Raw genomic sequence first — 241786 nt, forward strand, 5'->3', positions numbered from 1 at the left:
TGGCAAATCTCATACTCCAAAATCCTAGGTTCTTCAATGTTACTCACTGGGATTTCCACAAAATCTTCATAATTGTTTATCTTAGCTTGGGACCTTTCACTTAGAGGGCAAAAATCCTGATTAGAAAGATGGGCAGGCTGGCCATGAGAAGGAACTGTTAATATGGTTGATGTGTTCTTGTCTGATGCTTTATCTTTCTTCTTCTTATTTTTTTTTATTTTTTTAAATTTTATTTTATTTTTAAACTTTACAAAATTGTATTAGTTTTGCCAAATATCAAAATGAATCTGCCACAGGTATACATGTGTTCCCCATCCTGAACCCTCTTTCTTTTTTTTAACATAAGTTAATTTCATAAGCTCAACCTTGTTGAAATGTTCTCTTTGGGTTGGAGGTGTCACTTTGCTACTGGCAAGCACAGCTGAGGACTTAGAGATTTCTCCTTGCTCTGGGAATGCAAGGCTTTGGGCACCTGAAAGTCATCCAAGTACCTGTTTCTTTTCCCACTCCAGTCCCAAGTGAGGTGAATAAGCTTACTGCTAATTAATGGAGAACTGTGTCTCACCAATCCTTTGGCTGGAGAAGCCCCATATGAAATTAACTAGTTCTGAAAACCCACTGAAGAATTGATGCTTTTGAACTGTGGTGTTGGAGAAGACTCTTGAGAATCCCTTGCACTGCAAGGAGATCCAACCAGTCCATCCTAAAGGAGATCAGTCCTGGGTGTTCATTGGACGGACTGATGCTTAAGCTGAAACTCCAATACTTTGGCCACCTCATGCGAAGAGCTGACTTATTTGAAAAGACCCTGATGTTGGGAAAGATTGAAGGCAGGAGGAAAAGGGGATGACAGAGGATGAGATGGTTGGATGGCATCACCGACTCAATGGACATGGGTTTGGGTAAACTCCAGGAGTTGGTGATGGACAGGGAGGCCTGGCGAGTTGCAAAGAGTCGGACACAACTGAGCAACTGAACTGAACTGAACTGAAAACCCACCACCACCAGAAAAGGTTCCCTAGAGGGATTTGCAATTTTTTGTTTGAATTTCCTAACTTCGGGCCTGATATTTGATTTCAAAGTCTGTGTGCACAGTACTCAGCAACCCTAGGAAAATGAGAAAATACGCCTGTTTCCCCATTTCTCTGCTGGTTTTTACACCTATTCCTATTCCGCTTTCCAGTCCCTTCCAAAAGCTCCTGAAAAGTACTCCCACCCCTCTTACAGGTTGCCAGGGGGGAAACACGTTTATTTTGGATTTTGGTGGTGACACAAACTTATACCAAACTCTTCTTATGTATCTTATTTCTTGATATTTCCTTTTGTATTATGTTTTAAAAAACATAAACACCCCCTTGACCATTTTAAGCATACAATTCAGTATTGTTAATATGTTCACATTGTTCATCGTCTAGAACTTTTTCATCCTGCAAAACTAAAACTCTAAACATATTAAACATGAATCCCTCACACCACCCCCTTCTGGTTTGTTTCTTCTATGAATCTGACTAGTTTAGGAACTTGAAGAGTGGAATCACACAGCATTTGCCTTTTTGTGACTGGCTTATCTCACTTAGCCTAACAATACTGAAGGTGCCTTACAGCAGATTATTTTTGTATAAAATGTGGGGAAGCTAAGGGGGAAAAAGGAACAGCAAGGCTTAGGGTCCCAGGGTGGACCAATTCCGCCACCCTTGCTTTCTCTTCTCTTCAGCTCACACCTGTGAAGCCCGTGCGCCCCTCTCAAATGAGCTTCAAAGATTAAAATCCTCCCGGTCCCTTCCAGAAATATCCCTGCTGGATCGCTGCCATGTAGGTAGGGAATAGGGTGGGATTCTTGGGAGAGCAGTCGGCGGCAGCACAGAGCAGAGGATCCCCAGCGGGTGCGGGTCCCTGGCAGCGCCGAAAGAGCAGCAGGAAAACCTTGGGCTCTGACGGCCCCTGGACCTCTGATCTCCCTACACCTGCAGTCTTTTCGTTACCAGGGCTTCAACTGGACCGCGGAGATACCTTGGGCAGCCCTGAAATTATGCGATTTGAGGACACGCTGTCAACTCTTATCCCGAGATCACGCCGTAAAGCCAGACTGCTTCTCCAGTTCTGAACTGGCCCGGACCCGCGCTGTGGTGGCCAGGTGTTGGGAGCTGGGCGAGGCAAGCCAGCCCGCCCCAAGGACCTTCGATCAGGCATCCCCTCCAGCTCGGCGCAACCCCGCAGGCAACAGACGTGCCAGGTGAAGGAAGAGAAGAGCAGAGGCAGCAGTAACTCAGCTTCACTGCACTGCTTCCCCAGATCCGACAGGCACAAATGATTGGTCTCCCTGCCTCTCTCTTTCGGGGCTGCTAAGCTAGCTGCGTTCTGCCGGAAAAACACATCGCCCAGACAGAGCGCAGCGTTTGGGGACCTCGGAATTACCCCCGACCCGGGCCCGATAGCACAGGCAGCGGGGCGAGGGACGCGGGAGCGCGGCATCGCCGAGTGGCTCTATGAAGCGCGGGACCCTGGGCGCTCGCGGTTGAGCCCGGGTCCCAAGGACAGGGCAGAGGTGGGAGGACCCGGGCTTACGGGAGCACAGCCGCTCCTGCAAGCACCCCCCGGAAACCCAGTCCTCGCTGCCGCTTAGCCGCACCAAGGTGCGCCTCCTCGGTGCGGAGTCCCACCTACCTCCCGCCACCCCGCCGACCTCATAAACAACTTCGCTAACCGCAGAGGGCGGAGGCGGGGCGGGCGGGCCGCGGCCGAGCCGAGCGCGGGGGCAGCGGGGCGGTCCGGGGTCAGGGCACAGGCTACGGCCGCGCCTCCCGATTGGCCGGGACGCCGTGGGCTGCCCCGGCGCGCGGCGCGGGCGGGGCGGGGCGGACGGGGGCGGGGCCTGCCTGCCTGCGCGTGCCCGCCCCCCGGCCCCCGCCCGCTGTGTCCGCGCCCCTCGCGCCCTCCCCACCCCCGCCGGCCGCCGGAGTTTTTAAAGTGGGCTGACCGCCCCGCGAGCCCGACATTCGGGAGCGGCCCGACGCACAGCACCGGCGCCTGCCGCCTCCCGCCCCAGCTTTCCTGAGGCGGCCGTACAATCCTCGGCAGTGTCCTGAGACTGTATGGTCATCTCAGCCTCCGCGTCTGCCCGGCCCCGGACTCTGCCAACTCCGGTCGTTTTCAAGCCACTTCTTGTATTTTGAAAACCCAGAAAAGCGACTCCTGACTCCTTTTCGAAGGAAAAAGAAACTTCAGCCCCCTGCTCGCTGCCCACCGCCCCCAACTTTTTTTTTTTTTTTTTTTTTTTGCGTTTGACAGCGTCCTTCCACTCCTTTCCCGACCCCGCCTCCCGGTACAGGTTCCTCCCCGTCACCGTTCTCCACCCCCTTCCCCCGCACCAAGCCTGCCGCCCGCAACTTCCACCTGACCGTGCGGACGCTCGGGACCTGCGAGCACCTGGCACCTTTCACATCGGCGTGGGCCTCGAGGAGTGGGCTAGGGCCACAGCGAAAGTAGCGGCTGCAGCCCGCGCTGGCCCTGGAGCTCAGGTGCTCGGAGCCTCAAAGGGCCCCAGCGACAATGACAGCTGACAAGGAGAAGAAAAGGTAAGCGGGCGTCCGAGCCGGCAGGGGAGTTGGTCCGGGGTGGGGGTGGCGGGGCTCCGCGGGACCGCCGCTGGGAGAAGAGCGCCGAGGGGACTTTGAGGACCCAGGGATCGATTTGGAAGGTTTGGCAGGGGAGCGCAGGTGTCCAGTCTGGGGACGCGCCGCTCCGGCTTCGCGGTCGAGAGTTCTGTGGCCCGAAGGAGCCGGGAATCTGCGCGGACAACGAAGCCAGGAAATAGCCCTAGAGGTCGGAGGTGCTCTCGAGGTACCTTCCAAAATCCATCCCCCTCCAAACCCCGCACCAAACTCACGCGGCCAGCGTGTTGAAACGTTTCTTGGTTGACTCGGTCAAGTCAACTTTCGACTTTCTCACGGCCCACTTGAAGGGGCAGCATCCACTCTTTTTTCGGGACCCGTGGGGTCCTTCTAAATGAACTCTGCCCGCGCTGCCTCCCGGAACTGGCAAGGGGCCGGAGGCAGAATGCAGCGCTGGGACCGGCCCCGGCAGAGCTGCCAGGGCGCAGCGAAGGGACCCACTCCAGGGCTCCAGACCCCACGGAAGCTGGAAGAAGTCCCTTTCCTGATCCCGCAGCTTGCCTCGGCGGGAGAGTGGGTAGTGGGCCCGGCTGCCTCGCGGAAGCAGCTGTCTTCGCGGGTGGGGAGGGGATGGCGACACCGGGCACTCCCGGCAGGTCCCGGTGTCTCTCTCCCAAGAGGACAGAGAAGGGCAGCCACGACATGCCCGCCTGCCCTCGCCAGCCTCTCGGCACTGGGTGAGAGGCAACGGAGGCCAACTCTCACTGCCCTCCTGCCCTCTCCCGGCGAGGGTGAGAGCGCACGGCGTGGCGCGCAGACGTGGGAACCACCTTGCCTCCTGCCATCGCGCGCGGCTTGCAGCCTGGCTCCCCTTTCCTCTCAGCCTCCACTCGTGCCGCCCCAGCGGGCTGGAGCTCTCCGCCCAGTATTCGACGGTGGCTGGTGGGGCTGGGGTGCGGGGAACTGTAATCGAACGAGTGCTGGGCCGGCTGAAGGATCTGAGCCTCCGGAGATCAGCTGCTGGGGGGTTGTACGGTGGTACGGAGATGAGGAACCCAGCCGCGATGGGCGGGCGTGACCGGCCTCGAACCGGGGAGCCCGAAGACCTCAGTGCTTGGGTCGATTTACTCGTGTTCCGACTTCGGGACCGGAGCCAGAAACCGTGTATCGGCTGGTCGAAAGCGGCGGTTCCCACCTCGGGGCACCGATAAGGGTTTGATAAACAGGAGCAAATCGCGCCCTTTCTGGCAGAGCGCCCGGGCCCTTCGCTCCCGGATTGCCGGGAGTGGAGCGGAGAAGAGGAGGGGATTGAGCCTAACTCCGAGTTTACGGCCGCAGCTGCCCCTCCCGCGTCACTGCGGCACCCCCAGGCCTGAGATGGCTAACGGAGTCTTGCCTCGGTCGCTCTGGGCCCCCCCCGGAGACCGCAGCGGGCGCGCGCCCCGGGAGGCCTCGAAGCACCCCTGGAGTCTTCTGTCTTTGAAGGGCAGCGAAGCAGGGAAGGGACTTTTAAGATTCCAACGCATTTTGCAAGCCCAGTATAGCCTGCCAATAACAATGATTGAACAATCAAAAAACAAAGTTATAGTCAGCTCCTCTGCGCGCACGCTGGGCTCCGGAGCCGGTGAGGGAAACTTACTGTACATTTTACAACTGTGATGCCTATCGGCAAATGTTGCAATCGCGGAGGTGGGGCCTGAAGGTAGTCTTGACAGATGTGTGAAGCGTCAGTTTCTCCCGCGCTGCTGTGCACGGGTTCTGTGCTGTTACATATGTTAATCGTTTCAAGAAACTTGGGAGCAGAGGAGAAATTATTTCGACATACCTGACTGTAGTGCCTCTTTTGTTAGAGATAGAGGGAGCTAGAATCGGAGTTGGAAAAAAGTTGGGTAATCAGGCTCTGAATTATTCGCGAGAGCAGCAGATTTAAGAACCACTGTGGGGATTGCCTATGAGATGTCCAGGAGGCCAGAGCCGATGGCCCTGCCTGTCTGCCTGGCGACTGGCCTTGGTTTTTATGTCGCAGACCGGCAGGGCAAACATTTGTGTCCCTCACCATCCGGAGTCCTGTGAGAGGCTGTCCAATTGATGTTGGGCTAAGTGTTTTGAGACATATTTCCTTTTCTAGTCTGGCTCTGTTTGCTGGGGGCAGGCTCCTTGAAGGACCAAGGTATAATTAAAATATGTGAACCAGTGCATTGGAAGTTGGTGTGTCATGTAAGTGGTGATCCTTAGCTTTGACAAAGTGCTTCACAAGTTCCGTATGAGGCTTTCAGGTTAGGATTCTGTGTATAGATTCTTAAGATGTGATTCTTCTGGTTCAGCGGAGTCTCTTCTTCCCCCAAATGCAAGATGCATGGAACATTCGCAGTGTTCCTTCTAACAACAGGCGTTCAAGAAATGGGCAGGATTGTTTTGTTCCAGAACATTCATGCGTCGATGGAGATGTTAATGTTTAATAATAAAAGAGTTTACTTTCTAAACGTTTGGCTGGCCTTGACAGAGGGTTTCAAAGTGTGCTCTTTTAGTGGTAGTGGGCATTCCTGCTGACATCAGAGATGGCCAGATACTTGCTAAGGGTGCTGCACTCACTCTTTGCACTCACCTGTCAGGAGTGAAGTGAAAGTCTCTTTAATCAGGATTCCTGGACTGTGAAGAGCTAGAAAATGTCTGGGCTACTCACTTCATAATCAGACAATTTTTGAGTCCCTTCCCTGAAAGAGAAATCAGTCTGGAAGTTCTTACATACATGGGGATTGGAGAGTGGTTTGGATAAATGTAAATCAGATCCTTGGATGCTCAGGGATCAAAGTCCTTTCCCAAAGCTAGACAGCTCAAAGCTCCTTCCCAGAAGGCTTCTATTGCTTAGTGTGGGGCCTCCATGGAAAGAGGATCAGAAATCTCCTCTCCTGCCCCTGGGTGTAGTTGTTCCTCTGCTAAAGTAAAATTAAAGTCCACCTCTTATTCAAATCTAAAGGCAAAAATATTGCTGGGCAGTTTTTCTCAATGTAAATATGTTTTCTATAAACATCCCTTTAACATTTGATCTCTCTTTCCAATTGCATTACTGGATGTAATAAATTGATGTAACACAGTACAGGTTCAGGTGAATAAAATTTAACTCACAGCTTTTGTGAAGTTCTAAAGAATGCTGTGACTATAGGTTTTTTCAGTATTGCTGATGGGAATCTTACAGTTTTATGCAAGGACTGTTGCCCAGTGGAGAAGATTGCTTTGTGAAGCAGAGAACTACCTGTCAGTGGAGACATCCAAGAGGCTGTACTGAATACGCTGGCAGTTTCACTAGGAGTGAAAACCATAAGACAAACTGTTTAATTCACTTCAAACGTAAATCAGTCAGTCTCTCTCTCTCTTTCTCTCTCTCTCTCTCTCTCTCTCTCTCTCTGTGTGTAGGGTAATCCTCAATGTTTTAGGAATCTATTCTGTAAAATGTTTACAAATAGAACAGAACCAATTAGATAATTCTTAGTACTCCAGGATTTTAGCCCAATACATTTGAAAATATTTGCTGTCATTAGTTATCTCAAGATTTAGGCTTTTCCACCTCTCAGGAAATCTCTCCAGTAGTACTGTTTTTTCCCCCTCAGTTCTGGCCCGTACCAACATGACTTTTTGTTTTAGCCTAATGAATCTTCCCTTTTGCTTTTGGTACTGACCTTCATTTGTAGTTCATAGCAGGTAGGGCTTTTGCCAATATTGTGAAGTTAACAGTGTTTGCTCCCAGGATTCCCAGTACTCTTTATCCTCACTCTCCCAGTACTAATATCTAGTGTCCTGATGAAATTAGCTCTGCTTTTCAAACCAATATGAAAGCGAATGTGTATGGAACACCTACTCCCTCTCTGGATAAAATGTTGAGGAGACATTAAGGAATAAGGGATGTGGTCTTGGTCTTCAAGTTGTTTAGTTTGTTTGGGGGGAGGGAAGGACATATAAGGAAGCTTACCTAAAAATATAGGTAGCTTGCAGCTTACTTGTCACTTTTCTATTGAGATAAAATCTTTTGAAGCTAAAGAAGTTCTTAATCACATATAAGCATAATTATTGAAAAGTATTGTGTGTTTGGGAGTGGGAGAATGGGTTCCTAGTTTTCCCTGGAATCACACAGGAGAGGCCCTGATAGCAGCATAAAGACTGGCTCTGAGCGAAAGTCAGTCAGTGTCAGGGATAGTCAGTGTCAGGAGTGATGAGAAGTAGAGGGTTCAAGAACATCTCTGGGGTATTCTCCGACACCATAGACAGAAGGGCCCCCAGAGTTGAATGTTTGCTATTCTTTTCTTGCTTGCTTTGGTGAGGGGCATGAAGGGAGGCACCCAGTAGGGGTCTGGGAGTGGTGGGATGGAGATTCCAGTCCCATTAAGGGTAATCGTGGAGACAGCCTAGACTCGAGGAAGACCAGGAAGGGACAGGGAGCTTCTTAATCTGGGCTTTGTGAGTGGGCTTCAGAGGGTGGTCTGTGAGTCCCTGGATGGCTGCTAGTGTTAGGGATATAAGTATTGTTCCCCACAAGGGAAGTCAGTTCAGTGCTGATAGCCTTTCATAAGTTCTGTGATCTGGAGAAGGTGAGCCCTTGCTCTTGAATGTCTGATTTGGTGACTGCCCTACCTTTCAGGATCTTACTGTTCAGGTCTCAGAGACATCCACATTTCACCACCAGTGTTTCTCCCTATCTTGGAGATGGGGGAGGAGGTTGGCATGTGCATCTAGTTAAAATTCTGTAGTGTGGCTTAACCTTACCTGTACCCACCTGTCTGTCCACCCACACGCCTGCCCTCGGTAATGGGGGGAGGGGTGGGGAGCCGTGCCCTGCACAGGCTTAGTTCTAATGTGGCTCATTTTATTACTGCTTCTTAAAATGGCCATGAAATTTTATCTTCACATTTTCCACCATCCTCAAACAGTTACTGGAGGTCTTTTTACATACTAGGAATCTTTGTGTCCTTAATATTAATTATATCTGCAGTAGGACAAAACAAACCAAAAAACCCTCAGTCTTGTTTGTGTAGGCACCATCCTCAGAACTTTCCGTGCACGAGCTCTTTTAATCCTCATAACCACCTATAAGATAAGCCCTGTTATTATCCCCATTTCCCTGATGGGAAAGCTGAAGCATAGAAAGGCGAGATGCCAAAGGTCAAGTAGGTAGTATGGCCTATGGCCAAGGCTCAGATTCAAATGGGGCAAAATGCCTTCGGAGCCTTTACTCTTAACCAGTGATCCATACCACCTTACCTTGCCTAAGATGTCTATAAATACCATTCCGGACCTGTGGCAAGTACTCTATAAATGATAACTGCTTTTGCTGTTGTATTTATAATTATTATAATTACTTTTCTCTTTCGTGACTCATCACTTGTTTTGACCCTGACATGCAGACAAGGATTGAAGATCTGAAGGGCAGGCTTGGAAGCCCTGGAAGCTCTTTATTTTTCATTGGTCTTCCTCGATGCTGTGTGGGCTTTTCTCCAGTTGCAAGGACCGGGAGCTACTCTCTACTTGCAGCACACAGGCTTCTCATTGCTTCTCTTGTTGTGGAGCACAGGCTCCAGGGAAAGCGGGTTTCACTAGTTGCAGCAGGCAGGCTCAGTAGTTTTGGCTTCTGGGTTCTAGAACACAGGCTCAATAGTTGTGGCACACAGGCCCAGGCTGCTCCAGGGCATGTGGGATCTTCCTGGACCAGAGTTTGAACCGTGTCCCCTGCATTGGCAGGCAGATTCTTAACCACTAGACCACCAGGGAAGCCCTCCACGTCCCACTCTTAACAGATGGCAGTAATTCAGTAATTACTGTAACCTTCGGACTCGATTGTGCAGAAGAACCTGTTAGAAGCTCTTCCTCCATAACTTTTGAAGAGCCATCTCCAAATCAAGATGCACAAAACAGCTTCTGGCTCTACTGATCTTTTGAAATTGTAATCACAGGAAGGAGAGAATGGAGGGGAGAATAAAGAATAGCTATGATCATTGCAATACTAGTACGATACATCTTTATAGGGCCCTTTCTCTGATGAGTCCTGAGCTTTCAGAGTCATCACGCCATTGGCCTCCACTCTGTGAACTTCGAAGGGCTTCTTGAGTTTTCCCAGGGCTCTAAAACACAATTGCATGAACATATCTCACTAAGGAGAGAGGCAAGCCATGTTGGCGGTTGCACATCATTGTGTGTATGGTGGCCATGCATGGCATGCCATTCGCAGCATCTATGATTTTCAGGTAGAAATGAAATGAAATGTTAGCCACTCAGTCATGTCCAACTCTTGTGACTCCATGGACTGTAGCCCACTAGGCTCCTCTGTTCATGGAATTCTCCAGACAAGAAGACTGGAATGCAGTGCCAAGTGCCATGCCCTTCTCTAGGGGATTTTCCCCACCCAGGGATCAAACTCAGGTCTCCCGCATTGCAGGCAAGTTCTTTACCATCTGAGCCAACAGGGAAGCTCTTTCAGGTAGAGATTGGGTGCAATCTGTCACCAATAGTCCAGTCTCAAGAAGAGTGACAGGGCCCTATGAGCCCTCTGGACTCAAGACAGGTGTGGAATGGACTAGAATGTTACCTACTTCTAAGTGGTCTTTTTTAATTTCCCCTAAATTTTTAAGACTACCGGTTAGCTTGACCACCTTAGACTGTTTCCAGAGATCACTTGTACATCAGTAAAACTTATCTGTCATGACCATCAGAACCTTTGCATGTTCCTAGGAGGCATATTCCGTGTCCCTCCCCGCCACTTGGAAAAATTCTTCGGTTTTAAAGTTACAAGTAACTTCTATTGGAGATAATGACTCTGGAAAGCAGTTCCTTTTCTCATGTGGAAAGCTATTTCAGAAAAGATGGTACGTCAGTAAGGAAAACAACTCTATTAAAAATGTATATATTGATTTTGCCATGCCCCTGTCTGGTTTACTTTCCCAATTCTACAAAACCAAGGAAGTGGATTGTTAGAAATCTCTCCTTGTATTCCTCCAGTGACTTTCTGCATCCCATCTGCATGGTACCATCCAATAAAAAAAAAAATCAAACCTGAGAGGTTAGTGCTAGGAATCATAACAGATTAATGATTTATCGGATGAGACTAGGCACTAAAATACATGAGTGAGGAAATGAGTCCATTTTCTGCAGTCACAGTGGTAATGTTGGAGGTTAACTAACCCTGCTTGTGGTGGTGGCTGCTCTCAATTGCTGGGGATGCAGCCAATATGAGAGTCTTTTAGAAGTTCATCAATTCTGTAACAGCTTTAGTTGACTCTTCTGGTCTCATTTTCAGTCTGAGTCTCCTTGCTTATGACCTATCACTGTGCGGAGTCAGTGGTTCCCTATGAATAAGGGGACACATGGCCTCAATCTATTCCAAAGCATTTTATATATACTTTAAAAATACATCAAAGTGTATGTTTGGTTTTGGTGGGGGGGGGTTATGTAATAATCATTGAAATCACTACGCTGGGTATCTAGTCGGACAGTTCTCTCTTTCTCTCTCAATGCTGTATTTGTATTAACAAACGTGTGTTTTCACCTCTTTTCTCAGCTATTTGTAAGGCATCCTCAGACAACCACTTTGAATTGTTGCATTGCTTTTTCTTGGGGATGGTTTTGGTCACCACCTCCTGTACAAAGTTACAAACCTGCATCCATAGTTCTTCAGGCACTCTGTCTACCAGATATAATTCCTTAAGTTGATTTGTCACTGCCACTCTATACTCATAATGGATTTGATTTAGATCATATCTGAATGGCCTAGTAGTTTTCCCTGCGTTCATCAATTTAAGATGTGTGTTTTACTCTTGATAAAAAAAGAAAGATTTCATATTGTTACCACTTTGAATAAGATTTGTTCTGACTGCCTCTGTGTAGAGGGCAGAGAGAAGGAAGGGCAACACATTATCCTAATTTTGTGTTTGACAAATTGAGCTGTGAAAAGAAGAAAGCCATACCATCTGCAGTGAAAGCTGGCGCTGGACCCGGGTGTCCCCTTGGGCTCCTGTTACAAGGTAGTTAAGCACGAGCACAAAGGGGGCGACTCAAACTTCAGGGCTAACCACTCTCATTACTAATGAGTAATTACAGCAAATATTTACAGGCCTCCTTTCTACCTTTACGACTTCCTGTTGCTGAAGCACTTTGGAGTATTGAGAAAGATCCTGGAAAGTACGTCATACCCAGTTGCAGGAAAGAATGTCTTTAACTTTAAGTGCACGCACTCTGTTTATGAATTCCATGTGGAAACAACAGAAAATTGTGCTTGGGAGGGTCTGTTCAAGGGCCCGTTCTTCAGAACTTGAAAACAAAATTTGAAAAATCAATGCCGACGGTCAAATGTATGAGGAGTGGAACACGTGATGTTTCTGCAGAATGTTCTAGAAAGAATAGGACTGTGCAAGCAAAGCACAAGTCGCTTGATAACTATTTTTTAAAGAACATATGACCTCTGCACTGTTTTTCTGAATGAAGATAATCAAGCTTAATTAAGTATATCACAGTATGTAAAGTATGCCATGTGGGGAATTCAGGAAGCTAGAAGAATATCATTCACTCCATCAAGATTTCAGAATAAACCACAATAATGCCTCCTTCCTCTGTACTTGGTTTAAGAAGCACTCCAGTGAAATTGCTCTCTGTAAACTACATACCCTTGTGTTTCTCTCCTGTGTTTCCAAGAGTTCTCAGATGCTATTTTAGAATGGCAGCCTTCACTCCAGCACTGGCTGATGTTGATGAAGCTAATTTTGGTGCCCAGGGTAGAGAGAGAGAAGTCCTCTCTGGAGCTGAAAGGGCTTTCTGGTGCCTGGGTTCAAGAGCTACATGGTGTTACCGGACACACCACATTTCACCTTTAGAACCTTTATTTGTGTGCTTGCACAACACGTGTTTATCCAGATATTAAGATAAGAGAAGTATGAAGGTCACATTTCGCGGGTGACAAGGAAACTTCTATAAAAGTAACCGTATGGCCATGCTGCAGGAGTCTGTCTTTTCTTTTGTACCAAGGATTTAGGGGAATTAGTGGTGGGTGGGGCCCGGGAGCCAGTCCCTTCACAGTATTCTGGCTTCCTTGCCTGTGCTGTGCATGTCCTGGCACAGCTGACATGTCCCTCCCATTTGGCCAGGCCCTTTGAGGTGGTCAGGATGTCAGGGGGAAATATTGGTCCACTGTGTGGCTGCCCCACTTTCTCGAACTTTCTGGTAGTCTCTGGAAATTAGCCCTTGCCCCCATGCATTTCCCTGCTATGTGACTGGCTGGGAGGGAGCCTGGCTGCTCAGATACAATAGCTTTCCTAGCCTCTCAGAACAGGTTTGCATGGTGCTGCTACTGCCCTATTTTAGGCAGGGTTGTCATGTCCTTGGAGCACAGAGTCTTTAGTGGGGCAGGGGAGTTCCTTTTGTGGATTTGCATGTTTCTCTTAAAGATTTCCAAGGATTAGCTGACACACTCAAAGCCTTAATGCGGAAATGGATCCTTGGTCCAGTTTTCTTCCCAAGGGCAGTCCACACAGCATTGGGAGTTCATCTCACTGACAAAAAGGGACCCCACTTCAGCCAGGCACCCCATTCACCATCACCCAGTGAGCCTCCTGAGCCCCAAATATGCCAGTCTCCTCCTTGTACCCTAAGGACTTCCTCACCCCATGTCATGGGTCTCCCTCCCACCTCTACTCCTTCAGCCCAGTCTCTCCATCTCAGATGTTCTCCCCATTTCTGTCTCTACTCGAGTATCTTCCTCTTTCCTAGCGTGAGGCCGAGTCCCCAGGTCTCCCCCTCCACTCCTTTCTAGCTCTTGGTTGCTTTCGCCAGAGAGCCTGCCTGATTATATTTCCTTGTTATCTAATGACATTTCATGTGGTCTTGCCTTTCCAGCAACATTGCATGTTGCTGGAGGGCAAGGATGTCTAATTTTCTTATGTGCCTTGTAAACATCTTGCACATTTTGAGTCCCTATAATCATGCTTAATTTAAAAAAACATACAGTTGCTTTATCGATGTCTCTTGGGTCACTTGGAAAGCCTGCCTCTTGGACTATGCTTTTCTTGTTCATGTAGATTTGAGCCCTTTTTAAATTTTCCTTGACAAGAGAAAAAAGAGAAAGGAAAAAAAACAAAAACAGAAGACCATAGACAGATGTGGTTGACTCATGATTTTACATCAAATGCAAGCATTAGGCAAGTATTGTGAAGTCAGGGCTTCACTTTAAGAATGCCCAATACACCAAGGCAAGTGCAAGCCAAACAGCAAAGTACTTCAGGTGAAAGTTTAAAATGGTCAGGTGGGAAAGGGTGTGTAGGGGAGTACCCACTCTCTGTTAGAAATCATCCTCCCTACGGAGCCTTCCTGATTTGCAGCACGGTGGTTCCCCCTGCATTCCCATGGCCCTTAGTCTAAATGGTGCAGCACACTGGCTCCCCTGCATTTACATGGCCTTTAGTCTGTATCGTGCTGCTGGGATGATACTGTTACAGCTTGCTTTTCTGTGTGTGTGTCTGTCTCTGGTCACCACTTAGGGAGTAAGCCCTTCAGGAACAGAAGCCCTGTTAACTTTTTCTGTTCTCAGCACTCAAAACAGAGGCCCACCCTTGGTGCCCAGTAATTGCTTGTAGACTCAGTAACTTGATCTCATGTCATGAACTTTGGGCTTAGTGCAGAGGGTTAGCAATTTAGGCAGAAACCTTTGTTCAGATCAACCTACCCATCCTCCTGGACCCCCCACCATGCGTGTAGTGAAGTCTGGGGCTACTGTCATCATCGCTGTGTACAAACATTCTAAGTTACCTACTGAATTCAGGTGCTGTGCCGTGCAGTGAGCTTTCAGAGAGGCTTTAGATGGACCTTGTACTCAAGGGGCTTGGAGTCTACTTGGTGAGTCAGAGAATTCCTAAACTGATTTGTTTAAAATCATGCAAGATGGTTGATGTTAAAGGTTGTCCTCACCCCATCTTTACGATGTTGCTGTCTTGTTATGAAGTCAAAAAGAGCTCAGACAAAACACTGAGCAACCTGGAAGATTGATAGTGATTGACTGTGAATAAGGGTAAGTAGATCTTGTGTACTGTGAATAGTTAGAGGTTTAAGGGAGGAGCATTAAGAGCTAGGTCTTGAAGATCAGGTAGAATTTAGATAAGCAGATGGGTTTTGGGCATTCCAGTGGGGTGAACAGCTGGAGTTAAATGAGGAGGTAGGAATAATTAGGGTGTACAGACCAGTACTGGTGAATCGGCTCCTTCCAGAACTGAATCTGGAGCTGTATAAACGTATGGGAGAAAGGGGTCAGGCCCAGGCTGGTGCTGAGAAGTTGAGGACACCATGGTATCTTAGTCATGACGTGATGGAACCTTAGGGCTGCCTTGGGGCCACAAGAGCAGTGCCTGCTTCTCTTGGGTTATTTGAACCTAAGGGAGATGCCCAGGGCACACCTATTATCTTCCAGTTGACTCTAGCATAAGCACCAAAGGGTGGGTGGAGGGTACCATGGTTATCCTTTGTAAGAATGACCTCAGAGACTGAAAATGCCCTCTGCATCTCAGGAAATCAGTCATCTGCAAATGTGCCCAGCTTGCTCTAGAATATATTTCTTTTTGGACTGTACCATGCCTGAGGGTAACAAATGCCTCCTGGGGTCCAGGGTGGGAGACCAGAAAGGGACAACTTGCTGTGTTCTAAATAGCTTCCATCAGGCTCTGTGGATGAGTGTGTGAGGCTCATCTCATGTTCTCATTTTGATGGTGAAGCCTGCTTCCCCCTAATAATTTGATGGGGGCTTTCATCCTCTCCCTTCTTGCCCTTTGTCATCATAGATTCTAGGTTTCTGAGTCTGGTCACTGTGAAAGGCTATTCAGTGCTCCACTGTTTGTAGGGAGAGAGGTATCCACGCTTTTTGGCAGTCTGTACCAATCACTGGGAATTGTGTCCCTTGCACAAAGAGGCAGCTGAGCTATTCCTTGGCCTACTCCTTTCCTCTTACGTGGCTACACCATTCCCTAAAGCCTGAACTCTGGTGTTCTTGGACAGGTGTAGTCAAAGAACATCTTTTGGAGTCACCTAGTGGGGTAGCTGGGGTTCTTCCCTCCCCCTCCACTGTGGGTCTGAGGAGCCCAGGAAGGGCCCCCTTTGGAGCCAGGTGGACAGAGCCTTTGTCCTCCAGGCCCGCAGGTGGCGGAGAACCACGGACCCCAGGGCAGGCAGCCCAGACAAAGGGGCTGTCTGGGGGCTTGGGCAGTCCCTGGGAAGCAGCCTCAAGGAACATCCAAAGACACCCCACAGCCCAGGAGGTGGCGTTTACCCTAATCTAGCTAGAGCTAGAATTTGAGTCTAGCATCTGCCTCCCACAGCTCCAGACAGGCCTCCGGAGGGGAAAGGAGGGACATCTGAGCTGGCTAATCTGCAATGACACTGTCACCGTGCCAACTCCTCTCTGGGGTTTTCTTTTTTTCTTTTCCTTTCCAAACTAAAATTACCTTTAAAAATGACAGTTTTTGCCACTGTTGAACTCCAAGCAAGCTGTTGTCCCACTTGGGTCATTTTGGTGACGGGTCATGGGCACACATGGTACTGGTGTGGTCATGGCAGCTGCTGGCCAGCGTGGGGCCTTGGAAAATCCTGGTGACCAGAGCCCACCGGCAGCAAGGAGTCTGAGATGACCACGAAAGTTGATTCTTTCTTTCCCAGACCATCCACTTGTGCACATTTGAACCATTTTCCATGCTCAGATAAACACAAGCCTTGAGATTCTGGGTCACCTGTATGGATCCAGATGTCACGAGGGGAATGACGTCACTTAATTCTCCTGGAGTTAGATCTTCTGGGTCCAGGCAGAGGATGTGTTTATTTTGGAAAGGGACAAACTTCACCCACTTGAATTCCTTTGCCTCCAAAATTAGTGTTAGGGGATGACCACAAGCGTTCCATATTTCTTACCCTTTGTCTTGCCAAACAGATTGTAAATGCCCCCAGGGCCGCCTTTGACTTCTTCTGTGTCCCTGACAAAGCCGGCCTCCACAGGAGGTTCAGAGGAGCTCTCAGAAACCTCTAGGACTGAGAGACTGTTCTAGATCTTTTCTGACTTGTGTGACCTAGGAAGGTAATTTAACCTCTTGTATGTTTCCCATACCTAAATGGGGGTTACACACACTACCTGCTTTCTAAGAGTACTATTATTATAAGTTTGAAATGAGCTAGGATTTCAATAAAACCATGCCTTTTATTTTTTAATTTAAAAAAAAAATGTATTTTTTGTCTGTGCTCCACAGCTTGCAGGATCTTAATTCCCCAAGCAAGGATCGAACCCATTCTCCCTGCAGTGGAAGTGCAGTCTTAACTGCTGGACCTCCAGGGAATTCCCTAAAACCATGCATTGTAAAAGTGTTTTAAAAAGCATGTGTAAAAATAGATAGCTGGTGAGAAATTGCTATATAACACAGCCTGGTGCTCTGTGCTGACCCAGAGAGTAGGATGGGGGTGGAGAGGGAGGCACAAGAGGGAGATGATGTGGGTATAATTATGGCAGATTTGTGTTGTTGTACAGCAGAAGCTAACACAACATTGCAAAGCAATTTTCCCTCAATAAAAAATACTTTTAAAAAGACAAATTAAAAAGCATATTTTTTATGCTTTGAAAGTCATTTTTGCAATGATTATCTCAATAGAAAGACCTTTGAAAAGTATAAAGTACAGACCATTAAGGTATTATTATTAACAAGCACAGCATTATAATCACTTGGCACATCACTGCCTGTTGGAGTGATTTGACTGCAACTGAGAGGGAGTCTTAGCCGACTCTAAATGGAGATATCACACTTGCTCTCAAGCCTATCAAGGGCTTTTAACTGCCCTCACCCCCAGCTGTCCCCAAGATTATGGGCTCTTGCCAAGAGTGATTTCCACATTTGAGTTGTATTTCTCCCATATCCTGAGATGTGAGAAAATCTGATAGCATCAAGAGACTAAGGAACCTTCCAGGACTCCTGAAAAATGGTCTGACCCTGGGTATGCCTCTTTCCCTGCCTGGCCTGTTCTCCCCTCACCTGTGAAGATGAGGGTCCAGGGTCTAAGGCTGCTGCCATCCTGATGCAGTGGGAATTTGCCCTTTGATTCAGCACCCCCATATCTCTAGACCTACAGGACTATGTCTGCACCACCTCTGCTTGGGCCCCACTTGTTGCTCTGTGTCTTACAAGTAATACCTAATTGTAGGCCCACGGTGGCTCAGACAGTAAAGAATCCACTTGCAGTGCAGGAGACCTGGGTTCGATCCCTGGGTTGGGAAGATCCCCTGGAGAAGGGAATGGCAACCCACTCCAGCATTCTTGCCTGGAGAATCCCTATGGACAGAGGAGCCTGGTGGGCTACAGTCCATGGGTCACAAAGAGTGGGAGATGACGAAGGAACTAAGCACAGCACAGCACGGAAGGGACCAAGTGCTGCAGCCAAGGTGTTTAAAAGGCCAGGCAGCTTGCTAGGAGAGATACAGAAGTAGGGACACGTTGATGCCTTGGGATGCCTATGATCCTGGTCTTACTGGTAGTGGGAAGAGGCTTTGGATGTGAAGAGTCTGGCTGTGCCACATAGTGACCAGGAAACTTGGCAGGGCATTCACTTCAGCCTCAGATCTGTCACCTGCTGCATCCCTGACACCTCTCGTGCCTGAGCTGGCCCTTCCTTCAGCCCCGTTTTGAGGTGGACAGCTGTCAGGGCCTCAGGGCTCAGCTTAAATGTCACGTCCTCAGGGAAGCCTCCCCTGACCCCCTCAGCTGACCTCCGGCCCTCTTCTCTCTCTCTCTGAAAGACAGCGCTCCCCGCGTGCCGTCCTTCACTTGTCTGCCTGCTCTCTGTTGCTCCCTACTAGTTTGCAAGGTCCTTGAGGGCAGGGCCATTCTGTCTTTTTTGCCAGCATATCTTTAGTGTTTGGGGGCAGTGCTGGACACCTATAAGGAGCTCCTTAAATATTTGTTAAGTGAAATATTACTTCAGGGTTGCTGGGTCTTTGTCCTCAGCCTGGCATCATTTCTTACATTTGTTCAGTACTCAGTTTTTTCCCCCAAAGCTCGTGATGAAGTAGTTGTCATTCTCATCATACAGGTGAAACAACAGAGGCACGAAAAGGTGATTGCAAAGCCAGAATGCAGAAGAACCCGTGTGAGCAGAACCTTCTCTCCCCTGGCTGGTGCTGTCTCTCCGGGCACCTTATTTTTCTGTCATGGTGATGTTATTGTTTGTCTTATTTGGCAATGTTTACACCAGAGAAGTAGGGGCCATTGTGTGTTGGTGGCGACTGGAAATACACAAGAGAGTCTCAGGAGAATGCCACTGTCGGTCCTCACCACAATTAGCAATTGTCGGGCCAGGGGCAGTAACTGGGTGGGTGGTGTCCCCTGTGTGGCTGGTTTTATGTGTTAAAATACCACTGTCTGCTTCTGACAGAGGCAAGGGAGAGTAGGGGAGTGGAGATTAGGGAGACTGGGAGGAGCCTAGGACCTCAGTCCCATTTCTCTCCGGTCTTGTCTATCCTGCCACGTACATCTAGGCCCTTTCTGCTTGGGAAATGTCCTGTTGTATGTCTAGTGAAATTCCTGTGGCCTGGTGGAAAGAGGAGTGCTAACCAGCTGGGTGACCTCTGAGCCTCAGTTTCTCCATCTTTAAAATGGGCCAGTAGATGGGACCCAGTTCCATTGTGAAGTGAAATCCAGGTGGAGCCTGGTCCCAACTCCTGTTTCCAGGTGCTTCCTTAGGAAGGGAAGAAGGGAGGTTAAAGGTGATCAGAGAGGGTTTTGAAGAAAGCCTCTCCAGTTCCCTTGTAATTTCCCCCTCTCCAAAGGAGGTTCTGTTAAAGTGGAGAAGGCCAGAGCCTTGAGAGTCAGTCCTGGGCATGGCATGATGCCAGAGAGCAGGTTCTGGACTCACTTCATTGGCAGCAACAGGGCCCTCCTCCTTAAGGAGCAAGTGGGTTGAGATGGGACAGTGTTTCTACATTCTGTCCCACAGTTTCTACAAAAGGGAGCAGTCATGTTACCAGGTAAGGCCATGTCTCATCTCCTAATCCCAGGGCAGAGCGGGGGCAGGCTTCTGGGGTGAATGAGAGCACCTGTAACGAGAGACACAGCATTCCTACACCCTCTCTGAGCCCCGTTTCTTCATCTGTCAGATAGCTGCTATAACCCCTGTTCTGCCAATTGGATTGGGGCTTGGAAAATATAAACTACTGCAAAAGAAGGGGTTATCACTTCTGTGATTTGTGTGTGTGTATAAATAAACGTATCTGGCGTACTCAGGGTTGATACTGACATGAGATGAGGGACATACGCTACGTGAAGTACTGAGTCCCTTAGCCTGAGGCAGTGAGAGAGAGGACTGAGTCGGAAAGCTGGTGGCCTTGAGAGGAGCAGGCCTGGAAATTGCTGAATGGAGTCATGCTGTATTTGGGGGGAGTAGTGGGGAGAGTGATGTGGGACAGAAGTGAGTCATGGTGCATGAGTGCTGGGGAGTCACCTTGAACTTGGGCCAAGAAGTAGAAATATGGAGACTTAGGTTTATCTGCCTTACATCAGGTACATCAAGTTCTGGATGGCCGCCCACTGGCTGGAGACCTGAGGTGGACGGCTCTCCCTTGCCGCCCTGGGAAGGCTTTCTGCTGGCTTCAGCCCCGCTGAGCAAAGTCCGCTTGTTCACTGGAGTTCACACAGACTCCTTGCCAGGCCTGCCCAGAATCCTGTCTCCTCTGACTTCCTGTGCTCTTGCATAATATTTCCTTGCTTCTTGAATGGCTGCCCCCAGTGCGGGGGCAGCTCCCTGACACTGCTGGATGGACAGCAGGATGTGGAGGGAGGATGGGGATGTGCAGACATCACCCAGGGGTGTCCGGGCCCCAAGGGAGGAAGGCAGTGCTCCCCAAAATGTTTAGAAGGAGATTTTAGCATTAGGGTAGTTCGGGAGACTGGGGCACACAGGCACACACCCCAGACCCTATAGGTTGTTTCTTCTGTAAAATTATTCTTAAACTAGTTGTTTCCTTCTGATTATAAAAAGTATATATGTTCCCTGTAAAAAGTCATAGTACAGGAAGGCATCAAGATGAAAATAAAAATCACCTAAATTCCACCTTCCAGAGATAATAACTAAACACTTTGGTGAACATATTTTCTTCAATACAGTAACTTATGGACATGTAATTGCAAATATGATCATACTATATACAGTTGTAGAAATGGATTTCTCATACAGCAAAGTATCAATATTCTCTCTTGCTATCACAGTGCATAGATTTAATACAGCTTCCACTTACAGATGTATCATAACACAACACCGATTCATTGACATGTCCAGGTTCAGAAAACAAGCTCTAACCAGCCCAGAGATGTTCACAGACTTGGAAAACAGCATCTCTTGTATACGCCTGACAAATGTGTTAGCTCTAGTGTCCCAGAAATAACTACAAATTAAAAGGTTTTGTATCCATGTAGGCCTTTCTCTAGGCTTAGAATAATTCCCATGATTACATAGAAGAGGCTGGGGCACTGGGTGCTGTCAGGGCTGGGCTGGGTGTCCCTTGGGTAAGATCGTCTCCCCGTGTGGCCTGTATGTCTGCCCTGAACCAGGAGCCACTAGCTAGAAGAACAAGTTTTTCTTCAGTGGTGTCGTTCCTGGGCCCAAGATGCCAAATAAATGTCATGTAAAATTTTAATTGATTATTGCCCTCCTGAAATTTTGTAACACTGTTTGTATCTTTTTACAAGATACCCTTCCTTCTTTACACAGTAGTGTGTTCATAATATTAAGCTTTAGTGCATATACAGTATCTTTCAGATTTGTGAAGATAAAAGTAAAAAAAATTTTAGCTGAAGTAGATGCTATCAATACAATGTTTCTGTCTCTTGCCTAAAAGCCGTACAGTACATAGGAACCTTCAAGTTGCAGTTTCAAAGATGCAAACGTCAGGCATGAGTGAAATTGCAGTGGACCCTCCATCTGCTGTTGCCCACGGTCCTTCAGCGATATCGTCTCCCAGCTCCTCGCCCTCCCCCAGTCAGTGACTCTTCATGCCTGTCCACTCAATGCCAGGCCCTGTGTGCCAGCTGTTGTACTTCCTGCTGTACTTTTCAAGGTAGTGTACTGTAGGATCAAAAATGTTTTCTCTCTATGTGTTTTTTAATCTATTATTTGTGAAAAAAGTATCATAAACCGTTTACAATACAGCACTATATAGCCAATTGTGTCATTAGTAGTTGGGTACCTAGGCTAAACTTAGTTGGTCTTATGAACAAATTGAATTTAGCAATACACTCTCAGAATGGAACTCATTCGCATTGGAGGGAGCTTACTGTACATGTGTAAGAGTTGTAATGAGCTGTTTCTCTTCCATTGCTGATTGTGGTTGGAAGTGTGTCTTAGATTTACAGCAGACTTCAACATACTATGACTCCTGTTCATTTGGGAATCCGTTGTCTATACAGCATTTGCTTGTTTCCTGTGAATCATTTTTAAACTGGATTGGATACTTCTTTGATTTACCAATGAGTTTTTAGTATGAGGCTAGGCTCATTGACTGTGGTTGGTAATTGCTTGTTAGATTTACTTTTGAGTCAAGACAAATTGTTTCCTAGAGCTCTCTGTTTCAGACCTTTCTTCTAAATCAAAAGGCTTGGTACTGCTAGTCAATTTAAACACATTTACTTAAAAGTTTTCAGGCCTTCTTGAAAACAAAAGTTTGCAACAAAATTTAGCACCAGTAGAATCCAAGTATCTTACCTGATTTTGTTTATAGTTGTCCACTCTTCAGGCACAGTCTGTTACAACAATTTGCATAATTATAATCTCGCCTTCAGTTTATTCACCCTTTTTCAAGAATTACATCTGAACTGTTATTGCATCAAATTCTTTGTCTGTACTTCTTTAGGATGGGGATAAGAGTTAGAGGAAATAATGTGTTGGTCTGCCTTGCAACATTTTCAATATGTGGACATTTAGCAAACTGATTTTGTCATTGCTCCCTTTCTTCGTTCCCTGATTTGGTGGGGCAAGGAGGAGGGGGTCTTTGTCATGTGTGCACATTTGGGAAGTGGTCAGGGACAACAGGATAGAACTAGTCCTCAGAATTATGAAGCAGGACTTTGTTGAAGTTGATACTCCTGTACAATGAACATGGAGCAGCCGTTGGCATGGCAACCCCTACGTGGAAAAGAGCACGACGCTTGCAGATGACTTTTGCAGTACTCAGTGTTAATCTGATAAATGGCTTTTTTAATAGTAGTTTGTGGGCTAATGGAAAGGTTGAATCAAACCTTCATTAATGGGAAAAAGGATGGGCATTTTGAAGCCTCTGAGTGAACACATCGGAAAGCCACAGCCAAATCTCCATTTTCAGCTGTGTCTCTTTTTCACATCAAATATTCTCATAGCATAGCAAGCCAAAGTAAATTGAGAATTCTATTTGTCTTGAAAGGGTGTTGCTGCCATGATCAGTTTAGATTTTCAAGCATGCAGAGGTTTTGGAGTCCTTTTTATTTAGGGCATTTACTTTGATCAGAGTTTAGGAGGACTGTAAAAGGTTTGCATTGTGATGTTCCTTTTGTGGTCATGATGGGATAAAGCTGGTTAAGTACTTTTTTTTATTTTAAAAATTTACCATTTTAACCATTTCTTAAGTGTACAATTCACTGGCATTAGGCATACTCACATGTTGGGTATGGGCAGCCATCACCTCTCTCTCCATCTCTTGAACTTTTCTATCATCCCAAGTTGAAAAGTCTCTATCCATTGAACAAGAACTCCCATTTCTTCCTCTCTCAAGCCACTAGTAACCACCATTCTATTTTTCTCTATGAATTTGATTACAATAAGTATCTCATAAGTGGAATCATTCAATATTTATCCTTTTTTGTCTTGCTTATTTCACTTAGCCTATATAGTGTTTTCCAATTTCATTCATGTTGTTGCATGTGTCAGAATTTCATTGCTTTTTAAGGCTGAATAATATTATATTATATATGAGTGAGTGAGTGAAGTCGTTCAGTCGTGTCCGACTCTTTGTGACCCCATGGACAGTAGCCTACCAGGTTTCTCCATCCATGGGATTTTCCAGGCAAGAGTACTGGAGTGGGTTGCCATTTCCTTCTCCAGGGGATCTTCCCAACCCAGGGATCGAACCCGGGTCTCCTGCATTGCTGACAGATGCTTTATTGCCTGAGCCACCAGGGAATACACACACACACACACACACACACACACACACACACACACATATATGCATTTATATTTACATATACATATTTAGTGAACTAAAAGGGACTGGAATGGGCAAACTTAATTTAGATGACCATTATATCTACTACTGTGGGCAAGAATCCCTTAGAAGAAGTGGAGTAGCCCTCATAGTCAACAAAAGAGTCCGAAATGCAGTACTTGGGTGCAATCTCAAAAATGACAGAATGACTCAAAATGGTTGTCTGAGGAGGCCTTACAAATAACTGAGAAAAGTAGAGAAGCAAGAAAGGCAAAGGAGAAAAGGAAAGATAAACCCATCTGAATGCAGAGTTCCAAAGAATAGCAAGGAGAGATAAGAAAGCCTTCCTCAGTGATCAATGCAAAGAAATAGAGGAAAACAATAGAATGGGGAAGACTAGAGATCTCTTCAAGAAAATTAGAGATACCAAGGGAAAATTTCATGTGAAGATGGTCAATAAAGGACAGAAATGGTATGGACCGAACAGAAGCAGAAGATATTAAGAAGAGGTGGCAAGAATACATAGAAGAACTATACAAGAAAGATCTTAATGACCCAGAAAACCACAATAGAGCCAGACATCCTGGAATGCAAAGTCAGTGGGCCTTAGGAAGCACCATTACGAACAAAGCTAGTAGAGGTCTTGGAATTCCAGTCGAGCTATTTCAAATCCTAAAAGATGATGCTGTTAAAGTGCTGCACTCAGTATGCCAGCAAATGTGTAAAACTCAGCAGTGGCCACAGGACTGGAAAAGGTCAGTTTTCATTCCAATCCCAAAGAAGGGCAATGCCAAAAAATGTTCAAACTACCGCACAATGCACTCATCTCACACGTTAGCAAAGTAATGCTCAAAATTCTCCAAGCCAGGCTTCAACAATACATGAACTGTGAACTTTCAGGTGTTCAAGCTCGATTTCAAAAAGGCAGAGGAACCAGAGATCAAATTGGCAACATCCTCTGGATCATCAAAAAAGCAAGAGAATTCCAGAAAAACATCTGCTTCTGCTTCATTGATTATGCCAATTTTACTACATTTGACTATGTAGATCACAACAAACTGTGGAAAATTCTTCAAGAGATGGGAATACCAGACCACCTTACCTGCCTCCTGAGAAATATGTATGCAGGTCAAGAAGCAACAGTTAGAACCAGACATGGAACAACAGACTGCTTCCAAATTGGGAAAGGAGTACATCAAGGCTGTATATTGTCACCCTGCTTATTTAACTTATATGCAGAGTACATCATGAGAAACTCTGGACTAGAAGAAACACAAGCTGGAATCAAGATTGCCGGGAGAAATATCAATAACCTCAGATATGCAGATGACACCATCCTTATGGCAGAAAGTGAAGGAGAACTCAAGAGCCTCTTGATGAAAGTGAATGAGGAAAGTGAAAAAGTTGGCTTAAAACTCAACATTCAAAAAACTAAGATCATGGTATCTGGTCCCATCACTCCATGGCAAATAGATGGAGAAACAATGGAAACAGTGACAGACTTTCTTTTCTTGGGCTCCAAAATCACTGCAGATGGTGACTGCAGCCATGAAATTAAAAGACGCTTGCTCCTTGGAAGAAAAACTATGACCAACCTAGACAGCATATTAAAAAGCAGAGATATTACTTTGCTGACAAAGGTCCCGCCTAGTCAAAGCTATGGTTTTTCCAGTAGTCACGTATGGATGTGAGACTTGGACTCTAAAGAAAGCTGAGCACCAAAGAATTGATGCTTTTGAACTGTGGTACTAGAGAAGACTCTTGAGAGTCCCTTGGACTACAAGGAAATCAAACCAGTCCATCCTAAAGGAAATCAGTCCTGAATATTCATTGGAAGGACTGATGCTGAAGCTGAAACTCCAATAATCTGGCCGGCTGATGTGAAGAACTGAGTCATTGGAAAAGACCCTGATGCTGGTAAAGATTGAAGGCAGGAGGAGAAGGGGACGAGATGGTTGGATGGCATCACCGACTCAATGGACATGAGTCTGAGCAAGCTCCGGGAGTTGGTGATGGACAGGGAAGCCTGGCGTGCTGTAGTCTATGGGGTCGCAAAGAGTCAGACACAACTGAGCAACTTAACTGATTTATATATATATATATATAAATAAACACACACACACACACCACATGTAGCTTATTCTTCTGTAAGTGGACATTTGTTTTTTTTCTATCTTCAGCAATTGTGAGTAATGCTGCTAGGAACATGGGCATACAAGTATCGGTTTGAGTCCCTGCTTTCAGTTCTTCAGGGTGTACACCTTGCAGTGCAGTTGCTGGATTGTGTGGTCTTCCCCAGTGGTGCTTGTGGTCAAGAACCCGCCTGCCAATGCAGGAGCCACACGAGATGCGGGTTCGATCCCTGGGCTGGGAAGATCCCCTTGAGTAGGAAATGGCAACCCGCTCCGGTATTCTTGCCTGGAGAATCCCATAGACAGAAAGGCTGGCGGACTACAGTCCATAGGGTCACAAAATGTCAAACAGGACTGAAACAACTTAGCACGCACACACATGGTAATTTTATGCTTAATATTTTACAGAACTGCCTTAGTGTCTTCCATAACAGCTGTACCATTTTACATTCCTGCCAGCAAAATACAAGGGTTCCAGCATTTCCACATCCTCACCATTTTTTGTTGTTGTTTTCACATAAAAGCCATCCTCGTGGATGCGAGGTGGTATTTCACTCTGGTTCTAATCTGCATTTCCCTAATGATTTTCGGTTTGTCTTTACAAATGCATTGCCACACACACAACGGACTGTGGGGGTGGAAATCACCACACCATTGTTTATACCTGTGAGGCAAGTGAGACGGTCAGTGTGGTAATGCTTGTTGGAGTGAGAGGTGAGAAGGAGGGGAGCGTTGTGCGAGTCTTACACACAGTACAGCCGCCTCAGTAGACCTGTTGTCAAAGTCTGTACTGGGGAACAAGCGAAGCAATTTTAAAATAGAGGCCCTTGACACCTGAAACTGATAAAAAAAAAAAATTGTAAGTCCCTTATACTTCAAAAAAGAAAAAAACCCAAAACAGAGGGCTTTGGGGTGAAGTAATGTCATCTCTTTGGGTGAGGTTTAACTAAGACAGGCCTGCTGTGTGATCTTTCCTGCTTTACTGTGCTGTGTAGACGTAAGTGGCCCTCAGCCCTGAGAATGATCATTGTTGCCATCAGCTCCAGAGACCTGGGCCCATCCTCCTTCCTCTCCCTGGGGAGGAAATCCCCCAGACATCTTGCCACAGGCTTGCTTAGTTCTTTGAACCACCCCACTGTCTAATTTCTCCACCTGAAACAACATACACACCCCCTGCTCTTCCCTACCCACTAAGTTCTTGTGTTGGCAGCTTGTGTTTTGACAAGAAAGGGAAAGGACGTAGAATGTATTGAGTACCTGTGGTACGCTGGGCACTTTGCTGGTCAGTGAGTAAGATGAAAGACCTGACTTCTGTCCTTAAAAAAACTGTTATAGGTCTTATAATTTAACATGGACTTCTACAACAGGGCTTCCAAACTTTAACAGGCATCAGACCACTAGGAGGGCTCATTAAAATTCAGATTGCTTCATCCCCAGAATTTCTTATTCAGGAGGGCTGGGTGGGGCCTGAGATTCTGCCTTGCTAACAAGTTTCCGGATGATAACTGATGCTGCTAGCCAGAGGACCACACTTTGAGGATAACTGCTTTACATGGACCCTATGAAATAGGAATTATTCCCATTTACAGATGAAGAGCTGAGTTGTAGAGAGGCAAAGTGACTGGCCTCAGGTCCTACAGACAGAATGCCAAAGCCTGGATTTGAAGCAGGGGGCCCTCACTCCAAAGCCTCTGCTGTATTGATATAATTCCCATTGTATCCAGAGTGGTAGGTGCACAGCCCTTGAACATCCCTCATCTAATCTACCCCTAGGGATAGGCAGTATTAATCGATCACAGGACCTCTGAACCCAGAGGTGGCTTTGGAATCCTTTCTACTCTGCTCCTGATAGCTAGGCCTACCCATTTCACTGGGAACTGAAATGAGTCATTCTTGTACCAATGAATGCATCCTCTCTAAAAGAGAAACAGTACCCAAAAGTAGTCTGTTTACATTGAAAAAGAGACCTTACCTGAGCTCAAGTCTGCTCTGCCTAGAAGGGAAGTGGTTGGTGGATTGGGAGCTCTGGGAAGTATAGCGGTCCCAGAGTATGCCGGGACCTTGTGGGCCATCAGCTAGTCTTTGTTTGGCACCCAGGCAAGGCAGGATCCTTGACTAGGGGCCCTTACCAAGTTTAAAACCTAGATGAAGTCAATAAGGAGTTTTTTTAAGCTGCCATTATTTGTCTAATTTACATCTACTATTCATTATTCTAAAAATGAGTTATTCCAGTATTTGGCAGTAAGTTTAGTGATGAATAGAAAACAGTGCTCAATAAATAATTAATAAAGGCAAAGTAGGTGCCAGAGGCAGTTGCATCCTTGCTTGATGAGATCTTTTAGTAGATGGACAGGAGGAATGAATAAGATTGAGCAGGATAACATCTTGAATTTACATAGCTCCTCTAGGGCTTCCAAAGACATCCACAGACTTCTATCTTCCCGCATTTCTATGAAATGAGAGAGTGGTAGAAAACTGATTAAACTGATCAATCAAGGGAATAATTAATTTTTCCTCTGAAAATTGTGAATTATTTGAGGCATTGCCATTGTTATAGCCCTTGGATACGTTTTTTTCCAAAGGGAGTCAATGGATGCCAAAGAAGAGTTTTACAAAGGTCAGGCATTTTCTAAACTTTATATGTGAGTGACCAAAGGAAGCTGCTTGTTTGAGGTGTGATTCCTGTCTTCTAGAATAATCCATCACTATCTTTCCTGTTTCTGCCAGCCCAGACAATGTCTGACCCACATCACTACCAACATCAAATATTTAGTCTGTTGCTAGTGTGTGTACAGGGAGATCTCTTGTCTCACCTGCTGTTTTTTAAAAGTAAGGGTGAGATTAATTATGTTTTTATGTGTTTTGAATGTGCTACAGTACTTAGCAAGACCTGTATGTAGCAGATATTCAACACACATTCATCATTTAAAAATACTACAGATCTTCTTCCAAAAATCTTTTGGGAAAAGAATGTAATGTTCATAAGTGTACATAAAAGATGAGCTTATATGTGCATCTACCCTCTATATCCAAAACGAGAGGGAGCAGGTGTCTGGGCATTTGTGTGTATGCATTTTTAAGTGATTTGCATTTCAGATCTGAATTGGGCACATGATGGTGTTGAGAGGTGGATTAGAGATGAAGTGGCAGGGCTGAAAAGTACATCAGTAGGGAAGGTGTATGTTGGAAATGGGGAAAAATAACCCTGAGAACAGATTTGTCCAGGGCTGTCTCTGGCCAAACCAGTACGCAGTGACAGGGAGTATTTATATTTATTGCCTTGAAGGATGTTCCTGACTCTTGCCTTCTGGATTGTTTTGAGAGGAAAGACTTTGTGGTTTTTAGCATCCACACCTTTGTATAGAAAACTCAACTCTCTCTGCACATTCCTGATACCTGTGTTTCTACTTGAGCATGTGTATAGTCACGCTCTTTTTTTTTTCTTTTTAAATGATGCTTTCTGTATCATTATCTGTAGCCCAACTGGTGAAAGGAAGAAGGAATATTTCATCCAACATTGTGTTGGAAAGAAAGCTTTCCAAGATGCTCCATGTGTATTTTTTAACTTTATTTACTTGTTTGGCCACCGTGGATCTTAGCTGTGGCGTGTAAGATCTTCCGTTGCAGGCACATGGACTCTCTGGTTGCAGCATGTGGGCTCAGTAGTTGTGGTGCATGGGTTTAGTTGCTCCACAGCATATGGGATCTTAGTTTCCCAACCAGGGATTGAAACCACATCCCTTGCGTTGGAAGACGAATTCTTAACCATTGGACCGCAGAGAAGTCCCTCTGTGGGTCTCTGATGAAACCATTAATGGGATTGAAAGTTAGTCTCATGTATCACACAAGGATCACTCAATTGGCCATTGAAAGCCGTTACCATGGCCAAGCAGATCAAATGAAATAGATTAGTAAGTACAGGTTATTTAATGGTTAAAAAACTTGAACATAGGGCCTCCAGAGGGGACAAGGAGGTTCTTTCATGATGTCTGTCCACTGTCCTGGCTGAATAGTATATACACCCTGAGAAATCCACCTTGGTTTGGGAATAACATATAGACATTGTGCTCAATAAAAGGTATGGCATCATCTCTGCCCACTTTGGTTGTGACGATGCCTGTGGTGGGCAAGGCTGGGGTTGGTTAGAATGAAAAATGTCTATCTTTGGGAAGCTTCTTAATGCCAATGGGGCTTTCTGTGTAGTTCAGTCGGTAATGCATCTGCCCACCATGTGGGAGACCTGGGTTCAATTCCTGGGTTGAGAAGTTCCCCTGGAGAAGGAAATGGCAGCCCACTCTGGTATTCTTGCCTGGAGAATCCCATGGACAGAAGAGCCTAGCAGGCTACAGTTAATGGGATCGCAAGAGTCGGACACGACTTAGTGCTATCTTTCTTTCTTAATGCCAAGGTTTTTCCAGAGTACATTTTTAAAGCCGTGTATTAAATCCAACTACATAAGTGGGGAACTAACTGCACCTTATAAAAGGCTTAACATGCAGGCAGAGCCCTCTTTTGGAGGCTTTTTTGTTAGATGTCAAGGGTGAAAGTGAAGTTGTGTCCGACTCTTTGTGACCCCATGGACTGTAGCCTACCAGGCTCCTCCATCCATGGGATTTTCCAGGCACAAATACTGGAGTGGGTTGCCATTTCCTTCTCCAGGAGATCTTTCCCACCTAGGGATTGAACCCGGGTCTCCCGCATTGTAGACAGATGCTTTACCATCTGAGCCACCAGGGAAATCTAAAACTCATTATTTCTGCTCTGCTCTGGAAATGGATTTAACTGGAGCCGAGCCAGTCTCACAGTCTGCATGAGCCATACTTCCCTCCTGTTAGAGTGGGTAGAGACTTTAGCTGTAGTGTTGGATTGGAAAAGTCCCGTTGATAGAGAAGTTGTTTACTATTTTAGGTATATTCTGTAGCTTGTTTGACATTGAAAGAGAAGATGAATGATCCAGTTAATCTATATAGGGTCAGTGAACCCTTCCAGATGGAGCAGAGAAGCCCCCTAAGGACAGGCCCCTGGGAAGAGCCTGCTTCCCTGCCAGAAAGCAGAGAGAAGAAGGTGGCTTCTTTGACCTGTTGCTGCCCAGTGATCAGTGCCTCTGGATGTTGTAAGTCAGAGTCTTAAATGAAAAAGCGTTTTAAAAATAAGCATCGTGTTGGGTTGGCCAAGAAGTTCATATGGAAAAACCCAGATGAACTTCTTGGCCAACCCAATATTATTAGAATATTGCTGGTTTTTTTTGACATTTTTAGATAGTTATTTGAGGAGGGGTCCTATTTTGCTCCATCCATTGGAGGTATTGTCTTGTGGCAAGCGACTGGGAGAGGCACCGAGGGTGTGCTTCCTTCATGGTAATGCGCTCATAGTCTCGATGTAAGAATGTCTGATAGGCAGGTGAAGGATGACATGATTCACTTGGGTGGTACCCTCCTGGTAGTCCATCTAAGAATCCAGGTGAATCAGGTCAATAGAGGGTGACTGTGTAGTCACTGGTCAGCCTTTCCATCTCTCAGCAAGAGCATCCTGGTCTGTGGACCAGTGGCATCAGGAAGGTGTTGGAGGATAAGTTCCATAACTGTTTTCTCTGTTTGGCCTCCTGTTACAGAAAAACTCCATCAGGATGTCCACCTTCACTTCCAGAATGTCTTACTTATAGTTATCCATAGCCACTGCATGGGTGAAAAGCAAAATACTATTACCATCATCGTTTTCAGAATTTGTGTTAGGGCCTTTGACTTTTAAAACAAGGACACCAAATATAGAAGAAACAGAAAACGGCTCTGTACAAGGTTAATGAAAGCCTCTCATCTCCATCCCATTTTAATCCTGAAGAGAGAAAATAGCTGAGCTGTAGTGATTATTTCCGGCTAAGAAAATTATAAAATTGGGGCTCAGTTAGTCTTCATAAGGGGCAGCCTTGGAATAGCATGGATGCTATTTTGAATATTTGAGAAAAGAGTGACATTCAATGAGAAATGGGAATGACTCTGCGCTGCTGGGATGGGGCAGCTCCCTGCAGGCATTGGTGGCCCCTGGGGATAGCCCAGTTTCCTCTCCTGTGTGGGTTTGGGAAACCCTTGAGTCCAGTAGTCATTGCTGGATTGACTCCCACCCGCAGCTCCCAGGAGAAGCTCGGAGGAGTGGAAAGAGCCCAGAAGTGGTGAATATGCTTTTCACATTGGCTTCCAGTCCCAACTGTCTAATATCAGGGAAATAAGACTTCTTGGAGAGGTTTAACTTCAGTCATGGGCCAAGATGAAGTTTTCTGTACAGAGTTAAAAGGATAAGGGAATAAAAACCATGAATAGGCAGCAGAAAGGAGTGGCTGGGTCACCTGCCTGGGGGCGGGGGTTGGTATAAACCTCCCACAGGACTTCATAGTTGTGCAACAATTGGGCAACATTTGGCCAGGGTGGAGAGGGCTTGGCAAAGGTATTTGCACTCCTAATAGATTCCTATCTTCTCCATGAAAGCAAGTATTAAAGTTCTGCTAAGCTTTTAAGAGGAAGAAATCAATTGCTTCATCTAGTCTAGCACACTTTAGTTGCATTTTCTTAGAGTTTTAGTCAACAAACATCCACTGTAGCGAAGGCACAGGGCTGGAGACCCCAGAGGATCAAGGGAGAAGAAGACATCTTGGTTTCTACCCATGGGAGCTACAGTCTAGTGGGGACGGGGCATGGGGAGGACAAGCATACAGATGATTGCAGCCAAGGCAGGAGATGGTGAATGCCATGAGGGGACGTGGGGGGAGTGGTTTTAGGGCTTCTGTAGAGGAGAAGCGGGGTAGAGTGGTGTTAACAGAGTAGTCCTGGAGCCACACAGCCTTCATTCAAGCCCTGGTCTGCCCTTATTTATTGAGACATTTGGGATAAGTTCTTAAACACTCTGTGCCTCGTTTCCTTGACTGCAAACTGAGAGTCATTCTAGTACTATGTCAGAGGGTATGTTTTAATGTTCATAAAGTTAGTTTTAGCTCCAAGACCAGAAATGGAGGGACTGTGCTGACCTTGAGTTAGTGACTGACAACCTCCGGGCCTCAGTTTCCTCATTTGAACTGGATCAGACTGAATAAATGCTAATATTTTCGTTATTCTAAAATTCTATTATTCTGTGATTTTATATGAAGAGCTTTCTGGGTATCCATTACTGTGCTAAGCATGGTGGGAAAGAGAAAAGGTAATAATCCTCAATAAGCCATAATCTATGTGAGGAGAGGACATAAATGTTCAGGATAGTACTGGAGAATTAGAGAATATTAGAAATTAAAAACTTGGTTATATGGGTGTAACAGAATAGAAATAGAGAGTTTAGAGCAGACCAAAATAGTCAAGAGATTCCACAGCAACCATCAATTCAATCTGTAGAACCACAGAGACTATAGACAAGAGCTCAGCCTTGTTTATCAAATACCAGCATTCTGAAGCTTGAAACATTGCTTCATATTTAAGTTAAATAAACAATCAAGTTAAATTTCTTAATATTTAAGTTAAAGTTGAACTGTAGAAAAACAGTTCAACTGTTGGGACTTCCCTGACAGTCTAGTGTTTAAGATTTCTTCCAATACAAGGGGGTACAGATTCAGTCTCTGGTTGGGGAGCGAAGATGCCACATGCCTCATGGCCAAAAAAACAAAACATAAAACAGAAACAATATTGCAACAAATTCAGTAAAGACTTTAAAAATGGTCCACATCAAAAAAAAAAAAAAATTACCTATTTAGGATTTAGATGGAATAAGATCAGTAAAACTCCTTGCTCAAAGAAAAAATATGTTCTGAAACTGTAAAGAGGCTCACGCTGATTATCCATGTATTCCTGGTTGGTCATTGTGGTAGAACACAGTTCTGGTAGAACATTATGTCAGTTATCTGACTCCTCGCTCTCAACAGCCGGGGCATCCCAATGGTGTTCTCAGCCCCTCCTCTAGAGGGCAGCACACAGAGGTGGCCCTGCGGAGCTCTCCAGCCACAGCTTTGGGAAAGCTTAGTATTCCTCAAGCTTCCTTATCAAAGATGAGTTCTGCTCCTAAGGTTCCTCCCTCCATGCCTTGGAGACTCTAGGTCCACTCTCTCCAACAGTGTTTAAACTTAGGTTTTAAGGAAACTGCCTCCCGCAGCCCTACTTTCTCGTAGTTTCTTAAGGTGGATATGCACACCAGACCATTAGTGACCCTGGCCTACACAGGTGACAGGAAACTTAAAATACTTGGCATATTGATAGTGCCAGAAGACTGATATAGACAGCAAGGTTACCCTGTCCAGGAAACTAGGGGCACCTCCTGCTGGAAGGGTTGAGCTGGGGGCTTGAGTGGACCTGGGAGGATGAGTGGAGGCCAGGTCAGGTCAGCAGATAAGATGGATGGAGATACCAGGTACGTCCATTCCCCCACAGTGACCCCCTCCCCCACTGCTCCTCGCTAAGCAAACATGGGAGGTGGCAAAGCCAGTTAGATGCGCGGAAAGGAAGCCAGATAGAAAGGACAGATGAGACACAAACATGAACACCCCCCCAGCCAACAACTGGTCACTGAGAATCCTGCTCATCACCCAAGTGGTCAGGGACGGCCTGGCTTGATAGGCCAGTTCGGGGCATCCTGGCTTCAGATGAGTGGACCACAAACCCTCACGACATATCAGTACATTTCGTTTATATAGCACCCTCTGTGAAGGCACAAGGGTGTGTCCTATTTGCCATCAAAACACACCTCAACCTAGGCACCCACCAAGGTAGAGAGGACAGATGGGGTCAGGAGGTCTAGAAGGGTGGAAGGGGCGGTGACTTGCTGTGATAACCCTTCAGAGAAAACCAGAGATGAGAACGGTTCAGAAGCCGGGTCTGCCTTCCAGGCCGCACCCCGGGCACCTTTCTTCTCTCCCCAGTTGTACCCTTGTCTCATTCCCCATTCCTCCCCTCCTTTCCTTTCATAAAAAAGTTATTTTTTCCCCAAATAAGCAAGATGGAATCAAACTTTGCAACCTCCAAATGTATGAAATAAACATTATTCCTAATGAGCCTCTGGGAAAGTGCTCACCTTTGAACTTGGCCAAGGATTATGGGGGAAAGAAAATGTCTTAAGAACTCGATAGAGTGTTGGAGTTTCCTGGATTTTTTTCAGTCAAGTTACATATTACATTTCTTTTCCTTAATAAGGGCACTTCCAGAAATGCTTCCTGGATGATTAGGCCGTGTCCAAAAGCAGAGACCTACAGTTGGCTACTGACACTGGTTTGGGGATTGTCATCCGGGTGCTAGACAACAGCAGATGGGGAGACATGGTTTCCAGAATGTGCTGACTTTCCTAGGACTCAGCCTCTCCACTCTGGGTCCTTTCCAGGCAGGAGCAGAGCATGTAGGCTATCCCAGGGTGAGGAAAGGGGAGGCCTGGAGCAGAACAGGAAGATGATCAAGAGAACCTGATGGCCGAAAGGTAATAGGGCCAAGGAGGCCTCCTGCTAAGATGAGCTGTTTTCCCTGAGACCTTGCCTGTTCACTGGCCTACGCTCCTCTCTATTTTTGTCTCCAAGAAGGAATAATAAGATGTCTGTTAAACTTTCCCAAAGAGAAAACACTATTGGCTATCTCTATAACCTCTACTTGCCTCACATGGATTATCAGACATTTTCATTTCCTTAGCTCTTCTTTCCTCACAGCCAAGAAGCTCGTCACTAGACATCAAGATGAATCATTCACAGGAGGACTTAAATCCAACTAGGAAAGTGTAACTGCTCAACACATTTTGCTTGAGGTCCTGGAACATTTGTGATGCCTGGGTTTGTTGTAACATGTAGAAGACTTGGTGACATTTTGTTTCCTTGAAACTTTTCCTCCAAGTTTCCATCTTCAGGCTTTAATCATGACAGAGGCCATCAGCTCTGTGCTCCCCTGCCCCTGTGATGGCAGAAAGTGCCCTGCGCACCCCCAGTCCTACAGATCTGTGGGACCAGGGCTTCATGGCACCCAGCAGCGTGGATGTCGGTTGCTGATTCATGGAGAGGCTGCCTTTCTCTGACCCCTCCCCAGCCCCTGCACATGGGGAAGTTTAGTACACAGCCCTTGAATTGAAAGTGCCCATGTACAGGCTGCCTCCTGTCCTGCACCTGTTTACTGCAGCTTGTCTTTTAAAATAAGCCATCCTGCCAAGAGCAGGTTCCCCTGGTGGCTTTGGGGTTTGTCGAGGTTCTCTAGAATCGACAACTTAGCAGTGACCTCATAAGTCTTGGCTCTGGCGAGGCAAGGTCTTTGCGCCAGAACAGGGTCAGCACCCATGGAGATAATCACCTCTTGTAATATCCACACAATCATCTCATTGTCAAAGCACTAGGAATGCGAAAATAGAAGAAATGCCACAACAGGGTTGCCCCATGGTTCCGCTAACCCAGGCTTCTGCTTCTTACTGAGGGCACCTTGGGACACCTTGGGAGGGACAGTCCCCCTGTTCTGGGCCGACCCCAATTGGTTAAGGCCTGTGCTCCCAAACCTGAGTTGAGCCCTGTTTACCAGGCCTGGTTCTGGTCCATCTTGTCGGGAACCCCTTCACGCCTTCTTTGTCCTGGCTCACTCCCATTTGTCCTTACTGTCTCCTTGAGAAGCCTTCCATAGGTCTCCCTTTCTCCTCGCCTAGGTCAGGGCACCCTCTGTGCTCCCAGAGCTCTGTTTACTGACTTCAGCAGCAACAGAGTCAACCCTACACGTCAGGCATGATTCTAAGCGTGCTGCACATATGTAACACTTACTCTGCACAAGAGCCCAGGAGGCAGGGACTTTGAGATGAACTGTTTTTACAAGACACAGGTTTAGAGAAACCTCAGTGACTTGCCCCGGGTCACAGAGGAAACATCTGCGCCCCCAAGCCCAGGCTGTCTGTCTGTCTGGCCCTAGGCCCTGACCTACTTGTCCGTCTCCCTCACTAGACCATCAGCAAACTGCGGGCAGGAACCCATCTTTCCCTCCTGTATCCCCTAGGGCCTGGCACTGAGCAGGCACTCAGTAAATGTTGACTCAATGAAAACAAAAGCTCACCAAACATAAATGCCAAATGGGATTTAAATTCCAAAGAGCCACACTTCTTGACAGAAGGCTAAAATGCAAAGGAGTCCTTGCTCTCTGAGCTCAGTGATGGTGCTTTTCAGAACCCTGGTTGCCTCAGGACTTCTCCTACGTGCCAGAGTTATACAGTTAGGTGGGTGTAGGGCAGGCAGGTTTCTCACAATCTCGAAGGCGATCAGAAGTCACTCCAATGAAGCCAGAGCTGCATCTGGCATTTTTTAAATAATTAGGAGAAACTAGTAAGCAGAGACCCAGCAAAGAGCATTTCTTACTTGATTCTGGAGAAACGAATCTTCTCCTCCAATGTGGCAGCAGGATTTGAAATGTCCCAGGCTTGCAATGCAGGAGACCCTGGTTCAATTCCTGGTTCAGTAAGACCCCCACTGGAGAAGGGATATGCTACACACTCCAGTATTCTTGGGCTTCCCTGGTAGCTCAGACCATAAAGAATCTGCCTGCAATGCGGGAGACCTGGGTTCAATCCCTAGGTTGGGAAGATTCCCCCAGAGGAGGAAATGGCAACCCACTCCAGTATTCTTGCCCAGAGAATTCCCATGGACAGAGGAGCCTGGCGGACTGCAGTCCATGGGGTCGCAGAGAGTCGGACACGACTGAGGGACTCAGCACAGGCACAGCTGAGAGAAGCCATGAGAGCTACCAGGACTACATAGCCACTCAGGTCTCCCACACACAGCTAATCTTCTAAATGGTTTAATCAAACCCAGTGTGGCCTCTGAGGCTACAGGGACTTGGGGCTGTTTTTTCCTTGGGCTTAAAGTCTTTTCTCGGCTGCTGACTCACATGTTAATGATTGCTTCCCACAAAGTGGAATTAACAGTGCTGCTCCACTCGCTTGCCTGGGTGTTAATCGATGCTACAGTCAGGGGACCCTCGTCCCAAACACAGAAACCAGCCTTTGCTTCAGAGTCGCTGGGGTAAAGGCTGCTGGGGGCACTCTGCTCGGCCCAGGATACCAAGGGTTAACCTCCCAGTCTTTTGACCAAAATCTCCAGAAAAGTGGTGTAGGCAGGAGTTTCGGTTCCCTGTCACCTGTCAGCATTAAAGGGCAGAACTGGTGTTTCACAGAAATAATATTGACTTGTTTCTCTTTGACTGCTAGGCTGGATAATGAAGTAAAAATGACATTATCTCTAATTAAAGTGATTTGCAGAAATCACTTGTAGAATCTCAGTACCAGAGATTTGCCATTAGCAGGTTAGCCAGATAAGAGGAGCAGCTGGGTTCTGTTAACCCCTCCTAGTCTGGGGTGTGTGTGTATGTCGGGGGTGGGTATGTTAGGGGGCAGGGTTGAGGTTAGGGGACTAGATTCTTAAAGATTGAAGTGTGGGCTAATGGTTTATTCCAAAGTGTAGGTCATTCTCCAACCCTTCTTGCTTGCCTTTAAGATTGTATTGGGTTTTTAATGGGTTCCCCCCACCCCTTAGGGTTTTTGTGTTTAGTAGCTTTTTTTTCTTTTTTTTGGCTTGGCCAATTTTCTCACCTGTATTTTACATCACCGAAGGGGTGGAACCCTGGCCAAGCTCCAGCATCCTCCGTGCCAGAAATCTGACTCCTGAAAGGGCATGTCCACATGTGACACGAGGCCTTTGGGTGAAGGTGGTGTTGGCAACAGATCACTCTGTTGTCTCTGGGAGGTGGGGTCAGAGGCAGAAGCCTCCCTGGGCTCATCTGGAAGGTAGGGAAGAGGAGGGAGGGGAGGGGCAGGGGGGTGAGGAAGGAGCGGGCTGCCCCTGTCCCGGCTTGTTCACCGGTGTTAGTGAAAGCTGCCTGGCGTCTGGCACACTGAACATGATGTGGACACGGGCACAGCCAGCAGCTTCATATGAAAACGTCCCGAGGGTATGAGGATCTGGTCCCCGGGAACAAGGAGTCACTGGATGTTAAGTAACTGGGTGATGAATGCAGCCACCCTCACACCTCTTTATTAACCCACTTTCTACCCGGAAAGCAGCAGAGCATTGTAGCTCTACCATCCTAATCCCACTGCTGGGGGATCACACCGGTTTAGCCTTCACTCCAGCTTGTCATACCATATCTGAAAGAGCTGGATGAAACTGTCATTGTTGGGGTAAGAGGCAGCCCCAGCCTCTGGTACATGAACTCTTGACATTTTGCGTCTGTCCTCAGAGAAGATCCTTAAGATAGGAAATACTGAGGTGATGCTCACTTGTAGTTAAGTGAAACAACACAACTTTCCGGTTGCTCAGGGCCGGCAGGAGAGGGGAAATCAGTGTGGACTGGGTAATGTGGCCAGGAAAACCTCTGTGGAGCTGATGGGCCTGTGTTGGTTCTGAAAGTACAGGGTTTGGAATGTAGGAAAGGAGGGATCGCATTTCAGGTAAGGAAAAAGACCTTGAGGGGCATCCACAGCTTGAATGTCACAGTGAGGGTAGTAGGGAGCTGCCCCTGTTTTTTTAAATAGGGGAATGACATGCTGAAATAGCTTGGGGAAAGCAGGGGTGGGCTGGTGTGCTGGTCCTCTCTCTGAGATCTGGTTGGAAGTGTATTCTTCTTGATCCGTGGTCAAGGAGGTGAGAGGCAAGGAAAAACAGCTAGAGGATGGGGGCTAAAGTCTGAAAACAAATACAACACCGGTGGAGTCCGAGGAGGCATGCGACCTTGCTCAAGTTTGTTTTCTGTCCCATGGGCAGTGTCTGAGTAACTGTTCAGCAAGAATGCCTTGCCGAAGTCTCTGCGGGCTGGACCGAGGCTCCTGCTCGTGGTGGCCCAAGGGTTGCTGCCATATTTAGAACTCTTAACAAAGGGACTTGTTTCCCCTGGCTCTGCTCCCAAGGAAGAAGGGTTCTCGTATTTGCTGTCCACTGTGGCAGAAGCACAACCAGCAGAAGAGGGGTCCAGGCTGGGTTCTACACTGCCCACCGCCCACTAGGTCAACCGCTAACTGGTCAGTCGGGCAGGCGGTTACCAACTCAGCAACTTTATTATCGTTGACAGCCCTCCTCTGTGCTTGGCCGCTCAGCCCTGTGTGCTGAGTGAAGTTATTCTCCCCATTTGGACTTTTCCCATCTTGCACCCACCTCCAGTATGTCTCCTGACCCCTGGCACCCCTGTTCACTCCCCAGCAGTATCTTTGTTCTTACCCCTCCTGCCCTCATGATTACCTCCCTGTTATCTGCTCCTCCTTCGAATTCCCCCTTTGGTGACAGGCTCTCCCCATGTTGTCCAGCTTTACATACTTTCTCCACTCAAACTCCCATGGCATCTGCTGACCCCCAGGCCGTTCCTTCAGGACTTGACTCTTCACTTCTCTACAAGCTCCCTGAGGTCAGGTGTGGTCATTCCATCTTTCATTCTATTGCTCACAGCCCCAGCACATGAAAAGCGATTTACAAATACTTACTGAATGAGTGGAGAGAAAAAGTGGTTGCTGGGGGGAGGGGGGAATACAACGTATTTCCCAAATTACTCAATATTATCACTTGAGAGCATGATAGTAATGTGAGGAAGACTCTTTGGCATTTCCCATGGTTTTTGATGACTTCTGTACAAAAAAAATGGAATGTAGCTTCCTAAATGTGCATGAATATCTATCTCACTTCACATCATAGTATGAGGAGGCAGAAATGAACAAAGCAGGGACTTAACTTGACCATGTAAACAGGCTGAAAATTGTGGTTCTAAAGGAGAGAAAGGATCTTGAGTTCTTTCTGGGTTCCGTTCTCTGTTTTTCCTTTTTTTTTTTTTTTGTCTTTGCTTTCTCCGTTCTATAAACAGGGAGGCTAGAAGGGGTATGGAATAGGAGGCGGAATGAGAGAACCTGTTCCTCCCCCCACCCCGACCCTTGCTGTTCTGAAATACTTTAAATACCAGGCACCGCAAGTTCTGGTGTCAAATTGGGATTAGTAAAGCAGATCCTGTGGATATTCCACTATTAACGTATGATCAGGCATCAGTTCTGATTAGAAGTCTGAACAAATGTTTCTTTCTTTGAAATTGAAGATTCTAAAATAAAAAGGAGAGAACCAACCCTTAAAATCATGTTCTGTACTTGAGTTCTCCCTGACCACTGTCTGTTCCAGTTTGGGGCTTTTTAAGTTTTTTTTCCAGCCAGAATGTCTGACGACACTGCCAGGGGAATTTCTGCCCCCTCCTTCCTGAATATACCCAGCGCTGGCCCCTGAGGCGGCCCAGTTCTGTTTTCTCATGACACAGTGATTATTTTTGGCATTGTGCATATTTTCTCTAATGTTATTACCTCCCCCGCTGCCCCTACTCTCCCCCCTCCTTGGTTGCCTTTTGAGGAGCAATCATTTGGGCAGTTCGGTGTAGAGCAGGGGGTTAATTTTAGTTCTGTGTAGTGAGAAGGGAAGTAGAGGGGCAAGAGGACTTCTCCTTTGCTTCCTCTGCAGCACCCCAGCCGCCCGCCCCCCAACCATGGTGTCAGTGCAGAGGTCCTGGCCCCCCCGCTCATGAAAGAGCCTGCTTCTGGCAGGCTCTGGGCTCCCCATTCATCCCCTCTGCCGGCAAGATTTGAGGGACTATCTCGAGGTGACGCTGGGGGCCGCGCCTCAGGGATGGCATCTTAATGACTTGACTTGGCGGGCGTTAGAGCAGCCCCATTCAGAACGAGTTCACTGCCTGTGCAGTTGGCTCGCTCGGCCTCTGATCATAGATGTTCTCTTGTTCACACTGCATGAGGAAATGGAGATTTCCAAGTGGGAAGCAGCCTTCCCAGTGCTTTAACTCTTCCCTTAAGGGGAGAGGAGCCTCGGAGAACAAAACACAGTTTAGGCTGGCCCAGCTGCAGCCCCTGGGAGAGGAGCAAGGCCCAGGACTGGGGACGGAGGCCAAGACAGCCAGGATCACTTTCTTTTCCTCCCTGAGAGGCAAAGGAGATGAGTAAAGGGCACACTTGAATTGTCCTTAAAGTCGAGTAGCAGATATTTACTTAATTTGTCTGCTGTGGTCCAAGGTTCCCTGAAGGATACACTGAAGTAGACGATGTTGTGTCTGTGCCCCACCCCCAAGGCACTTTCTTGCAGTCTAGTTACAGCAGCAGGAGATTTGTGTAGAAAAACCAGCAAGACTGGGAAACCTTTAAGGGAGGTGCCTTGGAGGAGGGAGTGAGAGTGGCCGGGGAAGTGTCTGGGGAAGTAGGGCTGGAACTGCCCCCCAAGGGATGGAGTTTTAAGAGACAAGGGATGAGATGATAGTGGTGAAGATGTGAAGGAGGAGAGGAACTCCAAAGTAGGGCTTGATGAAATCCTATCAAGAAACAGAAGAAGTCAGATGCTTCCTGGCAGAAGAGGAGACCTAACTTGTTAGACTTTAGGTGACTATGGCCGGATAAGGACGGCATCTCTGGGGAGCACTGACCCAGCCAGACGTTGGTATCTCCCTCACGTCCTTGGTCTCCAGGCCTCATGTGTCCCTGGGTCTCTTTCTATTTAGACTGTGGACATGGACAGTAGAATTAGCATCGTCTGGGAGGCGGTTAGAAATATAGAACCTCAGACCCCAGCCCAGCCCTGCGAGTCAGAAGCTGCATTGTAACAGGGTCCTGGGGTGCTTTGTGGGCAGAGTCAGGTTTGAGAAGTGCTGGTCTGTGTAACTCCACGGGCGGCTGTCAGCAGCACTAGTTTAGACCTCAACTCGGATTCAAAGAGTTGGGGAAACACACAAACATCTTGAAGTGTCTCTGCACTGGGGCTCTTCTTAGATGGAAATCTTTTATTCTAATTAAGAATTGGATTCGAATTTTCATGAATGATCTAGAACAGTGAGCAATTTTGAAGAATTCACAGAATGGAAACCATTTAAGCGGTTTTTATCTAATGTCTCCAGTTCCTACTACTCTGTACTATTTATGCTTTGGAGCACACCAGAGGAGCAGATGGTGGGGTCCTTTTCCTCCAGAATGGTTGTTCTAGTGAGGAGACAAAGGCTACAGAAGTGAAGTGAGTGGAGGACAACTCAGGGCCTGATGATGCAATGCAAGGGTCTCTGAACTGGGAGGCAGAGAGGTCAGCATAAGTGAGGCCTTCCTGGAGAAAACGGACCTGGGGAGGTCCTGCTGGATGAGTGCGATTAGACAAACCGAGGGATGAAGACCATGTCCTCCAGGAAAGGTGTGGGGAATAGAAGAGAGGGGCTAGGTCTTAGCCTCTATGGGGACAGTAAGCTGCTTCCCACTCCCTCCAGGGTAAGTGCTTGCCTCCTGCTGGGGAATCATTTTACATCTGGGGCAGGGCACTTTTTTTTTTTTTCTTTATCCCTCTGCTGTGCAATTTCTCGATCAGTTCTCTTAGTTGAAGGCAGTGTTGTAGGAACAGGATGGCTGCCTAGGCAGAATGGCTGGAGCCAAACCACAGATTGTGCTGTTGGAAGCTTGTGGGATTCAGAGGAAGTAGGCTGCTGACAGAGAGAAGCCCTAGGGAAAACCCTTGATCAGATCTGGTACCAGCTTGGGTGTGGGGCAACACCCTCACGCCCGGGGAAGTGGCACCAAGGAAAAGCATTTATCAAGAGTGGAATGTGTAACCTGTGTGTGTGTAGAAAGCCAGGGAAAGTGTTAGTTGCTCAGTTGTGTTTGACTCTTTGCAACCCCGTGGGCTGTAGCCTACGAGGCTTCTCTGTCCATGGGATTTCCCAGGCAAGAATACTGGAGTGGGTTGCCATTTCCTTCTCCAAGGGATCTTTCCGACCCAGGGATTGAACCCAGGGCTCCCACATTATAGGCAGATAGATTCTTTACCATCTGAGCCACCAGGGAAGCCCTAGTCTTTTCTGATGTCTATAGATGCTGATAGCAAAGTAGGAACTTTTTTTCTTTGTGAAACAGACATCTCCAAGCAGAGAAAGGGGATCCTACTGGGCCTGGTTGGTTATTGTGGGACTGGTGAGACTGACCTAAGACAAGAGGGTGAACGTGATGTTCCCTCTACTGCATTCCAACCAAGATTCATCACATTAAATATCCTTAGAGGGCTTCACCCCAATACAGCTAAACCTTCTGAACCCGTGAGAGGGATCTGCCTGAGCATTTTGGGGAAGGTTGCCCGATTGCCATCAACAGTACAGTATGGGATTTGGGGTCAGATGGTAGGTTTGAGTGCTGGCTCCATTGCTGGGTGACACAGGGCACGTCACGAACCTGGAGTCTGTTTCCTCATGTGTGAAATGGGGTGATACAGGCCTACCTCATCAGATTGTATCAGGATTAAATCAGAGGCGGTGCGGTGAGAGTTCTTCAGCGAGGGACAAGTGTTGCATGTGGTCCTTTCTTAGCTGCAGCAGCAGCAGCAGCCCCTCAGCTTGCGGGGATTAATTAGTCCCCCAGCTGGAGTCTGCATGGTGCAGTAGGGCAGGCAGGAGTGGGCATCGGAGGCTGGAGAGACCAGTAGGGAGCCAGGTGGCTGCTCACTTTCCTCCTCTTTATGGGGAGTCTTCTCTCTCGGTGCACGGGGCACGATGCAATCAGAGCAGACAGAAATAACACCTTATTTTTACACTGGGGCTGAGTTCCTACTGACCAACAGGAGTGGCCATCTTTGCAGAACTGGATTCTCCAGTTTCAGTTCCAATTAGTCATCTCTCTTCAGATGTTTTAACATGGGCATGGCATGAGGGAAAGAGGAAGCCTGAGAGAGCTGGTCAGAGGACAGGGAAAGTTGGTGAGACAGTACGCACATCCCGCTGTGCTTCTCTGGCTATCTCCCTGTGGTAGCACCTCCTCTGGGGCTCTGCATTCAGTAATGGCAGCTGTGGTCTGAAGATGCTGCTCCCAAACTCATCTCTTCAACTTCCACAGGTGATCATGGTGAGAAAGTCATGGGGAGCTGGCAACAAGCTGGATATGTGTCATCTTATTTCATAAAAAATGTATACATTAAAAGGCAACACCTGAGAGAAAGGTAGTTATGATAGTGTTATTTATAACAGCTAGAAACTAGAAGCTATACTCTGATCAACAGTCCAGCACATTGTGATCCACCCATACAGTATGACATTGCTGGCTGTTAGGAGTATCTTTAGAGAGTTCTCTAAAATGTAATAAATGTTAAGTAACAAGCCATGTATCCAATGAGATCTCAATTTTTTTCTCTGTACTTTTTGTGTTTTCAAAATTGCCTGCACTGAATGTGCAATGCCCTTACTTCCACCAAAGCCTTTTTAGAAAGTGTTATCTTAAACTAGGTTATGCGATGGTAATGCGTAAAGAAGGTCTGTTTCCAATTGTGTGAACCATCAAGCGCTTCTTGGCAATGGGCTCTGTTATGTGTCCTGGAAAAAGTCAGAGCTCAGGGCTTTGGTTCCAGCTCCACACATTCCAGTACCTTTCTGAGCCTCTATTTTCCTCATCTCTAAAATGGGAATAACAGTACCTGCTCTTTGTGCCCTGCTGGGTAAGATTTACAGATTAATGTATAAAGTGCGCTGTAAGCTGTAATGAGTGATACAAATGCAATGTGTTGAACAGAGAACGACGCCAAGTCTTGGGCTTGGTGAAGCTCAGCATAGAGCCAGCTTGTCACTGTTACTCCTGGGCACGCATGCTTTTCCCCGCTGGGCTGGGGACTGCACATGTCCTGAGATGACGTGAGGAGCTGGGTTATCTGGAGCCCCAGATGGGCTGTACCTACCGAGCTGCCTGGTAATTGGGTCTGCTGCTCTCTTCCCCAAGGCTGCCTGGGGCCTAGGAGGCCACCAGATAAGCATCTCCAGTGGGCCCTGAGCAGATCTGACCATTAGAGGGCCATGTTGGGTGGGCCCCAGACATTACTGTCAGTGCTGAATGCAGTCCAGGCCCTGTCTCCCCAGGCACAGACCGTCAGAGGGGTCAGGCAGCCTGGGGGCTTAGCCTCAAGACAGGGGTGGTGGGGAGGTTGAGAAGTGAGATGCTTCCAGGATCCCTCCTTAAGGGCAGGGCTATATTGCCTCTCCAGCCCTCCTCTCTTCTTTGTATTCCTTCTTTAGGGCTTTTGATCCCCCAGTCTGGAGTATTAGTCTTATCTCCCAGTTGGCCTGTGCTCTCTTTCAGGGCAGAGGCCAGTCCTCTCCCCGAGGCATGTATATTGCTGGGTGAATAGTGCCTTCCACCCTTGTCAAGTTCTGTCTGATCTGCCCAGTTTCTACTGAATTTGCTCGTTTAATTTCTTCTGTTTCACCTGGATAATTTTGATGCCTTTTCCTCTCCTATATAATATATAACTTATGTAATAGAGTCCCCTATACTTCACTACTGCCTCTAGGCAAACATCAGAACACATCCAGAAAGTTGGCCACACCACCTTCTTCTAAAGCATTTTTGCCACTCCTTTGGAACTGCCTTCAGAGCCAAAGACCATTCTTTTCAATGCCTTCAATTGTGGCAAGGCCTTATCTTTGAGGGCATATTTTATTCTTTCAAACAACTGAGATCCATCTACAGCCAAGTCTGTGACTAAAAGGGGTGGCTAAACAGGATAATACTGTTTGCAGTTTGAAATGAAGTTAGTTCTCTGAAGTATTATGATGGATTTGTGTGGCTCTGAGGTCCTTTCTAAAAGACCTCCTAACATACTTAGTGCAGTGATCATTTAGGGCTTCCTAGGTAGCTCAATGATAAATAATTCAACTTCCAATGCAGGAGACCTGGGTTCGATCCGTGGGTTGGGAAGATCCCCTGGAGGAGGAAATGGCAACCCACTCCAGTATTCTTGCCCGGAAAATCCCATGGACAGAGGAGTCTGGTGGGCTACAGTCCATGGGGTCGAAAAGAGTGGGACACGACTCAGCAACTAAACAGCAACAACAAATGGCCATTTCACTAGAATAAAGTTTGTGCCTTCTCCCCAGGTGGCTGTATTGGAGGGTTGTTGGGTTGTATGTAGCCTTGATTCAAATCTGTCTCCTTATTTTCACCTCCCTCTTTCCGTCAGTTATACCTCTGGGGCACTGATGGTCACATGAGCTCCTAGATAAAATAACTTTGGTTTACGATGGTGACCTCAGATTTGTTGTACATAATGAGGGTGGACACAGTCCATGATAGGAGAAGAGATGTGGTTAGGTTTAAGTACATCTGCATTTATTTCAGTCCTCCAAAGACCCGTGATCACAGACTCAGAAATCTGTTAATAGACCCTCCAAGTGATTCTCCTGCAGGCTAAAGTTGAGATCCACTGTTCTACAAAATTGGGACCAGTGCCACTGCATAATGTAAGGATCAGAGGAGAATGTTTATGAAATGCACCTAGCCCCCGTGCTCAATAAATATCAGTTCCCTTTTTTCTTCCACCAAAAAAAAAAAAAAAAGCTTTTTTATGTTTAAAGCTCACTGCTTTGCAGTGGTGGTTTCCCAGCCCTAGCTGCAGAGGAGAATCACAGGGGAAGCTTTAAAACCCCAGATGCCAGGTCAGGCATCCATTTTTTGAGGCTTCTCTGGTGATTGCCATGAGCAGCCAAGATTGAGTGGCACCAGCTTTGGTTCTGCTCTGATTTAATCCACGAAGCCGTCAACCCCTCTGTGTAGGGCAGCCACTCCTGGGTGGGGTCCTGATTGCTGGGATCTGGAGCACATTCCTCCCTTCAGGCACCCCTCGTGCAGCAGCGGTGCAGCCTCAGTGAAGGGACACCCTCCCTGTTGCATTTGACCTTTGTTTCATCCGTTTACAGCCTCCTGCAAATTGGTACCAGCTTAGAATTTCCCCACCAGCCAACAGACTGATTCAAGCCAGCTCAATTAGTTTCAGTCTCTCTCTCCCTAACCTGCTAAAAATCCATTCTGCTTCTAAGCCATCTAACCTTGCAGGGAACAGGTATATTGTTTTGACACCCTGATGGCCTACAGGCATTAGTCATGGGAACCCTAATCACACTAAAGGTCAGGAGACTATGGCTAATTAAACAACCAACCCCCTTGGTATAGAGGGTAACATCTCAGGGGCCCCAGGCCAGGCTAATAATGGTTCCATTACTGACTTAAGTAGGGATCCCTAAGCCAGCCTTACAGCAATGACTCTAAAGTTAGAGACTTTCTAAGATAATGAAGCTCTGGGCAAAGGGGTTTCTCCCTGTTGAACCTGTAGCATGCACCTGCTGAAGCTTAAGGACAGTCATTTTTGTTTTATCTTTTTACTGGCTGCCTGGTTGTTTCCCTTAGTTGAGATCGAATGTTTCAGAATTTGAGATTTTAACTTGGAAAGAATATACATTTGTGTATATGAAAATGTCCCCCCAAAGTGAGAGACGCCGCTTGGTCTCCAGCTGCAGCGTGAAGAGAGACATTCATATAGGCTGAACCTGCGGCTTCTATGGAGCAGCACAGAGCCGCTTCTGATGGCCCTGCACCAGATTCTCAGCCCTGAGTGATGCAGCCTGCATCCTGCCCCAATTCCCCTTCTTCCTACTCACACTCATTTTGAGCTCTGGCCACCTGATGCGAAGAGTTGACTCATTGGAGAAGACCCTGAGGCTGGGAGAGATTAAAGACAGGAGGAGAAGGGGGCGCCAGAGGATGAGATGGTTGGATGACGTCACTGACTCAATGGACGTGAATTTAAGAAAACTATGAGAGATAGTGAAGGACAAGGAAGCCTGGTGTTCTGCAGTCCAGGGGTCGCAGTGAGTCAGAACAACTGTTGGTTCTTAATCCTACTCCTAAGGTTCCAGCTCTTTTCCCAAGGTGAGTGGGATGCTCACCTAAGGCAGCCTCTCCTCCCACCCCACCAAGGAATCTTTATGTCAGTGTCTCTTTTCCATATCGTCCCCCTCCTCCTTCTTGTAGTGTACGTGGACATCCAGTTGGTGGGAAAATACCTAACACAGCCTGGTCCATATTGAAAGTAGACTGAAAATAGCAGCTTCCTTGCTGCCAGTGGAAAAACGTTGACCTTGAACCCAGAACTAGGTTTGAGACCATGTTTTTAGCGAGTCACTTCATCTGTCTACATCTCCCACTTCTTCATCTATTAAATGGGGATGGTGATTTCTATTTCTCAGGGATTTTATGAGACTCACATGAGATAACATGTAAAAAAAAAAAAGTGCTCTCTACACCCCTCAAATACTGTGAGGGTACTGCCGTTTGTCCTTCTGGGATCAGCTGGACTCCTGCCTCCCTGGGGAGCCTGCCTTGACCTTGCTTGTGGCCACCAGCTTGTCTCTCATCTGAACCACTTGTTGTGCTTTTTGTCTGTACTTATTTGTCTGGTTAACAGGGATGTTTCAAGTTGGCACCCCAATCAGACTGCATATTCCTTGAGAACAAGGAATGTGCACCTCAGCCACAAGGTCCAGAAGGGAGCTCAGTAAATACTTCTGGGTCTGCATAAGGACACAGTCAACCAGGGCCATGTTCAAATTGTATATTCCATATACCACATATTGTACAGGACCACCCCATGGTCACAGGAAGGCCACCAAGAAGGATAAGAACAGGGACTTTGTAGAAAGATAAACTGGAGTGAGAAATACATTTCTGATGATCTGAAAAACTTAGATAAAATATATTTTTACCAAAAAATAAATAAACCAGAGAATTGTAACATGGCATGTCTAGAATTATCATTAAAAAAAAAAATTCTAGTCTTTGCAGTGAATTCTAGGACCCATCTAGGGAGAGAAAATAAGGCATATGTATTTTAGGACATGAAGCCTCGTTGACCTAAGAAGGACCAGCAACATGACCCAACAAACTGGTCAAAATCAGCCTGACCAACAAATGAAACTGCAGCCCTGACACATGGTGACTTGGTGACCAGCAGCTGTAGGGCCAAAGTCTGACTGCGACTAGTGCTCAGATTAGCCTGGAAGTGGGATCATTAATATCAGCCATGGTGGAGAGCTTTCTAGTACTCCCATCCCTTCTATACTTGTCTCACTTGATCCTGACAAAGAAGACAGGAGAAGGCTCCCATTTCACAGAAGAGGCCATTGGGGCACTGAGAATGCATTTCCTTGTTCAACATCAGATAGCAAGATAATGGGTTGCCAGTGTATTAAACCCAGTATTAATACAAGTGTATTAACCAGTGTATTAAAACCAGTCCTCCTAACTCCCTGTCCCTTGGTCTGTTGACTTGAGAGGCCCAACCTGTGGTTGATGGGGTGAGGTCAACTGACTGCATCAGTTGGGTCAAGGCAGGCCTTACCTTCACATTTAGGTGTATTTCTTCGTGTTGCTAATTCACTGATGGCAGTGCTACACGTTTGCCTGTTCTTCCAAGAGTCAGCATTAGACAGATATCTCTGTGCTGTGTCACGGTTAACTAGATAATCCAATTAAAGTCATGCTGGTCCCAGAGCACTACTGTAAAAACAAGGTACCTGAAGTGGAGCTCAGACATTTAAACCAAGAGTCTCTGTGAGATTCTCAACCTTTCTTTTTCTCAATGTTAAGACTTTGCTGTTTATTTTTGCTGAAGCCACTATCTTCTACCATTAAGCAATAGAAAGACTGTGTTTTGGCCTGAGAAGAGATGGGTTCTAGTCCTAGCCCAGCTGCTAATTAGCTGAACTGTCCTAGATTAGTAACTTAACCTGGCAGGGCCTCAGTTTCCAGATCTGTGAAATGGGGACAACAGCAGTGCCTGCCTTGCCCATCTCACATGCAGGTGGTGAGGATGGAATTAGACAGGGAGCACCTACGTGTCTCAGGACTTCTAGGTATCTGCTCCCTGACTGTACCATCTCCAGGGGCTTATACAGGCACTAGCTTGTGACCTTGAGAAGTTAAATATGATGTCTGGGTCTCAGTTCCCACATGTGTAAATTATGCTCACAATGCCTCCCATAATTGTCCCATTAAGAGGATTATAATGAGGTACTATATGTAAGGTTCTCAGTGCAGCATCCAGCACAAAAGTGTCAGTAAACATTTGTGCAGCCAAGGGAACATCATCAGATCAGTCGCTCAGTCATGTCCGACTCTTCTCGACCCCATGAATCACAGCACGCCAGGCCTCCCTGTCCATCACCAACTCCCGGAGTTCACCCCAACTCACCTCCATTGAGTCAGTGATGCCATCCATCCATCTAATCCTCTGTCATCCCCTTCTCCTCCTGCCCCCAATCCCTCCCAGCATCAGAGTCTTTTCCAATGAGTCAACTCTTCACATGAGGTGGCCAAAGTACTGGAGTTACAGCTTTAGCATCATTCCTTCCAAAGAAATCCCAGGGCTGATCTCCTTCAGAATGGACTGGTTGGATCTCCTTGCAGTCCAAGGGACTCTCAAGAGTCTTCTCCAACACCACAGTTCAAAAGCATCAATTCTTCGGCGCTCAGCCTTCTTCACAGTCCAACTCTCACATCCATACATGACCACAGGAAAAACCATAGCCTTGACTAGACGAACCTTTGTTGGCAAAGTAATGTCTCTGCTTTTGAATATGCTGTCTAGGTTGGTCATAACTTTCCTTCCAAGGAGTAAGTGTCTTTTAATTTCATGGCTGCAGTCACCGTCTGCAGTGATTTTGGAGCCCAGAAAAATCAAGTCTGACACTGTTTCCACTGTTTCCCCATCTATTTCCCATGAAGTGATGGGACCAGATGCCATGATCTTCATTTTCTGAATGTTGAGCTTTAAGCCAACTTTTTCACTCTCCACTTTCACTTTCATCATGAGGCTCTTTAGTTCCTCTTTATTTTCTGCCACAATGGCACCCCACTCCAGTGCTCTTACCTGGAAAATCCCATGGACGGAGGAGCCTGGTGGGTTGCAGTCCATGGGGTCGCGAACAGTCAGAGCGACTTCACTTTCACTTTTCACTTTCATGCATTGGAGAAGGAAATGGCAACCCACTCCAGTGTTCTTGCCTGGAGAATCCCAGGGACGGGGGAGCCTGGTAGGCTACTGTCTATGGGTCACACAGAGTTGGACACGACTGAAGTGACTTAGCATAGCATAGCATAGCATCTGCATATCTGAGGTTATTGATATTTCTCCCGGCAATCTTGATTCCAGCTTGTGTTTCTTCCAGTCCAGTGTTTCTCATGATGTACTCTGCATGTAAGTTAAATAAACAGGGTGAAGGGAACATAGTAGGAGCCAAATCTCAAAGGCCATTGCCAGACAGAGCGCCAACTCCAGACAGCCTTTTTCTTCCCTGGCTCTTCCTCACTGTCTGCTCTTCCACTTCAAGGAAAGGGTGATGGCAAAGGGAAGCACTGTGTGTGCAGATCTTGGCATGAAGGTCACAGCCTGTGCTGGTGTCTGTTTCACTCAGGAGGCCTTCTCTTGTTGCTGTTGTTGTTTAGTCGCTAAGTGGTGTCCAGTGCTTTTTGCGACCCCGTGGACTGTAGCCCACCAGGTCCCTCTGTCCATGGGATTTTCCAGGCAAGAATGCTGGAGTGGGTTGCCATTTCCTTCTCCAGGGGATCTTCCCAACCCAGGGATCAAACCTGCATCTCCTACATTGGCAGGCGGATTCTTTACCACTGAGCCACCAGGAAAGCCCAGGCTTTCTCTAGAGGCTTCTAATGGCTGATCACATGTTGATGATGCTTTTTTCAGAAAGTGTGAACGTAGGTGCTGGAGAGTGGACTCAATGTCCTGAAGACACCAGCTCTCCTTTACCTGCTGTCATGACGCGCAGGTGCGATGGGTGCAGTCACAGCATCCTGCCTCTTTACCCTCCCTTCCTGGGCCAAGATGCCTGCAAACCTTGACCAACCACTTGTGCTCCACAGTCAGAGGTCAGGATTTAAAGGCAACTGGGAGGGACTAGTATACAAACTGCCACTACCGGCTGGAGCAAGAGCAGAATGATCCTACGGGCTCTGAGGGATGGGTGTGAGGATGGGCGGGGCACAGGGCCCGGAGCTGTAACAGCTGAAAGTCAGCAGGGGTGGGGTGGGGGTGGTGGGCACGGAGGAAGCAGGTTTGGTAAAGGAAACAGAAAAGGGAGATAGGGCAAGAAAAACAATCCCACCCATTTCACAATTTTTCAGAAGGTTCTTCCAGACCATCGAGAGCTGTTGGAGTTTCTTCTTGCATTCTGAATCTACGATGCTTAATCTATCCAAGGAGCGCTGGATGTTCTGTTTTTTTTAAAATAAAGCATGTTTTAAAGTCAAAACTGTGCCTCTGCCCCAAATCTTGAGGGCTTTGAGAGATGGCATTCCCAAATCTTAAGGGGTTTGAGAGATGGCGTGTCAACATTTGGGGAATCCCAAAAATACTGATTTTTTTTTTTTTTTTTCTGTCCAGATAACAGGCTGCAAAGCCAAACAAAAAGAGAAGTAACCTTTGGTTTTAGAACTCTCAGGAGAAAGGATAGACAGAGCAAGTCGGAGCTGGTTGGGTGAGGCCTTGAGAGCTATGAGCATCACTGGACACTTGTTTATTAAACAAGCAATATAGGTATTTTATAGAAACATAAGAAAATATGGATAAGCACTTAAAAAAAAAAATCTCCTCCTCACCTCACTGACCTGACACTATGAACGTTTTTGAAGATAGGGAGACAGGACATCGTTGGTGGGTAAGAGCCTAGAGTTTGGGGCCCAGATGCCTGGTGTAGGGTCCCACTTCCCTACCTAGAGGCTGTCTTAGAGGCTGCAGGTGAATTAACGGCCGTCCCCCCTTATCCGTGGTTTCACTTTCTGTGATTTCAGTTCCGCAGAGTCAAGCCCAGGATGAAAATATTGAATGGAAAATTCTAGAAATAAACAATTCATAAGTTTTCCGTCTGAGGCCATTCTGAGAAGCATGATGAAATCTCCTGCCGTCCCACCCAGGACGTGAATCATTCCTTTGTCCGGTGTGTTTGTGCCGTATATGCTACCTGCCCATTCGTCCAGGGCAAAACAGTACATGTAGGGTTCCTGGACTGTCGGTGTGTTCAGGCATCCACTGGGGATCTCGGAATGAATCCCCGCGAATAAAGGAGGGACTACAATACGTAGCCTCCATCGACCCATTTCCTCATCTGTAAATTAGGGATAATGATAACTACTCCCAAGGTTGGTTGTGAGAATTAAAGGAGCCAGGGCAGCAGGGCTTAACACCGTCCCTGGGATATAGTAAGCACCATACGCAGGGCAGCTGTAAGAATAATAGTCGTTAGTATTTTATTTCTAGGTTTTTCCTATATAAGAGGTGTTATGTATAAAACATATATTTCCATGAAAATAGGATTCTGCTGTACTCTTTTGTAACGTTTTTGCTCTCATGCTCATATCTTCATGGACAAATTTGTTATTACTATGAGCTAACACTGCTTTACCATCGGGATAGCCCTGGCACTGAAGATTTTCCACGTGTTATCACATGTCAGTCTTCAACATTAACTCTGTGGGGCAAGTACTGTATTATCATTATCATTTTTCTCAGATGAGAAAACTGAGGCTAATCAGTTTAAATAATATAAATGTACAGAGCTGGCAAGTGGACCTGTCTCCTGCAAGAAGGGAGATGAGACTGACTGGAAGCCTATGCTGGTAGATCAGAGAGGAATCGTGTCTGTGCTTGGTCCTTTTTAACCCTTGGCAGGTGTGTGCTTCGGACATCAGACAGATAGGTGTCCGTCTGGTTGACTGCTCCTGGGCTTTAGTGGCGTTTTCAATTTTTGTGATGGAAATCACTGATATGAAATGGAATCTAAGGTCCAGTACTGGGCTTAGTTGTTTAAGCATTTTATCCAGAAGCAGTTCTTCATCTTGCTTTCCAGAGGCTTTGACACAGCCATCTGAGCCACTGACCACAGCTTCCTCACACTTCCCTCTTTGTCCTGGGCGCTCACCTCAGTCCCCAAACAGCCCTGGGCATTGCCAGTGGATTTACTCAACCAGCAAGTCTTTGCTCAGACTTCACCCACTGGAAGCCCTGGTGTGGGCTCCATGGCGTGCGGGATGGGAGGGCGGCTGAGAAGACACGAGATCCACAAAGGCAGAGCTCTTTGTCACCTGTGGCTCAGGTGACCGATGTGAGCCCACATCAGCTCAGTGGGAGAGTCTGGCCATGCCTTGGATGGGGGAGTCCTGAGGGTGTGATGACCGGGGGTGTGATGGGATGGCAGTGATGTTCTGGAGACTAACCCCTGTCTCTCAATGTAGGAGCAGCTCCGAGAGGAGGAAGGAGAAGTCCCGAGATGCAGCCAGGTGCCGGCGGAGCAAGGAAACAGAGGTCTTCTATGAGCTGGCGCATGAGCTGCCCCTGCCGCACAGCGTGAGCTCGCACCTGGACAAGGCCTCCATCATGCGGCTGGCCATCAGCTTCCTGCGCACGCACAAGCTCCTGTCCTCTGGTGAGGCCGCGAGCCCTGGGCCCCCTCCCTCTCTACCCCCCCCAACCCCCGTGTTCTCACATGCAGGAGCCAGAGCTGGAAGGCCACGGGCACAGAGCAGGGGTTTTCCTCCTCAGGAACCCCGACTCTGCACACCTTCCACCCACAGCAACGCCATCCTTAGCATTTAGTTCTCTTTTGTTGCACTTCTTTCCAGCAGTGGCCTTGGCGGTGATTACAATCATGGGCTGAAGCCCTTGGCAGCTGAGGGGACACAGAGGGCTGGGAGAGTGAGAGCGGCTGGTGCTGGCTCCCAGTTGCCATGCCCTCGGCTGGCAGATCCACTCTCCAGTCCAGGTTGGATGAATCCTTTAGGGAACATCTTAGTGTTTGTCCACCAGCCCCCTTCTCCAGAAGGCAGAGTGTGCCCATGTGACCCTTCCCTCTTACTAGCAGGATGCCAGGCAGGTTACTCAGTGCCTGTGCCCTTAGCCTCCTCATCCGTAAAAGGGGTTAGAATACTTATTGCTTGGGGTATCTTTAAGAATAAACTGAGATAATGTCTGTGAAGCACAGGCCCAGCCACACTGGGGAGCCCTGGACAGATAACCATCTCCCCTCAGAACCCACAAATTCTCACCTTCCCTGCTATCTCTGCAAGTCTCAAGGTCACGAAACGTTTTTCCCGCTCAGAGTTCATCTTCTTCAGAATACCATTTCCTGTTAGTCCAGACCAGGAGGAGGAGGCCTGGGGCTTCTGCCAATATCAGATCTGACAGATAGTCAGTCCTTTCTAGTCTGCCAGTTTTGTAAGGGAACTGGGCAGGGGGCCGCGCCCCTCTGTGCCCACCGCCCCCACCCAGCCGTGGCACCGTCAGTAGCCGCGTCCGAGGTGGTGAGCAGAGCGGGGCGGCAGGGGGAGTTCTCTCGTGCTTGGTTTTCAGTTTTCCCGAGTGAGCCGTGTACCTTGGAGCGGGGTGGACTCTGCCATCCTGTTATGCAGTGGCTATTCTGGGAAGGAAACCCAGAACAGAGGGAATCCAGTGTGAGGCGGGGAGGCCGGAGCGCCATGTGCTATTCTGGGCCCAGGAGCACAGGAAGGATATGGGGGGAAGACTCAGAAAATAGGATGATAGCGCAGTGGGTCCAGGGGTTGGAGGGCTAACCCTGGCCTGAAAATCTAAAGCATCTCAGAAAAGAGCAGACAGGAGGGAGAGAACCCAGGGTGAAATCTTGCTCTCAAAATACTTTGAAAGAAACAGTGCAAGGCGATGGCAGGCGTGGTGTCATAGATGCTGCAGAGAAAGGGAACCATGGACTGACGTCCAAGAAGGGCCTGGAGATGCCATTGCTGGGCGTGGGGTACCTGTTCCCTTTAAAGAAGCATGTCCTCTAGGACAGATGAGGGCCATGTCTGGCCATGTCGGAGTCATCTTTCCATTTGCACAGAACAGGGGGTGGAGGACTTAAGGACTAAACGGAGACCCCTTCCCCACACCCAGAAGCATCTTGTCTTTCCTGTTCCAGTACTTGAAATTCCACGCTGAGACATGAAATGAAATTCCACTTTTAGACACTGATTTCTTTGGGTTCATCACTACTTCCTTTCACCACCATCACCCCTGTTCCTTCACCAACAGGGGTCCCCAAAAGGAGTAATTCATTAATCCTGAGACAGCTCTCTGAATTTGGGCTTGGAGGATGTTTCTGCTCATTTCACAGATGATTAGAAGTGAGGCACAGAAAAGTTAACTTTGCTGCAAAGGCACACATTTAGCACCTGGAGTTCAAGTCCTTTTGAATCCAGTGGAACAGAGACACGGAGGGCAGGAGCATTCTGCAGACTTGGTCGTCATCACCTGAAGATGTGGATGGGGCCTGGTGATTGGGGAGAAAGGGGGTCTTCCTTGATGGGGAACCAAAGTTAAACAGAGGCATCGGGGGCTGGCTCTGAGCAGTGGGGTCTGTAGGAGGTCCTTACACACTCAGTGGCTGTTTCTACCCTGCTCTTGGTGCGCGGCCTTGGGTTTCCAAGCTCTCCCGTGCATAGCCACCCCACCCCATCAGTGGTTCAGGGTTGGCTTGGACAGGACACGTATCAGAGGCTCTGAGCATGTCTGCCTGCAAGTGTGCTGGCGAGAGCCCCCTGTGGGCCAGACACACCTGGGGAGATGGGACCGGAGTGGCCACAGCAAGACCTCACATATCCCTGCCCAGGGCCTGTTGCAAGTTGTGGACGCAAAGTGCCTGCCCTCTGGCTGGGCTTTTCCCCGGACCCACTGGAGCACTCAGCATGTTGGCTCTGGTCCTCTCGGTCCGGAGGAAAGAAATGACAGAAAAGGATAAAAAGTGTCCACATTTGGTCATCTGATCTGGGTGTCCTTGAAGGAGCAGTTCTCATAAAACATGCATCACCCGAGGGAGGAGGTGATGGATGGCTCTCTGTGCTTCCTCTTCCACGTTGCTGCCACACACTCTTTAGACCAGTTATTGACGTTGTTTTTAGGAATTGTATGCGAGACAATCTTAATCATATTTTGCTTGTTTAAAACATGCAGCTCAACGAAAAGATGTACAGGATTTGTGGGCAGTTAGACCTGCCCTAGAACCTCAGTCAGGCTGCCTTCCTTCTCTGCAGCCTTGTGAAAACCTCCTTACCACCCTCCAGCTCACTTTCTCCGCTGCACAAAGCGGCTGCCAGTACTCACTTGCAGTGCCATCCAAGGATGTTGGATGTTAAAATCCTTATCCTCTTGCTGCCATGTATTAGGCTCTCGATAAGTTACAGCCTAGCGATAAAACCAACTATGATCAAGTAAATAGATTTATAAGTATAGGTTTTTGGGGGAAAATGATGTAAATGAAAACCCAGTGTAAACCCTTACTGTCCTTTTACTACCTTCTAGCAATTTCTAGCAAAATGCAGAGTTGCCAAGCCTTCCTAAGTCAAAATAAACCACAGATCCATGATGGAAGCATTTCTAACAAAGGTGAGCGTCGATGTTGGCTCCCTTATGATAGGAAATAGCTGGTTGCATACCTCAGAGTTCAAAAGGCTAAAAAAGACCAGGTTTTGCTTTAGAGAAGTTTCTTCTTTACTTAGTAACACGTTTCCCTTTGATTTTCACAGTAGGCTGTTCTGTGTGGGAATGTTGGAGAGGAAACCTCAGCGCTGAGAAATTCAGGCTGGGAGTCTCGGCGGCCGATTGAGATTTGTATCACAGGAAGCAAACTGAAACAATAGCTTTATGATATTAGCTTCCACGCTGGGCTGAGAACAGAACACATTCTGACGGGAACATCAGTGGAAATGCCACTTGATTGTCTTAAATCCTCTTTCAAGAGGAGCCCCACAAACTGTACCCAAATGAGGGTCACTCCTGCATTTGAAGGGCCTTCAACAGCAGTAAATATGCAAAACTGGCTTTTCACTATGAAATTGATTTTTGACTCCCCCCACACACACTTGTGAGGAAAAAATCAAATTCATTTGACACAAGAGCTAGAGATCAATGTGAAGCAAGATTTCTAAGACAAATGTCAGGTTTATGATTAATTCATTGGCAGTTGCTTAGTGAAGACATCACTCTTAATAAGAGATGATGATTTCCTCCTCTCTAGACTACCAAGGGAAAGGCATTAAAATGTGGACAAGTGATTTTAGCTTTTTACCATGACCTTCTTGTGCAGGAAAAAGTGAGAGCAGAGGTAAAATTGGGGAGGCAGCTACGGTTTCTGGTGCCTTCTTTTGTCCCTCTTTCAGACTTCTTTTCCCAGGCTTTCATCCCTACTTTCTTTCTGTCTCACCCCGTATCCCACCCACCCTCCAAACCAAGGCCTCTTTCTGTCCTGTTGGAGAAGAGCTGAATGGTTGATTCACGCCAGGATCTTGATCGCTGAGAGCCCCTAGTGTACAGTCTGTTCTAGAGATACTTTGTTCAGATCATTCCCTTAGCTTAAAGTTGATAAGTCTGGTCCGTCAGCAGGTGTTTGCTGCCCAGCCCTGTGCTGTATGTTATGAGGGGTCATATAGAGAGGTAAGACAGGACAGTAAGTCGTGTACGGGACAGAGAAATGCATTTCTAATGGTGGACTTTCAAGGCCCTTTGGGAGGCCCACAGGTCAGATAAAACGCAGTGCCCTCTGCCAAAGATGTGAGGGTAACCCCAGCCTACTACCTGGTGATGGTGGCGTTTAGAGGTGGGGCTGATGGCCAGGTAAGCCATTCAAAACTAGTTTCCTCATGGCTTGACTGGGCTGCCTTTGCAGTCAGCACATCCAGGGCCCAGTGGAGTCATGGGTCTCTGGGCCCAGCAGAGCCCGAGGAGAAGAATCAGTGTAAAAGGGAAGCCCCTTCGCTAATAACTAAGGAGTGACTGCCCGCCAAGCACATATGCCCCAGGAGGATCACATCAGAGTGGCTTGGGGACCAGTCAGAACACTCGGAACTTCTCAGGGTAGGAACAGAGGGAAAAGAGCCTTGGCGCCCTGCGCGGCAGCGCCTGTGGTGGCCTGCCTGGCCCCGGGGGCCCGGTCAGGAGCGTCTGCCCCACCACTGCCTGCTCACCCCAGATGCCCAGCTCCTGCTGCCCCCCCCACCCCCCGCCCCAGGTCCAACCCCACCCAGGCCGTGCTGCCTGAAGGAAATGCGCGGTGCTCCGGAAAAAGTGCTCCGAAACCTCAGCCCGCGCATATCCTGGCTGTGGGGAGTCATCAAAGCCTGTTTACCGGGGCTATTTTTAGCTTGAAAGAATCTTGTTGTGCTCTCGGGTGCAGCGTACTGAGTCTCTGCAGAGTGCCTCTGATCTGCATGACCCGCTCCTCTTCTCGGGGGTCAGACCCTGAAGGGTCCTGGGAAGCAAGTAACTGAGACCCGGAGCCCAGGGCTATTTAAAGAGTCCACTGAGGGTTTATCAAGCACCTACTGTGTACTCCTCTTCATTGGGCACCCAGGGTTTCTTCCGGATTGTTGTGCAACTTTACGGCGGCTTATCTGTCTCTTCCCCACTGGTCTGTAGATTCCTCTGGGGAAAGGATGCTCTTACACCTGACTTTCCCGAGGACAGGGCTGAGCACCCAGTAAGTGACACTTGCTGACAGATGGCCTGACTTCGTGCCCAGCATGGGGCAGACATGTGGCAGGAGTGTGATAGCTGCATTGTGGGCGAGTGAATTGTCTGTGTGCCCAGCACTGAGTCAGAGTTTGTGATCCCCTCAGGAGGCCTGATGCTCCCACGAGAGGTAAAGGGGAAAGGCAGGGCCGTCTTCAGCCAGGTGACGTGCCTGGGGCCCCAGCCCCTCCGGTAAAGTGCTGCCTCCGGCCCCGCAGCTTCAACCCTCAGCTCCAAGCTGACAGCAAGCTGGCCAGGTTCCGTCCGAACTCCCGCGGAGGATAGGCAGGTGCTGCAGGAGCAAATGGTTCCACAGAGGAAAGAGGCCCCGTTGTTTCCAGGTCCCCATGGGGCTGGCCTGCTGGCTTCCTGGTCCCCCAGCCATTGTGACTTTAGTCCCAAGATGCTCTGTTTCCATTTGTGAGCTCTGTGCACCTCTCTCCCTCCCTCCTGGAGTCCAGCTGGCCAGCTGTTGCAGCCAATTTCACCACCTCCTGGAAGCAAGTGTACTGGGCACGGATGGAAACCAGTTTGGCTGTGCTGGAACTGTTAAAAACAGGAAACTTTAAGCAGAACGATTTCCTCTGGGCCTAGCTAACCCAAATCAGGTTGTCTTGGGATGACTCCAGATTTTGAAGTCAGTGTTGCCACTGAGATCAAAGAAATTGAAGAGAAGAAAAATCTTCTCACTAGGCCAGGAATCACAGGACTGGCCTCTGCTGTCTGGAGAAGGCGCTCACCTGTCTGGTGTGATTTTTAACAGTGCTGAAAATCTCTCCTTATGTCCCCCAAATAGGTCACCACTTGCCAAAACATGTTGATTTTCCCAGCATTTCTAAGTCACTTCAGTCGTGTCCGACTCTGTGCGATCCCATAAATGGCAGCCCACCAGGCTCCCCCATCCCTGGGATTCTCCAGGCAAGAACACTGGAGTGGGTTGCCATTTACTTCTCCAATGCCATTTACTTCTCCAAAGTGAAAGTGAAGTCGCTCAGTCGTGTCTGACTCTTAGCGACCCCATGGACTGCAGCCTACCGCAGGCTTCTCCGTCCATGAGATTTTCCAGGCAAGAGTACTAGAGTGGGGTGCCATTGCCTTCTCTGTTTCCCAGCATTAGGGTGGCTTATAGGACTTTAAGTTAAGGCAGTGATGGTCTCCACCTTTGGTCACCAGCATTCACATCATATGAAAATTTGTTAGAAAAGCAGATTCTCAGCCCTCAGCCTGCATGCGTGCATGCTCACTCAGTCGTGTCTGACTCTGTGACCCCATTGACTGTAGCCCACAGGACTCCTCTGTCCATGGGATATCCCAGGCAAGAATACTAGAATGGGTTGCCATTTCCTCCTTCAGGGGATCTTCCCAACTCAGGGACTGAACCTGTGTCTTCTGCATTGGCAGGTGGATTCTTTACCACTGAGCCACCCGGGAAGCCCTGCCCCCAACCTGAGACCTACTGAATCAGGAATGCTGGGCACAGGGCCCATCCAGGGCTGGCTCTATGACTCTGTGACTCTGCGGTCCCATGGAGACTTCCACCATTAGAAAGGCCCTGGGCATGGTTTGATGTTTCAGTGAGAGAGCTCACATTTTTACTTTGCTCTGGTCTCAGAAATCCTTGTTTTAGCAAGTCCTCCAGTGGTCCTGGTGCTTGCTGCATTTTGACGGCACTAGATAAAGTCGTGGTCTCTTCTGAAGCCCCTGTTTAAATTTAAGTGTTAACCAGGAGTGTGAACATTGGCCACGGCACCACCCACACCTAGAACTTTGCTTCATTATCATCAGTTCGGCTAACCAGTTGGTTGGCAGGGACCCTAAGCAGGGATCAGGTATGGGCATGTGTATGGTAAAAAGGCCATTCCCAGTCTCCCATCCCATAGGCTAGCTGCCTGAATCAGGGTATGAAGAGGAAAGAATTTCCCTCATTTTGTTCTACCATTTTAGCAAAACAGAGGGAAGTCACTAGGATAACACTCTATATATGGCCCAGCTCTTGGCTCTGAAGGGTGGCCTGTCCCTGGACAGCATCAGTGACCCCGGCACATTCACTGATGCTGTGTCCTGAAGGTGGCTGGTCCCCAGGGATGCCACAGAAGCCCCTTGGTAGGAACATCTCCTAATTTGGATTTGTTCTTCTGGAGGAATAACAGTGTATGGCCCAGAGCTTAAATTTAGTGGCTGAAGGGAAAAGAGAACCAAATAAATCCAGTGCCCTTGCAGGAAGGCCCTTAAACCTTATTGCACAGCATCCACATATCTCTTGCCTTCAATTGCATTTTATATTCCCTCCAATAGTCTCAGTTTGAATGACTTCTTTTTTAGTTAAGTGAATATTAACTTTCGTAAGTGACAAATTATTCTATGATCCTCTCGTTCTGTAAATTAAGGTAAGCACACTTGGCTTGATGTTTGTAGTGGACGAATACAAGTTTTTATAAGTAAATGTATGTTTGCAGTTAAATAATGAGCTAGGAGAACCAGGGCTGAACTAAAGTCTGTGGTCTGAGCAATAACAACCAAGGGTCTGGGGCCTGAGAGCTTTATTCGCTGGGGCCAGAGTTGAGGCTACATTTTGCAGACAGCAGAGGTCTACTTGATAGGCCAGGGCCCCCCAGAGTGGTTGGGGAGTGGATGCCTTCCTCGGTTGCCCCTAGCAACCACCTCCACAGCCTGCCACTAACACAGCAGCCTCCTCCTGTGGCTTCACACCTCTGATCCTCACTGTCTCCAAATCACCTCGCATGCCATTGCCGGACGAATCTCCCCAAAGCAATGGTCTGAGATGCCGCTCCTCCAGGCTGCTGGACTCACGAGCCCAGTCGATGAGCCTGGGGCACAGACCCTTCTCCTTCCGCCGGGTGGACCTGTTCTCATCCCCGGAGAGTTCCTTCCAGGCTCTGCCTCCTCCGTGCTTTCCAGTGTCTGCCCAAGCCAGTAGGCCCAGAAAGCCCTACTTTCATTTAACAGAGTGAGATACTTGCTTTTCATGAGTCTCTTCAAATGCCTTTCTTTCAACAGTTGTCTCTGACCACTTCAAAGAGACCCCCTCTTCCTGTGAACCCTTCAGCACTGACTGTCTATATTCCTCTTAGGCACCCACCTCTGTCACCCTGAATTTTTTACTTAGATTTGTGGCTTAGTGTACCACCCAGCCCCCATTCAGGTTCTGAGCAATTTGAAGACACTGACAGTGTTGTAGAAGGAGCCAGAGAGGGAGAGAATTCATGCTAGTCGGCATGTTTTAGGCATTCTCCATACTTACCTAATCCTTACAAGAGATGGGCATTATTATCTGCATTTAGCTGACGAGGAAACTGATATTCAAAAAGGTTTTCACTTACTCTTTGTTATGTCAGTTAGAGCCATAACCTAATAGGAGCAATAGAGTCAGTGGTTATTGGACTCCAAAGCCGATGAATGGTTAGGAGTGTGGTTTCTGGATTCGTCTGCCTGAGTCCACAACCTTTATAACCTTGGGCAAATGACTTAATCTCTCTAGGCCTCATCTGTAAGATAAGACAAAAAACAGTAGGACCTACCCCACAGGTGTTTTGAAGATTACATAGCATTCTCAGTGATTGGCTCATATGCTGTCATTGCTCAACATCCATTAGGGAAAATGACTGTCCCGACTACTCCTGTAACTGCCTTGACATCAGTGACCCACAAGTACAGTGCCACAACTGTACTGCCTGTGAAGCCCCCAGCAGGGTGTCCTCCGTGCAGTGGTGCTCATCAGATGCCTGCTCCTTGGGCATGTGACGGACACTTAGGTGGTTGGCAGTGTGTGTTTCCAGAAAAATCCATCTGATGCCTTTGAGCCATCCCTGGAAGACACCCATGCATGCCAGTCACATCTGCTTTAACCCCACATTGATGCAAACTGTTCAACCCCACCCCTGTCTTTCCAGTTTGCTCTGAAAATGAATCTGAAGCCGATGCTGACCAGCAGATGGACAACTTATATCTGAAAGCCTTGGAGGGTTTCATTGCCGTGGTGACCCAAGATGGTGACATGATCTTTCTGTCGGAGAACATCAGCAAGTTCATGGGACTCACACAGGTGACACCCTCCTTGGGCTCCTTCAAAAAGGGAAAATGTTTCCATTTGGGGGTAGAAATTAGTGGAAGATTCTGATCACCTCCCTCCTGACCTTTCCCTGCATGCACCCACTCTCCTCCTCTCTGATCTCAAGCCTCAAACCTTAGAAATAACTTAGAGCCCCTGGCATTGGGCTAGCATTGCCAATGGCCATCCTGGCAGACAGCTCTGCCAGCTGGATTGCAGGCCCACCCTTGTCAGTCAAGTCAGTCATGACCTCTGTTACACCTGTGTGTCTGTGGATCTGCCGAGTGGAATATGAGAAGGTCTGACTCAGCCTCCTCCCTCTCTCCAAACCTGCAAGGGGACCCAGCCTCCTCTTGGAGACTTCTTTAGTGTCAGGAATAATGAGCCCAACCTTGTTTTTTGAAACAGGTCGAGTTAACAGGACACAGTATCTTTGACTTCACTCATCCCTGTGACCATGAGGAGATCCGTGAGAACTTGAGTCTCAAAAATGGTAAGGTATTCTTCGGTGTGTTTCTTTCCTTCTTAACACCACGTGGGGAAGGGACCTGCCTCCCCTTTGTGTACTAATATAGGATGGATAGATCATGGCCATCATGATCCAGAAAAAACAGACACCCATAGAAAATCCAGCAGGACTTCGGAGACGAGATCGAGGGCCCTGGAAGGACCTCGTACTCAGAATTATCTTTTGCTGGCTCTTGTGGTGCCTGAGATCACACTCCTAGGGCATTCCTGTGGGTTAGGACACCATCTCCAGGAGGTTTCATCACCTGAGTGTCCAGCATCTTTTCCGAATGACACCATCCTAACCAATAAGCTTGTCTGTGCCAAAATGTTCATGGGAACTGTTGCAGCTGGCCGTGTGATGGTTGTGTAACAGACTGCCCAAACATAGTGGGTTAAACAGTCCTTTTATTGTCGCTCATGATTCGGTGGGTTCTATGGGTGGTTCTTATGCTCCATGTGATGTCGGGGGCTTACCCACACCTCTGGGACCTTGTGGTGTAGCTAGAGGCTGGAGCTCTCTCTCACTCCATAAGGTATCGGAGCCTCTTCCTCTCCACATGGTCTCTCCAGGGTAGCCAGACTTCTTATATTTATATTATTAGCTCCCTTTTGGGAAGCTCAGGACCCCCCAAAAGTGCAAAAGTAGAAGCTGCCAGGCCCTTTGAAGGCTTAGTCCTGAAACTGGTACAGTGCCACTCTTTGGTTAAAGTGAGTTACAGACCTGGCCCATTCACTGTGGGAGGGGGCTGTACCAGGCCCTGAATGCTGTGAGACGTGGCTCACTGGGGCCACCTTTAGAGACTGGCTACCACCAGAGCCAAGGAAGGAGTCTGGTCCCCGGGTGATAAAAAATGGAACAGGCGGCTTTGATGGAGCAAGTCTGAAAGGTGGTGTGCACCACACTCTACCTGCGGGGGCTCCAGCAGGTGCCAGTGGATGGAAGGGCCCATACGAGCAGAAAGCACTTTTCAGGGACAGTCGGAGCTGGCTGGTTCATCTCTTGTAACTGGGGACAGTCGCGCAAAAGCTCTAATGGGCATATTGTCAAGTGGACTGAAGCTTTAAGAAAAAGGGAACTCAATGGCTTTCAAGGTCCCTTCTGAACCTGAGAGTCAGTCTCTGCCCTGCACAGATTGTACCGAGTCTAACATCCCTTTCTACAGCTCTCACCTGTCACTGACATGGAGCGTGTACTATCTAACCTGAATGACAGAGGCAAGGCGGCCGTATGAAGCCTACGAGGTTTTGCTCTTGTTGTCACACATGCTGAAAAAGCATACATTTCATTAGCCTACTTCTAGCCTTGTTACCACCTGAGCCTGCAGAGTGCAGGATTCCCACCTCCTCCCCCGAGCCCCGCCACCCCCTCCTCCCGCAGCCCCTCTGCTCTCCCTCCTGAAGGCCACCTGGCTCTGGTCAGGCGCAGGCTGGGGAGCTCTCAGGGCTGCGCACTGTCTTCTCTGTGTTGCTGAGAAAGTCTTGTTTAGTTCTGTGAGAAAAAGGCTGCCAGACCTTCTGAATCCCTTCCTAAAACAGGCACTGGAAGCCTGAGAAAACCCCAAAGTCTCTTATTTCTTCTCTACCCTGGAAACCCTTGGGTTCTTGGTCTCAGTTCAACCTCTGACCTTGCCTCAGTCTGATCATACAACTTGAACGAAGTCCCTTCATCGCTCTGTTCCTGGGAATCTTTCTCTTCAAAGTGACAGTGTTGGGCCAGGCAAAGTCCAGGACCTTTCGCTCTCCAGGGCTGTGACTCAGCATGACGCTACTCTGTTGATCTGTGTAGAATGTTGGGTCTCTCGGTCCCTGTGTTGAGGACTTGGGATCAAAATCAGTGAATCAGCAAAGGCTTTGAAGGCGCCGACCTGAGTGGACTCGTGATCTATAAGCAAAGGGTTAGTGTGAGCACCCAGAGGCAGATAAGGCCGTAAGGCTGCTTGTGGAAAGCTTTGAAGGCCGGCAATTGAGCCTTGAACTTCATCCTGTAGACAGAGGGGGGCTGTTGGAAGTTTTTGAGCAGAGATAGGGGTAATCTGATTGGAGCTGTGTTCAGAGAGATTAACCAAATGACAGGATGGGGAAAATCCCAACGTTAACACGTTAGGAGGCCACAACCATAACCCATGCCACAGCCACAGATGGGTCCCTCCTGCCCACTGCTGCACAGCACCTGAGCTGGTCCTGATAGTGCGTCCGGACCCCAAGATACAAGAACATCTCATGACGTGCAAACGCCACCTATGGAAGCTAGAATTGTGCAAAACATCATTGAGTATGGGAGAGATGATTCTGTGATTGTGATGGGGAAGAATACCCTCTCATAAGAAAAAGAAAAAGATTCACTATCTGGCCTGTTACTTAGTGGGCTCTCTTTTGATGTTTATGACAGATTAAAAAGTGCCACAATTCATTTGACACAGTGATTTGGGGCTGTGTCACTCAAGTCACTGACCCCTGGGGGTTTCAGTCCTGAGGCTATGCCCAGAGGGAGGGTGTGACTATTAGAAACAAAGCTCTGGGTTGTTCTGAGATGCTGGGTAGCAGGGCAGGAGTATACCTTGGAAGGTCCCAAATGGCAGAATTTAGACATGGACAGGGGGACACCTCTGGGGTTTACTGCATTCATCACTTTTTTTTTTCCAGTGGGAGAAGTTCTGAGTGGGCAGGTTATTTGGAGACCATAAGGAAGGAAGCAATCTTGTTTGTCTTGGTGATTTATTTAATTCTGGCCGAGAAGGGATATGATCCATACTGAGTTAATCCTCAAGGTGAACTTGCTCACTACAAGAGACTTGGACCAGCAGTGTTCCATGAGCCTTGACCTGTGTCACTTTGGGAAGGGAGCGCATGGTGTGGGATCCTGAACACAGCCACTGTGGGTTAACAGTAGGGCACTGGAGGGACAGGAATGGGGGAAAGACAGGGGCGTCTAAGGGAAATTTCCCACCTGAGAGGTTAATCCCCTTGGAGCGATTGTGATCTTGCTTGGATGGTCCTTTTCGAATTCCTTCTATGGGGCCCACCCAGGGGAGAGGTTTGCTGAGATCATGGCCGATGGTCACTCATCACCTGACCACTCTGCAGTGTGAGGTGCAGTGGGAAATAAAACAGTGGAATAGCCCCGACCCTTCAGGAGCTCACCCTGCAGGGGGGACAGGCTGGAGATGAGGGAGCCTTGATCCACAGCCAGACAGCACAGAGCACTCAGGGCAGCTCCTCAGGGATCACACACAGACACATGCACACAGATACACAGACACACACACAGACCACACACACGGACATACACACACACGGACACACACACACACACACACACACACACACACACAGCCCTGAAAAACTTCCCTGCTTCTGACTACAAACAGAACTCACTTCAGCTGGCTCCACTACCCTTCTCCATCCAGGCTCTGGTTTTGGGAAGAAAAGCAAAGACATGTCCACAGAGCGGGACTTCTTCATGAGGATGAAGTGCACGGTCACCAACAGAGGCCGCACGGTCAACCTCAAGTCAGCCACCTGGAAGGTAGGGCGTCAGGCCTGGGTCTGGAGTCCCGGGGTGCCCCCGCCCCTCCCCCGCCCCATGTCTGACCCTCCGCGGCTGGTCTCCAGGTCTTGCACTGCACGGGCCAGGTGAAGGTCTACAACAACTGCCCCCCTCACAGCAGTCTCTGCGGCTGCAAGGAGCCGCTGCTATCCTGCCTCATCATCATGTGTGAGCCGATCCAGCACCCATCCCACATGGACATCCCACTGGACAGCAAGACCTTCCTGAGCCGCCACAGTATGGACATGAAGTTCACCTACTGCGACGACAGGTGGGGCCCGGCGGGGAGTGTGTGTGCGCACGCGCGTGTGGTTGTGCCTGTGGTCAGGGGGCGGGTCTGCGGCAGACACGTTGTATTGTTGGGGGCAGGTCACAGTTTCATCCCACCAGTGCTGCCAAGGGTCATACTGGACCCCGTTGTCACCCCAGAGCTGTTCTAGATCTCCAAGCCTCTCTCCACTCCACTCGCCGGGAAAAGAGGGTCTAGAGGTCTCCATCAGCAGGGCCGAGGCCCGCTGGGAGCCCGGAAGCTGCCCTGCAGGCACGTGACTCCTGTGTGTTCTCTTCCATGAGTGAGCTCTTTCCTCAGCCTCCTCTGCTCCTCCTATGCCACCTCCATTCCAGCCAGTGTCCAGCCCTGGTTGGAAGGCTTTTTGATGATGGGAACTAAGCCAGACTCCAATCCCTGAAGCCAGGCCCAGTTGGAAAATTGTCTTACCGGAGAGTGTAGTGGTTAAGAACCTTAATGCAGTGAGATGGCCTAAGTTCCAGTCCGATAGGAAGTGTTCAGTGTTAGCTGTGATCCCCACCCTAAATTATTTCTTTATTAAAGTAGTTGAAAAAGTACCCAAGGCCACATATAAAATCCATGTCATTCCAGTTTTACCTCGAGGTGAGGATCGAAACAGGTAGGAAAAAGGTTTGAGTTGTCATGGGAGGGGTAGGAAGAACAGCTTTGACTCCTCCCTGTGCCTGGCCTGTGCCCTCCCCTCTGTGCCCGGACATTGGAAACATGGGTGGATCAGGAGGTGGAAGAAGCAAGGATGCCATGGGCAATGGCTACCATCAGGGAGGGAGGGACAGGCCAGGGGCTGGGCTGGGCCAGGCAGGCCCAGCTCAAGGAGATGCCACTGCTGCCCGCCATCTAGTGCATGATGGGATGTGCCCTTGGGGATCTCCCCACCTGACTCCAGCTTTCAGCAGTGTCCAGAGTCACCACGTTTGTCCAGAGTCATAGTTCTTGGGGCAATTCTTTGCTGCTCCAGCCATTCCACTCTCACCTTCTAGCTTTCTCCAGAAACCCTGAGATTGCAATTTCCCCTTCTCTAAAATCCACACTTACCCCACCTGTTTCGCAGAATCACTGTAAGATGACTGATGGCCATGGAAGTGCTTTGAAAAGCACAAACCCCCTAACTGATGAGATGCTTTTTGTTCCTGCTGGCATCTTGCTCCCTGTCCTTGTCCTCCCCTGAAGCTTGTCTCCCTGCTAAACTCAAGGGGCCGAAACCACTTCTGGAGATATGTAGAGGCTGGGGGCCTGGAAGGAGAGCCTACCAGCAGGAAGCCACAGACCCCAGGAGGGAGCTCCTGTTCAGCAAACCCCAGGCCCACCAACCTTTCTCTCCTCTTCTGGGTGTCCCAGGGGTGCAGGTTTCTTCATGGATGGGGCTCTACTTTCCAAGCTCTGCTGAGTCTGTCTCCCCTGATTCTGGACTCACCTGGTGTTTGCTGCTACCACTCCTTAGAACTGGACTCCAGGGCAGATTTAAGAACTCTGGTGAAAATGCCCTTGAGTCATTCCTGTCCCCTTCTGACCACCATAGTGCTGGATTCAAGGCTGTTGCAGGTAATGGGTGGTTCGAGATGCAGAAAGAAGTGCTCTAACCTCATAGGGAGAAAATATCCCATATGAAGACTGTGTCCTGGCGCTTTGGCACAGCCAGCAGTTATTATGGTTATTCATGTTGTCATTATTGTGATATGAGGATAATTAGAGAGAAAGACCATTGCAAAGGCAGGCACCCGAGAAATCCATGCTGTGTAAGGTTATTTATCAGATGCAGTCTTTGTATTCAAAGGACCATTCTGGGCAGAAGATACAGTTTTGTAATGTGCACAGCCCTAATGTGACCCCAGAAGCACTGGGGAAACCCTACTGTCCTAGAAAATAACTTCTCATCCCTAGATAACAGGAAAGAAGAAATTTTTAAGTGTTAAGACTTTGATCCTTGTTAAAGTGAAGGGAAAATTCCTCTGGAAAGAGTAATTTGAAGTTATTCCTCACTCTTTACCATGTTTTGAATGGATTTCAGGTCATTTCCTGAAAGCATCTAATCTTTGGATGAAAGGAAGAAGGGGAAATAACATGAGGAATTGGGGGGCTAACAGTGTGGAAGACCTTCCTCCCAGAAAGGAGAGGGACCCTGCACTGACTTCTTAGTTTGCTTCAGGTCTGGTAGGCAGAGTTGATCCTGACTAGAAGGAACCTGTGATTTAGGGCTTTGTGACTCAGAGTGTGGAGGGGGATATTACTTGTAAGGTTTGCTGGATATAGTGCACTTTCAGCAAAATCTTGTCTTTCAAAAACCTAATTACATGGCCCAAACTCTGAATTCAATGGTGCTGGAGAGATGGATGCAGAGGCGTTTAAAGACACAGAAGGCTGTGCCACACAGAAGTTGTGTTTAACGGATTAGGAGATTAGTTCACAAGGGCACAGACATGGCTTAGACAGTTTATAAAGTGACTATTTTAAGTCCTTAACACCTATGTGTTACGTCTCAATTGCTTTGATGAGGACTAGGATTTTTTCGTTTGGGTAGCTTATCTTGTTTTTACTTTTTGTATTGGGATGGGGAAAGGTATACACACATTCATGTTTGCTCTCTCACAGGTATGCATGCACGCGTGCACACACACACACACACACACACACACACACACACACACACACTACTCTTCCAAGATCAGTGCTTCAAAATCCAGCACTTAACGTATCATAGTAGGGGGACCAATTCATTTTAATCAGGGAATTCACTAGATTTAATGACATCTGGCACACATGAGGGTCTGTGATTTCCCACAAAGGGATTCTTTTTCCAGTGGGAAAGTTAGAAAGAATCTGGTGAAAATGTAAGGCAATTAGAACCCACAGAATCACTTCTGAGGTTGTTTGGTACTTTTTCTTAGTTGTATTGAGACCACAGACATAATCAAACAAATGAAAAAAAGAGGATCATGGAGAAAAAGAGAAGGGAGAAGACAGGAAGCAGGGAGGTGAGAAGTAAAATAGAAAAAAGAGTAATCTTACTTAACTCTCAGGTTTCCAAAATCAGTTGAACCAGAAGCAACTTGTCCTGAAAGATCTGAAATTGAATAAAGGAATGCAGATGGTTCAAAATGCATTCATCCTGCTCCTCTTAATAAAGAGTCAAGACCATACCAAGTCCTGTATTATCTGAAACAGCAAATACTGTTAGAAGAGAATTCTATAACAGTTTATGTCAGTCACATTTATTTGTATATACAATCAATTGCTCTCAATGGAGGCAGTAAAACTGAGCAGAAAGTTTAAAGAAGAATATCCTGATTATCAGTGTAATGAATTTTTCTCCATTCACAATTCATATAGTTTCCTAAAATGAGCAGCCAATTAATGAAGTGTTATTTATTGAACATCTACCATGTATCTAACTCAGTGCCATAGACTAATTCTATCAAAGAAGGAAAGAGATGATTCTTGATCTCCAAGGGTCTGGAGTTGGAGACATGAGCAACTTAATGAACCATTCACCCAAAAGGAAGACAAAAGTTGTTCCCAAGAAATTTAACTTCAAGATGGGATGGTTCTTAAATTCACATGGAGGCGCCATCTAGTGGAAAAAGAAAATAACTGAGAAAGAAGCCAAGTCATCAGGGAGAGCAGGGCAAATCTGTAATACACAAAATCCTGCTGTGACTTTGTGTGTTTTATGAGTCTTTTTGTATCTTAGAAATAAATTATAAAAGCAAATTATGTGCATAAGAGAAGTATGGGGGGGGAGTTATCATAACAGTAAAATTTCCAGATTAACAAAGAGGGTCATGTAATTTTTAAAAATAAAGAATCTGAAGACAACCCCTTTTTGTCACTGAATCAGGGCAACATAGGACGTAATAATATCAGAAGTTACAGTTTAGTGAATGCAGATGCCTACATTTCAAATTCTGTGAGTCAGATTTATGATTAACTCTTTTTCTACAATGAAGTTGGGAATGGTAATGATGATAAAAGTGAGGGATAGTTTGATAAGAGACTGTCAGTAAAATTATAGAGAGCCATGAGATGTAAAACACACATCAAAACACCTGAAAAGTGATAGTATTAATGCCCAAGAAGAAAATAGACTGACTTTGGGCAAATTAATAGTAAAAAGATTATATACTTTCATTGCATACTGAAATACATTTAACAAATTATTTTACTTTTTTTTTTTTAGAGGATAGGTAGCATCTTTAAATGCAAAGTGATCTTTTAGCTGAATATGTTACATATCATTTTTAGTTTCATAGTCTGTTCTAAATATTTTTGCAAACATAGTAGTCTTTCTCTACCGATCTTATGTAGCAGGGTATATATAATGTGTTTTTTAAGTCCTTGAGTTTAGAAGACACTTGAAATGTTCTCCTTGTGCACCTGCGTCTCTTCCAAACAATGTTCTGAAATCAGTCCTAAGAAAGACTACGCATGTTTATGAGAAATGCTTGTATATCATCCTGTCTAATCTGTTCAAAATATTCCTTGGAAGAAGCAGCTCTTTGGAATTGATTTCAAGTGTGATAGACCTCACAATTCAAAAGTTATTCATCTGCATGATTTGCCTCTCTCTTGCTACAATCCAAGGCAACTTTCCCCTTCCTGCTTGTGGGTTTCAAGGTAATGTAAGGCGGTTTCGGCATTTGGTGGCACTTAGAGTCGGTCCAGGATTGAACCAGGCGACCCTCCTATGTACACTAGGTATATATTCACCCCACCTGTAACACATAACACTGACAGGATGCAAATTGCAGAGCCAGCTGGATGTTCACTTAACCATGTCCTATTGGAGGGAAACACAAGGCAAAAATGTTGTTTAAAGCAAAGAAGATCTGGATTGAAATACATTAAAACAAATGCCATTGAAATCTGTGGTGGTGAATAGTCTGGTTATTATTAAGGAAATGCAGTTTCAAAGCTGAAAAAAAAAAAAAAAACACATACAGAAACCAAAATGAGGTGAGCCCAGTGTTACTTTGGAGAGGCCGTGGCCAGAGGAGGGAAGGAAAGAAAGCAGGCCTGAATAGAAAGATGGTTTTATTAGCAAAGGCATTCTTTCAAAAACAAATAGGTGGTTATGAAGTACTTAAAACTTTCATCCTCTCAAATAGTTTAAATACTCTTCTAACCATCTTGTTTACATGATTAATTTACTGAGCAAATTCTGTGCCCGTGTACGGAATGAGTAACAACTGCAGCCAGACCTTGTTTGACTCCAGGCGCGGCGTGTGAAGCAGGGAGCGAAGCAGGGAGCTCGCTGCCCCGTTACTCGTGGGCGGCCAAGCCGGCTCAGGCCCGCACTGAGTTTCTTCTGCCTACAAGGCCGCACGGCCCTGACCCTGCTGCCGTGGGAGAGTCCATGTCTTCCTAGCGCTCAGCCACGGTTGGTCCACATGGAAAGGGCCTCGCAGCGTGAAGGGTAGAGAGCAATGAATGACCAGTAACTGTCATTTTATGCTGTGAGGCAAACCCGACTCTGAAATCCAGAGAGCCCAGCCTTCTGACCCACATATTAGCTTGGGGCGACACTAACTTCAGGTTTTAACTGCCTTTCTTTCCCTCTCCAGTTTCTAGTTTCTTTTTTTCTCTCTTTCTCCTGCGGCTGCCTGTCAATGTCTATGTCTCTCTCCTGGCCTCATCCTCGATCCGGTTCTCTTCCTACTTTATTATTAAAAAGGAACCTCTGTGCTTTTTTACTTCTGAAATCTGGTGAATTAAGCCCCTTTACATGTTCCTCTTCTCTACAAACAGAACAGCCATACTGAATTGACTTTTGAAATTTATGGGTGACCCCAAAATGACTTTCTCCCCCGCCTCCAGAGAGTCAGGGACCTTTAATTAGAAAAAAAAAAAAAAAGTTCCCCTGCCTCTGGTGAAGAGAGCAGATGAAATGTTATCACAGCCCAGCTCTGGAGACTTCCCTGGGACAGAGGGAAATGAGCAGGGAGGGCCCTTGTGTGCCGTGGAGGCCGACCCTGTAAACAAACCGGGTTCGTCAGCCTCCCCGCTGGCGTCGGCGTGCCTGCCGAAAGAGGGCAACGACCATTAGCTTTGAGTTGGGGTTTCCTGGTTTTGTGAAGTTCAACCACTCGAATGTTCTTCAATTGTGTTTGGGGTATGTGTATTTCCCAGTTTTTATAGTCGTCTGTTTAAAGGCATGAAGAAGGAGACGTTAAATATTTATTTTAGTTGACAAGATAAATGAAGGCTGCTACTGGGAAGAGAGCTGGCAATCCTGAAGCTGAGCCCTTGTTTGTCCACTTCCAAAACATGCCATTGTGTCCTCTGAATGGATAGTATACTAATTAGATCAGAAAATAGTTTATTTGGGGTTGATTATAATAAACATTTACTTTGAGCGTTTTAAAGATTCTAATCTTGAAAGAAAGTGTAGTCTCTTTACGGAGGAGAATCAGACTTTCCCAGAACAGCCTCATTTCTGAGGGTCTCTAGGAAATCTACGACTAGTGCACACACGGAAGTAGTTTTTGTGGCAAACTGGTGAGCCTGTAAACAGCCAACCCACCGTCAGCACAGCCTACTGGTGCGATTCTGACTCCCGGGCTAAGCCTGAAAGACATGGAACTCATCGGAAAAGCTACTTGGGTGTAAGAAAGGAAGCACCAGCTCTGTTCAACCGTCTCCTCGTTCTCCCTGAATCTCCACTCCGGCTAAAGTGCCATTGGCAGTCCCAGAGTTGAGCCGCTGAGGAACATGTCTGTCGATGATGAAATCAAAGATCTCTCTGCTCAGGGCCAAGTGAGGGGACAGGTCCTCCCCATCTGAAACCAGTTGGCTGGTGCAAGTGAACTGCTGAAATCTCACCAGAGAAATCTCTGCTGGCCTAAATCAGCTGAGACCTAAGCATCTCAGCTCTGGTCTGTTGCCCATTGTTTGACAAAGCCTTTCACCCCCAGGTCTCACTTAGGCAGAGAATTTGCCTCTTCTCTGCCCACTTCAACACCAGACACACCTTAGGGAATGGAGGAAGGATGGACTGAATACCATGAGGGCTGCGCTGAAGGCTGTGTGTGTGCACCGTCGTGCACTAAGATAGGTGATTGTGTTCTAGGAAGAAAAGTGGATTGTTAGTACTTGGGATGCTTAACAGTGCTGAGTTAGACAGGGCTCTGATTGTACCTTAGGCCCCCAAAGAAAATCAGTCCGTTGGTCGGCTACTCTGGCATTTACTGAGCACTCGTTGTTGCGGAGGCCAAAGGAGATTGTGGTTCCCGAATTCAGGGTTGGCAGCCTAGGATGTGGACAGAAGATTACATAATTCCTTGTGACACTGTGTTCGCTGATTAGGCTTAAGAAGGGGGACTTGGAGACAGCTCGGTGAACAAGATACAGTCTTGAACTGGCCCTGTCATCATCAGGGCTCAGAGAAAGAAGGCCCTGAGGCTCTGCAGCAAGCCTAGCTTTGCCAGCAATGGAAACTGGGAGGAAAGGGATATACCAGGGCAGGAGATATGGCATGCTGCCGATCAGCTGCAAATTAAACTGCTTGGAAGGTGGAGATAAGACTCTGGGGGAACTTAGAAGTTAGGCAGAGTTTATTTCCTCTGGATGTGGCTGGTGATAGGTAAGCTGGAGATGCTTATACAGGGGAGTGACAGAACAGAAATAATATTCTAGGATGATTTAGTCTGACCTATACAAAACCCACATGGAGAAGGGGAGAGGAGTAGAGACAGGAGACCAAGGAGTCACAGCTTCTGCTTTCATCTCCAGCGTGGACAGGTGACCGGGCCAGGCCCCAGAAGCCATGTGTTCCAAAACAGAGCTTGTAATGATGAGGAGATAGCATCGCTTCTAGCTCGTGATAGGCTAAGTAAACAAGACAGCAAGCCCATTAGAAAAAACGTAAGAGAACAAAGATTATGAGAAATATGTTTAGGTATGACGTGGGGAAGCAGCTTATCTGGTGGTTCTTGGGTAGGGCTTTGTTTATTTTAATGATTCCTGTGCAGAGCAGAGGGTTCTTAGAAAGGTACCTGATTCTTCATGATTCTCCACGTCTGCCTTTTCTCTGCCCTCTTCACATCAAAAGCAGACACTGTACAGCGCCCAGCCAAGCCCTGTCATTTCAAAGCTGCCTATTTATCAGAGTGTTAATGAAGGGGCACGTTTCTAGAGCTATGATTTCGTATTTGTTCCTCTTGGCACCTTATGCCCTCCCTCCTTTCCTTGAGGTAGGGAGGGACAAATTGGAGAACCCATAATGGCACACCTGATGTCTAAGAGGTATCAGGTCACCACGCAGGACCTGAGGGGTGAAGACTTGAGCACAGACCAGCCTCTGCTGCCCGGGTTCCTCTTGCCCCATGGTTAACACACATGGAAAGGCCACCTCTGGGCTTTTCTAACTCAGGATCACATAATTTTCACTTTGCATTTATCATGACTTCTACTAGAATAAGCTTGAATAATCAGGAGGTTCCCATTTTTATTCTTGCTCTGTCCCCAGACACTTGTGTAGACATCAAGTAAATTGTCTGCCGTCTCTGCATCTCTGCTCACTTGTCTACAAAAGCTAGGAATTAGGGGGCTGATGAGAGCCCCTTCCAGTGGTCACTGGAGAATATGTATGTGTGCTTGTCTGGGGGTGAGAGTTAGGGAACCCTTAGATAGGTGCTTTTCCGGCCTCTCCAAATACAATTCAGGAAAGGCAGGAAGAGTGAGGTTCAGTAGACCCATAGTTGCAAGTTGATCACCATACTTTTGTTTGTTTGGATGAATGGTATGACCAGGAAGTTTGGAATGTGTTTCATTGAATGTGTGCATTTGACTTACATTCTGGATATAGGTCCTTGCACCCTGTTGATATTCATATGATCTCCCCACCTTGCCTTTTTTTTTTTTTTCAATTTAGAATCACAGAACTGGTTGGTTACCACCCTGAAGAGCTGCTTGGCCGCTCAGCCTATGAGTTCTACCACGCACTGGACTCAGAGAACATGACCAAAAGCCACCAGAACTGTAAGTTCCAGGAGTGCCCCCATACATCTGTGGAATCTGGCCTTGAGTGAAATGTGACTGGTGAGAAGGAAGAAAATCCAATCACTTTCGTCACAGGGCCCACCGTCTTGTGCGGCAGACAAGACTCATGTCCTCAGGAAAGTTAGAAAACCAGAATTGCCACCGGCCCATATGGCATGTTGATGCAAACAGGATAAGGGGACACACCAACACACCAAGGCGTATAGCCTAGAGAATGGAGGGTGGGCTGAATCTCATTCCCCCCTTACCACCTCCACTGGGCACATTTCTGCAGTTAACAGATTGCAAAAACTTATGGAACAGCCCCATAGAGCATGATCAACTTGGGTAATATGCTTTAGATGCAAGTACGCCATTCAGAGAAGAAGAGGGCTGGGACAGTTCAGGAAAAGAGAGGACAGGGCACTTTAGTTGAACCTTGAAGGATGGGGGAACATTGGGCTAAACAGAGGTAGAGCTTGTACAGTACCAGCTTACTAGATTAGTTGAGATAGGCCATAGTTTTAAGAGCTTGCTTGCTGAATCAAGAGAACTCAGTTGGATGAGAATGTCCAGGCAACCCAATAATGGCATGTGGAAATTGTGCCTTGCAGCTTACAAAAAAACCCTGAATTATGAAAGGATTCTAGAGCAGGGTTGTCCAAAAGAACTTTTTGGAGTGGAAATGTTCTTCCTCTGCAGAGTCATGGGTGACCTTTGCTGTATTTGAAATATGTGTAATGCAACTGAAGAACTGAATTTTTAAATTATAGTTTTAATTAACTTTAAGTAGCCACACTTGGCTTATGGCTACCATATTAGACAGAGCCGTTCTACTGCATTTCAGTTGACTTTAATCCCAATTAAGTATTCTCATTTGCAAATGATCCAAGACAATTTTCTTGAATCCATACAGCCCATCAACATGCAAGAACTATGGGTTTATAACCCTGTACTTGGCCTGTGCTGTGCTCTGCTTAGTCGCTCAGTCATGTCCAACTCTTTGTGACGCTATGGACTGTAGCCTGCCAGGCTCCTCTGTCCATGGGGATTCTCCAGGCAAGAATACTGGAATGGGTTGCCATACCCTCCTCACTTGGCCTACCTGGGGAAATAGAAATTTATAGGATTGATCCCTACCCTAAAGGATCTCATATCTGAGGGAGGAGGAGGGCTGTGTGTTCCCTGGGAGCCAGCTGGCCGGTACCTTCAGCCTCGGTATCTAACGTAGTGTTTGGTACTGTATAGGCACTAAGTGAAGGATAAACTCAAGGGCAAAAACTATATTTTGGAAAGAAGGCTTCAAAAAAGTGCCCCCAGTGCAGATGGAGGTGCTGAGAGGATTACAGAAGGACTTAAAATGGGTTAGTCTGAGAAGATTCCCAATGGTCCTGCTGGTCTTGGACTCCAGGGATTAGAGTGGCTTGAAGTAGCAATGAAGAAAATGGAAATGCAGCTATTTCCCCATTGTTCCTAAATCCATCCATCTATCCCAAGGTTAGGACAGCTGAGGTTCAGCACAGCTAACAGATCAGCAGCCCATAAACTGTACAGAAGCACAGTTACTCTTCTCTCAAGCAGTAAGATCTTCTCTAATTGGTTTCTGTGCTTTATCGTCATGGCTTTAGGGTTCAATCTGACAGTGCAGCAGGGCCCCTAATGATATCTCAAAGATGTTTCTCACTGTGGTCTCTGGCAAAAAAAAAAAAAAAAAATCCAAAATCCAGATTCCACATTCAGGGACACAGGGATGGGGGTGGGAGGTGGATGTGTCATGGATGTGACGCAGCCCTAACCTGCCCCAGCTTTGAAGCTGTGGGATGTGGCACCAGCCTCCTCTCTGGGATTCCCCATGCTTTTCTGATCCATAGCAGTTTCAGCTCCCTAAGTCGTCCTGATACTGGGACTGGGATTCCCACTGATTCCCCAGTGCCTGGCTTTCTGGGGTTTCCCTCCTTTAGATGTAAAACTGGGGAAAAGCCTAACCTTCCTTCTCAGCCAAGGGTGCATCATCAAAGTAGGGACACTAGCAAATGTTTCTGAGAATTCTTGCAGGACAGCATTGGACTGCATCTTCTGGGGCGGGAAAGGGGAGGAAGCTACTGTCAAAAAGAACAAAAATGATGACTTCTCAGTAGGCCTATGAAAGGGTTTTTTTCCTTCTCATAGAAAATCTTTGATCCTTAAAAAAAGATCTGGGGTAAAATATTGTCATACTAATTTAGTTTTCTGCTGAATCCAAGGGCAATATGGTACTTTTTATTGACTCTGTGTTTTTAAGCAATAGGCACGCTTAAAGATAATTCACAGACCAAATATAAATCACAGGGTCCCTTCTTTCCCTGATGGAGCCAAGCAAAGCAGCTCTGAGTTTGGAGGCCTCTACCCAGTCAGGCTGAACCCACAAAAGGAAATCTGCATGGGTTGCCTGGAAATGGGGTTAATGCCAGCTAAACAGAAGCAACTATTTCTGTCTCTCTTTCCACCTCTTTTTTTTAATACTTTTTATTTCATATTGGAGTATAGCCCTTTAATAATGTTGTGATAGTTTCAGGTGGACAGCAAAGAGACTCAGCCATACACATACATGTATCCATTCTCCCCCGAACTCTCCTCCCATCCAGGCTGCCACATAACTGAGTAGAGTTCCATGTGCCAGACAGTTCTTTTCCTTTCTTTCAATCTTTCCATCTATCTCAATCGGTTTCTCTGTTTGTCTGACTCTGTCTCTCTCTTTCTCTCGCTTTCTCTCTCTCTCATTGAGTTTATGCAGATAAAGTTGCACCACAGACCCATGCTCATACTATGGAATAGTTGGGGGCCCAGGCTTGAGGCTGGTCCAGGGTTACACACCAGCATCCCGAATTTAGGCATGTATGTGTATCTTAGCCTGTGAAGGTTTACCATTGAAATTGCTGGGGAAGTTCAGGCCTCAAACCAGATTTAGATAATTGAAAGCCATCATTTGCAAATGGATTAGTAGTTTATACATTTGTTACCCTTGGAGGGTAAGGGTTTGGGAGAGGGGGGCTGGTTTTTCTTTGTTGTGTGAGGACAGTATGTGCTCTTAGGAAAACAAGATTAAGGCCATAAAAAGCCTATCTACCAAGTAGCAGGCCCCTCACCCAGGCTGGCATTAATGAGCAGATGATTAGAAAGCTGGTGTAATTATATGCTACTGACAGAGCAGGCCCTCGCCTGCAGTCGCTAGAAATGCAGTTAAAAACCTTTGCTCAGTGCACTGTTTAATCAAAAAGAATAAGAGCCCTGAATCTTGTCTGCATTAAGAACAAGTTAATAAGTTAATAAATAAGTTCACTCCAGGCACTTGAAATTGTGCAAGAATCATGTCGCTAGAGTAGGGGAGCCTCAGTGGGGCAGATAAAGGGAGATGAGGGGAGACAGAGTTATTTCTTTGGCCAAGGGGTCCCTGATGATTTAGGACAGCAGCAACCACCAATTCAGTCTTCCCAGTGAAGTGCCACCCAGGGGAATGTAGGAGGAGGGCACCATACTGCGGGCCACAAGGCCGTCTCATAGCCCAGACTATTGTCCTGCGTGATGTAAAGCAGGTCACAGTCCCTCTGGCCTTAGTTTCCTCACGTTAAAAAAAAAAAAAAAAAAGATATCTGTCTTCCCTACAGCACAGGATTTTATTTAAAAGATTAGACAAGGCCGATATAACCACTTTGGAAAGTAACTTGGCGGTATCTAATAAAGGAAAGGTGTTCGTACCATATGACCCACCCACTGCACCCCTACGCTGTATGTCCATACAAAGATTTGTACATAAATGTTTATAGCACCTTTATTCATCATAACCAAAAACTGAAAACAAACATCCACTGAAAGGTGAATGGATAAATAATGGTATCTCTGTGCAGTGGAACATTACTCAGCAATTAAAGGGGGCAAGCCAGAAATATCTACAACAACATGAGGGTTCTGGGAAACACGCTACGTAAAAAGAAGGCAGATGCAAAAGAGCACGTGCTCTTGTATGATTCCACTTCCATGCAAATGGAGAGAAGATGATTTCAATATATCGTTAACAGAAACCAGATCAGTGGCTGCCTGGGACTGGGGTGGAGCAATGGGGATTGACTGTTAAGAGCTATAAGAAATTCGGGAGGTTGGATAAAGGAAAGTTCTTTGATTGTAGTGACTGTTACAAGGGTCTGTACATTCATCAAAACATGTATGCTTAAAATGGGTGCATTTTCTATTGGTGGTAATGGCACAAGTGGTAAAAAACCTGCCTGCGAATGCAGAAGACATAAGAGACTCAGGTTCGATCCCTGGGTCATGAAGATCCCCTGGAGGAGGGCATGGCAACCCACTCCAGTATTCTTGTCTAGAGAACCCCATGGACAGAGGAGTCTAGCAGGCTACGGTCCATAGAGTCGCAAAGAATCAAACACAACTGAAGCAACTTAGCACACAAAGTTGATTTTTTTTTTAAAGTACAAACCAAACCAAAAAAAACTCAGATTAGGGGTCTTCAGTTTGGACTACAGTCCTGTACTAGTTCCACTGAGGGGGCCTTTCAGCAAATCACTCAGTATTTCTAAGCCCCTCTGCCCCACAGTTACTAACATGTAGCATGCCAGGCTTCCCTGTCTATCACCAACTCCTGGAGTCCACCCAAACCCATGTCCATCGAGTCGGTGATGCCATCCAACCATCTCATCCTCTGTCATCCCCTTCTCCTCCTGCCCTCAATCTTTCCCAGCATCAGGGTCTTTTCCAATGAGTCAGCTCTTCGCATCAGGTGGCCAAAGATTTGGAGTTTCAGCCTCAACATCAGTCCTTCCAATGAACACCCATGACTGTTCTCCTTTAGGATGGACTGGTTGGATCTCCTTGCAGTCCAAGGGACTCTCAAGAGTCTTCTCCAACACCACAGTTCAAAAGCATCAATTCTTTGGTGCTCAGCTTTCTTTATAGTCCAACTCTCACATCCATACATGACCACTCGAAAAAACATAGCCTTGACTAAACGGACCTTTGTTGCCAAAGTAATGTCTCTGCTTTTGAATATGCTATCTAGGTTGGTCATAACTTCTCTTCCAAGGAGTAAGCGTCTTTTAATTTCATGGCTGCAGTCACCATCTGCAGTGATTTTGAAGCCCAGAAAAATAAAGTCAGCCACTATTTCCACTGTTTCCCCATCTATCTGCTATGAAGTGGTGGGACCGGATGCCATGATCTTCATTTTCTGAATGTTGAGCTTTAAGCCAACTTTTTCACTCTCCTCTTTCACTTTCATCAAGAGACTCTTTAGTTCCTCTTCACTTTCTGCCATAAGGGTGGTGTCATCTGCATATCTGAGGTTATTGATATTTCTCCTGGCAATCTTGATTCCACCTTGTGCTTCTTCCAGCCCAGCGTTTCTCATGATGTACTCTGCATATAAGTTAAATAAGCAGGGTGACAAGATACAGCCTTGACGTACTCCTTTTCCTATTTGGAACCAGTCTGTTGTTCCATGTCCAGTTCTGACTCTTGCTTCCTGACCTGCATACAGGTTTCTCAAGAGGCAGGTCAGGTGGTCTGGTATGCCCATCTCTTTCAGAATTTTCCAGTTTATTGTGATTCACATAGTCAAAGGCTTTGGCATAGTCAATAAAGCAGAAACAGATGTTTTTCTGGAACTCTCTTGCTTTTTCCATGATCCAGTGGATGTTGGCAATTTGATCTCAGGTTCCTCTGCCTTTTCATTACTGTTAATCATTATCAGTACCCCATTTTGCAGATGAGAAACCAAAACCCAGATTTCCTAATCCTGCTGGCATGCCTCTTCTTAGTTCTATATGATTTGGGGGTTTCTGAGCTGGGATTCAAACGAATGAATTCCCCAGGAATGAAAGTAAGTGGGCAATTCAGAAAACTATCAGAAATCCTAACATTAGTAAACTTTCATTTGAAGGGACTTGTTGATTCCTTTTTAATGGGAACAGTCAGAGCATTCTAGACTGAGGAAGAGAACCATCTTGGGATGCAGGGTTCATTCTCCAGTGTTTTTATAGAGAAAAGCAAATGTTAAATGAACATTTAGAACATTCTGGGAGAGGAAAGAAGTCATATGCAGGTAGCCTAGCTGGGCAGCTGGGAGGCCAAGTGCAGAGGACTCACAGGCTTTGAAGAGGCTGTGTGTGGAGGTGGCTGGGGGCCCAGTACTGCCTCAGCCCCCACTGGGAGCCTGGGAGGCTTGTTTATGCCTTTGCTCTGGGTCCCAAACCTTCTGTGGCCCTAAAGGTGGCGGGTCTGACCAATGACTTGAAACAATCAGGGTATCTGTTTTTTTTTTTTTAAACTGCCTTTATTCACAAGCAGAGTGTTGATGGTGGGTCTGCTACCAGGGGCTGCCGAGAACAGGCATTCTCCACGCTGCCTGCAGGTTCCCCCCACCTGCAGTGTGGGGCAGAGAAGGCGCTCTTGCGCCCTGGGTGCATGCATAGATTTGGCTGGTGCCCCATGGAGCGGCTTCCTCTTGTTGACCTTGAGGGGAAAGAAGGGCAGGTGGTGGTCTTGGTTTCTGCTCACAGCTGAGCCGGTGTGAGCTGACCTGTCAAGGGTTGGCGATGGCCACTCCCTCACAGCCAGCCTAGGGCATCAGCTAACCTCTCTGGACCACCTTCCCCATGTTTAACATGAAGTGTTGGGCAAGATGTTCTCAGCGCCCTTCCAGCTCATCCTGCCACATCTTTTCCCATACACTGCCCTTGCCTCCCTGACCTCAGGCCCCGTTTCTCCTCCCCTAGTGTGCACCAAGGGTCAGGTGGTGAGCGGCCAGTACCGGATGCTTGCCAAGCATGGGGGCTACGTGTGGCTGGAGACACAGGGGACGGTGATCTACAACCCTCGCAACCTGCAGCCCCAGTGCATCATGTGTGTGAACTACGTCCTGAGGTGAGCGTGTGAGGGCTGGGGGCCACGAGGCTGGGGGGTAGGGTGTTCCTGAGGCTGACAGTGCAACCCAGGGACACCGGGCTCCTCAGAACCCAGGCACCACATCTCAGAGTCCTTGGTGGTGGGCATCCTGGGGACGATGGGACATTGGGATTTCCCTTTGACGGCGCTTTTCCTGCCCCTTGCCTCTTGTCTGTCATCTGTCATGCCTCCACCCTATGTGAGGGAGACAACTAGAACATAGATGAAGCCTAACCTGTTTTCTGAATGAGGATCAAGGGAAGAGAACTGCTCATACTTTTGGGGAGAAGAGGTAACACCCTAGCTATGTAGAACTTGGGAAGACTGCTGGAGAAAGGCAGTGCTGGGGTGAAACAAAAGCAGAAGCCTTCAGGTCTGTGCACACCACACAGTCCATGTACAATATAAAAACAGCATCCAAGACAGATACATACTGTGAGGCACTCTTGGCATCGCTAGGCTCCAGGACTCCAAACTACCACTGTGCAGTTCTTTACAAAATGCTAACACACTGTCCATACCCATGGTTTTATCTGAGAGGCTCAGCTGTCAGGGCTTCAGTGTGTCTGGGAGAGCCAAAGGGTTTTGATGGAAAATGTGGAGGGTCTGAAGCTCCCTCTCATCTCCAACAGTGAAATTGAGAAGAACGACGTGGTGTTCTCCATGGACCAGACAGAGTCACCGTTTAAGCCGCACCTGCTGACCATGAACAGCATCTTTGATAACAGTGGCAAGGTGGCTGTGTCTGAGAAGAGCAACTTCCTATTCACCAAGCTGAAGGAGGAGCCCGAGGAGCTGGCCCAGCTGGCACCTACCGCAGGAGATACCATCATTTCTCTGGATTTCGGTGGGTGCATCTTAGCTAGGCTGAGGCCATCAAACTCTCTTGGGGTGGGGGGATTTCCCTTAAGCAGAGCTGCCGTGTGCCTTCTGTGAGTCTTGCTAATCATCCATTAGTGTGGCCAGACCCTGTGCTGTGCACATACACTCACCATGGCTCAGGATTGCCGTATATCTGACCTCTCAAGGCACTGATCCGGGTGGGGTCTGGTCAGTTCTGCATCATGGGCAGTAGGAGTCTGAGAGGAGAGGTTTTGGGAATCTGCTCTGCAGCTGTGGGCATATTTTTGCAGAGTGGGCAGATCTCCACCTTGAAAGACAGATTGTGTGTTTAGGCAAAAGACTGCTATGTTGAAATAATGTTGGGAAAAATCATCCCAGAAGCATGGATGGAGAAACAGATTTGGGCCCAGCAGTAAGTCCTTACATGCACGTCTTTAAATGTTTACCTGTCCCCTGGGGATGCGAGTCCTGGTGGCCCCAGCAGGGTTTCCAGCTCTTGACCCTTGCTGTGTACCTGCGAAGCCCCTTCCTCCCCATGTGGCAACTGACCGAAGCCCCTTCCTCCCCATGTGGCAACTGACCACCATCACCCCCAGCCTTACTGTGGCCACTCAAGGAATAGCTACACCTCCCTGTACTTGCTCTGAACTGGCTTGGCCTTGCTAGACATGTTCTTGAGAAGCCACAGGGGAATCGTGACTGCAGAGAGTCACAGAGGGCAAACCTGATCCAAGGAGTCATGCAGCGTCCCAGTTTTGTGGCAAAAACAAGGTAACTTGCCCAGTTCTCATAACCTTCTTCTCTGCATTCTAGATTACCCTTCAGGGAAGAGAGGCAACTGATACATTTAATCTCTGAAAGTTAGCGGCTCCAAGAGGATGTTCCCATTAAACAGAGTCTGTACATTGAAGCAGAGCCCTGGTTGAAGGCCTCTTTAACCCAACTGAGCCTCAGTGGACCAGGTCCTAGCCCCAGGCGCACTGCAGACCCTTTTAGGAACTCTTGTGCATCCTTCGGGCTTCCTCTGTCCTGGCAGTGAGCCCGGTGGTTGTGGGTGCTAACCAAACCAGGCCCTGTCTCCACAGGGACCCCGAACTTTGAGGAGTCCTCAGCCTATGGCAAGGGCATCCTGCCCCCAGGCCAGCAGTGGACCGGAGAGGTGAAGAGCCACGGCACCCACAGCGAGGCCGGGAGCCTGCCCGCCTTCACCGTGCCCCAGGCGGCCGCCTTGGGGAACAGCACCCCCAGTGCCAGCAGCAGCAGCAGCTGCTCCACGGTGAGCCCCCCCCCTTGGGTTGAGGTCATGGAGAGGGTGAGCTCCTCTGGCTGCTGCCGGATGGCTGAGTGGATAGGCCAGGCCCCAGTGCTGTGCTCCTCTTCCTCAGGTTTCCTGCAGACCCCAAGGGTGGCCATGAGACTTGCCTGCCACATATTAGATGCTTGCTGTTGGCACTCCACCCCCATCTACAGAATAAGGTCCTTGAAGACAGGGGCTAAGTCACTCATAACTGTGAGCCCTGAGCTCAGTCTCCATGCAGGACAGTAACCATCCTGCTGGGCGCAAAGGGCCTGGCCAGCCATGCCTCTGTCTGGCTTGTTCTTCAAGACAGCCTCATTTTATGGTGAGGAGACTGAGCTCAGAGAGGTTCACCTGGCTCATACGGAGTGGCCTCTCTACAAATCCTGTTCCATGGAATGGAGTTGACTCTGTGGGTTCAGAGATGTATTTCTCCTTCCACCTTGGACTTCTGGGGAAAGCAGTGCCATAGCCTTGACTTGGTCACCTTCCTTCCTGGCCCCTAGCCCAGTAGCCCTGGAGACTATTACACATCTCTAGATGACAATCTGAAGATTGAAGCAATCGAGAAGCTCTTTGCCATGGACACAGAGGCGAAGGACCAGTGTGGCACCCAGGTATGTAGCCATGGAGAAGATTGGGATGGTGCACCAGGCCCACCAGCTGCTGCTGGTGAAGGCTTACGTCCATTCTCTGCAGCCTCGGCCCTTTGTTGCAAAGACTAGTGGGAAAGCTTGGCCAATGCCATAGTCCCTTAACTCAGTGAGAGTGCAGGGAAATGGAGCCTGTGGTCACCTGCTTCTCCCACTTCTGCCCTCTGCTTTACCCGTGTCAAATCCAGCTTTTTTTAACTCTCCATATATTTATGTCCTACTAACTTGGATATTTATTAGTGCTCAGAATGCCAAAACTACAACTGACTGTTTCTTCAATGAGCGCTGCATTTAAAAAGCATACCCGGATGTCCAGATGTATAAGACTTTTCTAAGCACAGGGAACAATTCCCTTTACAAACATTTTCATTTTAGGATTCTTTGAAATAACTTATGTTAAATGCATTTTAAAATGACATCTGACAAATTTTTATTTACACGTAACTTTTCAGAAACATATTACATAAGGCCAAACAGTCTTGTAAAACCTGAGTAAACAGGCTCGGGTGTGGGTGGATGGTAAGTGTGTCACAAAACCCAAAGGAAATGTATTAATCTCTATTTGTCTTACTCTGGGTTATTCATCCAGATTTCTGCCTTGCCTCCTCAGTTTGTGTCTTTATTCTGCAATCTTTCCCTACTTCAACCCTGCACTTTCTTCTCTGAACTCTTAAGATTTATTCCTTGAAAAGAGAAAGTGGGTAACTGGCTGCTGCTTCTCTCTAACCGTTTCATGTCATTGTAACCATTAATAAGCTACCTCCCCGAGTGAGGGGTGAAACGTTCGTTTTGCTGCATCTGCTTGTGAGAATTCCCTATGGTGCCCATACAGGGAACCTGGGGGCCATCTCTGAGTCCTTGTTGATCTGAATGAAGGTCCCACAGAGAGCACTGGGCCTCGGTTACCCTACGAGCTGTCCACAGATACACCCTGGGCACAGGCTGGAGATGAGGACAAAGCTGCCCTTGGCCCCCAGGAGCCATCGTGCTCATCAGAGTAGGCAGGAATGAAGAGGTGGGGCCGACACCAGTGGGGTGTGTGGAAGAATGAGTGGAAGGAGACGCACAGGAAGGCTGGTAGCCCTTGTCAGAAGACCTTCCACACTTTGAAGACACATCTGTGTTTTCCTCTCTTGGGCCCCCAAGACCTTGGCCGCTGCCAGGCCGTGCAGGAGGAATGCCTCGGGCGGGAGTGGGGGAACCAGGGGCTGAGATGAGGCAGCGCCCCCTGCTGAGCTGCTCTGCCCCTGCTCTGTGTCTTCTAGACTGACTTTAACGAGCTGGATTTGGAGACCCTGGCACCTTACATCCCCATGGACGGAGAGGACTTCCAGCTTAGCCCCATCTGCCCTGAGGAGAGCCTCCTGCCGGAGACCCCCCAGTCGGCCCCCCAGCACTGCTTCAGCACCATGTCAAACATCTTCCAGCCACTGGCTCCGATGGCCTCTCACAGCACCTTCCTCCTGGACAAGTATCAGCAGCAGCTGGAAAGCAAGAAGACGGAGCCTGAGCAGCGGCGTGTGTCCTTCGCCTTCTTTGATGGTGGGAGCAAGGTGTCCCTGCTGCAGTGCTGTGGCCAGACCTACACCCCTCTCTCCTCCATGGGAGGCATATCCAACACCCAGTGGCCCCCTGACCCACCATTACAGCTGGGGCCCATGAAGTGGCCCGGTGAAGACCAGCACGCAGAGGCCATGGGGACAGCGCCCCTGGGGCCCCCCACCGCCACACCCCATCTCGCCATGTTCAAGAAGAGGTCAGTGACGGAGACACTGGGCTGCTTCAGCTAAGGCTGTGCTGTACGGGGGAGGAGGTACAGACAGGTGCCCACTAGGGGCAGGTATGGGGCTCCAAAAGGCCCCTGGCCCCATCCCCAGTTTCCATCCGACAGAGGTCCGATATGCCGCTTAGCCCTTCTCTCAACTCTGAGAGCTTGGGCTTTAGGGGACTCGCCCTAAGATACGTGAGGCCTCGAGTGGGACACGTTTTATCAGAGCTGGAGACCAAGAGAGGCCTGCAGACAGGGAAAGAAGTGGCTTCCTGAACTATCGCCTAGAGTGCTTTTTTTATTCAGAGTTCATTATCTGAGCCACAGACCACCCACGCACACAACACAGAGGGACATTTCCTCAGTTCGAGCGTGGAAGCCTAGTTGAGAAAAGTGAAAAGATGCCCCTGCCTTCCCCCTGACTTTGGCTGCCAGAGTCCAGCATTTCCCTCCCCGTCCTGCCTCCTCCCAGCATCTGCCAGTATCCACCACCCCACAAGGCCCTTCCAACCCCTGGGAGCTCCCCTGGCTGTCCCATGGTTGGAATAGACTTCAAGTTCCCAGGGCCCATTGGTTAGGCTTCCCTGAGGCCCTTGCCTTTTACAGGGCATCCTCCCTTGTCCCTGGTGGGGAGCAGTCCAAGCAGAGCAGGGGAGATGGGGCAGAAGCGGCCCTCGCAAAGACAGCTGTTACCAAGTTGGGCAGCCGCAAACCAGGCCGGGACCAAAGGCCGCCGGGGGCCAGCCCGGCAGACGGGCAGGTGTGGAGGGAGGTGCAGACGGTGAGCCATCAGTGTCCAGCAGGCAGAGCGCACTGGGGACAGGAGAGCTCCAGCCCAGGCCCTCGCCCCTCCTCAGGACTCTGCCCCGGGGCTCCAGAGCCACCACGGTCGGGTCCTCCGGGGAGGACCCTGGGCACGTGGCGCCCCAGACTCGCTCACGCCCTCTCTCTCCGGCTTGGCAGGTCTGCCAAGGGCTTCGGGCCTCAGGGTCCAGACGTGATGAGCCCAGCCATGATTGCCCTCTCCAACAAGCTGAAGCTGAAGCGACAGCTGGAGTACGAGGAGCAAGCCTTCCAAGACATGAGTGGGGTGAGCCATCTTCTCGGGGCATTGCCGCAGGTTCTCCACAGCCCTGGGGAAGGCTGGGTGGGAGCCAGGGCTGAATGTAGAGACCCGGGCTGACAGGGAGGGTCTCTCAGAGCAAGCAGGGCCCGCCTCACCCCAGCGCAGTTTGGGACTGGGTTCTCCGGCCTCTCCCTCTATGTCTGCACTTCCACATGCAGGGGGATCCGCCAGGCAGCAGCACCTCGCATTTGATGTGGAAAAGAATGAAGAGTCTCAGGGGTGGTGGGACCTGCTCTTTGATGCCGGACAAGCTGCCAAATGCAAATGTCCCTAATGGTGAGCACAGTCCTGGGCCGTGGCGGGGTGGGGTGGGGCGAGGGCATTTGCCAGTGGAGCTAGGGGTTTAGCTCCGGGCCCACCCTGGTTCTTCTCTCTCTCACCACCTGAGGGTGACATGGTCAGAAACCTCTGGGCTCCTCCTGTGGAGGAAGAGGGATGCTGGGGGTGTCACAGTCTGTCCCATCAGTCTGACATTGGCCTTTTCAGATGAGTTCATCCAGAATCCCGTGAGGGGTAGGAGCCAGCCCCTGAGACACTTATCACCACCACAGCCTCCATCTGCCACGAGCCCGGGGGAGCCCACCAAGAGTGGGTTCCCCCCGCAGTGTTACGCCCCCCAGTACCAGGACTACAGCCTACCAGCGGCTCACAAGATGTCAGGTGGGTGCACTCAGGAACAGGCGTGCTGTGCCAGGGCCTGGGGGTTGTGGGAGGGTGGGAGCCCGGGGATGGAGATGGTGGCAGATCTTGGCACAAGGATGAACGTGCTCATGCAAGGCAGCTGCCTTGAGAGGGGTGAGCCCTCCTCTCCCCGGGGCACCACAGCAGAGACTGGAAGGCCACCTGTCCACAGGGCTGTAGAAGGAGCCCTCCAGTGACTAGGTGACACCCAGGGCTGTACGAGCCTATGCCTTTTGCTCAGTTCTTCATGTTACTGTAATGCCTGATGCAGTGACCTACTGCGGCGTCACGCTGAGATGAGGACGCACTGCTGGGAGGACGGGCAGGCTTGCCCTCGGAGGGGATCTTGCTTTCTAGGAGGACTGGCCACCCAATGCCTGCCTCTTACCCACCTTAGTCTATCAGCATCCTATGTAATATGTTATCACAAAAAGGTTGCTATGTAAACAGGAATGTAATTCATACTTTGGGTGAAACATACCAAACTCCTGCCCTAAAAGAGGGTCATTTCCTCGGCACTGTGGTTTGAGACAGACTGCTGTTCAGTGCTTCAGAGTCCAGGCTTTAGAGTCACAAGATAGTCCTGGGCTTACATTCCAGCTTTGCTCCTTACCTACCTTAGGTCGGAGTAGTAGCCTGCACATTTAATTTAGAGGCCTGCGTGCAAAGTGTGGGCTTCCCTGGTGGCTCTGTGGGTAAAGAATCCACCTGCTAATGCAGGAGACTCGGGTTTGATCCCCGGGTCAGGAAGATCCCCTGAAGAAAGGAATATCAAACTATTCCAGTATTCTTGCCTGGGAAATCCCATGGACAGAGGAGCCCCGTGGGCTACAGTCCATGGGTTTGCAAAGACTCACCATGCCCACACCTGTGCAAAGTGTGTATGTTCGTGTATATGTTTGCGTGAAGTGGTAGTCAGCATTATTATCCCTGCTGTGAACCCATGAGTTTCCTTGAATGGAAACGCATTCTTTTCAGGGGAAAATAATTTTTTTTTTAAATTTAGGTCGGTTCTGAGGGTGAGTAAAAGAAGAGGGGATTAGAAAAGGATGATGAGCAAGTACCCCTTTCTACTGTGGGGCTGCAGCCAGCCATGAGACACACCCAGTCCACAGGAGAGCAAGGATGAGTGGGGGAGGCAGGCATGGACCCTAGGAAGTGACCGAGATGCGGGCTGAAGGAAGAGAGGGCCCGGGGGCTTAGATGCATCACGTAAGTCAGGAAGGGAAGCAGGGATTCACAACACTTAGGCCAGTGAAGGGCTTCTGGGTCTGCCTCCAGGCACCCAGGCCCTCTCTTCCCTGGAAGTGGGAGGTGGGAGGTGAGCTGGGAATGTCCCCTTATCTTCCTTCTCAGCGGGAGAGGAGCAGCCAAGGGTGGGGATCCTGAAACTGGAAGTCAGGCCTTTGAAGGACCCGTGTGTGTGTGTGCGCACGTATGTATGTACGTGTCCATGTGCTTGTGGCACATGTGTATGATATGAGTGCATGTAGATGTGTGTGCAAGTGTGTACAGGCACTAGCTGGTTCAGAATTCCATTTCTCTGCTCGGCCTTCCCGCCACCTGCCAGTGCACGGGAGCAGGGCTCAGTCAGCAACTCCGAGCCTTGCCCAGGCACTGGCTCATGCCTCCACCTCCCAGGCCAGGAAGCCTTCGTGGGGACTCCTTCCACCCACCCCCCTCCCCCCATCCTCTGAGCCCTTCCCCGTCCTATCTGCATTGCACACTCTGTCCCCGCCTTGGGTCTCAGCCCCTCACCTGATAAGAGAGGCAGACTTGCTATCTGCTGGGTCCCTGCTCCGAGCACGGGGTAGGTCACTAGGGAAAGACAACACTGAAGAGTGAAATGAGGGCTGCCCCACTGTGCCCCGGAGTCAGGAAAACCAGAAGTGCCTCTTGCTCTGTGAACCCGCTGCATCCCTGCTAGCCTTTTAGGGAACAGACCCTCCCCACACGGTTGATTCAGGGTTTTTAAACGGCAGCACTAACTCTCTGTTCAGGCATGGCAAGCCGGCTGCTCGGACCCTCGTTTGAGCCCTACCTGCTGCCGGAATTGACCAGATATGACTGTGAGGTGAACGTTCCTGTTCCCGGAACCTCCACGCTCCTCCAAGGAGGGGATCTCCTCCGAGCCCTGGACCAGGCCACCTGAGCCAGGGCCGCCCACCGACAGAAACCCTTCCCACGCCGTCCCACCAGCTTCACGTTCTCCGTCTGTTTTTTGCAACTAGGTATTTCTAACACCACCACACTTTTTACAAGATATACTCACCTGGCAAACTTGTCCAGGTCACCGAGTAGTGGCCTTTTTCTGAAGATGCTCACTTTATTATCCATATTTTTAAAATATAATTGTTTTACCTATGTTTTGCTCTGTCAGTGGAAATGTTCTTAAATTTTATAAGATTTTTCTTTCCCCAAATCCTAATTTATAATATTCATGGGTCTCTCTCACACACAAACAATATTCATATTAACAAGTTTGGTGTATGTATGTTCTCCTTTCGGGAAAGCTTTGGCTTCATTTAACTAAAACTAGATTTTGTTGTTGTTGCCAAAGAGAAACAAAATAATCTTGCTTTCTAAGCTTGATTTTTGGCCTCTCTCAGCCCTCCTTTCTTTTTTAAAACTAATCACTGTATTGTAAATGTCCTTTTTTTTTTTTTAAGCCAACTCTTTGTTCTAATTTTGATATGACTTTTGGGGGTAAAAAAAGAAATGAAATGTGAAGGGTAAACTCCATTGTGTGTGGTTATCTATGAAAGTTGCACAGTACGGCTTTTCTTAAACTGGTGTTTTTCCCCTGCATTTGGTGGATTTTTTTTTAATTATTATTCAAAAGCATAACTGAGTTTTTTAAGAAAGAAAATTTATATCTGGGTTAAGTGTTTATCATATATATGGGTACTTTGTAATATCAGAAACGGAAATGGAATCCTGCTCACAAAATCACTTTAAAATCTTTTTTAAGCTGTTTGATCTTCTTTCTGATGTTGCTGACACTGCAGAATTGTACAGAACCCCCACGGGCCTGTACTAACCTTGCTCAAGGTCTCTCGCTGTTGGCTTTTTGCTTTCGGGATATGCCATAGGCGTGACAAATAATCCAGAAAGTGGAATCATTAAGTGGGAGCATTGCGAGCTGTCTTCTCCTCGTGTTCTATATGTATTTTGTATGTATGTATGTATGTATTATTATTACTGCCAAGAGGGTCTGATGGCACGTCAGGGGTGGGGGTGGGACGATCTAAGGGAGGGGAAGTGCTTTAACTCTTCTTAAGATTTTGTTGCCAGCCCTTCAAGTGCACTGAGCTATGTGACTCTAAAGGTCTTTCATGGGGCACATTTGGATACTTCCAGAACTACCATGAGGTGGTTTAGATGGGAATTCATGACACGGTGCAGATTCAGAAACAGTATAGTGATCCAGTGCACGTCCCGCTCACCACCTTGGAGCCCATGGAGTTCAACCGGGGGTGGGGTGAAGGTGCAGAAAGGGGGCCCTTGGTCCTGACCAGCCTCATCCTCATAGCCCCTTGCCAATGGGGCCGGGCCCTCAGATCACCCTGCAATGTCAAGGTGCAGCAAGCAGCCCTCCGGGGATGGCCCCTGGGCCTCCTTGAGGTCTGTCTGTTCCCAGAAGTGACGTATATAGGTAGGAGGCACTGAAAACAGTCTCCTAAAAGTGCCTTGTAACTCACCAGGTAAGAGGGACAGCATCACTTGTTTTCAGAATACTAGCCACTTGGAACTCTTCCATCATGGGTACAACGACAAAGTTTCTAGAAACACAAAAAGCAAAACACAGCAAACCGAGAATCTGGTAAGCCTGGATGAACTTACTGCCCAAAACAAAACAAAATTTAAGTTTCAAAAGAAAAATGACCTAGTCACTGTGTCGCCCAAATTGTCCTTTAGCACCGCAGCCCTGCCGCACGCTCAGTGGGCGGCACAGCCTGAGGGCCACTGACGTGTAAGCGCTGGTGTTTGATTTCTGTGTTTGCCTCAGCGTTACGGGCATTTGACCCTTGCAGTTTTACTAAAACACTCTGAAAAAATATTCCAAGCTTCATATTAACCTTATCTATCAACATAATGATTTCGTGAACATTATTATTTTGTCAAATTCCTACTGACGTTATTACTATATGGGAGCTTAACTTGATAAGGAAATGTATTTTGACACTGCTATCTTATTAAAGTATTCTGGTCCTCCCACTGCTGGCGGCTCTTGATTTTGGCGGATTGATCATGGGCTGCACCATCAGAAAGTGAACTGGTGAGCAGTTTACAGAAATGAACACGGGCACTGATCTTTGGGAGACAACTGACAGGAAGCTGAATGAAGGAAAAAAAGGCTATTATTAAACCTTTCCAATTGTCTAAGACCAGGAAGCCATGCTACATCATCCATATTTCTGCAGGTGGTGTTCTCTCTGCCACAGGCCCCTTTTTCTGTATTCTGGGAGGGCACCAAGAGAAGAAGTCATGGTCCCTGCCTTCAGAAAATTACGGGAAGGATTTTGAGTAATAAAAAAAAAAATTTTAATGCAGGTGGCTTAGGAGTAGGTGGCTTCCCTGCTAAAGAATCTGCCTGCAATGCAGGAGACCTGGGTTTGATCCCTGGGTCAAGAAGATCCCCTGGAGAAGAAAATGACAATCCACTCCATTATTCCTGCCTGGAAAATCCCACAGACAGAGGAGCCTGGTGGGCTACAGTCTGCACTCACGCAGTCACTTCAGTGTGTCCGACTGTTTGCGACCCTGTGGACTGTAGCCCACCAGGCTCCTCTGTCCATGGGATTCTCCAGGCAAGAATACTGGAGTGGGTTGCCATTTCCTACTCAAAGGGATCTTCCCGACCCAGGGATCTAACCTGCATCTCTCATGTCTCCTGCATTGGCGGGTGGGTTCTTTACCACTATGGGGTCGCAGAGAGACACAACTGAGCGACTAACACTTAGGAGTAAGTGTGTGCCTACATGGCCAGTTGTGCAGGAGCAGCAGCCTGCAAGAATTAACAATAGATCAGCCACTGGGATGCCTCCTGACTCTAAATACATTCTCCTCCAGGCATGCAAAACTCACCTTCCCAGAGCTTACCTTGCCTAACAGCCTCCAGACAAGAAGTCCCTCTTTTGAGGGGTGGGGACATGCAGACCCAAAGCTGAGGAAGGAGGCAGCCCCTCTTGGTGAAGAAGGGCCAGCCCTGGCTCCCTGTGATCCGAGTAGGGCAGAATTTATCCTCTCCTGAAGCATGGTCTCTAATGAAGATTTCAAACTGGAGTTGAGGGGTGAAATGTGGGTTTCGCTAGAGAAACAGTGCAGGCCCATTTCCTTCACAACATACAAGATTCAACCTTCTGTAGCCCTGTTCTCCTCAGTCCCTGCCCACCCTCTGCTTTATGTGAAAAAGAACTTTTATTCTTTTTGGCCACATTGCAAGACACATGGGATCTTAGTTTTCCCAACCAGGGATTGAACCCATGCCTCCAGCACTGGAAGCACAGAATCTTTTTTTCTTTTTTTTTGAGGGGGAGGGGGCTGCGGGTTAACCAGGTTCTTCCTGTCTTGAGGCAGTGGTGTCCCAAGTAAGACAGCAGTACTGGATGTACTAGTCCCAGATGGACTCAAGGTGCTAAAATAGGCCTGGAAATGATGTAGCCCAAACTTGTCATCTATTTTTTCAACCTCTTCATTCTAGAGATGAGAACACTGAGGCCCAGAGAAACAAAGGGACTTGCCTGCTGTCACATGTGAGTGAACAGCAGGGCTGGGAGCAGAACCCAGGCCAACATCACAGGGACTGAGGCCAACTTCACCACACGCGAAGGGGACCACGTCCTTGCCCCATGACATCAGGTCTCAATTTCTCAGCCAGTGCACAGGCCCTTCCCACCCACAGCCCTTCCCTCTGCCATCTCACAGTCCCCGGCCTCTGTCTCCCCCGCAGGGCACTTTCAGTTCCTCTAAAATGATCACTATCACAGCATCACCCCATTTCTTCAAATGATTCCTTTGAGCTCAGTGGCCCTTGGAGGAACTGCTTGGCCTCTGTGACCTCAGTGAAAACTAAACCACCTCCTTCATTTCTAGACTGAAGCTTCCTTGGCCTCCCAGACCCCAGGAAAAAAGGGTTTTGAAGTACTTCTCTACCCACACCCTACCACACACACAGCAGAGTTTTGTTTTTGTTTTTTTTTTAATGATACTTATTTGGTAAAGTTATGGTCTCTCCAAGAGTTTACCAGCTAGTAGAGGAAACCACCCTGGCTAACTCAGACTCCTGTATGCCTGGGTATGAGGAAGCCCACGGCCCACATTTTCCCAGGCAGTCCTAGTCACAGGCATCATGTCTCAACACCCTCCCCCTCAGTGTGCTTGTACACACTGAACCCCCATCTCGGGTTCAGAAAACAAGAATCTTATAGATACAAATGAGCCTTCAGTTGCTTTAGGGTGAACCCTCGGTCCTGGGGAAGTTCAGAGGAGGCCAGGACAGATCAGTGAGGACCCGAGAAACGGAGAATCCCCCCAATCAGACCTGGGAAGGAAAAGGATGCAGAGGAAGGTGGGGGATCATTCTAGGAGATGTGGATTGGTAAGGGGGACAAAGGCACAAAGTCAGAATGAGCAGTACATGCAGGAAACCCTGGGAGCAGGTGGCACCAGGAACTGGGATGGAAGGAGGGTAGGAAGTGGGGGTGGGGGGCAGCCTGGCCACTCCCAGCACCGGTCTAGAGTCAGAGAGACCTGGATTCAAATCCTGCCTCTGCTGCTTCTAGCCGAGTAAACTTGGGGGAAGCCCCTTCATGTCCGCTAGCCTGTGTCTGCTTTCCTCTGAAAGGAGTGTGATAACAGTTCCTACCTTGTAGGGATGAGGCTGGAGATATGGATTTGGGGGTTGCCCGTAGGGTAACTGTACTTAAATCCCTGAGACTGGATGCACTATACCTGGGAGGTAAGAGCATAGAGGAAACAATAGAGCCTTAAGATAGAGCCCTAACCATGGCAGTGCTGGTAGAAGTCCGGGAGAGGAGGAGACAGCAGGGAGGCTGGTGGAGTAGCAACAGGTAGGAAAAAAAAAAAAAAAATAAGATTTCAGGGATTCCCTGATGGCTCAGTGGTAAAGAATCCACGTGTCGGTGCAGGAGACACAGGTTCAGTCCCTGGTCCAAGAGGATCCCACATGCAGCGCAGCAACTAAGCCCGTATGCCACAACTATTGAACCCACGCACCGCGACTACAGAAGCCCGATCACCCTAGAAGCCCGTGCTCCACAACAAGAGACGCCACCGCGATAAGAAGCCAGCACGTTGCAACTAGAGAGTAACCCTAACTCACCACAACTAGAATAAAGCCCACACAGCAACGAAGACCCAGCACAGCCAAAAATGAATGAATGAATTAAAAAAAAAACAGGATTCCAGTATTCCAAATGCCAAGAGAAGACAGTTTTTTTCAACAAGTAGGAATAGTTAACTGGGTCGCACACTTAACTGAAAGGTCAGGTAAAATGAGAAGGAAAAAAATGACTCGGGGGTTTGGCAACATGGAGATCATCATTGACCTTGACCTACTGTATAGCACAGTATTACTATACTAGGGAACTCTACCCAATATTCTGTGATAGCCTATATGAGAAAAGAATCTAAAAAAGAAATGGATATATGTAAATATATAAAATGAATCATTTTGCTATACACTTGAAACTAACACAACATTGTAAACCAACTATCCTCCAATAAAATTAAAGTATAAAAACTAATAAACAACAAAGGCCTACTGAACAGCACAGAGAACTATTTTCAATACCCTTTGATAAACCATCATGGAAAAGAATATGAAAAAGAAGGTATATATATGTGTATCTATAACTGAATACTTTGTTGTACAGCAGAAATTAGTACATTGTAAATCAGCTATACATCAATAAAATAAATTTAAAAAAAAATTTCCCTGTGAAGGGAAGCAGAAAAATGGAGTGGAGTTGGCAGAAGGGGTCAGGGGAAGTTTTTCTTAAACACTTAATGAACTTTTATTTTAGAATCATTTTAGATTTACAGAAAAATTGCAAGAATATTAGAGTTCCTGCACTGAGTTACCTCTGTCACTAACTTTTCTATGGCACTTTTATTACAACTAAGGAACCAATATTCATATTATGTTTTTTATTATATAGAATCTATATTTTATTCAGACTTCTTTAGCTTTTACCTTTTATTCCTATTCCAGGATCCCATCCAAGAGACCACGTTCTGTCTAATTGTCATGCGTCCTTCAGCTTCCCTAGACTGACAGCTTCATGGTGGTGGTGGTTTAGTCGCTAAGTCATGTCCGACTCTTGCGACCCCATGGGCTGTAGCCCACCAGGCTCCTCTGTCCATGGGATTCTCCAGGCAAGAATACTGGAGTGGATTGCCATTTCCTTCTCCAGGGGATCTTCCCGACCCAGGAATCCAACCCAGGTCTCCTGCATTGCAGGCAGATTCTTTACCGACTGAGCTATGAGGGAAGTCCTCATATGAAGACTCATATGAGCTATGAGGGAAGACAGTTTCATGGTCCATCATAAGTCCATGGTCCATTATTCAGACCTTCTGTGTTGTTGCTGACCTTGACAGTTCTGAGGCGTGCTAGTCAGATATTCTTATAGGATAGCATGCTTCAGTTTGGGTTTGTCTGATGCTTTTCTCATGGTTAGGGCGAGGTTGTGGGTTTGAGGAGGAGACCACAAGGGTGCCATTGTCATCGCCTCATATCAAGAGTAACATACTCTCAATGTGACTTACACTGTTGACGTTAATCTTGATCACTCAGCTGAGATCACGTTTGTCGGAGTGCTCCACTGCAAAATTACTGATTTTTTAGGGGCAGTTTTCTAAAGATGAGCTATATTAGGGAATGTTTGTGTTGTGATGGCAGAAAGGAATGTTTCTAAGAAACTGACTATTATGATAGACCATGAAAATGGAACTGTGTGAGAAGGGAAGAAAAAATATGAAGAGGTTGATGGCCAGTGGAAAAAAAGCAGGCTCAGTGAATTAGAGGTCTTAATGAGGTCAAAGAGAAGTCAAAGTGAGGTGTAGAGAAAAGGAATCATGCAGACAGTCCTTGTCAGAGGAGGGGAAACTTAAAATTGGGGCATCATATATACTTACACACAACCCAGCAATACTACTCTAAGTATTTATCTTAAAGAAATGAAATTTTTAAATTCACATGCAAAAAAGTCTGCCCACAAATATTTAGAGCAGTATTATTTGTATTCACCACAAACTAGAAACAACCCAAATGTCCTTCAACAGAAGTATGGATTTAAAAAAACAAAACAAAAACTGTACTTCATTGATAGCATAGAATACCACTCAGCAATCAAAAGTTAACACGTTTGATTCGGGTAGCAACATGCATGAATTGCAAAAGTATTGTGTTGAGTAAAAGAAGCCAGTATCAAAAGATTCATTCTATGTAATTCCATTTATATGACATTCTGGAAAAGACAAAAATAAAGGAACAGAGAAGAGATCACTGGTTGCCAGGGGCTAAGGGTGGGAGAAGTCTGAATATAAAGGGAGAGCACGGGGATTCTTTGGAGTACTGGAACTGTTCGGTAGCCTGTCCATAGTGATCATTACAAGAATTCATGCATGTGCAAGAGCCACAGAACTGTACATCAGAAAAAAAAATGTTACTGTATGTAAATTTCTTTTTAAAATAAAAGCAAAATTTGAGATTTCAGAGACAGCTGAAATAACACAGCAGAGAAGGTCAGAGGAAGTAGGGAGACAGGATGTTGTCAGGGTCACGAGGTGGGTGTTACGGAGACACTGCTCGTAAAGGTAAAGGAGAGACACGCACTGAGAACTGAACCACCGGAGGCCGAGGTTGACGGCTGAGGAGAAGCAAGCGTCCAGTCACATGAGCAGAGGGAAAGGGAGGAGAAGGGGCTGTGGGAGGGGGACAGGGTTAGGGTTAGCTGAGAGCCAGGCTCCAGTTCAAGAGGAAACTGATGATGCATTCAGAGAAGTGGCACCCAGGTGGTGCTTAATGTCAGACAGAGCTCCAGAGACTGCATGAGAGGAGCAAAGCGGGAGGGTGGGAGATGGGGAAAATGATAGATGTGCAGAACCCCTGGGGACAAGAGCCTGGGGATGGCACGTAGCCTGGAAGCCTTGGTCGGCCACTGGTGACTGAGGTTCAGGGAGTGGGAGAGATTGTGTATTCTCCTGAGGCCTCTTGGAGAGTCACACGGGCAGGCTGGGGGACGACCCCTCCTGCAGCCTTGGGGAGGCACACAGCTTCTCCACCACGTCCATGGAGGTTTCTAGGCTCTACTTATCTCCTGCAGAACCCAGAGACCATCATATGAGTGCACTCACTGAACGTAAGGTGGGCTTGCTGCTTTCTAAGTCAGGTGTGAGGGTGCAGGGGGTGGCTCCCTCCCTCCCTGCCTGTTGGGACCTTGGTTTTGAACCCTGTGGGTGTGCCTAGCACTTGCAGGAACAAAGGAAGACAAGTGCGGTCGGAGGACCCAGTGGCCTGAAACAAAGTGATGTTTTCCCGTCCTCATTAGCCTGGTGGAGGCGAGGGCAGCTGAGCATGAACATTGACATCATTTGGGGGCCTTGCTTAAAGGCGAAGGCAGGGCTCCAACTAAAGATTCAAATCTGGACGAGACCAATCAGACGGGCAGGCAGGTTGGCCAGGATGGGTGTGGGGAATCTAGGACATGCGTGTCCACTCCTGCTGTGGCTTCAAACATGGAGTGGCTGCTGTGCTAACCAAGGTGGCCTCTGCCATGGGGAGATTATGCCCACCCTCCCACTCACCAAGGAGCTGTGGCTGAGGCACCAGCATTGCTGAGCTGGTAGTTCTATAACAGCGTGAGCTAGAGGCAACCCCAATGTATCCTGTCCCCCTCTGGGCACCGTACTCTAATAGAGATACACATAAACAAGGATTTGTTCAAAGGAGGACCACTAAAATTGTGATGGGACTTGCAACCACAACACAACTGACTAGAGAAGTTGGGACAGTTTGTCCTAGAGACTTTGAGAGAGCTCAAATGACCACCTTCAAATATCTGGAGAAGAGTTTTTCTGGATGGCCCCCTAGTATCATTATTAGTTAAAATATACACTTTATTCAAATTTCCTTGATTTTTACCTAATGTCCTTTTCCCCCCATCCAGGAAACTACATTATATTTAATCACTGTATCTGCTTAGGCTCCCCTGGCCTGTGACAATTTCTCCAGATGACTTATTTTTGATGACCTTGACAGTTTTGAGCAATACTGGTTTGTTAGCAATAGAGAACTAGGCCTGTAGATTCAGAAAAACAGCAGCTCAATGCAAGTATACTCAAGAGTAAACCTCACTCCACTTATAATGTGTCAGCTTTTGTTTGCTCAGTATAACAGGAAGTACCATTTACTTCAATCACCCAAGAGAGCTATTCAGAGGATAACGCCATCTAAGGATATCTGGTGAAGATAAAGAAAAATCTTAATTTCACACCTTTGTTCAGGTCTGGCCATCAGATCATGAAGGTGGCACATGAAACCTAGGACAGGCAGAGGGGGACCAGCGCTGCACCTTAAGTCTTATCTTCTGTCTGTGCAGAAGGAAGTTGCAAATTATGTTGAACGTAAATACTTAAAACATTTTTCTTCATACGGACTTATAGCGTATGGTCTCTTCAGAAGTACTGCTTCTCTTTGGGAGATACTGGGGAGTCACATCTGAAGTCAGTGAGTAAAGTAAAAACCACCAGAGTCAAAATACCCTCAAGAACCCCTATGGAAGGTGTGACTGTGCTGGAAACCAGCACCCCACCTCTGAGCCCAGCACAGCCAGTTTCCCCTCTAGGGCCAGTTGGAACAAGTGTGGTTTCTCTGGATGAGCACCAGATGAAATAGCTTGGCTTCCAGCTCAGGGCCACGTTGTAAAGAAAAGACACATCTTTAAATGAAGCTCACACTTTAAGAAGGGTGCGGTGACAGACTCCCTGAGGAAACATCCGATCCACAACTCCTTCCTCACCCTATCCTAGGGGCACATGGTCGTCTCTTGGAATTGGTCAGTGGGCATAGTCACCCACCTTCGGGGGCAGATTCAGATTTTTGAGAGCCCTGTTAATTGTAGGTAACCTTGACATGATATGATAAAAATGACACTTTACTTTGTGGCTCTTTCTCTCAAAAATTTACAGCACCAATTAATCACATGGAAACATCAGACAAATCGAGGGACACTCTACAAAATACCTCACCAGTATTGCTCAAAACTGTCAAGGTCATCAAAAATCAGTCAGCTGGAGAAACTGTCACAGCCCAGGGGAGCCTAAGCAGATACAATCATTAAATATAAATGTGGTTTCTCGGATGGGGAAAAAAGAACATTAGGTAAAAATCAAGGAAATTTGAATAAAGTATATACTTTAGCTAATAATCGTATTTCACAATTGGTTCATTAATAGGAAGAAATACACCACACTAATGTAAGATGCCAGTAATAGGGGGAAGTAGGTGCAGGGCAGATGGTAATTCTCTGTGTTATCTTTACAATTTTTCTGTAAGCCTGAAACTATTCTTAAAAATATTTAATTAAAAAATGATGGCAGATGTAAACAGAAATACAGGAGGAAAGGAGAAGCAAAGAAAAGGATAAATGAGTAAATCTAAATGAATAGTGACTGTTAAAACAGTAATAATGATAATATATTGTGAGGTTTTAAGTAAATGTGAAATTACTGTACATGAGAGCAATGGTACAAGAGGTGGGAAAAGGTAAATGTAGTAAAATGACGTTTTGTTTCTGCAGTGCCTAGCAATTAAGTGGCCAAAATACTGATTTATATTAGATTTTAATAAGTCAAAGATGTGTGTTTTAAAGTAATGTGTAACAAGCTAAAAGAACAGGAAAATGAAATCTTTTTTTAAAAAAATCTGATTATCCCAAAAGAAGATGAAAAAAGAGGAAAATGAACATGGGATAAGTGGGACAAACAGAAAACAAATAAGATGCGAGGTTTAAATCTAAATATACATAAAATATACGTAGGTGAAATATTTCAAATAAATGTAAAAGGCCAGGCTGGGTTTAAAAAATAAATATAAGCTGCTTTTAGGAAACATTACTTCTGAATAAGAATACAGATGGGAGAATGTAAAAGAAAAACAGGAGAAACGCTAAACAGAGTTGTTACAGCATACTACTGTCAGCTAGGGACACTGTAAGAAAGAAGCATTACCAAACAAGGAGGGGTAGTTCATAACAATAAAATGCCACTGGAAGATAACTATATGTCTGTATACACCTAAGAAGCCTAAGAAATTGATACCAATACAAGGAAAAGTAGAAAACTATTATCATAGTTGGGGATTTTAACGCATCTCTCTCTGTGACTGATAGAACAAGCAGAAAAAAACTAAAGACAACCCAGAAAACAGAAGAAAATATTTGTAAATTATATGTTTGATAAGGGACTAATTTCGGCATATATGAAAGACATTTATAATTCAATAATTGAAAGGAAAATAATCCAATTTAAAATGGGCAAAATTTTAGGCATTTCTCCAAAGAAGATACACAAATGAAACTAAGCATAGAAAAAAGATGCCCAGGGTCAGTAGTGATTAGGGAAATGCAAATAAAAACCATGAGATATCACTTCATACACCTCTAGGATGGCTAAAATCTAAAACACAGACCATAACAAGTGTTGATAAATATGTGGAGAAATTGTAACCCTCATACATTTCTGGTGGAAATGTAAAATGATACAGCCCCTCACAAAACAATCTGGCAGTTCCTCAAAAATTTAAACATAGAATTACCATATGACTCTGCAAACCCAGGCCTAGGTATATACCCAAGAAAACTGAAAATGCATGTTCACGGAAGAACTTCTACACAAATGTTTATAGCAGCATTCATTATTCATAACAGCCAAAAAATACAAACAACCCAAACATCCATCAGCTGATGAATACATAAACAATACCTATGTAATGGAATATTATTCAGCCATATAAAGTAATGAAGTACTAATATGTGCCACAGCATGGAAACACCATGCTGGGTGAAAGATGCCAAAGCAAAAGGCCACAACTTATGCAAAAGGATTCAACTTATAAGAAATATTCAGAAGAGATAAATCCATAGATATGAAAATTAGTGGTTACTAAGGGCTGGAAGAAGGAAAAAATAGGGAAGGTTTCTTTTGGGAATAATGAAACATTCTGAAATTAGATAGTGGTAATGGTTGCACAATTTTGTTAATATACTAAAAACCACTGAATTGTATACTTTAAAGGGTAAATATTATGGTTTGTGAATTATATATCAATAAGAAAGTAGATAGGGTATAAAAGATTGACGTATACAGCTAAGAAGCCCTCATTGACATATGCAGAACTCTTAAGTGTACACAGGGAATTGACTAAAATTACTCATGTACTAGAAGTCACAGTATTAGTACTAAGCAAGCCTTACACATTTCAAAGGTTTAAAATGACTCAGAGTATATTCCTGACCACACTGAAATTAAACTAGAAATCAATAACCAGTAAATGAGACACAGAAAGACAAATATTACATTTAACATCGCTTGTATGTGGAATCTTAAAATGGGTACAAATGAACTTATCTGCAGAACAGTAGAGTCGTGGATGTAGAAAACAAACTTATGATTACCAGGGGATAAGGAGGGGTGGGGAGATAAATAGGGATACTGGGAATGACATATCCACACTATTATATAAAATAGACAACTAATAAGAACCTGCAGTATAGCACAGGGAACTCTGCTCAATACTCTGTTATGGCCCATATGGGAAGAGAATTTTTTTAAAAAAGAATGGATATATGCATAACTGCTCCAGTTTGCATACACCTGAAACTAACACAACATTGTAAATCAACTATACTCCAATAAAATTTTTCTGAAAAAAATTAACATACTTAAAAAAAGAAGTCTATAACCAAATGTAAGCTTATGAATCACATGTTGAATTTTAAGCAGTACAGTTCTGAATTACTCACATGTCAAAAAAAAATTCACACAAAGTTAGACTATATTTTGAATATTAATGAAAGCAAGGTGTCAAAGCTTCTGGGATTCAGTTAGAGCCATGCTTACAGAGAAATTTATAGCCTTATTAGATTACATTCAGAGAAGGCAATGGCACCCCACTCCAGTACTCTTGCCTGGAAAATCCCATGGACAGAGGAGCCTGGTAGGCTGCAGTCCATGGGGTCACGAAGAGTCAGATACGACTGAGCAACTTCCTTTTCACTTTTCTCTTTCATGCATCGGAGAAGGAAATGGCAACCCACTCCAGTGTTCTTGCCTGGAGAATCCCAGGTTCAGGGGACCCTGGTGGGCTTCCGTCTATGGGGTCGCACAGAGTCGGACACAACTGAAGCGATGTAGCAGCAGTAGCAGCAGATTACATTACAACAGAAGAAAGGATGAAAACCAATGATATAAGTATTAATATCAAGAATTTAGGCAACAAATGGTAAATTAAACCTAACAGAAAAAAATAAAGAAAAATATGAGAGAAACACTAGCTGAAAACAAATGTAAAAGTGAAAAAAATAAACAAAGCTAATGTATTAATCTTTGAAAAGATCAACAAAATTTACAAATACATTACAAGATGTATCAGGCAAAAGAGATAGTAAATATAAATTTCTAATATCAGAAAATAAAAGATTATAAAGGGATATGAGAAAAAACTTTACCATCAAGCCAGATGAAAGAGACTAACTTCTTGAAAACTCAAAATCACTAACATAAGAAGAAACAGAAAATATGAATGATTCTATATTTATTAAAGAAATCAAATCCTTAAATAAAACTTTCCCACTAAGAAAACTTTAGGCCCAGATGGCTTCACCATTAAATTCTTCCAGATGTTTGAGGAAAATCACCCTTTCTCAAACACATTTAGAAAATAGAGGGGACACTTTGAACTCATTTCTGATGCCAACATATCCTTGATACCAGTGCCTAACAAACATTTAACAAAAAGAAAACTTATGGGAGACCACTGTCTCTCAAAAACATCAAATCAAATATCTTCAACAAAATATTGCCCAAACAAAACACGTGGGAAGGAAACTGCATTGTGCACAGATGGGTTTATTACAGGACCACAAATCTAATTTAACACTGAAAAACTGATTCATGTAACAACATTTTAACTGAATAAATAAAAACTCAATAGATGCATAAAAGATATTTAATAAAGTTTCAAATGCATTACTGGGGGGAAAAGGAATTCAGCACCCTAGGAATACAGAGTAGCTTCCTCAATCTGATAAAGGGTTTTGATTAAAAGACTTAAAAATATTATACTTAATGGTGAAATTAATACTAAAAGCTTTTCCCCCAGGACAAACAAGATGAAAGAGGTCAATTACCATCATATATATTCAACAGTATATTTGAGAACCAAACCAGAATAATCAAGAAGAAAAAGAAACTACGCTACTTTCTGCTTCACTGATTACGAGCTTCCCTGGTGGCTCGATGATAACCACGATGGTGTGATCACTCACCTAGAGCCAGACATCTTGGAGTGTGAAGTCAAGTGGGCCTTAGGAAGTGTCACTATGAACAAAGCTAGTGGAGGTGATGGAATTCCAGCTGAGCTATATCAAATTGTAAAAGATGATGCTGTGAAAGTGCTGCACTCAATATGCCAGCAAATACGGAAAACTCAGCAGCGGCCACAGGACTGGAAAAGGTTGGTTTTCATTCCAATCCCAAAGAAGGGCAATGCCAAAGAATGCTCAAACCCCAAAGAAGGGCAATGCCAAAGAATGCTCAAACTATCACACAGTTGCACTCATTTCACATGCTACCCAAGTTATGCTCAAAATTCTCCAAGCTAGGCTTCAACAGTATGTGAACTGAGAACTTCCATATATTCAAGCTGGATTTAGAAAAGGCAGAGGAACCAAAGATCAAATTGCCAATATCTACTGGATCATAGAAAAACCAAGAGAATTCCAGAAAAACATCTACTTTCTGCTTCACTGATTACGCTAAAGGCTTTGACTGTGTGGATCTCAACAAACTGGAAAATTCTGAAAGAGACGGGAATACCAGACCACCTTACCTGCCTCCTGAGAAATCTGTATGCAAGTCAAGAAGCAACAGTTAGAACTGGACATAGAACAACCAACTGGTTCCAAATTGGGAAAGGAGTATGTCAGGTATGTATATTGTCACCCTGCTTATTTAACTTTTATGCAGAGTACATCATACAAAATGCCAGGTTGGATGAAGCACAAGCTGGAATCAAGATTGCCGGGAGAAATATTAATAACCTCAGGTATGCAGATGTCACCACCCTAATGGCAGAAAGTAAAGAGGAACTAAAAAGCCTCTTGATGAAGATGAAAGAGGAGAGTGAAAAAGCTGGCTAAAACTCAACATTCAGAAATGAAGATCATGGCATCTGGTCCTATCACTTCATGGCAAATAGATGGGGAAACAATGGAAACAGTGACAGACTTTATATTTTGGGGCTCCAAAATTACTGCAGATGATGACAGCAGCCATAAAATTAAAAGATGCTTGCTCCTTGGAAAAAAGCTGCAACAAACCTAGACAGCATATTAAAAAGCAGAGACAGTACTTTGCCAACAAATGTCCATATAATCAAAACTATGGTTTTTCCATTAGTCATGTATGAATGTGAGAGTTGGACCATAAAGAAGGCTGAGTGCCGAAAAACTGATGCATTTGAACTGTGGTGTTGGAGAAGACTCTTGAGAGTCCCTTGGACTGAAAGAAGATCAAACCAGTCAATCCTAAAGGAAACCAATCCTGAATATTCATTAGAAGGACTACTGCTGACACTGAAGCTCCAATACTCTGGCCACATGATATGAAGAGCTGACTCATTGGACAAGATTCTGAGGCTGAGAAAGATTGAGGGCAGGAGGAGAAGGGGACGACAGAGGACAAGATGGTTGGATGGCATCACTGATTCAATGGACAGGAGTTTGAGCAAGCGGCTGGGATGGTGACGAACAGGGAAGCCTGGCATGCTGCAGTCCATGGGGTTGCAAAAAGTCAGACACTACTGAGCAACTGAACGACAAGTGCTGGCTTGGTGGTAAAGAATCTGCCTGTCAATGCAGGACACACCAGTTCAAACCCTGGGGCGGGAAGATTCTACATGCCGCAGAACAACTAAGCCCCTGCTCCACAGTTATTGAGCCTGTGCTCTACAGCCTGGGAGCCAGAACTACTAAGCCCATATATGTTTATAATTAGCTGCTTGGTCATGTCCAAATCTTTGTGACCCCATGAACTATAGCCTGCCAGGCTCCTCTGTCCATGGAATTCTCCAGGCAAGAATACTGGAGTGAGTAGCCATTCCCCTCTCCAGGGAATCGTCCCAATCCAGGAATTGAACCCAGGTCTCCTGCATTGCAGGGGAGATTCTTTACTAACTGAGCCCATGCGCCACAACTATTGAAGCCTGCTCACTCTAGAAGCCCCTGCTCTACAACAAGAGAAGTCACCATGATGAGAAGCCTGTGTAGTACAACTAGAGAGTAACCTCCACTCACCCCAACTAGAGAAAAGCCCATGCAGTGACAAAGTACCAGCACAGCCAAAATACATCAATAGATAAATAATGTTATTAAAAAAGAAAAATAAAAGTTATGAGGATTAGGAAGAAAAAACAGAAGAAAACCTTATAACTATTTACAGTCTACATGATTGTATAAATTAAAATGCAAATATATCTTTAGATAAACCATTATGGCTTATTAGTGAATTCAGCAAGATTACAGAATTCAACAGTATATATACAAAAATCAACTATCTTATTTATCAAAAAATAACTGGAAAATTATATTTTTAAATGGTAATATGAGCTAAATCAATTAAAAACAAAATGTCCATGAACAGATATAAAAGATGTACATGAGTGCTAAATACAAAACTTCAAAAAATATTGAAAAAAATAAAATACTTAAATTAAGGGTTATCTCATGTTCATGGATTGGAAGAGTCAATATATCTAAGATGTCAATTTTCATCAAATTTAGTTGTATATCAAATGCAATCCCAATGAAAATACTAGAATTTAGTTTGTGTATGTGTTTGTAGTCTAAAAAACATATTTTGAAATTTATGTGGAAATGCTAAGACCAAGAGTATCCAAAAACAATACTGAGAAACAAAATTGGAAGACTTATACTATCTGATATCAAAACTTATTTTAAAATCACAAAAAATTATGACAGTATGGTATGATGTAAGGACATACAAATAGACCAATAAAACAGAAAAGACAGTCCAGAAATTGACTCACTCATATCTAGACACTCACTCCATGATGTGAGTTAACACTGCAGACCAAAGAGGAAATAACAGTCTTTTCAACAAATGTACCAAGTTAATAAGATATCCATAGGGGCAGGGGGGAATTACATTCTTAACTCCTACTTCACACCAAATTTAAAATTTTCATAGAATATATATTTAAATGTAGAAGATAAATAAAGCTTCTAGAATGTAATATAGGAGAATATCTTTATGACCTCAAAGTAGGCAAGACATCTTGTCCATGAAAGGGCCATCCAGAGTGGGAGCCAATATCTGCAATATTTACATCTGACCCAAACACTCATGTCTTGGATACAGAAAGAACTCCTCAGATCAGTTTTGCAAACAATAAAAAAATGAACGAAAGACTTGGACAGACACTTCACAAATGTTTTCATGGCCAATGAAAATATAAAATGGAGCTCAAATTCAGGAGAATGAAATAAAAACCCTAATGAGAAACCACTTACACACCCACCACAATAGCTAAAGTTGAAAAAAGCTGTCAACACTAAGCTCTGGAGAGGACATGAAGCAACTGCCATTCTCATACAATACTGGTGGAAATAAATAAACCGGAGTGCAGTAAAAAAAAAAAAAAAATAGTATATTTAACTTTCTGTCATATTTTAAGACATAAGCTAGGTGCTAACAAGATAAAAAGGTCTGCCTTTACCAGCCATTCCCCCAAATCTCAGCATAACTAAGTTGGAAAGACATACTGCTTTGCCCAGCTGAGCTGAATGAAGCCCAAGATGGCTCTCTTGGCTGACTGTTGGTAAATTGATACAGCCACTTAGGGGAGCCAAATGTAAGTACACTCTTCAACTGTTCTCATAGAATTGCCCAGGAGAAAGAAGTTCATTTGTCCTGCAAGACAGGTTTAAGAATATACATAGCAGCATGATTTCCCATGGCCCCAGACTAAAATAACCCAAATATCATTCCCAAATATAAGAAAGAGCAAATAAGTTGTAGTAAGGGGCTTCCCTGGTAGCTCAGCTGGTAAAGAATCTCCTGCAATGCAGGAGACTCGGGTTCGATTCCTGGGTCAGGAAGATCCCTTGGAGAAAGTATAGGCTACCCACTCCAGTATTCTTGGGCTTCCCTGGTGGCTAAGTTGGTAAAGAATCTGCCTGCAATGTGGGAGACCTGGGTTTGATCCCTGGGTTGGAAAGATCCCCTGGAGATGAGAATGGCAACCCACTCCAGTATTCTTGCCTGGAGAATCCCATAGAGAGAGGAGCCTGGCAGGCTGCAGTCCGTGGGGTCACCAAGAGTCGGACACGACTGAGCAACTAAGCACAATATATTTAAAATATGGAATACGGTACAGCAATGAAATGAACAACCACCACATGCAGGAACATGGATGAACTTCACAAATGCTGGGTGTTAGAAACCAGAAGGAACAGATTACAAAGAGTACGATTCCATGCAAAAGTTTGGTAAAGGTAAAACCAACCTATGGTGTTAAAAGTTAGATATTGATCACCTTTGGGCAGAACACTAGTGAACAAAAAAGCACAAGAGTGGGGCTTTCTGGAATGCCACTAATGTTCTCTTTCTGAGCTTGAAAGCAGTTTCACTTTGGGATAATTAATGATACAGTTATAATTTGTGTGCTTTTCTACATTAACTTTATACCTCAATAAAGTTTTATTACCTGAATATTGGGTAAATATTATTGGCACAGGCATGTGGGAAGATGAGCACTCTGTACTGTGGATGGAAGTAGAAGTTGTAAATATCTTTGAAAGGTAATCTGGTCATATCTATACACAGTGAAATGCCATATTTATCTTTTGAACCAATAATTCTACTTTCAGTGTTTTTACAGTTGCACTTCCACTTGTGCACAAAGATACAAGCCCAAGGATATTTATTGCAGCAATATTTTCAGGCCTACAGATCAGGGGTTGGGAAATGTTTGGATAAATTATGGAGCATCTAAATAGTAGCATTTCAGCATTAGAAACAAATGACTGTCAATCCAACCCAGCCCACATCCTCAGGCCTCATTCTAGATTTATATATGCTGGAATGTCCCTTGAAGACACATGAAGAACTGGCGGGGTAGTCACCTCTGTGACCCGGCACGACGAGACAGAACCACGGGGGTGGAAGGAGAATTACCCTATCGTACCATCTGAATTTTGTATCATGTCAGAATCTAAACTCTGTCCAAATGAACGTGGCACCGGCCTCACGATGGCATCCAGGAGTAACAGCGCCATAGCATGCCTCAAAGGGCAGGCTTTCAGAGGCCATCAGGTCCACTTCCTCGTCATGCAGATGAGAAGAACAAGACACTCGTGGTCTGCATTCCTTCAGAATGGAAAATACATGCTCCGGGAGGCCACGTCACCCTTCCACCTGTGTGCAGATGAAGCTGTCAGATAGCAGCTACGGCCTCAGGAAATACGTACAGGAAAAGCAGGTTTTCTGGGGCAGGGTGCAAGTGACAAGGCAGGGAGGGAAGGCCATCACCAAGGGTCCTGCGTGGCACCCTAGGCAGAGCAGAGACAGGGGACACAGCAGAGAACTACTGATAATGTTTTGCTTTGAAACAGGCTTGATACAGAAGAGCTGGTTGTATGCCCAGTCACTTCTTTTAACTGAATCTTAGTTTTCACAGCCATTCATTCAACCATCCGTCAACCATCAATCTTGTTGCATGCCTACTAGGCACACTGCTCTGGGCTAGGCGTGAGGAATACAAGCATAAGCACAGTTCTGCAATGATTATGAGTTTAGCACATAATAGCCCAGCTCACAGATAAACTGTGATGTTCTATTGAGTTGACCCCTGACAAAGCTATATTTTTAATACTGTTGTAGTTCAATGAAATGTGAAAGTAGCATTAAAGCATATTTTTCTCCTTTGTGCTCATTTAAGATATCTTTTTAATCATCTCTAAATTTTACTGTATCAGTGAAGTACAATAAACTGCACATATTTGAAGTACACAAATGAATTGGTTTTGACATACGCCTACAAACCATCACCACAATCAAGACCATGAAAGTTTCTAGCACCCCAAAAGTTTCCTTGTGCCCTTTATAACCCCTCCCTTCTTAGGGAGTTTGGGATGGACATGTACACACTGCTATATTTAAAATGGATAACCAAATGTATACCACATGGAACTCAGCTCAATGTTATGCTGAGTCCCTTCGCTGTTTACCTGAAACTGTTACAGCATTGTTCACTGGCTATACACAGTACAAAATAAAAAGGTTTTTATATATATATATATATATATATATATAATCCCTCCCTTCTTCCATCCCTGTTTCCAGGCAACACCACTGTTGTAGAGAAAGTCCTTTTGGAAATATGAAACACAGTTATTACTTTTCTATGTTCTCAGGCCAGTCCTGTAAGGTCTGGGGTGAAGGAGGATGAAGAAATACTAGGAAACGGGCATAAGTGTGCAGGTAATACAGGTCAATGGCATTATGAGACCTGAAGGGCAAACAGCTGCAGCAACGTATTGGTATTTCGCCCTTGCAGCAAACTTAAGGGACAGGTGTCATCACTCTCCTTTATGAACGAGGACACAGGCCCCAGTGTGGTTGAGGAGCTGGTCCAAGGTCCTCCAGGCAGTAAGGGGCAAAGCTGGAGCTCAGTGGCCTGGGTGCAAAGCCCACATGGCTCACTGAGTGCTTTCCCTCCAGCTACCACCAGAAATGGGCTGAACTTGCCCCGAGGGCCACATTTGGGCCCCAGGGGTGGCCTGTTTGCCTGCGCACTGAGCCCTCCTCTGTGTCCTCCGGGTTTCTTGGCACCGCTCCCACCCTTCTCGTTGTCAGCTAGGGGGCCAGCAGGCCCAGGGGCTGAGAACACTGACTTCCTACAGAACCCGTGGCCCAGCCTGATCTCTGATCAGGCCCAGCTGTGACCAAAGAGCCCCTCCATCTTAAGGACACCTCCAGGGAAATCCCCAAGGTTCAAGACTCTGGAAGAGAGCCTATTAGGGACATTTTAGTAACACCTATAGCCAATACAGCAACATGAACCTAAACTTTTTGCATCTGAAAAAATACAAAGTAATGTGCAAATGCTCTATTCTCTGCCTGACCCCTTACAGGATCCTCTGCGATCTGAGAGTCAAGCAGGGGCTGAGGGGTGCTGAGGAAGTCAGGGATGGGGTGGGGATCAAGGTACAGGGAGGACAGATGAGGTACAGAGGGAGAGATGACTGAGAGAGGGACATATTATTTGGTAACTTAAAAACAACCAGTGACTTCACATTTGGACACAGCCATTTGGATGCATCCACAACCTATTTTTTCCCAGGTGGTGCTAGTGGTAAAAACATAAAATAACCCAGTTTCCAATGCAGGAAAAGTAAGAGGCATGGGTTCGATCCCTGGTCAGGAAGATCCCCTGGAGGAGGGCAGAGCAACCCACTCCAGTATTCTTGCCTGGAGAATGATATCGACAGAGGAGCCTGGCGGGCTACTGTCCACGGGGTCACAAAGAGTCAGACATGACTGAAGCGACTTAGCACACATGCACAACCAAAATGACTCTATTTAGGATCCAAGAGAGCATTCAAGCCTTCTCTGAGCTTCAGCTTCCACAGGAAGCATGGGGTAGAGGCTGCAGGGAGCATCTGAGAAAAAACACATGTTTAAGGATGGGAGGCTTCCTGGAGGAAGGGCCGAAGCTCACAGACCTCACTTCCTCCCAGGAGCTGAGAGACAAAGGGCAAGGTGGGCATTCCACTGACAGAACAAACTGAAGAGATGTGTCTAAAACCTTGAGTGACTGGCATCCGAGCCACCAGACTTCCTGGGTAATGGACACCTGGGGTGGGCAAACCAACTGTTGACTCAGTTTCCGCCTTGCACACAGGGCATGAGTCAGCTCCTAGAGGCTCGGTGAGGATGGCATGGGACTAATTAGTGTGAAGGGTGCCCAGCCCAGTACCTGGCACACAGGAGGAACTTGTTCAGTCTCAGTGCCATGTTGTCAGCACCCCCAGAAACACAGACTCTCAGACTGACAGAAGCTTCTGGGTGCTGTGGGAACTTTACATTGGCTTCAAAATGCCTTGCCTGGGTCCTGACGCACAGTTTTGGTTTCAGAATGAATACTTTGCAAGAAAGACATTTCCTTTATTCTGTATATGGATTCCTTGATTACAGTCATGTGGGAGCAGACTGGCCCCCTAACTTCTGCATGTGGATTCCTTACTACTCTGTCATTTGGACTGGGGAGAAGGGGGCTGTGGCAGCAGAGGGAGGTCCTTACTGCTGCTCTGTGCCTCCTGCCCCCAGCCCCCATCTCCATTCTGCCCCGCTTCCTGCTTGGCATGATCTGACCCAAGTCCACCAAGTCTCCTTCTCCCAAAACAGAGAGAACCAGGGCTTCCCTCGAGTCTGCTGGCTCCCTGTGACTCCTGGGCCATCAGCAGACCTAACTAAGAGCTGACCACACACACCAGGGCCTTGGACAGAGGAAGGAACACTCTGAGCAAAAGAAGAGAGAGCAAGTGGGTGAGGAGGCAAGTCCCAAACAAGTCTTGGAAAGCAAGGGCCAAACTTTGGTGAAAACGAGAAGGCATCTCATCAAAATCCCAGAGGTGGTACTTTACTTATGGCTCTTCAGTGTTTATTTAATAATATGTAGTGGGCACCCACCAAGTGCCCAGGATGGTGGGCAACAGGGATGTGGAACTGAACAGAGCACGGTCCTTGCTCTTCAGAGGCTCACAGGAAGGCACTGTGAGCGCTGTGACACAGGAGCATACTCGCCTAACTGAGCAGGAGAGGCCGGTGGGGGCAGGGCGGGGCTCCCACGGAGGGCGGTGCCATGAGGATCAGGAAGGTGGCATAGCGGTCAGGCCCAGGTTCTGGGGCTGGCTGCATGGGATTACACCCAGCTTCTCGCAGTTACTAGTTCTGTGAGCTCAGGCAATTTATTAACCTCTCTCTGACTCAGTTTCCTCATTCTGGAAATAGCATCTACTTCATGCTGCTGCTACTGCTAAGTCACTTCAGTCATGTCTGACTCTGTGCGACCCCATAGACAGCAGCCCACCAGGCTCCCCCGTCCCTGGGATTCTCCAGGCAAGAACACTGGAGTGGGTTGCCATTTCCTTCTCCAATGCATGAAAGTGAAAAGTGAAAGTGAAGTCACTCAGTTGTGTCCGACTCTTAGCGACCCCATGGACTGCAGCCTACCAGGCTCCTCCGTCCATGGGATTTTCCAGGCAAGAGTACTGGAGTGGGATGCCATTGCCTTCTCCGATCTACTTCATAAGGTTGTTGAAAAGATGAAATAAATTAATACATGTAAAGCATGTTTAGAACAGTGTCTACTATTAGGTTCTATAAATGTATTTATTAATATGATTGTGAAAAAGCAGGCACTCTGCAGATGAGGAAGAGCACGGGGAGGTGCTCCAGGCAGCGGGACCCACAGGAAGAGGCAGAGGTGTGGACGCACGGGCTGGGCTGGCATGCCTGCTGCCGGGGAGTATGTGCTGAAATGAAGCCAGGAAGTTGGGAAAGGGCCAGAAGCTGCCAGGCTGTGCACACCTTGGAGGGTGGACTTGGCCTTGGAGCCGACAGAGAGTGACTGGGGGTTGTGTCACGAGGCCGCAAGACTGGAAGAAGTGAGATTGGAGGTAAGAGGCCCAGCTGGCAGCCTAGTGGGAAAAATGAGAGATGAGGAGGCCTGAAACCAAAATGGTGGCAGCAGGAACAGAGGGGAGGTGAGTCACTGGGACCTGGAGGTGACTGACTGCAGGAGGACAGGCTGAGGCCGAGATGCCTCGGGTAACCTGGAGCCAACCATCAGGACGAGGAAGACAGCAGCAAGGGTGGGCTTGAGGGGAAGGTGAAGAGGAGAAACAACAATAAGAGGTGCTAGGAAGTGAACTAGGAGCTGCGGATGAATTACTTCATTTAATCCTCACATGGACACTTTGAGAAAGTACTGTTATCACCTCATTTACAGCTGAGCAAACCGAGGCACAGAGCGATTGAAAACTTGTTTCAGAGCCATGGTGTGTCCCTCAGGGTCTGCAGTCCTACTCCTCAGCTCCGTGCTGACCTTGAGACGCTGGCTATATGTCCACTGCTTAGCAGGGAAGCATGGGTTGGGAGCTAGGGGTCATCAGAGCTGTTGGGGGATATGATGGTCTGGAGTGAATGAGAATGAAGGAGAAGAGCGGCATAGGCTGAACGTGGGGAGAGGGGCCTCTGACATGCCAGGGGTCCTGGGGGAATCAGTTGAGCCCAGAAGCTTCTCAGGAGGAGACAGCAAGCATCCTCCTCTCCCTTCACCCCAGCCCACAGGAAGGGAATCCAGCCCAAGGACTGGGCCTCTTGCCCTGCCATCTTCGCCACAACCCACAGAGAACATGGGCGGGCCTGGCCCTCTCCCGCTGCCTGGAGCGGGTTGCATAACCGCCCTGAGCCCGGTGAGGCCAGGACAGTACTACCTTCCTCCCCAAGAGGCACTGGGAACAGAAAGCTGAAAGGATCAGGCTCCACTTTTGGAGACAAAACTGAGTCTTCTAAGTGGAAGTATGCCAGCCCTCTCTGGGCTTCTGCAAGCAGAGAGCTGCAGACAGGGCTGAGGCTCTGTTGACGAAAGCATCTCAAAATGTTTACCTCAGCCCCAGTAGCTGCTGGCCCTGGTCCTGTCTGGGTGTGTCATGGGCCCAGGTGAGGTAACACACATACACACCCTACTCCCTCCCCAGGAGCCAGCTCCCTAAGTCACCTCAACCCCAGCCAAATTCACGTGAAGCACCTGGCATTTCTCTCCATGGCACAGCAGGTTATCTAGCTAAGAGCTGTCCGTTAAGAAGAGTCTCGCCTGGTTCAAAAATTCACATAATGAGCTTCTAAAATTACCTAGGGGTGCTCCAAGTTCTGAGATTCCTGCAGCACTTTCACCTTGGGGAAAAGGAGACGGTAAGAAAGAAGGAAGAACTATCCCACACCTGTTAGAATGGCTATCATCAAAAAAGACAAGTAACCAACAAATACCGAGTGTTGGCAAGGATGCAGAGAAAAGGGAGACCTGCACACTGCTGGCTGGGAATGTAAACTGGTGCAGCCACTATGGAAAACAGTATGGAGGTTCCTCAAAAAATCAGTAATAGAACTACCATAGGACCCAGCAATTTCACTTTTTGGTATTTACCCAAAGAAAACACGCACTGATTCAAAGAGACACACAGATCCCAGTGTTCACTGCAGCATTATTTACAACAGTCAAAATATAGAGGCAACTTAAGGGTCTAATGATAGATGAATGAACAAAAAATGTGATATATATATACCCATAAAAAGGGAAACTTTGCCATTTACAACAACATGAATGAACATACAGTGTATTATGCTAAGTGAAGTCAGTCAGAGAAAGACAAATACCACACTTCACTTATATATGGAATCTTAAAAAAACAAAATGAAACAGATTCATAGATACAGAAATTCATAGATTCAGAGATACAGCGAACAGGTGGTTGGGGATGGCAGGTGGGAAGGATGCGAGATAGGTAAAGGGAATTCAGAGGTACAAACCTCCAGTTACAAAATAAATAAACCACGGACATATAATATAGAGTCTAAGGACTATCTGAAGGAAGAAATGGCAACCCACTCCAGTACTCTTGCCCAGAATCCCATAGACAGAGGAGCCTGGCGGGCTACAGTCCATAGAGTCACAAAGAGTTGGACACAACTGAAACGACTTAGCACACACACATAAGGGTTATGGTAAATAATACGGTAACTTTGGATGGGGACAGATGGTTCCTAGACCTATAGTGGTGTCATTTCATGATGTATGCAAATGTCAAACCACTATGGAGTACACCTGAAACCAACATAACACTGGACACCAACTATTCAATATATTTCCATTTTTAGAAAAAGAGAGAGGAAAGGAGAAGGAGTGAGAGTCAAAAGGGGGAGAAATTGCCCCCACCCTCCATTGCCACCCTTTCCCTACTTCCACTCACATACAGCACCAATGTTTGGCCCCCAAAGTGATGACAGCAAAGAGAGAAAAAACAGAGAAGTGGGGATCATAGAACACAGAATACGTGTCCTCTAAGGGACCTGATGCGTCATTCATTCATCCCACCCTCTTGTTTTGCAGATGAGGAATCTATGTGTCCCATGACAAGCTAGGCACAGGATCCAGGGCCTTCAGTGTCCACTCAGCGTTCTTGTCCCTGCAGCACACAGCTCCAGACCAGAAGGACTGGAAGGGGCTTCGATAGCCCTGAGCCTAACCCCACATCTGCTTCCAGACCTGTCCCAGAGCCACATCCACCCTTCTCCCCTACTCTCCACGGGCCTCACAGCACTGCCTGTGCCCTTGTTTCCCTCGCCTCCAGATTTTAGGGGTCACTGTCAGCCCCACATGTCATCAGCAGCCACTGACTGTCACAGAGAACTGGAAAAATCTGGACTGGCCCAGGTTGCCGGAGCTGCCTGGACAGTGAAACCACTGCACTGTCTAGACGGAGTATACACCTTCCTGTCCCGACAAGCACCTGGACAGCCCGTGAATGTCCTGGGAGCACCTACTTTGTGACCAGCGTGGCAGACCAAGAAATCATACATTTGGGCAGCTAATTTCTCCAAGGTCTTCTTTCTGCCAAGCACACAAATGAATAGCCCAAAATGGGCAGGAAGAAATAAAGCCCAGAGTTCTCATGCTCCTGATTGAAAACATAAAAATAAAATAAATATACCCACTGTGCACATAACAAATAGACCAATCCTTACTCTCCAGCCAAATATTGATATTTCCTTTAAGTTTTTGGCTCAAACAGCCACAACTTGGGTAGGGAGAGACTTGTGGTTATTGGCCAAAAGCTGTTCGAAGTCATATATGGCCATTAAAATTAGGACTTTTAAACAGAAGTTACAAATTTAGAATGACTTTCTGAGCCCAAAAGTTATTTTGAAATTTCATAAAATAAATCATCGGACCAACACGTCACCACATTATGTTGACGACAACGTCGAAAATAGTTTTACTATCTTTAGTATTTTGCTGTTATTTTTGATTGATTCGTAACTACATAATTTATATATAATAATTAAGCCAAAAAAATTATTTATATGTATATAAATATTTATTTACATTTTATTAGGATTTTTAATATTTATTTATTAATGGCTGTGCTGGGTCTTCATTGCTACACACGGGCTTTCTCTAGCTGCAGCAAGCAGGGGCTACTCTTCATTACAGTGCCCGGACTTACTGTGGTGGCTTCTCTTGTTGTGGAGCACAGGCTCTAGGCACATGGGCTTCAGTAGTTGGCGGCTTGCAGGCTCTAGACTTCAGGCTCAGCAATCATGGCATACAGGATTACCTGCCCCAAGGCATGCGGAACTTCCCCAGATCAGGGATCGAATCCATGTTCCCTGCACTGGCAGGCAGATTCTTAACCACTGGACCACCAGGGAAGTTCCTATATTTAGGATTTTTAAATAGCTGGTATAAACAGACAAGAGTGGACCAGCTGTAGTCATATATATGGCAGGCAATACAAATACACTTCTAGAATTCTCCTTTAACTGAATGTTAACAAGAAGCTTAGTCTGAATTGGGTAGACTAAGCAAAATAAAAGCTAATATATTTGTCTGCCGATGGACATCTAGGTTACATCCATTGGCAGACAAATGGATAAGAAAGTTGTGGTACATATACACAATGGAATATTACTCAGCTATTAAAAAGAACGCATTTGACTCAGTTCTAATGAAACTTGAGCCTATTATACAGAGTGAAATAAGTCAGAAAGAAAAATACCAATACAGTATATTAATGCATATATATGGAATTTAGAAAGATGATAATGACAACCCTATATGCGAGACAGCAAAGAGACAGATATAAAGAACAGACTTTTGGGCTCTGTGGGAGAAGGCGAGGGTGGGATGATTTGAGAGAATAGCATTGAAACATGTATATTACCATATGTGAAACAGATGACTAGTCCAAGTTCAAGGCATGAAACAGGGGACTCAAAGCCAGTGCACTGGGACAACCCTGAGGGGTGGGATGGGGAAGGAGGTGGGAGGGAGTTCAGGAGGAGGGTACACATGTACCCCCATGGCTGATTCATGTCAACGTATGGCAAAAACCACCACAATATTGTAAAGTAAATAGCCTTCAATTAAAGTTAATTAATTAAAAAAAATTTTTTTAAGTAAACAACCAAAAAAAGAAAAAAGAAAGCTAATATAGCACAGGTCCAATAGTTTTAAAGTTGCCAGCTCAATAACTCAGACGGATCTTTTTTCAGTCATGGCTAGCAGCTCAGCCCAATCCCGTAACTGATTTCTGTCCAGAATCAAATGCCAACAGCCCTTTTTTTTTTTTTAAACACTCTGAACTGACCTCCCCACAAGGTGTGGTAATTGAGGTCTAAAATGAAAAAGCTATACCTGCCACCTGCCTGCATCTGTTTCACCTGCCTGCATCCGTTGTAAAACGTTGAACAGAGGAGCCCCAGTTTATAATTCACTGCACAAAAAACTGACATTCGTTTTAGGAGCAATGCTCAGTCAGCTGGTTTGTATGAGCTGAGGTCGAGAGTTGCAGTTTCTAACAGGGACACAGCAGCACCAGATAGAACCGCCTGCAGAGACATACAGGCAAGGAGAGACTGGAGCAGCCCTGAGATGACTTGCGTGGAGAGTTTCCTGGACAGAGAAGCCTGGCAGGCTCCAGTCCACGGGGCTGCAAAGAGTAAGACACAACTGAGCAACCAACACACAACACATGATTAAATCTGTCACTCTTTCACTAGAATGTAGGTTTCAGAAAGGCGAGAAGTCTCGTATGACTTGTTCACTGCTGTATTCCCAGTACCTAGAACAGGGCCTGCCTCACAGTGGGCAATAAATCAACACTGAATGAGTCTAAAGGCATATTAAGAAGCCCAGTTGAATTTTTTGTACCTACAGTTTTAGAACCAAAGAGGATTTTAAAAGAGGTCAGGACTTCCTTGGCAGTCCAGCGGTTAAGACTCCGTGCTGCCACTGCAAGGGGCGCAGGTGCAATCCCTGATCAGGAACTAAGAGCCATGCCACGTGGTGGGGCCAAATAAATAAATAAAACAGGCTTTAGCTCAAATTACCATGTGTCATTTAGAGTTTGGGGCTAAGTTTGGGACAGTTCACTGTAGGAAGTAGAAAGGCAATATCCACTGAGTTCAAAAGAGTGTGGTTAGTGTTTTTGAGGCCTCAAAATCCAGTTGAGCTGTTTCTGGCCAAGATGGAGTAATACAAACTAAATATACTCTCCCAACTTCCACAACAACAACCACAAAAAACTGGGCAAAAACAACAACAACAATTTTTAGACACTGGATACCAGACAGTGCAGGGCAGGGATCCCTGGGAGACGGGAAACAAAGTGAATCCCATTACCGCCCCAGCTTACTGCCTAACGCGCATTTTCAAGCCACAGCCTGGGGTGGGAAACCCAGGCAGAGTCTGGTAGACTTTCTGAGAATCTGAGGAGACAGAGCTGGGAATCTGGGAAGCCTAAAACAGGTAGAGTTCACAAGGCAGAGGAGAGAGCTATATGGAGGCTGGGGAGACATGCCAAGATCTGCAGAGGGTCCCGCCTTGAGTTTTCAGCGGGGAACAAATCCATGCATTCATGCTGAGGCTAAGGAAAGAACTACTCAAAAAATAGAGGGAAAAGAATCACTTGAGCTTGCTGCTGCTGCTGCAGTCGCTTCAGTCGTGTCCGACTCTGTGTGACCCCACAGACGGCAGCCCACCAGGCTCCCCCGTCCCTGGGATTCTCCAGGCAAGAACACTGGAGTGGGTTGCCATTTCCTTCTCCAATGCATGCAAGTGAAAAGTGAAAGTGAAGTCGCTCAGTCGCGTCCGACTCTTAGCGACCCCATGGACTACAGCCCACCAGGCTCCTCCGTCTGTGGGATTTTCCAGGCAAGAGTACTGGAGTGGGGTGCCATTGCCTTCTCCCACTTGAGCTTACACAGGGCTAAGAGTATTTTGTATTCCCATCAGCTAGAATAAAAACCTTATAATTTACAATATATAAGGTAGCAGACTCAGAAGGGTTTTTGTTTGTTTTTTTAGTTGCTAAGTCATGTCTGACTCTTTTGCGACCCCATGGACAGTAGCCCACCAGGCTCCTCTGTCCATATGATTTCCCAGGCAAGAATACTAGAGTAGGTTGCCATTTTCTTCTCCAAGGGATGTCCCCAACCCAAGAATTGAACCTAAGTCTCCTGCATTGGCAGGCAAATTCTTTACCACTGCGCCACCAGGGAAGCCCCACTCAGAAGGGTATTGCCTCAGTAATGTACATTAGTTTAGTCTAGCCTAGACTAAAGGTTATGATATTGCCACCTAACTCAAAGCAAGCATAAGTGGTATTGAACTCTTTCCAAATAGTTTAATTACATTCCAGAACAATATTCAAGAATACTGGTTGGAATACAAGAATATCCAGCACCCATAAAGCAAAATTCATAATGCCTGAGATCCAATTAAAAAAAATCAGCAGGTATGCAAAGAAATAGGAAAGTATGACTCATAAAGGGGGAAATATCAGTAAAAACATATGACTATAACAAAAATTAAAGTTAGTAGACAAAAATATTAACATAGTATAACTATATATCATATCGTCCAAGAAGGTAGAGGAAAGATTGGGTATGATAAGTAGAGACATGGAAAATGTAAAAAAAAAAAAAAAAATCAAACTCGAAACATGAAAAATTCAAAGTCTGAAATAAAAATAAACACTGGATAGACTTAACAGAAAAAACTACACATTGCCAAAGAAAAGATTTGTGAACTTAAAGACAGAGCAACAGAAAGTACCCAAAATGAAACAGAAGAAAAGCCTGGGAGAAAACAAAGACACAGAGGCTCAGTGAACTGAGTGAATAAAACACACGTAACTGGAGAGGCAGAGGGAGCTCAGAAATACCATTTGAAAAAACAATGGCCAAAGCTGTCCCAAAACGACGCAAACCACAAACCCAGAGATTCAGACTCCACAAACCCCAAGCAAAAGAAAAATGAAGAACGCTACACCAAGAATATCATAATTAAATTACTTAAGGCCAGCAATAAAGAGAACATCTGAAAATCAGGCAGACAAAAAACAGATACACTATATAAACACTAACAAAGATAGAGGCCACTCAGAAGTTTCATCAGAAACAATGGCAGCTAGAAATCAGTGGACTAAAATCTTTACAACACTGACGGGAAAAAAAAAAGATCAACCTAGCAATCTAGACCCAACGAAAATCTTTTAAAAACCAACACACACACAAAAGACTTTTTCAGAAATATAACAGCTGAAATAATTATTGAGCAGTAAATCTTCATTATGAAAAAAATGTTAAAGGAAGTATTTTAGGCAGAAGAAAAATGATACCAAATAGAGAAATAAAGAAAGGAGTAATATGTAATTAAACATTTAAAATTTTATTTTCTTAGATTTAGAGTCTTTAAAACATAAATAAAAATTAAAACAAAAATAACAGCAATGAGTTATGAGGTTTACAACACATGTAGAATTAAAATGTATAACAATAGTACAAAGGTCAGGAGGAGGGAAATGTAAATGTGGTAAGTTTTTTATACTATCCATAAAGCAGTGTAATATAACTTGAAGGTATACTGTAATAGGTATATATATATACACTATAAACCTTAAAACCACAAAATAAAAAAATTATTACTATAATCCAACAAAGAAAACAGAATAAAAAATAGGCAATAAATCTAAAAGACGGTAGAAAAGGAGGAAAAGGAAGACAGAACAAATGGAGCAAAGAGAAACAAATAACAAGAGAGCCAAACCATATTATTAATAACATTAAAAGTAAATGGTCTACATATGATCCAGTAATCCCACTTCTGGGCATATATCCAGCATGCTCAGTGATGTCTGACTCTTTGCAACCCCATGGAGACTGTAGCCTGCAAGACTCCTCTGTCCATGGAATTTTCCAGGCAAGAATACTGGAATGGGTTGCCATTTCCTACTCCAGGGAATCTTCTAGATCTAGGGGATCAAACTCATGTCTCCTGTGTTTCCTGCATTGGCAAGCAGATTCTTTACCACCAAGCCACCTGAGAAGCCCATATATCCGGATGTATATATATACACACACACACACACACACAAAGAGAACCATAAATTGAAAGATACATGCACCCTAATATTTATTGCAGCACTATTTACAATACCAAAGACATGGAAGCAACCTAAATGTTGATCAACAGAGGAATGGATAAAGAAAATACTGTGCATATTATACAATGGAATGTTACTCGGCCATAAAAAAGGATGAAATAATGCCGTTTGCAGCAACACGGATGGACCCAGAGATTGTCCTACTGAGTGAAGCAAGTCATACAGAGAGAGAAAATCATCATATGATATCACTTTTACGTGGACTCTAAAAAAAAAAAGGCTGCAAATGAACTTATCTACAAAACAGAAATCGAGTTACAGATGTAGAAAATAAACCTGTGGTTACCATGGGCATAAATGTGGAAGAGGGATAAACTGGAAGACTGGGACTAACACATGCACACTACCATATAAAGATATATATAATAAGGACCTACTGTAAAGAAACAGGGAACCCTACTCCATACTCTGTAATGGCCTATATGGGGAAAGACTCTAAAAAAGAGTAGCTACATGAATATCAGAGTCATTTTGCTGTACACCCGAACCTGACACAACATTGTAAATCAACTATAGTCCAATAAAAATTATTTTTAAAAGTAAATGGTCTAAAATTTCCAATTAAATGACTGAAAATGTCAGATTGGATAAAGAAGCAAGGTCTAACTATATCCAACCTACAAGAAATTCACTTTATGTATAAAGACAATAACAGGTTTAAAATAAAAGGATATGTATACCGTGCTAACAATAACCACAGGAAAGAATAATACCAAGGATAAACAGGGATATTTCATAATAAGAAAGGAGTCAGTTTATCAAGAGGACATAATCCTAAATGTATATAGAGCTAATAACAGAGTCAAAATAAAAATTCATAAAAGAGTAAATAGAAAAATCCAAATTATAGTCAGAAATATCAGCACCCTTTTCTCAATAATTGATAGAACAAGAAGATAGAACAGCGACACAGAATATTTGAAAAACACTTTCAGGAAACTTGACAAAACAGCAACCATAACTGATGTTTATAGAACAGTTCATTCAACAGTAGCAGAACAGAAATACTATTTATTCTAAGATGCATATAGAATATTCACTAAGAACATTTTCTAGGCTATTTAAGACCAGTCTGAATATTAAATGGCTTCAAGTAATATAAAGTATGTTTTCTGACTACAGTGGAATTATGTCAGAAAAGAATAACAGAAAAATATTTAGAAATTTCCCCAATATTCAGAAACATGGATCCAAGAAGAAATTAAAAAGGAAGTGAAGCATTTTTAACTGAAGAAAATGAAAACACAAAATATCAAACCACTAATTGGGATATAACAGTGTTTATGAGTACAGTGAACAGTGCTTTAAGAAAAGTTCATAGTACTGAAATGTCTTTATTAGAAACAGGATATGGCTGAACTTGGTGATCACACCTAAAAAAAAAAAAGAGAGAGAGAAAATTAAACCAAATAAAGTAGAAAAAAAAGGGGGGGGGCAGAAATCAATGAAATAAGAAAAAGAGAAAACAACAGAGAAAAACCAATGAAACCAAAAGCAAGTTCTTAGAAGAGCAATAAAATTTGTAAGCTCTTAGCCAAATAAATCAGGAGTAAAAGAGAGAAGATGGGATTGTCAATATCAGGAATGAGAGAGGTGATATCACTACATATTCTACAGATATTAAGAAGATAGTAAGTGAATATTATAAGCAGTTTTATGCCAATAAGGTCAAAAACTTAGATGAAGTGGACAAATTCCTTGAAAGACAAAATATAGAGCTCACTCAAAGAGAAATAAATAACCAGTACAGCTTTATATATTTCAAAGAAGCTCCCAGCTCCAATAGCTTTATTGATGAATTCTGCCAAACACAAGAATAAATACTATCCATTCTACACAAACTTCTCAACAAGTGAAGACTAGGGACTACTTCCCAAATTATTATTTGAATCCAGCATTATTCTTATACAAAACCTGATAGATACTCAAGTAAACAAAATCATAGATCAGTATCTCAATGGCACCCCACTCCAGTACTCTCGCCTGGAAAATCCCATGGACAGAGGAGCCTAGTGGGCTGCAGTCCATGGGATCGCGAAGAATCTGACACAACTGAGCGACTTCACTTCCACTTTTCACTTTCATGCATTGGAGAAGGAAATGGCAACCCACTCCAGTGTTCTTGCCTGGAGAATCCCAGGGATGGCGGAGCCTGGTGGGCTGCCATCTATGGGATTGCACAGAGTTGGACATGACTGAAGCAACTTAGCAGCAGCAGCAGCAGCTCATAAATGAAGGTGCAAACATTCTTTTAAAAACGTTCAGCAAACTGAGTCCAATGGTGCATATAAAGGGTAACAACATGATGACCAAAGAATCGCCTGATTTAACACACTGAAAAGAATAACCATAATATAAGTAACACAGAAAAAGTATTTGGTAAAATTAAACATCCATTCCTGATTTTAAAACTCTAAGCAAACTAGTAGTAGAAGAGATCATCTTTAAACTGACAAAGGGCATCTACATCTTTAAAAAAGGAAAAAAAAAAAAAAACCACAGCTAACATCTTAGCAATTGCTTTACAATGTTATTGCTTTACAGTGTTAGTTTCTGCTGTACAACAACATGAATCAGCTATAAGTGTGTGTGTGTGTATATCTCCTCTCCCTCTTGAACCTTCCTCCCACGACCCTCATTCCACCCCTCTAGGTCATCACATAGCACCAAGCTAAGCTCCCTGTGTTACACAATAGCTTCCCAGTAGCTATCAGTTTTATACATGGTAGTGTATATATGTCAATGCTATTTGCTCAATTCATCCTGCCTTCTCTTTCCCTAGCCATTTCCCCAGTGGACTTTCTACAAGTCCATTCTGTGCATCTGTATCTCCATTCCTGCCCTGCAAATAGGTTCACAAGTACCTTTTTTCTAAAGTCTATATATATGCTTGAATATATGATATTTTTCTCTTTCTCACTTATTTCATTCTGTATAGCAGACTCTAGGTTCAACCACATCACTATGAATGACCCAGTTTCATTCCTTTTTAATGACTAATACTCCATTGTATATATGTACCACATCTTCTTTATCTATCCACCTGTTGAGAGACTTAGGTTGCTTTCATGTCCTGGATATTGTCAATAGTGTTGCAATGAACATTGGTGTACATGTGTCTTTTTGAATTATGGTTCTCTCAGGATATATCCCTCATGGCTCAGCTGGCAAAGAATCCACCTGCAATGCAGGAGACCTGGGTTTGATCCCTTGGTTGGGAAGATGCCCTGGAGAAGGCAAAGGCTACCCACTCCAGTATTCTGGCCTGGAGAATACTGGGGTCGCAAAAAGTCAGACATGACTGAGGGACTTTCACTTTCAGGGTATATGCCCAGCAGTGGGATTTCTGGGTTATATGGTAGTTTTATTCACAGTTTCTTAAGAATTCTCCATACTGTTCCCCATAGTGGCTGCATCAATTTACATTCCCACCAACAGTGCAGTACAATCCTCCAGCAAGAAACAAGAAAAATCTCAAATCAACAACATAGCCTTACACCTCGGAGAAGGCGATGGCACCCCAGTCCAGTACTCTTGCCTGGAAAATCCCACGGACGGAGAAGCCTGGCGGGCTGCAGTCCATGGGGTGGCGAAGAGTCGGACACGACTGAGCGACTTCCCTTTCACTTTTCCACTTTCATGCATTGGAGAAGGAAATGGCAACCCACTCCAGTGTTCTTGCCTGGAGGATCCCAGGGACGGGGCAGCCTGGTGGGCTGCCATCTATGGGGATGCACCGAGTCGGACACAACTGAAGTGACTTAGCAACTTAGCAACAACAACCTTACACCTAAAGCAATTAGAGGAAGAAGAACAACAACAACAAAACTCCAAAGTGAGAAGGAAAGAAATCATAAAGAACAGAGCAGGAATAAATGAAAAAGAAGTGAAGAAAACAATAGCAAAGATCAGTAAACCTAAAAGCTGGTTCTCTGAGAAGATAAAGAAAACTGATAAACCTTTAGCCAGACTCATCAAGAAAAAAAGGGAAAGGACTCAAATCAGTAAAATCAGAAATGAAAAAGTGGAACTTACAACTGACACCACAGAAATACAAAGGATCCTAAGATACTGCTATAAGAAACTATATGCCAAGAAAGTGGACAACCTGAAAGAAATGGACAAATTCTTAGAAAAGTACAACCTTCCAAGACTGAACCAGGAGGAAATTGAAAATGGTAACAAACCAGTCACAAACACTAAAATCAAAACTGTCATAAAAGATCTTCCAACAAACAAAAGCCCAGGGCCAGATGGCTTCACAGGCAAATTTTATCCACATTTAGAGAAGAGCTAATTTCTATCCTTCTCAAACTCTTCCAAAAAACTGCAGAGGGAGGAACACTCCCAAATTCATTGTACAAGGCCACCATCACTCTGACACCAAAACCAGACAAAGATATCACACAAAAAAGGAAAATTACAGGCCAATATGACTGATTAACGTAGATACAAAAATTCTAGCAAACAGAATGCAACACATTAAAAGGATCATACATCATGATCAAGTGGAGTTTATCCTAGGGATGCAAGGATTCTTCAGTACATGCAAATCAATCATTACAATACACCATATTAACAAACTGAAGGATAAAAACCATATGATAATCTCAATAGATTCAGGAAAAGCTTTCCACAAAATTCAACATACATTTATGATTAAAAAAAAAAAAAAACTGTACAGAAAGTGGGCAAAGATGGAACTACCTCAGCATAATAAAGGCCATATTTGACAAACCCACGGCAAACAGGATTCTCAGTGGTGGAAAACTGAAAACATTTCCTTCAAGATCAGGAACAACACAAGGGTGCCCACTCTCACCACTATTATTCAACATAGTTCTGAAAGTCCTAGCCACAACAATCACAGCTAACATCTTAATAGCAAAACACTGAATACTTCCCCCTAAGAATATAAGTAATGCAAAAAGCAGTGTTCTCACCACTTATAATCAACATTTTACTAGACTTTTAGCCACTGTAATAAGGCAACAACAACCACAACAACAATAGAAAAAAGCTTCCAAAGTGCCAAGGAGGACATAAAACTATCTTTATTCACAGATGACATAATTATCTATGTAGGAAATCCTTCAAAGTCAACCAAAAAGCTAGTAGTACTAACAAATGAATTTAGCAAGATTGTAGGAAAGAAGTCAGTTGTATTATACTTTTATGTATTAAGGTATAAATAATTATAAAATTTTTAAAATATTTTAATACATCAAAAATATGAAATACTTAGAAAGATATTTGACAAAAGATGCTTATGACCTATACCCTAAAGACTAAGCAATGTGTTGACATGATGAAAGAAAAATAGAGAAAACCTAAATAAGCAGATATGTTCATAAACAGAAGACTCACTATTGGTTAGATGCCATTTCTCCCAAATTGGTATGCAGAGTCAATGCAATTCCAAACATCCCAGCTTGCTTTTTTTATAGAATTTGATTCTAAAAATCAAATGGTGATACAACTGACCTTGAAAACTAGGAACAAAGTTGGAAGAACTACATGAGATGATTTTAGGACATCATTAAGCTACAGCAATAAAGAAGTTATAAAAAAAAAAAAAGTACTAATAATCAAGACAGTGTAAAGATAGACAAATAAACCAGTGGGACAAAATAAGAGTCCATAAATGGATCCATACAGATACGGTCAGTTGACTTTTGACAAAAATACAAAGGTAATTTAGTCGAGAAAGAATATCTTCAACAACTGGTGCTGTAACAATTGGCTATCCATATGCAGAAAAAGCAAATTTCCACCCAACACACGCACACACAATTTATTAAAGAGTGCATGGTCACTTCTGTCACTTAGGATCTGCTGCTTGGCACCAAGACAATGCATAATTTAAACATCCACTGTCGTGACTAACATCATTCAGGGTCTCAGAGAATTCCTTCCACCCATCAGATGACCAGGAAGATTTATAGGCTTTGCCACTGCCAATATCAAAGATGCATACTCCTTTACAGTGAAAGGAAGATTTAAGGAACAAAGCACTTAGGCTAAAGGAAACACAAATTAATTTGTCAAACACTAACTTTTCAAACCCTAACTCTCAAGATGAATTCAATGGATTCTTGAATTAAATTTATTAATATTATCTTCCAGTAGCACTGAGTGTACATTTTCTTGCTTCTTTTATATTCCGACTAGCAGTTCTGGAGGTACTCACAAATTACTAAAGACTTCACAAAAGGTAATCACAATGGCTGAGGAGCATTTTACAATTTTAAGCCATTCATATTATTCTCAAATTTGTATATATGTGGGGCTAGATGCTATATGCACAAAATGTAATTCTGAGTTTTCCTTTGAGCAACTAGATCAACATCACATATTAGAAATGTACATAACTTAATAAAAATTTAGTGTCCTAAACAAACTGTAAAATACTTCAATATGTCAGATATAAACAATTTTTAAATTGTTTAAAATTTAAAACATTGATAGTTCAATTATTCTCTGTATTTTATTTTTTATCTTTAGTAAAGAATTTAGCATAGTTCAGAAAAAATAAGTAACTTTTTAAACATATATATGAAAGGTAATTTTAATTTTTAATATTAGCTATAATTTTTGGTGAAAATATTCAATTTTATATTTATATATATGGACACATATTTAAATGCATTAAATTTTCATGTTTTAAATCTTTGAGAATGTGTAGAAGTGGAGATCATGCTAAAAATAGAAAACTAGAACTCAGGAAAGGAAAAAAAAAAAACTGAAAAGAAAAAAGTCATAGAAAAATAGTCAAAGTGAGGGTCTGCTTAAGGTTCTAAATAACAGAAGCAATGAAACTAAACAAACATCTGTCAAATGTGATCCAAAACAGAATGAGAAAAAGACATTAGAATTTACTTAATGAAGTCTTACATTTTTTATGAAGATAGTAAAAATGAGCAAGAAAATGATTCTTCTCAAATCTACAATCTAAACACATCAGATGAGCCTTTTGCAACAGAAAAAAGATTTGATTGCTGTTCAAAACAATGACAACGAAAAGAACTGATCAGAACTGATCAGAATTCACAACTCAGAAGCAACAAATTAAACTCTAGCCTTACCAATTAAAAGGGAAAAAGTTGCATTCATAAATCTGGGATTTTAGCTGTGAAAGAAGAACCCTCTATAGCTTTACTGTACATACTGGACAGTGATTCTAGGAAATGGTACTCATCTTCTCACAGCAACAGAGTACTTCTCACAAAGCACAATCTGATATAAACTGAGGTCTACAGTTTCCCACTGGAAAAACATGGTAGAAGATTAATTTTTAATGCCAAAATTATTTCAAATAAACTATAGACAAAAAATTACATAACTACCATTTTACAATCAATATTCAAAGTCAGATTCACTATAAAAGTACTTGTGACTAGAAAGACTTAGGCTCTTGGTTAATAGAAAATAAAATTTATTTTGTACACGAAATGTATACGTATAATTACTAAAAGTTTTTTTTTAATTTTTTTTTTAATTTTATTTTATTTTTAAACCTGAAACACTGTATTAGTTTTGCCAAACATCAAAACGAATCCGCCACAGGTATACATATGCTCCCCATCCTGAACCCTCCTCCCTCCTCCCTCCCCACACCATCCCTCTGGGTCGTCCCAAAACTTTTTAAAAGGCTGAATAAACAACAAACTAAGGAAAATTTTTAGGTTTAGCAGAAATGACTTTGAAACTTGCTACTAGAGTGACTCTTAGAGATAGTCCATGGAATTATCTGGGCCAGAATACTGGAGTGGGTAGCCTTTCCCTTCTCCAGGGGACCTTCCCAACCCAGGGATTGAACCCAGGTCTCTCACATTGCAGGCAGATTCTTTACCAGCTGAGCCACAAGGGAAACTCACTGGAGAAGGGAATGGCAAACCACTTCAGTATTCTTGCCTTGAGAACCCCATGAACAGCATGAAAAGGCAAAAAGATAGGACACTGAAAGATGAACTTCCCAGGTCGGTAGGTGCCCAATATGCTACTGCTGATCAGTGGAGAAAACTCCAGAAAGAAGGGATGGAGCCAAAGCAAAAACAGCACCCAGTTGTGGATGGGACTGGTGATAGAAACAAGGTTTGACGCTGTACAGAGCAATATTATAAGAAGCTGGAATGTTAGCTCCATGAATCAAGGCAAATTGGAAGTGGTCAAACAGGAGATGGTAAGAGTAAACTTCAACATTCTAGGAATCAGTGAACTAAGATGGACTGGAATGGGTGAATTTAACTCAGATGACCGTTATATCTACTACTGTGGGCAGGAATCCCTGAAAATAAATGGAATAGCCATCATAGTCAACAAGAGAGTCCAAAATGCAATACTTGGATACAATCTCAAAAACGACAGAATGATCTCTGTTCGTTTACAAGGCAAACCATTCAATATCATGGTAATCCAAGTCTATGCCCCGATCAATAATGCTGAAGAAGCTGAAGTTGAACATTTCTATGAAGACCTACAAGACCTTCTAGAACTAACACCCAAAAAAGATGTCCTTTTTCATTATAGGAGACTTGAATGCAAAAGTAGGAAGTCAAGAAACACCTACAGTAACAGGCAAATTTGGCCTTGGAATATAGAATGAGGCAGGGCAAAGGCTAATAGAGTTCTGCCAAGAGAATGTACTGGTCATAGCAAACACCCTCTTCAAACAACACAAGAGAAGACTCTACACATGGACATCTCCAGATGGTCAACACCGAAATCAAACTGATTATATTCTTTGCAGCCAAAGATGGAGAAGCTCTATACAGTCAGCAAAAACAAGACCTGGAGCTGACTGTGGCTCAGATCATGAACTCCTTATTGCCAAATTCAGACTTAAATTGAAGAAAGTGGAGAAAACCACTAGACCATTCAGGTATGACCTAAATCAAATCCCATATGACTATATAGTGGAAGTGAGAAATAGATTTAAGGGACTAGATCTGACAGACAGAGTGCCTGATGAACTATGCTGGAGGTTCGTGACATTGTACAGGAGACAGGAATCAAGACCATCCCCAAGAAAAAGAAATTCAAAAAAGCAAAATGGCTGTCTGAGGAGGCCTTACAAATAGCTGTGAAAAGAAGAGAAGCAAAAAGCAAAGGAGAAAAGGAAAGATATACCCATTTGAATGCAGAGTTCCAAAGAATAACAAGGAGAGGTAAGAAAGCCTTCCTCAGTGATCAATGCAAAGAAATAGAGGAAAACAATAGAATGGGAAAGACTAGAGATCTCTTCAAGAAAATTAGAGATACCAAGGCAACTTTTCATGGAAAGATGGGCTCAATAAAGGACAGAAATGGTATGGACCTAACAGAGACAGAAGATATTAAGAAGAGGTAGCAAGAATACACAGAAGAACAAAAAAGATCTTCACAACCCAGATAATCACGATGGTGTGATCACTCACCTACAGCCAGACATCCTGGAATGTGAAGTCAAGTGGGCCTTAGGAAGCATCACTACAAACAAAGCTAGTGGAGGTGATGGAATTCCAGTTGAGCTATTGCAAATCCTGAAAGATGATACTGTGAAAGTGTTGCACTCAATATGCCAGCAAATTTGGAAAACAAAGCAGTGGCCACAGGACCGGAAAAGGTCAGCTTTCATTCCAGTCCCTAAAAAAGGCAATGCCAAAGAATGCTCAAACTACCACACAATTGCACTCATCTCACATGCTAGTAAAGTAATGCTCAAAATTCTCCAATCCAGGTTTCAGCAATACGTGAACCATGAACTTCCAGATGTTCAAGCTGGTTTTAGAAAAAGCAAAGGAACCAGAGATCAAACTGCCAACATCTGCTGGATCATCAAAAAGGCAAGAGAGGTCCAGAAAAACATCTATTTCTGCTTTATCGACTATGCCAAAGCCTTTGACTATGTCGATCACAATAAACTATGGAAAATTCTGAAAGAGATGGGAATACCAGACCACCTGACCTGCCTCTTGAGAAACCTGTATGCAGGTCAGGAAGCAAGAGTCAGAACTGGACATGGAACAACAGACTGGTTCCAAATAGGAAAAGAAGAATGTCAAGGCTGTATATTGTCACCCTGCCTATTTAACTTATATGCAGAGTACATCATGAGAAATGCTAGGCTGGAGGAAGCACAAGCTGGAATCAAGATGGCCGGGAGAAATATCAATAACCTCAGATATGCAGATGATACCACCCTTATGGCAGAAAGTGAAGAAGAACTAAAGAGCCTCTTGATGAAAGTGAAAGAGGAGAGTGAAAAAGTTGGCTTAAAGCTCAACATTCAGAAAACTAAGACCATGGCATCCGGTCCCATCACTTCATGGGAAATAGATGGGAAAACAGTGGAAACAGTGGCAGACTTTATTTCTGAGGGCTCCAAAATCACTGCAGATGGTGATTGAAGCCATGAAATTAAAAGACGCTTACTCCTTGGAAGAAAAGTTATGGCCAACCTAGATAGCATATTCAAAAGCAGAGACATTACTTTGGCAACAAAGGTCCATCTAGTCAAGGCTATGGTTTTTCCAGTGGTCATGTATGGATGTGAGAGTTGGACTATAAAGAAAGCTGAGCACCGAAGGATTGATGCTTTGAACTGTGGTGCTGGAGAAGACTCTGAGAGTCCCTTGGACTGCAAGGAGATCCAACCAGTCCATCCTAAAGGAGATCAGTCCTGGGTGTTCATTGGTAGGATTGATTTTGAAGCTGCAACTCCAATACTTTGGCCACCTGATGTGAAGAGCTGACTCATTTGAAAAGACCCTGATGCTGGGAAAGATCGAGGGCAGGAGGAGAAGGGGATTTTAGAGGATGAGACAGTTGGATGGCATCACCAACTCAATGGACATGGGTTTGGGTGGACTCCGGGAGTTGGTGATGGACAGGGAGGCCTGGCGTGCTGTAGTTCATGGGGTCACAAAGAGTCGGACACAACTGAGTGACTGAACTGAACTGAACTAGAGTAACAAGATATATGAGAGATTTTTAAAAGAAACAATCACTGTCTAAGATGAAGAAATCAAAATAAGATGATGATTATGTTAATAAAGTTTTTATACATAAAATACATGCATATAATAAAACTGAGGCTTACTTTATTCAACTAGACTATAACAAACACAAAAGGTACATTTAACAATCTTTAATTTATACAGTTGAGCTAAAAGAAGAAAGAAACCAGGAATGAGTTTTCACCTGTCATGAAAAGTATAGATTTTGCCTCAGGGGAAAGAACTACAGAAATTGCTTTCAATGAAGGAACTGATTTAAAAGAATGTCAGAGGCAAGCCAATGACAATGGAACTAGTGTGACTGGTAAATAAAAAGACATATAAGCCAGAATTTTGGTCTAAAACCTAGATGCGTTCTTTGTGCTAACATAGAGTATATGGTTGGAATTTGTTTCTAGGAGAAACAGGTCCAACTGTGCCAATAAATAATGATACTTTTTGGTAAAATCCAAAGACTATACATAGCATTATACATGGAGAGTCTTGATAAAACACAGATCAAATTTGATGTCGTGGTAACAACAGGACATGTGATGGAAACACAAACTAAACATTCTTAGAAGGTGCTGTTCTGTGCTTAGTTGCTCGGTCGTGCCCACCTCTTTGCAATGCTATGGACTGTAGCCCACCAGGCTCCTCTCTCCATGGGGATTCTCCAGGCAAGAATACTGGAGTGGGTTGCCATACTCTCCTCCAGGGGATCTTCCCAACCCAGGGATTGAATCCAGGTCTCGTGCATTGCAGGCGGATTCTTTACTATCTGAGCCACCAAGAAAGCCCAAGAATACTGGAGTGGGTAGTCTGTCCCTTCTCCAGGGGATCTTTCCAACCCAAGAATTGAGCCGGGGTCTCCTGCATTGCAGGCGGATTCTTTACCAGCTGAGCTACCAGGGAAGCCCGTTCTTAGAATAAGTATAGTTAATTTAGACAAGATAATAAATACACTAGGTGAGTTAAGTAAAACAATACAAGACCTTCAAATAAAGAGTACATTGTGGTCTCTGATGGAAGATGATTTTAATTTCAAATCCACAGTTAGTTGGCATAAACTTTTACTTGCTATTAATACTGCAGATAAACTTACCAAAAAACCAGGCAGACCAACATTTGCCTGTTTTACTTTTAAAAAGAAAGGATTAAAAACTCTTAAAAATTTGTAGTGAAAATGATTTTTCAGTCAAAAGAAACATGAGAATATGTAAAAATGTGACATTCCAGTAAGTTATGAGAAATTTAAATAATAAGACTATTTGCATGAATATGAAAAGCATTCACATACAAATATGCTCCCAAATAATTTTTACAATTTATCTTCTGACAATTACAGTTCAAAATATAATCTTGATTGAAAGAAATTTGAAAAAAAAATGAGCAGCCAATGCTGCTTTCAGGTTTTTTTGGTAAAGTCTAAGCATTGAAAAGTGTGAGAAAAGAAGAACTTACATACAGTAGGGATTCAGATATTGCTTTAGTTTATAATTATAAGGATTTATTTAACAAAATAAAAATATATCACTATATTTCTGCAGTAACAAGTTATGTTAAACAACCCCATTACAACGATTGTACTTATATGTAAATTTTTATTCATTCCAAATTGAATTAATGCTATAGGTAGCTCATTGAAAATTTCAGTTGCTACTGCCTCAGCAGAGAGAAGTTTCTCCAATTAAAATTAATTTTAAAGATTGAGAACTATAAAGGTTCAAGAAAGGATGTCTAATTTGGCATTACTGTCAAACACAATTATGTGAAAGCCTTGCCTATAACTCCATAATTATTAATTTTATTTAAAACAAGAAAAATGTTTAATCAAAACATTATTAGAACACCCAGATACATCTAATAAAAACTAAATTCAATTGTCTTTGATCTTTTACCAACTCAAACCCTAAAAACCACGGCTTTCACATAGTTTTCAATTTTATTGTTGTACAGTTTTACCTGTTAAGGGGCAATATATGGTGTTATTTTAAATATATATTGTAAACATTTGCAATGTAAGCCTTCATTTGTACTCTTGCCCTAGACTCCACAAATGCTTGGGATGGGTATTTGCAACAGAAAAGATAAATATAACCAAAAGCTGAGTCTTTGAAAATACTAATAAAACTGATAAATCCTGGTGACATTACTGAAGTAGAAAAAGAAACTTCAGATACCTAATATTATGAATAAAAAGGGGGCATTAAAAGGGGAGCATCACCACTGATTCTGTATGCACTGTAAAGATTATAAAAGATCCTCTGAACAACTTAAACCAAGAAATGTGAAGATCTGGATAAAATGGACAAATTCCTAGAAAAATAAGAAACTGAAAAAACTGACATCAAAACTGACCAAACAAACAAAATAGAAAATCTAATGAGTCATTTTACTATTAAAGAAATATAATCTATAAACCACCTCACAAGGAAATTATAAGCCGAAATGCTTACAAGTGAATTCTACCAAACATTTAATGAAGATGTATACAAACTCTTTCATAGACCCAAAAGAGAGGGCAAGCTTCAAAACTGATTCTATAAGATCAGCATCACCTTGATACCAAAACCTGACTAGGATGTTTTAAGGAAGGAAAATGATAGGCCAATCTCACTATGAACATAGATGAAAATTTCCTATATAAAATATTAGCAGCGTTCCCTGGTGGTCCAGTGGTGAACAGGCCACCTGCCCAATGCGGGGGCCCAATCCCTGGTCCAGAAAGATTCCTCATGCTGTGGGGCAACTGACCCTGTCCACCACAACTACGGTCCCGTGTGCCACAATGACTGAAGCCTGTGTACTCTAGAGCCTGTGCTTCACAGTAAAGACAGGCTACGCAACGAGAAGCCTGCACACTGCAACCAGAAAGTAGCCCCTGCTCGCACAACTTGAGAAAGCCCATAGGCATCAAAGACCCAGCACAGCCAAAAATACAAATAACCAAAAATTTAAAACTATATATTAGTAAACTGAATCTAGAATCCAGTGGTATACAAAAAGATAAATTATAAGCAAACTGATTTTGTTTCAGGACTATGAAGTTGATTAATTAATATAATTTGTCACTTTAATAACATAAAAGGAGAAAAATAATGACTGTATCCGTAGATACCATCATGAAAAAGTATTTGATAAAATTTAACATCAATTCCTACATGATTGGGGAAAAAAAAAAAAAAACCACCTTCTAAGTGACCAAGAATAGAAGAGAACTTCTCTAATCTGAGAGAGGTTATCTGAAAAAACTAAAACTAAAAATATATAGCAAACACTATAATTAACAGGGAAACATTTAACGCTTTCCCTCTAACACCAGAAATGAGACAAGTTTTCACATTATTGCTACTTCTATCCATTATAGTATTGGAGGTACTAAACAAGTACATAAGCCAGTCAGAACTGGAAAGCAAGAAGTACATGTTATTTGCAGATGATATAGGGCTTCCCTGGTGGCTCAGCAGTAAAGAATCCACCTGGAATACAGGAGATGCAGGTTCAATTCCTGGGTCAGGAAGATCCCCTGGAGGAGGGCATGGCAACCCACTCCAGTGTTCTTGCCTGGAGAATCCCATGGACAGGGGAGCCTGGTGCACTACAGTCCATGGGGTCGCAAAGAGTCGGACATGACTGAAGCAACTGAGCACACAGAGCACGCAGATGATATAAACCCCGTACATGAAAATATACAGACATATAATTACAATTAATAAGTGAATTAGGCAAGACTGCTGCTACAAGTTTAATAAACAATTTTTAGTATGTTTCTATATACAAGCAAGAAACAGAAAGTTAAAATTGAAAAAAAAATATACCATTAGAACTTCCCTGGTAGTCCAATGGCTAAGATTCCCTGTTCCCAATGCATGGGGCCCAGGTTTGATCCCTCGTCGGGGAATTAAATCCCACATGCTGCAACTGAAGATTTTGCATGCTGCTACTTAGACCCCTCACAGCCAAATAAAAAATTTAAATATATATATATATATATATATATCACTTATAATAGCAAAAAGACGTATCAAATAACTAGGACTTAATCTAACAGAAGTTCTGCAAGACATTCACGTAGAATAACATAAAACATTACTGACAAAAAGTAAAGATGAAAACAAATGAAAGATTTTACTATGTTCAGGGATAGGAAGACAATATTTTAAAGATGTCATCATTTCTCCCAATATTGATCTATAGAGTTAATACAATTTCAATCAAAATCCCAACAGCCTTATAGCAAATATAGACAAGTCTTTCCAGAAGTCTGACTGTATAGAGAGATTAAAAAATAGAGTGATAGCTGGGAAAGGCCATGGGCTCAAGAAAGGATTTTTTTTAGGATGGGAGAGACTTAAAAATGAGAAATGGCTGATTGGTGCAAGGGATGAGACCCAAGCCAGGTGGAAAGAATGGCTTTAGAAAGAAAAATGAGCATCTCATCTATAAAAATGTGTAGACTGAAGGAACAGGTGGGTATAAACATATGTTAGTTTATAGATTTTATATGGGAATTGAAGAGAGTTCCCAAATGACAACATCAATTTTCTTAGCAACATAGGAGATACTGAGAAGTGAAATAGAAGTTTGTAACAGTAAAGGATTTAAATTATCCTTGGAGAATGTGAGAAGAACAGTTGACAAGAGAGACATGGTATAATTGCTGACCAGTCCCAAGTATGTATTTGATGTTGGAAAGCATGAACATACAGAGATAGCTGACGGTAAAACCAAGATGGGATGGGGTTTTAAGATACTAGCAAGAGTGATCCTGAAATGGCAGGAAATGGTATCTAAGCTGGATAAGGTAGGACAGGAAGAATGGAGGCGCTAAGGACCTGGGAGATAGGAAAGGGATTGGTGGAAAGTGAATGTCCCAAGGAAAACCTTATCTTCATCTTTCTCACCTAATTCTGTACCTTTCTATAGCTTGTCTCACTCAGAGGCAGTGGGGATCTTGAAGTGATGTGATAAACTCGCCCAGGGACACCAGTCAGGAGTAGAAATGCCTCCTCAAGAATGCTGGTCCTATCTATTAGGATATTTTCAGCTCCAAGCAACAGGAACCTTGACTAATAATGCCTTATAATAAGATCAAACACAGAGCAAACTGCAAGATTGGCGTATTCAGAGGCTCAGCAGTCCCACGGAGGGCCCCGGTCCTTTCCATCTCTCCATTCTATCCTGTTCTCAGAGGACTTCTCCTTGGGGCACCACATGACCATGTGTCTCCGTCAACTTTAAATTTACAGTGCCTGATACAAAGCAGGTTCTCTAAGTGTCCTTGTAAAATGAATGAATGGGTTTATTTCCTGGTTTTTCATAAACATACAAGTTCAATCAGCCTGACAGCGTAAGGATTTTAATACTGGACTTGATTCACATCCTTGGGAGTATCTGTATGCTAAGATGACCAACTCTGAGAGCTGTCTAAACCTGGACAAACCACTGTCCTGTGGTTCTGAGTCACAATGAAGATTGGGAGGATGACAAATTAGTTGCTTGAAAGAGTTCTCCGTTCAAGCCTCCTACTAGCTGGGAGTCTACTTTAAGCACCAGCCCCAGCCTGCAGCTCCCCGGGATCTCTCCCCTCTCGTGTTATGAAGCATACATATTGCAACATCCTCTTCTGTTTTTATGCCTTGTCTACCCACCGATAATGTAGGTCATCTGAACAAAGGGGTTGTGGCTTGTACATTACTTCATAGTTTACACACCTTATTAACTTTTGCATTTGAGTGTGGACTCTCCAACTGTCTCCCTGGTCACCTTAAACAAAGTCACTACACACCCCTTCATGGATCACAGCCTTGCCATGGTGAAAGGGCTTGTGTAACTCAGTGAAGCTAGGAGCCATGCCAGGCTGGGCCACCCAAGACAGACAGGTCATAGCAAAGAGTTCTGACAAAACATAGTCCACCGGAGAAAGAAATGGCAACCCACTCCAGTATTTTTGCCTGTAGAACCCCATGAACAGCAGGAAAAGGCAAAGATATGATGCCTGTAGATGAGACCCACAAGTTAGAAGGTGTCCAACATGCTACTGGGGAAGAGCGAAAGGCAATTACTAATAGCTCCAGTAAGAATGAAGCAGCTGAGACAAAGTGGGAACAACACTCTGTTGTAGATGTGTCTGGTGGTGAAAGTAAAATCTGATGCTGTAAAGAATAATTTTGCATAGGAACCTGGAATGTTAGGTCCATGAATCAAGGTATAAAATTGCACAAGCAGGAGATGGTAACATTGAACACTGACATTTTAGGAATCAGTGAACTAAAATGGACACAAATGAAAAAATTTAATTCAGATGACCATTATATCCACTACTGTGGGCAAGAATCCCTTAAAAGAAATGGAGTAGCCTTCATAATCAGCAAGAGAGTCTGAAATGCAATACTTGGGTACAATTTCAAAAAAAAAAAAAAAAAAAACCAGAATAATCTCAGTCTGATTCCAAACCAAACCATTCAACATCACAGTAATTCAAGTCTATGCCCCAACCACTGGTGCTGAAGAAGCTGAAGTTGATTGGCTCCATGAAGACCTACAACACTTTCTAGAACTAACACACAAAAAAAGATGTCCTTTCATCATAGGGGATTGGAATGCAAAAGTAGAAAGTCAAGAGATATAGCTAGAATAAAAGGTAAGTTTGGCCTTGGAGTACAAAATGAAGCAAGGCAAAGTTTAACAGAATTTTGTCAAGAGAACACACTTGTCATAGAAAACACTCTTTTCCAACAACACAAGAGATGGTTCCACACATGTACATCACCAGATGGTCAATACCAGAATCAGATTGATTATGTTCTTTGCAGCCAAAGATGGAGAAGCTCTATACAGTCAGCAGAAACAAGACCAGGAGCTGACTGTGGCTCAGACCATGAGCTCCTTATTGCAAAATTCAGGCTTAAATTGAAGAAAGTAGGGAAAACCACTAGACCATTCAGGTATGACCTAAATTAAATCCCTTATGATTATACAGTAGAGGTGACAAATAGATTCAGGGGATTAGATCTGGTAGACAGAGTGCCTGAAAAACCAGGAACAGAGGTTTGTAACATTGTACAGGAGGCAGTGAACAAAACCATCCCAAAGAAAAAGAAATGCAAGAAGGCAAAGTGATTCCTGAGACAAGAACAGAAGCAAAAGGCAAGGGATAAAGGGAAAGATATACCCAAATGAATGCAGAGTACCAGAGAATAGCAAGAAGAGATAAGAAGATTTTCTTAAATGAGCGGTGAAAAGAAATAGAGGGAAAGAATAGAATGGGGAAGACTAGAGATCTCTTCAAGAAAATCAGAGATATCAAGTAAAGATTTCATGCAAGGATGGGCTCGATAAAGGATAGAAATGGTAATGATCTAACAGAAGCAGAAGAGATTAAGAACAGGTGGCAAGAACACACAGAAGAACTATACAAGAAAGATCTTAATGACCTGGATAACCACGATGGTGTGGTCACCCATCTAGAGTCAGACATCCTCGAGTGTGAAGCCAAGTAGGCCTTAGGAACCATCACTACAAACAAAGATAGTGGAGGTGATGGAATTCTACCTAAGGTATTTCAAATCTTAAAAGATGATGCTGTGAAACTGCTGCACTCAATATGTCAGCAAATTTGGAAAACTCAGCAGTGGCCACAGGACTGAAAAGATCAGTTTTCATCCCAATCCCTAAGAAGGGCAATGCCAAAGAATGTTCAAACCACCATACAATTATACTCATTTCACATGCTAGCAAGGTAATGCTCAAAATTCTTCAAGCTAGGTTTTAGTAGTATGTGAACTGAGAATTTCCAGATGTACCAGCTGGGTTCCAAAGAGACAGAAGAACCAGACATCAAATTACCAACATCTGTTGGATCATGGAGAAAGCAAGGAAGTTCCAGGAAAACATCTACTTCTGCTTCATTGACTACCTAAAGCCTTTGACTGTGTAGATCACAACAAACTGTGGAAAATTCTTAAAGAGATGGGAATACCAGACCACCTTACCTGTCTCTTAAGAAACCTGTATGTCACAACCAGACATGGAACAACTGACTGGTTCAAAATTGGGAAAGGAGCATGACAAGGCTACATCATACAAAATGTCAGGCTGGATGAATCAGGAGCTGGAATCAAGACTGCTGGAAGAAATACCAACAACCTCAGATATGCAGATGATGCATATCTATTAGACGTACTCTAACAGCAGAAAGTAAAGAAAAACCAAAGAGTCTCTTGATGAGGGTAAAAGAGGAGCATGAAAAAGCTGGCTTGAAACTCAACATTAACAAAACTAAAATCATGGCATTCAGTCCCATCACTTCATGACAAATAGAATGGGAAAAAGTGGAAACAGGGACAGATTTTATTTTCTTGGGCTCCAAAATCACTGAGGACAGTGACAGCAGCCATGAAACTAAAAGACACTTGCTCCATGCAAGTAAAGCTATGACCAACCTAGACAGCATATTAAAAAGCAGAGACATTACCTTGCCGACAAAGGTCCATCTAGTCAGGGCTATGGTTTTTCCAGTATTCATGTATGGATGTGAGAGTTGGACCATAAAGAAAGCTGAGCACCGAAGAACTGATGCTTTTGAGCTGTGGTGTTGGAGAAGACTCTTGAGAGTCCCATGGACTGCAAGGAGATCCAACCAGTCAATCCTAAAAGAAATCAACCCTGAATATTCACTGGAAGGACTGTTGCTGAAGCTCCAATACTTTGGCCACCTGAGAGAGAGTAAATTCACTGGAAAAGACCCTGATGCTGGGAAAAAAATAAAGACCAAAAGAGAAGGAGGTGGCAAAGAATGAGATGTTTAGCATCACCAACTCAATGGACATGAATCTGAGCAAACTCTGGGAGATAATGGAGGACAGAGAAACCTAGTGTGCTGTAGTTCATGGAATCGCAAAGAGTTGGACATGGCTTAGCAACTGAACGATGACAACAACACACAACAATTTACAAAATATTCTCTAAGGTTCCATCTAGCTCTCAACAACCCCTTGGCTGTTTCTGAAATGTTTTTGTGGCTCTTAGAAAAGATATAATGAAAAAAAATTTTTTTTGCCAAACAGCACAGTTTCAATTGTTGATAGAAAAGATTACAGCAAATTCAAGGAGAAAATAATGATAAACTAATCATTGGAAAAGACTCTGATGCTGGGAGGGATTGGGGGAAGGAGGAGAAGGGGACGACAGAGGATGAGATGGCTGGGTGGCATCACCGACTCAATGGACAAGAGTTTGGGTGAACTCCGGGAGTTGGTGACGGACAGGGAGGCCTGGTGTGCTGCAATTCATGGGGTTGCAGAGTCGGACACAATTGAGCGACTGAACTGAACTGAACTGAATGGCAAGGAAAGGAGGGAAAAAAACAGAAGCAGGGAGAGTTCTCAAACCATGGTAATAAGGGTCATTAACTTGGCAACTCCATGGAATGTTGTCTGCAGAAATGGGAACCAGTGAGGGTCACTAAACACTCCTGGAACAGAAACTCCAAGAATAGGACTACCAAATTGTGTGGGCTAGTAGGGAACACATCACTGCAAAGTGAACTGCCCTTTGTCCAACAGAAATTTAAGATGACACACACACAATTTTAAATTTTCTAATAACCACATTACACAAAATATAAACAGGTGAAATTAATTTGAATGTTTTAGTTCATCCAATATACAAAAATATTCTTATTTAAACATGTAGTAAAATTTTTAAAACTACCGATGAATGGATAAATAAAATGTGGTATACATACAAATGGAATATTCCTTAGCCATAAAAAAGAATGAAATAATATCATCTTCTGCAATATGGAAGGACCTAGAGATTATCATATAAAGTGAAGCAAGTCAGACAGAAAAAGACAAATGTATGATTTGCTTATATGTGGAATTTTTAAAAAGTACAAATGAATTTATTTCCAAAACAGAAATAGACTCACAGACACAGAAAACAAACTTAAGAGTTACCAAAGAGGAGGGGGAGAGAGGGATACATTAGGAGTCTGGGATTAAAATATACACACTACTATGTATAAAAAAAGATAACTAACAAACACCTACTGTATAGCACAGGAAACTATACTCAATGTCTTGTAATAACCTATAATGGAAAAGAATCTGAAAAAGTGTATATGTGTGTGTGTATGCTCTGTTACTCAGCCATGTCCAACTCTTTGCAACCCCATAAACTGTAGCTCACTAGGCTCCTCTGTCCATGGAATTTTCCAGGCAAGAATACTGGCGTAGTTCACCATTTCCTGCTCCAGGGGATCTTCCCAATCTAAGGTTCAAACCCATGTCTCTTGCATCTCTTGCATTGGCAGCTGGATTCTTTACCACTGGGCCACCTGGGAAGCCACCTGGGAAGTAATTCATATATAACTGAATTACTTTGCTGCACACTTGAAACACAACTTCGTAAATTACTTCAATTAAGAAAAATTTAACTATTAAAATGGTATTTTTCATTTAGTTTTTTATACTAAGTCTTTAAAACACCGGTGTGTATTTTACGCTTACAACACATCTCAGTTTGCATCAGCCCTATATAAAGTGCTCAACAGCCGAATGAACAGCCCAGGTCGAAATGACATGGATACTGGGATGCAAGGGTTCCATTGTAGTTTAAATTTCAGAAACTGTTCTCAAAGGTCCCTTTTCTCATGGAATTGACATTCTTATGAGACAGGATATGAAAAGGCTTCTTTTAAGTTTCAGAGGGTGACAAGTGCTGTGAAAAGAGGAAAATAAGGTGACTTTCTAGAAAGCAACTGGGAAGAAAATTGTGGAGATAACTTTAAAAAAAAAATGATCAGAGGGTTAGAAGGATTTTCTGAGAAGGTGAAATTTGAGCAGAGATCTGAAACGCAAGGAGGAGCCAATCAAGAGAAGACTCAAGGGTTAGGCATTCCAGGTTAAGTGCCCTGGGGTCAGGATGAGCATATCTGGGCTTGAGAAACTGAAAGAGGGCCCATGTGGCAGGAGTGTGGGAATGAAGGGGACAGTGATGAAGAAGAATTCAGAAAGGCAGGCAGCTATGAGACCACATAAAGCAGCAGTTCTCAACTCTGGCTGCAAAGATACAATCTAGAAAATACTCCTGCCCGGGACCTCATCTTCTCACTCTGCTTCAATTGGTCCGTGGAGAGCTGGGGCATCAGTATGTTTAAACACACTCCAGGTGATTCAAAAGCTTAAGCAGGGTTGACAGCCACCGAGGTACAGAGTTGCAGACCCCAGGACACGGTCTGAATTAATTCTAAATGCTGGGGAGGCATTGAAGGGTCTGGGGAAAGGTGCGGCGTGGTCCAATTATCTTTTACGGCTGATGTTTTGTGAAACGTGGACTGTGGGGAGGATGACAGCAGAAGGAAGGGGTGCTGGCAGGGAGCCCCCTGGACAATGATGGCACAGGAGAGCAGGATGCACACAGGGAGGAAAATCGCTCATCTAATAACTTAGCCAGGAGGCAAGAGCTAGGAGGAGGAGCTCCTCAGAAAGGTGGCGCTTACTTTGAATATTCCTAATACATTTGTGAAGTGGGCTTATTTGGCAAGATCTTTTTATGTTCCCTTGAAATCTAATCTGTGTTTGGGCCCCAGAGGCGGTCTTACCCCAGCATTGTTGGTGCCTCCTGTTCACCACCCCCTGCCGGCTTTTATGACCCTCTCTCCGCTGCATTTGAATGGCTCAGGAGTAAGCGGATGATGGATGTTGGGTCAATAAGGAAACATCCTCACAGAGACGGAGAGACAGGGAGGCTGCCATGCTCAGGCACCTTAGTGCCATCAACGCTGCATTCCCTGCACAAAGGGTGAGAGCCCGCCACGGATGCATGGAAAGCAGCACAGGGAAGCCTCCTAGTGGCCTTGCAGTCCCTCTTTCTGGCTGTTTCTAAGGACCAGACATGTGCCTGTCCTTTCTAAAGCTGTGGAAGTGACCCTTTATGACGTGACATTCACACAAGATAGAATTAACCACTATGAAGTACATGCTTTAGTGGCATTTAGCGCATTCGCAATGTTGTGTAAACAGAATCATACAACGTGTGACTTTTGTCTCTGGCTTCTTCCATATAGCATAAAGTCTTAAAGGTTCATCCACATAGTGTGTATCAGAGTCTTTCCTCCTTGTGGCTGAATAACATTCCATTATATGTATATACCACTTTTGGTTTGTCCATTCATCCATTAATGGACATCTGAGTTATGTCCACCTTGCGGCTATTGTGAGTCGTGCTGCTATAAACATGTACGTACACGTTTTTGTCTGAGCCTCTGTTCTCCATTTTGAGGACCACACACCCAAGAGTCAAATTTCTGGGTCACGGGGCAATTTTTTCCAACTTTAAGGAACTACGAATAGTAGTATTTTCTTTTTGCCTAAGGTTTTACACATTGGCTGCTGCTGCCACTGCTAAGTCACTTCAGTCATGTCCGACTCTGTGCGACCCCATAGATGGCAGCCCACCAGGCTCCGCTGTCCCTGGGATTCTCCAGGCAAGAACACTGGAGTGGGTTGCCATTTCCTTCTCCAATGCATGAAAGTGAAAAGTGAAAGTGAAGTTGCTCAGTCATGTCAGACTCTCTACGACCCCATGGACTTTACACATTGGAGGTGGGCACAAATTAGGAGTTTAAAACTAACAGATACATACTACTATATATAAAAATAGGCTCTCCTGGTGGTTCAGTCAGTAAAGAACCTGCCTGCAATGGAGGAGACCCAGGCTTGATCCCTGGGTTGGAAAGATCCCCTGGAGAAGGAAATAGCAACCCACTCCAGTATTCTAGCCTGGGAAATCCCATGGACAGAGGAACCTGGCGGGCTACAGTCCATAACAAGAGTAGGACACTACTTAGCAACTAAACCACATATATAAAACAGATAATATCAAGAACCTCTATATAGCACAGGGAACTATATTCAATATCTTATAATAATCCAAAATGGAAAATAACCCAAAAAGTAACTGAATTACTCTGCTTTACATGCATGTGTGCATGTTAAATCGCTTCATTTGTGTCAGACTCTTTGTAACCCTGTGGACTGTAGCCCACCAGGCTCCTCTGCCCATAGGATTTTCCTGGAAAGAATATTGGAGTGGGTTGCCATGCTTTCCTCCAAGGGAATCTTCCGGACCCAGGGATCGAACCCGCATCTCTTGACACGTCATGTATTGGCAGGCAGATTCTGTACCACTAATGCTACCTGGGAAGCCACTTTGTTGTATACCTGAAGCATTGTAAATCAACTACACTCCAATTTGGAAAAAAGTTGTACACGTTGCGTTTCTGTCACCTCCATCAAGAATACTGCTGTGGACTTCCCTGGTGGTCCAGTTAGAAATCTGCCTGTCAGTGCAGGGGACACAAGTTCGATCCGTGGTCTGGGAATTAAGATCCCACATGCCGCATGGCAACTGCTGAGCCCATGTGCTTCAAAGCCATACACCTAGAGCCTGTGCTCCACGACAAGAGAAGCCCACACACTGCAGCCGGAGAGCAGCCCTCGCTTGCTGCAACTAGAGAAAGCCCACATGCATCAGTGAACACCCAGTACAGCCAAAAAATAAATTTTTTTAATTATGCGGAGGAATATAGTTTAAAAAAATAATTCTGCTATTATGGGCTCAAATCAGATTTCTGGTCCATTCAGCCACCCATCAATTCCTTTACAAATGCTTAGTCCAAACACCCCCACGGCAACATCAGGACAGGATGCAGGGCCACTCCTGTCACCGTGTCCTGACTCTACCTGTGCCCCACCCTCCCTGCCCTCCTTCACCCCCTCTCTGCTTGCTCCTAAGCACCCTCCTGCTACCCTCAGTGCTGGCTTGGGCTCCTCATTCGTCCTGGCTCCTCCTTGTCCCCATTAACCGACACACTCATTAACCACAAGCCTCCTTGTCTTCCCCTCTACCTCCAGAGTGCTCACCTGCAGTCATCCTAAGCCCCTATAAAGCTTTCTACCCCTAACCCTATGGGCCCCGGTACTCCCAGCCTCCTGGGTACGCCCACAGCCTTTATTATAGGTTTCCACCCAGCTCAGCCATCAGTCTTGTCGTTTCTGCCTACCACTCCTATAATTTCAGGTATCAGACAGTAATCTCTGCCACCCCTTTCTCTGATGGCCCCCACAGCCTCCAGGTGCAGGCACTGGGGAAGCAGGTACAGATGGTCAAAATGAAGCAACAACCTCTCTGATGCAATAAACCTCCACCTCTGTGGGAAGCACAAATCTCCTGTGTGATCCTGGTACATTCCTTCCCCTCTCCAGCCTTCATAAAACAAGAATGATACTTTCCAGTGACTACTTCACAGGGAGAGGTATTCTGAGCATCCAAGGCGATAATGGACAATGACAGTTAATAGTTTCTTTTGAACATAACAACCCTGCAAGGTATGGATTGTTATACTGATTTTACAAAGAGGCCATCAGGGCTGAGAGATTGAGAAACTCACTGAGGTCAACATGCTATCAGTGCTAATGTTGGGTTTTGATCCAGACCAGTTTGACTCCAAATTCTAGATTCCTTTCTTCACATGAAGCTGAAATTGCATTGAAATTACAACATATTAGACTCTGTATTAGCAAGAGGTCAGGGAAACGATTACATTCATTAATTGTACCTCATAGGGGAGATTGGTGGGATTCTTTAGAAAAGCAACTTGGCAATAAGTATCAAAGCCCTACAAGTGTTCCCACCTCCTGACCTTGATGAATTTATTCTCAGGAAAAAAATTTTATAAAATAAGAAGGTACAGTATAAAGTATTTATTTCTGCATTATTTGTATCATCAATAAATTGGGGGTAATCTAAATGTCCAAACATAAAAGTTGATTAAGAAAATTACCATTTCGAACTTTGCTGGTGTTCCAGCAGTTAAGAATCTGCCTGCCAGTGCAGGCAACATGGGTTCGATCCCTGGTCCAAGAAGACCCCACATGCCACAGGACAACTAAGCCCATGCTGGACAACAAGAGAGGCCAACCGCAATCAGAAGCCTGAGCACCGTAACTAGAGAGCAGCCCCTGTTTGGGCTTCCCAGGTAGCTCAGCTGGTAAAGAATCACCTGCAATGCAGGAGACCCCAGTTCAATTCCTGGGTCAGGAAGATCCCCTGGAGGAGGGCGTGGCAACCCACTCCAGTACCCTTGCCTGGGGAATCTCCATGGACAGAGAATCCTGGCAGGCTATAGTCCATGGGGTCGCAAAGAGTTGGACATGGTTTAGCGAAAAGCACAGCACAGTACAACCCCACAGTTCACAACCTCTAGTTTACCATAACTAGAACAAGTCCACATGCAGCAGCAAAGACCCAGCACAGTCAAAATCAAAAAAAAAAAAAATTACAGTGTTAAGTCAAAGGAGTCTTACACAGCAATAGATCTCAAGTGGGGACAATTTTGCCCCTGCAAATAACATTTGGCAGTGTCTGAAGACATTTTCCGTTGTCTGAGCTGGGGATGGAGGATAAATTCCATGTGATCTAATGAGAAGAGGCCGGAGATCCTGCTAAACATGCTATGATGAATAACATAGGCCCCAAAATATCAATCATGCCGAGAAACAGAAATTTAATGTTATGAATATGAAGACCTTACAATTTCATGTTAAAAGCAAAAGCAGAATTCTAAATTTGAGCTACACTATGATTATAACCATGGAAAACTATCCTGCATATTAAAGGAACACTAGGTGAAAACAAAACAGAAAAAAATACATTGTTAAAGAGTTTTTGAAGAGGAACCCAGTGTAATATTTTTTTTTACACTAAACAAAAATTGGAAAAACTTGAAGGACAACTTGCTTCAGATAATGAGCTACAATTGTTATTTCCAGATCTAACATTGTACCCAGCACATTTTTCTGCTCAGTAAATACTTTTGGAAAGAAGAAAGGAATTTTTTTTTAAACAAAAGCTATGTTAACAGATCTGGAGCAGAAGTGGCATTTTAAGAAAATCATCCAAATGTCATAACCACCACACAGATCAGTACTCCTGATAAAAAGGACAGAAATCAAACTGAAACTAGCTTATTCCAGAAAAGAAGTATGTTGGGGAAAAAGTGATGAACCAGGCATTAGGTCAGATGGATTCAAGAGCTCAAACAGGGCTGCCTTCAAGCTGGTATGCACTGTACTCGCTCTGACTGTCAAACTACCACCACACACTCACTCTCTAAAGGTGACCCTTATTCTCTACCGCATCCAGCCCCCTCAGGCAGATGGGTGACAGAAAGAGGCACAGGTGGCTCTAGACTTAACACCATTTCCTGCCAGAAAACGACTACACCTGCAGATGGACACACGTTGCCTTATGTGATGCTCCCAGCAGGACCAAGTACCTAGGAGCAATCGGTGGTAAAAGGTGTCATTGCTCCCAACTCTCGGCTCCCTTTCTTGAAACATGATCACACATCTCACCATTGCCATGTGGCTTAAGTGCTTTCCTACATGTGGGGTTCACATTGTCACCTATGTCAGGGTGGCCTGTGTCACTTTGAGTCAATGGGATGTGAATGGAAATGACAGAAGAAAAGCTTTAGGGACAACAAGAGTTTCTCCCAGTTTCCCTGCTCTTTCTTTCAGCCATGGTCCATCTCAAATGAGGGCTTTGCCTTTGGCTGGGGTCCCTGATGAGAAGGCAGAGGAGCAGAGCCATAGCTGACCTGGAGTGTTCATGACATGGAAACAAATCTGTTTTCTAAGCCACTGCAGTTTGGAGGTTACTTGTTACCACCACAAAACTGATTAAAACAGAGCCCCACAAATAGAAGGAACAGCAGGAGGAACAGGAAGTGTAGAACAGGAGAGAAGGAAGAGAAACTTTTGAGTACCGAATGGTGCTCAGAATCATGTGAATGTTTGTGAGAGATGAAAGGCGAAGGCTGGGAGGTCTGTGCTGTTCTCTGCTGCCGCTGCTAAGTCGCTTCAGTCGTGTCCGACTCTGTGCGACCCAATAGACGGCAGCTCACCAGGCTCCCCCATCCCTGGGATTCTCCAGGCAAGAACACTGGAGTGGGTTGCCATTTCCTTCTCCAATGCATGAAAGTGAAAAGTGAAAGTGAAGTCTCTCAGTCATGTCCGACTCTTCACGACCCCATGGACTGCAGCCTACCAGGTTCTTCTGCCTATGGGATTTTCCAGGCAAGAGTACTGGAGTGGGGTGCCATCGCCTTCTCCGGTGCTGTTCTCTAGAAGCTTACAATCTAGCTGGAGTGGAACCATGGACGAATGAAACGGCTTAACTGCAGGGAGAGCAGAATTTAAGGGCCAAGCCCCAGGCCTAAGGCTGCCATAATTCCAGGTGTGAAGCGGCAACTGTTAGTGGTGTGGACAGAATGCCAAGGACTCAGGTGAGCCCTGAAGGATGGATAGCACTCGGGGGAGACTGCTATTGGCTGAAAAAAGGGTAGAGAGCATGAGGAGTGAGGACACAAGAGGACAGGCCATGGCTGAGGAAGACATCCTCGGCTTGAGGAGTCCATGACTTCTCCTAGGGGTCATCCCAGGTACATCCCCAATTCTCATCAAGATTTTACAGAGCTCACTGGCCCTCCTCTCTGTTTGTGGGTGAAATAAAGATAGAGATCTGTAAAATCAGATACAAGCAGGGCCCTAGAGGTACATGGAACTCTGGAGGCTGTGTCATGCTGTGGGGTGGGGGGAGCGGGTGGTGAGGGGTGTTCAGAACAGCTGCTGGTCTTCTAAGAGGTGAGACAGGCTGGGAACGTAGGGTCTTGATAAAAGATGTGTTTGGCTTTGTTTGTGACCACAATCTCCACCCAGTATGACTGCATTTCTGGTCACCAAGCCCCATCTTCCATTTCTGGAACATCTGCCATTATGTCCTGAGAAAACTAAACCCTGTGGCTGGAAGGTATTGCATGGAGCCAGTGAGAGAGGAGAGTTTTGCAGAAGTAAGATGCAAACAGATGCTGACCTTTGTTCTCTAAGGAGAATACCTCCCCTTTGCTTTTTCCTCTGGAATTTTCCACATACCATGCTGACCTTCATCGAGGGACAGGAGGCTTTTACAAATTTAGACCTGCCCTGATCTGCTTATAAAGGGATTTGTGCCAGTTACATATATCCATATGGTATAACTAGAGTTTTGTTTCAATGAAAAGACTGAATTGAAGAGAAAATAAAGCAGACAAACGAGAGAAAAGCAGGGAGTAAGACAGAATGCTTGAGCAAAGTCCAGGAGATAGTGAAAGACAGGGAAGCTTGGTATGCTGCAGTCCATGGGGTCGCAAAGAGTCGGGCATGACTTAGCGACTGAACCACAAGACACAATGCTAAGCAGAGAGACACAAATTTGACAGTATGCTTCCCAGGGCAAATACACGGAGGGTAATACTGGTTACAAGTCTGCTGGTTTCTAAAAGGTAAAAACAGGTCCCCAGATGAAGCACAGCTCGTACTGATACTGAAACCAGGGAGTATTTTCTTCGGGCCCCAGTGTAGTGCATTGGAAGGAATTCCACCTGCAACAACGACCCACAGTGAATGCAACGGCAGGTTTCAAGGGGCTCTTCTTCAGTATAGACTAATGTGTGTGTGCTAAGCCACTTCAGTCGTGTCCAGCTCTTTGCGACTCTCTGGAATACAGGCCACCAGGCTCCTCTGTCCATGGGATTCTCCAGGCAAGAATGCTGGAGTAGATTGCCATGCCCTCCTCCAGGGATCTTTCCAACCCAGGGATTGAATCCACATCTCATTACATTTCCTGTGTTGGCGGGTGGGTTCTTTACCACTAGCGCCACCTGGGAAGCCCACAGACTTATGGCCCAAATGGATGAATAGACCAATTTCAACTCCTCAAAATGAATTGCTTGAATGACCAAGACAACGCAGTCCAAGTCTGCCCCCATCAGATGATATCCTTTGGCTCTAGGATAATATTTAGAATATAGAGAAACAGATGAATAACTTATCCTTCAAGTCATCCTCCTTGAACATTATTTCTTTAAAACAAGCTTCTGATAAGAATAGAGCTGCAGAGTTTGGAGTTATCAGGCAAAAGTCTGAGGTTTAAGATAATCCATTGTTCCCATTAAGGGAAGACTGAATATGCTTTGGCCACAAACCAAGTGGAAGGTGGGGCCAATGTCCTCTTTTGCCAAGCTAAGGAGCCTAATCAGGACTGGAGCCAGCATGAAAATCCACTGAACCTCCACCTAGAAGGGGGCCAAGAAAAGCAGCAAAGTTTCCCACAGGAATTAGTTCTACATCTACTCCAACCTGTGGCAAAGTCCCAAGAGAAATCCCATCATAGAAATCAGCCACTGGCATGTTAGCCTAGAAAATGTTCAAAGCAGCCATTACCTACTGTCCATTAAGTCCACAAAACATTTAATAAAATGCCCAAAGTGCTTAGAATCTTAATACAAGTTCACAGCTTTAAAAAAAGACACTGCATTGAGCCAAAAAAAAATGAGTTACATACTGTTATCTTTACAAGTCACAAAATGAGAGTGCTAGCATAAGAAAGAGGGAGAAGAGTACACCAAAGTTAAAAAAGAAAGAAAGAAAAGGTTTGGATATCACTGTGAATTATTGTCTTTGAAAATAGATACTTGTCCCCACAAAGTCTTCTGATGACGTGAAAAGAAAGTTCTAAGGAATTTCAATTTGTTTTACCCTCTCCCACTGTCCACAGCTCACTCAGCTCACCCAGTAAACCCTGAGGGTCTGTTTCACTTTTTCCTTCCCACACAAGCATCACACTGACAGTCTGGCCTTTCCAAACCACCACTGGAAACTTCAACTGAATTGATCATATATCAGGCCAATCTAGATGCCAGAAACCTGTGACATTGTCCCTGCCGGGAATGACAACCCTCATCTGCCAAGCTGGACTCATTGCCTGGGCAAGTGAAGGGACAAAATTTTCACTTCACTCCATCTGGAGCAACAAATTCAGGACACAATTGAAACTAGCCTTAAGCGTCTTAAGAGGGAAGGATTAGTTTATACACTTATCTGATTCCCATTGATACCGAGTATTGTGTACACAGTGGGAGCTCAATAATTGCTCTCATTTGATGAATACTTAATTTATTCCAGATGCTGTGCTTGAAGCTTTACATAATTTATTTCAAGCAAACACTTTGTCATTCATTTTAACAATTCTCCTAGAAAGATATCATTGTCCCCATTTTAAAGATGGGGAAACAGAGGCTTTGACAAATCCACTGACTCATCCAAGACAGTACAGTTAATAAGTAGCAGAGTGGACTTTGATCCCAAGACTGCCCAAACCTAAAGCCTAAGATCTTTCCACTCCACCATGAAGCCTCCCTAAAAGCATATCATGAAAGCTACAAGCTCCTCCAATGACTGCTAAGCCCATAGTGGAAGTCAGAGGTAGGCAAAACTTGGGTAAATACCACATAAACCTTTTAACAGTTACAAAACACAGCAACAGGATAGGTCATGAGACAGTGAATGCTTCCTCACAAAAACAACTTTCTTTCTGAGATAATATAGAGGGAATTGAAACTCTGAAAAGCTGGACTAGATGATCTCAATATATGCCGGGTGTGGAGTGGGGGCGGGGACAAAACAAAAACAAAGACTGCAAGTCTGATTCTGAGAAATGAGGTCAAAGTTAAATTTCAGGTTCTTTCATAAGGACCTGATAAATGAGACATTCTGTTTCAAGAGATAGAGATGAAAAAGACAATCCCCAGTACGGAAAAAAGGTTATAATTTGAGCTGGGTATCACAAGAAAAACTGAATTTCAGAAAATGGGAGTGGAGGAAAGTTGAATATTATGCCTAGTTCCAAATGAAGAGAACAGAATGTTCAAACACTAAGATGTGAGAAAGTATAGAACATGTTTTGGGAAATAGAGGGTACGTCAAGAAAGTAGTGGGAGAGAGGAACAGAAAGGTACATGAGGCCAGATAATAGAAGGCTTCAGATGACTAAGGAATGTGGATTTTAGTTGACTGCACTTGAGAACCATTGACGCTTTTGAACAGGGGAGTGATTTATTCATGGCTGTGACTTAAACAGCTTAATCTGAATCCTCAACAAATATTAGCAAATAGAATCCAACAACATATTAAAAAAAAAATCAGTGTAACCCACAACATCAATAGGCTAAAAAAGAAAAACATATGATCATATTAATTGATTCATAAAAAGCTTTTGACAAAATCTAACATCCATCCATGGTAAGAACCCTCAGCAAACTAGGAAAAGAAGGGAACTTCATCTGCATAATAAAGAACATCTACAAATAACTACAGTTAACATATTTAATGGTGAGAAGTGGGTGGTTTTCCCTCTAAGATCAGGAACAAGGCAAAGATGTCTACTCTCGCCATTCTTCTTCACAAGCATACTGGAAGTCCTAGCTACTGCAATAAGACAAGAAAAGGAAATAAAATGTATACTGATGAGAAAGGAAGGAATGAAACTCTTTGTTCATACATGGCATGATTACCTATGTAAACAGATTGATCTGGCACCCAGTATAGGAAGGATCCTACTTTGGTGGAATAATTTTGAATCAAGAAAGTAGAACTAATGTCTTTTTTTTTTTTTTTAACTTGAGCAAAATGTTTATTATAACATTCTTTACAAAGGCTAACAGCTAGGGGAGAAACAGCCAACCCTTAAGGGTTGAATCACACAAATGCTACATCAAACAGTGGAATAGGATATAGCCATTTAGAGTTGACGAGGTAGAGACATTTTTCTCTGTTTCCATATTTTTAGATTTTTCTACAACTGAAATGCATTATTTTTTGTAAAACACATAATACATAAATAATAAAAAGTAGGATAAAATAAATTGGGGGTGTTTCAAAAATTAAACTCCTGTAGAAGAAAAGATCAACTGTTTATATACTGTTCTGTGACAAACAGAATTTTAATGCATTTATTTTGCTTTTCACATAGATAACCTTTTCACATAAATAAAGAAGAGCTCTTTATGTTTTTATTGTTTAATTTTTATTTCATATTGGAACATAGTTGATTTATAATGTTGTATTAGTTCCAGGTTTAAACAAAGTGATTCAGTTATACATATATCCATTTTTTTTTCAGGCTCTTTTCCCATATAGGTCATTACAGAATACTGAGTAGAGTTCGCTGTGCTACATAGCAGGCCCTCATTGATAATCTGTTTTATATATCAGTTCAGTTCACTTCAGTCACTCAGTCGTGTCCAACTCAGCGACCCCATGAATCACAGCCTGCCAGGTCTCCCTGTCCATCACCAACTCCTGGAGTTCACCCAAACTCATGTTTATCAAGTTGGTAATGCCATCCAGCCATTTCATCCTCTGTTGTCCCCTTCTCCTCCTGCCCCCAATCCCTCCCAGCATCAGGGTCTTTTCCAATGAGTCAACTCTTCACATGAGGTGGCCAAAGTACTGGAGTTTCGGCATCAGTCCTTCCAATGAACACCCATGACTGGTCTCCTTTAGGATAGACTGGTTGGACCTCCTTGCAGTCCAAGCGACTCTCAAGAGTCTTCTCCAACACCACAGTTCAAAAGCATCAATTCTTTGGCGCTCAGGTTTCTTCACAGTCCAACTCTCACATCCATACATGACCACTGGAAAAACCATAGCCTTGACTAGATGGACTTTTGTTGGCAAAGTAATATCTCTGCTTTTGAATATGCTATCTAGGTTGGTCATAACTTTCCTTCCAAGGAGTAAGCATCTTTTATATTCATGGCTGCAATCACCATCTGCAGTGATTTTGGAGCCCCAAAAAATAAAGTCTGACACTGTTTCCCCATCTATTTCCCATGAAGTGATGGGACCAGATGCCATGATCTTAGTTTTCTGAATGTTGAGCTTTAAGCCAACTTTTTCACTCTCCTCTTTCACTTTCATCAAAAGGCTTTTTAGTTCCTCTTCACTTTCTGCCATAAGGGTGGTGTCATCTGCATATCTGAGGTTATTGATATTTCTCTCAGCAATCTTGATTCCAGCTTGTGTTTCTTCCAGCCCAGCGTTTCTCATGATGTACTCTGCATATAAGTTAAATAAGCAGAGTGACAATATACAGCCTTGATGTACTCCTTTTCCTATTTGGAACCAGTCTGTTGTTCCATGTCCAGTTCTAACTGTTGCTTCCTGACCTGCATACAGGTTTCTCAAGAGGCAGGTCAGGTGGTCTGGTATTTCCATCTCTTTCAGACTTTTCCACAGTTTCTTGTGATCCACACAGTCAAAGGCTTTGGCATAGTCAATAAAGCAGAAATAGATGTTTTTCTGGAACTCTCTTGCTTTTTCCATGATCCAGCGGATGTTGGCAATTTGATCTCTGGTTCCTCTGCCTTTTCTAAAACCAGCTTGAACATCTGGAAATTCACGGTTCACGTATTGCTGAAGCCTGGCTTGGAGAATTTTGAGCATACTTTACTAGCGTGTGAGATGAGTGCAATTGTGCGGTAGTTTGAGCATTCTTTGGCATTGCCTTTCTTTGGGATTGGCATGAAAACTGACCTTTTCCAGTCCTGTGGCCACTGCTGAGTCTTCCAAATTTGCTGGCATATTGAGTGCAGCACTTTCACAGCATCAGCTTTCAGGATTTGGAATAGCTCAACTGGAATTCCATCACCTCCACTAGCTTTGTTCGTAGTGATGCTTTCTAAGGCCCACTTGACTTCACATTCCAGGATGTCTGGCTCTAGGTCAGTGATCACACCATCCTGATTATCTGGCTCATGAAGATCTTTTTTGTACAGTTCTTCTGTGTATTCCTGCCACCTCTTCTTAATATCTTTTGCTTCTGTTAGGTCCATACCATTTCTGTCCTTTATCGAGCCCATCTTTGCATGAAATGTTCCCTTGGTATCTCTAAGTTTCTTGAAGAGATCTCTAGTCTTTCCCATTCTGTTGTTTTCCTCTATTTCTTTGCATTGATCACTGAGGAAGGCTTTCTTATCTCTCCTTGCTATTCTTTGGAACTCTGCATTCAAATGGGAATATATTTCCTTTTCTCCTTTGCTTTTTGCCTCTCTTCTTTTCACAGCTATTTGTAAGGCCTCCCCAGACAGCCATTTTGCTTTTTTGCATTTCTTTCCATGGGGATGGTCTTCACCCCTGTGTCCTGTACAATGTCATGAACCTCCATCCATAGTTCATCAGGCACTCTATCAGATCTAGTCCCTTAAATCTTATTTCTCACTTTCACTGTATAATCATAAGGGATTTCGTTTAGCTCATACCTGAATGGTCTAGTGGTTTTTCCTACTTTCTTCAATTTAAGTCTGAATTTGGCAATAAGGAGTTCATGATCTGAGCCACAGTCAGCTCCCCGTCTTGTTTTTGCTGACTGTATAGAGCTTCTCCATCTTTATATATAGTAGTATGTATATGTTAATCCCAAACTCCTAATTCTGCCCCCCAACCTTTCCCCTTTGAAAACCATAAATTTGTTCTTGAAATCTATGAGCCTGTTTGTTCTGTAAAAAAGTTCATTTTATCATTTTTTAGATTAGAGTGGAACTAATTTCTTAAGCTCATGCTGGAGTAGAGACTTGCCAGAGGCCACATTAAAAACAAGCAACCACCACCATATTCCCAATTTAAATAGCAAACTTGAACTGCATTAATATTTATGCTAAGGCACTTAGAAATTTCACTAGATGCCACGTATCAAGTCATCTGTCTGTTTAGGCCAGCTCAGTAGCACTGTCCCTCTCCTCCTTCACCCTGGAAATAAACTTCTTGTTCTGGAGGGTAAGGCATGATGCAATAGCTGTATAGTATACTAATAAGCTGCTTTTTAAGGGTAGTGTATTAAAATCTATCTCATCTTTTTCTCCATCTTCTTCCAGGCTCAACCCAAGCAATTAGAATAACATTAGAAACAAAAATGGCCACAATACAATCCAAAATTTCCATATTTCTTTGATGGCTTGCAAGTGACTATGTCTTTCTGTAACTATCAAATGGGACAGAAAACTTGAGAACAATTAAATTAATGAGAATGTCATTGACAATGTGTACAATTCAAGACAGTATAAAAGGAAATTTAAGTATAAAGTGGTGAAAGAGAAAAAGCAGGAGTCAGATGGGCAAACCAGACTTTTGAGTTTTGCACTGTTACCACCAGCCGTGTGACAAGCAAGTTTCTTTTTTAAAAAACTTTTTACTTTATATTGGCATATAGCCGATTACCAATGTTGTGATAGTTCCAGGTAGACAGCAAAGGGACTCAGCCATACATACACATGTACCCGTTCTCCCCAAAACTCCCCTCCCACCCAGGCTGCCACATAACACTGAACAGGGTTCCCTGTGCCATACAGTAGAACCTTCTTGGTTAAAGTTTCTTAAACTGTCTGAGGCCTCAGTTTTCTCCCTTTTGCAATGAGAATGATAATACTAACCTAACGTTATAAGAATGAAATGTGAAAATACACACAAATTTGATTGACAGCAAATGGTTAACCAAATGTTTAAATACATGGCTAAACCAGTTGTTTATCCAACTGGTAAGGCAGAGCCTATCCACTGAGAGCATTGTGTACAAAGCAGATGATGGGCATAGGCAGTTCCAAGAGCAGTGGGCTAGGATGGACAACTAAGGCATCCTGAAGGATGTGTGATTCTGGTTGAATCCTAATGGAATCAGATAGGTAGGGAGAGCTGCTGGCATAACAGGAGCTCAAAAATAACTATTGAATGAGTGAATGAATGGAAAGCATAGAGAAACAAAAGAACGAGTTGGAATGTCCACGACGCATCCTAGAGACAGTGAGAGGCCTGAGGTTAACAATTAAAGATGGCCCTTGACTCTGCGGAACTTTTGTTTCAAGGAGTTTTCTCTACAAGTGCCCACAAGAACACTATGGAATTTTCTGGAGATGGGCAGTACTGTTCCTCTCACCCTAGAGAGGTCACATGTCTATGAAAGCACACTGGGCCTGGTCTGACCCCTGGGGCCTGGGCTGTCCCTCTGACCTACCTGTGACCCGTATATTTGGGTAAACATACTTCCTGTAGCCCCAGTGGGACAAGACAGCTCTTGTACCTGCTGACATATTTAGACACATACATTATCTCAACGGCCACTGCTCTCTCTTGATAACCACCACATCACCTAGATTGCTGAAGTCAGCTTCCTTCATAAACCACAGCACAAAATATTCTCATGGGAAAAAAAAAAGTGCCAAGGCATCTTCTGACTCGGGTGTTTGAGTTTTCAAAATGAAGCTTTCAGGTAAGAGTAATGGTCAGAGGGACAGAGGTTTCGTGGCCTGAGAGGGGAAGTACAGAGGTTCAGTCTGAAAACGTCAGAGGAGAGACGGAGAGGCAGCAGAAATTAATAGAAAGAACCCTAGAGATTTGGTCTCTAGGTTAGGGCCTGCTGTTAAATCTCTCTGTGATCTTGGGCAAGTCACTTAAGCTCTCTGGGCATTCGTTTTGTCATATGACAATCAGTTGTTTGAGGGAAGTAACCTCCAAGAATCTTGCAACTCTCACATTCTAGGACTGCCAATGAAAGAGACCCTATTTTCTGTCTGGGCAGAGGTAGGTTAGGCCCAACTCTTCTTTTCTGATGCTCCTTTATCCATTCTCCCCCTCACGACACTTAATGACCTGGGAAAGTAACCAGCCCCATCATTTAGACAGCCAGCGAATAACTAAAGTGAGGTGGAATCGTAGGTCTGCTTTTTCCTGTTTGTTACTCTCACTGTCCCACAGAGAAGAAAAAGTCACTGTGGGGAGGTTGCCCCTCCCCACTGAGGCTTTAACTAGGATTGCTCATCAAGCCCTATCACCGAAACACCATTACGAGCCTCACACTTTTTTCTAGGTATTGACAGACTGACCTTGCAGGTGGGATGCAGAATAGGATGGCGAGGGTCTGGGCACCCTGTCTAATGAACAAGCAGGAATGAGGGCACTTGGGCTGAACAAGAGCAGACTCGAGAGAAGCACAATGATGACAAGCGGCTGAAAGGTGGACAGACAGGGGAGGTCTGCTTGGTGTCGCTCCACAGAGCAGAACTGATGGCCACCACAGGAAGCTCCGAGGGAGACAGATGACATCACCACTGGAAGAAGGGCTCACCCACAGTAAGATCATCCAAAGGCACCTCACAGGGGTAGTGACCTCCCTGACCCAGGAAATGTTCTTGACCCAAAGGCTCTTTGCCCATCTACCAGGAGACCTTATACACTCAGCAGGGCAAGGGGTCAAGGCGGACATTCTGCAGTTCTACCTTAGAACTGACACTGAAGCTCTGCAAATGCTGTTTGCCTTACTTTCTAGCTATTGTGTGTGTGTGTGTGTGTGTGTGTGTTTAACTTGCCCGAGTTCAAACCACAGTTGAATCTTGTGCTTTGACTGTGCTCATTGCTTTTTCCATCGAGTGGGCAGAGACTTGCAAGCTTTTGCTTTAAAGTTTCCCCTAATTTTCATCTTGTCTCCCAATCAGAAGTCTTTATGGGTGTGATCGAGTATAAAAGTTTTGATGCATAGAGATGATCAGTTAAAGGTTTTGCAAAGTCAACTATCCTTTTACAAAGTAGAAAAATACCATTGCTGGTTTCCGTTTCTCTGACCAGGCTACTATAGAGAGGGGAAGCCTCTGTACACCACCCTTCTTGTGCTGTGCAGAGAAGAGTAAAGTACAGCCACTGCAAGTACACAGCAGCTGGGTGGACATCACACAGGGCAGTGGCGGGGGTTCAGAACAAACTCCAGAGCATCCTGGAAGACAGGACAGCTGACTGCAGCCATTCTTACACTGGTTTCCAGTTTTTGTGCCCAATTACGAAGTCCATGGCTCAGATTTCCTTTCTTAAATTGTTTTCTGATTTGCGCCTAAGACATTCCTCTTCAAGAAATCATTAAATTTGACATGGCCATACTGTGTATAAACAGTAACAACCCAGCTCTCCAGTCCAAGGGCACTATTAATATCTTGTTAAAGTTTGAACTGTTCATGTATCGCAATGTTATGCAGCCTGAAGAAAGAATTATTTGAAATCCATGAAGAAACGTGTGCTGGAAAGTCAGGCTCTCTGGACCCCATCCCTGTCTTCTGGTACCCTCAATTCTTACAAAAGAGCATACAACCAAAGAATTCAAAATAGGACCCTCTCCCCACAGTGTTCCTGAGTTATCACCTAACATTCCCCACAATCGAACAGTTGAAGAGATCTCTCCCACCTTTGAGGAAAGCTGAAGAACTTTTACTGATAACCTCAATGCTGCAGACCAAAGCCAATGCACCCGCCTCTCTCCCATCTCCCTGGAAAAAACAGTGCCTAGAAATACATGTGCAGGGGCCCTGGACCGCTCACCTCCCCCCACTGGGCCTGATGCCCACCCCCCATACAGTGATCCTAAGGGGTCTTCCCAGATGGTGCCGCATAGGCGTTTCTAGTCCCTTAAATCCTAAACCCCTAGACACTAACTTTTATTCACTTGGTTGATCAATCACGTCAATTTCATTGGAGTTGTTGAACATTTCATAACAGGGGGAAAGTCATTGTATGGTGGCCAAATGGACCATGGAGCCCAATGTTTGCCCTCTGGTATCCATCCTACCTCCACTTGGCTTAGGATCCGTCCTTTCCCAAACTCCAGTCGACGCTGGCCCTGCCTCTGTGAGTCATACTCTGTCAATCTCGTCTCTCATTGATCCTCCTCTCATTTGCCCCATTTCCTTCACTGGACAGAAAGCTCCTGCTGGCAAGGCCTGGAACCCAGGCCCAGGGAATCCAGCACAGGCTGGGGACCCATAGTGTGTGCTCCCCAGGGACTTGCAGAATTAAACTCCAAACAGAGGCATTCCCAAACAAGCTAAGTAGCCCTTAATAATCCAATAGGAATGCCATTCGTAAGCTTATCTGTAACACACAAATCAAGTAATTTGTCATACAAATCCTTCAAGGTATTAGCTTCTGGAATGTGGCTGGCAGCCATAGCCCCCTTTGTCAGAATCATCTATGAATATCCGAAACACAGAATAAATCCTCTAACCACAGAGGAATGTTAAAAGTTTAAGTTAACAGAGAATATTATGCAGCACGTGTGTCAGAAAGCACCAAGGCATCGCAGGCCCCATCCTCTTCTCTCTCCAGCTTCTGGACACTCACGAAACGAGAGGCACAGCCCTCCTGAAGCCCACTCTGTGCACCCAGCTCACTCCAGTGTATCCAGTCCTGCCTCTCTCACTGCCAGTGTCCTTTTTGAGTCTCCCTTAGCCCCCTTCCTCCAATGGTCCTGTTTGTTTTGTTTAAACATTTCTCAGGCAATAGGGGTGAGCCTTTTCCCAGTCACCTAGCTTCCAGCCAGTGACCCTCTAGAGAGGAGGGCACTGCACTTAGTCTGCACTAATTAAAGTGGGACAGTCTAAGATGTCCTAAATTCAAGTTGTCCAGGACTCCAGGGAAAGCACCCCATCTTACACTGGAGCCTCAGCCTCAGCTCTGAAAGCCCTTTCTTGGGGCGGGAGCAGAGCCCCAGGAAACATGGGAGCTCCCAGTCACCCAGCTGACTCAGTGTGCTGACTCTGCCCCTCCCACGTGTCTTACAGGAGCCCTTACAACACGAGCCCCTGTGACCTCCCACAGCCGAGAGCCTGTGGCAGCACTCTCTTGATCCCTGCAAACACTCAGAAGCTTGGAGTTCTAAACAGGAAGGGAACTCCAGTGGTTCCAAGTTTTATATATCCATACACTCAGTCCTTGGGGAGGACAGACCTTTCCCCTCAAGCACTTGACATTCATGGAAAGGAAGCTTCCTTTTCATAAAACTTTTAAAATATTTTAATTATAGAAAACATGTGCAAAGTTTCTCATGGGCACACACACAGGCACGTGAACACAGAAGCATGCATGCTTGCTTGAAAAAACAGGAAAGAAAGCCAGCCTAGTGAAAATCAGTATGTGGTTAGAAACATAATTCTAATATAGTTAAAGCACATTTAAATGCAGTTTAACCTTGAATTGTTTATTCATTTGAGTCAAAAGAAGATACTTTGTATCTTTCAAAGAATTTTTTCCATTTCATCTCAATTGTCAATTTACTGGCATAAAGTTGTTTATAATATTTCCTAATTACTCTTCAAAGTGACATCACCTCTCATTCCCAATATTGGAATCATCTGTACTGTTTTTCCTGATAAGCCTGACAAGGGGTTTATCATTTCTCTTGATCTTCTCACAGAACCAGCTTTTGATATTTTTACATTTATGGAGTCTGAGTCTATTTACTTTTTCACTGATTTCCTCCGTAGTCTCTACAGTTCCCCTTTTCTGCTTACATTTTGGGTTTTATTTGCCCTTCTTATTCTGCTCTCTTAATGTGAAAGCCCTCTGTGATATCACTGTCGTACATTTTAATTCTACAAGTTATAAAACACATTATTATTTTTGCTTTAAAATTCTACTATCTTTTAAAGATATTTAAATAATAAGAAAAAAAGCCTGTATATTTACCCACATAGTTACTACTATCTCTGGTGCTCTTTATTTCTTACATTGATCCAGGATAATGTCTAATATAATCTTCCTTCTACTTGAAGAACTTCCTTTAACATTTCTTGTGGTGCAGGTCTGCTGGTAATGAATTTTTTTAGGCTCTTTTAGGTCTGATAAAATCTTTATTTCACAGTGAAGGAGATATCACTGGGTAAAGAAATCTATGTCAGTATTTTTAATTTCAGTACTATAACGATATTGTTCCACTGTCATCTTACTTACATTGTTTCCAGTGAAAATCCTGTTAGCACTCTTAGCTTTGTTCCCCTGTCCTTTTGCCCTGGTTGCTCAGCTGGTTTTCTCTTTGCCATAGGTAGTAAGCAATTTGGTGATCATGTGCATTCGTTTCTACTGTTCATGTTTCTTTGCACTATACTAAGTGCATGTATAACTGACTCTTGAAGTTGTCCTTCTGATTCTGTCCTTTCTTTTCTCATTTCTAGTCTTTTTGCCCTCTGTTTCATTTTGAATAGTTTCCATTATTGTCTCAAGTTCATTTTTTCTTCTATAATTTATAACCTGCCATTAATTCCATCTAGTGTATTATTCACCTTAGACATTACAGTTTTCACCTCTAGCAGTTCAATCCAAGTCTTTCCTGATATATTTTCCATGTGTCTACTTATGTTCCACCTTTTATGTAGCTTTTTAACATACTGGATATTGTTACAGTAAATGTTTTAACTTTTGTTCACAAGGTCTATCATCCATATCATTTTTTTTTCAGCTTCAATTGATTGATCTTACCAGTTATGTGCTGTATTTTCATTTGCTTCTTTTGCACACCTAGAAAATTTTGATTGGATGCCAGGCATTGTGAATGCTGTCTTGCTGGGTACTGAATATTTTGTATTCTTACAAAAATTTTCAAGCTTTGTTCTAAGATGGAGTCACTTGGAAACATTGATTCATTCAGGCCTTTCCTTTATGAACCAGAACTGCAATTTGTCTAGGGTTCATTTTCCTCATTACCAAGGGAAAACCCTTCTCAGTTACTCTAACCTATACCCTGTAAGTTACAGGGTTTCTAGCTGGCCACTGGGACTAAGCACTATGCTTGACTACATGTGATGTCTGGTGCTGGTCTGATCCTCTAAACCTTCAGGTGGTTCTTTCCCAGGCCTCAGGGAGTTTCCTCACATACATGCCTTGATCAATACTCAACAGCATATTTGAGGGGGGCCCTCGATAGAGCTCTGGAACGGTGGGCAGTTGTCTTCTGGTTACTGTTCCAAAAAGTCTAGCCATCTTGGCCTCCCCAGACTTCAATTTTATCTCCTTAACTCAAGACTGACAGTTTCTAGGTTTCCCCTTCCCTAATCCACAGCCTGAAATTTTTTCCCAGGCAGTAAGGTGGGGAAATTATAGGATTTACTCATTTATCAGTCCTTCAAGGATTATTGTTCTTTGTTGCCCAATATCCAAAGTCTTGAGAGGTATAGTTTCATGTATTTTGTCTGGGTTTTTTGTTTGTTTGTTTGTTTTTTAAGGAATTTCAGGCAGGAGGATCAATCTAGTTCCTGTTATTCCATATTGGGCAGAAGTGGCAGTCAGGACTGTGGGTCATTTTACTCTCTGCTCTAGTGGAAGCCATGCCAGAGTGGAAAATGCAGGGGATAAAAAGGTTTATTGGCTCCTAAATTAGATGATAAAATTCAAAGAGGTTATAAAGTTATTTTGCACAAAGAGCCAGGAGCAAAATTCATTCAAACATGTCAAGTAAGTCTAAAAATGCAAACTTTAACAGAATGAGTGGCAGAGTTTGTTGTAACCTTGGCAAAGTAATAAACTGTCACAAAAATTAGGCAATGTGTAACTTGCTATTAGATGTAGAGGAATGGGCTTACAGTGCCCAGTTGAAGGTCAGGGAACAGAACTGTGTTCCAGGATCACGGGCAAGAATCAAGCCCTGTGGCCTGGCCAGGGTTTTCTATGATTGATGAGAAACTTGTGTCAGAAGCCCTGAGTCACTCAAATTAAAATAATACAACAATACAAATAATACAATTGGATAAGTTCCTTTCTAACACTGTGTGTCCTTAGTCACTCAGTCATGTCCAGCTGTTTGCGACCCCAGGGACTGTAGCCCACCAGGCCCCTCTGTCCATGGGGATTCTACAGACAAGCATACTGGAGTGGATTGCCATGCCCTCCTTCAAGGGATCTTCCCAACCCTAACACTGAAGTGAAGTCGCTCAGTCATGTCTGATTCTTTGTGACCCCATGGACAGTAGCCTGCACCAGGCTCCTCCGTCCATGGGATTTTCTAGGCAAGAGTACTGGAGTAGGTTGCCATTTCCTTCTCCAGGGAATCTTCCCGACCCAGGGATCCAACCCAGGTCTCCAACCCAGGTCTCCCACATTGATAGACAGACACGTTACCATTTGAGCCACCAGGTGACCTAACCCTAACACTAGGAGATTAAAAATTAAGTATAGGGACTTCCCTGGTGGTCCCGTGGTTAAGACTCTGCAATTCCACTGCATGGGGCACAGATTCAACCCCTAGTTGGGGAATTAAGATCCTGCAAGCTGTGCAGCACAGCCAAAAAACAATAATTTTTTAAAATAAATAAATGCATGGTTTTACTGAAATCCTAGCTCATTTCAAATTTATAATAATAGTACTCTTAGAAAGCAGTTAATGTGTGTAACCCCCATTTAAGAATGGGAAACATACAAGAGGTTAAATTACCTTCCTAAGTCACACAAGTCAGAAAAGATCTAGAACAGTCTCTCAGTCCTAGAGGTTTCTGAGAGCTCCTCCGAACCTCCTGTGGAGGCGGACTTTCCCAGGGACACAGAAGTCAAAGGCGGCCCTGGGGGCATTTACAATCTGTTTGGCAAGACAAAGGGTAAGAAATATGGAAAGCCTGTGGTCATCCCCTAACACTAATTTTGGAGGCAAAGGAATTCAAGTGGGTGAAAGTTTGTCCCTTTCCAAAATAAACACGTCCTCTGCCTGGGCCCAGAAGATCTAACTGCAAGAGAATTAAATGACATCATTTCCCTTGTAACATTTGGATCCATACAGGTGACCCAGAATCTCAAGGCTTGGGTTGATCTGAGTGTGGAAAATGGTTCAAATGTGCACAAATAGATGGCCTGGGAAAGAAAGAATCGACTTTCACTCATCTCAGACTCCTTGCTGCCAGGGTGCTCTGGTCACCAGGATTTCTCAAGGTCCAAAGCTGGCCAGCAGCTGCCATGACCACAGCAGCACCATGTGTGCCCATGTCCCATCATAGGTTCGAATCCTGGCCAGGGAACTAAGCTCCCACAAGCCAAGCGGCATGGCCAAAAAAAATTTTATTAATAATAAAATTAAATATGTGCTGTGTTTAGTTGCACCCAATTCTTTGCAATCCCATGGACTATAGCCCACCAGGCTCCTCTGCCCATGGAATTCTCCAGGCAAGAATACTGGAGTGGGTTGCCATGTCCTCCTCCAGGGGACCTTCCCAACCCAGGGATGGAACCCAGGTCTCCCACATTGCAGGTGGATTCTTTACCATCTAAGCCACCAGGGAAGCCCAAGAATACAGGGATAGGGTAGCCTATCCCTTCTCCAGGGGAACTTCCCAACCCAGGAATCGAACCAGGGTCTCCAGCATTTCAGATAGATTCTTTAAGGTAACATACAAGCCCAAGAATACTGGAGTAGGTAGTCTATCCCTTCTCCAGGGAAACTTCCCAACCTAGGAATCGAACTGGGGTACCCTGCATTGCAGGTGGATTCTTGACCAGCTGAGCTACCAGGGAAACCCAAAATTAAGTAAGTATAGAAATAAATAAATCAAATCCATAAGGTAAAATGTTAAATTGAGAAAAAATATGTGTTAGTCTAAGTCCATATAATGTTTAAGTCCATATATTCAAGTCCATGTAATGTTTAAGAGGATTTACGTATTACAGTATCTAGCAAATTAGACTTCTGATTCTAGTTTATAATGTGTATTACTTTTAGACTAATGATTTTAAGTTGAAAATTCTAAGATGCATTAGGTCTATAAAGAATATCAGGAATTTTTTGAAAATAATATTGGAAATGACCTTATTTGTATGTTTAATTTCACATATTTTAAAAATTACAAAATATCTTAAAAGATAGTGTTGATTAATTGGATAGTTGCAGCACTTAATAGAATTTGAATTTTAAAGGCATTTTGAATATTTTAGAGGATGTTATATGGGCCCCCTTCAACACGATTCTAAATATCTGTTAGACTAATTATGAAATTTGCAGGTTAAACTTAAAAGCCCAGTGGAAAACTAGTGTTTTCGGTCTAAAGTGTAAATGTAAATTTTGAAATGAAAGTAAACCCTGAATAATCTTTTGTGTGTTAATGCTCCCTCCTTCCTCCAGAATAACAAAAAATTCACAGACACCACAAACCCCAGCCCTCCTAAAGCACAGTGTGAAAACTTGCTGTGAGCTGGGGGCAGACACTGAAGGGTTTTCATAAGGCTAAAGATAACTAGCCCTTATTGGACACTAACTCTGTACCAGGCACGGCTCTTTACTGGTCTGCTCACTGAACTGTCACCATAACCCTCTGAAGTAGGGATTATTTTTAGTCCTAGTTTTACCAGTGAGGCAACTAAGGTTCACAGCCAGGAAGTGGTACAGCTGGGGTTCAAATCAGGCCTCTTAATACAGCGACTGTGCCTTCCAGAACCACGCCAAGGGCAGTAGGATCCCGTTAGGTTTGGTTTTATTTGCCTTTTGCTTTCAAAGAGTATTCCAGCAACAATACAGAGGATGGGCCAGCAGGAAGACAGTCTGGGAAACCAGCTGAGAAACGGCTGCCCCCATGCAAGTGATGGGTAACAAATACCTGAGTTACGGCTGTATTCCTGGAGTTGGAGAAGAGAGGACAGAGTTAAAGGAAAGTTGGGAGAGGTGCGCTGCGCTTGAGAAAGAACCAACAAGCGAGGCTACTGCAAGGAGCTGGGCAGCGGATCTGGGGAGGGGAGCAGGAGACTGGGTGGAGAGAAGGAGTGAATCTGAAGTGTCTGTGGGACAGTCAGGAAACTGCTGGGCATGTGGGACCAAAGGTTGTTAGGACAAAGACAGGAGCTAAAACTTGAGGAGGCCAAACATTTGTTAGCATGCATAGTGATATGAAAAGAATATGGCGAATCCAACTCAACTCATAACTAGTTTTTAGCAAAACTTATGATTTTGTTTGCTAATTTAATCAAATGAAATTATTATGCATCATTTTATTGCCCCCTTGAACAGAGTCACTCAATTTGCTTTTCCCCGCAGACATGGAAACCTAAGTCACTAAGGGCTAACATGGAATCATGGTGGGAAATAAAACTGCCTTTTACAACTATTCTAAGGAGAAAACTAGGTAGCCAACTGCATCAGAAAAACAGCAAAACAGAACATTCCCCAAACTGACTATGGCCACTGTCTGTGCCAAGGATAAAAGGATACTAAAGAGTATTAAGCATGGTACCTGCCTTCAGGGGGCAACCAAACTCCTCTGCCCCCGGCATTCAAACATGTGCTACCACTAGGGAGCTAAATGGGTCAGTCCAATACTTTTTAATGCATCTGTAGTATCTTTCACAATTTAGGATCTGGTCTTGCCTTAAAGTTGCCAGGTTCTAGAAACTTAGTTATTTCTTTTATTCACTTGGATCATCAAAGGGGTAAAACACCTAATCATTTTTCCATTGTTTAAGCAGAACCCATTACAGTCGCAGAGAAGTGGTAATTGAGTTTATCAAATGAAATTACCTCCACTCAGCCCACCTCCTCTTCAGCTTGCCTTTCTCAATCAGGAATAACCAACACCACCTTTCACACAGCACACTTGCATATTTGAATGGCTTCCCAGGAGTCTTTGAGTGGCATATAATTACACTTAATTTGATTTTTTTGTCATTAGTCCCAGAGGCTTTGATCCAAAGTCCGTATTATTCTGATATGAGGAAAATAAAGCCCCACCTTAAATTAAATATTTTCCTTTGAGTAGTTTGCTGTTCATTGTACAACTGATCTTCTGGTAGAGTTTTCAGTTTCCAGCAGCCACTTCTGGGCTTGGCATCTTTTCCAGTTCCTTGTGTTTCCCCATCAGTTGTCAGGTCACCAGGAGCCTGAGCACACTTGGGTTTCAGAGACACTTCCAGACACAAGGTCCCAGGAGGTGACACATATGGGAATCTCATATCTCTTGTATCTTCCATGTGAGGCCAGCCATCCTGACCTTGAGTTTAGGGCATGGGGTTTTTGTGTTGAAAACACACTGATGGACAGAAAATGAAGCATTTTTGTATTTGTTTCAAGTAACATAAACAACACCAGTCACAATCTGGCCAATTTTCCATTTCTAAATGGAGGTACTATTAAGTACCTCCAATATGAGAATACATCATACCTTCCCTCAAGGGTCTAACACTATTGAAAAAGAAGAAGACTGAAAAAGGTCAGCAGTAGGAGGCAGCCAAATGAAGTACAGGCTATCATAGAGGTGCAAAAAATATCCAGAGGAATCTCAGAAAGAGGAGTGAACTTACCAGGCCATTCTTGTTCAGCTTTTGGGAAAAATCTCCTCCCTTCTTCACGGCTAAGCCAACCATCTCATTGTCCCCAACTGCCTATTATCATGATTCTCTAGGAGCTGCCTGAATTCTCCCCAACTTAGATTGACTGTGTGGATCACAATAAACTGTGGAAAATTCTGAAAGAGATGGGAATACCAGACCACCTGACCTGCCTCTTGAGAAACCTATATGCAGGTCAGGAAGCAACAGTTAGAACTGGACATGGAACAACAGACTGGTTCCAAATAGGAAAAGGAGTACATCAAGGCTGTATATTGTCACTCTGCTTATTTAACTTATATGCAGAGTACATCATGAGAAACGCTGGGCTGGAAGAAGCACAAGCTGGAATCAAGATTGCCGGGAGAAATATCAATAACCTCAGATATGCAGATGACACCACCCTTATGGCAGAAAAGGAAGAGGAACTAAAAAGCCTCTTGATGAAAGTGAAAGAGGAGAGTGAAAAAGTTGGCTTAAAGCTCAACATTCAGAAAACTAAGAGCATGGCATCCGGTCCCATCACTTCATGGGAACTAGATGGGGCAACAGTGGAAACAGTGTCAGACTTTATTTTTCTGGGCTCCAAAATCACTGCATATGGTGACTGCAGCCATGAAATTAAAAGATGCTTACTCCTTGGAAGGAAAGTTATGACCAACCCAGATAGCATATTCAAAAGCAGAGACATTACTTTGCCAACAAAAGTCCATCTAGTCAAGGCTATGGTTTTTCCGGTGGTCATGTATGGATGTGAGAGTTGGACTGTGAAGAAAGCTGAGAGCCAAAGAATTGATGCTTTTGAACTGTGGTGTTGGAGAAAACTCTTGAGAGTTCCTTGGACTGCAAGGAGATCCAACCAGTCCATTCTAAAGGAGATCAGTCCTAGGTGTTCTTTGGAAGGACTGATGCTGAAGCTCCAATACTTTGGCCACCTGATGCAAAGAGTTGACTCACTGGAAAAGACTCTGATGCTGGAGGGATTGGGGGCAGGAGGAAAAGGGGACGACAGAGGATGAGATGGCTGGATGGCATCACTGACTCAATGGACATAAGTTTGAGTAAACTCCGGGAGTTGGTGATGGACAGGGAGGCCTGGCATGCTGCGATTCATGAGGTCGCAAAGAGTCGGACACGACTGAGCGACTGAACTGAACTGAGATCGAGGAGTTGATCATCCAGACCCACTGATTTCCTTTTCACCCTAATTCCTGGCATCATCTCGGGAATTTTGCATCCACGCAAATAGCTAGCATCCCAGTCTCCAGGTCCTTCACATTCTCAGCTCCAGGGACCTTCACCTCCTTTCCATATTGGGCTGCCCATCCTTGGTCCCACCTCCTATATTACAACCACCCAAAACCACTTCATCCTTACAGTCTTAACCTTAATAATCCACTCTCACATCTTTGATTTCTCTAGCTCTCACTCAGGTCCTCCCACTACACCTACTCTCTGACCTCATCTTGACCTCTGAGCTCCTAACTCTACCTGGCTCTCCACTTCTGTCAGCAGCTCCTGACCTCACTTCCTGCCTCTCTACATAGTTTCGCTTCCATTGTTCTCTCGCTCCAGCGCTATCATCTGCTTGTCTTTCTATCACATCTACCCCATAAACTCCTAAACCTGGGTTAACCTAAATCTCTGCCTTCTTTACCATGACTACTTTCAGGACTGCTAGAGAAGAGCTCACTGCAATGAAGAACTGTGCTCCACAAATTCCCAGCATCAGCTGCACCCTCACCGCTCGCAGCCACTCAACTTCTCCCACTCCCCTCAAGGTTTCTAACCTTTGTGTTTTTCCTCAACTTCCATCCTCAGTTCCCTTCTCTTTTAGTTGACCCTAATTCTTATCTCAGAGAGACATCAATTGAAATCTCTCAACTTTTTGCCCCTCCACTGCCACTACCTAGAAAACTGTCTAGGTCTACCTTTCACATGGCCCTTCTTCAGAAAACAAGACATTCCGGATGTTCAGATATATCCATTATCATCGACTTCCTCAAGGCCTTGGCTCCATTAGGAACAATTTCCCTTCTGTACTTGTCAGCCTATGAATTCCTTGTTTTTTCTTCCTGTAAACAAGCTCATGCTTCTCCTTTGAAAAAAAAAAATTCTCCCAATCGATCCCTTCCCTCTCACATTCACTAAGCAGTCATACAGTATACCTTCCTTCCAAGCTTATAGCACAGTCTCCACTTTCTCACTTCCAATCCACTCCTCAATACAGACAATCTGGAGTCCACCCTTCCCATGCCCCTGAAATTATCTAGTCAATATCTACACTCAGGTACCTCAGGGACAGCTCAAACTCAACATGTCCAAAACCAGACTTCTCATATCTGAACCCAAACCTTCTTCACTCACAATCCTCACCAGCTCAGCTGAGGGTAATGCCATCCTTCCAGTTGCTCAAGCTAAGAAACTCAGAACACTCCTCTTCTCCTTTCTCTCATACCCTACATCCCAATCCACCAGGAATTCTGTAGTGTGTATCTTCAAAACAGATCCAAATCGGATATATCCCAGCACAAAATAAAAAGTTTAGTCTGAGGGGACTAAAAAGGGGAAAAAAAACAAACAAAACAAAACAGATCCATAATTTGACACTTCTGACTATCTCCACCATCCTAACTCAAGATATCACCTCCTCTTGCCTGGATTACTCCAATAGCAGGTCTTCCTGCAGCTCCCCACCCCCACCTATAGCTGATCTTCAATGCAGTAGCCAGAATAATCTGTATTTTTATAGCATAAGCTATACCATATCATCGGAGAAGACAATGGCACCCCACTCCAGTACTCTTGCTTGGAAAACCCCATGGGTGGAGGAGCCTGGTGGGCTGCAGTCCATGGAGTCGGGAAGAGTCAGACACAACTGAGCAACTTCATTTTCACTTTTCACTTTCATGCATTGGAGAAGGAAATGGCAACCCACTCCAGTGTTTTTGCCTGGAGAATCCCAGGGACGGGGGAGCCTGGTGGGCTGCTGTCTATGGGGTTGCACAGAGTCGGACACGACTGAAGGGACTTAGCAGCAGCAGCATACCATATCATTTCTTGCCTCAAAACATTCCATTGCTACCCAAAGTCAAAGTCCTTCCAAGGGTCTGCCAAGCCCTAGAAGGGTTGCTTCCACTCCACCCCTTACCTCCTTGGTGTTATCTCCTACTGTTTTCTCTCCTTCACTCACCTCTAGTCATGCTGGCTTCCTTGCTATTCCAGGCAGATTCCACCCTGAGGCCCTGTCACTGGCTATGCTTTCTGCCTGACAAGCTTTTGCCCAGATATTCATGTGGTCTCATCACTTTCAAGTCTTTGCTCACATGTAACCACCAGATTAAAAATCACAACCCCTACCCAACATTCCTGGTTTTCCTCTTAATATGTCTGATTTTTTTTATCTATAGCACTTATACACCCTTCTAGCATGCTTTAAAAATACTTGTTCGTTCTTTATTAGCTGTCTCCCCTCACTAGAATGGAATTATTTGCTGAAAAATCCCACATTCTAGGAATAGCATAGTAGGTATTCAATATATATTTGTTGAAACTGAACTGAATTACCATGTTCACCAGTGATCCAAAGGAAACATTCCGAGTTCCACCTGTGTGGATACCCCCGTAATTCTAACACTGTGCCCACATTCATCTCCCCGAACCTCTCTCTCCTCCTCTAATTTTCCTTCTATATCTTTCTCTACTCCTGTTTCCAAGTTTCTCTTTCTTTAAGCAGTGATGGTCCTCAATCTTCCTTTCTCCCCAGTCTTCACATTCTCCCTAAACCTCATCTACTCGAGGTTTCAACCACCACTAGAACACGATCTAAAACTTACTCCTCCAGACAGACCTCTCTCCAGCTTCAGACCCATGTAAAGCATCTGGTTACCAGATAATCTGAGACTCAGTAAGTCCAAACCTGCTCCTTTTCCCAAGCTCCCTTTCTCAGTGAGCACCACTCATCCAGGTGTCCAAACCAGAGACCCAGGAGTCATCCTAGATCACTCCCTGTCCCTTTCGCCCTCCACATCCAATACCCTTGTTCCCACCCCCAGCACCATCTCTGGTCACCTATTCCTTGAACTGCCATCATAGGCTGCTCACTCTTTCTGCTTCTAAACTTGCCCCTCCAGCCCTTTCCAGCCTCAGTATGATCATTCAGGTTGCTTCCTGCCCCTTGGCCATCTACAGGGGAAAACAAACTCCCGCAGGCAGGACTCCCAGTCCCTGTCATATCATAGCCCTCCCACTGTCCACTCAAACCATCCTAAACTCACGCTTGCATCCTCCTCTGAACATGCACGCCTGTGCAGGCTTCCAAGCCTGTGCACATGCTCTTCCCTCACCCTGCCTTTCTTTAGACATCACGTTCTTCACATTTCAGGTGCTGTGTCCTCCTAAAGCCTTGTCCAATTCCTCTGAGCAACCCAGAGGATTCCACTCATTCTTCAGCCATATTATGTGCATGACTCCACCATGCCAATTACCTTGTGGGCTTGCATTGATGATTATAATAAACCCTCCCTTTGACCTCCCATGGTAGTTATAAGAGTCAAGACATAAAAGGAGAAAGGGCTTGGTAAGCTGTAAAACCTCAAACAGCTCTTAGTCACGGAGGGAGGCAGGAGTCAATGGTGAGAGATACATGGAAACAATTACAACACAAATAAAAAGATTATTACTACCATAGGGCTTCAGATGTGAAAACTGAGGTTCAAAGACCCTTCAATCTTCAACAGGAAGCAACAAAACCTGGATTTAAGCATCCTGACAACCATGGAACATTTAGTCAGGGTTCAAGTACAGGGAACAGAAATCACTCTTGCTTGTTAAGGAAACATGTTGTAACATAGGGGATTCAGTGCTTACAGAATGGATCGTGGAAAGAGTGTGAGAAGAGAGCTCTAGGCTAGGCCATCAGAAATAGTGATCTGAACCGGCCCATCAGGGGAGCTGCCACCTCTGCCATAATCAGGATGGCAGAGAATCAAATCTCAACACAGAGAATCATTGAAATCAAGAGCACACTGCCATGACTCCAGTTTCAAAATCTGGGAGGCACTGCCAGCCCACCAACACCCATGGAGCTAGTGACCGGACATGAGGTCATGAGTGCAGGAACTCTCACACCCAGGATCACCCGGGTCACCAGCAAGAGCCAGCGCAGCATGAAAATGACCTCCCTTCACTTCTGCCTCCACATACTACATTAGACCATCTAACAGTGGAAATAAACGTAAATCTAGAATCCTAGGAGCAGGGGAACCTGGGAAACGGTGTTTTTAATTTTACAGTCTCTGAGGCACAGGAAGACACATACGAGCTTGAGATGGACACCAAGTGACAACACGCGGCATCTACCACACAGCACAAAGGAAATCACACATCGTATTAAGGGATACACATCTTATTATGGAAAAGTTCCTCTCAGGAGAGACAGTGTTTGCTCATTGGTTGTTTGTTTTCAAACAAAGACCCAAAGGGCATTTTAGTCCCTAGGAAAAGAAAGTTTTTCCTCATACAAACTGCTGAGGGAAATTTCTCCCATGGGGGCATTCCGTGGAGGACACTGCATGAACCAGCATGCAGTGTCTTCACCAGAAACCTCACAGCAGACACAGAGGAGGCATTCATGTGCTGGTCCTTAAGTTGCCTTTGCTAAAATCAAAAGTATGACATGGACATGGAATCAGGGACCTCACTTGTCCACATAGCTGTCATTAGACTGTCTGACTCTCAGGCTGGTCACTTTCAAACTGTGCTCCAGAGCCTGCAGGTTCACAGAGGAGCCCGGGGACTCTCGGGCCCCTCTCCCAGAATAGCCAGAGTTTTATCTGTCCTATCTCAAGTCCACATAAAATTCCCTTTGAAGAAAACGGTTTAATTGCTTTCAAAATTTTCTGAAAATTAATCTTTGCTCATTTCTCATAAAAGTTACTTCTTACAACCAGTTTGTGATAGGAGCCAAACTGCAGACAATGTGAAAACCGACACTGGCCCACACAAGACCAGAATTCTGTTCAGCTGACCAAGACGGATTCAAAAGCTCTCGAGAGGCCCACGAGAGCCAATTCTGAGGTGGCCTTTTCCAGATGCCAAAGTCTGGGTGTTTTTCTTCACCACTGCCCACAGAACCCACGTCCAGGCTAGGACCACGACACAAAATAAACTGTAGAATCTCCGGGTACAGAAGGAACTTGGAGGTCCTCCAGCCCAATACCCTCAACTTGACAGGTGAGAAAACTGAAGTCTAGAGGGAGGAAGGGGCTGGTGAGCCACAGAGCCAGGTGCTCCCTCCCCCACCCAACTCCTTTTTGTGGGCACTTACACCTATCTGCTCCTGCCAGTTCTATATTTAATCATGTCTTGCCTGCATCTGCAACTCCGTTAGAATGAAAACGCACACCTCACAATGCTAGCAGTGTTCTCCTGCAGGCCACTGAGCATTTACTAGAGATCAGCGATTCCAAGAAAACTGCGGCAAATAAACATCTCCATCAATCATAGGAGCAGCTGTCTGAATGACTCTGAATTGAGGGATAAAACGCCTCCAGCTACCTTTTGCCCTTCCAGAAAAGAATCTACCACCTTTGTTTCTCTCCCCGCTTCTTAGGCAGAACTCCTGGTCTCCATTCCCAAAACAAAGCCTGCCAGATGAGGTTCAGCTGTCAACTTATCCAGCAAAAACAGCTGAATCTGGTTCAGCAGGAAGAGGAACAGCAGCCCCCAGTGAAGCGAAGCCCAGGTACAGCCTGGATCTTTCCATTTAGGCCAAGATCTGCCTCCCATTTCTTCAGCTGACTGGTAGCTAGAAGCCAAGTCAGGATGTAGGCACAGGGTGGAAGGCACTTTCTGAAAGGCCCAGGAGACCAGAAGAGTGAGGAGAGCCTGCTAGAGGAGTCCCATAAGTTGAGGGCTTTCACGCTTCTTCTCACCGGTTACGGCTTATATTTGGCCAAACACAATCAGTCACTTTGGGTGGAGTGCCTTTGAAGTTGAACTGTTCTCCCCTCACCAGGCTTTCTTCTCTAGTCTCGCTGGTTTCTTCCACAGTCCCAGCAGCCTCCCATCTCAGAGGCCTAACCTCAGTCAAGTCCTGCTGACCCTTCCTACATGATGATTTTCATGTATGTCTCCTGGGGTGCCATCCTGGTCTCTCACACCATCCTCTCCAGCCTGGAACTTACAGGGGCCCCCAGAATGGGTCCCTCCAGTTGATCTCTCCAATCCTCACACAAATGGCCACATTCTCTTCCTCACACTCCTTTGCATGTGATCCTTGCTCATCAACTTGCAATGTTGCCCAAGGTAATGAGCTGAAACTTCAAGGCCCCCCATAACTGGGCTGCCAACCAAATTTCCAGAATCGTGTCCCTATTATGGGCACACTTGCACGGGTGTGTATACACACACACACATTCACAGAGCTTTTGATTAAGCCAGAATGACGTCCCCACTGTTCCTAGGAAATGTTCCATGGATTCCTGTCATTGTGCCATTGTTCCCACCACTTCCCCAGCCTGGCACTCCCTCCCCCATAATGTGAACTAAGTCCCTCTCATCCTTTCCACCTTCCCTCCTCCTTCCACCTTCCAGGTCTGCAGAGAGCGGTGCCCATTCTGACTGCACACCTGATTTGTCCTGTGCACCAACCATACTAACACAGCCTGCAAACAACTGGCAAGTCAGAGCATATGTCATTACTGACGTTAGCAGAGCCTGCACGCGAAGAGCTGGAAGAGCCATCTCCCCAAGTCCACGCAGCAGTGGGTAGTTGCAGTACAACTCGCCTGGTCTCCAGCCCACTCCAGCCCTCTGCTGGGACCCCTGCAAAGCCAGAGGCAGAGGAGCTGGAAGGAGAAGGAGGAGGTAGGGGGAGGGTGGGGGAGAAGCAGTGAGTAATGGTCGGCTCCCCCAGTCAGCCAGAAAAAAATAGGGCAAGCTCAGCTTGCGGAAGCACCCAGCACAGCACCCGCCACGTGATCAGCCAGAGGCGGAGACCGCGCAGGGGGCCTCTTCCTATAAACAAGCCCATTGCCTTGTGGTAAAAACACGAGGGGGCAGTGTTTCTGGTTTCCTGGAAGGCAGCCCGGAGGCCACGGCCATTTTTGCATCTTTTTGCGTTATCACATTGACTTGGGGGAGTTGGACACAGTTTGTTGGGCTGTATAGGAAAACACAGTAGCCAAGCCTTCCAAACAGGGCGCTTTTGTCCACAGCTGACACCCTGGCCGGGAGCCCAGCTCAGCCTCAGGGAAGATTTAGGTCAGAAGGAAAGTGGCGGGGTGGGGGGTAGGGGGGTGGCTGCAGCCTTAGTATCTGGCCTAGCAAGATGGAGACGGTTCCCACGGTCACACCTGTGCTCCTCCGGCAGGCGCATGGGGCGGCTGGCCTTTCCTCCGCCAGCACTGTGCACTCATAGGAGGAGATGTGGGTAGGTCGCATCAGCCCTGCAAAAGAGCTATTTGGCAAATGCCCATTGTGCTGGAAATTCCCCATTTTGCCATTTCGTTCAGTTGTCCCCACTTCCCAGTTAGCTCAAGTCAGAAGCTCTTCTCTTACCTGATTGGAGTGTGCAGACCTGTGAGAAGGAGGAATTGTGACCCAAGAGAAGCTTCCGGTCAGCTGCGGAGGTGGCCAGGGAGCCGGAAACCATTTCCAAAGCAAGTAAGCTTCAAGAGGCAAAAAAGCACGTCGTCCTGAGTCACGGAGACTTGGAGGGCTGTGCCTGCTTTATAGGAAGTTCATTTTCCACAGTGTTTTCCCCATTCATAGGGGGAGTTTTAGAGGACCTGCCCTTTAACCACTTGCTGCCATGTTCCCCCTGAAACACCCTTTCAAAAAGGCTCCTTTTCACGGGGATCAGCCCCAGAACCTATCCCGAAGTTCTTGTCGCCCATGCGCATTTATGGGGTTGGCAAATAGGCTTCAGGTGCCCGCATCTTTTGTTAAAAAAGGGTCACCTGCCTAGGCCTGGCGCCTAGCTGCATTGCGAAGCTCGCTTGCTGGCCTCGCCCGCCATCTTCTGGACGAAGGTAGAACTGCTGCCAGCGAAAGGCTATTTGGACAGAAGATGCTTCAGGGCAAACTTGAAAACCAACCAAGGAGGGCCCATGAAAAAGTACTCTTGAATTCCCAGAAAACTGTCACGGACTTCATTTTCAACAGCAAAGATGCGTGTAAAGATGCATCTCTTTGTTGTTATTTTTTTTAATCATTCCCAGTGTGTCTTGCCTCACTTATCACCAAACAAGCATGCATTTGAACCCCGGCTATGAGCCAGAGGCCATGCTAGGTGCTGGGGGCAGATGAATCACACAGTCTCTGTTTTAAAAGAAAGCCTGGAGTCTTTTCGTAGGAACCTAAATCTTCTCCTTAAAATTCAATTTAGAAAATAAAAAGTCTGGAGTCTCTTTGGACAAACCAAAAATTTCTCTATAAGATTAATTAAAAAAAAAAAAGACACCTAAAGTCCAGAGGTTCAGAAACCTGTGACCCAAGGGTAACATTGCAATGTGATCAGTGCCACTAGGGGGTGTCCCATGTGCCCTCAGGCCTGGGAAGGAAGAAGTCTGCCTGGGGCAGAAAGGGAAATTGTCCAAGGGGAACAGACAAGGTGACATTTGACTGGTGGTGAGCAACCAGTCCATTCTGAAGGAGATCAGCCCTGGGATTTCTTTGGAAGGAATGATGCTAAAGCTGAAAAACTCCAGTACTTTGGCCACCTCATTCGAAGAGTTGACTCATTGGAAAAGACTCTGATGCTGGGAGGGATTGGGGGCAGGAGGAGAAGGGGACGACAGAGGATGAGATGGCTGGATGGCATCACCGACTCGATGGACGTGAGTCTGAGTGAACTCCGGGAGTTGGTGATGGACAGGGAGGCCTGGCGTGCTGCAATTCATGGGGTCGCAAAGAGTCAGACACGACTGACTGAGTGACTGAACTAAACTGAACTGAGCAGCCAAAAAGGGAGGGCAGGGAAGGCTCAAGTTAGTCTCATAGAGTCATGGGCCACTCCCTGCCTTCCTCCCCTTTCCATAGTGGCCAGCAACATTGTTAGCAGATGGGAACATTGTTAGCAACTGGTCAGCGGGAAACTTGGAGAGTGTTGAACATGGGTGGGAACCTTGGAGAGTCTAGAGAAGGTGGAGAGGTGAAAGGTTATGGGATCTTTTTGAAGATGATTTGGGGGAGGGGGTGCTGCAGAGCCGCTGGTTCCGCCCACAGGTGTGGGGCAGACAGTAAATGCTGTGGCCAAGAGGAAGTAGAACACCAGACTTTGGAGTAAAAGGAAACTGGGTTTGGATCTCAACTTGGCTGCGTCACAGCTGTGTGACATGGGCAAACCACTTAACTTTTCTGAGCTGCGGTTTCTTCACGCATAAACAGGAGTGATGGTAACAGTCTCTGCTGAGGGGAGTTCAATGAGGCAATGCCTGTGGGGCCCTAGCCCAAGGCCTGTAAGTGACTGGCTGGGGAGGCCTCGGGGCATGATACTGAGGACCCAGTTTGGGTCTTCTGTAGAGCTCTGTGTCCACTTGTTCCCAGAGGCACCCACACCTCTCAGGCATCTTCCAAATAGGGTTGGCACACCTCATGAGATATACTTGTGCTAAAACACGATTACTTATTTAGCTTTGTTGTCGTTCAGTCACTAAGATGTGTCCAGCTCTTTGTGGCCCCATGCACTGCAGCAGCAGAGCACCCGGCTCCTCTGTCCTCCAGTATCTCCTGGAGTTTGCTCAAACTCATGTCCACTGAGTCAGTGATTTTATTTAACCATCTCATCCTCTGCCACCGCTTTCTCCTCCTGCCCTCAGTCTTTCCCAGCATCAGGATATTTTCCAGTGAGTTGGCTCTTCGCATCAGGTGGCCAAAGTATTGGAGCTTTGCCATCAGTCCTAGCTGGTCTCCTGTATTTTTAGTGGCTAAATCTGCTTCCAATCCCCCTGGGGGATGAGCCAAGGTAGTAGCCAAGATAGATAATGGAAATAGTTTGACGCTGCTGTGGAAACCCGTGGAAGCTGCTGGGAACTCAGGCACACCAGAGTCAGAGACTTTCAGGCAGCTTCTGCAGGTCAAAGCTCATTTCAGCCCACCCTCTAATAGTGAGCCAGCATCCCTAAGGTGGGGTCCCTTGAGTTTTGTAGGCTGTTAGTTCTAAGAGCAGGAAATACGGAGCACACAAGGCAAAGTGAGTCTAGAGCAAATAAATTTGCAGGTTAAACAGATTCCTTCATGGCTAGACCTTTATTATGCTGATGTGAACTGGGAGTTTCTAGAAGGGGAGGGGGAGAAGGTTTGCAGTGCTTCCCAGGTCCCATCTGGTCCTGGGAACTTGATCTTCACACGCATCCCTTAGTCTTGGCTTTCCAGGAAATGCTGCTCAAAGATGACACCTGAAAGCAAAAATTACATCAAAAACGCCTGTAAACCATGGGTGAGACACAGGTGCTAAGCAGTCCCTGTCAGAGTGAACCGTTTTTGATCCTGCCAGCAATGCAAGTGGCTACTCACCAGCAGAGACACCATAGCCATGGCCCACATGTGGGTTTTTAGGGAGCCTCCCACTGTGAATGCTGGGATTTTAAGCTGATGGGGGTTTTGTCATCTTGTGGCACAGCATGGAATTTTCAGGGGCCTTCCCCAAACTCCCAGCCATCTCTTCCATTATTCTGCTTCTGCACCTAAATTCCATCATCGGCGTGTGGAGGCCTTGACATTAGTTCAAGTGCAAATATGCCTGGGAGATGCTCCGGAGCCTCCGTCAGCCACCACCACAAGGTGTGAGTCAGTAGATGTGACCCCTCTCAAGTGACAGGTGGCACCTTTGTTTTCTGGGCTGGGAAGTTACTCTGAGGCTCAGAGCAGGTATTCAAGCTTGGGGTGTGGGGGCCAGGGGGAGCTGACCTGAGCCGTCAGAGGGGAGCCAGGGCCCTGCTAGGGCCAGCAGAGAAGAATCACAATCTAAGCTCCTTCAGAATTTGCCAAGCCCACAACTTACCTGCTGCTGCTGCTGCTGCTAAGTCGCTTCAGTCGTGTCTGACTCTGTGCGACCCAATAGACGGCAGCCCACCAGGCTCCCCCGTCCCTGGGATTCTCCAGGCAAGTACACTGGAGTGGGTTGCCATTTCCTTCTCCAATGCATGAAAGTGAAAAGTGAAAGTGAAGTCGCGCAGTCGTGTCGGACTCTTAGCGATCCCATGGACTGCAGCCTACGAGGCTCCTCCATCCATGGGATTTTCCAGGCAAGAGTACTAGAGTGGGGTGCCATTGCCTTCTCTGACAGCTTACCTGGAACCCTGTAAAAATCTAAACACTGGCCTGAAATGACATCTCCTCACTCACAGCAAGAGGCCCCTAATCCTTTCCCACAGGTTTGACTCCCCTCTGGAGACTTCCGTCTCTCCAGAGGCCTCTAGTCCCAGTGAGATGACATAGCATTTATAGGCATAGGTCACACTCAGGTCCAGGCCTGCTCTAACCTAGCCCCCAGTTCTGGAAACCCAGCCACCTGCTACCCCAGGTCCAAGACCTGAGTGCTTTGGTCCTGCCCCATCACCTTATTTTCTAAGCCCAGAAATTGATTCACGGCCACATTCACCCCTTCTGGTATCTTAATTTTCTGCCTGTCATTCCACTTTGGGACCTGCAACCCTGTAGCCCTTCACCCCCGCAAGGATTGGGGGTTGTACCCTAGGGCCCAGGACAAAGCCAGACGCTGCTATAATAGTTGTCCTATGCCTCCTCCTACTGGATGGCTCCCGACTCCTTCCTGCTAGAGGTCTCATGGACAAAGACCCAACCCCTCCTCCCCCCCGCAATGGCTCCTTCCTTTGCTGGTCTCATTCCCATGGTTCTGTTTATAATCAATTGATGTTGATTATATGACATGTTCCACCCACCTTACTCTCCCCTCTGGAACACAGACTCCACAGCCAGTTCTGGAGATCCAGGTTGCCATCAGGAGTTTTTTCGAGCTGGAATGCCTCCCAGGGGACTTGTGGATTTAGCTTTTCTGGGGTGACATGAGAATTCTGCAAATGACCAGGAGCAAGAACCTCCGGAAAAACTCCTAGGCTGAAAGCTGCCCCGTAAGGACAAGCTGGACCACAAGGGGGCAATGTCGGCCAACGGTGCTTCACTGAATTAAGGTCGCCTTCCTCTTGTAGCGGTGAGGGAAGGATAGAACATTCTTTTTTTTTTTTTTTTTTTTTTTTTTTTTTAATTTTATTTTATTTTTAAACTTTACATAACTGTATTAGATTTGCCAAATATCAAAATGAATCCGCCACAGGTTTACATGTGTTCCCCATCCTGAACCCTCCTCCCTCCTCCCTCCCCATTCCATCCCTCTGGGTCGTCCCAGTGCACCAGCCCCAAGCATCCAGTATCGTGCATCGAACCTGGACTGGCAACTCGTTTCATACATGATATTTTACATGTTTCAATGCCATTCTCCCAAATCTTCCCACCCTCTCCCTCTCCCACAGAGTCCATAAGACTGTTCTATACATCAGTGTCTCTTTTGCTGTCTCGTACACAGGGTTATTGTTACCATCTTTCTAAATTCCATATATATGCGTTAGTATACTGTATTGGTGTTTTTCTTTCTGGCTTACTTCACTCTGTATAATAGGCTCCAGTTTCATCCACCTCATTAGAACTGCTTCAAATGTATTCTTTTTAATGGCTGAATAATACTCCATTGTGTATATGTACCACAGCTTTCTTATCCATTCATCTGCTGATGGGCATCTAGGTTGCTTCCATGTCCTGGCTATTATAAACAGTGCTGCGATGAACATTGGGGTACTCGTGTCTCTTTCCCTTCTGGTTTTCTCAGTGTGTATGCCCAGCAGTGGGATTGCTGGATCATAAGGCATGTCTATTTCCAGTTTTTTAAGGAATCTCCACACTGTTCTCCATAGTGGCTGTACTAGTTTGCATTCCCACCAACAGTGTAAGAGGGTTCCCTTTTCTCCACACCCTCTCCAGCATTTATTACTTGTAGACTTTTGGATTGCAGCCATTCTGACTGGCGTGAAATGGTACCTCATAGTGGTTTTGATTTGCATTTCTCTGATAATGAGTGATGCTGAGCATCTTTTCATGTGTTTGTTAGCCATCTGTATGTCTTCTTTGGAGAAATGTCTATTTAGTTCTTTGGCCCATTTTTTGATTGGGTCATTTATTTTTCTGGAGTTGAGCTGTAGGAGTTGCTTGTATATTCTTGAGATTAGTTGTTTGTCAGTTGCTTCATTTGCTATTATCTTCTCCCATTCTGAAGGTTGTCTTTTCACCTTGCTAATAGTTTCCTTTGATGTGCAGAAGCTTTTAAGGTTAATTAGGTCCCATTTGTTTATTTTTGCTTTTATTTCCAATATTCTGGGAGGTGGGTCATAGAGGATCCTGCTGTGATGTATGTCAGAGAGTGTTTTGCCTATGTTCTCCTCTAGGAGTTTTATAGTTTCTGGTCTTACGTTTAGATCTTTAATCCATTTTGAGTTTATTTTTGTGTATGGTGTTAGAAAGTGTTCTAGTTTCATTCTTTTACAAGTGGTTGACCAGAGTTCCCAGCACCACTTGTTAAAGAGATTGTCTTTAATCCATTGTATATTCTTGCCTCCTTTGTCGAAGATAAGGTGTCCATATGTGCGTGGATTTATCTCTGGGCTTTCTATTTTGTTCCATTGATCTATATTTCTGTCTTTGTGCCAGTACCATACTGTCTTGATAACTGTGGCTTTGTAGTAGAGCCTGAAGTCAGGTAGGTTGATTCCTCCCGTTCCATTCTTCTTTCTCAAGATCGCTTTGGCTATTCGAGGTTTTTTGTTTTTCCATACAAATTGTGAAATTATTTGTTCTAGCTCTGTGAAGAATGCTGTTGGTAGCTTGATAGGGATTGCATTGAATCTATAGATTGCTTTGGGTAGTATACTCATTTTCACTACATTGATTCTTCCAATCCATGAACATGGTATATTTCTCCATCTGTTAGTGTCCTCTTTGATTTCTTTCACCAGTGTTTTATAGTTTTCTATATATAGGTCTTTAGTTTCTTTAGGTAGATATATTCCTAAGTATTTTATTCTTTCCGTTGCAATGGTGAATGGAATTGTTTCCTTAATTTCTCTTTCTGTTTTCTCATTATTAGTGTATAGGAATGCAAGGGATTTCTGTGTGTTGATTTTATATCCTGCAACTTTACTATAGTCATTGATTAGTTCTAGTAATTTTCTGGTGGAGTCTTTAGGGTTTTCTATGTAGAGGATCATGTCATCTGCAAACAGTGAGAGCTTTACTTCTTCTTTTCCAATTTGGATTCCTTTTATTTCTTTTTCTGCTCTGATTGCTGTGGCCAAAACTTCCAAAACTATGTTGAATAGTAATGGTGAAAGTGGGCACCCTTGTCTTGTTCCTGACTTTAGAGGAAATGCTTTCAATTTTTCACCATTGAGGATAATGTTTGCTGTGGGCTTGTCATATATAGCTTTGATTATGTTGAGGTATGTTCCTTCTATTCCTGCTTTCTGGAGAGTTTTTATCATAAATGGATGTTGAATTTTGTCAAAGGCTTTCTCTGCATCTATTGAGATAATCATATGGTTTTTATTTTTCAATTTGTTAATGTGGTGTATTACATTGATTGATTTGCGGATATTGAAGAATCCTTGCATCCCTGGGATAAAGCCCACTTGGTCATGGTGTATGATCTTTTTAATGTGTTGTTGGATTCTGTTTGCTAGAATTTTGTTAAGGATTTTTGCATCTATGTTCATCAGTGATATTGGCCTGTAGTTTTCTTTTTTTGTGGCATCTTTGTCAGGTTTTGGTATTAGGGTGATGGTGGCCTCATAGAATGAGTTTGGAAGTTTACCATCCTCTGCAATTTTCTGGAAGAGTTTGAGCAGGATAGGTGTTAGCTCTTCTCTAAATTTTTGGTAGAATTCAGCTGTGAAGCCGTCTGGACCTGGGCTTTTGTTTGCTGGAAGATTTTTTATTACAGTTTCAATTTCCGTGCTTGTGGTGGGTCTGTTAAGATTTTCTATTTCTTCCTGATCGAGTTTTGGAAAGTTGTACTTTTCTAAGAATTTGTCCATTTCTTCCTCGTTGTCCATTTTATTGGCATATAATTGTTGATAGTAGTCTCTTATGATCCTTTGTATTTCTGTGTTGTCTGTTGTGATCTCTCCATTTTCATTTCTAATTTTATTGATTTGATTTTTCTCCCTTTGTTTCTTGATGAGTCTGGCTAATGGTTTGTCAATTTTATTTATCCTTTCAAAGAACCAGCTTTTGGTTTTGTTGATTTTTGCTATGGTCTCTTTTGTTTCTTTTGCATTTATTTCTGCTCTAATTTTTAAGATTTCTTTCCTTCTACTAACCCTGGGGTTCTTCATTTCTTCCTTTTCTAGTTGCTTTAGGTGTAGAGTTAGGTTATTTATTTGACTTTTTTCTTGTTTCTTGAGGTGTGCCTGTATTGCTATGAACTTTCCCCTTAGGACTGCTTTTACCGTGTCCCACAGGTTTTGGGTTGTTGTGTTTTCATTTTCATTCGTTTCTATGCAAATTTTGATTTCTTTTTTGATTTCTTCTGTGATTTGTTGGTTATTCAGCAGCGTGTTGTTCAGCCTCCATATGTTGGATTTTTTAATAGTTTTTCTCCTGTAATTGAGATCTAATCTTACTGCATTGTGGTCAGAAAAGATGCTTGGAATGATTTCTATTTTTTTGAATTTACCAAGGCTAGCTTTATGGCCCAGGATGTGATCTATCCTGGAGAAGGTTCCATGTGCGCTTGAGAAGAAGGTGAAATTCATTGTTTTGGGATGAAATGTCCTATAGATATCAATTAGGTCTAACTGGTCTATTGTATCGTTTAAAGTTTGTGTTTCCTTGTTAATTTTCTGTTTAGTTGATCTATCCATAGGTGTGAGTGGGGTATTAAAGTCTCCCACTATTATTGTGTTATTGTTAATTTCTCCTTTCATACTTGTTAGCATTTGTCTTACATACTGCGGTGCTCCCGTGTTGGGTGCATATATATTTATAATTGTTATATCTTCTTCTTGGATTGATCCTTTGATCATTATGTAGTGACCTTCTTTGTCTCTTTTCACAGTCTTTGTTTTAAAGTCTATTTTATCTGATATGAGTATTGCTACTCCTGCTTTCTTTTGGTCCCTATTCGCATGGAAAATCTTTTTCCATCCCTTCACTTTCAGTCTGTATGTGTCCCCTGTTTTGAGGTGGGTCTCTTGTAGACAACATATGCAGGGGTCTTGTTTTTGTATCCATTCAGCCAGTCTTTGTCTTTTGGTTGGGGCATTCAACCCATTTACGTTTAAGGTAATTACTGATAAGTATGACCCCGTTGCCATTTACTTTATTGTTTTGGGTTCGAATTTATACACCATTTTTGTGTTTCCTGTCTAGAGAATATCCTTTAGTATTTGTTGGAGAGCTGGTTTGGTGGTGCAGAATTCTCTCAGCTTTTGCTTGTCTGAAAAGCTTTTGATTTCTCCTTCATACTTGAATGAGATCCTTGCTGGGTACAATAATCTGGGCTGTAGGTTATTTTCTTTCATCATTTTAAGTATGTCTTGCCATTCCCTCCTGGCTTGAAGAGTTTCTATTGAAAGATCAGCTGTTATCCTTATGGGAATTCCCTTGTGTGTTATTTGTTGTTTTTCCCTTGCTGCTTTTAATATTTGTTCTTTGTGTTTGATCTTTGTTAATTTGATTACTATGTGTCTTGGGGTGTTTCGCCTTGGGTTTATCCTGTTTGGGACTCTCTGGGTTTCTTGGACTTGGGTGATTATTTCCTTCCCCATTTTAGGGAAGTTTTCAACTATTATCTCCTCAAGTATTTTCTCATGGTCTTTCTTTTTGTCTTCTTCTTCTGGGACCCCTATGATTCGAATGTTGTAGCGTTTAATATTGTCCTGGAGGTCTCTGAGATTGTCCTCATTTCTTTTAATTCGTTTTTCTTTTATCCTCTCTGATTCATTTATTTCTACCATTCTATCTTCTAATTCACTAATCCTATCTTCTGCCTCTGTTATTCTACTATTTGTTGCCTCCAGAGTGTTTTTAATTTCACTTATTGCATTATTCATTATATATTGACTCTTTTTTATTTCTTCTAGGTCCTTGTTAAACCTTTCTTGCATCTTCTCAATCCTTGCCTCCAGGCTATTTATCTGTGATTCCATTTTAATTTCAAGATTTTGGATCAATTTCACTATCATTATTCGGAATTCTTTATCAGGTAGATTCCCTATCTCTTCCTCTTTTGTTTGGTTTGGTGGGCATTTATCCTGTTCCTTTATCTGCTGACTATTCCTCTGTCTCTTCATCTTGTTTAAATTGCTGAGTTTGGGGTGTCCTTTCTGTATTCTGGCAGTTTGTGGAGTTCTCTTTATTGTGGCGTTTCCTCGCTGTGTGTGGGTTTGTACAGGTGGCTTGTCAAGGTTTCCTGGTTAGGGAAGCTTGTGTCGATGTTCTGGTGGATGGAGCTGTATTTCTTCTCTCTGGAGTGTAATGAAATGTCCAGTAATGAGTTATGAGATGTCTATGGTTTGGGGGTGACTTTGGGCAGCCTGTATCTTGAAGCTCAGGGCTGTGTTCCTTTGTTGCTGGAGAATTTGCTTGGTATGTCTTTCCCTGGAACTTGTTGGCCCTTGTGTGGTGCTTGGTTTCAGTGTCGGTATGGAGGCGTTTGATGAGCTCCTGTCAATTAATGTTCCTTGGAGTCAGGAGTTCCCTGGAGTCAGGGATTGGACTTAAGCCTCCTACTTCCAGTTATCGGTCTTAATTTTACAGTAGTTTCAAAACTTCTCCTTCTATACAGCACCACTGATAAAACATCTACGTTAAAGATGAAAAGTTTCTCTACTGTGAGGGTCACTCAGAGAGGTTCACAGCGTTACATGGAGAAGAGAAGAGGGAGGAGGGAGTTAGAGGTGGCCCAAATGAGATGAGGTGGAATCAATAGTGGAGAGAGTGGGCTAGCCAGTAGTCACTTCCTTATGTGCACTCCACAACTGGACCACTCAGAGATGTTCACGGAGTTATACAGGGAAGAGAAGAAGGAGGAAGGAGACAGAGGTGGCCAGAAGGATAAAAGGGGGAAATGAAAAGGCGGGAGACAGATCCAGCCAGTAATCAGTTCCTTAAGTGTTCTCCACCGTCTGGAACACACAGAAATTCACAGAGTTGGGTAGAGTAGAGAGGGGTTAGGGAGGAGATACATGTGACCTGGTGGAGAAAATGGAGAGTCCAAAGGGAGAGAGAGCAGTCAAGCCAGTAATCTCGTACACTAGTGAAAAATGGGTCCTGAAGATTGGGTTCTTAAAGGTACAAAATTGGTAACAAATACATAAAAACAAAAATTAGAAATCTAGAGTAGAGTTTGGAATTTCAAAAATGCGATGTTAATGAAAAGGAGAAGGAAAAGAAAGAGAGAAAAAACGAACAAAGAAAAACAAACAAGGTCGTGAAAGTAATAAAGAAACTACAGGTACAAAATTGATAACTAATACCAAACAGCAAAAATTAAAAATCTAGAGTAGAGTTTGGGATTTCAAAAATACAACGTTAAAAAAAAAAAAAAAAAAAAGAAGAAGAAGAAGAAAAATAAAGAGAGAAAACAAACAAACCAACAAAAACAATGTCGCAAAAATTATAAAGAAAGTACAGGTACAAAATTGATATCAAATACCAAAAAGCATAAATTAAAAATCTTGAGTAGAGTTTGGAATTGCAGATATACGATGTTATATAAAAGAAGAAGAGAAAGAAACAGAGGAAAAAAAAAAGTCACAGCAATTATGAAAAAAACTATAGGTACAAAATTGATAACATATATCAAAAGGCTCAAATTAAAAATCTAGAGTAGAGTTTGGAATTTCAAAAATGCAATGTTAAAGAAAAGAAGAAAAAGAAGAAAAAAAAAAAAAAAAAAAAAAAAAAAAAAAAAAACCACGGTCAAAAAATTATAAAATATATATATGAAGTTTGCTGAAGAAGAAGAAAAAAAAAAATAGGGTCTTTTTTTTTTTTTTTTTTGCAAAGTAATAGTTATAAAAGTGAAAATTAAAGGACAATAGAGGACTTATAAAAAAATTTTTTTTTTTTAATTAAAAAAAAAAGAAAGAAAGAAAGATTGATCGTAAAAATAGTAAAAATATATCTAGGTCTTTCTCTGGTTTTGTTGTGAGTATTGTGGGTTCAGTTCATTTTTGGCAGTTCCTTAGTCGACTTATATTTCTCAAGATCTATAGGCCCCTTCCTATGTAATCCGTAGTAACCACAGGGTTTTAATCTATGGCCTGTAGCTTCCAAGGCGTTTCCCTCTGTTATAGCTTCTTCTGTTTGCTGGTCTCTTCAGTGTCTGGTTCCCGCCCTGACACAAAGGGGACGGTGGAGGACCCTATTTTTTTTTTTTTTTTTTTTTTTTTAATTTAGGCTCACTTGTTCAGCCGCGCTGTGGGGAGGGAGGGAGGGATGCTGCAAACAGATAACACTGGCGTGCGCTCGAAGTGCCTCGGCCACACTGGGTCTGCCCCCGCTCACGGCGCGTGTAACCTCCCTGCCCACACTGCTTGGGCTCTAGGTTGTTCCGCCGGGAACAATCAGAGGCCGGCCCTGGACTGAGCTCCCAGGTCCAAGCCGCTCAGGTTCAGGCCCTCGGGTAGTCCTCAGAGGCGCAGACTCGGTTGGGCCTGCGTTTTGTGGTCTTCCCAGGTCGAGCAGCTCAGGTGATGAGGTGTTTGGCGGGCGCCAATGCTGCGACTTATCGCCTCCCCGCCACTCGGTTATCTGGGTGTAAAACCGGCGCACCTTCTCAGGCAGATATTGACCGTCCAGACCCCCAAGAAGTTTTAGTTAGCAAAGAAGCCTGCTTACAGTTTTATAGATAGTGTCTCTCTGGGGCTGCGATTGCCCCCTTCCGGCTCTGGCTGCCTGTCACCGGAGGGGGAAGGTCTGCAGCCGGCTATCGCTGTTCAGTCCTTTGTTCTGTGCGCGGGCCTGGCGGTGTCTTAGGTTAGGGCTGGCTTTTCGCGTGGTAGATATCCCACAGTCTGGTTTGCTAGCCCAAATTATTTCGCTCAGATAGCGCTCAGGACATTCGGCCCGATTCTTACTCTAAGGGACACAGCCCGTGCCGCACTTCCCTGCCCAGCCCCCGCTTGCTAATGCCGTGTGCAGGCGTCTGCGCTGCTTCTCCGCTGGGGGAGTTCCCGTAGGGCTCACAATCCGCGATTTTTAATTGTTTATTTATTTATTTATTTATTTTTTTTCCCCTCCCTTTTATGTTGCCCTCTGTGCTTCCAAAGCTCGGCACAGATTCGGCAGTGAGAGGGTTTCCTGGTGTTTGGAAACTTCTCTCTTTTTAAGACTCCCTTCCCGGGACAGAACTCCGTCCCTCCCTCTTTTGTCTCTTTTTTTGTCTTTTATATTTTTTCCTACCTCCTTTCGAAGAGTTGGGCTGCTTTTCTGGGTGCCTGATGTCCTCTGCCGGCATTCAGAAGTTGTTTTGTGGAATTTACTCGACGTTTAAATGCTCTTTTGATGAATTTGTGGGGGAGAAAGTGTTCTCCCCGTCCTACTCCTCCGCCATCTTGGCTCCTCCCCCCCGATAGAACATTCTTTATGGGAATAAGTTTATGTTAAGTTACATGAAATGAAAAAGGAGTGTCTGATGAAACATTCAAGGCTTTTGGGGGGCTACTTCAGCATTAGCATAGGGGAGACGTTCCATACCGCATTCAGGACATTCTAGAATACCAGCTCAGGACAGGTGTAATAGCAGCTGTACCATCTTGCTCCTAGCTCACCTGTGGTAATGTGGGCACAAGGATAATAGGCCTATATGAAGCAGGACAGGTTTCATGGCCCCAGTGCTTATGCGCAGAAACTGCATTCCTGGAGGATTCCAATAACTTGCCAGGGTCTTGGCTTAGCCAATGGCAGAGCTGGACCCAGGACCCCAGGACCTCAATCCCTGGGTCAGAAGATTTTCCACGGTTCTCCACTGGGCCCTTCCTGCCACCCCAGAGGAGTTATTCAGAAATTGGTTGAATTTTCAGCCTCAGGGCTGAAAGCCCCTGAGGCCCAAGCTGGAGGGTCTCCACGCCCCGTTTCCAGCTCTGAACAATGCAAGTCCAGAATTTCACCCTTATGCAAATTCTTCATTGGAGTAGGCCTCCCATCAGGAGCTTCCACCTGGTTAGAGCATAAGGGCACCTGTATTCAGGCTTCACCACTGGTGGGCTTTGCTTCAGTAAGCCTAGTATGTAAACAGCCATTGGATTTATAGAAATAAGAGATTGGGAGGGAAGCAGCTTTGTGAAATGATACATATAATTCTTTTAGATAACAAGGTTCCCACACCCATCACCGTACTTCCCAGGCATTTAATTTATATCCATTTTTGTGGGGATTCATCTGCTGCTAATTTACTCATATCGCAGTAGAGAGATCAAACAAAGAAAGTGGTAAGAAGTGAGGCCTCTGGTTCTCCTTGGAGGGTGTAAGGACAAAAAGGAGAAAATGCATCTCCTTGACCCTCTGGCCTGCCACTCTGGCCTACCCTCTGGCCTACCTACCTCCCACTCACTAGCCAGAAGGGAGCCACAGCCTGATCAGGGCCATCGGCTACACTGACCCTTTACTGCCCCTGCTGTGAGTGAGACAGCATGTCTTGCCCTCATCCTGTTCTAGAAAGAAAATGAGACAAGCACCAGATCACTTAACACAAGGCAGCTAGAGATTCACAAAGGACACAGTTTCACAGGTGGCAGTAGCTGGGATAGGCCTTGAAGTCTGGAGGGACTTTCATAGGTAGAGATAAAGGAGACAGGGTTTTGTAGGCTGAGAAAACTGCCAGCAAAAAGTCAGGAAGGCATGTGAACTTGAGTGTGCCTAGGGGATGTCAAGAAGCATTGTCCCTCTCCAATTAGATCACATGCTCCACAAAGGTGAAAAGTACATATGATGAGCCTCGGTATCCAGCACAGGGTCATGAACCTGGAAGGGGCTTGTATCATTTTGGGTGAACTTCTCAAAAGGCAGCACCTTCCCCTGGGGTACTGAGGCAGCTGTGTTGTCAGCAAACTGAATTCCTAGCACCTACATGCTATGTCAGTTATCAATTTATTGCCTCTCAACTGTAAATCCACCCTTATTTCCCAGCTCCTGATCCTGAAGCAAAGCCCTGTAAGCATCTCTCTTGCCAGCCCCTGATATTAAGCTTTGTCAGCAGAGGGCGCTGCAGAGACATCGTACTGTTCATGGGGTTCTCAAGGCAAGAAGACTGAAGTGGTCGGCCATTCCCTTCTCCAGTGGACCATATTTTGTCAGAACTCTCCAACATGACCCATCAGTCTTGGGTGGCCCTACATGGCATGGCTCACAGCTTCATTGAATTAGACAAGGCTGTGGTCCATGTGATCAGATTGGCTAGTTTTCTGTGATTGTGGTTTTCAGTCTGTCTGCCCTCTGATGGAGAAAGATAAGAGGCTTATGGAAGCTTCCTGATGGGAGAGACTGACTGAGGGGGAAACAGGGTCTTGCTCTGATGGGTGGGGCCATGCTCAATAATCTTTAATCCAATTTTCTGTTGGAGCTGGAATGTTAGGTCCATGAATCAAGGAAAATTAGAAGTGGTCAAACAAGAGATTGCAAGAACGTAGACATTTTAGGAATCAGCAAACTAAAATGGACTGGAATGGGTGAATTTAACTCAGATGACCATTATATCCACTACTGCGGGCAGGAATCCCTTATAAGAAATGGAGTAGCCATCATGGTCAACAAAAGAGTCCAAAATGCAGTACTTGGATGCAATCTCAAAAACGACAGAATGATCTCTGTTCGTTTACAAGGCAAACCATTCAATATCACGGTAATTCAAGTTTATGCCCTGACCAGTGATGCTGAAGAAGCTGAAGTTGAACGGTTCTATGAAGACCTACAAGACCTTTTAGAACTAACACCCAAAAAAGATGTCCTTTTCATCATAGGGGACTGGAATGCAAAAGTAGGAAGTCAAGAAACACCTACAGTAACAGGCAAATTTGGCCTTGGAGTAGAGAATGAAGCAGGGCAAAGGTTAATAGAGTTTTGCCAAGAGAATGCACTGGTCATAGCAAACACCCTCTTCCAACAACACAAGAGAAGACTCTACCCATGGACATCACCAGATGGTCACACCAAAATCAGATTATATTCTTTGCAGCCAAAGATGGAGAAGCTCTATACAGTCAGCAAAAACAAGACCGGGAGCTGACTGTGGCTCAGATCATGAGCTAGGGGCTAGGAGCTCACTCGTGTCCGACTCTTTGCGACCCCATGGACTGTAGCCTACCAGGCTCCTCTGTCCATGGGATTTTCCAGGCAAGAGTACTTGAATGGGTTGCCATTTCCTTCTCCATTCCTTCCAGATCATGAACTCCTTATTGCCAAATTCAGACTTAAATTGAAGAAAGTAGGGAAAACCACTAGACCATTCAGGTATGACCTAAATCAAATCCTTACAATTATACAGTGGAAGTGAGAAATAGATTTAAGGGACTAGATCTGATAGACAGAGTGCCTGATGAACTATGGATAGAGGTTCATGACATTGCACAGGAGACAGGGATCAAGACCATCCCCAAGAAAAAGAAATGCAAAAAAGCAAAATGGCTGCCTGAGGAGGCCTTACAAATAGCTGTGAAAAGAAGAGAAGCAAAGGAGAAAAGGAAAGATATACCCATTTGAATGCAGAGTTCCAAACAACAGCAAGGAGAGATAAGAAAGCCTTCCTCAGCGATCAATGCAAAGAAATAGAGGAAAACAACAGAATGGGAAAGACTAGAGATCTCTTCAAGAAAATTAGAGACACCAAGGGAACATTTCATGCAAAGATGGGCACAATAAAGGACAGAAATGGTAGGGACCTAACAAAAGCAGAAGGTATTAAGAAGAGGTGGCAAGAATGCACAGAAGAGCTGTACAAAAAAGATCTTCACAACCCAGATAATCACGATGGTGTGATCACTCACCTAGAGCCAGACATCCTGGAATGTGAAGTCAAGTGGGCCTTAGGAAGCATCACTACAAACAAAACTAGTGGAGGTGATGGAATTCCAGTTGAGCTATTTCAAATTCTGAAAGATGATGCTGTGAAAGTACTGCACTCAATATGCCAGCAAATTTGGAAAACTCAGCAGTGGCCACAGGACTGGAAAAGGTCAGTTTTCATGCCAATCCCAAAGAAAGGCAATGCCAAAGAATGCTCAAACTACCACACAATTGCACTCATTTCACACACTAGTAAAGTAATGCTCAAAATTCTCCAAGCCAGGCTTCAGCAATACATGAACTGTGAACTTCCAGATGTTCAAGCTGGTTTTAGAAAAGGCAGAGGAACCAGAGATCAAAATGCCAACATCCACTGGATCATCAAAAAAGCAAAAGAGTTCCAGAAAAATATCTGTTTCTGCTTTATTGACTATGCCAAAGCCTTTGACTGTGTGGTTCACAAGAAACTGTGGAAAATTCTGAAGGAGACTGGAATACCAGACCACCTGACCTGCCTCTTGAGAAATCTGTATGCAGGTCAGGAAGCAACCGTTAGAGATGGATGTGGAACAACAGACTTGCTCCAAATAGGAAAAGGAGTACGTCAAGGCTGTATATTGTCACCCTGCTTATTTAACTTATATACAGAGTACATCATGAGAAATGCTGGGCTGGATGAAGCACAAGCTGGAATCAAGACTGCTGGGAGAAATATAAATAACCTCAGATATGCAGATGATACCACCCTTATGGCAGAAAGTGAAGAGGAACTAAAAAGCCTCTTGATGAGAGTGAAAGAGGAGAGTGAAAAAGTTGGTTTAAAGCCCAACATTCAGAAAACTAAGTTCATGGCATCTGGTCCCATCACTTCATGGCAAATAGATGGAGAAACAGTGGAAATAGTGACAGACTTTATTTTGGGGAGGGGCTCCAAAATCACTGCAGAAGGTGCCGGCAGCCATGAAATTAAAAGATACTTGTGACTTGGAAGGAAAGTTATGATCAACCTAGACAGCATATTAAAAGCAGAGACATTACTTTGCCAACAAAGGTCCATCTAGTCAAGTGGTTTTTCCAGTAGTCAAGTATGGGTGTGAGAGTTGGACTATAAAGAAAGCTGAGTGCTGAAGAATTGATGCTTTTGAACTGTGGTGTTGGAGAAGACTCTTGAGAGTCCTTTGGACTGCAAGGAGATCCAACAAGTCCATCCTAAAGGAGATCAGTCCTGAGTGTTCATTGTAAGGAGTGATGTTGAAGCTGAAACTCCAATACTTTGGCCACCTGATGCGAAGAGCTAACTCATTTGAAAAGGCCCTGATGCTGGGAAAGATGAAGGCAGGAGGAGAAGGGGATGACAGAGGATCAAATGGTTGGTTGGCATCACTGACTCAATGGACATGAGTTTGGGTAAACTCTGGGAGCTGGTGATGGACAGGGAGGTGTGCTGCAGTCCATGGGATCGCAAAGAGTCGGACACAACTGAGTGACTGAACTGAAATGAGCTGAAGAGACATTAGAATAAGAAAGGGCTCCTCTCCTGGCTCTGGTGCTCTCTGCTTTCTTCTTCCTCTCTCATTGCTGGGCATGGTACTCATCTCCACAGAGTCTCAGGGGCATCTTAGGAGAAGCTTATCCCATAGGTTTCCTAGCTAAAGTTCTCCAGTGACTTCCTGGAAAGTGTAACACCAGCTTCTAGGCAGCTTCCAGGTGAGATTTGTTGGCACCCCATGGTCAGTTTCCAGCTTGACCTTGACCTCAGTGAACAAGGCTCGATGACTCCAGCCACCTCCTCTCCAGCGAGATCTGAATCTCAGCCTCTAAGAGGCACTGCTCCCAAATTCATTCCTGTATTATTTAGAGTTGTCTTTACTCCTAAGTAGCCAATTCCCTGTCACTAGTTAATAATTCTTTACATTCTGCCTTCCCTGTTAGATTTTCTGTGTGGCTTCTGTCTTCTGATCAGGCCCTGACTGGTAAAATGCTCATATAGATGCTGTGGGGCTGCACTCCTCAGGCCTGAAAGTCTTGTTATGGCCCAGTCTGCAGGCCAAAGAAAGAGCCTGGAAACAGAGACAGAGCTGTTAATATCAACGGTTTGTTGGATAGGGGATCTTACACGCCTGAAGTCAGGAAGGCTACCATTTATAGGTGGAATTGATGTCAGGTTGGTTCATCAGTTACCAGGGAAATCAGCTGCTGGGGTACAGCCCTCACAGCCCCTTTGGTTAACAAGCATCACGAGGGTGGACATTTCCCTTTAATAAGCAGGTGGACCTGTTCTGGACTAAGGATTAGAACAATCACTAGTTGGGACAAGAAGCAAACATGTAGGCAGTTACTGGTTAAGTTCCATGATTAGGAGGTTTGGACAGTCACGTAAGGAGGGTGCAGGTAAAGCTGGGACTGGTGGACAAGGGGACATGCAGAGAGCAAGCCATACACACGCCTCCATATACATCCTGCCATACACCCTGGGGTCATGTGTCCCTACATCAGATGCACCCAACAAATCCTCTGAGCATTTAGGTCTCCTCTTCCTCTTGCATACTCACTGTATATCAGCCAGGGTTCAGTCAGGAAAATAGAAACTGCTCTCAGTATTTCCAGCAGAAAGGGATTATAATACAGGGACTCTGGTGCTTAAGTCCAGGCTTTACCTGATCCTACCTGCATCACTACGGGCAGGCGACTAAGCCTTTCTGAAACTCAGTTACTACTTCTGTGAAGACAGAGATAATCATAGTACCTAACTCATAGGATTTCTCTGAAAAATTACACAGAATGATCCATGAAAAGTTCCCAGTACCTGGTAGCTGGTTGGTGCCCGATCATTGTAAACTATTGTTGGTGTTACTATTCAGTTCAGTTCAGCCGCTCAATCGCGTCCGACTCTTTACGACCCCATGGACTGCAGCATGCCAGGCCTCCCTGTCCATCACCAACTCCTGTAGCTTACTCAAACTCATACAATCCTCTAAATGCTGTAGCACACCCGAGCTGAAATGTCTCAAAATCCCAGCCAGAAAGGGAAGAGGACATGTTGGCAGTTGGACATATGTCCCCAGTGGAAGTGAAGGCAACCCCAGATGGGGGAGGGGGCACAGAGGTGGGGGGATGGCATGTAGGATGGGTATGACCCAGTGGCTTAAAGATGCCTGCCTGTCTTCAACTAGAACAGATTACACAGCCTAAACTTCCTTTCACCATATTGAGCAGACCTCTCTCTTCCAGACACTTTTTAAAAATTTTAACTGAAAACATAATATATGCACATTGATTTTTTTAAAAAAAAGTTTAAGAGTACAAAACACTATACAGTTAGGAATATCTTTGTCCTATCCCAAATCCTCAATCCCTCCATCCCCCCACCTCAAGCACAACCATCAGGAACCAGTTTCTTTTATGGCTTTACAGGCATATTCTAGGCATCTACCAGTAATAATATGTTTTCCTATTTTTAATATACAGGAAAGCATTGCTTTTGCTTTTCCACTGAATAATATATCTTAGAGAGCATTCCATAATTGTGCTAATGCATCTACCTTATTTGTTATTTTTTTCTTTAGTCTTATTCTTTTAAAAATCTGCATAGTATTCTTGATCTGGATACAGCACTAACCAGATTGCTTCTAGGGGAAATTTAACTTTTTTCCAGTCTTTTGCTATTATAAGCAATGTTGTAATACATATCCGTGTACACCCGTCTTTCTTTTATTTGAAGTAGAAAATCATCTTACCTCTTAGAGTTGGAGCCCCAAAGACCATCCTATGGTCTAGTATAAACACATCAGGGAAGGAGACGGGAAGCCCTCATTCCAGTCGTAGTTCAACCACTAACGTCGTCTGCACTCAGACACTGATCACTTCATCTCTCTGTGTGACTCAGGTTCCTTGCTTGTCAGGAAGCAATAATTACACCTGCTTTAAATGGCCTCATCAGGCATTCTGAGAATCAAATGAGATAATGGGCATGGAAGTCCGTGAGTGCCATACTAATATGCATACACATCTCTCATTGGGTTATTTGCCAAAACAATTGACACTTTACTATATGAATCTGTCCATCAACTTTCAACATGGTGCTTGCTGCACCCAATGGACCTTCTGAGGGAAACTGACCCCCCATTCATCCTCAGCTCCTGCTCAGGAGCCACCCAAGGCTGCACACTGTTCTGTATGGCCCTGCCTCCGCATCCCTCCACTGTTCCACTGCCTGCCCAGCTGGGCTGGACATCTTTCCAATCTACGGGCTGCCCAGCAGCTAGAATGAGAAGCTCTGCCCACATAGAGACAAAGCAGGTCATTCTGATTCCTGCTCTTGGGAAAGTCAACTAGGAAATCATGATGACTGAGACAGTTAAGACAAACACAACACTGACTGCATAGAGAGAGGCCATGCAGTCAGGGCTGTGAAGGGCTATTAGAAGCTCAAGTTACAATATGCTGAAATTGGGAGGAAGCAGAAACCTTGCATACATTAAAGCTATGAGATAGGGGGAAAAGTGAGAAAGGATGTTGATTAAAGTGACACAGAGAAGCAGAAACATCAGAGCCAGCCAAGTAACAATGACAAAGCACAGGAAGACCCAGCAGTGCTGGCTGCTGAAGGCAGCACCGTCCCCGGGGGCCCCCGTGTGATCCTGCCTCCTTGTTCCCTCAAGAGGCTTTACTATAGCCTCCTTTCCCCGGGCTCAGTGGAGGAGGCGAGATTCTTTTCATGGTGAAGAAGTGCCAAACCAACCCAAAGCTCATGAGAGCTATCTCCCCAGCTTCCTATAGAGTCCCCTAAGGACAGGTATGTGCAGTTCTTACCTTGGGACAGGGGAAATGAGAGTACATCTTGCTTGCTTGGAATATACTGCTTTGCTTAATGAATTCATGCAGTTTCTTGGAGGACAACCTCCTAGGGAAAGGGCAGGATGGAGAAGGGCAGACAGCACAAATGGAAAGACAAATGGATAATAATTATCAGCCAAGACTTTGCTCATGCTGATCCTCTTGCCCAAATCCTACCTGCCCTTCATGTCACCTCTTCCACCAAACCTTCCCCAGCTGCTCCAATCAGAGCAGCACCAACCTTCTGGACTACAACAGGAGATTGCTTTATGGGCCCCAACTCTTCTTACTGCCTCATATCGACACTCTTTACACTATGTTCTTCACAGTTCTTCCCACTAAAAGGATGCAGTACATTTCCCCATCATTCGACTTTGAGTTTGGTCAAAGCCAAAGCCAATAGCATAAGATGGAAGTGATGGTATGCCAATTCCAAGACCTCTTGTACATCTCCCATTGCCATGAAAAGAGCATGTCAAGGCCAGCCCACTAGCCCCAAGAAGAAGAAGAAGAAGCTGCCTTGACCAAGCCCCCAGAGGAGCCTAGCCTAAATCAGTCAACTCTTAGATGTCTGAGTTAAATAAATGTTTATTGTTGTTACATCACTGAGATTTTATGGTTGTTTGATATACAACTGATACAACTACACTTACCACTTATTATACACTTGAGCACTTGGTGATTTTTAATAGCAGCTCATTAGTCATATATAACTGTTTCTCTGGGCAGGTCTCTCCTAGTTAAGACCATCGGATTTAGCAAATGAAAACACAGGATCCCCAGTTACAATAAATTTGAATTTCAGATAAACAACAAAGAATTCTTTAATATGTCCCATGCAAGTTTCAGAACCTATTTATACTAAAAATTATTCATCTAAAATTCAAATTTAACTGGACACCCTTAAATAGATTTATGTGGCAATCCTACTCCTAGTGCTTGAGGCAGGATCAACATCTTACACAATAACTGTGAGCTAGTTCCATGGTCACCATCATAATTCTGGGAGAGGAAAGCCATGGTTCAGATAAAGATTTGCAACAGGGAGTCCCCTGGTGGCCTAGAGGTTAGTATTTTGGGCTTTCACTGTTGTGGCCTGGGTTCAATCCCTGGTTGGGGAACTAAGATACTGCAAGCTGCCTGGCATGGCCAAAAAACACCTTTCAAGAAGGTAGACGTTGAGCACTTTCTTCTCTCCAGTGACAAACCCTCCTGTAATAGAGATGGTGTGGTTGTCCTTTTCATAGCCCCTGTATAGGCAGGTACTGGGCAAAGACAGTAGCTTAGTTTCACATCAGTGCTACAGTGCAGCATAGCGCTTGGTCACTCAGTGGTGTCCGTGTCCGACTCTTGCAACCCCATGGACTGAAGCCTACCAGGCTCCTCTGTCCATGGGATTTTTCAGGCAAGAGTACTGGAGTGGGTTGCCATTTCCTCCTCCAGGGGATCTTCCTGACCCAGGAATTGAACCCACGTCTTCTGTGTCTCCTGCATTGTAGGCAGGTTCTCTGCCCGCTGAGTCACTGGGAAAGCCACAGGGCAGGGGATTGGGCAAATCCTTATCCCTCCACAAATGAGCACATGGAACCTCAGAGATGTGAAATAACTTTCCCTTGGACATCCAGCTAAACACAGTAGCAAAGCTAGAATTCAAATGCAGCCCTTTCTCTCTCCATATGCAACCCTGCCTCCAACTACCAACAATGATTTTTGTCATTTCCACAAAACTGAAGACAACAAATATTCCCCGGCACCCAATCTCTTTTACTGTTCCCACCCAATGCATTCAAGGAAAAATCGAGGTTGTATCAGTTTGCTAGGACTGCCATAGCAAAGCACCATAGGGTGGCGTAAATGACAGTGGTTTATTTTCTCACAGTTCTGGAAGCTAGATGTCCAAGGTCAAGGTGTCAGCAGGGTTGGTTTCAGCTAAAGGCTGTGAGGGAAGGATCTGTCCCAGTCTTTTGATGGTTACTTTTCTGGGTCACCTTGACTGGGTCCTGGGATGCCCAAATATCTGATTAGACATTATTTCTGAGTATGTCTGTGAGGATGCTTCTGGAAGAGGATCAGTATTTGAATTGGTGGACTGGATAGAGCAGATTAGCCTGTTTCAGTGTGGATGGGCATCATCTCATCCTTTGAAGGCCTGAATGGAGAAAAAAGGCAGAGGAATGCTGAACTGATTCTCTGCCTGAGATATCAGTCTTGGACTGGGACTTACATCAGCAGCGCTCCTGGTTACTAGGCCTTCAGGCTCAGGCTGGAAGTTATACATCAGCTTTCAGGAGTCTCCCACTTTCTGACAGCAGATCGTGCAGTTCTCAGCTTCCATAATCACCTGAGCCCCTTCTTAATAAGTTCTATTTGAATGTATAAGATGGGGCTCCTGTTGGTTCTCTGGAGAGCTCTAATATGAGACCTCTCTCTTTGGTCTTCAGATGGCCATCTTCTCCCTCATCTTCACATCATCTCCTCAGGTGCACCTCTGTGTTTACATTTCCTCAGGCATACTGAATAAGACATCAGTCATACTGGATAAGGACCCACCCTAATGACCTCATTTAACATAATCACCTCTGTAAAGACCCTTATCTCTTCATGAAGTCACATTCTAAGGTACTGGGGGCTAGGACTTCAACATATGAGTGTGGGGGGTGAGAGGACAAAATCCAGCCCATAACAAGGTTTGTGGAGCTAATTGTGACTCATCTCAATACAGCCTGCATTTAAAAGAGGAACTTCAGGAGAAGAAACTTCAAATGATGGAATTCTGGGTTTCAAGTGGGGGAATTCTAGTTTTCAAAGTGGTCCCTAGGGGTGCTGAAGGCCCACCCTGTAGTTCTTCATAAAAGGCACCTCAAAGGTATCTCTGCTAAAGGGGCCCTAGCGACTGGTGGAATGTGGGTTATTATGAGGACAGACGATTGTGATGGCGGCTGGGCTGTGGAATCTTGTGAGGCCAAATGTTAATGCCTCAAAAAATGTCCTTTGGCCCCAACTGGCAGTGCTGTGGTTTTCTAGATGGCAACGGAGGATAGGGAAATGATGGAAGGCCGAGGGGCAGGGGAAAGTTGCCCAACCTTCCCCAAGATGGCGCCTGATGACCCCATGTCTGAAGGAAAGCCAAGGGCTTCATTGGTAAGAAGGATGCCTCTTCCCACTGCCCCAGCCCGTCCCAGTGAGGGGAGGAAGTGCACAATGGGGACACCACAAGCTAGGGGCTGAGAGCTAGGAGATTCCAGAGAGCTACTAAGAGGGGGTGACATGCACCCTGTCCCCACACTGGCACCTGGCTGCATCCAGAGACCAGGTAGCCTTCACAACATTGTGAAGTCACCTGAAGTTGGCTTTGATCCCCCCCATCTATCTACCTCTCCACTTCCCAGGTGGCTCATCTGGTAAAGAATCCGCCCCCAATGCAGGAGACCTGGATTCGATCCCTGGGTTGGGAAGATCCCCTGGAGAGGGGAAAGGCTACCCACTCCAGTATTCTGGCCTGAAGAATTCCATGGACTCTATAGTCCATGGGGTCCCAAAGAGTCAGACTCGACTTTCACACACACACACATCTACCTCTCCATGGGTGGGGGGCTGGAGTGGCTTTCTTCCTCCTACAGATGGGGATCCGGGTCCTCCTATACAAAGGTACTCAATGCAGAGCCTATGTTTCTTCCTCCCTCTGTAACCTCTAGACGACTGGGTATCTAACTGATCTCAAACTAGCTGTGGGGATGGGGTGAGTCACCTGCAAGCAGCGATTTGAAGATCATCAGGAAGACAGACTTCTACTCAATTCCCCACCACACCCACTTGCAAATTTAGGGCGTCATTCCCCTGTCAGTTTGCCCTCTCCTTCTTCTTAACTCTCAAGGTCCTGATAACTCCATGTAAGTTTCTCGTAAGAATGGAGTCAGATGCTTACAGTTCATAACACACTTTCAAGCACCCCCGGGGCACTGTGCCTGGGGCTGCGGGTGCACAGTAGGGTGGGAGGCGGGGCCGCCCCATACTGACTCCTCCCATCCTCTCATTTCCGCCTCCCCAGCCCCAGGAGGCAGACACCCCGAAGCCAGACTCCTCCTACGACTACCTGGAGGAGATGGAAACTTGTGAGGACGGAGCATGCCCGGGGCCACCTAAGGTACTGTCCTCCAAGGCCGGCCCCGCTGCCACTAAAGGACAGGCGGGCGATGGACCCGAACCCGCGGAGCTGTCCTCGGGCCCAGCCACGGCGGCGCCGGGGAGCCCAGTGCGCGAGCGCGACGCGGAGATGGAGCTGGAGAAGGTGCGCATGGAGTTTGAGCTCAAGCGGCTCAAGTACCTGCACGAGGAGAACGAGCGCCAGCGGCAGCACGAGGAGGTGATGGAGCAGCTGCAGCAGCAGGCGACGCCCCGCCTGGTAGGTGCCAGGTCCCGCCCGGAGGCCAAGGGTGCGGGTCACTAGGGGTGAGGGGAGCCCGTCGCTGACCTGCACAGGAAGCCTACTTTATCCATTTGGTGGCCGCGTGCCACCCTACCTCCGCTCACAGCTTTAGAGCTTCCATGTTAATTAAACTCAGATCCAGCTCTTCAAGGAAGGTTGGCCCCAGAACCACCTAGTCCACGGTTTTCCTCCTCAGGGAAAACTCAACATTTCCCCTCTGGCTGGATTCCCACCCCTCTCCTCTCTTCTCGGCATCTCTTAAAACAGGATGCCTGGGCCTAGACTGCAGACACCCCCACTACCCCCCACCCTCCACGCCCCCCACCATGTCCCCTCCAATGCTCCCCCACCCCCAGCCCCGACGCCGGCCACTGCAGCCTGGCTGATGGATTTTGATAAAACCATCCCCCGCCCCACCACACACAAACACACACCTCCCCTGTTCAGGGCTGCATTTGTTCTATTGGATCACACTGCCTTGCTGTCAACTAAAACTTAGGTATCTTTTGGCAAGAAATGGGCCACTCCCCCCTAACCTAAACAGGGATAAGAAAGCCTGTGTGTGATTAAATGGGATGGGAAGTTCCTAACACTGTGGCTGGACCATCATAAGCACTAAATAATGAAAGATGTTATTGTTTAAAGCAGCACTGTCTGAGCTTTAAATCAGACAGTTCTAGGTTAAAATCCTGGCTCTGAAACATATGAATTCATGACACTGGGCAAATTACTGATCGTCTTTGAACCTTGGTCTGCTCATCTATAGGAGAAGGCAATGGCACCCCACTCCAGTACTCTTGCCTGGAAAATCCCATCGATGGAGGAGCCTGGTAGGCTGCAGTCCATGGGATTGCAAAGAGTCAGACACGACTGAGCATCTTCACTTTCACTTTTCACTTTCATGAATTGGAGAAGGAAATGGCAACCCACTCCAGTGTTCTTGCCTGGAGAATCCCAGGGACTGGGGAGCCTGATGGGCTGCCGTCTACGGGGTCGCACAGAGTCGAACACGACTGAAGTGACTTAGCAGCAGCAGCTGCTCATCTATAAGGCAATACCTACCTCATAGGATTGTGGGGAGGATTAAATGAAAGAATATATGTGAGGCACTCTGAAATGAGCCTGGCACATTGAGGTAAGCACTCAATAAATGTTAGCTATTACCATTTTTATGTACTCATGCAATTCACTTCTTGACCCAAATGCAACAACCTACGTTCATCACTTTTTACTTTTATTGGGATGTAATGTATTAGCTATGCTTCCCAGTTCTGAGTCATCCTCAGTTCTGAGAAACGTGCCTTCTGACTTTATCCAAGTCATTGCTATAATTGTTGAGGAGGATATGACCTAAAGTAAATACCACTAAAAGAGCTCCCTACAGGTTGGCAGTGTTCCATTAATCAGCACCCTTGAGTTACATTTTCTCCAGCTCACATTTCTCTACCTTGTCCAGAAAACTGTACTGAACACACAGTCAAATGGTTTCCCAGAATTAAGATATTACATGACAGCATTTCCCCAACTGACTGGTCCATGTTCTTTTTTAAAGAAAATTAGGTTGGCTTTGCATGATTTGCTCTCAATGAACACACGCTGGCCTCTTAACAATTATCTTTTGTTTTTCTTGCTCATGAAATACTTGCTTTTTAGTTTGAAAATCTTTCTCCTCGCTGGAGGAAATGGAAATCTTTATAGTCCTATCGCTCTCTGTCTTCCACTTAAAAAAAGAGACCATCGGAAGTGTTTTGAAAAGTCTAAAAGGTTTCACAAATGCACAGTTTGTTATCAAAATCACAAATGTCAGTCATTAGCCTGCAGACCACCAACAGTGGCAAAGAGCCCATGGACACAGAGCCGCACCAGGTCTGCAGAGAAACACAGTATCTGTCCAGCCCTCCACTCCCAGCCCAGAACACCGGGTTTCTTCCTCTGGTCTTCTGCCTTCCTTACCATTCATTTTAGAGGCGGCTTTACTGGAGTCATTTTCTGCCCTGCTCAGTTTTATTCAGTTTCCCTCACATTTTACGTAGTTGTTTCAACAGTATTGTGTCCAAAACCCCACCTTTAACAATATTTTACAAAAGCGTTTTGCTTCCTGTGCATTTCCTTGGAGAGTTGAGTTTATTTTTAAATTCCCAACTCTCTTTTTCTGGGTGGGTGGGTGAGTAGGTAGACAGTTGTTATTGTATTGAAAAATACCTCTGAATACGTTTCTAGTGAATTCAGAGCATTACCAACCCTGCTTACAAAAAATGTGGCATGAGTTGAAAAGATATTTTAAAGAATGAACCATAGGTGTGATGCCTTCTTAACTGCAGATCGTAATAGTTACATCAGCTTTTACTCCACTTCTATGTTACTGCTTTCTATAGTTTAAATGGGGATCTGTTTGACCTTAATCATATAGATCCTGGAAAAGAGCAACACACAGGCAGAATCAGCCAGACAGCTCAAACTGAGCCTCCCCCACACCCAAGAGCCCGAGGGTTTAGGGAGGCCCCATCCCCTATCTACTACCTGTCCACAGGAGAGACACACCCTGGGCTGAAGGACCGCAGCCTGTCCCAATGTGACACGCGCCAGCACCCAGAAAATCAGATACAGTCATTTGTGCCCAAGGGATGCTCTCTCATTGGGCCACCATCCAGCAAAAAAGGTGGGGCATCAGGGGAGACCTTCCAGGGAACTAGCCCAAGACCCAGTGTCCAGATCTGGGGATCTCTGAGTAGGAGAGAGACTGCCCACGTGTGGGACCCACAGGCTGCATGGAGCATACAGAGAAAGGAGGGCGGTGGCCTGACTCGGGAGGGCTAAGGCCAGGCTCAAGAAGTGAAAACTGATGAGTCCCCTCTGTGCCAGTAGCCTTGCCTGGAATTTTTCATTCTTGTCTCACTCCTCCTCCTCACCATCTTGTGAGGTGGGCACAATTACCCTCACCTTGGGTGAGGAAGACAGCCTGCCTAAGGTGATGTTCGGGAAGGGACAAGAGCAGGAAGGAAGCCCAGGCCCCGGCTGGTCGTTTCCACTCTCTTCTTTCCCCACAGTTCTCGGGAGGCCTCCAGGACCTCCTGCTTCCCCAGAACCAGTTCGCCATGTTCCTGTACTGCTTCATTTTCATACACATAATCTATGTCACCAAGGAGATGATCTTCTTTCTCTTCTCCAAGCACTACGTATTCTGCATTGCGGCCATTTTGCTCTGTTTGATTAAAACTTTATGGTCATACTTCCAAGTGCTTTCGCTCTCTCTCCATCACTCGGCACCGCCTTGCCTCACCTGTGCCCCCCTCCCCCAGTCAGAACTCGCTGTTAGGAAAGGTCTGCTGTCAAACATTTACACCTTAGTGTGAAGAAACGTGTTTAGGCCTTGTACTAAGCCTGAGTTCTCACTGTGGGTGAAGACGCTTTGTTTCCCAAGAAGAGGATTTCAGAAGGTAGTGGGTTAAGGAGGCATCTGTAGGGAGAAGGGGTTTAGAAAGCCTTTCCAGAACCACAGAAATTATACCATGACTGGGCTGACTTGGGATCCACTGAATCTGCTCATTTAGACAGATCTTGTCTGAAGTGTGGGGAGCTGAGGGAGGCTGGGAGGTAGGGCCCCAAAGAGGTCCACATCCCAGTTCCCATATGTCACCTTATGTGATTTAAAAAAAAAAAAAAAAAAAAGACTTTGGGATTAAATTAAGGCCTTGAAATGAAGAAGTGATCCTGGATTATCCAGATAAGCACAGTGTAATCAAAAGGGTTCTTATAAGAGGGAGGCAGGAGGGTGAGAGGCAGAGAACATGTGGCCATGGGAGCAGAGCGGGGAGTGATGTGGGACCACGAGCCAAGAAATGCAGGCAGCCTACAGAAGTTAGAAAAGGCAAGAACATGGGCTCTTTCCTAGAGTCACCAGAAAGGATGCAGCCCTGCCAAAGCCATCTTAAATTTCTGACCTCCAGAACTGTAAGAGAATAAATGAGTTGCTTTAAGCCATTGCATTTGTAACAATTTATGACAACAGCAAAACTAACACAGGAAACTAATACAAGAGCCAAAACTCTGTAAGCGCCTTCCAGCTCTGCAGACATGTCAAGAGGATATCACCGTGCCATTGGCAAGGGTCCATTTAACCCTGGCCTGAGCAGGACTGCACACAGTCCATCACACAGGCTCAGGGCCTGCCCTCAGCAACATGCAATTCAAGAATAGAGATGCTGAAGCTCCAGGGAGCCCGGGATGGGCCTATCGGGTATCCTAATCATTGAGCAGTGCAGGCCTGGGTGAGGTGGGGGCAAAATCTGGGCATACTCCGAGGGGCCTTGGGGAGGAGGCACTGATGTCTGATTAGAACCACAACAAGTGGAAAAGTAGAAGGAGGGGGGACAAAACCAAACAGGCCACACAGCCCAACCCTCAAATCACACACACACACATACACACAGCTAATAGCTGTCTACAATAGACAGGTACACAGATAAGCAGGCAGCAACAACTAAAAGGAACAGACTTTGGGCACTAGAGGGCTCACAGAGGGCACAAATGAAGTGGTCCAGTGTGTGTGTGTTCAACTCCCCTATCCCCTACATACACACACACACACACACACAGAGGAGGTTGTCAGCTGCCCGACCCCACCAGCCCCAGCTGAGAATGATGGCCAGTGCAGGAGACTTCAAGAATAACACAGCAAACTGAATGGACACAGCTGTGCAATCAGTCAAATCTTTTTTTTTTTTTTTGGACCCCTCCTCTTCCTGGGCATGAGGCTCTGCTTTAAGAGGAACAAAAGAATACATTTCTGTCTTGTTGGGCTCTCTGAGTGATGCTGAGTGAAAATACATGAAAAGAGAAGACCACCCTGGGATTCAATGTCAGGACACATTATCATGGACCGAAGTGCAGACTTCTTGTTTTCCACCCCGTTCAGTGCATCCATTCCCATTTGTAGCTGCATGTGGCAGGTATTTACTTGAAGATAATAAAACTGTCATTTCTCATTAAAGTTTCAATAGAATTTTTTTGCTATGGGTCACTTCTCACAATCTCTTAATTTGATCTGGGTTTCTGGGGGGCAAGGATTGAGGCAAAAGAAGGAGAAGATCTTGCTTTATTGACTACACCAAAGCCTTTGAGTGTGTGAAAGTGAAGTCGCACAGTCGTGTCCGACTCTTGGTGATCCCATGGACTGTAGCCTACCAGGCTTCTCCGTCTATGGGATTCTCCAGGCAAGAATACTGGAGTGGGTTACCATTTTCCTCTCCCGGGGATCTTCCCAACCCAGGGATCGAACCCAGGTCTCCTGCATCGGAGGCAGACGCTTTAACCTCTGAGCCACCAGTGGATCACAACAAACTGTGGGAAATCCTTAAAGAGATGGGAATAGCAGACCACGTTACCTGCCTCCTGAGAAATCTGTATGCAGGTCAAGAAGCAACATTAGAACCGGACATGGAACAGCAGACTGGTTGCAGATAGGAAAAGGAGTACATCAAGGCTGTACATTGTCACCCTGCTTATTTAACTTATATGCAGAGTACATCATGAGAAATGCCGGGCTGTGTGAAGCACAAGCTGGAATCAAGATTGCCAGGAGAAATATCAATAACCTCACATATGCAGATGACACCACCCTTATGGCAGAAAGCAAAGAAGAACTAAAGAGCTTCTTGATGAAGGTGAAAGAAGAGAGTGAAAAAGCTGGCTTAAAACTCAAAAAACTAAGATCATGGCATCTGGTCCCATCACTTCATGGCAAATAGATGGAGAAACAATGGAAACAGTGGCAGACTTTATTTTTTTGGGCTCCAAAATCACTGCAGGTGGTGACTGCACCCATGAAATTAAAAGACACTTACTCCTTGGAAGAAAAGCTATGACAAACCTAGATAGCATATTAAAAAGAAGAGACATTATTTTGCCAGCAAAGGTCCATCTAGTCAAAGCTATGATTTTTCCAGTAATCATGTATGGATGTGAGAGTTGGACTACAAAGAAAGCTGAGCGCTGAAGAATTGATGCTTTTGAACTGTGGTGTTGGAGAAGACTCTTGAGAGTCCCTTGGACTGCAAGGAGATCAAACAGTCGATCCTAAAGGAAATCAGTCCTGTACATTCATTGGAAGGGCTGATTTTGAAGCTGAAACTCCAATACTTTGGCCACCTGATGTGAAGAACTGACTCATTGGAAAAGACCCTGATGCTGAGAAAGATTGAAGCCAGGAGGAAAAGGGGATGACAGAGGATGAGATGGTTGGATGGCTCATGGACTCAAGAGACATGACTTTGAGCAAGCTTGGGGAGATGGTGAAGGACAGAGAAGCCTGGTGTGCTGCGGTCCATGGGGTCACAAAGAGTAGGACACGACTGAGTGACTGAACTGAACTGAAGGAGGAAATCAGGATATCAAAAAGATTAAGGTCCAGATGTTTAATCTGCTAGAGCAAATAGAATTGAGAGTTTGGAAAAAAAACAAGTGCTATGATACCATTTATTTAATCAGCCTGTTGCCAGATAAAACTAGATTAAATGCACCCATTTTCCTATTAAATATTTAGAGAAAGACTGAATAAACTTTCAGCTGTTAGCATCTCTTCTCACCCTCTTAGCATTGGGCATGAAATCTCCCTTCTGTCCCTCCTCCTACTCTGATAGAAGACTGGAGCCAGTAAGAGAAGATGTGCCCTCAGTAAAAATGAGAGCAACTCATGGTCACTCCCCAAACTTGGTGTAGGCCTCCCAGTTCAATTGCAAAGCAGGAAATCAGAAGGAAGGGAGAGAGAAAAACGAAGAGAGATGCAAAGGATAGGAAAAAGGCACAGCCTGGAGTTACCAAGCAGGCAACGAGTCAACACACAAGCCCTTCCGGAGCAGCTCCAGTGTGCCTGGTACTTGGTTACAAGCTTTATGGAGGCCTGGGAGGTAGACAGTATATCATCCCCATTTCACAGCCAAGGATACTGAGGCTCAGAGAGGTTAAGTGATGCACCCAAAACCATCTAGATCTCAAGTCTGACTCCAAAACACATGATGTTTATACACTTACACATTCCTAAAACCCTGCCTCAGAGGATTTCACAGCCTTGCTGGGGAGATGCAGCTGATACACACTCAAGTGTAAAGAAACTATCAGGCACATAGACCTCAGTGATGAAGGAGATTAAACGAGAGGGCCCTGGAGCACAAGGTGAACGGAAGTCTTCTCAAAAGAGCAGCTCACAGGGGCCGGTAAGCCTAGGACAGGTAGAAAGGAGCAGGGAGAACTCACCTGAATTCAGATCAGTGTGGGATCTTAATTCAAAGAGAGGAGTAGGCTCATCCTCACTCTGGTGAATAGTAACAGACCTGTAAAAGTGATTTGGAACCAAATTTTATAGTTTTAAATGTTGGTCTGAGGAATGTGAACTTAATCTCTTAGGAAATAAGGAATGTTCAACCTACTGTGCTATTGCACTTATTTCCTTCAAAATTGGAAGGAAAAATCCTTCAAGCTCAAAATCCTTCAAGCTAGGCTTCAGCAGTACATGAATCAAGAACTTCCAGATGTACAAGTTGGATTTGGAAAGGCAGAGAAACTGGAGATCAAATTGCCAACATACATTGGATCATGGAGAAAGCGAGGGAATTCTAGAAAAACATTTACTTCTTCATTGACTATGTTAAAGCCTTTGACTGTGTGGATCACAATGAACTGTGGAAAATTCTTAAAGAAATGGGAGTACCAGACCACCTTACCCGTCTCCTGAGAAATCTGTATGCGGGTCAAGAAGTAAAAGTTAGAACCAGATATAGAACGATAGACCATTTCAAAATTGGGAAAGGCTGTATATTGTCACCCTGCTTATTTAACTTATATGCAGAGTACATCATGTGACATGCCGGGCAGGATGAATCACAAGCTGGAATCAAGTTTGTGGGGAGAAATATCAACACCCTCAGATATGCAGATAATAGCACTCTAAAGGCAGAAAGTGAAGAACTAAAGAGTGTCTTCATGAGGGTGAAAGAGGAGAGTGAAAAAAGCTGGCTTGAGACTCAGCATTAAAAAAAGTGAGATCATAACATCTGGTCCCATCACTTCATGGCAAATAGAAGGACAAAAAGTTGAAGCAGTGACAGATTTTATTTTCTTGGGCTCCAAAATCACTGCGGACAATGACTGCAGCCATGAAATTAAAAGATGCTTGCTCCTTGGAAGTAAGCTATGACAAACCTAGACAGTGTATTAAAAAGCAGAGACTTCACTTTGCCAACAAAGGTCTGTATAGTCAAAGCTATGATTTTTCCAATAGTCATGTACGGATGTGAGGGTTGGACTATAAAGAAGGCTGAGTGCTGAAGAATTGATGCTTTCAAACTGTAGTGCTGGAGAAGATTCTTGAGAGTCCCTTGGACTGTAAAGAGATCAAATCAATTAATCCTAAAGGAAATCAACCCTGAATATTCATTGGAAGGACTGCCGCTGAAGCTCCAATACTTTGGCCACCTGATGAGAAGAATCTCCTCAGTGGAAAAGACTCTGATGCTGGGAAAGATTGAAGGCAAAAGGAGAAGTGGGTGGCAGAGGATGAGATGGTTAGATAGCATCACTGACTCAATGGACATGAGTTTGAGTAAACTCCAGGAGATAGTAGAGGATAGAGGAGCTTGGCGTGCTACAGTCCATGGGATCACAAAGAGTCAGTACTACCTAGTGACTGAGTAACAACAATTGTGACCCTCCCCCCAAAAGGGGAAATTCTCCATCCCCTCTCCTGGGGACCATGTTCTTGCCTTGACCTTCTCTTCCCATTTCCAATCTAGGAACATTTGTTCTAACGTCCCATGTGAAGATTGCATTTAGCTGTAGAAGAAACCCAGTCACAGTGGCTTAACAAAGTAGGAGTTTACATGTCTCACAAAATCCCTGGTAAGGCAGTCCGTGATGGTGAAATTTCTCTAGGAAGTCATAGAGAACCCAGTCATAAAGGACCCTTCTTTTCGTTCCACCATCCTTAGCATATGGCTTTTATCCTGCTCACTTCATGGCTTTTAGCCTCATAATCTCAATATGGCTGCCGTGGCTCCAGGTATCAACTCCTGGTCAGCAAAGGGGGAAAAGAAATGAAGCCACCTCTTAAAAGCTTTCCAGAAAGATCCACTTAGAGACTTCTGCTTGCATCTCATGGTTCACACTGGTCATGTTGCTGCTCCTAGCTTCAGGACATCTTTAGTATAGTAAGTTTTTTGCCTGGACACTGTTGCAGCCTTCAACAAAATTAAGATTCTGATAGTATGGGGAGGAGGGGAAAGAGAGGAGTGGATAAGCAAATAACTGTGTCTACAGTACCTTGCTGCTTTCTTAGGCCCAGCTCCCACTCCCTGCCTCAGTGCTGACCCAGCATCACACTCCTGTCGGGGTTGAGACAACTGGGTGGAGCACAGCTGTGGCCAAGCTGGGTCTGGTCGACGGCTGCACTTCTGCCTTAAGGCCTCACTCACATACCACAGCAAGAAGGTCACAGTTTCTCTCAATACAGGACTGGAACAGCTCTGCCTTCATCCTCTTGACCTCTGCCTGAGGCCCCAGGATCTTACACAACAAGGGCCTCAGCCTTGCCTGGGGGCACACCCCTTGGTGCAAGGTTGCCGGAGGAGGCCAGTCTGCCCCTAGAGTCCCTCCTCTTCCTGAGTCCCAGATCCTGCAGAACAGAGCCCCGTCCCCAGAGTCTGTCCTGTCATCCCACTCACACTGTGTTGCTGAAGACTGAGCATAACAGATCCTACACAGCACACTCCACTCTAGCCCAAGCAGTTAAGCACTAATAATAAAGTTTCAAGCAGTCTTAGGAAGAGAAAGATAGAAGAATCTTGCCTGCTGTCCCAGTGGAATCACATAGGTTGCAACCCTGAGCCCAGGGACAGGCTAGGATCCTGGAAATGCTCAGATCTGCAAGGAGGGAAGGAGGAGCAGGCTTGGCTTCCAACTTCCCTGCCATCTCCATTTCTAATTCCACTTCAACAGGCGATGGCAAGCAAGTTGGTTAAGCTTTCTAGGCTTTATTTGGGTGACCTACCAATTACCTAGGCTCTCAGTTTAAAAATAAATAATAATAAAATAAAAAGGTGGGGGGTGGAGAGAATGGGACCAAAGAGCCTTGAGTCTGATTTCAGAAATTGCAATTTAATTGATCTGAGATCGTGTCCAGAGAGTTTGGTGACTTTGAATACTGCCCCAGTTGATTGTAACATTTTCAGCTTCATTACAAACTAAATCCTTGTGACTCAACACAGGATCTGAGGACCAGCAGCCCCAGGTATCTTAGAAATGCAGCATCCCAGGCCCCACTGATCATTTGCATTTTTGACAATATTCTCAATGACTCTTGTACACGTGGACATCACAAAAGCGCTGCTCTAGGTTAAGTGATTCAACCTTTGTTCAGTTGCAAAGATGGTGCTCTCGGCCTGGAGGGTCTTGGGCTGGGGGCGGGGGGAGAGTTCGGGGTGGGGGGGTGGGGTGTGGAGGCAAGACAGGAAGGAGAGGAGAGAGGATAAGCGAGCGTGCAGCCCCTACGAGGGCTGTGGGAGCCCCCTCACGGCTGGCAGGCACAGGCTGAGTGGCCAGATTTCCACCCCTCCCCTCCACGCTCTTCACCAGCCCTTGCTCTGGGCTTCTGAGCAACCAAATAATTGCTCCCAGCACTCTGCACGCAGTTCACCAGAAACTTCCGGAATCCCCCCAGGCCTGTCTCTGCCTCTGTCCCTTTTATGATCTGGCTCTGTTGTAGCTTGGGGGAAAATCTTGCTAATATACATTCATTCATTATTTAAAGGTTGCCACTGTTCTTTCAGGAAGGTTAAGCATGATTAAAAGACGGGATTTTTTTTTCCACAGGGCACAGTAGAAAAACTAGGACTCCCGCATTTTTAAGCTGTTTTGGCCAAGCCTTGTTGCATAATTTAAAGTCTGTGACTCATTTAGATTTAATTAGCCAAAGGAGCAGCAGGAGCAGGTTCATTAGTTGGTATTTATTAAGCACCCTCGGAGGGCTAGGTCTGCTGCTCTCTAAGAGCTTCGGACTTGCAAATTTCCTATACTTTAAGAAAGAGGGGATCACAGAGAGGGTTAGGAGGCAAGCATTTTGGTTCCTCAAGAACAAAGGGGTGGCATCAAAGTGCCTGGGGTCAGGAGACAAATCCCCCAAATGCCTCTGCCAAGAGTCAGTGATTTAGGGACTCAAGGTGACAATGTGATAACAGGGTGCAGGCTCAGCTTTACAAATGAGAGGTGTCAGTAAGAGAAGGGCAAAGAATGTAGGGGTCAGAGACCTGACTTTAAGAACCGGGAGAAGTGAAGCAATCAGAACTCAGCTCTAGGATCTTCGGGGCCCAATGCAGAAGGACAGTGTGGATCCCTTGTTCAAGAACCACTGAGGATTTCAAGGTGGGGACAGAGGATCCTGGAACCAACTGTGGGGTCTGGCTAAGTGCAGGCCATCCCCCCCCCCCCAAGCATAGAGCCTGGGGGCAGTGCTGTGGTGGTCCACCCATGAGGCTGGCGCTCGAGTGAGTGTGGGAGACCTTCTGGAGTAGGGGGCTTTTGTGGATCCTCTGAAATCCCCCTCTGGTCCCTGACACCCCATCAGCCAGAGGAAGGGGAACAGGTGCTATGCATTTTGAAAGGGGGCAGGGACCACGGGAGCAGGCCCAACTGCTGAGGATGCTGAGTCTGGTGGTCTAGGGGGAGGAAAGGTCCCTGTGCAGGCAATGTCCAGGGGCGGGGGGCGGGGCTCATACCCCCACCAGCTCTGGAAGCAGAGTCTGGCTGAGTGGGAGACACCTCTTGGTGTGCAGGTCACGCCCCAGGCTTGCAGCTGCTAATCTCAGGGCTAACACAAGCACTGAGTTTCCCAATTCTTGGCGTTTCCTCTCCCTCCTGGCTTCCTCCCCAGCCCCATTCAGCAGCTAGCTTTTTTCTGGGCTAGAAAATCCCCAAATAAGAGAATAAAGCTATACTTTTTACCCTCATGAGCCTCATTTGTATCAAATGACACAGTCACTTTGCCTCAAACTTTGCATCAAAGGAGCCTTTGTAGGGTCCTGGGGCAGAAAGCAGGTCTTGGAAGAGAGCCACCGGAAAGCCAGGCAGAAAGTGCTGAGCAAGGCAACCCTTGATTGAGAAGGTGGGGGTCAGCGGGAGGGAGGTGGGGGGGTGTCCTTGGGAGCTTCCCCCACCCCTAGGTAGGGCATATGCCAGAAATTCTCTGCCATGGAGCCACTCTCCTCCCAGCTGGAGCAGCTAATTGTGTGCTGCAGGGACCACCCTACTGCCAGGGCTTCAGTCAATGCTTGAGGAGCAAATGAATGAAGAAGTCAATGAACAAAAGGATGCAGTAGACGGCCTGAGAGAAGACTCTGAGCTCAAGCCTTCTGTGAAGATGTCCTGGAGAGGAGGGAAGGGCTCACGCACTTACCCAGTAGCTACTGTATATTCTGTCCCGTCCATGTCAACTCATCTCATCCCATAGCCACCCTGTGAGACAGTACTATAACCATCCACACTCTGGCAATAAGAATGAGACTCAGACAGGTTCAGGAGTTGCCTGAGCTTCCTGAGCTGGAAGCCTGGCAGGGACCAAGTATAACACAGAGCTGAAAGTTGCTTTAAAGAATGCTGAGAAATCTATCTCGTCTGTTTGGATGTCAATGAGATTCAGAGCTGCTTTGATAATAAATGTGAAGAGTGATGTTACTGTATTTCAAATGCTATTGTGAGGTCCGCTGTATCTCTCTATATTGTGCACACCTAGGGGTAGAGGCTTCAAAGGTACTCGACTGAAAAATCTGCCCTTTTATTCCGCCCATTCTCTCCCTTCCTTCCACTAAAGGTTGTGGAGGGAAATATCTCTGAGAGGGGACACGCATGTCAGTCCTCACTCACTGGCTCGGGTGGGGCAGGTGAAAGAGGGGAGCTGGCCAGGTGGAGCTAACAAGAAAGGAAGAATCAGTGTAAAAGAGGCAGCCCCCACCCCACTCCCACCCTCCTGCCCATTTTCACCCTGTGTCTAGTTCAAGGGCAGCCAGGAATCCAGTCTTTTTAAGTGACACCTGCTGATTTTTAACTGTTGACTCCATCTTTTTAGGCACTCTGTGGACCTAACAAAAGTCTGCAGGCCCACCAACTCACAACCTTTGAACTTGAGATGTGATTTCCCTTATGATACAGTCTTCTGTTTCACTCAGAGATGTGCTGGGGGAATTCTTTAAACAGAAAATACACCTAGTTACAAAAATAGAATGTGATTCACTCTAGCCCTGCATTAAGCAGAGAAGCAGCAGTAAAGGATGTTTCTTCCCTTCACATATTGCCTCACCTTGAGGTGTTTCAAGAGACAGATCTCTTTATGCATTTCAAATCAAGTTAGAATGGGAAAAATCTAATTTTCATACAACTTGAAGGAAAATGGGAATTTGACTCAATCCTGGACAGGATTAAAGAAGGGGCAAGGCTGGGGCCTGGGGTGGAGAAATGAGCCAAGAGAGTGCATTGCAGGCAGAGGGCAAAGCTGGATGCCCTCACTTAGGGATGTGGAGAGAGGCTGGCAACAGCCCTGTGAGATTGGTGAGACAGAGAGATGGAGCCTGGGGACCGGATCCAGCCAGAGAGGGGAAGAGGATGAGGGCACATCATCAGTTGCCATGGCAACAAAGGAATAAGGAAGGAGGAGGGGAAAAAAGGAGGGAGGGGGGAATCTCAGAGAAGAGCTATATTGTGCTGCTACAGCCGGGTCTCTCCCCTCCATCCAGGCGCCTTGTCTATAACTCCCGGGCCCTCTACCACCTCCCCCACCTGACTCCACTCAACCTTGGCATGGATAAAATACTATGAAATGAAAATACTATGAACTGATGTCAAAGACATTCAGATCCTATATGTGTAACTATAGGATGTGTAACTACTTACTTCGCATCAGTCTCTAGAAGACCTCTTTTTAAAATTTTTTTTAAAAAATATTCATTTGGCCGCACTAGGTCTTAGTTGCAACATGCGGGATCTTTAGTTGTGGCATGAGAACTCTTAATTGCAGCATGTGGGCTCTAATTCCCTTACCAGGGATCGAACCCAGGCCCCCTACATTGGGAGCATGGAGTCTGAGCCACTGGACCAATAGGAAAGTCCCTCCAAAAGGCCTCTTGAATTAAAAAATATTTTCTCCCCTGTCCTGCTATGAAAGCCTGTAATTCAACTATGAGGGCAAAAATTCTTGGACTAAGTATTTATTCATGTTCAATTACGAACCCTCCTTAGGAACAGTTATATCTTGGATATTAACTTCTAGAATCTCATAAATTAATTTATCACATGTAGCAGGGGTCTTGGCTTCAGCCTAGGTATGTCTACTACTAGGATTCAGGCATATCTAAACATGTATGATAAGTTAGTAGGATAGACCCCTGACAGGTCAGTTTATAGCATGATTCCAGTGACATCTGCTATGTGTATCCAGTGTTCATTCCCCATTGATTTTCTTTTGGGGAACTCCCTGTTCATCAGTGTTTGTAAATTTCCAGTGGGCTGGCTTCCAATTGAGGGTGGGCCCCAGACCCAGACCTGGCCAATCAGAACATTCCATCTTTTGGCCAAATGATAGGTTCTGGTGTGGACACATGACCCAAGCCTGACCAGTGAGTCTCAGACTTAGGACTTTTGCTGGAACTCCTGGGAAAGATAAACTCTCCTTTAGGTACTAATTAGGTAGAATAAATGTCCAGAGCAATTGGTGGCTGTCTTGCTCCACTTGGGAAAGCCCCACCTGAGAATACAGCTTACATGCAGAAAAGCAGAGCCAAGAAGGGATGAGAAGACTCAGGGGAAGAGAGGGAGGGAGGAGAAGGAGAGAGAGTGAGACCTTGTTGGCATGATTTGAGCTCCTGGATCCACCTGAAATAAGAGACATCCCTAAGCTTTTCAGTTGCTGTTAACTTTTATTTAAATTAGGTTTCTGTCACTTGGAACCAAGAGTTCTGAAGAATAAGGGCTTTCCCATTTGGCTAAGGAGAAGAGAATTACATGAGTTGGAACATGAGCTCAGCGATAGCTAATGGAGGAAACTTGGCATCTGTTTCCAGCCTGTCCTATAGAGAAAGCCAAGCAGATGAACCTAAACAAGGGAGTTTAATAGACATGGGGAGAAGTGGCGCTATTAGCGGGGCACACATGAGAACTCACATGAGGGAAGGGAGTCATTACTTCTGGAGGGAAAACAGCCCTGCTCTGGCACCATGAGCGACTGAGGTATTGATGTCTCTGCCAATGGAAGTGGTGGCAGGGCATTGCTGAGAGGGGATGCCCAGTGGAAAACCATAGACAAGCATAGTCTATACAATCACAAAGGCTCCATAATAAGACCATGAACAGTCTGGAAGCAACCCAAGTGTCCATCAACTGATGTGTAGATAATCACCATGTGGGATAGCCATGCCGTGGAATATTATTTAGCAGTAAAAAAGAATAAAGCATTGATCCATGCTACCACATGGTTGAACCTTGAAAACATCATGCTAAGTGAAAGAAACCAAACATAGAAGACTACAAATGTTGTAATTCCATTTACATAAAATGTCCAGAATGTGCAAATCTCTAGAGAGACAAAGTAGACTAGTAGTTGCTTAGGACCAGGGGAACAGAGGGACTGGGAGATGAGAGCTATGGGTACACAGTTTCCTTTAGGGTGATGAAATGTGCTAAAATTAACTGTGGTGATGGTTGCAAAACCTGAAATGCTAAAAGTCATCTAATTGCACACTTTAAATGGGAAATTATATAGTATATGAATTATATCTCAATAAAGTTCTTACCCTCCAAAATGGCTCTTGAGGTTTCTGCTGAGTCTGTGTGTGGGGGAGATAAAGGTGAAAGGTTAGCCTCCAGGAGATTCCAGGTGACCCAGGGCACTTGATGAAGCTGCTTCAACTTTGGGAGGGAGTCTCCCCTTAGATATGACATGAGAGACCTCACTCTGGCCAGCACTATAAGAGGGCTCCCCGCTGACTCTTATCTGGTCTCACCCCTCCCCACAGGGTAGAAAGTCTGTAGGGCCAAGTGGATGTGCCTACCACACTCCACCTCCTGAGAACATACCATAGGCATACAGGACCCAGGAACTCCTTACCCAAAAGGTCCCAAACCTGTTTCTCGAGCCTGCAGTCCTCTTCCCCAGGTTCATCCTCCACAGGGTAGACTGAATTGGGGGGTGGCACATACAAGAGGTGTGACTGGAACTTGGATATGCAGGCTGGTTGCCCACACCAGGCCCCTCGAAGAATGAGGCAGAGCTGGGGGGTGAAGGATAAAGGGACAGGCCACAGGCCGTGAGTGCGGGGTCGGGGGTGGGGTGGGGTCCTGGGGCCCATTCTCCCCACAATCACCAAGTATTCCAGCAAGTGGCCAGAGAAATATGAGCATTCTCAATTCAAACTTGACCTTCCAGGTCATCATGAAGATGTATTTTTCAAGACAGAAAGCTGGAACATTTAACAATTTGTTAGCCTGCTTTATAGCTGTAAGATATGTAAACACGTGGCTTGTAGACCTCCATTTGTCTTCATGCTCTGGATCCCTGCAAACACAGAGATCTGATGCTGAGAGATGCTTCACTTGAGAGAAATCTATCAGAGCTCTTCTTTCTACAGAATCCTGCTAAGGGATTTCCCAGGTTGTGTTTATGGATCTACAAAACAGTTCATGGATTCTTAGCTCCAGGCTATAGAGAAAGCTGATACATAGCTGCCCGCAACCTGAAGTTTAATGATTTCTCTCAACGTCTTCTCAGCTGAGCCCACAGCTTAGGCACATGGTGAGGTGCAGGCTGGAGACTCGGTGGTTCTCAGAGCCCTACTAAGGAGCCGGTGCCTGTCTGGCTCCGCTGTCTTTCAGTTTTGTTGTTGTTGCTTTTAAGGTATCATGTAGTAACAGTCCGACTGGCAAAGAATCCTAGCAGAAGCTCATGGGAAACTCCTGAGAGCAGGACTGAGGCAGGCCAGGGAGTATCCATACATCCTTCCTCTACATCTTCCTGTCGGCCAAAAACTCAGGAATCGTGTGCTAGGCCCCTTGCAGGAGAGACTTTCAAGACACACGGTCTCTGTCCTCCAAGAACTTATCATCTGGCTGCAAAGTAACACTGACGCGGATCATTAAAACACAATGATCCCTGGTGGTCCAGTGGTTAAGAATCACCTTCCAGTGTAGGGGACCCTGATTCCATCCCTGGCCAGCGAACTAAGATCTCACATGATGGGGCAACTAAGTCCAAGCCTCAACTAGAGAGCCTGTTTGCTCTAGAGTCCATGTGCTACAACTAAAGAGAAGCCCGCACACCCAACACAGCCAAACAAATAAATAAAAATAAATATTAAAAAAAGAAAGAAAAGATGCTCAACATTAAAAAAAAACACAATATAAAACCCCCACGATATAACAGAGTGTGACATAAAGCATTTTCAAGACTAGAGATGATCTCATTCAGAGTTTCTCCTAGGCACGGCTGCCCCTTTGGACAACATTACCCTTTGCTTGGGCTTCCCTGATAGCTCAGTTCGTAAAGAATCTGCCTGCAATGCAGGAGACCCCAGTTCAATTCCTGGGTCAGGAAGATCCCCTGGAGAAGGGACAGGCTACCCACTCTAGTATTCTTGGGCTTCCCTTGTGCCTCAGCTGGTAAAGAATCCACCTGCAATGCGGGAGACCTGGGTTCAATCCCTGGGTTGGGAAGATCCCCTGGAGAAGGGAAAAGGTACCCACTTCAGTATTCTGGCCTGGAGAATTCTGTGGATTGTATAGTCCATGGGGTCACAAAGAGTTGGACATGACTGAGTGACTCTCACCACCACCACCCTTTGCTTGGAAAGAGAGGGAGCTGCCTTGTGCATTGCAAGATGTTAACAGCATCCCTGCCCTCTAACCCACTAGATGCCAGTAACAGGCTCCCTGCCCCAGTTGTAAGAACAAAAAGTATCTCCAGACACTGCCAAACGTCCCATGGGGGTCAAAACTGCCCCTAGCTGAGAACTGTTGCTCTAGTATAAACACCTCCCCATCATTTCCAGTATAATTAATGTTTATAGACATAATTACAGGAAGCCAGGTGAGGGGGTCAGTTTTCATTCCAATCCCAATGAAAAACAATGCCAAAGAATGTTCAAAGTGAAAGTGAAAATTGCTCTTTGCAACCCCATGGACTATACAGTCCATGGAATTCTCCAGGCCAGAATACTGGAGTGGGTAGCCTTTCCCTTCTCCAGGGGATCTTCCCAACCCAGGGATCAAACCCAGGTCTCCCACATTGCAGACGGATTCTTTACCAGCTGAGCCACCAGGGAAGAATGCTCAAACTACTGCACAATTGCACTAATTTCACATGCTGGCAAAGTAATGCTCAAAATCCTCCAAGGTAGGCTTCAACAGTACATGAACCAAGAACCTCCAGATGTTCAAGCTGACTTTAATAAAGGCAGAGGAACCAGAGATCAAATCGCCAACATCCGCTGGATCATAGAAAAAGCAAGGGAATTCCAGAAAAACATCTGCTTCAATGACTACGCCAAAGCCTTTGACTGTGTGGATCACAACAAACTGTGGAAAACTCTTAAAGAGATGGGAATACCAGACCACGTTACCTGCCTTCTGAGAAACCTGTATGCAGGTCAAGAAGCAACAGTAAGAACTGGACATGGAACAACGGTTCCAAATTGGGAAAGGAATACGTCAAGACTGTATATTGTCACCTTGCTTATTTAACTTATATGTAGAGCACATCATGCAGAGAAAGCAATGGCAACCCACTCCAGTACTCTTGCCTGGAAAATCCGATGGATGGAGGAGTCTGGTAGGCTGCAATCCACGGGGTCACTAAGAGTCGGGCATAACTGAGCAACTTCACTTTCACTTTTCACTTTCATGCATTGGAGAAGGAAATGGCAACCCACTCCAGTGTTCTTGCCTGGAGAATCCCAGGGACGGGGGAGCCTGGTGGGCTGCCGTCTATGGGGTCATACAGAGTCAGACATGACTGAAGCAACTTAGCAGCAGCAGCAGCAGAGTACATCATGAGAAATGCCAGACTGGATGAAACTCAAGCTGGAATCAAGACTGCCAGGAGAAATATCAATAACCTCAGATATGCAGATGACACCACTCTTATGGCAGAAAGTGAAGAGGAACTAAAGAGCTTGTTGATGAAGGTGAAAGAAGAGAGTGAAAAAGCTGGCTTAAAAGTCAACATTCAAAAAACTAAGATCATGGCATCCGATCCCATCACTTCAAGGCAAATAGATGGGAAAACAATGGAAACAGAGACAGATTTTATTTTCTTGTGCTCCAAAATCACCGTGGATGGTGAGTGCAGCCCAAAAGACGCTTGCTTCTTGGAAGAAAAGCTATGACAAACCTAGATAGTGTACTAAAAAGCAGAGACATCACTTTTCTGGCAAAGGTCCATCCAGTCTAAGCTATGGTTTTTCCAGTAGTCATGTATGGGTGTGAGAGTTGGACCATAAAGAAGGCTGAGTGCTGAAGAATTGATGCTTTTGAACTGGTGCTGGAGAAGACTCTTAAGAGTCCCTTGGACAGCAAGGAGACCAAACCAATCAATCCTAAATGAAATCAACCTTGAATAATCACTGGAAGGACTGATGCTGAAGCTGAAGCTCCAAAACTTTGACCACCTGATGAGAAGAGCCGACTCATTGGAAAAGAACTTGACGCTGGGAAAGATTGAAGGTAGAAGGAGAAGGGGATGACAGAGGATGAGATGGTTGGATGGCATCACTGATTCAATGGACATGAGTTTGAGCAAACTCTGGGAGACAGTGAAGGACAGGAAAGCCTGGCATGCTGCTGTCCATGGGGTCACAAAGAGTCAGAAACGACTGAGCGACTGAACAACAACAGATGAGGGGGAGATGATTGTGGATGGGAAGAGCTGGTTCTTGAAGAAAGTGGCACCACAACTGGGCTTCAAAGGCTGAGTAGGAACTGGTGAATCCAGCTAGAAGGACAGCCCTCCAAGATGGGGGAGGGTGTGCTCAGAACACGTAGCATGACCCACGTGGTTATGAGGTTGTGCAATGTCAAAAGGTGCCCAGCCAAGGGGACAGGCAGGGACTGAAACACAACTTCCCCTCTCCTGGCCAAGCCATGCCTCTTGGCACTGGGCTGCATCAGTCTGGAGGAGAGACTGCTGTTCATACAAAGGTGTCTTGTGCTCCCCACCTCATATGCTCATGGTGCTGTATCTGCCCAAAGAAGGCCATTTCCTAGTGACAAAGGCACCAAGGGCCAGCCAGGAACGAGCATGCCCTGGGGTGGAGAGGAGAGAGCCAGCATAGCAGCCAGCCCTCCGTCAGGGTCAGATGGGGACTGCAGCATCTTGAGCCTCTTGTTGGCCCCGCTAAGCTCCTCTCTGCTCTGACTGGTCTGTGGGGACACCTTCGCTCCTCCCGCAGAGGCCCTTCATGGAAGAATGAGAAGGAAGGTCTTTCAAGAGCTCAAGGTAGATTGAACCAAAAGGAGAAGGAAAGCTCTAAGAAAAGAGTCTGGATCAGAAACACACAGCAGCCAGTACGCCTAGACTCAGGTTATTGTTGCTTCTGTCCCTTCCTCAGAAAGATCCTACAGAGAGGTGGTCACCCCTCAGGGATGTCTCCTATGCCCAGAGCATCTTTCCTCCTACAAAGAGACCTTAAGACCCAGCAGGGACCCCTCATCCCATCACCTTCCCTTTCTTTGCTCATCCATCCAGCAATCAGTTCAGTTCAGTTCAGTCACTCAGTCATGTCTGACTGTTTGCGACCCCATGAATTGCAGCACTCCAGGCCTCCCTGTCCATCACCAACTCCTGGAGTTCACCCAAACCCATGTCCATCGAGTTGGTGATGCCATCGAACCATCTCATCCTCTGTCGTTCCCTTCTCCTCCTGCCCCCAATCCTTCCTAGCATTAGGGTTTTTCCAATGATGGACCAGCAAAAACTAAGGTACTGGTGCTCCTGGGCATACACGAAGAACCTCCCAAGGGCATTTTGGCATGGGCCATTTTAAGAGCCTCTCGTGACAAGTCCTTACCTTTCGCAAGCACTGTGTTAAACAGCTGTCTCATCTAAGTACACACGTGAGGGAGGTGGCTGGTTCTCCCTTCTGCTTCCCTTACACCGTCACCCTTCTCCCACTTCCCCAAAGAGCAGCATGCTTCTTACCCATCCCAAATCTTCCCACGGTGCACTGGCTTGAAGGAACATGTATGGCACAATGAAGCAGGAGTCTAAATTCCTGTATCCATGTGGAGAAGAATGGAGGCTAAATGACTGGGCAAATCAACTAGCTTCCAGTTCTCTGCTTTCATTCAAAGTGAAGGAGAATCTATTCTAGCTGTCTGTCAACTGATAGGTTTTTAATGATTACCCATATGATTTTTGACATTTAACTCAAAAAGAGTTTATAAAACTGAGTGACACTGCTATAGCAAAACTCCTTACATTTGTTAGTATTTATGTAAGTGAAAAGGCTTCTGAGCTCAGCTCTTGCATCTATTTTTTAAAGTAGAAATAATACTGAAATTTGACCCCTCCTGGAAATGAGTAATATTCATCTATGGATATATGATCTAATTGGGTGGGGAAAAAAGCACTTCATCCTCATTAAGAGATACATTTTCAATTAAGCTTTATTTTTTATGCTTCCTTAAGCAGCTATTACTAGGATATTGAATGGTTTGCCTTGGAAACAAACAGAGATCATTCTGTCGTTTTTGAGATTGCATCCAAGTACTGCATTTCAGACTCTCTTGTTGACCATGATGGCCACTCCATTTCTTCTAAGGGATTCCTGCCTGCAGTAGTGGATATAATGGTCATCTGAGTTAAACTCACCCATTCCAGTCCATTTTAGTTCGCTGATTCCTTGAATGTCGACGTTCACTCTTGTCATCCATCTCCTGTTTGACCACTTCTAATCTGCCTTGATTCATGGACCTGACATTCCAGGTTCCTATGCAATATTGCTCTTTACAGCATCGGACCTTGCTTCTATCACCAGTCACATCCACAACTGGGTATCGTTTTTGCTTTGGCTCCATCCCTTCATTCTTTCTGGAGTTATTTCTCCACTGATCACCAGTAGCATATTGGGCACCTACTGACCTGGGGAGTTCCTCTTTCAGTGTCCTATCATTTTGCCTTTTCATACTGTTCATGGGGTTCTCAAGGCAAGAATACTGAAGTGGTTTGCCATTCCCTTCTCCAGTGGACCACATTCTGTCAGATCTCTCCACCATGACCCGCCCGTCTTGGGGGTCCCCGCACAGCATGGCTTAGTTTCATTGAGTCAGACAATGCTGTGGTCCGTGTGATCAGATTGACTAGTTTTCTGTGATTATGGTTTCAGTGTGGCTGCCCTCTGATGCCCTCTTGCAACACCTACTGTCTTACTTGGGTTTCTCTTACCTTGGATGTGGGGTATCTCTTCATGGCTGCTCCAGCAAAGCACAGCTGCTGCTCCTTACCTTGGATGAGGGGTATCTCCTCATGGCCACCCCTCCTGACCTTGAATGTGGAGTAGCTCCTCTCGGCCCTCCTGTGCCCGAGCAGCCGCCGCTCCTTGGACATGGGGTAGTTCCTCTCGGCCACCACCAAAGAATGCTCAAACTACCACACAACTGCACTCATCTCTGCTGCTGCTGCTGCTGCTAAGTCGCATCAGTCTTGTCCGACTCTGTGCGACCCCATAGACGGCAGCCCACCAGGATCCTCTGTCCCTGGAATTCTCCAGGCAAGAACACTGGAGTGGGTTGCCATTTCCTTCTCCATTGCATGAAAGTGAAAGTGAAAGTGAAGTCGCTCAGTCGTGTCTGACCCTTAGCGACCCCATGGACTGCAGCCTACCAGGCTCCTCCATCCATGGGATTTCCCAGGCAAGAGTACTGGAGTGGGGGTGCCATTGCCTTCTCCCACGCTAGTAAAGTAATGCTCAAAACTCTCCAAGCCAGGATTCAGAAATACGTGAACCGTGAACTTCCAGATGTTCAAGCTGGTTTTAGAAAAGGCAGAGGAACCAGAAATCAAATTGCCAACATCCACTGGACCATCGAAAAAGCAAGAGAGCTCCAGAAAAACATCTATTTCTGCTTTATTGACTATCCCAAAGCCTTTGACTGTGTGGATCACAATAAACTGTGGAAAATTCTTGAAGAGATGGGAATACCAGACCACCTGACCTGCCTCTTGAGAAACCTATATGCAGGTCAAAAAGTGGCAATTAGGACTGGACATGAACAACAGACTGGTTCCAAATAGGAAAAGGAGTACATCAAGGCTGTATATTGTCACCCTGCATATTTAACTTCTATGCAGACTACATCATGAGAAACGCTGGGCTGGAAGAAGCACAAGCTGGAATCAAGATTTCCAGGAGAAATATCAATAACCTCAGATATACAGATGACACCACTCTTATAGCAGAAAGGGAAGAGGAACTAAAAAGCCTCTTGATGAAAGTGAAAGAGGAGAGTGAAAAAGTTGGCTTAAAGCTCAGCATTCAGAAAACTAAGACCATGGCATCTGGTCCCATCACTTCATGGGAACTAGATGGGGAAACAGTGGAAACAGTGTCAGACTTTATTTTGGGGGGCTCCAAAATCACTGCAGATGGTGATTGCAGCCATGAAATTAAAAGACGCTTACTCCTTGTAAGGAAAGTTATGACCAACCTAGATAGCATATTGAAAAGCAGAGAGATTACTTTGCCAACAAAGGTCCGTCTAGTCAAGGCTATGGTTTTTCCAGTGGTCATGTATGGATGTGAGAGTTGGAATGTGAAGAAAGCTGAGCCCCGAAGAATTGATGCTTTTGAACTGTGGTGTTGGAGAAAACTCTTGAGAGTTCCTTGGACTGAAAGAGATCCAACCAGTCCATCCTAAAGGAGATCAGTCCTGGGTGTTCATTGGAAGGACTGACGCTAAAGCTGAAATTCCAATACTTTGGCCACCTGATGCGAAGAGTTGACTCATTGGAAAAGACCCGGATGCTGGGAGGGATTGGGGGCAGGAGGAGAAGGGGACAACAGAGGACGAGATGGCTGGTTGGTATCACCGACTCGATGGACATGAGTTTGAGTAAACTCCAGGAGTTGGTGATGGACAGGGAGGCCTGGTGTGCTGCAATTCATGGGGTGGCAGAGTCGGACACGACTGAGAGACTGAATTGAACTGAACTGAAGTAACTATTAAATTTTCTAATAGCATTTGTTTTGATTAATTGTGATTAGTTGTCATGGTACAAGTCCAGACAAAATATTCTGTAATATTTAGAATCTATGGTCACAAGAACATTTTTAAATAAATTCATTTTTATATACATAGCTTTGTTGGAGAGAAGTATGATTGGGTGAAAAAAAATATTCAATCATAAAAATGTATTAGGATAAAATTCTGTTGGGGAAGTAGAAGGAAACATAAATTCAAGGAGAAAAAAGAGATGAAATTTTTCCAACTGTTAAGGGAGAACTTCATGTATTTTTTAAAAGGATTATGCTGGGTATCCAATCACTATACTATTTCATTTAGAAACATTTTTCAGAGTACTGTAACAGTTTTATCTTTAAATGTCAATATTTGCATACACCAGAAAGTACACCCTATGTAACTATTTAAACTATGGAAAAATTTTGAACATTTGCTCCTAAAAATGTGCAAAGGGGTACACAGATTTTCCGGGAAAAAAATGGAGTCCACAAGAAAAACTTTTAGAGCACCAGGGTCACAGAGCTTAGCTCTTGCCTGCAAGGGGATGGCCTTCAGTGAATGCAAAATCAGCACCTTTAAGGATTTCCTAAGTCTCCAGGGACCTGGGGGCACCCTTAAAGTGCTGGGCTGGGGGTGGGGCCTCTGACTGGTCAAAACTGGGCCGAGGCGCTCCCCCTTCAGCCTATCAACACTTTCCTCCGTCTTCTTTATTCTCTCGCTTGTTTTATTTTCAGCTTTCCTCCCAAATCCATTCTCTCCACTACAAATGGCCTGTCCGGTCAGTGTGAGATCTCTTCGACTTGTTTGTATCCCGCGTCACCGTTCCTTTCTTCCAGAAGCTTTCAGGTGGGCAGTGCCCCCACCTGCCCTCCCCAGACTCGCTGACCGCGGTCTAACACTTCTTGTACACGTGCGGCACCCACTGCTTCCTCCAGTTTTCTCTTGCTTTGGGCAAGTCCTCACTCCCCAGCTAAGCCATTCGTTTCTCATCTCTTCTCAGCAGTAAGAGGCTGATACAAAGAATTCAGCGAGATGAAATTCGTACTGGCACGGAGACTGGCCTGCAGCCAGAACTGGGTACCCAGCTGCGCTCAGCAAATACTTGCTAATCGCGCAGTACAATTTTCTCTCTGGCCAGTGATTACAGAAGTCAGGGCTTCCTAGCGTCCTCCTTGTCCGCCCAGGGAACCAAAGAGAGTTTCCAAACCCCAGGTCTTTCGATAGCTTGCCAAGTAAGAGTGATGGAAAGGCTCTCCCCTTCCCGCCACCGCTGCCGCCGCCGAGTCCGCTCTGGGTGCGGGAGGCCGAACCGTGGACGTAAAGAGTGGGTAGGGGGAGCCGGGAACTATGAGGTCATGCTCGGGTCACGTGACCGCTCCCGCATCTGTCAACTGTGATACAATTACTAAACCGGTCTGGGCGTGCGACATTCAAACCAGTTCTCTCTCCCTCCCTCTCTCGCAGGCTCTGGTCCCTTTCATAACAAGGGACCGTCTCAAAAGTGTAGGATCCTGAAGGATTTGGCTGCAAATGTTACAATTTAAAGGGCTGGGCTAGACAGAAAGGAGGGGAGAGAGGAAAAAAAGTCCAAGATAGCACTTACTGCTGCTGCAGTTTGAAAATTATGCTTAAGGCTCCTTAAAATCTTTTCTGTCAAAGCAACTTGGCATATGTGTTAAACGGTCTTTTAAAAATCTTCATATGGCCTATTAATTCCATTTCTAGCGTGCTTGTAATTCAAGCTGGAAGTAATTCAAGCTGGGGCAAAGGTTTAGGTACATGAAAGTCACTTTGTTATTGAAATTAACCAACCATATAAGGAAAGTGAATAGAGTATAAAAAAACAATATATTGTTCAGTTGTTTAAAATGATTTCCAAGAATCTTTCATGACATGGGAAAATGTGTGAGACAATGGCCACAGGGAGTATTTGCTGAGCACTTCCTATGTGCCAGACGTTCTGCTAAATGCTTTCTGTGGATTGATACTTACACCCTTAGGAGACAGATACCATTATAATCCCTCTTCTAAAAACTGCGGCCTAGAGAAGGAACCTGCCTAAGGCTGACTAGCTAATAAAGTGGGAAAATTGAGGCTTAGCAGTTACCCAAAGGGCTTACCTAGATAAATGACAAAGGCAGGATTTGAACCCACAAAATCTGAGGCTAGAGTCCAGCCTTTTAACCCTCATGCTCTTAACTGCCTGTCACAGTAATAACTGGCAAGAAATCAGTATGAATACTGCACACACACACTATCATGCCAGTCGGGTGTACACACACACAATATATGAATGGCAAAAGAATGGAAAGACAGACAGCCACGTTCTCACAGTGGTATCCCTCAGTGGTACAATTACCAGTGATTTAAGCTCTCTCTATACTATTCCGAATCTTTTAATGCAGTGTGTATGTGTTATAAAGTAATGTAGGATGTATGTATTAATTTAACAAGTACACAAAATGTTATATACAGATTGATTTCACTAAAAAGTCATGTTTTAATTATGATATCGTTTATTATTAATATAACAAAAACATCAAAGTAGTTCATGACAATTACTCTTCGAATAGTTAAATGAATTTTAAAACACATTAGGTGCAATAATTTGCAGGCACTGAAAATGAAAGGTATGGAGATCAAGTGACACCATTATGTCAAAAATCAAGGTACAAAATGGTAGGCATACTATACACAATTATTTGAAAATGTTGTTGTAAAATCTGAAAGAAAAAACAATATCAAAAGATAACTATCAGGATGGTAAAATTATGTGTGATTTTTAAGACATTTTTGAACTTCTATAATATCGTCTGTTTCTTCTATACTAATAAAAATATTTTTATTATTTTAATATTTTATTTTATTATTTTATAAACACTTATAACACAATATTTTATTGTGTTTTATGTTTCGTATCAAAATTAGCACAGAGCACACGGGAATCTTCATTACCTTTCCAGAATGCTTTCTGTTTTATCTCACTTCATTGCCAAAACACCCCAGTGAGACTAGGCTCTTTCTCATTTTACCTATGGAAAAGTTAAGGCATTAAGATGGCAAATGAGTTACTTGGAGTAAGCTAGTAAATGCACGGCAACCCTGGGACCAGAGCCTACAACCCCAGAACTCTGGCCTATAAACCACACCAATTTCCTGATGCAAAGGCTGATGGTGCTGCCTGGAGAATAAAAACAATGATTAAGACCCCCAACTCTGAGATCTAAGTGTAGATTCTCTCCAGAGAGCAAGAGCCTGGGGGCATGGAGCACGCCCTACTTCTCTCTGTCTTCAGAGTGGGAATGTCTAAGGCCTAAGGCTTTCCCCTCACACTCCAAACTCCTCCACCCCCTACACACACAGCCAGCCATGTCCCTGAAAACAGGCTCCCTGGGAACATGCCTTGGTCTTGGATGGAGAGAGAGGCCAATAGATGTGTAGTTTATCCTCCCCCACACCGTCTGGTGTACAGTCTCACCAAGAGTCCCCAGAGGAGGAGGATCAGGGGCCCCACAGGCCAGCAGGTGTCAGAGGTTAGTTGCAAACTAGATAGGCACTAGACAAGCAAGCCTGGAAAGAGCATCAGGACATGCAGGTTGCCAACAGGCACAGTAAAAGACGCTCAACATCGCTAATTATTAGAGACATGCAAACCAAAACTACAATGACGCACCCCCTCGCTGGTCAAAATGGCCATCATTGAGAAGTCTGCAAACAACAAACGCTGGAGCGGGTGTGGAGAAAGGGGAACCCTCCCATACTGTTGGTGGGAATGTAAATTGGAGCAGCCACTATGGAAAACAGGATGGAGGTTCCTTCGGCTAAAAATAGAGCTACCATGTGATCTAGCAATCCCACTGCTGGGCGTATATATGGAAGACCAAAAACTCTAATTCAAAAAGATACATATACCCAGTGTTCAGAGCCGCACTATTCACATTAGCCAAGACATGAAAGCAACCTAAATATCCATCAACAAAAGAATGGATAAAGAAGATGTGGCATATATATATATATATATATATATATATCTCATATACAATTGAATATTACTCAGCCATAAAAAAGAATGAAATAATTCCACTTGCAGCAACATGGATGAACCTAGAGATTATCATACTGAGGTAAAGTAAGCCAGACAAAGACAAATATCATATGATATCATTTATATGTGGAACTTAAAAAAAAAGATAACAAATGAACTTATTTACAAAACAGAAATAGACTCACAGATGTAGAAAACAAACTTATGTTACCAAATGGCAAACAGGTGGGGAAGGGGGGGACAAATTATGAGTTTGGGATTAGCAGATACACAAAACTGTACATAAAATAGATAAACAACAAGAACCTTCTGTATAGCACTGGGAATTATATTCAATATCTTATAACCAGCCTATAATGGAAAATAATCTGAAAAAGAAAAATACATATATAAATATATATTTTTTCTTTTATATATAAATAAATATATATAATCACTCTACTATATATCTGAAACTAACTACATTGTAAATCAACTATACTTCAATCAAAAAAAACAGAGAGAGAGAGAGAGATCAGAAGAGGTCAAGTCTCTTCTTGTCAAGTCTCAGCGACAGTGGGCCAAGCCAGCAGTAGGGAACTGGAGGGGCTAAGGAACCCCAGGGAATCAGGTCCTGGTCCCTCATGTAACAGAAGGAGAAGTGACTTACCAGGGTCACAGCCAGACTGAGCAGGAGTAAGCCCAATCCAAAGCACCAAGGGATTAGTCAGAGATCAGGCCACAACTCCACAGAGCCAGGCTTCATTAATTCATTCAAGATATACCCAGTGCTGTTCCCAATGATCAGATCTTCCTATTGTCATGGGTCCAGAGCCAGCACCCTGTCCCCAGTCCCCTCTCCTTTGGGGATCAGGTGACCCCTATGACTCAAGGTGAGGAAAATGTGGATGTCACAGGCAAGGGGGCAATTACTCCTCCAGAGAAATAAATTCAAACTCCGCAACACAGGAAACAAACCAATGGGCTGAGTCCAGGGGCATGACAAGTCCAGGGCCCAGTAGGAAAAGCTTCTAGAAGGCAGGAGGAGTCAGACAGACATATGACTCAAGTGGTCCAGCAGGATGCACGTGCTCTAGAGTTAAAAGAAAACCAAAGGATTCCCATGGGCAAGGGAATGGCACAAAAAGTTAAGAGGGGGACAAAAGCCTAGATTTACCAATCCTGGTGTCATGGGAGGGTCCCTAGTCAAGGAGAATGGGAGGCGGAAGTGCTTGGATAGGGTGATTTCTGTAAACAGTACATTTAAGCGTTTGTCCCCAAACTGGAACGGAAAGCATGGAACACCTGAATGCGAGTAGTTCCTGCTACTGAAGACAAATGTGAAGGTAATGATACTTTCTATAAGGAAAAGGGAAGCAACTCGCCCCAAGTGCTATTTACAAAGAGGCTTTGGGGGAAAAAAAAAATCTTGCCTATAAGGAGACCTGTCCATTGGTCTGAGCTGATGATAACTGGGTGCTTGCTCTCCTATTTCCATGGGGTCTGTGGGATTTCTTTTGAGTAAAGAAGAGGTGCAAGTGCTGTGCTGGGGGACAGAGAAGCAGGAAGTTGGTAAAATGAAATGTCCATTCCATACTTGCAAACCCTCAGTGGCTTCCCATTGTATTTAGAATAAATTCAGATTCTGTGTCACATGGGATCTGGCCCTGCCCCTTCTCTCTCACCTCCACTCACTCAGTGAAGCCCCACTGACCTCCTCTCTGCTCCTCAACCCAACAGAGCTGTCTCTGCCTGGTGCCTTACACTGTGGGTCCCTCTGCTCAGAACATCCATCCTTTCCCTTCCCCTCACCCTGCTGGATGCACGGCTGCCTCCTCCTGCTTCCCTCTGCTCCCTACCTAAGCATAAACCTTTACTTCTCCATAGTACTTAGATCAGCCCAAGTCACCAGTGGTCTACTTGCTTAGTAGCCAGTATCTCCACCACCCCCAGCCCTGACCCCTCCCACTTGTGCCCCAGCCTCCACCTCAGCAGGTTCCTCTGTAAAACCTGGGGCTTAACTGCCCTGCTCACTAAACGGGATGTGGTGCCTGGCAGAGCGCCTGACATTGGGAACCAGCCAATACGTATTTGTGGAATGAATGAAGGAAAAAGAGATCTGCTGCTCAGAATGTAACTGAGCGAACACTCAGAGCTCAAATTCCAAAGGAGAAAAGATGAGAATCTTCACACGCTCCCTATTGCTTCCCTCCTTTCTACTGAGCCCAGTGCAGCTTGCTTCCACTTTCTCCTCTTCTCCCTCCCACCCTCGCTTCTTTCTTTTACAGAGGTTCATGAGCACCTATTCTGGCTAGGTGCTGTGTGATAAGCCCACCTTCTCACCCACTCTGCTCCCCAACATGTCCCCAGTGCCCTGACCTCACCCACGGCCCCAGTCTAACCCTAGGCCCCCTCAAGTCACATCCCTTATACCCTCACCCCCACCCTTGGTACATCTTCTCCCTGGACCTTCATTGGACCTGTGTTCTGAGGACAGACACCCTGGGAAAGAGAAATGAAGGATACTCCAAGGAACCAGCTATAGGCATGTATTTGCTAACATAGTTGTCCTCTTGGGAGTCAAAGTTTTGGAGTTCCTATACACTAAGTTTTTCATAAAAATGAATGACAACAACCTGGTCTTATCAGGTTTTTGGCTTGTAGTCCCAATAGTCTTATTAGCTGACTATGACCCAGGACTACTTTCTTACTTCCTTTGAGCCTCAGATTCAAATGAACACTTGGTTTTTGAGATCCCTTCAAGTTCTAGATCTTGTGTAATCTTTGGCACATGAATCCACTCAGGCTTGGTAGCAGCCAGGATGAGTCAAACATCACCCTCTATGGGCTCATCTCCCAGTAGCAAAAAAAAAAAAATGTGCTCAGTTCCATCACTCCAAGGGTGTACAGGAGTGGGCGGTGAGCTGGGCCAAGGTCTGCCAAGACTGTCTCTGAACTGGTGATCCATTTTGCTGCATCTGCAATGAGAATGCAGTAGCTGGCCTTATAGTGAAAGGGGTCCCATACTGCAGGAAAAGCCCACGAGGTGAGCTGTGAGGTTGTGCAGGAAAGCTGGGGTGCTGTGACAAAGTGAGGGTTTATCATGCTTTAGAATAGAGCTTAAGGCGGGGCGGGAGAAGAGAGCTTGGGTAGGTGGGGGTGGCGGGAGAGATTCAGTCCTTCCTAGTGTTGTCAATGGGCTTCTCAGGCGGCACTAGTGGTAAAGAACCCGCCTGCCAATGCAGGAGACATAAGAGATGCGGGTTGGATTCCTGGGTCGGGAAGATCCCCTGGAGGAAGGCATAGCAACCCACTCCAGTATTCTTGCCTAGAGAATCCCATGGACAGAGGAGTCTGATGGCCTACAGTCCACGGGGTCGCAAAGAGTCGGACACGAATAAAGTGACTGAGCACGAACAGTGTTGTCAATGAACAGGCATCATGTCAGAGTAATGGGCTGTGAGGGTATGGACAGGATGCAGAGAAGAGAGGGAGGGGGCAAGACTTGAGCACCTCCCTGGGGAGTCCGGTGAGGCCTGCACTGGATCCCCGGACATGTGGGGATTGGTGTTGGCCCAGTATAGGTCTGCTGATCCCTGCAGGGGTTCCTGGAACCCAAGAGACAGAGAGGAAGCCTGGCAGAATTTTCTGAAATGCTAGCATGTGTGCAAAGCTCCCTTTTCATTTCCAGCTCTCCAGGCAGCTCAGGCTCGGAATAAAATCCACACTCTCCATCCACCGAGTTATCCTGGCCTTCCTGGGGCAGCAGGCCTTAGTGAGGGGCAGGGCCTGCCCACCCAGTGTTCAGCTCCCCCCAGTCCTCCCAGAGCAAGGGAGTGAGCCTGCAGAACAGCCTCGGCTGGAGCACAGCCTGGGACTGCGTCAGCAGCAAACAGCTTCCCTTGCACCTCGGCAGGAAGTGTTAATGAGGAGAGCGGTGAGGAAGGGCTGTGCCTGCCTGCGGTTGTAACAGTTTGCTCCTTCTGGCTCACAGGCACTGAGGAACTTGTACATGGAACACGCCTTCTTGAGGGTAAGACGGTTAACACTAATCGAACAAAGTGCCCAGTGCAAACATTTCTAAAGCAAAGATCTGGACAGCAGTGCAGCTGCCAGAAAGGACAGGATGTTGACCAGCAACCGACCCCCGCAGGTCAAAGGTAGGCCTGGGGGCTACAGAAAGGTGCCCCTTCATGGCGGTGGACCTAGCTCATCCACAGCCCCCTACCTTCGCACCCAGGTCCAAAGCAAGCCCCTCCCCCCGTTTGTTTCCCAGGGAGGGAAGGGACGCAATAAAACCCAGATTTGTCCGGGAGGAACCAACTCTGACTGAAGTGAGTCCTGATTGAGTTCACACTCCACGCATCTGCAGCCTTCCCCGCCAGAAGCAGGAGAGAGGGATTCTCTTATCAAACACCATCCTGTGTTACAGGGTGGGCATCCTTGCCTGGCCCTCACCTCACCTAAGCATCCCTTTCTATAGCACAATCCATTGTTGAAGAGGAGACAGACACCTGAAGCCTCCATCCAGAAACCGGCACCAGGGCAGGGCAGAAGACTGTAACAAGCATAAATGTCTGTTCAGACCCTACAGCGTGCACCCCCAGTGTCAGCACTAAAACAACAGGGCAGCAGGGACCAGACAAGGATGAAAACACACTCCTGCCCACAAAGAGCTGTGTTGAAAAAGATGGTGGGCCAAGCAGACAAAGCTGGTGACCGGAAATAAAGGCAATGAGGGGAAAGATCTCGTCAACCAGGGCTGTGGTTCCTGGCAACCAGGGGCCAGGAGGGCAGGCTTGATCCACCACTGGGTTTTGTTTTGTGGAGGGGACATTATGATGGTGTAGACTGGAACACACAGGTTGAGAGGCTGAGGAGGAGGCTGGGGAGAGAGAGATAGTATCAGGCAGTTGTGAAAGAGACATTTTGGAAAACAGAGAGACATTGAAGTGGAACTGGGAGAAATTTTGTAAAGCTCTCAACTTTACCCCAAACCTTTCATTATAACGAATTTGCAGAGGAGATGAATTCATGTCAATCTGGGGGACATGGATGATCGTTGGGGCCCCAATAATGGATTGAGGCCAACTCAGAGGGTCAGAACTGGGGTTGGCCAGGGGATCAGACACTCCTGGGTTATAGAGCTTGAAGTGGGGTTAGAGTCCCCAGAAGGGGAGGCGGCAGGGGGCTCAGGCAGCTGGAAAGGGAATGCTTTCTTTGCTAGGCCAGGAATGATGGCTGGGAGAGAAGGGGGTGGGCTGGGGGGCTGTCCAATGGGACTTGTCAGATGGTGTGAAACTGTGATGGAACGTCTCAAGCCCTGGACAAGTGAAAGGATTTATCCCTGGGATGGAAGGAAGGGAGCTGAGAGTGGGTAGGACACAGGTCACTGACTCTGACCTCTTCCAGCCTGTGTGTCATAAAATTTAACCTACCTCACCAAAAAGATGGGGAGATTATTTGTCATCTCTCACCTGGGCTGATGAACAGTTTCTG

At 45.3% G+C, this 241786-nt stretch overlaps 2 protein-coding genes and 1 long non-coding RNA gene across 3 annotated transcripts; 2 read left to right on the forward strand and 1 right to left on the reverse strand.

Annotated features, from left to right (window-relative positions):
* Positions 1-2999: 2999 nt before the first annotated feature.
* On the forward strand, positions 3000-95240 carry EPAS1 (endothelial PAS domain protein 1). Its single transcript, XM_006054785.4, has 16 exons — positions 3000-3575; positions 55035-55225; positions 64227-64378; positions 64793-64877; positions 68302-68420; positions 68507-68712; positions 77615-77721; positions 84486-84633; positions 85287-85501; positions 86583-86773; positions 87301-87411; positions 88713-89203; positions 90179-90305; positions 90500-90617; positions 90828-91001; positions 93023-95240. Exons 1-16 carry the CDS (start codon positions 3550-3552, stop codon positions 93172-93174), a joined length of 2613 nt encoding a protein of 870 aa, XP_006054847.1. The 5' UTR covers positions 3000-3549; the 3' UTR covers positions 93175-95240.
* Positions 88748-182558, reverse strand: LOC123328460. The gene is made up of 3 exons (XR_006543291.2): positions 182226-182558; positions 94724-94804; positions 88748-88931 (listed from the first exon to the last, which is right to left on the reverse strand). It is a non-coding gene; the product is annotated as an uncharacterized LOC123328460 (long non-coding RNA).
* Positions 182559-206257: 23699 nt separating this feature from the next.
* TMEM247 (transmembrane protein 247) lies at positions 206258-211355 on the forward strand. Its single transcript, XM_006054806.4, has 3 exons — positions 206258-206717; positions 207625-207978; positions 211050-211355. The coding sequence occupies exons 1-3, from the start codon at positions 206601-206603 to the stop codon at positions 211353-211355; spliced, it is 777 nt and encodes a 258-aa protein (XP_006054868.3). The 5' UTR covers positions 206258-206600.
* The last annotated feature ends 30431 nt before the right edge of the window (positions 211356-241786 follow it).

Source organism: Bubalus bubalis, chromosome 12 (assembly GCF_019923935.1).
Source record: "Bubalus bubalis isolate 160015118507 breed Murrah chromosome 12, NDDB_SH_1, whole genome shotgun sequence".
NCBI classification, from domain to species: Eukaryota; Metazoa; Chordata; class Mammalia; order Artiodactyla; family Bovidae; genus Bubalus; species Bubalus bubalis.

Bases quoted from the DNA above. Each gene is read 5' to 3' on its own strand.
- EPAS1 (XM_006054785.4), top strand. From the start codon at position 3,550: ATGACAGCTGACAAGGAGAAGAAAAG. The intron at 55,226-64,226 runs GTGAGGCCGCGA...CTGTCTTTCCAG, and splicing joins GCACAAGCTCCTGTCCTCTG to TTTGCTCTGAAAATGAATCT. The intron at 85,502-86,582 runs GTGGGTGCATCT...CTGTCTCCACAG, and splicing joins CATCATTTCTCTGGATTTCG to GGACCCCGAACTTTGAGGAG.
- TMEM247 (XM_006054806.4), top strand. From the start codon at position 206,601: ATGGCAACGGAGGATAGGGAAATGATGGAAGGCCGAGGGGCAGGGGAA. The intron at 206,718-207,624 runs GTAAGAAGGATG...CCGCCTCCCCAG, and splicing joins GAAAGCCAAGGGCTTCATTG to CCCCAGGAGGCAGACACCCC. The intron at 207,979-211,049 runs GTAGGTGCCAGG...CTTTCCCCACAG, and splicing joins AGCAGGCGACGCCCCGCCTG to TTCTCGGGAGGCCTCCAGGA.